This window comes from Rhinolophus ferrumequinum (genome assembly GCF_004115265.2).
Source record: "Rhinolophus ferrumequinum isolate MPI-CBG mRhiFer1 chromosome 5 unlocalized genomic scaffold, mRhiFer1_v1.p scaffold_110_arrow_ctg1, whole genome shotgun sequence".
Classification (NCBI taxonomy): Eukaryota; Metazoa; Chordata; class Mammalia; order Chiroptera; family Rhinolophidae; genus Rhinolophus; species Rhinolophus ferrumequinum.
In genome coordinates this window covers 13,305,545-13,593,902 of record NW_022680355.1, presented here as the reverse complement: position 1 = coordinate 13,593,902, position 288,358 = coordinate 13,305,545, and the positions used below count along the sequence as shown (strand labels likewise).

The following is a 288,358-nucleotide window of genomic DNA, read 5'->3' as shown; positions in this document are numbered from 1 at the left end:
CTACATGTATTGCAACAGCCTCCCAGCTCATTTTCTCAGTCTGAGTCCTCTCGTCATCCAGTCTAAATGAGCTCCGAGGGTCCGGCTGCACAGATGACCAGTCCCCCTTTCCTTCCAGGAGGCCCCAGGTTTCCAGGCAGCTGTCAGAAGTCCTGGAGTCTGCAGAAGAGTGAACCCGATCTGTTGATCGCTGGGAATTCTCTGAGGGAGGCCCAAGTTGCTTCAAGGCACCTCAGGAGCGTCTGTCCCAACAAGGGAGCCCCACGGGTGTCCAAAGGGAAGCAGGCGATGGCTTTGTGCACTCCAGTCTCAAGTTTACAAAGGACAGGTCCGCTTGTGAGCTTACCACAGGAATGCTTGCCTGCACAGAAGTAGAACTCAGGGGAAGATTTCTGACTCAGTGTTATGGGATGTCAGTGGAGGGAAACTCAGCAGCTTCAGCGGGGAGTTAGCAGGGACTGTGGGTGGGGCCACGGCTGAAGCAGGTGGTGTGTTCGGAGCTGGCTGGTGTCAGTGCTCCAGAAGTACCCACTGTCCTTGCAATGGCTGTGAGAGGCAGTCCCAACACACGGAGTGGAACCTCCTGGACCATGAGAAGGGAGGGGGTGGCCACCTTGAACAAGGTTCATCTTCCTAATGACCCCCTCCAGTACACAAAATGGAGTTTTAATGACCCTCAGAAAGCAAATGTTCTAGCCAAGCCTCCCTCCCCAAGCCCTTCCTCCAGGGCCATCGGATTCATCAAGGCATTCCCTATCAAGTATTCAAAAGACCAGGAGGCACATGGCCCCAAAATCCTTGGTTTCTTCTGCTTCTTTAAAAAAACATTATGTGTGGTGAGGGGGAAGGGGTACTTTCCAAGTCTGGTCAGTAAGTATTAACTAATTTTATCATCAGAAAAAGAAAACAACTTTCATTATCTAGAAGTTTCTAATGCCCACAGGCCAGGGGAAAGAAAAAAGAAAGAAAGAAAACCGATTGGTTGATTTCTTAGTCAATACCTGGTAATTTAGGAGTTGTGCAACCATCCTCCAAATCTTTCAGCAGTGGGGTCCAGTTCAGAACAAGTCGCCAAATTAGGACCCAGCGTGTTCAGACTACACCCCCCAAGTTGCACTACGCCAGGCCCAAAGCAGCTTCCTTAGGAAGACACACTGCCCCCCAGGTGTTTGCACATCTGTGGGCTGCCGCTGGACAGTGCAGAGGAGCGCTTATAATGCATGCTTTTCCTTTAGCCTGAGAGCTGTCGGGTGGGGTGGGGAGGGCAGGGGCGGTGAGCCTGCTCTCCAAATCCCTCTCCAATGCCTGCCTCCACACTGTGCACACAGACATGACAGGGGATTGTAAAAATGCACCCCAAACAATGTGGCTAATGTACCGAGATCCCCTATAAAGAAGCTCAAGGGCTTGGAGATATCAGAGTCCACGTGGGGCACCCTGAAAAGAACAGCTTTAGGGAACATTGGTCTACTTCTTCTGTTGATCCCCCTTCTCCAGAGAGAAAGAGAAGGGGTACAAGGACAAAAAGACTGGACTCTGGTATCCCCCTAGAATAGCCCATAAGCAATTCAGGCAGAATTTCTTTACACAATGGATGAGTGAAATGTGAACCACGCTGCCAACGTCAGCAAGACAAGCAAGTCCTGTGTATTCCGCTCAAGGGGGGGGCCTGGACACATTTCAGGAGGAGCAGGGAACCTGCAGGCTGGGACATTAACTCCTGTCTTGGCTTGACAGTCACAAAATACAAGTTAATTTGTTTCACAAGCTGGTATAAGGACAGAGGGGACTAGATCTACCCCTGCCCCTTCTGGGATCTTTTGAACTATTATTGGTCAAAATTCTGACAGGGGTATGAGGATGCCTTTCTTTTTTTTTCTTTTTTTTAAAAAACTTTTATTTAAGTGTGTTTTTCCAGGACCCATCAGCTCCAAGTCAAGTGGTTGTTTCAATCTAGTTGTGGAGGGCGCAGCTCACAGTGGCCCATGTGGGGATCAAACCAGCAACCTTGTCGTTAAGAGCACTGTGTTCTAAACAACTGAGCTAATTGGCCGCCCCAGGATGCCTTTCTTAATAAAGGATGTTTGCCAAAAACAAAACAAAACAGAAAAAGCCGGTGGAATCGTGGTATTTTCTTCCTAAATGAGTCTTGCGATCATCTCACTCAATTATGCAGATAAAGAGTTGACTCCCAGAAAAATCAAACCAAGGGCCTTGTTGCACGCTGTACATTAGTGGCTGCCAGGAACAAAACCCAAGTTCCCAGACTCCTAGGACCTTCGTCATGACGTGTTCAAACGATCAATGAGTTTCTATGAATTCCGGATTTTTTCCCTGTACTGGGCTTTAGTAAAAGGTGTCCAATCTGAGGGTGAATTCATGCCATTTAAGCAAGATAGAACAAACAAAAATGAAAATGTTTTTCCTAAGTTTGAAGGCACAGGAAAGGGGTTGGTGTGTTACTCAGGTGTTTTGAATAATGGTTAAAATTTGTATTTTGTAGGTAAAACTATAATATGCTACCCCTCAAACATCTCCTGTTGTCCTTTTCTTTTTTTCATTTTTAATCTAAAAAACATTTTTTAAATTTCTCCTTAGCTTGGAAATGGAAGGGAATTTATCAACAAGAGGAGTCAATAATGACAGCTGTCCAGGTCTAGATTTGGGGGTGGGTTTGGGTTTGAGGACAGGGGAATGGAACGAGAGAGTACATGGAGCAATAATGCTTCTACATCTTTCAAATGTACATGCGACAATTCACCGTTGTGAGGAAAGTCTGGACGTTTGAATTTTGTGAACAGGTGTTTTACTAAACTCAGGTCAGGCACATACCTGGGAAAAATTCACTCTCTTCCCAGAGTTCTAGACTTAGGAAATACTAAAATGAAGTCCTGTGATGAGGAGCAAACTTTACAAGTAAGTTTAAAACCTAAGAAAGGTTTAGAAAATAGAAACTGATCTCAGAAGGCAGACTCTGGCTGTCCCCACTTCCGGTTACCTGCCATCTGCCTGGCGACCAACCCAGAGGCCCTGTTAGGAACCTCACCACAGGGCATGTAGTTCATTTTAAAGGGGAATAACATGTAAATGTCACAAAGTAAGAATGAGACACTGGAGTCTTCGTTTCTCTATTTCCTGATCTGCTTAAAAAACAAAAAGTGGTTTTAAATGGACTTCAAGCTAGACACTCACTCGGTATATGTTGACTGCAAAAAAAAAAAAAAAACAGCATTTAAATTCAAAATGCTTACCTTCTGAACTTCCACTGTTAGATATAAAACAGTTGGTAACTTTTTCTATCATGTTGGTTTTCTAAATGTTTTAGAGAAATAATCCAAATTTGCACGTGTATTTCTCATGTAATGTATGGATGAGCTAATTCAACTATTTCAAAAGGGAGACAAAACAGATTGAAAATTAAGTAGGGGTACAATTTACTCAAAAATATGTCAACACTATTTTAGATCTATAATCCTGTTCTGTTTTTCCAGATGAAACCCTCTCTAGTACTGCTCTTCTTTGAAACTTATTTGAAATGAAGGAGAAAAAGAACAAAATCACTGAACCATGAACACATACAACTGTCTAATGAAGAAACTAAATCATCACTATCATATATATATTTTTAAATCAATTATATCCTCTCCTAGAAACGTCTTAGAACGTCGAATCAATGGACGGAGTGATAAAATGACATTTCTCTGAAGAAGGAATAGGACCTAATGTGCCATTATCACTATAGCACCTAAAACAAAATGTAGCTAGAGTACTGAGTTTGGGATTTTTCTGTGTGCCCCCGCCCCACCTTTCTCCCACCCCAAGAATGTTAGGAATTTGAACTCCCTGTTCTTAAGGTGAAAGGGCATTAATTAACTCAGATCTGTTCACGAAGAAAAGAGGTGGCAAATCCTGACACTGGAACCATCCAATAAACTCTCCCACATTTAAGATGGCAATAGATGGTGACTTCCTTTGGTGCCTCAAAGGTCATTGAAAAAACCCATGCGAATTACAGATCATTAATTGGGAGCCAGTAAGATCTCCATTTGCATCTCAGTGATTCTCTACTCCTTTATTTCAACATTGAGCTTTAGGTTTAAAATATTTGCTAAGAAAGCAGAAGGGGTGATTAACAGAGATTTTAAAATGTGCCATCGTTACACATTCTGTCAACAGAGGAAAAGGAAACTATACAGCGTAAGTTACAAAATGGTTATTTCATGTTTCGCGAACGTTCAGTAAACCCTCCACGGTGGTGTTATTCGACAGTAGAAAAGCAAAACAGAAATGAACTCAAGAGCCAGCCCAGCTCCTTTGGGTCTTTGAAAAGAACCTCGAGGAATCCCCCCAGCTTCAGTCCGCCTGGGGGGCTCAGCGTGGACATCTTCCCACTGCTCCTGCGAGAAGATGGTCTACTCGAGGTGCACCAGAACAGGAAACCGCAGCTCCCTAGGGGACCACAGAAGTTACTCCTGCCCCAGGACATGCCTCTGAGCTGCACAGAGACGCTCCGGAGATGCAGTTTCCCAAAGGAATAAATGCGGATGACCTAGGGTTTGTATTATCTCCTAGTGAAACACTCAACATGTTTGGGTGTTGTTTCTTTTTAAATTCCTTTTTCTTAAATTAGCTAGAGCTACCAGGTTCTAGAAGAGCTTGGCCACCACTTCGATCACGATGTTATTGGGTTGTCTTAAAATAGTTTCAACTTTTATTATTATTTTTATATTATTACTCCAACAGACTGGATGAAAGGCAGTGACCACTAACACAGACCACAACAGAGCTAACAGCCAGCCAGGCTGCTCCCAGGACCGGGGCTGACCGGCCTACGGCGCTGACATGCACATCGGTAGCTCATACGCGGCTACCCTCATAGCACAGACTGCGGGAGGCGTGAGTCAAACGGCAGATGCTGCTGTACCCTTAGAAGCTATTTAATAAATATCATCAAAAAAAAAAAAAAAAACAAGGAAAAGAAGCCCTCCGGAGCACAATTACCTTAGATCAACTGAATGTCATCTAGTTTATTAAACCATAAATTGAGAGAGAAGGAAAATATTAAAACAAAAAAAAAGCAGATCTTAACACTAGCAGTAAATAAATTTGTACAACGATTCAGTCTGTATAATATGATGAAATAAATCTACATCTTTTCTTATTTTGGTGCTTGGAATTATACATACAAACGACAATTACGGGGACGTGTTCACACAGCATGTAGGCCTGGAAAACGGCTATGTCAAACCCTTAGTGGCAATAAGTGAGTGTTAACACGATTGCCCAGAACTGATAGAATTTTCTATGCTGAGGCCCACAGCTTTGAACAAATGATTCGCCTACGACATTTTTTTTTCTTTTTTCTTTTCTTTTTTTTTCTTTCTTTTTTTTTTGGTTTTTTTGTTTTTGTTTTTTTTTGTTTTTGTTTTTTTTTTAATGCATCAAACACCTGTGGCCAGTGAAAGGAAACAAAACTGGCAGTTTGTCCATTTGGATATCAGACCTAGTTTCTTCTTAATTTCCATATTTTATTTTCCCCATATTCCTTAAAATTCTTGGCGTCCTTCATGCCTTCCTTACAGCTACCCAAATGCAATAAAGTCTTCTTCAAATGTACAGTATTTCTTACAATATAAGTTATATGCAATGTTCAGCATTTTTTTTTTCACAGCACTAGAGAGACCCTGTTAAATAGGGAAGATGAGTCTGAATGGCTTATTCACAAATGGGATCCAGATTCAGTGATTGGGGACGCAGACACCACAGTGAGCTCCTTGGCAAAAGTAGCAAACATCATTTTGCTTTCTGCCTTCAAAAAACAGATATCCATCGGTTCTCGGCTTCATGATACTGCTCCTGCAAAAATGCACACAGAAGGGGCTGGAGGGACTCTCGCATGGAGACATTTACGCATCGAGTAGAGACTCTAACCCATGGCGGTGACCATACTAGAAGGATGGTGAGGTCCAAAGGAGAGGCTGGACGGCGGATGCATCGGCGTTGGAGTGGTCAGCATGTGGCTGGAATGGCTGAAGGGTGAAATGTGGCTGAGAGAAGACATGTGTCTGGAGAGGGCGGCTGGGTTGAAGGAGCTGCTCTTGGGGAAGTCTTCCAGCGTGTCATGCACCTTTTTGCACTTTTTGGATTTGCTAGACATTTTTCGGTTTCTGGTCTGGATTCCTTCCTTCTTCATAGTCAGGGGTCTGTTAATCTAAACAAAGATCAATTTTTTTTTTTTTTTTTACTTTTTTGCTGGCTCTGAAATGGTGCAGGCTTTCACACCCCATCATGGGTTCCTCTGACTGCCCCAGCTCAGGGATCTGCTTTCAGGGGGCCCCTTCCTCCCACCTCTTCCTGCCTTCTTCCCAGGGACCCAGAGTCCGGCAGGCTCGGTCGGCAGCAGAGTTCTGACTGTCGGTCTCTATCAGTTTCAGAAACCAAGAGACGACAGGTAAGGTGTTCCCAGCAGAGGTTATTAATTATGTCCATCTGCGTCAGTTATTTGCGGGAAATTTTGCCTCAGGGAACTTGGCGTTCCCACGGACCATATTCTAGAGACCCACCCAATATGACCGTATTTCTCTGATAACTGAAATATGATAACTTATCTTACTTCATTAGAATTTCCTTAGAATATTTCATGAAAATGGATGGAACTGAGGAATCTTCCAAAGGGAAAAAACATTTTGTCTACTCATCTGAAATCCATACCGGGACTTTGCAAGCACTGTCACAGCCACCAGTCTGAAGTGTTCAGGTTGAATTGCCTTAAGAAACTAGGATGGCACCCCTCTTTGAATTCGTGTTTGGTTGTCTCTCTTCTACCTGGCCTTTCTGCAATGGGAGGTGCTGGCAAATCTTCCCCAGGAATTTGTGTGTTCTGGGGTCATATTTTCATACAGCATGCCTTCCCAAAAGGTCATCTGTCTTGCCCATGTCACAACAACTACAATGATTGAAAGTTGCAATTTCCACCTAGTTCTGACTATCCACTTCTAACTAGACACACAGCAGAACAACCAATCAGCAAGTATTCAATAACCACTGAGAGGTGCGAAGTACTATGCTAGCATGAAAATACTCATTCTAAAATTCAAAGACGAGGAATGAACTAAAGAGACAAAAAGATCACTAGTCTTCAGTCTCCGAGACAGCATACCATCACTTTCAATAAGGCTCTTTGGTTTTATTTTAAAAATACATTTGCTTTGGGGTGGGGGACAGAAGGGGGGAAATCAAGAGAGGGGACCTTACAAAGCACAGAGACCACGCAACACAAGGAGTCAGAATCAGAATAACCGCAACAGCAGCCATCGGCCCCATGTAGCAAACCACACATCTGGCCGTGTTTCCAGGGAAACGTGGCAAAGCAATTCAAGGAGGGAATGTCAGGGTCTCAGTCATCCCTGGCTCCTTGGGGAAAAAACATCCTCTCCCTCCAGGGTCCTCAAGGGTGCAGGCAGGGAAGAGGCTGTCATGGCTACAGGATATACCTGTCTCCTCCAAAAGTGAGCAAAGGACAGCTAAGGAAGAGAGAATTCCAAAGATCAAGAGGGACAGGCTGCTGACAACACTTCTGGGCACAGCAAACACACAACTTCCTGGAGCTGAGGTGGGAGAGGTCATCACGCAGCGAGCATGGAACCTCACAGAGGACCTGATTCCCCCTTGTGCCAGGAAGGCAGCGTGAGTGATGGCAGAAGAGCTAAAAGGTCGTTGCCAAAAGAACATCTCAGGGTTCCTTCTTCAGAGTTATAATCAAGATAAAGGTACAGCTGACAGAGGTGATAGGAATCTACTGTCACATCAAATCTTCCCCCAGATAATGTCTAGACACACAGCTCTTTACCCGGATATCTAGATACACATAGCCAGGTATCTAAATATAATATCTAGTTACACAGATAGCCACACAAACCCAGATAACTAGTCCCAACACCACCTAGACACACTGATACTGAGATAGGTAGTTATCTAAACACCTAGATAAGCAGAAAGGAACTAACTTATGGCATACATATACAAGGGCGGAACAAAATACAACACGATGAGAATGTTAATGGATTATTATCTGTTATTGATAAATACACACAGATCGCTTCCTTTTGTGAATTCTTACTAAATCAAAGACAGAAAAACCACTCTTGATAAGCAAGTTTCTCTCCCACAGCAGCCCAGCCTTGAAGTCAGGAGCAAATAACGAATATAGAGCAGTGAGGAGGGTTCCTTGAGGTTTATTTGATTTGATGAGAAATTCATATTCTTCAGAAATATATTTTTTTAGATTGGACACGATTGAAATCATATCACATCATGGCTAAGAAGTCAAAGATACGTATAGCTGCTGAATGTCCCATAATTCCTATACTTCCATGAAAATAGGAAAGAACTCATTGCTTTAAATTGAACTTGGGTCTGTTCTAAAACGTTCTAAAGCGTTTACCTTCCACTGGTCCCTATTAGTCCTGATGCTTCCCAGGAAAACCTTCTGCTACTCTGAAATCGGTCCTGCCTCTTTCACTTCACCAGCCCCATTCCCTTGCACAAGTTACTTCTCTGAGTCATAATTTCTTCAAGTAAACCAGAAATAAAAACAATTTCTGCCCTGTCTACATCATGGGACTGTTTGAGGCTCCCGTGTAATCAAGTAACATGAAAGTTCTTCGAAAACCATAAATTACAACCCCAAAATAATGTTATAGGCTGTGCCAATGACTGGGTAGCTCATAAACTCTAATGCCCCAAATCTTCCAGATTTTAATCACAAATCTGTTTATCTCCACACAGTAAGCAGGTAAATTCCCCAAAGTGAAAATGGGACTTGGGTTTCATTGCTGATAAATGTATATAAACCACAGTCCAAGGATCTAAGGGAGAAGGACCAACTGTAGGAAGACTCTAGTTCTATCAGGGCTGGCACTGCTCAGGTGTCCCATCGGGAAGGGATGGCACCGAAGGCAGGGTCCCTGGGAATCGCAGCAACTTATTCCCCAAAGGGAAAAACAGAACAGCATGCTGGGGTGACCCTCAGAAGTCCTCCTGTGACTTGAGAAATTTAACCAGAAAAGCTTCCTCCCTGATTCCCAGGTATTCCTGGGTAAGATGAGGTGACTGCCAGAATGGCTGTGAGCAAAAAGCTCTGCCTTTTCCCCGTTCAGCCCTAGACTTTGCCAAAGTTGGACTGGCCAAGAGACTTCAGGAGAATCAGACAGAGATGAAGAGGAGAGACAGTGAGAGAGAGGTGAGAATTTTTTCTTTGGGACTAAGACATGCTTCAGACCTCATTCGGTCACGGCCTGTAAGCCAGAGTTGTTTGGGTGGGGGGATGTTTTAAGGTAAAGACATTGCTACACGGGTGGACCCCAAATTAAAAGACTAGAAATGACGGAGCTAAACCTAGGTGACTGGCTGGCCATTATCACTCTGCTGATAGGACATAGAGGAAGGAAACGCAGTGTTTCTTTTCCCTGGTAGGGGTAAGCGCTCCAGGCTGCTCTTCTCAGCTTTCCTCAGTTCTCTGCCGATTAGCAAAAGCCAGCAGATGAAATCTCTTGGACACTTCATCTCATGTCGTCTATATAGAGAACCCATTTAAAATTCACAGCACAGGGTAAGACTCTCCCCCTCAGTAAGCTGAGTCCTCTTAGCTTCAGGAATGTGTGTGCCGTGCATTACAATCTGGTTAGCTGTCTCTTTCGCTCTCTCCGCGCTCTTTCTCACTTTTGCCATAAGTATAAACCACAAGGAAACATCGAAATATAGCTGGTGACTTTTTTTGTTTTCCAAGGGGAAGATTCTTTTCCCTTAAGAACCCAGACCAGGCCCACCAGGCATGCACTGTTTTCTGGTGTTTTCCATGCCTACTAAAGGGGCTGGGTCATCCAGTCGGAACCCTTTGCTCTCAGCAAGGCTGCATAGTACATAGCAGTTTCCTACACTGAGTCCTTCCTACAGCATTGATTACGGGAGGCTGGTTATGTGGCCCAAAGGAGGGCAATGCAAACCGAGAAGGGGGCTCTGGAAAGGGTGACAAGGCATATCACCAGCAAGGGACACGGTGAGGCTGGTCCCCGTGACACTTACATTGTGCAGCTTGTAGTAGAGCCCGCAGGCGTTGCAGACAGGGTCCCCGTTGGCATTCCTTCTCCAGAGAGTGGTAGTGGTGGTTTGACAGTTAGCACAGGACGTTCCTGCTCTTCTTGCTGCCGACTGGGAAGTGCGGAGAGGGGAAGAGTGGGGGAATCAAAACAAATGTTAAATGTGTTTTCAGAATTACAGAGACAGATATTAAAAAACAAAAAGAAAGAAATTATCACTGAAATCAAAACTAGCAAGTGGCCCACATGAAAGTAAGCAAGATCCCCAAAAGCAGCCTCAAGAAGAAAATTATAGCCGATCCACTGGCAAAGGAGCCTGTCAGCCTGCAGCCAAGTGATCAGGGTCCAGCCCACTGGGCTCCCTGGTGGAATTCGGGGGAATTCAAAAGCCCACACCACCTCTTGAGGTAAATTCTGCCCCTGCCCCGACCCACAAAGTTCTCCAGATGTTGAATTTTTATAGGCGGCAATTTTGAATGAATTAGACTAGTTTAGGCTTTCAGTAGCCTCCTTCGCCAGGTCCACGAGGTCTTTTTCAAGGGCATCTGCTCAGATATCACTTCTCAATGAGGCTCCCGGCCATCAGTTAGTAACAGCAAAGGAAAAGCAAGCCCAAGCACCAAACGCACTTATAGATCCCAAATAAAGAAACGCTGGCTTATACAGAGAACAGAGAGCTCACGGAATAAGAATGTCTGCTTTCAGACTTGGTCACTCATGGGGACCACCATCCTCATTCTGTTTAGGTGGCTTTTAGTTAATGAGACAAACTGTGAAGAAGGCATGTTGGACTTCAGCAGGGACATAGCCCGTCCTCCTGTTCTCATTTCATTCCACCTTCTGAAAATTAGGTATTTCCTATTTGTTGTTCACAGAGCAGAGGAGCTGCAGGTCAAATGTTGGCCTCCACCTGAAGTTTAATTATTTGCCTGTGTCACTGCCTTCATTTCTTTTAAAAGGCAAAATTATTTGCCTTTCACTTTTTGACACACATTTATAAGGGGACCTATTCTCTATGGCCCTGCTTATAAATAAAACTAAACTGCAAAACTTTTGAAAGAAAATAGGAGTTGAGTCACCTCTCACATCCACCTCTCTCAACTCCTTAGCGTACCCCCTGCAACATAAAAAGAAATTTATGACGACAAACTTATTCCTGCTCCTGAGCTCAGAAATACTACCAAAGGCATTTCAGCCAGCCTTTATCTTGATCAAAAAAATTCTGGTGTGATTATAAAAGTGTGGAACAGAAACGGCAGTGATCGTGGTACACATTTCCATCAATATTTTATCAATCAAAAAGTTGGGCCAAAGACCGAAAGCTGCCGGGTATGGAAAACCCAGTGGCAACTCTGAATTAAGCAGACTGATTCCTTTCCTTTGCAAGCCACTAAATTGTTCCGCAGATATGCTTCTCCTTCCTACAGCCTTAAATAGTAGAGACTACTTTTTTTTTGGGGGGGGGGGGGGTTAGTAATTCTTTATTCTCTGCATCTAAGAAACTGGAAATTAAAAACAGCCCTTATCTATCATAATTGAGAAGGTTTTACTTTTTGGCTGCCCATTTTGAAAATAGTTCACCACAGCCCAAAAACGCTGTCTCTAACCTCCACCTGCCTTTATGTAAGGTGATCATTTAAGACTTAAATAACTGTTTCTTCTGTACTCTTGGGAAGAAAATAATACATTAAATCAGAGCTTAATGGTTTGGGCAATTATGTTATTATGTGATTATTATTATCTTCCTGTACTTTTTTTTTCTTTAAAAGAAACACTTGGATATAGTAGACTAATATCTACTCAGGCACCAGATTTCCCAGCCCAACAACTTGGAACACCTAGTACAAGCACATCAGGCCAACCGGTAAAATCAGAGCTCCAAATGACGAGGTTCTCGACGCATCCTTCACAGTATACTGACAGTAACATAAATACAATCGGGCTCAGAATACGTCTCCGGTCTACAGACTTTATGCGAATTTATACAGAACCTCTCAAAGCTACACTGTTTGGTTCACTAGCAGGAGACAAAGTCCATTAATAAACCAAGCTAACTCAGCTGGTTGTTAGACATATGAAAATCCTGGCGACACTGGGGTAAAAAATTCTATGGCGCTTCCCGTCAGTCATTTCTATTTCCTGCACGAGTTTATTTAGTGTTAGATATTCATCTGATGGAGGAGCTAGCTAGCTACACGATGGGCTGGGTGGTCTTCAGTGTATCTGCAAATGTGCAAAACAAAAATAGCAAAATGGAGAGATGAAGCTGGAAAGAAGGGACAGGAAATAATAGGAAAGAAGAAAAAGAAAGTTCTAGGTCAAATGCATCTAAGGGCTAAAAAAAATTTAATTTAATTTAATTTAAAAATCCTGAATGTGCTCCGGGTCTCTCTCTGGAGCATATGAATTCTATGGAACTAAATATATAAAAACCACCCAGAACAGATGAGTAAGATAGAAAAGACAGTTTAAAATGTGGCAGCCAATGAACTCTAGAATTAAGAGTGATTATTACTCAGAGTCTAGAGAATTCTTATGAAAGGTGAATGAAGACAAAATTATATAAAATGCAAGTGGAGTTTCCTATGCAATCTGCCCAGACAAAAGAAACCCCAAGAAAATGTCAAATACACCCTTGCTCATTAATCAGCCCATAGTCTGAGACTTTACTTCCTCTTTTTCCTTCTTTACTTCTACCTTAAAAAAAAAAAAAAAAAAAAAAGTCCAATTGTAATAGTACCATGACTTATTCTTAACAAGAAGGTTTTTGTTGTTAGTTTTTTTTTCTTTTTTCTTTTTTTCTTTTTCTTGGTTTTTTTTTTTTTTTTTTTTTTTTTTTAAAGAAGGCCAGGTTTTCAGTGATTCAGAACATTCTTTTGTGGTGTGATCATATTCATTCTGTGCTAACACCTCCAGCCATTTTTTTTTTTCAAACACGTCTTGTTCTGATATGTTCAAACATCTTGATGTTTAGGTTGGGGAAGCTGAGTTGTTGTTTATGAGTTATCTCCAGTGCTCAGATATCCGGCAGCTTTTTCCTAGGAAGTTAGCTTTGCACATGAGAGAAAGGAAAAAAAATACCAAAGTGCATGGGGATGGGGAGGTTGAGAAAGTTGGAAAAGGGGGCAAAGATCAGAAAGAAAACAGCGAGAGACTGAGGATTGCCAAAAATTAGTCACATGGGCATTTCCATCCCTAGAAAGTTTTTCCTTCTTCTGAAGAGGATGTAAAAGGTGTTGAGTTGCACTAAAATCTGATGGGGAAGACAAATAATTCTTTAAAAAGAATAGAAAGGATTTGGATTCCACCCCCACCCCCCCACACCCGCCTTAGAATCTGAGGGATGCTTCTTCATCCATTAAACTGCATGGGGAAAATCCCCTCCTCCCCTCTCCACGAGGTGAATGTCGTCACCACAGAAAGCATTTTGATCCTTGACTGTGGTTAGAGTTATCATTTGCAGAGCTTGCTTTTATTTGTCTGTTACATCCACTTGCTATTCAAGCTGGCCTGAGGTTCCGAAGACACGCTGACAAATGAACTCCTCCTGCTAGTTTTCCTCATAAATGCTTGACAGTGCCAGGTTTTCCCGAGTATTTTTAAGGGTCAAGAAGTTTAACAAAGAAAAAAGAAGGGGGAGAAAAACCCTCACCCCAGCGATAGTAGTTCAAAGGGGATCTAGGACCAAATGCTAGGTGACACCAGGAGGCAAGCCAGGACTCACACAATATTTCCCACAGGAATTACCTGTGGGAAGTCCTCAGTTCCTAAGACCAAAAACTCCACTAGGTTCAATGGCTGTGGCTTGTGAAATCCCATTAACGGGCCCCATCCATCTTAAATCCTTGGCACACGCCATTCATCCAGCCTAGGATCCCACTTCTACCACTTTAGGAGCGAGTTATGGGGGATGCCTGGGACCGTCCATCCTCAGACTATAACTTTCTCTGCCTGTCATGCAGTGATTATCAATGCATCTTAAGTCAGTGGTCCTGGCCCTGTTTCAGCACTCCAGTTAGGGAATACTTTTCATATTTGATAACCCAGAAATCAGCACCCTTAAAAATTTGATAAATAAGTTAAGAAATGTGGAAGGAAGAAAGAGAGAGAGAGAGAGAGAGAGAGAGAGAGAGAGAGAGAGAGAGAGACAGAGAAAGCTTTTCAGTATACCTGATTTGAAAAAGGGGGGGAAAAAACCTCTCCCAAGCAAGCCGACATGACTGAGCTGTCCTGCCAATTTCCTGCAGAAAGCTCTCCTTCCCAAAGAGAGGAAATGAAAAACACCAAATGGTTAGTGTTGGGTCAGTGCTTCCCCAAGACGACTCACCAGCCTTCGCTTGGGCTTAATGAGGGGTCGGTTCTGTCCGTTCATCTTGTGGTACAGCCCACACGCATTGCACAGGTAGTGCCCGGTGCCATCTCGTCGCCACAGTGGGGTAGAGGTTGCCCCGCAGTTCACACACTCCCTGCCTTCTAGAAACAAGACCACACATAAGTCACTTATGGAAGAAAAGCTCGCAGAGAAGCTTCCAGCGCTCCCCTCGGAATTAGGGAATGACAGTCAAATGGAGAACTAGTTTTTCCCTCTCTTCTCCCTCTTTTGGGGGACTTTCCCACCTTCACCTCCCTTGAAGGTGGCTCCCAAGCTACAAAAACTGGCTCCTGGCCGAACTCGTACGTAGGAAAGTGGCCCAGGGATACACTGCAGAACCTCATCCTGGGCCTGCTCAAAGGGAGGAGGACAAAGGCAAACTGCAACTTCTCACAGTTCCCCGAGGAAACTCGGAGACCAGGCAGAACAGAACATTTCACTCACTTCGCTCAAAGGAAAACAAAGGTGATCCATTCTTATCCCTACAGATTGATTTAAATAATGAAGATTAGGATGGGGAGAAAGGAAAGATGAATCAATGGTGAGATAGATAAACAGATAGTACGCAGATGCATAGATTGACCAATTGGCCGATTGATTTGGGGGAACGGGGACGGGACTTTAGATTTTACTTCCAATAGAACTAGAAATGCCCCTGGCTGGCAAGTAACAGGTGAAGACCCAGCAGGGTCCTCTCCTTCCCCACCATCCTTTTTCTCTCTAGAAAAGGTTTTTCCAGTTTCCCGGCCCAGCTGCTGTGACAGGGACTAAAGTGCCACCTTTAGGCAAGGAACCTAGAGATGGGGGGCAGGGAAAGGAAAGAAGAGAGGGTGGGAGGGGCGGAGTGGGGGGCAAAGGCTCAGCAGAATAGACCAGGTAGGGAAGAGGGTGGAGGGAGGTCTTGGTCGGTTGATTAACCAAAGCCTGCCTACAGTTGCTCTTTTTCCAAAAATACAAACAAACAAAATAAACAAAAAACCGGCCAGGCCAGGTTCAGTCAGCGTTCACTCCAAGGGCGGGAGAAGGAGCCAGACCCTCAAAATACCATTTTAGGACACTGGGGAGTTGGCTTACTGATTGCTTTTCAACTTCCACAGGAGGAGGACGGTTTCTTGGTGAACCTGTCCTGCTGCTGGGGGGCACCTGTTCTCCCCGCCTGGCTACCTCGAGACAGGACCCCCCAAAGAGCTCCTGCTCCATCCATCTGTGGTTCCCCAACCATGCAGGAGCCAGTGGCTCCACTAGCTGGACCCCCCAGAGGAGGCCTGAGTGGGGACAGGGTTTCCCTCTCTTTAGGGTACAGAGAAGGAGGACTGCAGGATGGCAGGGGAGAAAGAGGAGCCCCTAAAGGTTGTTTTGTTTTAAGAGATTAACCAGCTAACCGGAAACTACCAGAAGATGGTCTGGGGGAGGAGAACCACACCAGAGCTCGGAAATCGTGACTCCCCACAGGAGGGGCAAGGCTGGCCTGGGGGCTAGCGCCTGTCCCTCCTTTGGAGACACCCCCAGATTAAGTGTGTGGGAATTGGAAATTGGGGAGCTTTACACCTGTGAGCCTGTGTTTTCTCCCGGGCAGGGTCAGGGGAAAGAAAAGGACTTTTGGAAATGGGAGAGGGTTTTGCCTCCTTTCACACTGGAGTCCATGCCAATGTCGAATACTTTTGGGTCCACTTTCCTTTTTTCAAAAGAAAAAATTGGTAAGGAGTTAAGACATTTTTTTTTACCTAAAATCAGGAAAGATTCTTAACTCAGGGTGCACAGAGGCCTCCTGAGAACCCGGCGATTATCTACAAACACATGGCCCTTATGTGCCGTGAGCACTTTCCAGGGACCGAACAGCATCCATCAGTCCTCAAAAACAGGCTTTGGACTGAACTGCATCTAGACACCTTTCACTGGGGTCCAAGCCTGTGGGCCATGGCTGGTGGATGTGGGCTTGGCATGGGGGAAGGAAGAAGGGGCATGTGGGCGAGGTGGTGCCAGCGGCTGCTGGAGCCAGGAGGTGGGCAGGGTCTGTGCCCCAAGTGGGCGCTAGATCAGCTCCTTCTGGAGATGGGGGTGCTGGCCTGTCCTAGCTGGGGCTGCCCACTCCCCATCCTGCCAAGACAGGGGCCTCTCAGGTCCCCAGCCACTTTGTCCCTTTCTTCCTTGGGGTGTGAGGTCTCTTGGTTCCATGCTCCTCCAGCACCAGGGCTGACTGCCCTGCTTGTAGGCACCCTGGGCTGGGGGATCTCCCAGCCTGACGCGATTTGTCTGATTTCCTTTTCTTTGTCAGGCGGTGGGGAGGATGACAGCTTCCTTTTCAGAGGGACCTTAAAAGCTAGCAATGGTTGCCTCTTCAGTAAGGCTCTGCTCAGTAGAGCAATTTTCTGTCTTGATTCACTCCGCAAGTTTGCGATTGCCTTGTGTGGGTTTTTCTTACTTTTTTTTTCTTTTCTCCTTGTTGCCTCTAGCCTGTGACTTCAGCAAACAACCAATTTTCCTAATGGAGGCCCTGACTGTCTCCTGCTTTCTTTTCCTCTCCTCGCTCACTGCCTGGTATGAGCGGCTCAGACAGACACCTCTCTCTTAGGTGACAAGAACCACAAAGCTGAGAGGCCTCTTGACATGCAACAGCCATTTTCAAACACCCCTTCGCCTCCGACTGAAATCCTGGGCTAGACAGAATGGGCAGGGAGTGGGGTGGGAGGTCGTGAAAAGGAAGATGGGGCGAGATGCCCACAGGACGTGGGGAGCTAAGAAATGGCCCTTTGCAAAAGTCTTTGTCTTTTGTTTGCAAAGATATATCCCAGCTCTGACAGCGGGCTGGCGTTACAAAAGCAATAGGTGCCCTAACCACAGCTTCAACCGTTTCTCCAAAATGCGACAACCCTCTCTTCTGTTGTCTCCTCCTTCAGCAAGTGCGTTTGCAAAGAGGTTAAAAAAAAAAAAAAAAAAACAACCACTAAAACCAAGAGAATCCCCTCCTCAAGAATTCCCACCACTTCCACCCTCTTTACACAGAAGGCATCTAGAAACTTCTCCACCCCGCTCCACACTCCCAAAAGTCCCTGCTCCCTCACTGCCCAGGTGTGCTGCCCGTGGGTTTTTTGACTGTGAGAAAGGAATAAGAGGAGGAAGTAAAAAGCCAAATTTAAATCGTCTCCTTTCCTCTGCTCCCCACCAAAAAAATAAATAAATAAATAAAATAGGTATATAGATGCCCCTGGTTCTGGTTTGGGGAAACCGCGGATACCCACCCCCACCACCACCCGCCAAATGTGCAGTCTTAAGGAAAGAGATGCGAGAAAGGAAAAGACTAAACCAGAGGCCGAAGGTATGCACAACAGAGGGGGAGAAATCAAACACGGAAATGAGGGCAAAGAAACCAGAGGCTTTTGGAAAAGTCAACTCTGTCCCTTCCCCCAACACAAAACCACCACAGCAGCCTCAGATACCACGATCTTCCCCCAAAACTTTTAGTCCTACCAGAAAAAGAGAACTTAAAAAAACAAAATGCCATCACTACCTCAAAAGGCACAGGTCTGCTCTCTTTGCAATCAGCCCTCACGCCTTGATCTAATCCTGGGGTTTTCTGCGAAAGGCTGTTCCCCATTTCTCTGGAACCCCCACTCCACGCCCCAGCCTGGCCCCTGACCAGGCTGCCAGGACACTTTCCTAGCCCGCTCTCCCTCTCGCTTGTTCTGACTCCACCAGCCAGCCTACCTCCCTCTCCCTCTGCCGACTTTCATGTACAGAACATACAGGTCTGAGTTTTTCTGTCAGCCTAACCGCATCCGGACTCTATTAAAGTTCCTGGCGCGGGATAAACAATGCAACTGTCGCGTGCAGCAGTCTGAAAATAATTGGATTAGCTAAAACATCAACTAAATAGAGACAGTCCTGCCCAGGCAGTCGGAGTGAATGTCACCCTGGAAAAAAAAAAAGAAAGAAAAGAAAAGAAAGAAAAAAAAAACCTGAAAACTGATCTCATGGTCACTGGGCTCTCAGAGCCCTCCCTCGGATGTTTTCTAAACCGGGGTTTTGCCAACTCTGTTGTTTCAAGACGGCTCATCTCGCCCATAAAAGACAAGTGATTTGTGCCACTTCTTGGTATACAGACTCTCCATAGGTCGAGGGCAGAGGCAGGACAGTTGGAATGGACCAGACAGAGTCACCACCCTGAAATGGACACATACCCCCAAGAAGACACAAGGATATTCACAAAATTAATCTCTAAAAACATAACTAAATCTCATTTCAGAGAATCTGAGATTCTTTGATTCAACTGCTTCAGTTAGAAACAAAATTGGTGGTGGATCATTTCATTTTTAAAGCAAATGTATTTTGTGTAGGTTTTTTTTTAAATGCAAGTGTCTATACCAAGAGAATTAACAAGCAGACCGCTGTTAAACAGGGTGTGCTTTTTTGAAAGAGGATGAGGAAAGGAAGCAGAGACACACACCTGGGGATCTTTTTCAGTCCTTCCTACCTCCTCTGGCTTCAGATCAATCGAGAAATATGTCGTAAGACGCCTTCCTGCCCTTGCCTGGGCTGTGAGCACTAGAAGATGCTGCAGGTAACTGGCCCAGGTGACTTTTGATTTCCATGCAGCTGTTTCCCAGTGCACAGCCCACCTTGCTTTCCCAGAATTTACTACGAGAGCCCCCTTTTCCATGCAAAAAATATGTTGGCTGCTTTTGCCAGGGTCTCTCCCTTCCCCCAACTCCCCCCCAGCAAAAAAAAAATACATATATATAATAACATATATATATATATATATATATATATATATATATATATATATATGTTATTTACACATGTCTGTAAAAAGGGCTGTCCTCTGTTGACTGCATGACCCGTCTGAGCTGGGCCCAAAGGAACAGTCAAAGGGACTCAGAGGCCAGGAAGGGTCAGAGGAGGGACCTGTGCTTGTTTAGGTTTCAGGAGGTTTCGGTTTAGCATTAAACACTAAAGAGTCATTCCCTCGCCTTCCATTTGGCCTTCGAAACTCACTAAAGGTTACTTAGTGAGTAACCTTCTGGCAGAACCCAGAAGGCCCCCCTGGCAGGCAGGAGAGGATCGGTTTGTGTTCGTGTTTGTCTCTTTCCTTAAATGAGATCCCACTGTCCTCTGCTCTGAAGACTGGAATGAGAGGGGACACACCTCATTCTTTCCCGCTGGAAGAATGGGAAGAAATCAAATCTCAGAGGGGTCTGGACCACCACCCAGGTCCCCCCTGAGGGACCAGACTGCGCTCTGTTTCCCTGGCTCCGGATTTAGGAGAAAAGAAAGGCGGAGGGGGCGGGGAAGGGACGCCAGGGGAGAGCAGGCGCCTACCTGTGCTGGATCTCGCCTTGGGCCTGGACTTGCACCCGAAGCCAGTGGGGGAGCCCCCCAGCAGGCTGCTGGGGGGGAAGAGTCCGGAGCTGTATTCCGGGACGTAGGGCGGGTAGGTAGTGATGGGGTGGTGGGCCGACGACGCCGCCCCTCCCAGGGTGGTCATGCTGCCCCGCGAGTGCGACGACTCGAGCTTCATGCTGTCTGGCAGCGGCACCTGGTACTTGATGCATTCCTTCTCGTCCTGCCGGCCCGAGCCGGCCGAGCCCGGCGTGGACAGGGACGGGTCTGGGGAGACGTCCTTCGGTGGGGTGGGCGGGAAGGTGAAGAGATGCGGGCTGGAGTGGCCCGCCGACAGGGAGGAGGACGAGGCCGGGGGATAGACCGAGAGGGGCCCCGGGGAGCCGTGATGGATGGACGTCTTGGAGAAGGGGCTGAGGTTCCAGGGCGAGGCGGTGTGGTGGCTGCCCAGGGCTTTGCCTCCGTCCAGCCAGGGCAGGGATCCGTGCAGCAGCGGCGGGCGGCACACCTGGCTCCCTGCGGGCGAGGGGCAAGAGATAGAAAGGCGAGTGAGAGCAGCCCCGAGGCCCTCAGATCCACCTGGGGAGTCTCCCTTCCACCCCAGCCTCCCTTTCGGGAAAATCCCAAACACAGGGCACCTGGGCTCCACGGGCCCACTCTAATCCAGGCCTTCCCATGAGTACCTTGGCCGGCACACAATTCACCCCTCTCTCCCACACAAATGTCCCATCCATTCCTGCAGAATGAGGGACCTGTGTCTGACATCCAAGAGGTGCTGCCATGGAGTGGAGAGGGGCCCCTTGGCTTATTGGCCTACCAAGACACACTTTCTAAATCACATCCCCCAGGTCCCTCTCTAGAATCTGATTTGATTTATTGGTTCCCTTCAATGGCCGGGTGTCCCCATCCCAGACTTAACCCCAGCAAGGCTGATAAGAGAGTCAGCTGTGAATGACGAGGCCTGAAGGGGTGAGCCTGGCCTCCCAAGCTCTCAACACCAGGAAACTCCACAGCCCCAGATAGGCCAGCAGCTCCCGGTGCCCAGAGCAGGAAGGAGAGGGCTGGGAAGAGAGGACAGGGGGGTTCTCAGGGTTCCCTCCAAGTAACCCTACTTCAGTGCTTGCTCATAATTGGCAAGGCCTGAAATGGGATTTGCAGGGAAATTTTAATCTCTCAGACTACTGGAGCAAGTTTCCAAGGCTGGACTTGGGATGCCTGTCTCACCCTCCCAAATCCTATAAAAGAAGATAAAATACGCCCCAGATGCCCTCAAAGGTGTGATTCTACCAGTGTGATATGTGACTTTTCACCTGAGCCCCTGAGACATAAAATTCCAGTTTATGTAGCCACAACCCAAACAAGTCCATACACTCTGTGAGGGGCACTTTTAAACTGCAAGTTCAAATGCATACACTTATTGATCTTTTAATCCAGTACCTGCCCCAACGTTTGACGTTCTATTTAACCATTAAGAACAATACTGAAACTAAAATCTTAAGAGAGAGGAAGGGGAGGGGAGTGGAGGGGAAGGAGAGTTCTCTGAACACCAAGGGTCAAGATTCATATTATGCAGGAAGTAGTATAGTAAATAATATTAAGCCTGCATCCACCGCATTTCCACTTAACTGCTGATCTGCAGAGAACAAGGACAAAGAGCGCCCCATCCGCAGAAACAATTGTTTAAACCTGGTGACAGCAGTGCGGAGGACGCCTGCTGCCGGAGGGGCTCTGTCATCCGCGCCAATGCCGGCTCCAAGTCGGGGGCATGGGTAGACCCCAGTCGGGGGTTACTGAGGGAGCCACACATTTTCTCCGCCTGAAACTTAGCAGCTATTTCTTGCTTAGGAACACACGTACAGCTGGGAAGCCTTAGAGCTTTCCCCCTAACTACACAGGGCTGGGTTTCTTTTTAACATTTCAGAACTCTCCCAAACTTCTCAAGGTGAAAGAGAAAGAAAAAAGGAAAGGCCCCTGGAATCTCTCGCTCCTCCATAGAAAAGAAGCCTGGTGGATCCCCAACCTTCTTTGGGAGCCTAATGGACTGTTGTAGGCCGGAGCAGAGAGTAAAGCCCGAGTTGCGAGGAGCAGCAATGAGGCAACCTAAAAGCAAAGCCGCAGGAAAATTCTATGCAACCGGGAATCTAGGAAACCCGCTTATGTCTCAACCCTAGGACAGTAGTCTTTCCACCAAAACCCCTTCAAGCACTAGAATTCCATTCCTCAGAGCCAAGGGGTAGCAGACCTGCCTGGAAACCAAATACATTGGCTTTGGGGAAAGCTCAGAATCAGGGGTATGAATAAAAATGTCCTAAGGGCCTATCTAAAAATGTGCGGGAGAAACAAACTGAGGCTCGCTAGCAGAAGCCCCCGAGAAAGAATTACAGGAAAATTGGGGGAGTAAAGCCCTTTGGAGGAACCGAGTCGCAGTCGGGTCGGGCCGGCGCTGGCTGCCCGGCCGCGAAGCGGTGGCGGCGCAGGCAGAGCCTCGGCTCGCGGCGCCTGGGCCCTCGGAGGGCCCCGACCTGCGGCCGCGCTGGGATAGAAGGCTGCAGCCAGGCGCCCGCCAGGTGAGAGCCAGGCCCCAGGGACACCAGTCGCGGAGAGGCGCCTCTGCGACTGTTGTTAAAAACACACTCTCTTGATGATCGAGAAGGCTTCCTCGCCCATTTCCGGGCCCTAATTTTTTTTTTTTTTTAATGAAGCACTAACGGCAGTTGGGGGCTTTGGCTGGGTCTCCCCACCCCTGGTACTTCCCTGTCCCCCCCCCCGACCCCGGGCAGCGGGTGCGGTCGCGCCGAGGTCCCCGCACTTGGGGCGGACTCACCGTGGTGGGTCGGAGGGTACCTCTGCACCGTGGCCCTCACCGAGTTTCCGTAGTAGGACGGGACGTGGTTGCCTTGACCGTCGATGTTAAAAAGTACATCCACCTCCTCGGGCAGTGGGTACTGTGCCGGGTCCATGTAGGAGTGGCCGAGGCCTGGGTGGTGCGTGTCCGGGTGCTGTCCGTTGAGGACTGCGGGGTGGTGGTGGCTCACCCAGCGCGGCTGGTCCGCCGTCACCTCCATAGCCCCGGCTGCGCTCGCGCCCTCTCGCCGGGCCCGGAACCCGCGCGTGGAGAGGGAGGCGGTCGGGCTGGGAGGTCGGGGGGTGGGGGCTCCGAGGCTCTGCAGGTGCGCCTGCCGTCGGAGGAGCGGGGGTCGTTTACTGATTTGTTTTCAGTGGGGGAATGGGAAAGGTGGGAAGGAAAGGTGAGCAAATGAGATTTTTAAAAATATCTTTGAGGGGTAGTTTAGCCAAGAGAAGAAGAGCAAGAAAAAAAATAAATCCCAAAAAACAGGTACGATAAAGGGGGACCAAATTGTAAAGCCGGGGGCTGGGGGTGGCGAGGACGGCTGGAATTCTGCAGGCGAGGCTCCTCTGCAGCGGCTCCGAGGCTGAGTCCCTCCTCGGGTCACCTGCAAAGGAGAGAAGGGGAAACCTGGATGAGCTCCTAAGTACTTTGGCACCTGAGTTTATGAAGAGGCACCACCTTCCCTTGAGCCGCCGGCCCGCGCCCGGTCACAGGGACACGCACACACACGCAAACGCGCGCGCCTCCTCCAAAGCTCGGAAAACGGGGACGCAGCCGGGGAGGGACCGACTCCCAAGGACATCCCCACAGCCCGGCTCTCCCTGGAGCCCGGGGCTGACTGAGCCCTTCCAACACGGACGACAGCTCCCTCCCTCCGGGACACCAGTCCCGGGACCTTTCTTCCAGCCTCTAGCAACTCTCCAAAAGAGGAGGGCTGCGTTTTAAAGGTTTTTAAAGTTTTCCCAAATGCAAAGGGAAACCAAATCAAACTTAAAAAAAAAAAAAAAAAAGTCGCCCGTACCAACCTGGGTAGTCAGGAGCAGAGAGGAGAAGAGGAGGCGTGTGACCTGAAGAGCAGAAACTGCTCGGTCAGATTGCGTGGCTCGCTCTGTCTCCCGCTCTCTCAGTCTCCCTCTCTTTTCCTCTCTCTCCCTCTCTCAGTATTTTTTTTTTTTTTTTTTTTTTACAGGGAATGCATTCTTTCTGAAAGTATCAAGACGGCGCCAGGCAGCTCAGTGCTCGCAGACAGCTGTGGCGCGACGCAACTTAAGGAGGTTCTAGTGTCATCCGCGCCGAGAGGGAGGAGCCTGGCGCTGGCGAGGAGGGGACAGGCTCCCTAGCGCTAGGAAACTGCAACCCAAAGCCGCTCCAGGACTTCACCCCCGCCCCTCCTCCCGCCCCTCCACAGACCGGAAGGGGCGCCGGAGGGCTGCCCGGGCTGGGGGCCGCGGGGCGGGTGGGCGAGGCGGCCGGGGTGGGGGCAGAGGGGACCAACAGGAGGGAATTCGCGCTCTGGCCCTTTAAATGAGGCTCCCGCTGCTGCCAATTCTTTCCGGCTGGGTGGATTATTCCGTGCGGGAGAAACCGGCCTGCCCCATTCATAAAGTTAATTTCTGCAGGCAGCCTTGCTTTTGCAGACTTTCTAAAATGAGCAAACATTTTGTTTTTATTCAATCCAGAGGGGTATTAAGGAGTTTATTGATTTGGGGCTATGTGCATGTAAAACTGATCAGAAAAAAATGAATGTCAAAGTACTTTGAGATTGGCCTCTCGAGAGAATTGCCTAAGAGGCTGAGGAATCCGGCAAGAGGGATGTGCCTTTGATTGAAATGTACAAGTTATTTTGGGGGTCGTTGTCAACATGCTCCCCAGCCTTTTTGCGTTAACAAGCCCCCCAGATGAAACGTTTCTGCTGTTGCAGCTGTCCTTGCCAGACCTAATATTTGTAATCGACGTGTGCTTTTGACTTAAGTGACAACACTGATGGATGAAAAAGGAGAGAAAGGAAAAGACTCTAGTTCCAAGTGCAGTGAGAGGGGTTGGAAAGAGGAACTCAGGTCTTCACTCCAAGTACCCAACTTTTCCCTACTTACTCCGGCTCCCGGCGTGTTTCCCCAGCCCCCTTTACCGACCCCCAGTTCGGCGGTGACGACTTTCGCCGGACCCCTCAGCTACTCAGGACTCGCAACGCTGGGCCCTACAGCCCGGGGCGGAGGGAGCGCTGCTCGGAGACGCCCCTCGAGGGGCGGGGCTAGGCGGGGCCCGGGAAGGGGCCAATCAGCGGGTGAGACTGCGGCGGTGCTGCGATTGGTCGACCCCGCGGGCTCCAACCTCCACGGCCTGTCTCGGTCCTTTGAGCCACTGCATCCCCTAGCGGCGCTGAGGCTCCAGAAGCTGCCCGGCCTGAAAAGGCGGCTGGGGCGCATAAGGGTCAGGCGGGAAAAGAGGACTCAGATTCCACCCTCTGTTCACCCAGGGCAATGTGTGCGAGGAGAGAGTGTAGGTTCTCCCGTAGGCTTTACCACGGATGGCACTGAGCTTGATGTGCGGTTCTGTTTGAATTGAAGACATTATTCCCTCTTTATACTCCACAAAATTCCCTACAGATACAAAAATTCGAGCTAGAAGAGACCGTCCCTAAAAGTAGGTCTGTAGGATTCCTTTCATGCGGTGAAGGAAAAACATCAATATTCAGCCTTAATTTGCCGGGGGGCGGGGGGGAATATCTTGTTTTAATACACAATCCTTGTAGAAAGATTAGTAAAATTTATTTGGAGAAAGTAGTGGAAACATGAATCTTCTCGATTTTGGATTTAGAGCTTCTCTCGAGTCTCCATCTTCTTAAATCTGATGTGTGTTAGAAATCAGGGTTGAATTCCTAGATGCGGAACAGGAAGAAATTCCCTAAATTACACACACACACACACACACACACACACACACACACGTGTTTCCCTGAGCCCGTTTAGTCCCCGTTTATTTGGGCGGCCCGGCAAAGGAGCATCGATTTCCCTTTTCTCTGACCACTTCTCTCTAGGGCCAGTCAAGCTGCCAGCTTCTCCTACTCCTGCTCACGGCGCTCTCCAAACCTTTTAATTATTTAGTTTTGTCTAACATTCACTGGAAACTACTCCACAAACAAGGGCAGACAAACGCACACACATTTTTGCTAAAAGTCCCGAGATTAAGATTAAGGGTGGAAGCAGAGAGAAAAAATGAAAAGCGCGTCAGTCCAGGATGGGGAGATGCTCCCCAGACCCCTATCCCAAGCCACGCGTGGCTGTGCGGTCCTCCATGCCCAGACCGGGAAGCCCGGGAAGGATAAAGGGAGCCTTTCTCCGGGGAGAAGTGCTGCGGACGCCAAGACTTGAAAATGTTAACTTCTGAGGCTGAGAACGATTTTAAAAGACAAAGAGAAAAGATTTGTGAGAAGGCCTTCCGGTGTAGCGGCGCCTCTCTGATAACGCGCAAAACTGGGGGCTGGGGGCTTTAGGGCTTTATTCATTTTAATTAAATCACGAGCACCAAGTCGGGCTGCGCTGGGATGGGGAGCCCCCGCCCATCCCCAACCACCTTGGAAAAATAAAAGATCTCGAAGGCCCCTTTTGGTCTGGGTGGTTTGGAGCTGGCAGAGAGGCGCGGGGGGCTGCGGCTGGATGCCCGGTATAATGGAGCCAGCCTGTAGGGGGTATTTAACATTTAATTCCCAGCCGGTCCGCCCCTGTTCCCGTACTGACAGTGGGTAATTGGGAAAGAGGACGTTGCTCTTTTGATGGCCCGCGCCGGCCAGTCTCGCCGACGCCACACTGGGTTTGACGTCACGGGCCCAGCCCCAGAGCCGGGAGCACAGAGCAGGGGGGGAGGGAATAGGAGGGGAGGGGGATACCGGGGAGGGAGGGCCGCGGTCGGCCCCGGGACCCACGGGGAAGGAAGGGGGAAGGGAGCGCGGCCGGAGAGAGGCTGCGGCGCGTGGCCTGAGGCGCAGAGCCGGGCTGCGGGGGTCTGGGCTAGGCCAGGCGCCGGCCTGACCCGCCTCGCCGGCAAATGCAGGCCGGGCTTCCTCCTCCGGGGGCGCGGGGGAGGGGAGGGGGCTCGAGGCCGGGGGAAGGGGGGGCGGAAAGGTGGTCCTGATTCCCTCTCTGCAGTAGTCTGCAGAGCTGATCCTGGCCTCCCGCAGAGACGCTCAGCGCCCTCCTGCAGACCTGACTGTCCCCCAGGCACCCCGGCCCGGGCCTGGTCTACAAGAACCCCTTCTCCCTGGGAGCGGCCCGCGGAGCTCCGGTGGAGAAAGCCAGGAGGAGACCGAGGAGGATGCTGCTGCCCCGGGCTCCTGTAGGGCGCGAGGCCTCCCTCACCAGGGTAAGGGGCTGGCGAATGACCTGGATGCCTGGGACCCTAGGGGCAAGTATGCGGGAGCCGAGCAAGCGACGACCCAGCCACTGCCCTCCCACCCCACCCCCAACCCCCCAGGAGCCGAGTCCCTGTGTGGCGGCAGGAGCCAGTTTGGCCTATCTGCAACGCCAGGCCTCCAGGCGGCTGCTTTAGGCGTCAAGTTGAGCGGGGTGTGTGTGCCCTCTTGGGGAAAGGGTAAGAAATGGAGCCTTACTTTCTCTTCTTGGTTGGGGTAAGCCGTGACTCAGCCCCCCCCACAAAAAAAAAAAGAAAGAAAAAACATGCCTATGTACAGGTCCCACCCACCCGCCCTCCCGGGAGCGCAGAGACTCTGTCCGGATGGAAGTGGGGGAACTCAGTCCCGCGAAGGAACCCGAGCCCACGGCGCAGAGGGGAGGAGCGTGCCCCCCAGGCTCACCCCTGGGGTCTCAGGGCCCAGAGATCGGAGATCCACGCGGCCAGCGCCACCCACTCGAGCCTGGCGACCGGCGCGTCCAGGCGAGCTCCGCGGTGCCGGGAGCCGCGGCCCCGGGCGCCCGCGCGCTGCCCGCGGAGGGAAACCAGAAAAGCAGAGCCTCGGGGTCGAAGTCATAAAGTTACTAATCCGGTGCAGGGGGAGTGAGCGTGCCTCCGGCCGCCTGGGGCGGTCATTTGAGCGTGTTTACTTAAGGACTTTGCAAGAGGAGCGCGCGCGAAATAGTCGGATTTCCAGCGAGGCAGCAAATATTTGCAAGCGAGAGAAAGAAGCGGAGCCGGGCCGCGCCGCCGCGTCCCTCCCCCCGGAGCCGCGGCGCCGGCCTGGGCGGACCCGGCCTCACAGTTAAAGACAGAAATGAAGCCGGGAACCTGCAGGGCTGGGGGCAGGGAGGGCGCAGAGCGACAGCAAAGTCCAGAAATTGGAGCGCAGCCCCGAGGCCCTGGCGAGCCGGGGCTGGGGGAGGAGAAATCCCTTCCCATTCCAGCTCGATCAATCTTCCTTGGCTGCGATCGGTCAATAAAAATGGTGTGAACTGGCCGCGGTCGCTGTGCGTCTGGGGAGGAAGTGGAGGCCAGAGGTGCCGAGGCCGGCGCCGGCGTCCGGTACCAGCCCGGTTCACACTCCGGCGGTCTGTAAATCCCCAGGCCGCCGGCCAGTTCGTCGCGGGGAGCCGAGCGCGGCCCCAAGGGTCCTTTAATTGGGTGTCTCCACTTTAATAGTGGCCATTGTTGGAGCAATTAGCGAGAGACAATAACCTCCAAGAGGCGTTTAATTCGATTCCCTGCGCCGGCTGCTGCCCGGACAAGGAAACTCTGGAAGAGCCTGGCATGGGAGGAAAGATTTGCTTTAGTGCCGGCTCCCTTCCTTGCGGGTTTTGTCTCAGGTGTGAGAGTTTTAATGGGGCAAGTTGAAAGCGAGGCGAGAGCGACCAGGTCCTGGTCATAGACGGGGAAATCCTGGCCTGGGCCTCGCCAGCCCTGCGGGGCGCCCGCGGGACCGCAGCGCCTGCTGGCAGCACGCGTCTGAGCTGCGGCCACGCGCGTGTCCCCGATGCCAGTTAGAGTTAGGAGAAAAGCAGAGACGACAGGGACGTATAAACCAGTCTCCTTCCTCCTTAGCCCTGGGTCTCCCACCTCGATCACTCGAACCGAGTCCCAATTTCCTTCCCCATCGGGGAGGAGGGGCAAAGCAGAGACCCCCCCTTCTGGCGCGTACACACCTCCCTCTCCACTGAGCCAGCCTCACTACTCCCTCCTCTGCCTTCGCCCTCGGATTAGGTTACCGCGGCGGGGCGACGATTTTTACTGGATACGAGAATGCACAGGTAAAGCTGTATAAACAGCTCGCCGGCTGCCCGACGGGAGGGTTACGCCGGGGACACGGCCCAAGGCGCCACTGCCGGGCCGGGGCTGCGCGGGTGTAACAGCAGGAAAGCCCGCTCCCGCGCGGCACCCCGGGACCACGCAGGTTAAACACTTACTGCATTATGTCTGTGCAGTTCCCACCCAAACGCCTTTCTCTTTCCCGCATGAACTGAAATGCAGAGTGGGAAGCGAAATCAAAAGGCGATTAGAAAGAAGCAGGCAGTGTGGGCAGTGCTAGTTGTTCTCTTGAAAAGAAACAGCGAACCAGGGACCTAGGGGAACGCAGAAAAAAGGGGACCCCAAAACTCACTGGCAAAGGGAAGATGCTGGAGGTGGAAACGTCAAAGGGGAAACCCGCGGGAACTCAGGCGAAAAGAGCTACGCGAGCGCAACCCTCCTCCGGGCTCCCACGCCCAGGGTCCCATCAGCCCTGGGAAATGAGCCGTCGCTTTGGGGATGGTGTGTGGTTTGATTTACTTTTTTTTTTTTTTTTTTTTTTTTTGCTTATTCATCTATAACCGATTAAAACTCGGAAGGAGACCCGCCCAGGCCAGGAGGAGAGATGTGGAGCGTCAAAAAGAGAGGAGATGCGCTCGGAGATTACCCCTCCCGCTCGCCCCACCTCTAGACCCGGCCCTCCGGCTTCCAGGGATTCTGGCCCTCCCTCTGCCACTACCCTCTTCCCCCCGGTTGAGAAAAACCCTGATTGTAGCGAGATAAAAATGGGGCAGGTAGAGGTGTAGCGGAAAGGGGGAGGAAAAGGGCAGGGGATTTCTCTTTTGGAGTTGAACAGTGCACAGGTGCGGGGGGCTAGCAATGTGGGAGCCCTGGGGGCAGGAGAGAAGGATTTCCCCTAGAGGGTGATTCGAAAGGAATGCGAGTCACCCTGGAGGAAGGGCGCCCCTCCTAACCCTCCCTCCCTCATGATCTTGGCGGTTTAGGGGACAGGTGGAAGCCACATAGAAAAGGAAGTGGTGGAGGTCCTCCGGCTGGTCGGTGTGGTGGCTCGTGGCCACCGGCCCCTGATCCTGCCCCCAGTAACTCTTAGAAAGGGACTCGCGCGTCTGGACCCTGGCTCTCCTCCTAGTGTGTCGCGGGCCGCGACGCTGTAGCAGCTGGGACTCCCAGGGAAGGGAGCCGCCACCGCAGCCAGGGGAGAGGTCAGCATGCGGGATTCACCCATGTGAACTCTAGGCCGCAGCATTTTTTCGGGTGAGGACGGGTGCACGTGGGCACCTGCTCCACTTCCCATGGCCTTCGGCCTCCCGGCTTGGCACCGGCCGTTTCACCGCCACCATCTCCAGAGCCCCCTGCCTGGCCCCAGCCCGGAGCCCCGAGCGCTTGCCTCGGCCGACTCTCCTCTGGCTACCTCAATTTGGCATTTCAGGAATAAGAGGGCTTTAACACGGGGCTGTTGTTTTTACTTCTCTAGATTAACCAGAAAACTGGGGTGTGGTTGTAGCTGGACAATCGACAGTGGGCTTTAAGGGAAAGGGGAGTTCACAACAGGGAGACGGAAGATGGGGGAGGGTGATTTCGTTCAGATCCGGAGACAGTAGAGGCGAGCTCCAGAAAGCACGAATTGTTCTTGTCTTCCTTTGGACACGCTGGAGACCCGGTCGTAACATATGTGAATCTGCCCGGCTCAGGTGTAAAGCGGCCTTCCTGCGCGCACCCTCCGCGTTCCCCTCCCTGAGGGATGGCGTCCTGCCCGCCGCCTCTGCCCGCCGCCTGTCACCTCGTGGACCCCAAGCAATTTATTATATAAAGCAAAACAGCAATCACACACGTGTGTCTGCGGACCCGCAGCGACTGACATGCAGGGAGACTCGGCTCAAGCTCCTGGACGTTTTTCTTTCTCGTCCTTCCAACGGCCGCACCTACCGCCACCACCTCTAGTGCCTTCTGTCCAGCCGCCACAAGCAAAGGGGGGTTCGGACTCCAGTTCCGGGGCTGCCTTGGCAGAATCGCGGAAACCTCTCTCCGGTTACTCCAACCATCAAGAAAAAGAGGCGATCAGGAATATTTGGTTTGCACACAAAGACTCCACGAAAGAAATGCGCATTTATGTGTGAAAGGGCTCAGACACAATGCGTGAAAGGGTTCAGACACCGAGAATGAGGCAACACCTCAGTGCAGCCCAGAAATGGTTAGAGAACATTGGCTTTCAGACTCTTATCAGGATCACTAACGCCCTGCCACATCCAACAGTTTCTGCCACAAATTGCCTTAACCTCTAGAAAACGGGTTCTCAGCCACCCGGATCCCACGTACCCGCCCCTCCCCCAGGCTCTCTGTATAGCCCTGGGCTGGCGGCATCCAAATGGAGAGGTTCCGCCAGTGAGTGCCCAAGGGTACCCACTCCCATCCCTTTACTGCAACCCCCCCTTACCTCACATAATCTTCTGCAAAAAGGCCAGTGGAAATATCAAATAAAGGAAAATGCAGCTTCCCCTGTGTCTGGGCTTTCGGTAGGACAGACCAACCCAACCCTGAGTCCCCAAGACTGGCGGAGTTACCTTGTGTGGTTATCAAGGCTTGGCCTGCCGGGTGCTTGGGCTGGTATACTCGGTGCCACTCACCCGTATCCCCAGAATCCAGCTGGCTTCTCAAGCCAGGAACCTCAGGCCTTGCAAGGCAACTGTCTGGAAGCTGGAAGCGGGGCCTCCTGCTTGATCCCACGTAGCACTCGGTAATGGATCCCCAAGCCCACCTGGATCTTGGTCTGTCTGACCTGGACACCATACCCTGCCCCAGATTCAAATGGGCAGAAAACAATTTCTTTCCTCAGAATCACACAAACGTTGAAAAGTTTTCATGGTAAGCCCCCTCCCACAACCAGCCACTGCAAGCATCTCACTTCCAGACACCTGGGTCTACTCGACCCACCGCACTAGGACTCCCTGACCCAAGCCTGTCACAGAACCAACAGCCAACACACAGCACCTTTTCTGCCACAGCCGCTAAGGGATGAAAGGGCTGCAAATGCTACTTTATTATTTGTCCCTTTAAATTTCATAATCTCCCATCCACAACTCAGGCATCCCCGTAAATGTGGCTGACTGAGGAGGAGAAAAGGACCAGGAAACATGGGAACCAAACCAAGGGGAGATCCTGCCAGCTTGAGTCATTTCCTGTGCCCTGGACGGAATCACCCCATGCCAGTTTCCTCAGCACCCTGCGGCATCTGAGAAGAGGCAAAGATGTATAAAAGCAACTCTCTTGCCCAGATTCCTTCAACCTCCCTTGCATTTTAACCATTCTCAGTCTTGGTTGGGAACTGTCTCCGACTGAGTGACTTATTGGAGGCCTGTTGGTCCAATGTCCCAGGAGAAAGTAGAATTCTTGTCCCCTGTGCCCCTACTGCTCCCCACAACCCTGGGCACCCGCTCACAGAGGCTGTGGGTTTTCTTACCCATCTCAGGGTGCTCCAGGAAGCACAGGCACCCCCGCTACCAGCTCCCCCAGGGGGATGTCAGATGCCCACACATCTGGGCTCTAACTTTTATCTCACAGCGGCACAGCTGATTCTTTAATTATATGCAGAGACAATGAGCCTAAACACACACTTGTAAGCAGAGGGAAATAAACATGAAATTGACACCCGGACCTTGCGGCCACCTTTGGGAGAAGGCTGCCCTGCTCCTCCGCAAATGGGGAAGCTGCCCTGCTCCTCCGCAAATGGGGTTTTTCCCAATCCTCTGCCCTCCTACAGTGGAAAACATGCCGGGCCTATCCTAAATATTCCCGTCATCTCTTATTTTTCTGTTTAGTTTTTCTTTTCTTCACATGCCTTGTTCTACTAGCTCTTTTCTCCAAACAAGGACACACACATGCACATACCATGCTCACCCAAGGTCACTGCAGAAAGCCCAAGATTCCCAGTGACCAGAAAGAACAATAGGACTGGGGTCTAGTTCACTTTCTCCCTGGGGCAGCTACCCCTTTGGAGTCGAGACCTCCTTTTAATTCTCTCCACGTGGAGCGGGGAGAGCGAGTGCAGAGTCAGAGAGAGAAGATAGCGATATTTACTGACCTGGGTAGCTCACTTTCGCCGGCCAGCTGTTTTTTATTTTTTCCTGACTTGCCGGAGATCTGAAGGCAGAAATGACAGGCAGACTTGGCCACTGTTGTTGCCGCTGCAGCCCTCAACGCCCCAGCTGCATCTCACGCAGGCTTCCAGCAAGAAGTAAAACCTGGGTGATGTGCATCCTTCCTAGGAACCCCCTCCCTCCGCCTTCTCCTGCTCACTGTAGAGAGCAGAGCTCTTCCGGGTTGCGAAGGGGGAAAGGGAGGGAGAGGAGAAGAAGACTGAGCGAGGAATGGATTTCACCCCCTTTTGCAAACGCAAACCGCACTTAAGGGGTGGGTGATGCTGGCAGAGTTTGGGGGACGGGAAAAGATTGCTTGTAATGTGACCAGCTCCTGCTGCCTACAAAGCCCACTATCTCTGGCAAGGTTGGAATGAACACTAAATGTCATCAGTAGTGTTGACTGGGTCATTACTATCATAGACATAAAGACTTTTGCAGTTTTCCTCTCATTTTTTTTGGAGAAAGAGGAGACCCAGTGGGAGCATCTAGGGATACAACTGGTGGTCACCATTAACAGGGGGCTGTGCCCCACAGGGCTGTCTTTCTCCCTTCTGACTGTTCCTTCTGTTTCTGTTTATGCTGACACTTCAAAAATGCCTGCACTCTTCAACCATCTCTATCTTCTGCCACTGCTGGCCAGTAAAAGTTAGGAAGAGCAGGATGGTGGGTGACTGGCCTCCTGCCACTCTTTGGCCCTCCCCCTGGTGGGCATGAAAACATTTGGAGGCTGGGGTACCCGTGGACACACTAGAGGTTTGGGGAGGAGACTCTCTAGGGGTCCCAACTTTTCTCATAAAGATTTCTAGGGGAAAATTTACCTTTTAGGAGAGTGAGATAAGAGAGAGAAGCAGAGGTCACTCTGAAGATAAAATACCGAAGGAAAAGGATCCCACTAGTCTACCTACCGGCCTCAGTAAACTCCAGCCCTCCCCTTCAAAGCGCCCCTTTCCCATACAACCCCTACTTCTGCTGGTAGGGGATCAAAATAACCCACCGAGGAGTCTGTCCAGAATAAATTTCTGCAAGAGTAAGATGAAACTCCATAAACAGTGGGGTAGAAAGGTCAGGGTCCATTTGTTTTGACAGGTAGAGTTTTCCCTTCACAATATTTATACAATAAGAATATGGAGACTGACTTTAAAAATAAATAAATCTTTGGGGAGAAATAAAATAAAAGGTGTCCATGGCCAGGCCAGGAAGTCAAGAAGTTTCTTGTGCTAGAACCAGGTAGGAAGGAGTTGCCCGACTCAGCGGTGCAAAGTGCTCAGGGGTGGCTGTTCGATTGGGGGTGGGGGGCGAAGACATTGGTCAGCAAGGTCAGAATGAAGGACGCAGAAGTGGGGCGGGCGGCCCGAGGAGGGACAGCTGGGGAGCGTCAAGGAGTGAGGCGCGGAGTTTGGTGTCTGAAAAGCAGGTACAGAGCGTCACGGGGGCGTCACCTTCGGAGTGGGCTGAAACTCCCGGGACGCGGTGGCGGCCTCCAGCCGCCTAAAGCCGAGAGTTGGGGGGAGACGGCCTCAGCATTTCCCAGCCTGGCCATGAGAGGAGACCGGGGCTCTCTGCCTCTGAGGGAGCCCCGAAGCCCACCTCCGTCACACGCTCAGCCCCTCCTCCGCCCTCCTGCCCTCTCCCGCCCGCCTTCCGCCACCAAGTGGCAGAGCCAAGTTCTCTGGCGCCAGGGAGCGGAGTCGGCAGGGCTGCGCGTTTCCAGGACGCAGGGGAGGTCGCTTTCTTGACAGCTTTCACCCAACCTGTTGCCCTGGCGCTTCGCAGGGGGCTGCGTGGGTGTGCCAGGGAGACTGCGAAAGGTCGGGCCGCTGCGGGTGGCGAGAGGACAGCGGCGGGGACTCCGGTGCCCTTTTGAGTCCCGGGACCCCCTCGCTTCTCCTGGTGCACTGCCTAGTGGGGAACAGGACCGCGGGCCCCCGGAGGGGTCATCTGTCACCCAGACTTACACAGTCGTCTCCTCAACCTGAGTGTTAGCTGTACCCCAACTCGCCGCCCACCGGGCCCGTGGGGCCCTTTGCGGCTTTCTCCAAGCTCTCCTCCCGGCTTCTGGCCCCTCTCAAGGGTCCCAAACTTCCACACCAGTCACTTTTCTCCCTCTCCGCTCACCCCCTTTCTCCTGCAACTGGAAAGCCCTGGTCCGGTCCCTTAGATCCCGCGCGCGCACCCCCTGGAACCCAAGTCTGGTGCCCACTCCCCGCTTCTCCGGTCCCTCTCCGCCACCCCGCCCACCCACCCCCTAGCTACCGCGTCCCCGCGCGCGCCTGCGACCTCCGCGGGTCGCAGCGGGTCTGGCGGCCCCTCTCTGCGTTCCGTTTCTGCTGACGCGGGCACTTGCTTGTCTCCAGGTCTAAAGTGAGTTTATGGTGAGGGACTGAGAAATGTGATCGCAGACACGCCGGGCCCCCGTCACCCCAATGCTACCTCAGGAAATTCGGCTACCGAAGACACTCGAGCTTAAAAAACAACAAAAAACCCAAACGACCCAATTAAAATATAAGTGATTTTCAATGTAATGGTCAGGCAGGCAACATTCAGAGAAGAAATACCAGCCAGCTGGGCATTTCTTGTCTTGACAGACTTGCGAGGTGGACACTGTTGCTGGTTAGGGATACAAAAGCGACCTATTCCGGGAGAGGTGGGGGGAGATTTGATGGTGGGGAGGAAGTGATGGTGTGAAGAAAGGAGAGAATTTATCCTGAGAAGTAAACAAAGTGAGGCGCTGGTCTCTTGTCGCAAGGGCTGAAGATTTATTCACGACTGGTGGACATCGGCCTCTGTACACTGTAAAGATGTTTGTTGCTTTAATGAAGCTACGAGTCGCTTTCTGAATTTTAAAAGCTCCCACTCCGGCTCGCTGATTCGTGGTTCGGGTCTCTGTGCGTGTGTGTATATACTCGTGCGTGAGAGAGCAAAACGGCCCTCCGTTATTCCTCAGCGACTGTCTGTGCTAACGGCTGAGGGCAGCGGATGCCGGGTGCTAAGAGCCTGCCTTATTCCAACAAGTAAGAGGGGACATGGTGGCTTCACTCCCGAGATTTCAGAACTCTCAGGTGAACCTTTTCATTGAGGAGTCCTCGTCTGGTGCAGGCGAGAAGACAGGGAGCCAGCTGTGCGTACGCACAGAGGGCACACTCCGGTGCTCCTCACCTATAGCAAGCCCCCTGCCCACGTTCCCTGTTGCTCCCTCCCTGACTCCTTTCCCCTCCCCTGAGCACCTACCACGGACTTTCAATCCCTTAACCCGGGCCAGGCGGTCATCCTTCCTGAGCTTGGAGTCAGAGGCAGAACCAGGTAGAGAAATGTTCTGAGGCTACTGGGCCTGGGGACAGAGCTTGGTTTGGGGTTCTTCCTGAAGGCAATCGTGCCATCCTAATTCTATGGCACCACCATCCACTGCTTTAAATCCCGAGTTGTGTTGGGCCACATTCCTGCAAGCAAGGCATTTGATTGGATTTTAAATATAAAGGGAAGTCACCTGGCGTGTGTGCGGGTAGAAGATGGATCAGTAAATGACTAATAGATAATAGAAACCCTGTGTCCCAGACCTCTGTGATGGCCACGCAGATATGAAGTTCACCTGTTGGATAAAGAAAAAGGAGAGAGACCCTGTAGGAAGGAATAATCACTGCCAGAATCTCCAATCTTCCTAAGAACGTGTGGCCACTTAAAGTTATTCCATGTAGGGCTGGGGAACCATATATTTATTCTTCCAAGTTTCCAACATGTTTTCCTTAAAAGCACAGGTACCATATTTTTCTTTCTGCTTACTGGTCTTCAGCGTCATCGCCCTTGTAAATTTTTCTGCCTTCCTGTATGTACCCTCAGATTGGTTTAGTTCTTTCAAGTGCCCTCTCTGCCAGATGAAAACTCACTCAATATTAGCCTTGCTTTAAAAGTTCTAATCTTTCAACCCCACTCATTGAGATTTAATTTATTATAAATGTGTAAAGGGTGGGGGTGGTTTTTGGGAGGCAGTAAGTGATGTCTGGGGCGGGTACAACCAGTTCTCTCATTTTTCTTCTTTTCTTCCTAATAGAACATTTTTCATTAAACTCAACTTTCAGGTCTGTGCCTTTGCCTATGTTTTGCTGACCAAGACCTGGCAGCCTAGTTGGGGGTGGCTGGGTGGTGCAGGATGGGAGGTGGGGGCCTGGGTGGTGTGGAACCATGGACGTCTCAAATGAAAGTTTCACAAAGCAGTGACTGGAAATTAAAAAAAAAAAATCAGACTTATTCCACCCAGGCGCCCTAAATAAATAGCCCCGTTTGCAAATTCCTATCAATTATTACGTGATGGGAAAAAATCCTATCTGAAAATAAAGCACGTGGACGTGGAGAATTTTAATTAAATCTTACTGTGGATATAATAACATGGAAGTGATTTTTCATTCGGCGCTTGCCTGCTCACCAGTGTTTTATGGCGTTTTCTTGCCTCTGACTTTATTTTAAAATATTAGACGAGGTGGAGAATTATAAACGACTCTTTCCTTATCTGTACTGCTCACATATCCAGGATCAGAGGAGCTGATTAAGAAAGAAGTCAGAGGCAACGTTGGATTCATAATGATTTGGAATAATGAATCCTTATCTCTGCTTTCCAGATTATCTGCCTTTCAGCTCCCAATGTTTTGTTACATGGGATAATTTATTGCATCTAATACATCACAATGAATCTGATGGTAGAAAGTGATGGCCAACGTTGTGAAAAGGGGGCCCTTATTTTTTATCCCGGGGCAATGAAACTGCTTTTTGCAGTTTTTAATTGGGAAAATATAAGGTAGATCTGATAAAAAAAAAAAAAAAGAGCTGGGTATAATCTTGCCTGCTCTTGCTTTTCCATGCTGCTCTTTAATTAGTGTGTCAATTTCAGGCTGAAATTAACAAGATCGACCTGAAACCAGTGCTGAGTTTCTCCCCAACACCTAGATCCTAATTTTTAACATGATTTATTTTTATGAAAAAGGAGATAATTAATCATAAACACTGACTGAAGCACAGAACCAAGTTAAGATAAAATGCCATTTGCATCTTTATATAGAAAGATACCAATAATGTTAATTTTTCTGAGATTTCCTCTCTCCTCACCATCTCCTGCCCCCACACCTCTCTCACCCTGACCGCTGGCCACCCCACCCCATTCCAAGTAAACAAGAAAAAAAAATTAATTCCAGGTTCCTCTTGGTATTCACTGCTCTCTTTTTTTTTAAAGTATATATATTTAGTTCCTCTGGCTTTGTCTGTTAACACTTGTATAATGTGCATAGGTTTCCTTTCCCAAGAGCAGAGTGGTGGGTGGATCATCCTGTTCTTCTAAACGCCCTCCTTTCCCTACCCTCATCATTTTCCCTCCATTTTGGAGTTAGAGAGAAGAGGGCACACATCTCATTTAATGGTTAATTAGTTACAATAATTGGCATTTTTGTTTCTTTTGTCTTTTGCCCTAACGCCAAAGGAACAAAAGCCATCTAAAAGCAACAGGCTACACTCTCTGCCTCTTTTAGGACAGATTTCAGAACCCAGAGTACCTCCCCACCACCACCACCAGCAGCACACACACACACACACACACACACACACACACACACATACACACACGACTGACAACACTAGCAACCTCCAGGCTTCAGGAAGTAGAAGGGGCAGGAGTCACTGGTAATTTGCTCTTTAAGCTTTTTGTGCCTGTTGATTACTTTCTGGTTGCTTGGATTAAACAATCGTTGCAAATATGCAAACCAGTGAGAGGAGACTCATACATATTCGCTCTCCAATTGTGCCTGCTTACGTCAGATCATAATTTCTTGGTAATTGGATGGCTTGCACCTGAATAATGCTCATCTGAAATTCTCCACGTTTCTCTGGGTTGCGGTAGATTTTGTACTGGGAGGTGAGAGGAAGACTTGATTTTTTTTTTTTTAAGTATTCTTTTCTGTTCCCTGTAGTTCCTATTGTCCTTCTTCCTCCCCTAAATTTAAGTACATTTACTTTTGAAATGTGAGGGTATAGAGTTTGTTTCCTGAGAATATAACTTCCCCATAGTTCCTGAGTAGGTTGAAGACGGGCCCATAAAGACGAAGGAAATGGGGGTGCCATTGGAGCAGAAGCAGAGGTGAGGTTCTGTGGAGCCAAGACTATTCCCCCCCTCAGCTTAGAGCTACAAAAAGAGTCCTGGCGATCACCGCTGCCTACCCTCCAGATTTCCTCTCCTGAGCTTATCCTGGGTTCCCAGCTAGCTGGGGTTCAAGACTCCATTTCTGATTCTGTCCCACACTCTCAAAGTAGGCAGCCACATAATCATGGATTTTAAAAACTTGAATCTTGATTACAAATATATTTCAGATTTTAGGTGGAGAGGGCGGAAGAAAGATAGAGAGAGAGAGAGAGAGAGAGAGAGAGGGAGAGAGAGAGATGATTTTCTGGTGTGTTTTCCCTTTATCTTTCAGTTCTCTTTGGCCTTAGTGGATTTCAGAGGTCTAGTTCCAATATTGTATTCAATATCGTGTGACTTCCTCACCTTCCTCTCTCTTTCTCTCTCTGCCCTTCTCTTCTTCACCCTTTCCCCATCTCCCCTTCCCTCTCTTCTCCTCTTTCCTCTCTTTGGGACACATCACTCTAAGAATTTCAAGTATCAATTATAAGTAATATTAATTTCTCAGCCCCAACCAGTGAAGTGCAGATGATCTGATAGGAGTTTAAAACCGGTGCTTCCCTAGATGAAACAGACCAGTGGAGCCTACTGGGCCGGTTCCCATGCCCAGATGAACATTCAATTTTCCAGCATTATCTCCGCACTTAAACTCGCTTTCTCCATTTCTGTGCCAAGATAAATTTGCATAATATTTGCAGCTGTAATTAGCTGATGAGCATCTCCCAGCCTCCCCTTTTGTTTCTCTCTGCATTTGGTCTTCCATTGATGCCACGTTTGATCTTTAATATTACAGGATTCCCGATAGAGGATTGCATATCTTATCTTCTCGGCTCCAAAATCTTTTAAGAAGTAGGGAGGAAGGGAGAGACGGAGTTTGGGGAAAAGAGTGAGTGAGGAGAATGAAGCTTCACTAATCAGAGTTTGAAAAGGTTCTGTTGGCATAAGGTATATAGGTAGTGACAGAACAAATCAAATAAATGGGGAATCATGGTGGGGTGGGGTGGGGTGGGGTGGGGTAGGGAGAGGTGGGACTAGCCTCTCAGAATGGGAGAGTCTGGGATAAATGGGTTATTATTTAGAGAATTCAGGAGTGGGTTTGGGAGCTTGGGCTGGGATCTGAAACATGGATGGGGTGGGGGAACTGTGGTTAGCAGCCAGCTGCAGCTCTGTGGCCCTTCCTCCATTTCTGGGGAAATGTAATTGCAGGGGCTCTGAGTAAGACACCCTGTCAGGTGCTCCTTTCAAGCAAAAACTGGAACTTTTGAAACCAGGTGACACGCCTATCTGCTCATCTATTTGTCTCTCTCTAGTAGAGGGCACAGCAGTCCTGAATTGCTCCTATGGTATTGGCACTTTTCATTCTCACCAGCACTGTTTAAAAGAAATAACTTCCCCTCCCCCCCCCCAAAAAAAAGGAAAGAAAAGGAAAATCAGAAAAAGCAAAAGAGAGAAGAAAAGGAGAAAAGAGAAGGGGCTAGGAAAAAGAGGAGACGGGGAGTCCGTGGCAGCAAACAGAGGTGCCTCCAGAAGTGAAACAGAACCAGAAAAGTGTCCCCCTTGCCTCGTCCTGGTTGTCATTGTTCTGTTAGTGTTGTGACTTGGGTGGCAGCAGGGTGGGAGGGAAGGTGGATTAGAGGAGCCACTGGTTGAATCAGTATTTGTGGGAATCCGGAGGGGCAGAGAGAGAAAGGAAAGGGAAGAGGGAGAAGGAGGAAAAAAAGAAGACAAGAAAGAGTCGACTTTCATGCCAATCATTGGAACAAATAGCTAACATTTAACGTTTACACCCGCACTGGCGGCGCCCTGGCGCTCCGCGGACCTGGAGCCGGGCTAAAATGTCCCGAAAGCCTTTGGAGAAACGAGTTTCCAGCTATCAGGTTCTCCCCATCTCCCCCTTTCATAAGGCTTCGGTTTCAGGCTGGACTTGTCCAATGTCTGCGTTACTGCTGGGAGCTCCTAAATGAGTGTCCAGGAGGCAAATATCAAATAGCGCCGGGGTCAAGGCGATTTAGTTAACCGTGCGGGGCGCTCAGGACTTGAAACTTGTGTGGGACTCGCGGGGGAGTGAGGCAGGCGGAGGGAGGGTGAATGAATGAATGAATGAGTGAATGAGTGGGTAGAGGAGACCCAGACACAGGTGGGCTGAGAGGCCTCCACGCACCTGCACGCCCTCGCAGGGCAAAGTAAGGCTCTCAGTTTGAGATAAGTCCCATAAAACTTTTTGTTTGTTTGTTTGTTTGTTTGTTGAATGAGGCCAATTTTCTAAAGTGAAGTTAAGAAACCGGGCTCTAGTCAATGTGTAACTTGAGTAATTGTGTTATCTCAAAGCCTCAGTTTCCCTATATGCTAATTGGGGGGTTGGACTTGATGATGGTCAAGGTTCCTTGCTGCTGGGGGAAACGGGCAGACTGTGGGCGCAGGTAGGGAGTGGAGTGGAGTGTCCGGAGGTGACCTGGGGACCCTGAGACAGCTCCCCCCAAGCCTGGCCCGCAGGCGCTGGCCGCTCAGACTTCCAGAAGACAGAGCCATAAACCTCCTCAGCTCGAGCGCTGAGGGCCCCCCCAAACCCCAGAGCTCTGCAGCCAGGAGCAATAGCCACTTTTCTGGGGTTACCGTCTGGGGAAGTCCAGCTTCCCCTACCCCAGCCTACAAATTCCTCAGGCACTCTCTACTCGGGGTCTTGTGTCTCCTAATTGTTTCCAAAAGAGAGCATCTCCTCCCCACCCCGGGGGGGGGGGCGTGCGGATTGAGGTCTCTATCAAAATTCCTAACTCAAGTGTCTGGGCGGAAGTCCCGGCAGCCAGAGCCTTGGGACAGAGAGCGGTAGTTCCGCCGCTCCGCGCCAGATGGGTTAGGAATCGATTAACCGAAGTCGGCTCCTTAGGATTTCGTAGTGTTTTCTTCTTTCTCTTCTTCTTCTTATTTTTGAGATCCGGGTTGCGGTACTGAGCGTAGGGGGAGGTGGGCCGTCCGTGCGTGCGTGGGCGTTTCAGCCGCGTTCCTGGGGGGTGGGTCTCGCAGGCCCGGAGGGGGCTACCCCAGACTCAATGATCTATTTCCGCGCACCCTGAGTAGGAAATCGAGTCCAGGCTGTAGCCGCCTGCAGGAGGTTGCTGCTCAAGCACCAGGGCTGAGACCCAGGTCCCCCGCCCCCACCCACCCACCTTCGATCAACCCCTTCCTCCCGCGCAGCTGAGGGTCCAGCTAAGGCCAAGCACCAGGCCCGGCCTCAGTTCAGTGCCGGTGAGCCTGAGGTGTGGGGGTCGGTGCTGGAGGCAGGTGGGGCGGCGAGGGTGGGGGGACAGAAGTGGGACACAAGGGCGAGATGCCCTGCCGTGCAGGGGTGGGCCGGGGACCCTGTGTTCTTCACTCACCCTCTTTTTGGCGAGTCTTGCCCTCCCCTCTGTGTACCTCTCAATGATAGTCACGAAGACGAATCACGATGCTACTTTCCCCCCTTCTTTCTCAAATTAAAAAAAAGAGAGAGAAAATACGCACCCAACTCCACTACGTTCGGGTTCCGGAGAAATTCTCAAATAGAGCAGTGTAATTTCTCAGTTGATTTTGATTGACATACTGTCCCTGGGATCATGTGTTAATCCCTTCTTCACTCAAGCCTTTTCATAACTCATTTCTCTCTTGCTAGATGGGGACTCTGATGGTTACCGAGGCAACGATGATAGCACTAAGCTATTTCCCTCTCTGCAAGGAGACCATTATTCCGCATGCATAGGCCATTTGCAGCAGAGGTCGTCACAAAGTCATTCACAACACAGCACACGTTTATTAAACTTTTATTCTCTTTTTTCCCCCAACACAGAAACTAGTTTGCTCCTGTACCAGGGGGTACCATTGTCCTGTTCCGTGCTGGCAGGAACTGCACCCGAGTGCGTGGGCCCCACATGCACGCACTCCCCGCGCCAGGCCCAGAGGTGTCTCCACTTCCCCATCTGCCCTTGGGGTCCTCTCAGACGCCACCTCTGGGACCCTGAGGATAAGAAGTGGCGGTGGCAGCATCCACGTGTACACCGGAACCGGCTTCCCAGGCCATGCCATCCCTTCCGGGGGACTCAGTTACCAGAGGCCCCTTGTCTGTCTACCTTCTTACACATGGCCACCTTTTGTCCCTTTTCTCAGAGTTCTCCGTCGGCAACGACCCTTTTTCCTCCCCTCCTCCCCTTCTTGGGCTCCGCGCCCGGGCCGAGGCCCCTCCCGGTGTCGTGCGGGCGCCGCCTGGCCGCGCTGGCGGCCCTGGCTCCGGAGAAGCCACCTGCCTGGAGCGCACGGGTCTTAGGTTTCTTTTCCCAGTTTGGCCAGGAAAAGGGCCTGCTGGGGGTACGGGTTCCTGGCCCGGCCTCCCGCACGTCTGGGCACTCGTAATCCGTGACTTTGGTCCCCAGTCTTCTCTCTGCGGCCACCTGGGACGGGGGCTGCTGGGTGGGGTAAGGAGAAGACCCGGGACGTCTGCGGCAGTCCGTCAAGGACAGATTTACCGTCTATATTAAAGCCATCATGGCAAACATGTCTATTCCCGATCTGCGGAGCCATCAGAACCAAAGGGCACTTAGGAAGGCCTTGATGGCCACGGCCTCCATTGCCCCCACCTTCTCCCGGGCCCTCCTGCCCTCCCTCCTTCCTCCACTTCTTTTCCTTCCCTTTCACCCCTCCCAGTCTTTGTTATGGGATCAGTGGACCCACTCCGGCTCCAGCGCAGCCTCTGTGAACTTGACCCGGCCCAGCTGACTGCCGTCGCCATCCCTGCAGCCCCCGAGCGCCCCGCTGGGGCACAGTCCCGTGGCGACGCGGCCGCCGCACCCATAGCCAGAGGCGCGTCCCGAAGGAGCGCTCACCCGGCCACCCCAGCGCGGCCAAGTCCAGCCAGGACCAGGCCGCGGAGCTGGCTCGTGCTCCGCAGACTCAGGCGGGGATCGGAGCTGGGCAGGGACAGATTGGGGCGAGGCTCCTAGATCGGCAAGTGGAAGGTGCTCCAAAGGGCTCCGAGGGACAGCCTCCCTCCGCAAGCCCGCGAGTGCCCCACCGCGTGTTGCGCCCAGCAGGCGGCATTATCGTCCAGAGGAGATGCCTTTTGCACGGTGACCCTGTCACTAGAACGCAGGGACGCTCTGCTTAACCGCGGAGGTGATATCTCCTGCCTGGTCAAGAACGCGCGGGGCTCCGGAGCGGATGGGCTCCAGAAGAGCCGGTGGTGGGTCCCCATGCCCCCGCCTCAGTGCAAGGGAGGTCCTGGGGAGAAAGGGAGGGAACCCCTGCTCCAGGAAGTCAGCGGGCTTTTCCTGGGTCTGTCTTTCCTACATCTACAAATTTCCCCCAGGAAAACAATCTAGAGAAAGGCCAGTTGGCCCTTCTGCAAGGCCGCCCCTTGCAGAGGGGTGTCTGCATGCTGACATCTAGAACACTCCACTGGCAGAGCTGAGAGGGGACATGGCCATGAGGTGGGCGGCAGTGGCCTGAGAAAGAGGCCACAAGAAGTGAAATGTGGGTATGCTGCTGGCCTGGCTTTTTAAAAGGAGACTCCAAGCTCTGGGAGTGCAGGGTGAGGGCTGGAAGAAGGGCCAGGAGGAAGCAAAGCAAGTTCCTGTGCAGGCCTCTGCCCTGCCACGGTTCAGAGGGTCACAGCAAGGTCGCGTCTGACTGTCCCTGGGTGTTGGTCCTGGGCGTGGTGGAAAGCTGGGTCTCTGAGTGTTGGCGCCTCACATTTGAGGAGGGTGAAGGAAAGGCCACAGGTCTACACTAAGGGGTGTTAGGTGCCCTCATGTCCTGTCAGGCTGGAGGCCAGCTTACAGGTAAGTGGAGGTGAATATGGTAAGAGTAGAGTTCTGGTGGCCACTGGAGTCTTTGCTGAGGGTCAGCTTTAGGGTTGACAAGTCTGTGATCTGTGTGTTTGAAGGCACCGCATGTCACATGACTCATCACCCAACTGAATTATTTTTGGGGAAACCAAATTGATGGAAACTGTGTCCTAGGAAAAAGGGTGTCTACATGACTGGAAGCTTAGGTACTTGTAGCAAAGGCCACAACAGTATTATTATATAATGACACTAACAACATCCATCATCAATACATAGGTCACAAGACATAGGTTACAAGATACTCATTAAATACTCAGAACTTCCTATGGGATGGGTTTATCCCTTTTTGACAGGGGATGGGGTCCTGAGCTGTCATCACTACTCCAAGGACCTCCTCCATTCCTTCCAGATCTTCGGATTCACTGAGGACTATCAATAGATTTACGAGCATTTATATAGATTCATTCATCATTTCTTCCTTTTTTTGACACTGTGTCCCCCTAATGGGCACCCTGCTAAGCTCTGAGACTGCAAAGTAGGAAACTTTCTCTGTCTACAGGTGGAGAGAGGAGAAAGACAGCAAAATAAATCATCGTATAGGCAATAAATACTTATTAAAAGCCTGACACGATGCTGTGTGAGTCCAGAGGACAGAATGCCTGGGAAAGCCTCCAGTGTGTACCACCGTGGCTCTCAGGGGACACGCAGGACCTGACCAAGCAGAGCAAGGGCAAAGGGGAACAGGCACATTCAGTGGCGTGGATAGGGTTGGGGAAAGGGAGAGTCCAACAAACCGTGAGAAATGTGGTGTGCTCTGAGTGGGGAGAAGGCACAGAGGTTGGGGCACACAACCAACTGTGTGACACCCTGGAAATCAAGCTAAATGGCTATATCCTGTGGGCACTGGCGAACCAGGACAGCCTTTAAGGAGAGGAACAGCTGGGTCAGAAGGAGTTAAATTACAGGTTCAAGATGCCATTCTGGTGACTAGCTTCCCCCTCTCCTCAGCCATACACCCAGAACTAAGGTGTTTGCTGTCATATTTCCAGTTGTATAAAGTAAGTGGGTAATAACATTGGTTTGTTTGCTTTTGCTTTTGCTTTTTGTAAAATGCTTAGGCAAAGGCAATATTTACACCAAGGCTCACGTTTCTCCTGGTGCTTTTGCGATATTGCGGTGTGGGATCTTGGCCTATGCAGCTGTGTATGTGTATTGAGAACAGCAGCCCTGGTCATTGGGTGTGTTTCGGAGTCACAGTTTTGCCTGGACCAAAGGCACTCTGACAGTTTAACTACTGCAACAGAGATGAACCACAGCCCATGAGGTGAGCAGTGACACCACCCAGAAAACCACATTGCGACGTGTCTGTGATGGAGAGAGACAGAGAGCAGCACTCTCATGAATATATGGCAGGTATCTACAAACCTTCACACTAATTGATGGGCTCTCTATATATCATCCCAGATAAAGGGCCCCTGTGCAGTAAATGCTGATGGTTAGAACATCCTGATAGGGCTTTGTTAACAAGAAGATAACAGAAGAGCAAGATATGTTTGTTAGCTGCCTATAGATAAACCCAATAGGTCTTTGTTAACTTTTCATGACTGATGGCAACCACTAACCATGATAAATAATCCTGCAAAGGGAACTTTATTTAAAGTGCCAGAAATGGGGCCTACATTTTTAGCTCTTTTGAATGAGGAGGAAGTATTCTGTGTGTGTGAGTACACACGTGTCTTAGTACGTCAGCACCTGATTTTTCTCTAAATAATTTAAACCATCAGCCAAACCCCAGAATCACGTTGAGTCTTGATTTTTTTTCCAGGGTGTGCTATATTCCAATCATGTAAAACCTGAGCAAGTCTGAGGAACTGGGTTTCACAGACAAGTCGTCAAAAGAGTGGCAGGACTTTGAGAAACCAACGCAGACATTTTTCTAGTAACTACAAGCAGGTAAAAATATGCTTTTCAACAATGTAAGGAAGATGGCGGCCAAAGCTGCTCGTCCCTACACCACATTGGAAGTTGCAAAGTCTTACCCAAAACTGATGGCTGAATAAGGATTTATTTTTTAAAGCTGAGAAATTAGGTTTTGTCTACTGTTTTTAAGTGATGTCTTGCTTACTTAATACATCATTCCTTTAACTAGTTGGAGCCACAAGTAATGCTATGCCCAGGACTCCCCCAAACTGAAAGCCTCAAAGTATGTTGAAGGCAGCTATTTCATAAATCCTGTTACAAAGAGACTAAACTTTTGTGCTGTTATCATTACGCTGTTATCTTTAATGTGATCTTTTCAAAGAAGGCAATCATTTTTACTAAAAACATCATTTGAATTTTATCTTTGCTAAAACGCTAGGGAGTAGGGGAACAGTTGACCTGACCATATAATCTTCCCTAACCTGCAGACTAATCAATTTTGATGGAAGAGGTGATATTGGATCTCTGTGAAGTTAACCAGATTTGCCACCAGTCAATGGAGGTCCTCGGTAAGAAGATGTTTCAGTTAATAACAAGAATATGAAAAGAAATTCATTCTTAAAAAAAAAAAAAAATCACTATTTGCAAAAGCCACAGGTTAAATTAGAGAAAGTTTCTTTTTCTTTCTTTACGTTTTTTTTTTCTCAATGTGACACAAATTAGAAAAAGCTATTGTAATTCAGTTCCCTTTTGGGTTCTGAGGGAAAACTGTTGGATTCACTCTATGGGGCAGGCAGCTCAGTGCTGAAAGCATCAGGTTTGATTCCCTAGACTTCTTGGGAGCAAGTTTACATCCCAAAGGGGTTGGGCTCAGCCCTTCCTCTTTCCTAGGCAATAAATAGCATGGAAAGCAGGTTATCTACGTGGCCAACTTTCAGGAAAGACCTTGAAAACAGAGCTGGGGTGGACCTGGGCGGTCACGTGGTGCTTTCCATTACAGTGTGTGTGTGGGGGGGCCATGGTGCAGGGTGGCTGGACCTACTGGGGCCAGCCGGCAACTGAACGCCATGCCGATCCCAGGAGATACTTCAACTGGGTTTTTAATAGAAGTCCATTTAAAAGCCTGCGATAGCCGGCGGAGGGAGCCAGCTCCGCTTACCGCTGTGTGAAGCCTTGGGCTCTATCAGATTAGGTGTGAGCGGACTAAGGAGTGGGGAATGTTTACTTTCATGTTCAGTATTCGGGCGGCATTTCTATAGCTCCTTAATATCCTAGCACCATATTTTGTATTCCTGATTAGTGGGTTGGCTTAAGTACAACACGATTATTGTTTCTTTCTTTTCTTTTCTTTTTCTTTTTTTTTCCTTTTTTTGGCTCAAAGAGCCAGTGCCCTCACCTGAGTCTAAACAATCAAGTTACTGAAATTCTAGCACACTTTTTAAACCTCGTGCCGCTTTTTTTTTTTTTTACATAAGATGCACTGTTTCCACTTGCCTTTGCAATACAGTTTGTCCAGTTTCTGACACTATTCCACTTAATATGAAGAAAACTAGCTTTTTTTTATGGAAAAAAAAAGTATCAGACAATGCCAGCGAAGACCAACGAATGGCTATGTTAAGCAACATCTGTTTGTTCTAGTGACTTGGGCTGTCATCACACCTGATCAGTGACTGATGCAGACAGCCCACCTGGACCTTTCCTTACTGTTGTTCCGAAACTTTTGATTCTCTTCTGATCTGTGAGCACTAATGAAACATAATTTTTTTTTAACAACTCAGTGAAAAATAGGAGCTCGCAAACTCTTATCACTTGTTTGCAAGTGCATTATACATATTAGAAACGATAGCCATTTAATGTGACTTTTGTGTCTGTCAACTGCATAATTGCAAAAATTATACATGGCTGTATGTAAATATGGAGACTTGTGAGCTGTGTAATAATCATGCTGTGTGTTTTTATAGAAATGTCCTTCAGATGCATTTACATACACAAAGTTTGATATGCTTCTCAGAGACAAAGCGGGCAACTATCTGACACCAAACATTAACCCAAGTTGCTTGGGAAAGGAGGTGGATAAGCTCTTGTGGCACAAATACCATCTTTCGAATGTGAATAGTCAGGATTTGCGATGCATTAAATTGCTGTATTGTCTGTGGCTACAAACTGAAACACGGCTAGCTTGGTTTTGGTGGTCTGGTAACTTGAAGCCCGTAAATAGGGCTTGGTATTTTGTAGTAAAAAAGTGGACCTTCTCTATTGTTTTTAGTGATTTGAAACAAAGTCCAGCGACAGTGATTTGGGCATAAAAACATTTGAAAACATAACTAGCCATCCAAGAAATGAAGTATTAATAGATGTTGAAAGGGCTTATATTACCTCCTAGATGCTAGCAACCTCAGGGAAGCAGTTCAAATGCCCACCGATTCTGTGTCTGTATAAGCACGTCCTATGTTCGTATTAGTGGTGAAATCACGGCAGGAGAAACTTTTCACTAAAATCATAGACAAACCACTGATATTTTGTACATAGGGGAATACGCCTGGATACATAAAATATGTACTTAATGAAAACTTGTAAGTTGAAAACATCAAACTCTGTCCACTTGGCTTCTTCCATTTTATTGACAATAAAGCAATATAAGTGCCTCTGTGCTGTTTTATTAAACCTTTGTAATTAAGGATACATGCCTGTGCAGGAAACGTGAGTAAATATTTGGACTCCATCAGCAGCTCAGCCGTCCCATCCTACTGAAGACACTACTCCTGCTACACAAACGTCCTTTTGTGGGCCTTTGGGAAATTTGCTCTTGAGAAAGGTAACCAATCTGAAAAGACGGGCTCCTGTGCATAGTTTTTGTGTCTTAATTTTTTCTTTCTTTCTTTTTTTTAAATGACACTTTAGAAATGTGCAAGGGGTAGTCGTTTCTGATTGAGTTCCAACCACACAACACACATACCCCTTCACCTATGGATTTGACGTCGTAACAGGCATTGGATGGATGTCACCTGTCACTTCCTCTTAAATGGAATTTATTCATAACTTTTCAAATCTCAAACACAGAGTGTGAGAGCCACAAGACCACAGAGGTGTCATGCGACCTCTTTGTTTCCAAAGAAAAGGGCCGAGGCCCTTGGAAGAGTCAGGGCATATAGTTAAGTGTGCTTCTGCCACAACCTCCTTACAAGTCCTTCCTGGCCACATGGCAGGAAGGACTGCAATGAAGTAGCAAGGAATGTCTACATTTGTGGATGTTCTAGAACCGCACTGTGCAATGTGGTAGCTACTAGCCACTTTGGTTATTTAAATTTCAATGAACTAAAATGTAAAGTTCAATTTCTCAGTTGCAGTAGCCACATTTCAAATGCTCAATAGCCCACGAGGCGGTGGATACCTTATTGGGCGGTGCAGAATTTATGGAACAATTCCATCAGCACCGAAAATCCTATTGAACAGGCTGAGACCTAAGGTTGAGTGCAAAGACTAAAGAACACAAATATTAGTGTCATGAGCAGATTCCTAAGCGCACAGAGAAGGGGTTCAGGGGCACCTCCTCCACTAGGCGGCGCTCTAACAATGAGTGCCGCCCTGCAGATGGACCGCACGTAGAGAGGGCTTGGAGAGGAAATCTCTCCTCATTCTGAGTTAGCTTCCTCACTTTGATACATTTACTGCACTAGGGCCTGAGTTCGTTCAAGAATGGAGCTGCAACCACGGACCTGCTGAATGCAGGTGAAGCCAAACTATGGCTTGTCCTCTGTGATTTACTATTCTGCTCGGTACTCTGAGATTGTTAGCTGTAATAAATTAGAAAATGCCAATTCCGACCAAACCAATTGCATTTTGACTGGTAGCATATTAACACTGGTTATGCAGTTCTGCTAATTTATGCACTTAAGTCAGGGACGGTGGCAAACTTGTACCTCTATTCTCCCACCTGTTTACCATGTAGACATTATAAAACAATCTGAGCTGGACTGCCCACTCTGGAGATGACGGGCTCTGGGAGGAAGCCTCTCTCTCCTAGCGACCTTCCACGTCCAATCATCTAATCATTTGATAATGAAATTGCCTAGTTGATGTCTTGTCCAGCTTCTCGAGACTTGATTGTAATACCATGATCACTCTTTCGATGGGGTGTTGAAACCCAGAATCTGAGGCTCATAAGAAATTCAGAATTCATACAGCACTGAAAAATTATTGGAAGAGCAAGATAAAACATTTTAATGGATTAAACTAAAAAAAAAAGCCACAATAGGTACTGTAGTTACCATTTATTGGGCTCTTACCATGTGTTAAATGCTTTACCTATGATTTCATTCAATTTCACAACTATCTAAAGCAGATCTTTTTTTTTTTTTTTTTTTTTTTTTTTTTACTAGAGAGAAGGAAACTGAGATTTAGAGAAGTTAAATGATCTATTCAAGTCCACTCAGAAGTTCAGCAACAGATTCAGGATTCAAATCTAGGTTCTGACTTAAAAAAAAAAAAGTGTGGTCTTGGCTATGATCATGCTATCTAGATTCTTAAAATTCAGGTAAAAATCTACCTGAATTTAAATATTCAGGTAAAGATCTACACAATTTAAAAAGAAGATACATAAAGCAGGAAGTATCAATTTAATACATGAAGCTCATCAAAAACCTGTAAGCACCTTAAGGGGAAAGCATAGGTCTGGCCAATTCAGGAATACATTTACTTCAGTAGATGTATTTTTCTCTCTCTAGAGAGGCCCAATCTTTTGTTTTTATTGTTTCAGATCCAATCATTCTTCCTGGAAAGGTTGTAACTTTGTCAACTTCCTTTTCTTGTTTTCCAGTTATGCTCTCTTGAAATTGTGGAGAATAACAAGCACAAAAATAGCTAAAACTTACATATGTTGTTTTTAACAAATAGTTATAAAGTGGTATCTGTATGACCACCCCCCCAGGTGGAGAAATAAGACATTACCTGTACCCTGGAAGCAGCCGAGCTTGCTCATGTCTTCCCACCGAAACCCCGTGCTCCCCACAGAGGCGGCCACCATCGTTACTTTTACTAGGACCTCTCCTTGCTTTCCCACCCTTGTATGCCTCCCTAAACATACGGCATAGTTCCCTCTTTTGGAACTGTATATACAAGGACTCATACTATACATGTTCTTATGTCTGTGTTGGTTTACCTGTGGCAGAATGTCCCTTAGTCTCATTGACCAAAAATTGAAAATTGGTCAATCAATAGTCAGAAGACAACATGTTTCTGCGAACGTGTGGCTTGGATCTGTTTTTGCAGCGTGTACCACATTTCCAACGTAACTACCTGTTACTGCCCTCTACAACACTGGGGACCTGTCGCATTTCACCTTTGCATCCCCATGGTGCATGAGGGGCCTTGCCTAGAGATGACTAATGAGGCGTTTTTTGAGAGGTGTATGGATGTGGCTCAGTACACGACATCCTGGGCCTATGACTTGGTTTTGTTTATGTTGTTAATAGCCAGGTCCAAATTAAGAGACTGAGGGAAAGATGAGGGATTGGTTATTTAGAAACCCACCTATATTCCCTTTCTAAAAGCTGGCAGAAGAAAGCTTAACAAACATGCTAAACAGTATGCAAGACGAAATCATCAGAATATAACGTGATAACATTTTTGGACGATTGGAACTCCCTCTGATAGTACTATTATAGATCCAAGTGAGTTAACCGGAAGCAGGACAAATATTTTCTAAACCATTTAACTTGGCAACAGTCAACTCATGAAGGACAGTAACAATGACATTCTTGAGGTTTGTGCTGTTTTGCTTAAGATAGTCCCACTCTAAGCGTGTCATTAATCAAAAACAAGAACCAACCAAAACCAAAACCAAACAAACCAAACCCCTCCACAAAACTTCAAAAGGTTAACAAAATACTGACTAGGTTCCAAGGATATAGTAGGAAATTATTGCTTTGGGCAAAGTACCTAAAATATGCTTGTTTTGAAAACCTAACACAGTTACATCTTGTGGGGGTATATATGTTGTATATGTGTGTATTTTTTTCCCCTATAGTGTCAACTCTGCTAATTCCTACTATAGTTAATGTAACCACTTGCTAAGCTGTTAAATATTCTGTTGTAAATATAAACATTTCAAAGTGCAAAGCTATATCAACATTAAAATCCAGTCTAAAGTGGACAGAAGGATTATAGAAAAATGGGAAAGGACAAATATGGAAGCTGCTTAGTGTTGGATGAAGTACATATTGTGGAAACAACTGGAAAACCATGGAGAAAGAGAAGCGACTGGAGCACCTCAGAAGGCAGGCTGCTGGACACACCACACATGGGTCAAGTACACTTTGCCATTTCCATGAAGTGTGCCCAGAAAACGCTGGATGGACGAACCAGGGTTTAAAACTGTTCTTCCGCAAACTAAAAACTGAGTTGTTCAGGATAAAAAAGGTAGCTAGCATTTGTTTTAATAACCAACGTGTAAACTAAATGTTATGATTAGATATACTGAGAATCAATTACTCGGTGGTCCCTCTAAAATATCTAGTGTCCAGTGTCATCTACTGGACCGCATCCGTGGAGTAATAGTTACTTTTTACTTTCTGGCTACACCTAACGCAATTCTCAAAGAAATCGTCTCGTACCAAAACGGCTGATACCATTGTGGAAAGAGACGTTTTTCAGAACATTATCTATTTCATTCCTCAGCCAGGGCGACTCATCTATTTTTAGACTTAAAACTTCTGAAGAAAACTGCGAGGATCGAAAGAGATTGGCCATAAAACTATCTGTATTGAAAAGTTAGCCAGCATGCCTTTAATTGAACTTCATTCATTAGCATTCGTACTGGCAAGGTTTCCGTATCTCGGCGTTCATTTTATACTTTAATTTGGTTAGTAGGTCTTTGTTTAATCGTCCTATTGAAAGGAGAACAAAGGCGGTTTAGGTGATACAGGAGAGTAATGCACTATATTTTATCTCTGAAAAAAGCCGGACAAAGCTAGAAGGCTCTGATACCCTCTGATTTTCTTCAGGACACTTGGAACCACGAATCAGCTGGAGGATAAAGACCCTTACTGTACTTAACTGCAGACACCTTCATAAGAGAAACACCGCGTCAGTCATAGAAATGACGCTTTGCCAGCTACACAGGGCTCTGAAGGCAGCTTATCTCACCAGAAGGGTTTCTGTTTCCTGGGGGGGGAAGGCGTCTGTTTCTTAAATGCCACCTCCTCCAAGAAAATCACTAGCCAGGGCAGGTTTTCCCCCCCCGATGGCGTCTCTTTATAAAGTATTGATGCGAAGGTCAGATGATAGTGCTGGTGTAAGTGAAAACAGTCCCTGAGTGTACTGACAACTGGACGACTTCTAACGCTCCAAAGGGAAATACCTTCCATTCCTTTGCATCGAATTTTCCCAGTCGCAGTAGTTCCTCAAATTCCTGCTGCTCTGGGATTTCCTTCTTCCTCAAAAGTCAAAACCCATTTTCTTCTTATTGCTTGGGTCTCCTTCCGTGTTTCTCCCAATGAAATCATCTTTCCCAGTTGTATTCTTCTCCCCTCATCCAATACTTTTCTCTTTTCCTATTTTGTTCCACTGCATTAAGGAAAGCGAATAACCCCCCTTCTCTTTGTCACGTCTGTGGCATTTGTAAGCTACTCTTTTCTTCAGGACTGCTTTGTGGAGAATACTATGCCCAACTTTCTAACTTTGCTTTGTAACACAGGTATTTTATTTTCGAATCCATATTTCTTTTTGCAGTCTCTTGAACTTGTTTGCTTGGTGTATGGACAGCCATCCAGTAGAGACCGAGACCACCAGTCCATTTCACACAGGCCACTGAACAGTCAGAAGATGGGAACAACTCCGGGTCTCTAGTGACCTGGACTGGATTCAACTCACTGACCGAGAGGTGAAAGGCTCTGTATTCCATTACTAATCCCTTGAGCTATCCAGCCCCCTGAAAATGATTCTTTGGTTTTATTATTGCAAAGTCCATTTATAAAATCATGAACTGGATTTAGGAAAGCAACCATGAAATAGCAAGGGACAACAAACTGATTGAAATTCCTTCAGTGTCGTATGGGCTGAAGCCTCTTAGTGGGATGGGGGGAAAGCTAAATATAGGCACCTCCATTCTTATTTCAGCAGCATGACTGGCTCACTTAACGTGGCAACTTTCGACCCACCGACCATGCCTCAAGGAACTAAATCCTGAATAAAGAAAATGGAGAAGCCAACTATGAAACAGCCAATAGTCTTTATTTTGCACTTCCCCACCCCACTCATCCCTCTCCAAAAAGCACTATCGGGTATATTTGTTGTGCATGTGAAAATATTGTATAAAGTATTTAGAATGATCTCAAATTAATAAAACAGAAACATATATCTTAACATAGATGCTTTGTTTCTTTGTAGGGACAGAAAAATTTGGCTTCTAGAACAAGGAGGGCAATGAAATACTACACCCTTAAAAGGGCTACTCCATTTCCACTGATTTGCAATTTAACATTCATGGCAGAAAACCTCATTTCTCTAACAAACCTCATTTCTCTAACCACATAATATGTCTTAAAATATGACTAATTCGTACACTAATATCAATTTACTTGGCATTTAAAAAAATCACAATTTCTATTAATATATTTGTATTAGGTTCAAAGCCCATAGTCTAGCATTTAAGATATCCATTACACTGGCCCAAATTGGAATTATTTCAAAATCAAGTAAAAGTCCATATTTATTCCAAAGTTGCTAAAATATGCTAATAAAATTAAATTTGATGTTTTACATTAAAAATAAAATATTTGGTTTATCTCTCAGACATCTATATAACATACAATAAATAGTGGGCAGTATAGTAATATAATAAAATTTTGTGATACCCTGAAATTTGATGAATTTTCTTAAAAAAAAATTCATAATATTCTTCATTTCAGCCTTAAACCACAATATCAATGAAATAGATTTTTCAGAAATAAAACAATATAAACACAAAATGCTACAGTATATATATATATATATATATTTTTACTTTTGGGGAATCTACATGTCCTTTTAATAAAAGTAAGTCAAAGAAATGTACAGGAACAAAATAGATAACAATTTCCAATCATAAACTATCGATTTAAATTGTCGTGTTTTCCTCCTGCCTGCTGGGGCCCTTTCCCCACCTTCTGGGCCCTGTGTAGATTTGGCTCAAGGCAGATGGCATTTTCTAGCCTCCTTTGCTTATGTACAGCAGGAATCACAGACATGGCTGAAATCATGGATTTCAGAGAAAGCCTGAATTAAACACGATAAAAATTTAAAAAATAACTACTTCATAAATATTTATTATTTACATGACGGGAGCTCCTCTAGTCTGAAGAGTTTTTACACAAGTTGATGAAATGTATATAAGCAGTGAGAAGAACGCCAGCAGTTTGAAGAAGGAAAGGGTCAGAATGCAACAAAGACAGAAAAGACGTGAGTGTCAAGAAAAATAATTTGCATGAAAGCAAACAGGACACGATAGAAACTTTTTTCTTAAAAAATATAAGGAATTTCACAAAAGCCTGAACATTTTACATGTTAGTACTAAAAACGGGGAGGAGGGGACGCTTCATATATTTTCATCACAAAAATATTTCCCAGTACTCCGACTGGAGTTCTCTCTTACGTTGTTACGATTATCTTACTGGAAGGGAAAAAGGCTGAAAACTGACATCATCCTTGTATCACAGTCAAGGCAGTTTACACATCATCTGCTCACCTAATACCTTCGGGAAAAGGCCCTTGAGACAATACAGAAAATCAAAAGGGAAGACTATGGTCTTTTCGTTAATAATACTTGTCACTGGTAATAGGAAAATGGGAGGCATGGCAGGCCTCGTGCCACAGCCCTACATGAGTGTCTGTCTCTTTGATCACACCACCGTGTGGCCACAGGCCAGTCTGTTCCCGAAGGGACGTGTCCAGGGTGGACCTGTCCTCTGTCCTGTCTTCCGAGATCCCCCCTCCGCGGGAACTTGGTGTAGCCGGGATGGCAGAATTGCACCGAGTCCCCTCCGCGAAGCAGGAAGGGCGCCTGGAGGCCACGCGGCGGGGCCCCCCACGGGAGACGGAGGTCAGTGCGCCCGATGCTTTCTCTTTTTGTGCTTTTTGTCCTTTTTCTTGTTGGCACACTTGGGGCAGAACCACTGCATCTCTTCTGGTGGTGCGGCCATTAATCCCACGCAGGGCCTACACAGTCAAAGAAAGATTTTGGATACACACATTACACGTAGCTCTTTAGGCTCTTTTTCTTTCTATGGTTTTAAATAACTTTAAATAATCAAATGAAATTTTGAGCCTATGGCGTTATTTACCAGAAATCCAAGCCAAACAGCTCTAATTTATGTAGCACTATTGCTGGGTAAGTGGATGTTACATTACATAATGCCCCTTTTACAGGCTCTAGTGGAGAAATTAATTAGTTCATTTATCCTCTCAGCCAGGTCTAGTATAATTCTTCTGAGTAACGGCTTTGTTTTTATCTTATAGCTATCATACATCATGTGACTGAATGGATTTCTATCTTTTTATATCTCATATTTTAAGGATAAAATGAGATTATTTGCATAAATTTTGGTAGCATTTCTTCAGTTGTGGGGAGCTAGTGAAGCGGTGTAAAAAAACAGATAAGCTGTCTCTTTATTTCTGTAATTTATGGCACGTGTACAAAGAGGTTACCTTCATGTTACTGTCAAGCTCGGCAACTCTTACAGAAAATATCTCTTTTTTTTTGTTTCATAAGGATATATAAGTTAAGCAAAATATTCAGAATTTGGGCCGAGTAACAATATCCCAAAGACTCATGATTTTTTCCACCGCTGTTAATTACATGTCATTGGCTCAGTGCTTTGGCCCCGTCCACTGTTAGTGGGACAGCAGCGGAACTAGGAGAAGCGCCAGCATGGACCAGGTCGCTCATGTGCTCTGTGGAGCGCCCCCTTGCAGGGCCAGCTTCAGCGCACTCACCAGTGGTACCAGTCGTCACAGTCGTCACACCCGATCATGGGACTCCCGTCGTCAGGCTTGTCACATCCTGGACAGATCCAGATCTGATTTCCCCACTCATCTCGGATCTGAGGGTTTTGTTTTTGTTTTTTTTGGGGGGAAGGGACAGAGATGGAATGGGGAAAAAGAACCAAAGAGAGAGCAGGATGAGAATGATTACTTAACACACCGACAAGTTTAACTAATGAAAATACAGTAGTTAATTTATTATGGTCATCACTCTCCTGGGATCACGTGACACAAAGAACAGCTACTAAGTGCTCAGTGAAAAGACATATCTAGTGAATATTTTAAACTCTCCTTGTGAGTCACAAAACCGAAGCATTTTACGATAATTTCTGTGAACAATGTGACCTATACCCATCCTTATCTAAAGAAATACTGCAGACACTGAAGGTCTTAATGATCAGGGTCTTTATGGCAGTAACAACGGATACTTCTGAACGCTTGAGAGCTGCACTGTGTCTGATCCGCAGTCGCCATCACAGCACGGAGCGGCTGCAAGCACCAAACGGGCATGCATCGCCTTATTACTTATTAGCCAAACCCTTCTCCTGAACTAGTTGATAAGATCAAGGATATAAAGAGCTGTTACTGAGTAACTTTCCATTCCCCTGATGACATTTTCAGCAAAGTACAATCACTAAAGGGCAAATGAAATGAGGGCCCGAGGAGGACAAAGAGCTACGCCTTTGAACATTACTTCGCTACAAATATGGTGTGCTCTGGAGTTTACTGAACTTAGCAGTTCTAAAAGAAGGGGCATCCCTAAGTGTTCCACTTCCTCAAATCCCACATAAACCAGACCAACTGGGAAGAAACAGTGCTATTGTGTTTCCCTGAAAATAAGACCTAGCCAGACAATCAGCTCTAATGCATCTTTTGGAACAAAAATTAATATAAGACCTCGTCTTATAGTAAGATAAAACTATATAAGTATATAGTAAAATAAGACTAAAATAATACCGGGTCTTATATGATATGATATAATATAATACTGGGTCTTACATTAATTTTTGCTCCAAAAGACGCATTACAGCTGATTGTCCGGCTAGGTCTTATTTTTGGGGAAACAGGGTACGATGGGCATTTGCAAACAGTGACCACTAAAAGCTAATTTTCACATGTTTTCACAATGACACAGCAGATAATTTCATTTGGCTTATTTTGCAAGGTATGGTCTCTTCCTTCACTTTCAAACACTGACTAGATACGCAGAAAAGAAAGGGCTTTCTTTGTGTGTGATTGGTGTAGTGGGGGAATAGATGTTTTGCTCTACCCATGTGCCATTGTAAGGATGCCACTTTTGAAAACGTCTCTACAAAGGCAAACAAGTTCACATGAAAGCTTCCTAAAGCAACCTGTGGGCAGCTCCATCTCTGACTCGGCCCTCTCTCATTTCCAGGGAAGAGAGCCACCAGTTACCACGTGCCAGCTGTCTAGGGTTAGGGCTGGTTCAGCATCCCACGCTGAGGCGGCCACGCATGGCCAGGCCCGCTGCTGCAAGGCCCTGAGTCTGTGGCTACATGAGAAATTTGCCACAGCATCCATAATAACTAACACCCAACACTTGACAATTTATTAAATTCTTTTGAACATCTACTTCATTTAACCATCTTAAAACAACCCTTGGGTAGGTTAAGAATAATGGGGAAAATGGAGCTAAGGGAATGTAAGTGATAGTTCAAAGTCACACTATTTGGCAGCACAAAATTAGCTTTTTTGTTCGACAGCCTATGTGCTTTCTCCAAAGCACACTTCTTGTCCTCGGACAGAAGGCTTTTCATCCACATCTATGCAAATTTGATCCATCTCCAGGGTGTTAGCTCAAAAATCCAGTGGAGAATCAGAAATTTTATGGCTAGAACATACTATAGCGATCATCTAGTCTAACACAAACCCCTTAGTTACAGATGAAGAAGCGGAGGTTGAGAAGGTTGAATATAAAATCCTTCCCGATCAGCCCAACTGGGGGTGTTGTGGCCTCAATTAACACTGATGGCAACTGGTCTTGAATAGACCAATTTGATGATCACCGATTTTTCTCTCACGTCTTCTGTTTTTGTCTTCAATTGCCAATTTAATATCTTTCTGTTAATTTTCTCAATATTTTTAAGATTTTCTTCTATCCTTTGAATCATTATAGTGCCTCAAACACTGAATGATTTGTTGAAATGTCCTTTCAAAATGCTTTAAAGAGACGTAATGTTTGCATGATTTGTAACGACCATCATGAATCCTACCCCACCACTTTCCAACCACAGCTATTCAGAAAGATCAGAAATATCACTGGGCTGACAGGTCACAGTCCACACATCTGGTGGCACAGCAGTGTCAGTGGCCGAACTCACTCAACAAGGTGAGTTCTGCTGTTCGAAAACAGGCTTGGATACTCAGGGAGCTCTGTGGTCTGGAAGTTCATTTCCATTCTGGAGGCTAGCCAACGAAATACCGTAATTAGTGCTGTTACTCAGAAACAGCAGCTGGTACTCAGAGCTGCGTATGTTGCGTAAATTATACTCTTTAAGTGAACAATGCAATTGCTTGGTTAAGAAAGTTAATGTGGGATTTAAATATCATTCTTCCTCTCTGTATTTATACATTAATATTGTACGTATGTATATAGTCATATTCTAAGGCAATGTAAAGAAAAACAATGCTTTGACATTACTTATGGAGACTAAATATGTGAACACTGTAATACAACACATTTCAGCCAAAAGCTCAAAAATGCAATGAGACTACTTTTCCAATCATAAAGAATCGCCTCTGAAATTCAATGATACATATGATACTGCTTTTTAAGGAAATACTTTCACGACGAGAGAGGAGGCTCTTCAGTGACTTTTTCTAAAATGTTACAAAAATAAACGTCACGTACCACGTAAGTGCTGACTGTCTCCGTGACCACGCTTCGGACAGGGGCTTTGGAACTTCCGGCTCCAGAGGTGGCGGGGGCCGGAGAGGGCATCAGAGCAGGGGACACGGTGGCCTGGGCCAGGAGCGGCAAAGGCACTGGGGCAGGGGTGACGTGCACAGGTACAGCGGCGGGGGCGGGGGCGGGCGGCGGGGTCTTGGGTCTGTTCAGAGAAGGAGCGGGCTTAGCCTCGGGGGCTGGAACCACTTTGCTGATGACACTGTCAACAAGAGAGAGACAAGGAAAAGTCAAAACAGCACAGGTGACGCAAACTGAATGTTTTAAAACATTATCACAAAATATGTTCTGCTCGCAACAAAATACTTTTTGGAAGAGTCCAGAGAGCGACAGGCCTCCGAGTTCAAGGCTCAGAGTCACAGCCGGGAGAATATAAAGCAGCAGGAGTGATGTGTGGCTCCTTGGGAGGGCAGGAGGGACGCTAGCCCTTTTCCTGGTAATGTCACCAGCTAATAATTGGAGCTGTGTCTTCACTAATGATATCTTATTCATACACGTCATGCCGTGGAAGCAACACTGGACTCAGTCTGCTACAGGCTAGCTATATGACCTTGGGCAAGTCATTTAAAAGTATGACTTAGTGAGTGCCTATAAGAAGTTACATGTAATATCGAGCACTTTCCATATATCATCTCATCTAGTCCTCACAACAGCCTCAAAGAAGTCACAGTGATCCCGTTTTATACAGGTGGAAACAGCATTAGAGAGAAAGGAATTAGGAAAATGGGTGGCAGGCTTTCAACCAAGCTCTTCTTGATTCCACAACTCGTTTTTTTTAAGCTTCTTCATTTGAAAAAACAAATTATATATAATTTCAAGCATGGGGAAAACAACCTAACAGACAGCTTTGGTAACAGCAGTAACAGACATTAGCCCTTTTACCATATTTGCTTCCCACCTCCCTCCGTCCGCCACAAGTTACCACTGACCTCAAGGGGGCAGGTATGTTTTTGTAATTTTGTTCTTTGTACTTCTGCCTTTGTAGATACCCATAAATATTACTGTCTGATGTGTTTCGACTATATAAGCAATATCACACTAAATTTATCCTTCGTAAGTAGCTTTCCTCAGTTTTTTTATTGAGGCATAATTGACATATAACATTGTGTAAATTAGCGATGTGCTGGTTTGATACATTTGTAAGTTGCAATATGATTAGACAGTGGCCTCAGCTAACACCTTTATCACGCCACATAATTATCATTTCTTTTTTGTGTTGAGAAAAATTAAGATCTAGTCTCAGCAACTTTGAAGTTTATAAATATTGTTGTCTACAATCTCTACCCTGTGCATTAGCTCTCAAGGTCTTATCTATCTGCTTGTTGCCCGCTGGGTTTTAGGTCTCTTGCTTTATCCATGTTGATACATACGATCTATATTATTTATTGTAATTGTTAAATCGTATTCCACGGTGTGAATAAGTTAAAGGGTTTTTGCCTACTGCCCTACTGAGTGTAGGACATATTACCTTATAAATGTTACATGCTAACTGTAAATATGTTCAAGAATTTCCGCAGGCTATATTCCTAGAAATAGAATCACTGGGTCACAGGGTATGCACATTCTCCCCTTTACTAGGAATCCCAAGCGGCTTTCTGAAATGACTGCACCAGACTATGTCTTTCTACGCTTCCACACTTAACTTTCTAGGCCTTGCTTTTCTGATCACCTAAGTGGAAATAAATATAGCTGCCTCTGAGGGTCCTACTGAGAGCCTGAACATAGAGAAACACATCAAAACTATGTACAGATAAAAAGTGTTAGCACCAGAACCCTAGAGGCATGGCTGTTGCTTTTTTCTTTTTAAAATTAGTTTGAGGTGTACAAAGCAGCGTACTAGTTAGACATTTACATCCCTCACAAAGTGATACCCCGTCCCCATGGCTGTTGCTCTGCACAACCCCTGGTACCATCATTACCAGCCCGCATGGTTCTACTTTCTCAAACCACCTCTGCTAAAAGCACTGATTCTCTGCTATCCTGATCAGGAGTTTATAAAACATGAAGTTATTGCAAAAATGCCACCGTTACGTAAGCAAATAATGAATGCTGTCTAATTGCTCTCCTCTTGTTTCATGCCGCCCCCTAATTTGAACACAGCCAAAGACCAGAGAATTTAACGTAGACTGTTTGTGCAGGAGACACTCGATAAATGTTTAACATAAGTAATAGTGAATACTTATCGAACACATACTATGTACCCCACTCTTCTAAGCACTGGAAAGCCAGCTGCATAGCAGGCACTGTGCTAAATGTTTGCTTGCCTTATCTCCTGTGATCCTCACAACAACCAAGTGAGGTGAGCACTGTCATTATTTTCCTTTTGTAGATGAAGAAACTCAGGCATGGAGAGATTAAGCACCTCGCACATATTCAGGTTACTGTGTGGCAGAGCCAGGATTTAAACCCAGGCAGTCTGATTTCAGAACCCGCGATCTGAACCACTACACTGCATAGACTCTGGAAGCTTACTGAAGGAGCTCTGCCTTACACATAAGGGGGGAGCTCAAACATATCCATAATATCCATAATACCTATGGATATTATGGCAGTTATATCCATAGGACAAGCTCCCTATTTTTATGGTTAGACAACAATTTTAAATCACATTATTTTTTGGAGGCAGTTTCCCATAATGGTTTAAAACATGGGTGCCGGAACCAAAACTAAAATAAAAGCAGGAACTGGGAGAGGTAAGTAGAACACAGATGTTTCACCTGAGGGCATATGTACATGAGGCAAATCTGATCCTTGGTTCTGATAAAGAGGACACGTTTCAATGCCCAGGGCCTCCAAAGGGTAAAGTCTAATAGCTCTCCTCCCATAGTGAGGCCTCACACAGGGTATACCAGCTGGGTGCGGGTGAATCAGAACCCACAAATTCTCAGCTCTGGAGGCCCAGGACACTGTATTTAAGGCCATTTAGACCAGTAATGTGCCCAGTATGCAGCACTAATCATCTTGAGAGGAAGTAACTTAAACTCTAGGCCTCATATTATTAATATAGATAATTATTTCAGAAAAAGAGCAGCAGATAATCAAAAATAACCAAACATACAAGGAGGCAAGGTAGCATCAGGAAGAAGCAGAAGAAATAACAGATGGTATAAAGAAACCCATAAAGACTATAGATACTAGAATTATCAACTACGAAACAACTCAGCTTACAATGTTTAAAAAAATAAAAGGCAAAGCTTGAAATTACCTGCAGGTAGCAAGGTTATAAAGACTAACCTAGTAGATCTGAAAAGAACATAACTTCTAGAAACAAAAAATGCAGTAAATGAAATTTAAAACTCAATGGATGGGAGAACTATAAACAGAATAGCAGGACAGAAGAAATTACGTAGAATGGAGCTTGGAGAGGCAAAAAGAATACAATAAAAAGGTCTAATTAGTACATGTTTAGTCATACTTCTAGAGAATGAGGCAGAGGCAAAACGTTACAAAGCATATCAGAGACTTCTATGGGACTGATGAGAGATACCAATCCACAGACTTAAGGTGCCTAACGAATCTCAGGCAAGATAAATAAAAAGAAATCTATACCTAGACACATCAGAGTGAAACTATAAAACATCACAAAGAGAAAAGTCTAAAAAGCAGCCAGAGGGAAAAAGGAACAATTACTTTCAAAGAAGAAACAGATGACAGCTGACTTCTCAATAGCAATGATGAATCTAGAAGACAGTGGAATAACATCTTTAATATACTCAACAAAAACAAGTTTTGTCTTTGAAAGCATCTTTCAAGAATAAAGATGAAATAAAGGCATTTTCAGGCAAGCAAAACCTGAGGATTTGCCACCAATGGACCCTTCATAAAAGAAATTCTGAAGTAGTAATTCTCATTTTTTTTTTTTTACATTTTTACATTTTATTTTACAATAAAAAATTACTGAGAAACCCAAGGAACTTTTATGTGCATTTTATCTGTGACTATTTACCATATTAAAAATTGAAACAGAAATTAAAGCATTATTCAGTAATTCTTTTAAAAGTAGCAATAACACATTACATGTTAACAGATAACATATATATATATATATGTACACACACATATATTTTTAAATGAAAAGTATGTTTTTCAAGACAAAACTACTTTGTGAGAAGACTAGCACTGTTTTATATTTTTCCAAATCTCCTTAATGTATGCATATGTAACTGGAGAAGGGAGAAATATTTTAATGGCCTTTTCAGATAATTGTATAAATTCTCCCTTGATATTGCACCAAAATGCAACAAATGGCAGTTTCTTAAAAGGCAGTTGCAATATACAATCTGCAACCGTACCAAAAGCTTTTCATATTCTGTCACATGAAAATCCATTGATCTGCCTAGCATGTTGAATGGATAATTTACACATGCATGATTTTATAAGTCATGTATTTATCATTTGGAATGTTGGTTGACTGAATTATGCAGATCTTCCAAATATTTACACATTTTAGTACACAATATTAAAGCCACATTTGTTGGTGTTACCATCCATCTCATCCAAAATTTCTTGAGGTATCAAGGCGTTGTCAACTTGTAATGGTTTGTTTTCTAAGATTCTAATTTTTACCTACAAGCTTGAATTTTATAATTTACACTAATACTCACAGGTCTTTTCTTTGAAATGTGTTCATTTTTTGAGAAAATGTTGCCCAAATATCAAAGTCTGGATAACCATTGTTTGTCAGTTGCTCTTTCAAGTAACAATGGTATTTTGTGAGAAAAGCAGCTATGTAGTTCAGCTTGCAATTTAAATAATCACACATGCTTATCCTCCGGACAACTGCCATATTTTAGTGTCTTACGAGCACTTCCTATTCATTACTTTCCACTTACTCGTACAAACTGTGAGAAGGGTGTACGTCCCAAGAGCCTCATCACCACACTTTGATCACCTCTGTTCTAAAGGAAGTGCTTCAGGACAGGGAAGGGGATCCCATCAGAGGGTCTGAGATGCAAGGAAGAGCGATCAATATGTTGGTAAGGTTCAACAGACACTGACTAAAGAAAACAATAATATGTTGCAAAATTATAAAAAAAGATAAAATATATGGAAATGACAATATATAAACCAGGAGGAGGTAAACAGAGCTAATGTATTCTAAGGTCCTTCTGTTATCTGGAAGGAGATATAAAGGTATTAACTTTAGGATGCGGTAATGCCTAGGGTAACCATGTAAAGATTAGGAATAAGGAATATGTGTAACTTCTAAACCAGCCTGGAGAAAAACAGAATGATAAAAAATAACCAATCTGATAGAAAGGAGAGAGAAAGAAACAGAACAGTAACACAAGGAGAAAGCCCCAAATAAGGTGGATTTTAATTCAAAATATCAGTAACTCTATCATGTGAATGGTTGAAATGATTCAGTTGTCAGATTGGGTAGAACAATGAAACCCAGCTCTGCTATTTGTGAGGCTCATCTAGCAAATAGAAGAGGCTAGGAAAAGAGGCACACGAGTACAAAGAAGTCATACGGCTCAGATAGATTTTAACGTAAGGATTACCAGAGATAATGAAGGTTATCACTTCATAAGGATAAAAGGTTAAAATGTGCAGGAAGATACAACAATTGAAAATCTGAATGCATCTAAGAATATATAAAGCCAAACTGACAAAGTTGTAAGAAACAGACAAATCCACAAGTACAACTGTAGATTTTAGCATATCTATCTCTCTCTCTGAGAGTAAGCAGTCAGAAAACCAATAAAGATATGTAAAAACAAAAATAACAAAACTGACCCAATGGACACTTTAAAAGCTCTGTGTTCAACGAATACAGAATACTCACTCATCAAGAATACATTGAAAAAACACAGACCAAACAAATTTTACACGACTGAAGAATAACTGAACAGTCTGGGCACATATTTGTTACTCCTGCTATATTGGTAGTTCTTCAAAGGAACGGGAAAGCCTTTTCATTTCTGTTTTCTCAGCATCTCACGTGGCAACTGGCATTTAGTAGGCACCTTAGAAATCTGAACATATTTAATTTGACTAATGAAACAAACAAAACAAGTTGGCTCTGAAAATAGTGATTTCCTAAAAGAAATGATACATCATTTATCTAGCCAACAAAAATTACAGGAAGGGGGGCTTATCACTTTGCGAGGGGTGTAAATGTCTAACTATTACATTAATTTGTACACCTGAAACTAATAAAAAAAAATACAGGAAAATTTGCATAGTAATAAGCAGTATGATGTGGAAAGGAAGAGGGGGTAAAGGACAGGTGAGGGAAATATGGGGTATTAGGGAAAAGAAAAGAAGAGAGAAGAATGAGAAAAAGTAAAGGAATTACAGATTTAGGTTAGGAACCTGGGAAAAACACAGGCATTTTCAGTATTGGGGCTCACTGGGGGGAGGAGGAAAGAGCAGGGAGAGAACAAAAGGACAGGAAGCAGGAAACAGGTTTGTGATCTACTGTGACTAGAGGCGGAAATAGCCTGAAAATCTAAGATATCAACAAGAAGTTACTGGAGAGAAACATTTTCTATCTTATACCTACTCAGAGTTGATGGATGGGACTTAGGCAACTACTTGCAAAGAATATGTTCCTTTTATCACTTTATTTCAACTTTATATATTTGTCAGCTATTCTAGTGGAAAATGTTGGAGGTAATAGCTGAACCTATTATCTACAATGATTTTTTGATATTCATGTGCTCTAATATACAATGATCATATGAAAATGAGAATTACATATGCAATTGCAAGACAATGTAGCTAATTTGGAAAAAAGAACTCAAATTACAGCTGTATCACAAATCATAAAGTTCAAAGGGATTACAGATTTGGTAAAAGAAAACATAAAACCATAAAACTACCCAAAAAACGTAAGTAAACATACTCGTATGTTTTTAATCTTGGGATGGGGAAGATGTTTTAAACATCTCACCAAGGATAGAAACCATAAAGGAAAACACTGATTTGATTGTGCAAAATCTTTAAAATGTCAAAAGCAAAGTTAAAAGGGAAATTCAAAATGAAGAAAATTATGTGCAACATACATGATAATGGGTTCAGTCATTATTATATAAAGGTTTCTTTCAAATCCAAATCCAAAAGACTTAACATTGTTACTGAAACATGAGTAGAGGATACAAGCAGGTGATACAGAATAAAAGAAGCACAAACAGCGAATAGACAGGAAAAAAATGTCCAATGTTCATGGTAATCAAAGACATGAAAATGAAAACAACATGAAAATACTTTGTGTGGGTGTGTGTGTGTTTTTTGTAAAGATTAAAAATATTGACAACACCTAGTGATACCAAGATGGGGGAATGGGGGGGGTGGTTGGCACAGTAGTTCTGAATGGTTACCAAAACCTTAAAAATGCGTAAGTCTTGACCAGCAATTTCAAGTGTCGAGGAAATGATTAGACAGCTATGCAAAGATACAGGGTAAAGAATACTATTTGTAGTATTGTTTATACTTGCAAAAATCTAAAGAACTAAAATGACTATAATTTAAAATACCCAAATATAGGGGAATTGGTTAAGTTAATGATAATGAACAAAATACCATGCTGTCATTTGAAGAGATCTCTCTCTCTCTCTTTCACAAATACACAAATACACACACACACACACACACACACACGCACGCACCCAAAAGAAGGTTATGGATAGTATATAAAATAGGATCCAATTTTTGTAGGAAAAAAAAAAAAATCAAGCAAGAATGTATGAGTGTGTACTTAAAAAAAAATACACCCAAATGTCCAGAAGTTAGCTGTAGACATGATGGGACTACAGGTGTTTTTTTTTTTTTTTTCATTTGGTTTATCTATGTTTAACACGAAAATAATGAATAAAAGAACTTGTCACAATATGCACATCTAAAAGGCTGCTGGGAATTTTTAAACAATGGTTTAATTGAGTTGTACATTTATAATTTGTTCCCTTTTGGGTACATATGTTATACCCTAAGGAATCACTGGGAAAATATGATGGCTTGGCTAAAGCCTTCCAAGCGAATGTTGACCGTGGTCTAGTTGTAAACTCATGGAATAAAAGTCCCGAACTCAATCAAAAAGCTGCTCAATTAGTGTACCTAAACTGAGTGTCTCATCATTAACAGAGGTCAGTAAGAAAAGGAGTCAGGGAGGAGAATACCATAAAACTATGCTATTTTTGTACACAATTAAAATCATACATTGGAAGAGCCTTTAGATATTAAGATTGGCTCATTGTCTTGGGTCTTCTCAAAGAAAAATAATATCCGCGGTTGCAACATATCCCAATTATGTGCATATCTGTCATTACCACCCACATTTGGCAGTCCATTTCTTAGAAGGTGTGCATCTTATTTGTCTTTGAATTATTTGAATTATTTGCAATAAAGTTGATGAACTTTAATAAGCTTAATGCCTACTACTGTGCTGAGAATGCTACGAAAATATTTCACTTTTAAATATTTCTGTCTGTTTAAAATGTTTTAAAATAGGCCAATGTCCCCTGTTCTTTCCTTCCTGCCTGCCTTCCACGCTGCTTCCAGAGTGAGATCCAAGACCACTGGGATTTCTGTTTACCAGCATGGATTCTAATTCCTCATCATCAGGCCACGAATGATGACCACAGGACAAGCACATTGTGAAGGTTTCCTTCTGTCGTCTGGAAATGCTTTTAAGTTGCTTTAAGCTATACCAGACACACAATGAATATTATCTGCCTTACCTGGCTGTTTTCCAATCCCCTTTCACTTTCTCTTTTTCTTAGATTTCTCGCTTATGTATAAGGCCTGCGAATGGGGCCCATGAGAATGGCAATACAGCCCGTGGATAGAAATGGATTGTTGACTCATTTTATGGGGCAGTACCTGGAATCTCAGAAATATCTACTTGTATACATGTCTTCTTATTTCTCAATTCTGAGAAATGGCATTTGGATGAAAACAACTCCTAATAAAAATAATCCTTCCAACATGCCTTGTATTTCCCTCCAACTCAATACAATTATTCCTGTAAAACTGTATATTTCTCATTCGCATTTTCTGAGTGGCAAGAGGACAAACATTAAAGTGGATATTCAGTATTGACGAGATGAAACGTGTCCTAATTTTCTGTTCCCCAGAGACTGGACTGGTATTATGTAGGCTCTAAAGTGACTTATTTTTCCCGGCTCTTTTGAATTTCCTGAGACTCTTCACTAGAGTTTGAAAGTTCTTTTTCGATTTTAGCTCTTAAGTTACTTTTGTGGTAAATGGATACACAGTTTTACGAACAATCCTTCTATTATCTTTTCAATTTTGAACACGACACCAAAATATATATAAACAGTAAGACATGCTATAATTTCTCATCACCTGTGCGATAAACTGCCGTCACGTACCTAATAGGATCACCGTAAAAATAACTTTAGATTTCTGTCGGCCATCCTTGCCAATCTTTACTGTTGCAGACCGCTAAACAGTGTTTTGCCTCTCCATATTTTTCTCCCTGAAGGATCACTTTTTCCCTCCTATTTAACTGCACAGCAAGTTCTCCTCCAGCACTCTCTGTTGAATAAGCAAAGTCTCGCAGAGTAACCAACACCGCCCACAGCTGTGGCCCACAATGGCTCCATGCTGCTAACATTACATCTTTTGGAGGATTTGATCAGAGTGCCCTAACTGCTATAAACACTGGCGTTATTCATAAAACGTGCAGAAGGAGGGATTTTCAACAGGATTTCTTTACCTGTTTCCCCACCACCAAACAGTGAAATAAATAGAATGGGTCATGAGCTGTGTGGCCTGTAATACAAACTCACAGTGTGACAAGTCAATAAAGAGCCAATCCTCACCTCTCCAGCCACAGAGCCTCCGAGGTTAGCGGCAAACACCATTCGGATATGTCTGTACAGGGAGTTTAATGATCCTCATTATTCAGCTATTGTGTGCAAACACTATGAAGCCAGTTATCTAAATTATCAAAGTCTGACTAACTGGCTACTAAACTGCACACGAAGTTCAAAAGTCCCCCCACAATGGCTTACTTATTTACCCGTAAAAGTGAACAGCCCTTTTTAAATGGTAACAAAACGATGCCATAGGTAAAAATTATTGTGATCACCTCCATGAATTTTACATAAACTTCGGAACAAGGAAGTTCTCTAATGTTTGGGAGAAAAAAACGAAAAACAAAACACTGATGAAAAATATGTTCCTTAAGCCACAACTCACTTTCAAAATTTTAATCAATCTCAGAAATTGCGTGCACCTTTGGAAATAATACATAAAACAGATGCCCATGTTGTATTTTAAAGGAACCCCTCCTTACCACAAACAAAAAAAGACCACTGAGATTTCACTATACAATATTACTATCAAACCGTATAGTTGGGTCACTGGCTAACACAACATCACAGCTTTGCTCTCTTACTTTTATTTCATAAGTCCTGGAAATACTAAGCCCACGTGTGGCGGCCAGCCTCCTACGGTCCCACCCACTAGTCCTCCCACAAGGTGGGGTCCCCTCAGAATGGGGAAGCCAGCCGCTCTGTCCTGAGGACACCGAAGCTGCCGTAGGAAAAGGCGCGTGTGACCAGCAATTGAGACCTGATGCCAACAGCCACGCGTGTGAGCCCACAGCACATTCCTGGTGAGACCTTCCAACAATGGCTGCCCTGGGCAATCACTTGACTACAGAGCTGAGTCATAACCACCCAGATTCCTCACCTACAGGAAACAAAAAGTAATAAAAGTATATCACTGTAAAAGGCTGCTTAAGGGGTGGCCGGATGGCTCAGTTGGTTAGAGCACGAGCTCTGAACAACAGGGTTACTGGTTCGATTCCCACATGGGCCAGGGAGCTGCGCCCTCCACAACTAGATTGAAGATAACAAGCTGCCACTGCTGGAGGGGCGGTCGGATGGCTCAGTTGGTTGGAGCACGAGCTCTCAACAACAAGGCTGCCGGTTCCCGCATGGGATGGTGGGCTGCGCCCCGGGCACTAAAGATTGAAAACAGCGACTGGACTTGGAGCTGAGCTGTGCCCTCCACAACTAGACTGGAGGACAATGACTTGGAGCTGATGGGTCCTGGAGAAACACACCATTCCCCCGTATCCCCCAATAAAATTTATTAAAAAAAAAAAAAAAAAAAAGGCTGCTAAGTTTTAGGGTCATTTGTTATGCAGAAACAGAAGATATACCAAGTATTTAATTTATCTCATTGAGGTATACAAATAAATATTCAGACTTTAGGAGAAATTATATTTTAGACTATCAGTACTTAAAATGCCAATTGCAACACAGTCATTTCTATATTTCACATTTGAATAAAAGGAACAAATACCCAAAGACAATTATGAGAATCAGTTTTATGTTGATTCTTCAAATCAATCATTACTTCTTATTCTTGATCCTCCCAGCTCAACTTTTAGCATTCATATAATTATAACACAGCTGTAAATGGATTTAATTCCTCAAGCTCACATGGCTTGCCTCTTGAATATTTACATCATCTCACAAAATGGATATTTTATCTTGTCACAGCCCAAATACATATCAAGTAGCAAACACTTTATCTTTTAATTCAGGCACAACCTATTTGAAACATGAAACAAATTGCATGAAGTAATTAGAGGAAAATACAGCCACTGTAGAATCTTCATTTCCAAAGGAGATACCCAAATGATTATATTTTTACCGTCAACTATTCAAATCTGTACAATATCCTAAAAGGGTATTAATACTCAAATAATAAATGATGCATATGTCCTCATATTTACAAAAAGATATATTAGAAGGATAAGAAAAAAATGAAACAAAAATGGTAACCGATAGGGAAAGGAGTGTAAAGTGTAGAGGGGAAGGGATGAAAGCAAGACTTCTTTGAATACATCTCTTATTATACAGTTTCAACTTTGGAGTCAAGTAAATGCTTTACATATTCAGAAAATTAAATTAATAAAATTGCCGGCAAGTTGAAAATAAGCGGGAATGAATGAAACTCAATGTATGTCATGTTGGTGACACACAACCAGACAGGAAACAAAAGTCATTTCAGGTGACTTTAGGAGGACAATATTTTGGTCATATATCTACAGTGGATTTATTTTAAGAACAAACAGATTGAGAAAAATTATAATCTTTAACTTCATTCAATAGTCTTATCAATTGGAAATGACACTGTCAACTCATAATTTGTTTCTTTTCAAAAACACCTACTTCCTAGTTCTGTCCCTTGTCAAGGTCTGGGAGCAAGGACTTCCCAGGAGCAATGGACACTTCCGTACCAGACTGTGATTCCTAAGAACCAATCCTCACACGAAGGCACCAGTGTTCCTGGAAGGAATGATGCATTCCAGGTCTGCGGCAGGAAATACAGAAGATAATCCTGGAACATTGGTACCAGAAAGTAAGAAAGCTCTCAGAGATGAACGGGGGTTATGTAAAAATCCAGAAGACAACAGGAAGGAGTTCCCATTGGCCAAAACGAGACAATTTGAATATTAAAAAGAATAAGGGGAGGAGAAAGGAAGAGGGGGAGTCTTTCCAAAACCCAAACTCAACAATCACCACGGGAGGTAACAATGGCGTCAACTCCACCAACTTCTTACACTGAAATATGGAAAGTAGAAAGGAAGAATTAAGCTTTTATCCTGCTTTTCCTATAAGAATTGTATTTCAAAGTAACTAAAATGTCCTAGTTGATGAAGAAAAATTTGTCTTTACTGAAGAATTTCAACTAATAAACGTGAAAGGAATGATTGAATTTTAAAAAATCTACCATTTCACAATTCCTAATGAAATTACATTATGCGCCAACTAACATGCAGTAAGAAATAAATAGCAGCAACATATCCTTGTCAAAAAATGAAGTGAGTTTGATCTCATCGAATCTTTAGAAAGCTAAGTCTTTAGAGCTTAATGCCTGTTGTAGAGAGAGAACAGTTTGAGAGAGAACAACAATTTGAATAACAGCACAGGGAGGTAAACAGAGAAATCCCGAAAGTAAGGACAAATGATCTGCTTTCTTCACGAAGCAAGCCGAATGGCAAAAAGGGGAGACAGTGTGTGAGTGTGGAGCTTTAGATTAAAGGCACTTATGAAACATGTCTGCTTTGGATCATGATTCAAACAAACCAACCGTCAAAAGATATTTCTGAGACAAATGGAAAAATCTGAATGGGGAGCAGGTTTAGATAATAGCAACAAAAATGTTCACCTATTTGATGTAGGCAATAGTATTGATTATAACAAGAAAATGACAGTAGGCTTGGATTTGCTTGGAAATGCTCTAGGCGGGGAAAAAAAGTGAAGGATCAGGTCAAGCAACTGTGGCAAAACGAAATTTTTACATGTTCAATCTATGAGGTAGTGGGTATACAGAAGTTCATTATTTTTTTCTTTTGTTTGAAAATGTTCATCATCAAAAAAATTTTTAATGTTGGTAAGATGCATTTGATCCTGAATGACTGAGGATCCTAAGACACGACAAAGCCAAGGGCACACACGTGCTGCTATAGCAACAGAATATCACTGAACCTTCTCAGGGCAAAATGTGCTTTGGTGATTGGCCTTCACAGATCTTTGCTTTTATTTTTCCTCTTCACATTTCTCCATTTCCCAATCTTACAGATCAGTCAGGACTCGACTCAAATTCTCCTCCCCACAAGACTTTTCTAACCCTTCCTGGCTGCAAGTAATAACACTGAACTAGGTGTATCTCTGATAGGCGTTAACACTTTCTACCTTCTATTATGATTATTTATATCTATGTTCCTGTGAAGAGAACCAACAGCTGATTCAAGTTCATCATTTGTACCATCTCCTTCCACATAGGTGTACTATGTATACAATCAAAATTAGTATTTTTTAAATGTAGATCAGTTTTTAAAAAATGTAAACTGAGGGGTTTGTCCAGGGCCCTGTCTGGGCTCTTTTCAAAAACCAAATGCTCTGGAACGAGAACTTCTAAAAGATTTTGTGATTTCAGAAAGGCTTCTGCTTCTCTCAAGCAAATAAGAGGGTGCTTGTAGTAGAAAAAGCTAAGTCAAAGGAAACTGAACATTCAACACAGACGAGACTTCACTTTCACTCCTACTCTCTGAGCCCAGTCTACAGAGGAGGATGTTACCTAGTAAAAGATGCTTTTAAATGAAAATATGCTAAAGTTGCAAGTTAACCATAAAAGATAAACATTCATTCATTCTAGAATTAAATAATATCCAAGTATTTTGAAAACATTAAAAGCAATAAGATGACATTCACTGAACTTGAAAAATGAACAAGATTGTGATTGAGATTTGTATCTCACTGGAGTGTTATACACTCAGTTATTACTGAAGTCATGCTTGGAAAATCCAGCACCACTACTTTAAAATATATTAAAATCTGATAATAGCTGCTGTGTCTTCACCAAAAATCACCATGCTTCAACATAAATTCTTATCTTCCTCTGTAAATAGCAGGGAAAAAAATATATTTATAGCATGTGATATATGTACATATACACACACACACACACATATGTATTTTTATGTGTGCTAAAATAAGTAAATATATCACATACATATTCTATACTCCTGACAGTTTATAAATATATACATATATATATACACACACATTTAATATATACAGTATGATATATATCAGCTTCTGACAGTTATAGTATCAGTCTCCTCTTAGATTTATGTTTGATCTTATATCTTTGATAATAAAAATGATCTTCCAAAACGAGAGGGAAGAGAATTTTAACAATTTGTTTGGAAAAGCACATGTCCAATTGTTAAACTGCAAAATATGAGATGAGATGAAAGGATATGTTTACCCACACACCCCAAAAATAATTTAGTTGAAATAAACTCAATAAAGTACTTAATGAGCAATCATTTTGGTTGCTTTCGCATAGAAAGGACTTTCATGAATAGTAAGTTTTGAGAAGTCAGAATGAGAAGAGGAAGTTATACAGCCTTTCTCTCATCTAGTGGGAAGGCGTGGTGAAGGTGAGAGGTTGTCGGATGAGAAAATACAAGGCCCAAGGACAGATATGAGAAAAAGGAAGGAGAGGAAGATACAGAGGAGAGGCGATAATGATAGGAAATAACAGGCGGGTGGAGGGGGGAAGCAGGAGGGCTGGGGATGAAGAGCGGCACAGGGGAGAAGCTGACCCTAAAAGCAGGGAGGGTGCCGTGCTCCTTCTTGGAGCCCGGAGGACAGCTCTGAGGACAGATAGTTTTGGAACCCAAAAGAGGAAATCCAAACAGGCAGGGGTCACGCAGCTAGTCCGTAATTCACAGTGACATACATATCCCTTAACCTATGTGTTGAGACTTTGGCACCCACATTTTTAAAAGGCTGTGATATTGTGAACCATAGACTTTATGCAGTGACACGAATATCCATCTGTGAGCTACCAAGTACAAAGGCGGGAGTGGGACTAAGGAAGAGACATCACACTATGCCCTTCTAAAGTATTTTCATATTACTATAGCCCCATAAAATGACAAGAGATAATACAAGGCAAAGAATCTAAATTGTCCACGGGGTTGTCAGTAATCACAAGAGTGCCTAAGCGTCCTCAGTAGGTATGCATTCTTCTTAAACCCTAGAAAGTGTGAGTAGTAGTTTGATCTTCAGGAGAAATTATGGTCAGATAATATCCAAAAGGTTACCATGGTATAGCTAAATTATCTCTGCCTGTCACAGGTTAAAGAACATTTAAATTCTGGAGGTTCACATCAGCTTTTTCTAGATAACAAATCTTAAGTACCTCCCTATATTCACTCAATTAGTGATCTTGCGCCTCGATAACACTGCAGAGAGGAACTTTCCAACTATCATTCAAATCATATCTAAAAAGGTGGTCATAAATATTTTAAAACCTAAGTGAACTAATAAGACCTAGGCCCATTAAGGATAAGATCTTTTACAACAAATTAAATAAAACAATTTATTGAAGTCTGGACTCCAGATAAGCTAGATTTACTAGCTGACCTTTTATTCATTTAAAGAACAAAATTAGCTCTAATTGCATTAGAATGGAACCCAGTAAATTTCCCCAAGTCTTCTAATGTGGCATCTGTGTAAGGACTGCTGTAATTGTTTACAAGTAAGATGGAAATGCTTTGATGATAATCTTTCCACTTGTTTTACTGTGTAGTAAAAGCATTTCCCAAAACCTAAAGCCAGTTTTTCTGACAGTGTACTATTTTTTCTCTTAAACATACTGCATCTTTGGTGTTAATGAACAAGCTACAATGTGTCAGGGGAAGAAGTTAAACTCGGAGACGTCATCACAATTTTCGGTCAGTAAAAATGAGAGAGTAACATAAGGAGGTCAAGAACTCCTTGTCTGGAAAAATCAGAAAAGGGCTGAAGACCTGCATAAGAAAAATTTTCACTATCTGCTTCCTCTCAGAGTTACAACTGAGACAATGGGTTTGAGTGTGTTGCATTTATAAGTACAATAAGGTAGCCAGAATAGTGGATGCAATCCACAACTTTGTTTTAGTTGTTCAGCTGCTAGGAAATTTCATGTGTAATGTTACCATCTTTCATTGGCATTAACATTAAGTCATTTGCTATAAATTTTAAACATAGTCATTCTTAAGATTTTTTGGTCATTGTTCTTTTTATTTAGCTTCTAATATAGGCAAAATACCTATGAAATGTTTCAGTATCAGTGGCAAGTTAACCAGGGCAAAACAAAGCTATCAACACTTTTCAATCTTTTTTTTTTTTTTTTAAAATCCAAAGCAGGCATTTTTATTGGAAGGGAAACAAACTAAAAATAGAAAAGCAAAGGGCCTTCCAAGTTTGATGGATGATGCTCTGAAATGTTCTGGACTTTACTGCTAAAGGATCCAAAGGATCATTTTGTAAAAACCAACAAGCTCCTTTGCTCTGCTTCCTCAGTACGCTTTTATAAAAATACTAAATCTGACTACCTTTTCCCTCTATAAAATAAAATGAAATGAATTAAACCCGTTGTTTTTGCCTGCCTTTCATCCCTTAACCTGGTAAGCGAGTCCTCCTTTCCTTCTGGAACCTACCATTTGCCCTCCAGACAAAGCTGTCTCCCCTGCCACTGGGCGGGTGAAGCAGGCTGGCCAGCGGAGTCTCCCATGGGGACTGAGAATGGATGCAGTGCTGGGACGAGGGGTTTCACCAGCGATATCGAGCACTAAGAACCGTATCAGCCGCCAGCAAGTTTTACCATTTTTGCCACCACACAGAGGCAGGATGGAGAAAAAGAAAGCGAGCGGAGTCTTAATGACACTTTTTAAACCCTAGATACTGCCTCACCTGAAGTCAAATACACCCCCTTTACTTTGTTCCTTTAAGCTAGTCTGATTTGGGTTTCTGTCACTTGCATCCAAGAATCCTGACTCACACAAAAAGAAAATGAGAGTGTTCCAATTAGAAATGAGAAGACTCTGTTTTATATCCTCTTCACTGAATGTGCTTCTGTGCTGCCGTGTTTCCCCAAAAATAAGACCTAGCAGGACAATCAGCTCTAATGCGTCTTTTGGAGCAAACATTAATATAAGACCCAGTATTATATTATATTATATTATATGTTATATTACATTACATTATATTATATATTATATAACACCTGGTCATACAGTATAGTAAAATAAGACTGGGTTTCATATTAATTTTTGCTCCAAAAGATGCATTAGAGCTGATTGTCCGGCTAGGTCTAATTTTTGGGGAAACATGATAAATACCCCTGGGTAGGGAGTTGGTGAAAGAAATCGTCAAATAAAAAAATAAAAAATGCCTTTGCATCTGCTGTAAAAGTTGCTATGGAAGACACTGTTCCTGCTAATCTGGTTCCACACAAAAATGAAATTTTAAATTTAGTGCCTTGGGAAACTTTGTCTCTCCTGAGAAACTAAGAGATACTTCACTTGTTGCCTTATTGCCAGAAGCCATAATCCTATTTGATATGCAATCATTTGCTTCTTTTTTCCTCTCCTTGGTCTTACTTTGCTATTTTGATTTTTTAGTAACTTAATTGTATGTTCTCTCTCTGAGTTACCCTCCACTTGCTTAGGCTGGATATAAGTTATATATGAATAAACAACATTTGAAGTATAGAGGGAAAATTCAGACAGTGAAATAAGAACCATTTGCTATTATTTCTCTCAAGAACTTAGCACTAAAACACCACTACACACGTTTCACCCTGTTAAATGTCTTTTGGTGAAGTCCGGCTACATCTAAAAATATAAAATGGGTTTTCGTAAAAATATTTTAAATGATTATTTTGTAATTGCCTATGATTATTCTCTGCTTCTAGTTGTAATGTCAAAAAGTATTAATCCGAAAAGTTTGAATCACAAAAGGAAAACATCTATAAATATTTTGTTTTTGAAGAGTAAACAAATCCTTAGGCTTCTCAAGATTAGTGTGCAAAGTTTCTGCTCCCATTTTCATAGTATAGATAAATAATTTAGATACCCCAAATATTAAAAAGCCCCGTCCCAGGCAGAAGCTAAACTCTGTAAAGAGTAGCAAAAACCCAAATCACTGACACGAAAAGGAAAGCATCACATTTTCAGTACCTCTTCTAAGAGAGGTACCTGATCAATGAAAGAATTTCCTGAATTGTAAGCAATCTGATAATATTCATGGCTGTATTAACACTAGAAATAAAAATTTTAGCAGAAAGAAAACTATAATTGCCAGCAGTAAAGTGGTCACTGAAAATATTTCAGCATAATTTGCATATTTTGGAAAAGGGGTTATATTTGTAAAAGAGATTATCTATTGTGATCCTCTGAGTCAAAAGAAAATTTAGAGTCATTGATATTAATACTGTTCTCTGAAAGGCAACAGTAATGATTCTGTGTCACTTGATCAAATATGCTATTAGATATTAATTGGAAAAATGACCGAGCATTATTGTATGCTTGAAGCGTACCAATTAATTCCCTTTTCTTACGAGGTCATTGAATAAGGGCAGCAATGTCCTGACAGCAGAAACACCAGCTCACAATTTCTCCAACACAGTGAGCCCATCGCCCAGTCTAATGTAACTGACAGAAGAGCTGCCCCACCCAAGGGGAGATGGAAGGAGTACGCGGAGAGGAAGACAGAAGCTTCCTTTCCAGTCCCACTGAGAGAACAGCATTAAAGGGGAATCTGAGAAATGTGAGGGAGGAGGAATGCTTACTCCCCTAACTGCCACTCTTCACCCCAAAATCTTTAGATATATTTACATTTTTTCTTAATACTTTACCAGTATTTAAAATCACCTTTATGAGAAGCTCCTTTAACAGAATTTTGAACTTTATAAATTATAGCCACACATTTAAACTTAGAAAAGTTGTAGGTCCTATTCTTCCATGTCTTGCTTCACAATTCTATCTAAACAGTCCCTGCCCCTAAATACTCCATCACCTTACTTTGCTCTATTTTCTTCATAGGAATGAATGAATGCATGCATGAATGAATGCCATAAGTTAGCCCGTTCTTCCTACACTTGCTCAAAACCAACTAGCTCAGTAAATGAGAAGATTGGGATGACAAATAACATGACAACTGTGTGGCCACTCGCCCCCCCCACACACTAGTTGTGCTCTTTGTCACCAAGTCCAGTGGCACCTCAGACTCCTGATCAATATAGGCAGTTGTTTCGGGGAAAACTTGATTGTCAGGCCAGACTCAGACATGTTGGCAATTTCCTTGAATGTGCTGTTTCTTCCCATTGGTATTACTCCAATAAACTTTACAGGTGCTGATATTGTAATTTCAGGTTAGTATTTTAGCGTCCTCTTCAATACAGACTGAGGGAACTCTGGATACCCATTATTGAGGTACACGCTAAAGGAATTTGAGGTGTTTGCAAAGTCACCTTGAATTTTAACACTATCAGGAGGAGGTACTGACCCACCACAAGACCCTTTAGAATATAATTTCCAGGCATGTTCAATCAAGACAAACACAAGGTACCTCTGTCTTGCTTCAAGGAACAATAACAGAGACTAGAGGAAATAATCTAACCTCAAAGTACTTTCCTGGATCAAGGGCAGAAGACATAACTTCTTTATTTAAGAAGATTTAGAAACTAAATATTGTCTTAAAGATCTTTCAATGAGAGGGTATAATTTGAACCCTGTAAAGCTTTTTTCCTTTTCCTATAATTTCAAAAGACTCTATTCTATGCCTGTTTTTCACCAATAAACAACCCCCTCCCCAGACTATTCAACCCCCCCTTTTGAATCCTAGACTGCTCATTAATTTCACTTCAAAAGAGTATCATTACACCCCCAAGTGCGTCCAAACTAAGTAAAAGCACATTTGTATGAATCTACCGTCTCTTTCCCATTGTCACTGCCATGAAATAAGCCATGTATCCTTATGCTACAATAAGAGATTATTTTTAATTTCAGGTGGCATAAAATATTATTCTTTTAAATTTTTCTCAACTATTCTTAGCTTGCAAGCCATACAAAAACAGGCATGGGATGGATTAGGCTCATGAGCCATAGTTTGCTGACCTCTGATTTAGATTAAAAAAACAAACCAAACAAAAAACTTTACTAAGTTACATAATACGCTATTACTGTGTTGGGCCTCATTTTCTCTCATTTTAATTTAAAATGTAATATATTTTACTTAATTTATTCTGTTATAAGTACTTATACATTATAAGTATTTCCATGAGTCTGACTTTTGTCAAATGATTATTATTCATATAACATGGGGATTATTTACCTAAGTATCTGCAAGTTCACATGTCATATAATGTTACACAATTTATCTAGAATGTCGGAGCATTATCATTTTCCCAATACTGGACCTTTTCTTCCAGAACAATAAGATCTATTCCTCACATCTTCCAATGTCTTAGGTGTATCAGTGATTTATTGAGAGGAGAAAAGTAGTCAACAGAATGACTGAAAAATGTGTAAGGATGGATGAGATGATTATTGTCGTCAATGCCTTTTTACGAACCTTACTTCTCTAAAGGGAACGCAGAAGCCAAACTTGTGTGTGGAGGTAGAGACTCAGTAATGGTGAGTAATTGAGCAAACAGAATAAATATGAACTGGTAGGAGAAAAGTATTTGTTGAATGATAAACAGAACATCTTCCCCTTAGAGACAGGAGTTCAAGTACAGAATTTCCAAGAAGACAGTATTAATAGTTACTCTGCTTGGGTTTCCTTGCTCATCAGCCTCTGTCCTCTACTGGTTGAGGGATAAGGATAAATTTCTTCAAATTTTTGTTGGTAAGATAGAGGGCACCAGGCATACCAGTATCTGGTCAAACAAGAACTGAATCTACAGTCTTTTTGTTACATTGTCTAAGCTTGTCAGCCATACTACCACCCACTGACTAGGTTTCTACTGACACAAACAAAAAGAGGACTGTGGAAATTATACAGATAATTTAGGTAAGAAAAGAACGAACAACCTGGATTTTCTTCTTTCACTTGATCTTAGCCAAAAGGCCGAGAAGTGATTGGATTTTCTTCTTTCAGTCTTCAAAAGAGTATACACTCTCCTAGAAGACCAGATGTGCTTCTATTCTACCATTCATCATAATGATAACAGCCTTTTATTAACATTGCATTACATGTGGAATTAACAGAGCAGTAGCATAAATAAATAAAACATTAAGATGGAATGAACCACTGAGAACACAAAGCATGTTTTCTGTTGTCTACCCTACCTATTGTATAAATCCGTGGAGAGGTCCTACTTTCATTTTTATGGTTAAAAACCAAATGAAAATTAAATACCCTGTAAGCCTATTTTCTACATAATATTTGACTGCAATGTAAACTAATCCATTTTCAGGTTTACTGGTAAAAAATAAGGTTGTAAATTTGTACATTTAACTTATGAAATTCATTTAAATGATATATAGTATGATTTTAGAATAAAGAGAATGATCTCAACATGATTTACAAAAAAAAAAAAATCAATGTTTTATCACCTTATTAGGGTCATGTAAGAGCACTGCAAGCCTTAATTCATACTTAATAAACGAATAAAAGAAACATAGCCAACTAATTTACTTAAAGAAGGGTGGGCTGATATGATGATTCCATGAAAATTAACACAAACAGCACACAGGGTTTACATTTTCAGTTCTGTTAACAAAAAACAAAAACAAAAATAAAAAAATAACAACAAGAAAGCAGACAATTAAGACTTCAGTTGTTATTATTATATATCTTTGTTTTGGCAGTATCTTTGGTACAGAATAAAACCATGTACCATCTGAGAAAGAAAAGAATCTCTTCTTTGTTATGGTGACAGACAATACATATCGGGAAGATATAACATTATATCTGCCTGAGTGTAATACGGCATTTAGTCTATTCAATACAGTTTCTTAGTGTTCAGGTAACGAGAACCGTAAAAACCAGGCAGAAACATCATGTGCTAGTCTTTAAAAACAGAGAAAAAGAACAAGTAGGAAAAAAAAAAAAAGGATCCCATATTTTAAATAAAGCAATATGCATTTACTCTGAAAGAGAAAGCAATAAAAATTTGAAAATGAAGAATTCTCAAAATAAACCTTGACCTTACGTGTTCATATCTGGAAAAGGTGTGTTGAGTTCTAAATCCATTGGGAAAGTGTAGAGAAAATTCAGTTCAATTCATTGCATTCTAATTGAAAACGTTTATACTTACATCTTGTCTTGGCCAGCACCAACTCGGAGAGTCAACCTGGGGATAACTGGACTTGGGGCTGGAACAACTGGCTCCACTTTTATCTGTGGAAGTTAGAACATTCTAGTTAAATATGTACTTTTTTTTTCAACAGAAGTACCTCCTACTTCCCCATCTCCACAAACCAGATAAGCAGGTTTAAGCCTCAAATGTGTTAACATGCTAGATGCAAAGATAATCTGGGCTCTCTAATGTTTTGATTTCTCAACGGCTGACGGCTACCTGGCATCCTGAGATATTCTACACACTTTAATGAAATGTGGCAGTTATCTTTGTATTTTCTTAGTTTTGGATAATTTCTTGCATTTCACTGATAGCATTTTTTTAAACAAAAATTGTTATCTAGACCATTTGGTGGAGCATTTAAGTAGTTGCCAGACCTACCATGAGTAGAAAAAAAATACAATGATATCTCCACCATAAGGTAAAAGACATCTATCTACTTATGGGACTTGAAAAACATTAAACTCATCTTAAATTTGCACTATCATATAAGAAACCTGAAACACCAAGTGTAATTACAGCATTAAACTGTTCAATTTTTTGGTTAATAGTACAAAGATCTGAAATATTGGAAAAGAAAAAACATACATAGTTTTAGAAAGGATTTGTGGTGAAACAATGGCTCCTAAGTTAAGTGTCTCACAAATATTTGAGCTAAGAGCCAGAAAGGGAATATACAAATTAAGTAGGATGTTAACGGGGTTTTTCATAATTCTGGGTCTGAAGATCCTACGGTGTAATAAATATTTTAACTATACAATCCAAATTATTATCTATCAGCGTTTTCAACAGGGGTTTTATTGCCACTTTTGGTGGGGCGGTTTTTTGTTGAACGGGACTGTCCCAGGCACTGCCAGGGACTTAATATCCCTGGTCTCGGGGTACTACTGTATACACACTGCTAGTCACTATGACAACTAGTAGCAAGCCACTGATTATCTAGTTCAAACTCGAGAACTAATTCATCATGAAACAGCTTGGTGGTTTTAAAGGAGGGTGAATATGTAACATAATACTCAACGTATTGTGTCATAGGTCTGACAACTACGTGAACTTAATTGTCAGACCTCCTATAATATATTGCACGTTGTTTTCATATGCTTTTACCTGTCCCCTTCCAAAGTTCATTTTTAATCCATTGTTACATCCAGATGTAAGACTTCGACCACTGGGCAGGAGGCCTCTCAACTCCCCATGAACTTCTCTGCATCCCCAATTACACTAGAATCCATCTCCTCCTGTCTTCTAAAGAACCCTCCTCCATCCATTAGCTTTTTTATTTACAGCATTTTCAACTTCTCAGTTCCATTCACTATTTTCATCTAGTTTTTGAATGTGCTTGACTCTATCTTTTGAAAAAAACTACCTTCTCTTTAATCTCCAGCCAACAACCTCTCACATTTTTCAGTCTCCAATTCACTGATTCCTCAACCCACTCCAATCTACTTTCAGCCCCAACGTTGCCACTAAAACCACTTTTTCTGGACACCATTTCCTCATGTCTCAGCATGGTTTTGCATTATAGATCTTGCTATGCTCGCTCCTTCTCCTTTACAAAATCCTCTGTTGGGCCTGACCTTACTTGGTCTTCTCCTCTTGTCATTCTACAGTTTCTTCAGTGATCTCATCCATGTCCATAGTTTTAATTGTAGGTGTTAAATATGTCATGTGTTCAAACTCTACCCCCCCAGACTGGCACTGATTGAACCTCAAGCCAAAACAGAATGTTGCCCACTGAACATTTTCAGCCATGTATCTTATGTCTATTTCATCTCATCATATCTAAACTTTAACTTATCAACTTCCCCACAAAACCCTCCTGACGGTCTCACTTCTGGCAGATGGCGCCTTCATTTGCCAAGTTCTTTGGACAGTCCAGTCCAGTCCAGTGGTTTTCCTCAGGGCCCTATGATCTATGGGATCAAGAATCACTGGAGTGGTGGCAGAACAAGACCCATGTACAACTAGTTCACTTTCTCCTTTTTTTTTTTGGTTCTTTTTGTTTTTGCACAAAGAGTTCCATCCACATCTAACCAAACTGGAATGCTCCAGTCTATTTTGTAAACTATTAAGGCTTCTGTATTCTTCTCACCTTCCAGTATTATCTTTGGGATGACAAACAAGTATATCCAAAACAAACAAACATTTATAAACCACTAACTATGTGCCAGGCATTGTGCTTGGTTATTTTTCAGGTGTTCTCATTTAGGTTTTGTAACAAACATGTGTGGTATATATTATGGTTTCCACTTTACAGGGAAACTGATCAAAAGGCAATCATTTGTCCTTTCTTTTCCATTTCCTTTCTCTTTTCCATTCTAAGGTTACACAAATAGTAAAACTAGAATTGAATAGTTTTTTTTTTTATTCAATGAATGGAAAATTATATAACATTCCTAGATTTATTCAATTCTAAAAAATTTTCGGGTCAGATACTCATAAGTGATGAGGTATTGAGAGTAATATTTCTTTCTCCTTCAACCCACAATACTATTATTTAAGCATTTAAATAACCCTTTCTTAAGCTTTATTTAAAAATCAGGCTGTTTGCTGTTATACCCTTAAAAAATATACTTTACTATTATTATGCTTCACACTGTACGTTTGGTCCATTTCTACGACCATACTACACCACAATTATAACTCACACTTGTACAGTACTTTACAAAGTGCATCCCATGCACACGATCCAATGTAATCTTCACAACCCTACATAAGGTAGGTGTGGAAGGTATCAGCATCCCCACGTATGGAGGGCTCAGGCAGAGTAAGTGGTTTGCCCAGAGGTACACAGTGAGTAACCAAACGATCTCAGTCCAGGGCTCCTGACACCAAATTCATCCCCTGCTACCATACAGCTCCTCGACTCTTTGCCACACACTGAGTCTTTTTTTTTCTGGCAATGCTGATGTCTTGCATGGAGCTGTTCACTTTCTCTGTCAATGTATTTTACGATGACTGACATGTACTTTGTGAGATGGCGAGGTTTGGTTGTGAAACATGTTTTTCTCTATGGAAGGCTAACTAGATATGGAAATTGAGATGAACTTTGACCTCACCACCACACACCTCAACTTGGTCGGGTTTTTGACGCTGTCTTAAGTGGCTTGGCAGGGCAAAAGAATCAAGACATGGTCTATTTATGACAAAGAATAAAAGTTAAATGATACCCTGTATAAAGAAAATAAGCAAACAAAAATGGAGATACATTTTATAAATCAGATTAAAAATGGTATAAATGTGCCCTGAAGACAACAGATATTTAGTAAATCTGTTGAGTTAATAAATGATTTAGAATCTGTTATCTCAGCTCAAAGTTTTACCTGTAACGAGGATGACCATATCATCCAAACAGTGACACCTTTGAGAGTGAAAGCGGGCACTATTATTTACAGCACATAACAGGTGCAAACTGGACTGTCCCAGACAAACCAGGACATCAAATACTTTAATTTCACTGTTAAAGACGCTAAATCAGATTTTAACTTAAAGATAAAATTCAAGCAAGTATTGAGAAAGGTTAACGAGGACGCTAATAATATAGATATGGGAAGTACTTCTAAATAAAAATTTCTTACCAGACTTTTGTTTACATTAACTTTATCCAGATGCCTACCAAAATAAAGTTTTCTACAGTCATAAAACAACTTCTCGTGTGTCCTTCCCAGAAAGCCACAAACTAAATGACAATTACTTCAATTATTTAAACAACATGACTAAAGCCACCTTTTAAGGGCATGAAGCCCAGACCTGGGGACAACATGAGATTCTAAGGGTTAAAATAAGAGAACAGCACTTGAGAGACGCTGAGAATTGGGGCTCACAGAAGAGCATTTACAGTGGATTATAAGCTTCCCAATTCACCAAAGAGGCAAAGTCCAGTCATATAAGACTCCTTTGTAGCTAACTAAAAATACATTGTCAGTGGATTTGTCCAGTTTTATGTATAAGCAATACTTCTTTCACCTGAACTAATACTAGTAGTCATATAAGCCCCTTATTGCCATGTGTTGCATTTTTTTTGCTAATCTTCAAGGATTTAGCTTCTTTGCCACATACCTCAGGGCACCAACTGATAAAGCTCTAACTCTCCATTTTTCCAGGACACCAGCAGTGCGGCCTTGCAAAAAATGAAAATCGCTCAAGAGATTTAAAGGGGAAATTTATTTTTAAAATCCTGACTTGAAGCAAAGAGGTGGATTTTTAAAAAGCTTATCTATAAAGAATCAGTTTAAATTTAAATTCTATCTTGGAACTCTTTCATGCATTCCAGCTTTAAAGTTTATCTTCTGACAGGGACTTTCTGCAAAGGTAATGGGCAGCTTTGTCAATATAATCTGGCCAAGTTTTTATTTTCCATTTTTTTTTTAATGTTCAACTTCTTTCATTAAAGAAAACCCCGTATGTGTGTGCTAAGTAGGGTAGCAGCAAGCTTTGCCAGCACTAGTTGAGATTCCCATCTATACTGGCCTGTCAGAAAAATACCCAGAAATAGTCCTGATGAAAAGCCAAATTTAATAACCTACCATTATGGATGCTCTGCTATGATAACTGGTAAGCATCTTTTTGTCTTTCTTAGCAATTGAGGTATTTACATTATTTCCATTTAGAAATATAGTCTAACTAAATAAACACTCATACACTGTTTAAAATATTAAAAAGACAGGCAGGAAGGAGCGCTGCTTTTGTGGTCAAATATAACAAGTGGGATCCAGCAAGGATGAATGAAATAGAACCCAGGCTTTCATTAGCGCTCAGCGTTCACTCATATGAAGACTTGGAGATGGCCTTTGGTAAACTATAAATTCAAACATACTCATTTAAATATTATTACTGAATATTTGTTACTGGTTTCCTCTTGTAACACAGTCAAAAGAAACAGGAAGGGAATATTTCCCCTTTTTACTGGATTATTTTACTGACCGAAAACCCTTTATTTCACTTGTTAATTAAGAAAGCTGATGAGAAAAGACTGGAAATGAGACATTACGTTAAATAGAAGGGAAAACGATGAGAACCTTTTGTTAAAGACACAAACCAGTAGGACTATTTATCATTCTCTAAAGAACAAACTGTTTTTAAGTTCAATAAAAGATCATTTGGGGACAAATACGAAGGGATTTGGGGATAGATTAAAGAAACATTCAACATTTTTAACTGTTTGATCACAGAGGTCATTCAAGTTTTGAGGGCCTCCAATGCCTGCTCCTTAAAATATGGCAGTTGAACAGCTCTTCGACGTCTCTTCAGGGACTCAAGTTTTCTAAAATCATGTCACCTTGCCCGGAGTGTGAAGCCATCAGCTTCTGTCAGGTGGCTGGCCTGAGAAGGCCATGTTGGGCAATGGGACACAGGCTTGGCTCTGAGGGATGGGGGCTAAGTCTCAGCTCTTCCATGCACGAGCTATGGCGAGCTCCTCAACCTTTCTGTTTTTCTCAAGCTGTACACAGGGGCAACAGCACCAAACCCGCAGAGCTGCCGGGAGGATGAATTACCGAATCCTGGCCAGGTCTGGCAAGTACCCAGCGCATACACTCAGACAGCGGCAGTTGCTAATATCATTTATTCCTACCTGGGTTAGTTCATTCAGTAGCTGATGCTAGCTCAAACAGAAACAATTCATCAGTCAGTAGGATAAAAATTTGCGGAATCCTTTATAGAATCAATGAGCTTTCCATTACAAGCAAATCTGTCGTCTCTGGGTTGATTATTAACATTATTGGTTAGCTGTAAGAAAATTCTGAATTGTTATCATTACCTACTCATCTTAAATGACACAAATTTGTCTTGTTTCCTATGACAAGGCAGAAGAGAAGGCCTACTAAGCCAAAATACTCTTAGAGAAGGTATGAAACCAGTGCTTTTAGGCAGAGAGGTAAACCCTGCTTTCTAATAACGCTCTTTCCCAGTGTTCAGTGGGAGGAAAGAGACAGTGAAGGAAGCAGAGGGTCAGAGCGGCTAGGGGAGGCTGGTGGGTACCCAATGAGTGGTGGAGCTGAACTTAGAGCCCAGTCTGACGGCCAAAGCCCTTGCTCTGTGGGCCAGCACTGGGCTTATTGATTTACAGCTTGTGACTTCATCATTTTGGGGGTGAAACCCTACCGTGACTTCTTAGATTATACTCAACTAAGAGCATAAAGACGTATTTCCAAGTTTGATGAATGGATTTTGGTTTATCTTCTATATAAGATTATATGTACAACTGTTTGATTCCACTAACATAAATGAGATGTTTCCTTATTTATTTACTTAAACATTTTTTTTCACTTATAGTTGACATTTCTTATTTATTTTTTAACAGTGATCCTCCTTCCAAAAAAACAAAAACACTTAAAAAACTAAGAGTAAATTTTAATTAAAGTCATCCTGTAACATTCATTTAGACCTCAAAGATCCATGGTTCATAAATTAAGTCACGCGATCCACACACTGACACAAACACAAATGAAAATTTTAAACTGCTCTGAAACGTACTGTTAGGTTCCTCACTGCTGAAAGCCATTATGGTGACGGTTTGAGACTGCTCAACATAATTGCTCTTAATATGTTGTCCACAAAAAGTTTGGTTCTATTTTAAAAGGTGAAAGACCAGACTCTAACCTTGACCAATACATGTTATTGCCCATAAAGGGGGACGGAGAGATTGTGCATAAATCACCATAGTTTGGACTATTACCACTACTAGAAAAACTTTTCCTTCTGATGGCCCATCCCGGAACCAGGTGCCTTGCATACATTGTTCCGCTTAATCCATTTTTTATGCAGTGTAGGCGAGTGCAGCGGTTAACATCAGTTATGGCATCTGACGGCCTGGGCTGAAAGGGTGCCTCCTGTTCAATCTCTTCCTGGGAGTGTGATCGTGGCATGCTTCTTAATCTCTCTAAGTCCAATTTCTCATTAAAGTGATAATAATTATAGTGACCGCCTTACAGAGTTGTGGTAAGGAATTAAAGTTATACACAGTATTTAGCATGGTGTTTAGCGTATAGTAATTACTAAATAAATGTTAACTGTTACTGTTCTGCTGCTTTTAAAAACTGATTATCATACCCCTGCTTCACAGATGAAGTACCTGAGGATTACCATGCAGACCCCCATTTAATGGTACTGTTACTGGTTCTTCTACTGACAAACGTGGGTGTGGCTGGTGAAAACCTTACAGGTAGGAAAGTAACTAGAGGGGATCATCATTTTCTTGTATTAAAACAATGCCCTTGCTGGCTGCTCTGGGTCAACGTCCGTGAGAGTTGTTCCTATGAGCTGGTCGGGATGAGAAGAAGAAAGAATGAGACCGTGGCCCGCGTTCTTTTGGCGGAAGACATTTTCTTGGGGGCAGCTTAGATACGACTCATTCTGACTTACTCTTGTCGTCTTTCTTCTGTGGATATGTAACAGATTTCTTAGATCACATGGAACCCAAATCGGGGGTCTACTTTCATTAACTCATACGGCTTGACACTTGGGGGACTGGAGGTGGTTAAGTGGGGTTGAAAAAGAAGTCAATGTTTAAGTCAATATCTCAATTTCTACTCCTTGTTGACGGCATGTCCAAGGGTTGCACTAGCTTTTATCCTTCCCTATCTACATAAAAAGCTCAAATTTAAAAGAATGCCAAGGAAGCAGAAATAATTTGTAAACTCCGTAACCATAGCGGACTCACCCTGTCATACGTAAGTTAGCTTGTACAGTCCAATGAAGCAGCTAACTCTAGGTTTGTACCTTTTAGGGGTTGGTTCAAAATGGAGTAACACTTGCCAGCACCATCACCATCGTCTCCACTTACTGAGCATTTACCTACGTGCCAGACACACAGCACTAAGCACATCTCAGGGGGTTACCTCATTTACCCCACACAAAAGTAACCTGCCCAATTTCACCCAGCTAAAAAAGCCAGGATTTGAACTCAGGTTTAACTCTAATAATTGTTTATTATTTTTAAAGACCTTATAAGATACCTGACTTTGTAATTTTGTACCTTTTGTCATTTACGCAAACTATAACCCATCAAAACCGACACAAGCACTTGTAGGCTTCTAGTAGGGGGACTCTGTCCAACTCGGAACTGAGCCTTTGCCTCCAGCCAAGGGGTTTTTCTTTCCCAAAGTCAGGTAGATGCTGAGGAAAGGCACGGACTGCTGTTACCAAGCTAATCTGATGGGCTTTACTCAAATTCATAATGGCCGTTGAAACAGCTCCACTGACTTTCCAAAGTTAAGATGGTGATGAAAGCAACAGTACCCTGTTTGATTTGCTGAGGGCTCAGCTGCCAAGTTACCAGGTACACGATGGATAAGTGACTAACTGCTGCCAGGCAAGATGTCTAGCAGTAAACACTCTGAAACGTGAAGTATATCTGTGTGTACATGACCTGGCTTTTGCTGGTTGTGTGACCTTGACTTGGACAAGTCACTCTCTTGGCTCAATTTCTCATCGGCACATGCTGATAACAATACCTGCTGGACTTAGGTCACGGGTGTGTGAGGAGGAGAAAATAAGAGACGTGGAAGTGTCAGGTACTACCTAAAAATAACGTCACGATAAAATGATTTTTAAAATGGAAATAAGAGTTGGGTTTCTGTGTCTTGCTAGCTTGCCGATGTTTAGTTATTAATATCAGAATCTCCATTCTACTCTTTCATATTTTAGAATAGCCATGTGCTATTTATTAGAGAAAGAATTAAAGTTTGGCAGAAAAATGTGAGAGTTGCCATCACTTCTTGTCAGCTCAACTATTTCTAGGTAGGTTTGAAATTGAAAATATTGCAAAAGTATTGGTAATGAATGTGCTGTAGGCCAAACATGTATTTTATTATGTGGAAAAAATTACTGTGTATTATTTTGCAGCCAACCTCAAAAAGGATTGTGTCTAGAGGTCAGAGGAAAGGTCTCTGGGAATTCATCTGTAGGTATGGTACCATGGACACTTGGATACTTTTTAAGAAGGTTTAAAAGAAAATTTCAAATCAACCTGTCAACCACAGTAATCCAAAGAGCCATGGGCGGAAGAGCAAAGCCATAGAAGCAGAGGTCACCTCCTGTGACCAAAGGACCGAGGTCCTAGCTTCTACAAAGCTGCAGGATGGGTATCAGCTGCTTTGACTGTACTCTCTGGAAGTAGTAAAATATTTGGTATATTTTCTGTACATTGTAAAATATTTGGAATTATTTTCTGCCCACCAGCCAGGCTGCCAGATCAGCCCAGATACTCAGAAACATGTCCTAATCTTATTAAAGCAGAAAACAGAAGGGTAAGAGATGCTACAGAAAGTAGCAGACAGCCACAACCTTACATACTTGCAAAAATGGCTCGCCAAAAAGAAAACGCATGCGTAAGGAAGGACTCCACGGCCCTCGCTAACCTCTTAGAATAGTGCCACTTAGAAAAATGGAAGCTGTCTTTTCCGGGTAGCCAACATTTGGGTACAAAATAGTATGCCGTAGACTTGAGAATTACACAAATACGATTCACAGTTTAAGATTACAGGTTTTTTAAAACTGCCAGAGACTAGTGCAATTAACAGACAGCTTACAGTCTATGATTAGACTCCGCTTAGACTATGAATTGTTAACACTTTCCAGTTTAGAGGGGACTAGATTACATTCTTATGGGTTTTAGAATGAAAATGAAAAACTGTAAGCCCATTACACACATATTTCAGTGACGTTATGGGTGATTTGCATCCAAAGGACAGATATAATTGCTGGCTGTGTGTCCCTGTGTTTGTCAATAGGACTTTGTTCAGAAAGGCTAAAAATGAGAAACTGCTTACTTTTTCATGCTTGTGTTTCTCCTTTTCTTTCTCTCTCTTCTCTCTCTCTCTCTTCTCTTTCTCCCGTTCCTTCTCTTTCTTCTCCTTTTCCTTCTCTTTCTCTTTCTTTTTCTTCTTCTCCTTCTTGTCCTTTTTCCTTTCTTTCTCCTTCGGTTTCTCCTTTTCTTCAAACAACTTGGGCGACAAGGAGGGCAGCAAGGCGGGGATTCTCACGGCCGCGGAGGGGCTGAACAGGGGCAGAGCCATGTCCTTGGGGGGCAGGACCAGGGGTGCTGGGGCCACTTTCACCTTATCCTCTCGCCCCTTATCTTTAACTCTGTCTTTGTCTCGCTTGTCTTTATCTTTCCTGCCCTTTTCTCTGTCTTTCTTCTTATCTTTATGCTTCTCTTTCTCCTTCCTCACCAGGCCGTCTTTCAATCGCACTTTGGAATCGGTATCTGCAAATTCTTTTATTTTAAACTTGTAGGGGTCCGACTCGTCATCTCTCAGGAATTCCTTCCACGGATACTTGGTTTCCTTGCTGGCTTCCTTTTCTTTCTCTTTCACTTTTTCCTTCTCTTTACTTTTGTCCTTGCTTTTGTCTCTTTCCCTCTCCCGATCTCGCTGCTTCTCTTTCTTCTTCATTTTCGTCTTCAGTTCCTTTTTCAACTTCTTCTTGACGTCCGCTGAGGAAGGCAGTTTGGTCTTCTCCTCATACAACTTGTGCAGAGGTTCGGGCGTGGGAGGAGAGACTGAGGGAGAGGAGAGGTAAGGGAAGCCGAGGGGCGCGGTGGACGCTGTTCCCAGTTTTGCTTTCCGGACAACCTCATCGATGGAGGCGTCCATTGTCCAGGAATTGTCAGAACTTGATGTACCGCCTGAAAGAGGCAGAGGAGTGGATCCTGACTTGGGAAAGTTGTTGGAGGAAGTGGAAGCTTTTGGAGTCGTACATTCCGAGCCTGAAATTCGCTTCGGGCTGGTGAAAATGTCCCCTTCTGACTCGGAGCCAGAGGAGAACTCGAAAGGGTCTGGCTCTCTTTCGGCACAAGCTCGCGCAATGACGGCATCGATGGACGCGTCGATGGTTTTGTCAGTCACGACGGCCTTTCTCGGCTGGTTCTCACTGTTCAGCTTCACAGCGTCAGGCGGTGTGTGCACGTGTGCAACCTGAAGAACCTCTTTGCTCATCTTCTCACTTGCTGTCGCTGAAAGGATCCTGTTTGGCGTCTCGGGTCTGACAGGTGCTTGGGGGACATGGGTCACAGCCTTAGGGCTCTTGGGACTTCTGGGGCTCTTAGACCGTCCCGGGGATTTCTTTTCTTTGGACATAGGTTTTGGTGACCGAATAGGACTTCCGACCATTGCTGGTGACTGAGTGGTTTTCGGTGATTTAGTCTTCTGTCCTGGAGAACTAGTTTTAGTCTTTGTTTTAGGTGCAAACGACTTTGTTTCTAAGGGCTTTGCGGTTGGTATTTGTGACTTTGCAACCGGAGCTAACATGGGTGGCTCTGGCGAAAGAGGGGCGAGGTCCGTACTGTCCTGGACGTGGACTGGGGAAAGCATCGGTGGGATCTTTTGGGGATTTATGGAGCTGAGTGGCTCTCGAGCTTCCAATAATACTGCATCCAGGGCGTCCCCTTTCGTGCTCAGTGGTCGTGGTCGCTTCATGGCAGGCATTTCTTCAGCTTCAGGACTGTCCAATGGTCTCTTACCCAAGAAATTCTCATCATTAATGATTTCCTCCTCCTCCAGTTCATCGTCTTCCTCCAAGGGAACTTGCATGGCTTCTGCGGATGTCCCCCCATCGGTGGGTACCTGCTCTTCTTCTTCTTCTGGTAAAGGAAGAAAAAAGAAGTATTAGTGAAATACATATATTTAAAAACCCCCAGAAACTAACAAATAAAAATAATGATTTCTAGGAAGGAAAAAAATGACTTCTAGGAAAGAAAGAAAAATTTTGACAGTGTTTAGAGAGTGAAGCGGTAAGTTTTCAAGGATCTTCCAAAGTCGCATGCTGTCATTCTTTGAAGTGCGGCTATCAGTGATAGCAGATAGACAAACGATTGGTTTCCTTTCACGTGGTTTGGCCCGACTTTCAGGATCTGGAGTTCGCCGAGTATTTCCTGTTTGTCATATGCTCCCTTTTATTGATTCTTTTCCTAACCTGACTAAATACTGTCTTTCTCTTTTCCTCCTCCTCTTGTGTACATGTACGTACACAAACACAAACACACAGACACACATGCACACACACTTCTAAAAAAATCAATATACTGGTTATTATAAGACTACTATCCTCAGAAAGGACAACAAGGCATACATTGTTCAGGACTTCTATAATAAATTTTAATTCTTGGAGTTCGGAGATGGCAAGCCTTGACACAATTCATATACTACATCTTCTGCTTTGCTTGGCAAGGCCATGTGGTGCAGTATGGCTCTGGAAAGGTGGTGCTTCCGCTCGCTTTCTGGCACTACAGAGCCACAGGCCTCAGGCAATCTCTGAACCTCTTCGAGCCTGCTTCCTGACCTTTCCAAAGGGGCTAATGTTACTTGCCCTGCCTACCTGACTGAGTTGCTATAAGATCGGATTATTTCTTTCTACACATATTAGCTCAGCATATGCCGTGCGTAATGCGCAGTGATAAAGGCTGAAAGAACTGTTGGGCTAAATGAGAAATAAATCATGACCTAAGACAGCTGGTAGCTTGGCAGGGGACACAGTGTATGTGTGTTACACACAGAAAGCGAGTAGTGCCACCAGACAGCTACAGTGGTTCAGACAGCAGGCAGTTCAGAGGAGAAACATGGCGGCAACGTCAGAGATCCGGGCAAGACGTTAGTCATCACGCAGCGTTTGGATTTTTGGCGACTGGGAGCGATGATGCACAGGAAGAGAGGACAGAGATGGAGGCGGGACACACCGTGTGTGTGTGTCAAGAACCAGGGAATAATCTGTCTGGAAAGTAGGGTACAAGATGGGGAGTAATAGAAAGTAAGTTTAGGAAGTATAAGGTTGCATTTAGACGCTAGTAGCTTTGAGTTTCATAAAAACTAACATGATCTTTAATCTACTGGTAGTTTGGACTCAGTGAAGATATTTAGACAAGGGAGAAAAATGACTGGGGTACATGTTAGCAGAGTTACCCTGGCAGGGACATATATGATGGATGGGAGGTGACAGACACCAAGGGAGAGTGACAAGTTAGGGGTTACTGAAATGATGTAGGTAAGTGACAATAAGGTCGGAACTAGAACAGTGACAACAAATAGGAAGCAATAGATGCTGATGATATTTTGAAGATGGAATGAACAGAATCTGACAGGTATAAGAGTGGAGGAAGGATTAAAACACCATTTCAAGGTTTGAGCCCTGGTGCGTGAGACACGCAGTCATTAACAGAAAAGGAAATAAAGAAATAGAGAAGGAAGATGATTATTAATTAGCTCAATCCCTAGACACAGCGTTTGATGAACGGTTAGTCACTGACATCTATCAGGGAGCTGAAAAATATACTAAAGTGCAGAAAACAGGACTGGGTGTGTGTGTGAGAGAGATCTTTGTTGACGTAAATGAAATCACAATAATGGATAACATTAGCAAGGGAGAAATAAGGGGTAGTCAGGTCCAGATACTCTGAGGAATACCTATGTATAAAGACGAGGAAGAAGAAGAACTAACGAAATACATGAAAATCAGGAGACGTCAAAGAGTTCGAGGGCAAGAGTCTTCAAGAGGAGGACGAGTGAGCAAAGCCAAGTGCTTACCGAGGCCCAAGCGAATGAAGGTTCACAGCAGCCGTTACACCACAGCACACTGAGGGGTGACTAGGGAACACGTGACGTAAAGTATGTGAAAGCACATTGTGAACTACAAAGAACAAGACAAATTATTGCTGTCACTTGCAACTGTACTACCATCCGTCCAGGTACTCAACACCATTACAGATGACTTCTTTCCCCACATCCAACTGTGAACACAGTTTTCTACTGTATTTCCTTCAATGCACTTTTCTCACTGCTACTATTAGTTCAAATCATCAGCACCTCTTCTCTGAGCGACAGCAACAGCCTCCAGTCCCATCCGCCTCAGAACGGTCTTTCTCACACACTGCCTTCCAGTGACCTTCTGAAAACACATCTGAGAGTGGGATTCCGCCTCTTACAGACACCTCACTGGTCCCTACACTACTAGTTGGCAAAAGGTGTTCCTTAGAGCCTGAGGGTTTGTGGAACCCCTTTGAGGCTGCTGCCTCAGTAGAGACTAGATCCCCTATTCTCTATTAAATGGAAGTGTTACCCCGAAAGGTATCTATTTTACATGCTGAGCTCCCCAAACAGCTTTTGTTGTGAGGTTAAAACATGTTCAAAACCACTATTCTACAACATAAACACCCCGTTTCCTCAGCATGGCCTCCAGGAACCCGTCATCCAGCTCAGTGAGGAGCCCCCCCTTCCACAGGGCGGCCCTGAGCGCCATACCCCCAGTCAGGCCCCCGAACTTACGAGGCGTCTACACGGGCCACTAAGAAACTGCCTTTGCTTAGAATCCTCTGCCCTCCTGCTTTGGTGACTATCTTTTCTTAGCCTCCAATCAAATGTTCTCTCTTCTGTGACGCTTTCTGTTAGCAGCGAGAAATGCCGCTTTCCCCCTTTTTGGCTCAAATCCTGGTTATACAGGCAACAAAGAAAGCCTAGAATATTTACTATCTGGCCTTTTACAGAAAAGGTTTGCTTTTTCAGATAATCTGAACATTTCCTTCTGTCCCTGTCCTTAAAGGGATCAAATATATGGTGACTGAAGGAGAACTGACTCTGGGTGGTGAGCACACAATGTGATACATAGATGATGTATTACAGAATTGTACACTTGAAATCTATGTAACTTTACTAACATTGTCACCCCAATAAACTTTAATTAAAAAAAAAAGACAAGATAAACTTCAAATCTACTCGATTGCTAAAGAGTAAACATACAAAAAAACGAGGATATTCTCCAAGTGAATGAAACATATCCGAATACGTATTACTGTTACATTTCTAAACCCTACAGAACCTGCTGTACGCCCGTCACCCCGAGGCTCATCAAGCCCAGGGGTGCCGGAGCGGGAGAGAGGTTTCCCAGGCAGCCGGGCAGACCTCCAGAATGTGAAGGTGGGCTTCGTGCTCACTCTGGAGGTTCCTCTGAATGAGCTCAGCTCTGAGCCTCAGTGGACGCTCTGGGAGAGCAAAGGGAAACTGCTCGAATGGAAGTGGTCCCTAGAAAGGGACCTCCAGGACCACGAGTGAGACAGGGCTAAGTCGTCCAGATGGAAGGCCTGTTTTATAGCTAGGACAACTTGAACATCAGCGTTTTCTGCAAAGGGTATTGTTTTACCAGTGTGTGACGGTATCAAATTGGAACAGGCGAGACAACCACCTGATAGGCATTTGAGCCGAAGGAAGTATGTGGACTGGGCGGGAAGAAACTGCAAATACTTTAGAGAACAAACTGGTTCGCTTGGAATTTGGAGCTAAAGTACCTCAGAAAACTAGCAAAAGAAAATTAATGGTGGTAGTTCTCGTTTAAGTGGAAAAAAAATTAACATAAAGCTTGATTCAAAGTGGGTCTCCACAAGCTAGGAGGGGTTATTCTGTTTTTATTTTTACTGTTTCTTTTCTTTCTTTCTTTCTTTTTTATTTTTTGGTTTTATTTCAAGTCCTTGCTGCTAACTTGTATGCATCTAGAAGCTTTATGTGGTTTAGAAGAATATGAATGAATTATATAACTAAGCTATTACAAATGCTGCTTTTAGAAATACTTAAAAATACAAATGTTTCTTATTTTTATTAGTTTAATTTACAATTACTTTTTATGTTTTAAAGATTTTATAAGAAAGCTTCAATTGCAGCATCAAAATTAATCAAAATGAGAAAAAAATTTTCCTGGAAGAGCCTTAAACTTTAACAAGAACAGGAAAAGTATGAAGGTATTTACAACAATTTTCTATATTAGAATATCTGATACATACCAGAAAGCACAAGCAATATACACAAAAGGCAGAAAGATTAATAATAAGGAATAAATACCTGTGACACTGCCACCTAACTTCAGAAACAAAATATTAGCAATGTCACTGGAACTCCCTTGGTTCCTCCTCGCCCCCAGGTAATGACTGTCTTGATTTTTGTATCTCTCATTCCCTTGTTCCTTTATACTTTTACCACATTTGTATCTAGCTTGCTTCTTTTCTGAACTTTAAGTAAGTGGTATCATACTATGACTTTGTTTGGATTTTTTTAACCCCAACGTCTTTCTAAGAGTCACCCGTGTTGATGTAGTTTGTTCACTGGTTCGTCCGTCCATCCATCGATCCATTCATTTTCACTGGTGTAAAACTGTCCCATGTATATGAATCCATTTTCCTGGTATGAAAGTTTTTCACTTGAGTGAATATATTTTAATTTTTAAAATATTACAAAATTCCAAAAAATGACACAATTTGATCTAGCTTATGCTTGGTCAAACAAAGACTTAATTGATGATTATATACAACAAATTTCTGGTTTTTTATTACATAAATAATTTTAACTCTATGCTCTAAGAGTTTGGGATAAGATACATATGAGATGGCTACTGAATGCTTTACCCTTTATGGTCACCCAAACCCCAACGTGAAGGTTAGTTTCAGTTTGATAACAGTTGAATGACAATAAAGTATTCTTTGCGTGTATGTGTATTATAGTAAGCACCATTTACCAATAATCTATAAAACATTTTAAAAGTGTTTTAACATTCTTCTATACTCCTCCATGGAAACAGTTTTACTATAAAATAGCATATGATTTGGTTAACATAAGTTTAATATTACAAGATATTTGATCTTGATATGTTATTACATAAAGGTACAAAAATAGTAAGAAAATATTTGAGTCACAAGCTTTTTCTAATTTAACACAAATCCAGACATAAGAATAAAAGCTGCGTTCCAAAGTCAAAAGGGTGACATTATGATATGAGAAGTATTTTAAAGATGTTTATTTCCAGAGAACTAACTCATTTTCTACTGTTTTAATATTTGGAAACTGGAGGAAAGGACTCTTCTGTCTCGTATATGTGTTAAATATCGGGAAAAATATGAGTTCGAGGAAAACTGGTAGTTTTGAGTTTTTTGTTTTGTTTTTTAATTGGGGAATATTGGGGACCTGTGTGTTTCTCCAGGGCACATCAGCTCTAAGTCATTGTCCTTTACTTTAATCTAGTTGTGGAGGGCACAGCTCAGCTCCAAGTCCAGTTGCTGTTTTCAATCTTTAGTTGCAGGGGGTGCAGCCCACCATCCCATGTGGGAATTGAACCAGCAACCTTGTTGTTGAGAGCTCGTGCTCTAACCAACTGAGCCATCCGGCCGCCCCAGCTCTGAGGTTTTAAACAAGTTTCTCAACTTCTGAATTGCTTTTAGTTCCTTGATTCAGAACATGAGGACACTAGCTAGCATCGTTTACAGTGAAAATTAATTGCTAATTAGAGTTCAATAAGTATTCAAACTATTAAATAATACTGGTCAATAATAGAGATATACATTGCAAAGTTAATCTTGCAATCCTTTTTTGAGAAAATTAAAAAAACCAACCACCTCTTGCCACTTCAATCTCTATGTAACAAGAGTGCACAACCAGAGTTAGCGTCTGCAGGTCAAGAGGGCGTCACCTCAGCCATCTGCCCTGAGAACTCTCCCCTGCGAGGAAAGCAGGCTGGATCTGCAGGGCAGACCTTGTAGGGTAACAGGTATTGTAGTAAGGGTAGCTCCTTCTGCAAAAGTGTTGATGCTCATGCCGCAGGCGTTAAAATTTGGCTAAAGTTAACAGTGATAAGACTTTTGATTATCCTTTGTGTGAGAATTTATTCAAAGTTGTTTGCTATAAGTGATCCTTAGCACTGTCATTCATCAAAGAATACCACAAACTATGATACAACTTCTTTACTTTTAGGAGAAAAAAGAAGACAGATGCTAACAATAAGAAAACAGACGCGAAGAACCACACTTAAAGCAGTGTAGGAAGTCCTATTCTTAAAAAAAAATTAAGTTCCTGGTAAAGGTCCATGTCCACTATCAACAACCTTATTTTTCATATAAATTCACCACAAGATGAATGCTACAACTCAAGCAAAGAAAAAACCTGCTACAGTAAGAAGTAACTTCATTTTACCAAATGTTTTACATATATGTATGCTTTCTCATTTGTCAAAAAAGGGAAATGATGTGAATTAACAAATGACTCAGCACAAATATATCACCACAGTTAGAAATAAACAATTTAAAACAGATACTCAATTGGTAGCAGACTATCTTATAATGTATGGAAAAGGGGGGAGATACACATACTCTCTAAAGTATTTCTCACTTAATCAATGATTTCAAGTCAACGTTTGATTGTAAAACTACTTAACTTTTTAATTTGAAATAATTTCAAACATATAGAAAAAGGTGTAAAAATACTACCAAGAACTCATGAATACTTTGTACCCAGGTTCACCAATTAACGTTTTCCTTCAGTGTGTGATTACAGAACAAGCACCAAAATTCTTTTTTAATTACATGTAAGAAACAAAATGGATCCATATTAATGTACGTCTTTTTAAAAAGTCCATAGAGGTTGATAGGAGACAGGAGACACTACAAAGTCCATTCATTTTCATCCAATTTTCCTTCATTAATGACACAAATAAATAATCCACACAGCTACATTCCCCAGAGGAGTAATGAGAAAAACATGCTTCTTAACCAAACTTCTCGTACAAAAACAAAACGAGGCACACCAAAAGGATTTTTTAGGGGTTAATTCTAAGCTACCATAAATATTGACTTAGAACAAAATATCTTTTTAACTAGAATAGTAAATGCCTTTAAAGAAAACACTATAATCTAAAAAGCGCATGGACATTAGGAAAAAAAGCAAATTGTTTGCATATGGCATGAAAGCTTTTTTTATCTCATTAACTACACAGATGCATGCAACTTTAAAATTCAGAGGCATGATCTTAAACTAAGCAGAAAATACAAGTGTGTTTCTAAACTTTAAATATAGGGACAATAAAATGCTATGTGTGTATATTTCATCAAAAATTAAATGTATCTGAAATTAGATTCCTTCTGATTTTTTGGGACATACACACGAAGAAATTAATTTCTAGCAATGATGATATAAACTTTCCTATTTTTCTATTAGTTTATGTATCCCACTGTTTTTACAATAGTCTTTTATTACAAGTATGAAAGGATTCATTTAAAATCACATTTTTTTCCAAAAAACATTCAATTTGTCTGGATATTAGGTATAGTTATTGTAAACAGTTCCTTGAAATGACTCATTACTACTAAGGCTTATTCATTCTCTCCTTATCAATCCACCCATCCATCCATCCATCCATCCATCCATCCATCTATCCATCCATGCATCCATGCATCCATCCATCCATCCATCCATCCATCCATCCATCCATCCATCCATCCAATCATCCATCCGTTCATACATTCACCCATCCAATCATCTATCTATCTACCCACCCACCCGTCTATTGAGTAACTTCTGAACACCTCTGCGGCAAGCACTATGTTGGATCCTAGGAAAACAAAGTCGAGTAAGACATGACTCCTCCCCTTAAGAATCAATCACGTTTTGTCATCATCAGTTCAGGTGCTGGGGCAGGGACAGGTACAAGGTACACATGTGGCCACGAGTGGCGATATGAAGACAGAAGTCAGTGTTGACTAGACAGGCAGCTACACTGAAACTACATGTACCAGTGCCACAGTTCAACCTAGTACAACCCGTTTACTCTCCCAGACCAAAGTTTCCTCATCTGCAAAATGTAAGTATTGACACCTGACTTCCTGATTCTGAGAAGTAAAGATCTTCATTATTAGGGCCATCTCTACATGTAGTTGACTAGGCATGTGGGATGGTCTACGGAGCAGGACAGAGCTATTCCTGCCCCTAAATATTTCACTGACCACATGCAATGATACTTGGCATCCTGACCACCGGATCCATGTCTTAGATAAAGACAGTATTTTTAAAATTCTGCCACCGACATACGTATGTTTAAGGCTATAAAGCTAACAAATAAACCATGCACGCTACCCTACTTTGTGAGGTAAGGAGACTCAGAGAAAATGGAATATAAATGCAGTGATTTGATGGAATGCTGAGGAACACGGTACTGCCAGGAGGGTAAGGCTGAGGTGGGGAGGGGAGGAGAAGAGGGGAGGTCTGGGGCCGCTGGAAGACAGGCAGACACTGGAAGCCTGGGAAAGACAGGAACAACAGCGATATAAAACCAGTCTTAATCCATTTCAACATTTTATCTTTGAGTTCCAAATGAGGCTAAAATATTTTTTTATCCCATTTACGTCTCCTCATAGAATATACTTTAAATTGTCCTGTCTATAATGTTACAGAAATTAGACCCTTAAAACTCAACATGTATAAGTGGGTACGTATTTTTTAAATAAACCTATTTACTTAAAAAAAATGAAATTACTAGCAAAGATGAGACAATTAGGCAATGACAATTCATATAGTACAACCAATCTATTACACAATAAATTAATAGCAGAGTGAAGATGAGGTGTTGTAATACCTATATACACACTGACCTGTAAAAAAGCACTATTTTACTAACATTGTGCACAATAAAAAACTAAAATGCTCTATAAGAAGCCAACCTGAAATGACACCTAGTATTATAAATGGCCTAATCTATATGTTAATACTGTTGTACCACATCACGGCAGCAAGAGGAAGATAACAGTATGACTCTGGGGTTTCTATGGCTACATCGTGGGCTAACGTGCCTGAGAGGGCCGGCTGCTGACACCACACAAGCATCCTGAGTGCTTCTTTTTGGTTATTTATGATATGATTTATGATAACGACAACATCTCCTATTTTCTCTCCTCCTCAGATACAATAAATTGCTATCGTTAATCACCCTTCCCGGTTCAACTATGATTACAATAGCATAATAGGGCCTAGCTATGGTAATGCTGTGGATTTTTAAAAAAGAAATAAATACAAGGAGATCTCTTTAGACAATGTCAATATCTCTAATATTTTAATCATCTTCCTTTACGTCTTTCAGAATAATTCTATTACAACTAAGATTCCACATCCAGGGTATAAGCCCTTCATGCAAATCAAATTCATACTCACACACATATGCACAAACCACGGCTACTGTGATTTTCCTAAACTTACTTCAATAGGAATGTTTGGCAGAGGATATAGTTTCTTCTCCAAGACAGGCAATGGCAGTTGTTTCTTTCCTCTATTTGTGAAACTAACCTTACTGTTGGTTTCTTCTCCCCAGAACTAGAAAAATTAAGCAAATTAGCCATTCATCTATCAGAAGGCAAAATAGTGAAGAATAAAAACTTTGCAATCACATACACGTGTGCTTTTGCCAATTACTTCAATTTCTCTCGATGCTGATTTGGGTTAACAGAAGGACCACCTCTTTGGTTTTTGAGTAACAGTACGACAGAGAACCCTTCAAGTGCTTACTACCTGACTTAGAGTGTACGGAAAGCAGAGAAATTCTTCCCCTCCCTGCATCTCTGCCCCTTCATAAGTGGGCTCACAGACGTGGAGCTTACTTGAATCCAAGTGGCCACGGAACTTGTTTTACTCAACGGGTCAGAGCTGGCGGACGTGCTGCGTTGGGGAAATCTGCAACCACCCCCACGTGAGTGAGCCCAGGTGAGCCTGCTGGATGGGGAGTAGCACACGCCTCAGAGCCCCAGCCACACCGTCAGACACGTGAGTGACACGATTGATCAGCAGCTGATCGCAGATGGGTCACAGCCCAGCCGCAGGCGGCAAAAGGACCGCCCAGCTGAGCCAACCCACAGGACTGTGAGCTAAAAACCAGTTGCTGTTTTAAGCCACTAACTTTTGGGGTGGCTTGCCCCAGGGCAGCACGTTAACGATCTAGTCACACAGACATGCAGTGGACTCGCGCTATTTGTGGTGGTTATATTCTGAGAAAGGTGCCACCAACAATAAATGAGCGAAAACGGAACCATTGCTTCTAAGGGAAATACAAGGTTAGGTTCCTACGAAGCTCTGATCAAACACTGTCGTCAGCAGATCAACACATGTTTTATGTGTGTTTCTGTTTAAAGACACCTCATTTATGATACATTGTTGATTCACTCACATTGAACTCATGGCCAACAGCACTGCAACTCATGCCTGAATGAGGCTGATGTAACACAAGCACGTCCTCTGTGAGACGCATCTCATCCTTCTTGCACTCAGGGACACCAGTCAGCACTCGGCATGGTGCGTAGGGGCCGTTTTAAACAGCAAAATCACCACCAAAAAGCACAAAATGTGAAAAATGCAGCACGAAACAAACCTTGAAAATGACACTTGTTTACAGTACGACAGCTGACATAACAAGGCCCAGGGTCGCCTTGTTCAAATTCGGCTGCAAACGTGTGTGTTGAGCAACTCAAAGTTTTTGCTCCTCGGTGCATGTCTGTGAATGACCGTGAACGTGATGTTAAGGTTACAAACACATTTTAGCGAGTAGGCAAAATCGCAAATGTATAATCTGTGCACAACGAGGACCAACTATCTATAATTGTGTGGTAGAACTTCATCAACATCAAATACTTTTATGGAGTACTGACTTAAAACAAAGGATTTGACTTGAAAGTAAGTCCAGTCTTTAGAAGGCATTTAACAAAAAGATTAAATATGCCTCATGAACTTTAACACTGTGACCGTATCTGGCAAGACAAATCCAAACCGGGACATATTTTAGTTTAAATTCAAAGAACTAGCTAGCTGCAGAACACTCTGCTCAAGCCACAGGATCATTCTCGGAATTTCTGGAATATGCCAAGTTCTTTGCTTCCTCAGGGTATTTATACCCACACATTCTGCTTGTCTCTGCTGGGAACACTCTTCCCGTCTTTGTTTCTATGCTTGCCTCTCTCTCTTGCCTTTTAAGTCTTAAGCTTAAGTATTGTCTTCTCAAGGAAGTACTGTCTGGTCATTCCCTAACTCCAAAATAAAGAGTTACACTTTGGAAGTGATTATTGGTGCAGTTCTTACCTGCTTCTCCAACAAAGCTTCACTAAGACCGGAAGCAGGTCTGCCTGCAGCTGCTAAGCAATCATTGCAGGCTGATAAGTATTTGCTTCGGCAGTATTACTATTAGGAAAATAAGAAAAATTATTTTGTCCTATTTCACTGATTCTACGTTGTTCAAATGTGCAATTCTGAACTTGTGGTGTGTTTTATAATCAGGAGCATCTTCTTGTCTCTGTCACTTGGATAGTGATGTAGTGTCATGGCCTATAGTGTCACGGGTGAACCCGACTGTCATTCTTGGTAGAATGACTGGGGCATGGCAACTTCTTGGTGTTTCAGTCAGCAAGCCATTTAAAAACTTGAAGAAGAACTATCTGTTCTAGGCAGTTAAAAAGAAACATTGTATATGATAAGAAAGAATTGTGTCATAGTCTAATTGGCATCGTGTATCTTTGTTTTCCTTAGTGGCACATAAAAGAATGGTGCTTGTTACGATTGATGGTGTCTTAGGATCAATGAAATATGACAGCTGTTCTAAGTTTTTATTAAATGCTTACCATGTCCCTTGTATCCAATACAAGATAAAGAGAAATTGTTTTAGTTATTAAAGCAACATCAAACCGGAGATACCTAAAATCCCTAGGTCCAAGAAGGGGACACTTACAAAGTGTGACTCAGAGGGAATAGCTCAGATAACTGTAACGGGGTTGATGCCCTATGCTGTCCATTTTCTTCCCTTCTTGTGCCCACTTATGTAAGCGATCCCATTCACCAGTTAGACCTTGTATACAATCCTTCCCACTAGACTCATTTGTCACAGGACCTCTGGGTTTTGGGATAGTGTTTAGAAGCACATTCTTTACTTCAAGCCATACCTGGTTATTAAGGCAGCACTTCTTTACAATAGAAACAGTGATGGACTAGAAGACGGCCCTGGTTTATAGCAGCAGCCCCTTCCAGTTTCTTTGTATCGACGAGTATAAGATGATCTGTACACACACCAAGTAATGCTGACCCTACTGATTTCACAGGATTATCATGTGCACAGTGAAAACTCAATATGAAATCATTTAAAAACTGTTCAGGCAGAAGTCAATGCCAGCAGTGGCGGCAACAGCACAGACCTTTTAATCGCCACCAGCGTGTACCAACAGCCGGCCCACGGAGGGGCTGCTCCCACACATGCCGTTTTCCTCCTTCCCCCAACTACACATGTCCCGGCCTAGAAGTGTTAGTAAAACCACTGAAAAAAGAAAGCGCAGTATAATCACACAATGGCTTTTAAGAAGCAAGATGAGAAAGAAGACCAGATTTGGGAAGACCCTAGTTTGAGACTGTAAGCGAAACGTTAGTTTGGTACCAAATGATAAAAGTGATAGGCAGAAAGAAAGTCAGTACTTAAGCTTTTGATTTTTATGTATCTACCTGCATCTCATTCCATGAGCTCCAAAGATCCTGTAAAATCTGCTGCTGGTCTCACAAAACCAACAATCAAATAACACCCCGAGATACCATCCACATACAAGCCACAAAACAAGCAATTCACCAGAGTATAAAAATTGCCAGAAAAACTATGAAACTACAATCAACTGTTTCCTGGTGTAGCAGACAAGTTGGGGAGAGGAGCACAGAGCTTCATCAACCTATGTAACAGGAACTATCACATACATCAGATATAGATGTAACAAAATTCTTAAAAGTCAGATGAAAAAAGGACTGTGTTTAACTCTAAAACTACTTGGAACTTCATTTAAATTTTCTTTGATATGAGGTATGTCAGGAAGGCACAACGTGTCAGGGATGAAAGTACACTTGTGTGACTTTGTAAATAAATAGTTTTGACAAAGAAGATGCTAAATATGACTGCTGTCTAGTCACTCTTAAGGCCGAGTGATGCATGAGGCCGAGCTGACACTCTCCAATTCCAAATGCCAAACCAGGTCATTACCCACTCAAAGGGCTCAATGGCTGCCCGTCACAATGAGAATAAAATCCCAGCTCCTTCCTATAACCTGTGAGGTCCTCCATGACCTTGTCCTGACCTCACTGTTCCTCGGCCTTTTCGGTGTTCCTGGAATTGCCAAGCTGATTCCCATTTCTCCGAATAGCCTGGAATGTTCTTCCTGCAGGGCTCCTGGCTTTTCTCAGTTTATTCAGCTCTCCACGTCACCTCAGCGGTCCTCTGCGGTCACCAGCACCCTGCAATCTTACTTGCCTCTCGGTCACCATCACGCCTGCCTCTTCTCCACTGCACTCATTGCTACCTAATGTTACATGAGTCTCCCCCACTAACAATGTAAGCTTGCTGAGGGCAGGGGCTGTATCTCCTCGGCTGTATTTCCAGTGTCTGAAACAGCAGCCAACCCAGAGCGAAAGCTCTTACTTAACAAGCATGCCACACACCTACTGTCACACCTGAAGCCACGAGTGCAAGAATGACGCCTGGGGAAATGTGCGCCTGGGGAAGTGACAAGAGCAGAGAACCAAGGGCACAGGTTTTGGGACACATCAAAATTTAAAGTAATGGCAGAAAAGGAGCCTGAGAAGAAGAATGAGATGGAATAGCCAATAAGTTGGAAGAAAACCAGAAAAGAAAGTATAAGAAATAAGACTTTCAACAAGTGGGGAGTATTTAATTATGCTGAAGATTAGGAAAGCATCAAGTATACCAAAACAAGTGTTATGATCCACGATAAGTGTTAGGAAATAGATAAATAGGATAAAGTAATAGAAAGTAACAACACGGGAGGTAGTAGTGAGGCAGAGCGCCACCTTCCCAGAATGAAGAAACTATCTGAATACTGATTAATGGAAGTGAGACCTGAATCATCAGAAGAGCTGTTCAGAGGAGCCAGAGGGGCAGTATTCTCGGCACACGGGACAAACAGCAGGAGGAACAGCCCTGTGGCGGGGGAACGTGTGTGTCTGAGGCACTGAAAGGACGCCCGTGTGGCAAGAACAGACAGAGCGCAGATGGAAGAAGATGGGCCGGAGAGGCAGAAGCAGCCTCCCCGGCCATGGGGAAGAAAGAGTTTGGGTTTTATTTAGGGGTTAATGGGCAATCACTGAAAGTTTTAAAATAGTTCGATCTGCTTTTGAAAAAGATTACTCCAGCGGCTGTGTGAAGAATACTAGTGTGGTTACTGGAGACCTGAGGGAACTGCTTCAGCCTACTGGTGGAGGCAGAAGCTGGGGGCAGTACGGGTAAGGGGCACACAAAATAAAGACAGTCTCTCTCTCTCTCTCTCTCTCATTCATTCATTCACTCACCCAACAAGCGCTCAGTACCATACAACAGGTGGCACAGATGTAAGTAAGCAAAAGACAAGGTTTCTCTTCTCCTGGACTTTACATGCTGGGAGGGCGGATAGGCAAGAAATAATACAGAAGATAATTTACAGCGAGTAAGTGCTAGAAGAACATAAACAGGGCGATGCGTGTGGGGAGAGAAAGGGCTACTTTAGATAGAACAGTCACTGAGGAAGTGACGTTTCAGCTGAGACCAGATTCCGGAGGAAACTATGGCCAGGGGATGATCTCCTCAACAGCACTTCAGGGAGAAGAGAGCAGGAGCCAGGCCCTGCTGAGGGAACAGACGCGCATGGCTGGGCCGTGGAGGGACAGCGGGGCCAGGGGGGTGGGGGTGGGGCGCAAAAGGTGGGGGGTGCGGAGGTGGGGGGCACAGGTGTGGGGGGCACAGGTGTGGGGGGCACAGGGGGTAGGGGGCGGAGGCATGGGCACGCGGGCGTGGGCGCAGGAGCGTCCTCACGGTGTGCAAGACCTCGAGTGTGTCTGAGCACAGTGGGAAGCCACTGCTGAGTTTTAGGCAGGGAAGCTTGATTAGAAGAAAGGCAAAGATTGAGGAAGGTAGAGGTAAAGAAAGCTAAGGACAGGTCTCAAAAACGTGCGCTGTGCAGATGAAAAGGTAAACCACTGGAAAAGACAAAAGAACCAGAAAATAACAGTTCTTTATTCCACTAATGGGGAATAAATGCAACAGTCGTAGGAAGTTAAAATGACTGGTCAGATTTGAGACAATCATACCCGACAGAAAATCAATTATATGAAATGATAGACTAATAAAAAAATGACAACGCATGTGTAATCAGCATTATTATCCAACTTCTAGGTGGTGAAACAGACAAGCCAGAGGCCACTGCACTTAGGAAAGTGGATCGAGAACGGTTGTTTGTCTTTGGGATAATATACTCGATTTTGCACAGTTACTACCATAAAAATGAAAATAAAGTAAAATTACAACTACATTTAAGTTGTTTGATGCTATAGTTTCGTACTGCACATACTCCTAGGTACAGAGTAAGATGTACTTTTAACCAAACCTTTGTTCTTAATGCAAGAGTGTCCCTGTGCTTTAAACGACCTTGACAAAATTCTAGAATATCTCAAGACCTGGGGCTCTAAAGCTATTTTAGAATTAGCTCTGAATAATTGTCCCACAATATGAGTTTCTTGATTAATTGCTTAAGATAAGGTCTCCTTTTCGTTGCTGGCCTCCAGTGGCTCCCCCTAGTTCCCATAATCACTTTTGTCTCATTCTTCTAAACCCTGGAAGGCTAAGAGAAAAATCAGAGATACACCAATTCCATTACTTGAGGATTAGCTAAGAGATAACCCTTTGTATTCCATTACTGACCGTTATTTGAGTAATTATTCAATAACTAGCCTACGTTTGAAAGATGCACTAATTGTTTTCTGAGGCTCACGCCTGCTTTGTGTCAGACAAGTTATGAATGTTAGGTTCTTTAACACTGCAAATCTACATTTGGGTCACACAAGAAAAATGACTAGCAACTTTTACCGCATTTCATTTTTCTTTGATTTCTTTTCCTACCTAAAAAGTAAAAGCTGAAACATGAATAATTAGTCTGTTGAAGGTCTTACTGAGTAACTAGAAAATTAGGACTCTATTTTTGACCAGATTTATGTCTGACAAGAGTCAAATTTCTGCATAATTTAGACAGAAAATTGGCAGGGGATGCTGTTCCATCTAATTTCAACAAAATTAGTATTCAGCCACCTGAATTTCTGGCAGTATTCCAGTATGTTTACCCAAAGCAATAAGTAGACAGAAAATAAAAGAAAATTGACAATAATGCCTAAATAAGTTAGTTTCTTACCTCTCTCCCTTCCCCCTTCTCTCCTTCCCCCCCCTCTCTCTCTCTCACACACACACACACACACACACACACAGATACACACGAACATCAAAAAAAAAGAGTGAATAACTTTTAAAGTATATGAGTATTTCATGAATGGATTCATGGTTTTGTATTTTTCCCGTAATATCAACTGCAGAGAGAATAAGAAAATTCATCCTATTTTCAAACTACAAAGAACCCTATAATAGTAAGGTGACTCAAACTTGGTTTATAAAGGGGTAATGGCTTTTATTTTTAATTAAACTCCAAATAAAGCAAATCCGTTATATCAATTCTTGACTATCTCTGTTAATAGATTGAAATGATAGAGACAATGATTCCAAATTCATTACTAACTGAGGAATGCACCCGAATAGAAAGCTGAAAATCCACATAACTCATTTTTGCTTCCCTGCAGTTCCTCTTAGAGCTCTCGTTGACACAGAAGAAAAAAAGCCAAGAGGTATACAAATCATGCATTTAACATTTACTGAGCACCTATCATCTGTAAGCCCTGAGCTCAGAGAAAACTGAAATGTGTTTCTTCTTCAAGTTCACATACACTTTGTGTCTGGTAGTGCCCAAGTTTGGTGGCTCTCAGACACGCCTGGCAGCCAGAATGGAATCAGTAGTGACAATGAAGAATGATATAAGGTTTGGAAGCCTGTGGAAAAGGTCGGCAAAAGAGGGGTTTCCATTCAGTAAGCGCCTGTTGTATACCTGCGATGTGCTGGGTACCAGGTGCTAAGGACTCAAGTAAGTAAAAGACCCACCAAATGCTTACCCACAGGAAACTTACAAACTGAGAAACAAACATATCACTCAAAATAAGAGTTTGCGACGATAAATTTTAGTTGTTGTTATTACTATTCCCTCTGTTTTGTGCACGGGATTCCCTTTCTTGCCTATTTCATCATCCTTCAAGATGCAGCTTAATTAAGAGAATATGAAGACAAGCCATAGACTGAGAGAAAATACTTACAAAAGAAATATCTCATAAGGGACTGTTATCGAAAATATACAAAGAACTCTCAGAACTCAATAATAAAACAACCTGATTAAAAATGGGCCAAAGATCTGAACAAACCCCTCACCAAAGAAGATATACAGACGGAAAATAAGCATATGAAAAGATGCTTCACATCACACATCATCACGAAAATGCAAATTAAAACCCTGAGACCTCACTGCACACCTATCAGAATGGCCCAAATCCAAAGCTGACACCACCACATGCTGACCAGGGTGTGGAGCAACGGGAACTCCCCCGCTCATTGCTGGTGGGGATGCCGCGTGGAACAGACACTGTGGAAGACAGTTAGGCAGCTTCGTAGAAAACTGAACACACTCTTACCGTAGGATCCAGCAATCCTGCTCCTTGGTATTTACCCAAAGGAGTTGAAAACATGTCCACACAAATTCATGGATGTTTACAGTAGCTTTATTCATAATTGCCAAAACTTGGAAGCAACCGAGATGACCCTCAGTAGGTGATTGGGTAAATAAACTGTGCTCCATCCAGACAATGGAATATTATTCAGAGCTAAAAAGAAATGAGCCATCAAGCCATTAAAAGACATGGAGGAACCTTAAATGCTAAGACTAAGTGAAAGAAGTCAATCTGAAAAGGCTTCATACTGTATGATTCCAGATCTATGACATTCTGGAAAAGGCACAACGATGGAGACAGCAGAAAGACCAGGGGTTGGGTGGGGAGGGATGAACAGAGGAAGCACTGAGGCTTTTTAGGGCAGTGGAACTACTCTCTGTGACACTGTAATGGTGGACACACGTCATTAGACATTTGGTAAAACCTACAGAATGTACAGCACCAAGAGTGACCCTAATGTCAGCTGTGGACTCTGGGTGATAGTGACGTGTCAATTCACAGGTTCATCAGAGACGGTAACAAACGTACCACACTGGGGGCGCGTGCTGTTAAGGGGGAAGGCTGTGCTGGGGGAAGGGAGTGTATGGCAGTCTTAGTACTTTCTGCTCAATTTTGCTGTGAATCTAAAACTGCTCTAAAAAATAGTCTTTTGAAAAAATGCAGTTCAAGTCATGCCTCTTCTGTGAAGCTTGCCAAAGAATTTCTTCACTTCTCCTGGACCCTGAAAAGAACGAGCTGACATTTGGTCCTCAATCATATACTGCTTTAAACTGTTACCGAAATTCTAGTACACAATGCCTAGTCAATTATTTTTAAAAGTTAACCAAGGCTTGTTTTACTTCAAGAAAATATTGTTAGCTATGGTGTTTCCTTTCCAATGTGTTCAAAGGAATGAGCGCATAACTAATACTGTGATTACACAACCCATCTTACTTTGCTGCCTACCGTTTGGCTGTATTTATCACTACACCACCATGGTTAGAATCACATCATCTCTCTATTTAACATACAACCACCTCCCTGGTCCAGGACGTCTGTTTCTCCTGGCGGTTCCCACAGCCTCGGAGCAGGTCTTGCTGCCTCCATCACTGCGCCCTTGATGGGAGGGGGAGGGCAGCAGAGGGAGAGTCAGGATCATTTTACTGCCCGCATCCAGAGCGTGCTAAGCCTGCTACCTCCTGATAACTCTCTCGTTCCCCCACCCCCATGGGAACGCAGGGCCTCTTCCCTTTTTCTTTCCAGTCCTAATTATCACTTCTCAGAGCCACCCTCCCTCAATACTCGCCCTAAAGTTGTAAGCCCCGCCACTCAGCTTTCTTGTTCTCCTTAGTACAAGTATTTACCACTTGACATTAATATTTATTGTTTATTGTATATTGTCCTCCCTAGAACATATGCTTCCTGACAGCAGACTTTAGTTCTGTTCACACCCTGCTGTATTTCCAGCTTCTGGAACAAGGCCTCAATGACTAGTTTTAAAATGAATGAATGGACCACTTTACAAACTGCTAGCATTTGGTGTTTCATAGCAACTTCTTTGGTATTATAACACTTCTTATAAAATATCACACTGCTTTTTAATATTAAAAAAGTAGGAGATTAAGTCTTTATATAAGGAAAGAATAACCACTGTATTTCTTTGAATCTAAGAAGCCATCAATTATAAAACACATTTTATGTACCATTAAGAAAAAAACACCTGGCAATTAAATGATGAGAAAGCATTTTTATCTTAGAAATGTTATTTTAGACAAAACAAACAAGCTGTTCTACACTTATTTAGATTTTAATATATCACTCATCCATACATTAAAAAGGAAAATGAAAAAAGTTTGTTAAAGTATTAGGTTGGTGCAAAAATTGCGGTTTAAAAGGTTAAAACCAATTGTAAAAACCGCAATTACCAACCTAATAGTGCTAAAAAAAAAAAACAAAAAAAAAAACTCTTTACTTTCTGTGTCTAATTCTTCTGAATTACTTTTCAACCTTGAGTTGCCAAAATCCATGCTTCACCACATAGTATCAATCTTTCTGCCGTTAGGAGTGGGAGAAATACAGCATTCGGTGGTCAGTGAATACCTCCAGGTTTTCCTCCAAGCCACTGACACTCGTTCTGCAAGTTTCGGAGCACGTGAGCAGGTGGTGACAACTATGTCCGGACAGCTGCCGGGCAGTGACCGTAAGACGCATCTGGATTTCAGAAATGCTAAATATGAAAAAATGAGCATCTCAGAATCCAGGAAACATGTTTTTTCCTTCTACGTAATAGCAAAGAAAAAGGCTTAAGATTCTTTCCATAATTTTCTAGTTTCTACTGCATGCTCATTTTATGATCTTTTTCTTTCGTTCTTTCCCCGTTGAGGATTAAAGCAGAAAGAATTATCTCTAGAGACCTATAAAAGATAGCGCAGACATATGTGTGTGCGTGCGCATGCGTGCGTGTGCTCATGCCTGTGTGTGGAAGTTTTTGATATCATTTTATCACTGTGACTAGTGTCCCACTTTTCTACTCTGTTTGGATTTGGGGTGGGCGGGGAGGGAAGAGGACAAGATGGAGAAGGAGAGAAAGGGAACCCAGCACAGAAATTCCCCTTGTAGATGTTATCATTACTGGCAAAGTTATTTTCAGTAATAGATCTGCTCTGCAGTGGCACACAGAGGTTTCATCAAAGGTTGCGTGCGGCTGACAACGCAGCACTTGGCTCTAGGCTGGGTGTTTCCACTCCCTTAGGTGGGTTCCATAAAGCTGTGGCATTGAGAAAATTTATGAGGTGAGCATAAATGATGAGATTAAACTCTTGCAATTGTGTATCTCTGATCGGGAATTTATTTCATGTAATCACTTGTATTTTCAGTGAACTAACATTTTAAAAAGCAAAATGCCACTGTGTTTGTGTTCTTAGAGTAAATGTCTCTGTTTAAGTTTTAAGTAATGGTATTTCAGTAACATGAAATACGCCACAGAGATGCAGGGAATCTTGAAGAGAATATAATTCCCACTCATTTCAGAGTAACCAGCTATTTTGGGGGTTTACTAGATGACCCCCAATCCCTCACCCTTTTTTAGCAGAAAGAATGTCAAACTCAAACTATAAGGATTCGAGCAGAATTGGGTTTCCTTCTAGTCTTGCTCACTTAATGTTAAGTATAACATAAATCAATGTCAGTTAAACATTTGTAATTCGGGCTAAGAAAGGTTAACACAACTGGTCTCCACATTTCGGATTACTTTAAAGGAGAAAATAGAAATGTTTTTGTTTTATTGGTGATTCTATTGGTGGCGCATTTATATTCTGGTTCCGTACATTATCAGTCAGTGTCTGCCTGCCTTTCTCTTGACTTCTGGATATTTGCTGCAGAAAACAGTGAACCAGTACTTCCGGGGTTTGTGTATCTGATGGAATACTGACTAGCTGAGATGCCATTCTCTCTACTGGACTGAATGCAAGCTGGGCCTGTATACTTGGTCTGTACATGAGCTTTTGTGTTTTCTAAGCAGAGGGGGGAAAGACAGAGAATTGTCAGCCCAGGTGAAAACTGATATCACTCTTTGGTGCACAGATTTAGCCCGTATGTCATTTTAAACAGGACCAACTGTCACAATAACTGATACAGGTGATTTCCCTTTCCAAGGACTGTAAAGAAATGGTGGGAAGGGGAAGGTGGGAAATGTGGGATCAAGAGAAAATGAGATATGTAAAAGAAACAAGTAAAAAATGGGTTAACATTGCAGTTAATTGCATGTTCATCTTGCTTTAGCTTTTTAAAAATTTACTGTACTCCCAGTATCGAATATGGCTCTAACTGAATTTCTAAGACTGATTTTTTCCCCCAAAAGTAACTAAAACACAAATCCATACAGGATCTTTTTATTTTTGTATGCCCACATTGGGTAATATAAGAATTTTCTTGAATAACGATTAGAACATATGAGCACAATGTCTGCAGCAACGTGTATTCCTCAGACACCCAGTGCACTTCTGTTATTTCACCGACCACATCGTCCGATAAACAATCCATTTATCTATGTGTCTCCTAAGGCCAAAGATGAGACGACAATCCTTTGAGAAGGATGGGACCACCATAACCTTTCTGTGTATTCAGTACCTGGCATCGAGCAACTGCCTACAAATGTTTGCTAACCAAACGGCTCAGTGTTAGTACTTGTTGCCCGAGTGTCTAGAATCAATTCACACAATTAAACTGTAGTACACACCATGTTATCATAATCTAAGATCTGAAAACACGGGCTTTTTAGCTTCCATTATGAAATCTTCAAGTTATAATTACCATCTTCTTACATTTTAGAACCTTCACGAAAACCTGTGTTTTGTTATTTATAAAGTCTTATTACATCAGAAATGTTGAATAACCAAGGGCCTATCCCTGTGGTTTACCAGAATTTAACCTGTGGCCTTAAATTCCCTGGGACCCAAGCCCATAGTTAAGCACAGTTTCAGGATCCATGGAAGGTCTATCCAGGGTGAAAAACGTAAGTTCATACCGAAATGAACTTCAGGACCAATAGAAATATAAACATGGCAGAGTGAGTAAGAACAGAGTTTTGTGGGGTTCAAGGTCCAGGTCTGCCACTGATCAGCAGCAGCACACAAAGAGGCTGCCAGACTTCTCCACACCCTTGTTCATCATCAGGAAAATGGGGGTAATAATAAAACCAACTCTTCGTTACTGTGAGAAGTGAGTTAAATGAGACACATGATACACATTAAACACTCAGTACATTTGAACTACTATATGGGTTATTAATCAAGCATAATATCCATGTGAGGCAAAAAAAAAATGAAAATCCAAAACATCCCAGAAAACGAGGCAATGGTACTGCTAATAATATCGGCTGCTCTTACGCGTCAGATGGCGACGAGCAGCTTAGCTGGAAATGGATGTCCAGATTCAGTTCTTCTTGGTACATGCAATTTGGGAAAGGGAAAGTTGTGGGATTTCTCAAGATAAAGACCCTTTCCTCCTGCAGAGATATTAACATATTACATGTGCTACAAAAATACAACCCCTATATTTTCCAGTAGTAAGAGAAAAAAAATGAACACAAACATTAAGTCCATCTTTAGTACTGCTGACTACAAAAATTATTCAAAATTACTTTATCAGATGGACTCCATTTCTGAGGGAATACTTGACCTCAGTAACCTATTCATGGACGATCAAAAATCATATATATATATATATATATATATACACATATATATACATACACACATATATATGTATATATTTTTTTATCATATATATATTTCAAGTAAGTATACATTTGTCTGTCTTTTTCTCCTTTTCTACCTACCCACTTCCTACCTTAAAATATACCTTCCCTATGTAACCGTTAGCCTTCCAGGATCTCTCTTAAGCTGCATCCTTTGTATTTACACAGATATTTAATTTCTTCTTTGGGTTTATTCACTCTGACTTATTTTCCCTTTGCTTGTCACCTCTGGAGTTGTTTTTGTTTTGTTTTGTTTGCATCTCACTCCTTTAGAACCATCTTAATTCATCTTAATGAACACAATCCTTCTTAGCTGGAAAGGACTGAGTTGATAACAGTAACAGAGATTTTGAAAGACCAGAATCAAAAACAGAGAAAAAATTTACTTCTCTCAACTACTACAAATGTACGGATTCTTATAATTCTAGTTATAGCTAGTAACACCTGTCTCTGCATAAAACATTTTCTAATGTTTAGAAATTAAATCTTTTGAGTAGAATAAAAAGCAGAAAGAGAACAATCTGGAAGGCAAAAATAAAACAAAACTCCTTAAAACATAAGTATGCATTGCGGAACAAATACAGTTATTACATTAAACTCAAGTGTATGAGGATTTTGCTTATGATAACTACTAAAGAGTAAATATTCTCTTTCTCTTCCACCTGCCATTTCTAAGATTACAAACAAATGCAGAACACTAAAAAATAATTCTGCTTTGGAAATAAAAATTTTATCATACGCACATGCCTTCACCTAGCTACACAGTGTAGCCTATCTTACAATCTGCCTGCTTCTCTAAAGGTCAGGATTTTCCTCAACGTTTTAAAAATTGATCTCCCTCCTCTGTCAAAAAAGTAAAACCACAAATAACAGCAAAAAACACACAAAACCCAAAACAGATAGTGTTACATTGGGGTGGTGAGGTTATGGGTGTTTTTCTTTTCTACTTTCCAATTTTTCTGTAATGTCGTACATATTTAAGAAGGAAAAAAAAGAACAGAATTTTAAAGAACACTTGCTGTCTTTATATAGGGTCAACCACCAAGAAAGTGAACTCTTAACTTGAACCAAAAGAAATTAGTGTTAAAAATGGTTAAAGGAGAAAGTAGTGGACATATTCCCATAAAGATGTGTAAAGGACCCACGTTTGACTTCTCTGTTTGTTATTGTTTGATAGGCAGGCCACTGGACTTAACAAGCAAGGCTCACGGGGAATTTCAAACTCCTAAATGATAAATGAAGCACAGATACTAAGTCAAACCAGCTACACTGCAGGACCAAAAGCTCAGACTTCTCAGATGTACTTGAAAATCAAAACATGCTAGCGGAGAACTGTTGCTTTTTTCAGTGTTTTTGTACCGATATATTTTCTCATCAGGTTAGCACAAAATGAAACAAACTTGGTGTACTCTACCAAAAAACAGCTTTGGCTTTCTGTTTCTCCCTAGCTTTTCAAACACCATAGCACCAAGTACAAAACAGTAAATAATACACACTGTCTACGAATGATATATTCAAGACTTACACATGTTGACAGTAAAGAGGTTGAATGCTTTTTTGTAATGGCATGAGGGTGCTCAAGAAGAAAATTTTAAATAAAATTATAGCCTAAACATTGTCGAATGCATAGTTCAACTGTCCTAGTTTTTCTGTTTCTATCAAATTTTATAAAATTCAACTTTGAAATATAATTGATACCTTGGAGCATCCCTTTATTTTCAAAATGAAAATAAACAGTTTCATTATTACTTCACATCAAATGTTAGCTCTATACAAACTTCTTATTTAAGATATTTAACCTTGGTTTTTAGGTAAAAGTCAATCATGTGTGCAAAAATTTAATTCTTTCCCCATTTATTCATTTACAATGGACTATCAAATACAGCAATAATTGTATAGGGAATCAAAAAAATTGGGGCCAGGAGTCCGTGTTTTGTGTGTATGTCAATCAAGAGAGTACTGTTTACAAATTACCATCATGCATCAACTTCTGTATTTAATTCAGGATAAACATCAAAGTACTAGATACTAATGTGACAACTAGAGTTGAAAGGGGAAAAAAGGCTATTTTGCTATATAGCAAACACAGTAACTAACTTCAAAAATAAAGTCAGAAAAAAATAATTAAGCTCCTTTTGAGCATTTTAAATATAAAGATGTAACAAACACTAGAAGAACAAAAATTAGCATTAGTTTTCATGCAAGTAATATTACAGATTACAGAAAATAAACAAAGCCCCCCTCCAAAGTACACAGGAGTCAATTTTTATCACACACACACACAAATTATATATTATTATTTAAGATGTGACAACAAGCAATTTTCAATTACATCTGCCGTGTTTCCCCCAAAATAAGCCCTAGCCGGACCATCAGCTCTAATGTGTCTTTCGGAGCAAAAATTAACATAAGACCCAGTATAATATAATATAATATATAATATAATATAATATAATATAATATAATATCTGGTCTTATTTTAATGTAAGACCGGGTCTTATATTAATTTTTACTCCGAAAGACGCACTAGAGCTGATGGTCCGGCTAGGTCTTATTTTCAGGGAAACAAGGTGATACCCTGCTCTTGGACTCTTTTATTTTTGTCTACATGCCATGAATCAAGACTAGAATGTCAGCTTTCAACTTGAACTATTTTGCTATGGATGACTTCTGTCATAATCATAACAGGACTTAAACATAGTTGTTCAATTTAATGACTTTCATTTACATATAGAAAGAAAAAAACTTCTAATAACGATAGTAAGAGGAACTGATAGAGGAACTGATAGTAAGAGGAACTGTTCGGTAGGCAGAGCAGCACTCTTATATTGTAGAAGATTTATACACATTAAGAGAAACTAATGTTACTAAGTGGTCTAAATCTATGCGCTGGGTGACACAAGTTTTCTAATAAACAGATTATTTATGACAGACCAATGCACCGCTTCAGTTATGCACTGTAATCTGCTTTTGTATTCTCTAATAGTCATCCATAGTGACTACATAAAGTGATACGTAGCTGAGATAGAATGAACTCCAAGTGATTTCTAAATGTTTCAAGGAATAGCAGTATTATTCTGTAACACTGCTTGAAAACAGAATACCTTTTATATGTTCCAGTATGTAAAACTGGCATTAGGTCATCAATATATACACTGGAACACTAACAACTAAGTAATACACTATGATTAAGATTGCTAGCCATTTGCTTTACACACTGATTATTTAAGTGAGGCGAGAGTCTAACTGTTTTGAGTCAATAATTAATTAAGTCTCAATTGCTAAGCAGTTATCTCAGTTATACTTCTATCTAAATAGCAGTGAACCTAAAAACACCACACACCATATTATCAATCAGCACCTTGGGATCTGTAATGTCTTGGAGATTTCAGTATTAGATTATTTTAACTTAGATACTGAAGCATCTGTTAGATATTTGGAGTTTGACTTGATTGTCATCTACATTCTACAGGAGAGGAAAGAGAGGTTTGGAGAAATTAAGGGATGGGATTAAGACAGTGCAAATATCACAATGAAAAAATCCCACAAGTTTAAAACTCACAAATTGGTCCTCCCGTGGTTCCAGAAAAAGTAACAAAAACATCCACCCTATTAGGACTGAAATATGAAACTCGTCCAAAGTCTTTTAACAATTAATATTAGCTCAATGATAGTTTGTTTATTTAATGCGCAGAAAAAATTCAGGTAGGAAGTAAGCACTCACTTATAGCCTTGGGAAATCTGACAATTCCAGGGGCAAATATGTCTTTTTAAAATTCCTTTGAGTTTGAATACTGAGAATTGAATTTATTAAGTAAATAGGCCACCATTAAAAAAAAAAAAGCATTCCAACATAGCTAAAAATAATTTGATTGTAATTTCTTGGAGATGGAAAACTGTACGTTATATAGTTCAGTATATCTATTAATTAGGGATTCTTAGTAAATACTTTTAGAGTTAAGAGAAGCATAATTTTTGCTTAGCGCTGGCATTACAGCTTTTGATATATGACAATTCAGATTCAGAAAAAAAATCTCTTTAAAAATAATATATTGCTTAAAAAAAACTTCACTGTATTTTGGACTTTCTTCTAAAATATTCAACTAACAACAGTAATGGCTATATAGTGGAAGCTCAAGATTTTAAATGTAAACTTGCAACAAAGACTATAAAACCTTTACCTGAAATATTCTTTGTACTAACAGTTTTCAAACTTTGATGGTGAACCACAGTAAAAAATATTTTATTTTTACACTTACATATGATGCACATATATAGAAGGTGCCAGAAAAACATATACACATTTTAAGAAAGGAAAAACTGCTATTAAAATTATAATACTCAATATATACCAACAACAAAAGATGCATACAAGTCACGTTTGACTTGTGCAATTACAAGAGGTGCTCAAAGTGGTTACCATCAGCGTAATTTTAATAGTCTTTTCCTTTCTTAAAATGTGTATACCTTTTTTGGCACTCTCTGCTGATGTACAACAAAAGTGTCATGAAATAATACCTATCCTTACTATGAGCAGTGTAGTCTATTTAATTTTACAACCATTAGTGGGTCACGACCTGAAGTTTGAAAAACACTACACAGTACATCTCAGAATTTTTTTTTTTAAAGAGGCGGAGGTGCCAAAGGGATTTAATACAGTCTTTAGTTTAGTTTCAATCAAAATATTTTAAATAATAGAATACTAAGAAGAATTTTTAAAGGTAGAAGTGCAATAACCTGAAACTCGGTAGCCTCAATACTATATTATATTTTTTAACAACTAAGTAAAGTGAAAAGGATAGAGAAACCACCTAACAAAACTACCCTCACTTTCTACTTCAGAGTCCAGAGTGCTAACCATTACACTATGGAACCCCTTTCACTTTCTACTTCAAAGTAAAGTTAATTATGTTTTTACTAATTCAATTTCCAAGAGAAATAGTATGTACCATTAAGACCAAGGAAGAATTAAGAAATACATAATATCTAAGACAGCTTCTGACCTAAAAAAAAAAAGCCCTTGAGAATTACCTAGGGATTCCCAACTTCCCTCCGACAGAATACCACTAATATCCTCCAGATTGGCTGGTCCAACCCCTCGCCATCTCAAGAAAATGTTTACATTACAGCTGGGTTCAAATGCAAGGTCAGTTAGCTTTAAAATTTGGGAAACTAGCAACAGCTTTTTAGCTATGGTATAAATCACTGTTACCAAAATGATTAACTTTCTAAATTAACAAACAGTTTCACTTTACTTCAGTGCTGCCAAATTTTCTGAAAATATTTGGTAAAAAGAAAGCTTTATTTTAAAAACATTTACCTGCAAATCAAAAAGCTTTCCAGGTTAGCCATATTATGTTAAAGAACAACAACAATTAAATGTGATTTTTATCTCTATTCTGACTTCAAAAGTGCTAGTTTATATCAAATAAATAAGATAAGGCATTTATATTGTACAAAAACAAACTTGTCCTTTCAAAATTGTTTCTGTGAATAATACAAAATAGATACCAGGAGATTATTTTCTGTTTCATTATAGGCTACACAAAAATCAATATAACTTTATTTGGGATAAGATGGCTAGAAATGCATTTTATCATTTATAGCTCAGAACAAAATGGACAGCATGAAAAGCTCAATATTATAAACAAAGATTGGGATCACACAATTCACCCACAGCATTCATCTAGTTGGGGAGAAAATCCAACAAGTGAACCAAACATATATATGTGTGTGTATGTATGTATGTATGTATGTATGTGTGTGTGTATTTCTGAGGATAACATCAACAAATGAACAAACCATTACAGAATATGAGCAAGGACTGAAACAGTATGAAACATTTTTCTATGTGCATACATGGGAAAAAACATCATTATGCATCTACCACAACCCCAGTCTCTCTGGGGATCTAGACACACATTAACTCTAAATCTTAAATACCTGCAAGACGGGATTTATCTGTATTTTACAGGTGAGAACACTGAGGCTTGGGAAGGCCATACGAGTTGCTCAATGTATCGTAGTTAATCTAAGTAACACCAAGACAGCACATTCTGCAAGATGGAAGCAAGGACTACTGAGTTCTTGGCGGGGGTGGGGGCACCCCCCCACCCCCCGGGGCTCAACACAGTCCACCTCACTGCCACAAACTGCAAAACAGACCAAAGCCCAAAAGGGGCCTATCATAAAGCAGATCATCACCTCCTCCGAGGAGAAACCAAGACTGATACGTATTTGACATTTGACATATGTACGTCAGCCATCCGTCATCCCAGAAGCCAAACCTCCCAGGCTACCTATCCATCCGTCATCGCCGACATTCTGATTCCTGGATGGTTTTCCAGCCTGGCTCAGTCTCCATCTCGCTCGGACTCTGGGCCCTCCGAAACTTACAACCTGTCATTAGCAGAATCTCCCGTGTCCAGCGTGTCCTCTAAATGCTTCTTTCGCCCTTCGGTTAGGGTTAGGTCTCTGAGGCTATGACTTCCATTACAGCCTCCCCCAGACTGGCCTTTTCCCTCCCACACACAGACCACACTCTACGTGGTCTATGGTGAGGCCAGTCCTCGCTCGTTCTGCGGCTAGGCCGCCCCTCCCCCTTCCACTGTTCCTCTGGGGCACATGCCACGGGGTGGACCTGCTGCTCTTCCTTGTAGCGGTCATCTTTAGGCCGCAGGAGTCAGTTCTCTTCATTTGGGGACGATCTTAGTACCTAGTTTACTATTCCCTCCACCTTTACTCAAGGGACCGCAGACAACACAACGCAGGGTCTCGCAGGCTGACGGCACGCTCTGCGCCCCAGCTCGCCCCTTCCCAGGGGGCGTGGCCTCACCTCCGGCCCCCGGAGGGTAACCGGCCCCCGGAGGGTAACCGGCCCCCGGAGGGTAACCGGCCCCGGGAGGGTAACCGGCCCCCGGAGGGTAACCGGCCCCCGGAGGGTAACCGGCCCCGGGAGGTTAACCGGCCCCGGGAGGGTAACCGGCCCCGGGAGGTTAACCGGCCCCCGGAGGGTAACCGGCCCCGGGAGGGTAACCGGCCCCGGGAGGGTAACCGGCCCCCGGAGGGTAACCGGCCCCGGGAGGTTAACCGGCCCCCGGAGGGTAACCGGCCCCCGGAGGGTAACCGGCCCGCGGAGGGTAACCGGCCCCCGGAGGGTAACCGGCCCCAGGAGGGTAACCGGCCCGCGGAGGGTAACCGGCCCCCGGAGGGTAACCGGCCCCAGGAGGGTAACCGGCCCCAGGAGGGTAACCGGTCCCCGGAGGGTAACCGCCCGCGGAGGGTAACCGGCCCGCGGAGGGTAACCGGCCCCCGGAGGGTAACCGGCCCCCGGAGGGTAACCGGCCCGCGGAGGGTAACCGGCCCGCGGAGGGTAACCGGCCCCCGGAGGGTAACCGGCCCGCGGAGGGTAACCGGCCCCCGGAGGGTAACCGGCCCCAGGAGGGTAACCGGCCCGCGGAGGGTAACCGGCCCCCGGAGGGTAACCGGCCCCAGGAGGGTAACCGGCCCCAGGAGGGTAACCGGCCCCAGGAGGGTAACCGGCCCCCGGAGGGTAACCGCCCGCGGAGGGTAACCGGCCCGCGGAGGGTAACCGGCCCCCGGAGGGTTACTGGCCCCAGGAGGGTAACCGGCCCCAGGAGGATAACGCAGCGTCTGGCCCCGCCCACCTCCCACACCAACATTCCTCCCCGTGCTCAGCGCTCAGCTGCCTCCTGCCCCCGGCCAGGCACCAGGACCCCACGAGAAGCTCTGCCGCAGCCCCTCGGCGCTCTCGCTCCTCGCCCCCTCGTCCCCCTCGCCGGGCCGAACCCCGTCCCCGTTGAATGCCGCTCTTCACTCACCCCAGGCCTCCACCGGCCAGCTAGTCCTGGCCGCATGCTCTCCGAACTTGGCAACGAACCGCTCCGCCGTCTTTCTTGAAGACTATCTCATACCTTCTCCTCTACTCAAACTCTCTCCCCGCCCCCCATTTCCTTTCCTCACTCTCAGCCCTTACCTGCCTTTTAGTTCGCTTATTTCACCAGTAGAAGCAACCAGAACTACCTCTTCTTCCCAAATTCGCCAACTTACTGGAGGACTTCGCGCCTCCATTTAAGCTCTGACTTAACCATCAATTGCCTTCTCTCAACCAGATCTTTCCCATTAGCATGTAAGGTTGTCTCCAATCTTACAAAACAAAACGAACAAAAAGCCTCTTCCTCGACCCCCTACTTCCCTATGTGTCTACTCCGTCCTGTCGACACACTTGGCCATCGACCCTGCTTGTGGCCGGGTCTTCCTCACCTCGCGCTCTGTCCTCCGCCTCCGCCAATCTGACCTTCACCCTCTACGCTCCACAAAGTTGTTCCCGTCAAGGTCAACAACGGCCTCTGGCCTGCCAAATCCAGCAACGCATTTTCAGTCTTCGGCGCACGTAACTTCTCAAAAGTATTCCCTCGTGAATTGCCTTTTTCCTCCTCAGCTTCTGCCTTGTGCTCCCCTTCCACCCCGCATCCCCCCAGCCCACGGGCCCACCCACTGTTAGCCCGCCACCCTCGACGCCCTGCAGCTCACCCACCTTCCCAGCCGCCGGACCGCTCCCTACCTGCTGCTCTCCAAATAGCAGCCAGCCTGCGGTTGTTAAAGCGTAAATTAGATCGTGCCACTCCCTTGATCCAACACCTTTTAGACGAGAACCCAGAGTCTGTTCCTTACTACCGCCCACGAGGCCCTCTAGCAGCTGGCCCCTGCCTGCCTCTAAAGTTCATCCACCTTTGCATTGTTTTACTACCATTCCCTCCAGGCTCTGTTCTGCCACACTAGCCTCTTATCCTAGAGAATGTAAAGCTTGTTTCTGCGTGAAGCATGTGTACTTGCTGCAACCTCTACTTGGAAATAGCTTTCACCTAAGATATCCACAAGGCTGAGAAGAAAAAAGATGCCTGGTGTGCTTGTATGTGCTGAGCACACAGAAGGGAGTCATGTAAGTAAGTATCTGCTGAATGAAGGAACTTAGGAAGGGGTGGGCAGGCTTCAAACCCAGGTCCCCTCCCCCCAAAGCCTCAGTTCTTCCTAGGACACACATACTGCCTGTATTGTCAAGAAAACTAGATAAATGAGTGTAAACCCAATTAAGTTACTTTTTGTCTGTCAATTAGCAACTTCAAAACTATTATTATGTTTTAAGATAAAGAATATGTCTTAAACAGTTAACAAAACGGAAAAATATCAGTGTTGAAAGAAGGAAACTATATACGCTCCTGGATTGGTTTAAGGCAACAAGACACGTGTACATACTAGCTCAAATGTATAAACACACACACACACAAAACTGAGTTTTACAAAGATTCCTTTAAATAAGAAGTTGCTTTAGAGACGTTAAACTGTGATTTAATCTACAAATTAAACCCACATACTTTAATTTTTAAAATCTTACCTGTTATGCAAGACATGCCTTTTACAAGTGTAGCTATCTTGAAACTTACATTAAGTAGAAAATTGTGTAACAGATGTGGTATTAGTTATTAAAACAAACTCTACTAAAATTGAGCTACCTGTAGGTATATCAACAGATATACTGACATACTTTTAAGAATTCAGTCCTTATAGTCTGAAAATTCATTGACTTCTTATATTTGTGACATTTCATAGCTAAGATCTACATATGAAGCTGATGGCTTGAAGCTAATTATACTATTTTACTTTTGTACACGATTGAAATGTTCCAAAACAACAAAAAAACTTTTTTTAAAAAATCGAATATTCCATACTTGAGCTTCTATGTGTATATGTAACTTAGAAGCATGGTCAGTATAAGAATACATATATTAATTACCTGAAGAAGATTAAGACAAAGACACAATCTAATAATCCATTAACAAAGAAAGAAACTATCTGACTGAAAGCAAGGTTTCTATTCTGTCAAGTACCTTAACCAGTAACTACTGGGTAGCATCCAAACTAAACACTTTCGGATTAAGTGAAAGAACTACACTGAAACAATTTACAAACCATTCACTCATTTTGACACAACAGATACAATAGCCCGTTTAGACTCTTAAGGAGACTGGGGCTTTAAAAGCTACGTGGCATTAATAAACTCGGGATGACACAGTTCTCCAGGGGCCTAAAAAGTCCTCATCCTAAACGCTAACAAGAATTCACGCTCCTGCAGGAAAGTAAAAGCAAAGGTAGGAGTAACAGGTTTTTCACGAAAGCACTGAGAAGCTGGGTAAGTGTGTGATATTATACGTGTTGTAAGTGTATGTTTATTTTATATATGGAAAGGCCTAATGGGTCAATGATTTAACAATAAAGTTTTACTCTACCTTCAACACTAACAACAAAGTACCCACTGTTAAAGAAACAAACTACTATTTAAAATGTCCATATTTGCCTCAGATTTGAGTTCTCAGATACAAAAGCTTAGGCAGCACTTACTGCCCGCCTCCTGTCCCAAAAGAAAAAGGTAAGCGGAGAGGCTTTAGACATTTACAGTAGATGATAATAATTTACAGTGAAGTCCAAATTTGGAAACACTGAAATGCAAACATGATAAAATCAGATTTTCTTTCGTTTATTATTTTGAAATAATAACAAATAGCATGTACTAGGTTCTGAGTATAAAGTGGTGAAGCAGAGATGGTCCCTGTCTTTCTGGATCTACGGTCTGGGGGTAAGAAAGGCAATAGATAAATAGAAATAAACTCTTAATTACAGTGTATGACAAATTAACAGGATGGGGCAAACAGCTGTCTGGCCAAGGATCCCCGAGGAGGTAATGCAAGCCAAGCCCAGAAAGATGAGGAAACAACCATTCCCGCCTCTTACCTTGGCTCATTTTAACACCAATCTCAGACAACATATGATTTCAACAGAAAGTACTTCCACAGGTATTTCTAATAGAAAAGACATTTAAAAAAACATGCATAGCCACACTGCCATGATCACATCTAGAAAAATTAGTAAGAATTTTAATGCCTAGTGCATATTCAAATTTCCTCAAAAACTGCAAAAATGTCTTTTTATGGTTGCTTTCCTTGACTCAGCATCTAGAGCAGGATCACACACTGCAAGGAGCTGATGTGTCTCAGAGGTCTCTCTGGCGCAGTAACAGTGCCCCCTCGTCTCCCTGTTCGTGCCACTGATAGGCTGGGTCATTTGTTGTGAAGAGCCCCCCATTCTGGATTTAGCTGCTTCCCTCCCTCACGGCACCGACTGTCCCACTTGCCGCCTCCCCCTACTTCGCCCCCCACGTATTTCCCGTTAGCGTGCAACTGGTTCTAAAGTCCTGATTACACTCAAGTTCCATTTGGCAAGAACACGTCACAGATGTGCAGTGTACTTATCGCGTCACAGTACAGGACATACGTCTAGTCCCACGTTTAATGTTGTCACAATTCCTAGAGAGCGTGGAAGTGTCCCTGGCACAGGGGATAACAGCGTGTGTCCTGAGGTAAGAAGGCATACGTGGGAGATAAGGGACACCAGTGAAGCTGGAGAAGGTGCATTTATACAGATGAGCTCCTCACCGAGAAGGACTACAGGCAATAGTCTTACAACAACCTTTTAGAAGAGGGGAGCACGCTTCCGGTTTCTCTATTTCTGTTACTTATGAGATAAAGAGGTAGAAACAGGATACCAGGTATTGCCTGGAGCAAGCAGGGACAGGCAGTTGAAGTAGCTGCCGTGTGAGGGTCTCAGGTTTATCCTGCACTAAAAAGAATCCCGTTGTCTAGTCTTATTTCATTTCCATCTAAAAACCTAATGGGTGAAAGTAACTGGCAGAGGACATTCTGAGGTCCAGGTCGGAAAGAAAAAGAAGTGCGTCATGAACACAGTTCAGTCCCCAGAGTGTTTATACGGCCACAGAGGACCTGAGCTGACAGACTAAGCCACTGGCAAGTAAGTGACCGCTGGACTGGATTTGGACTTGGGGGAAAACAGTCACTGATCGATCTGTATTAGCTCTTCTGTCTGCTCAAGTTTCTCACTGGTACACCTGCCGATTCCCAAAGATTTCTGAAGGGTTCGACCTTGGGAACGACCACATATTTCAGAAATTAAGAAAAGTGTAGCTTTCATACCTGTAAGGGTTAGGTCATTCAGGCTTAATTTTACAGATGAAACCAAGATCTACTGAAGTTACTGAAATTATAAAATGAATTAGTTGTATAGCTGGTCCCAGGATAAAAGTATCCTAAATTGTTCCTTCCACTACACCATGTTGTTTCTTACTCATAAAAGTGACCATTTCAGCATTTTTCTCTTAATTGTACTTGGCTTAGTTATTATAGATAACGTGAAGCTCAAATGTTGCATCTATTGGCTCTTTATTTCTCCATTTCAATTCCTCAAAGACACATGTTTCCTGAATAAGATAATGACTATAGTATCCTTCCTATTACATAGGAAGAATCTCTCCCGAAACAAACGTACATGAAAATAATAAATAAGTCACTAATAATCATGATTTTGGAATTCTGGGAGGTAAAATTATTAAAGTGAATGCGACTCCTTGTGATAGCCTAGGCATTGTTTAAAGTAGGGGGTCTCAACCCAAAAGCCTTTAACATGCAGTCAAGACCAAAAAAATGTAGTCAAGAAGGAAAGCAAGCTGGATCTACTGGAGAAGGGAGTCCCGGGCCCCGTGCAAACTAGAGAGGGCAAGTCTCAATTCCAGATAATTGCGGTCATTAGTGGAATGGAAGCTCAGTGTTCCCAAATCTTCCAGTTTTTAAGGAAAAATCTAAAAACTGCTTATTTGGTGTGTAACATCTATCCTATTTAAAATGTTGGCAATGAAAGAAAAATTTGAAAGTGCACTGTGTGACTCAAACTAAACCGATCTGCAGGATGAATGAAAATCATGGCTCCCATCCTTCCTCATTTGCAACCACTGGTAAATGCCCTGCTGTAGCCAGCCACTGAAATCTACAAAGTAAAGCTCAACTATGTGTTCTAAATAATTGTACAAGATAACAGCATACGAGTGCACTGGGTCTGTGCTGTCACACTACGTACAACAAAGTCATTTGTTAAAATACATCATTGTATTGATTTTGCATCTACTTCTCTGCCAGGTGGCAGAGTACCTGCAATCAGTGTCTTCTGTGAAACTCATGGGCAAATGTTCATTTTTGTGTATAAATAATTTCAGTTAATTTAAGTATTTTCTCTTAGAAATCTAAATTTATTTTCTGAAATGCCAGTAATCACCAATCCAGATAGGCCAGATTTCATTTACGAACTCAATATAATCAAAATAACTCATTGTTTCAACATCCCAGCCTTTCCCCATATTTGCTTGTTTACTAGTTCTACTTTCTTAAAAAATGTGTTTTGATCATGTCTATAATTAACACACAGTTTTTCATCTCAAAGCACCTTCTCAGAAAGATCTACACAGGAAGACTAAACTTTTGAATTTGAGTCTTTTCACTCAAATTCACAGACTCAAAGTCAAAACACCATATGAACCTCCAAATACTTTACATATTTTTTGACACCTCATAGCTAAATAGAGGAGGAAAAACTCGGTGTTTATGAATTGTAAGTGTTCGACATAGGACGAGACTGAAGGACGGTGAGACCTGTGGGCCGTAACTGTGACCGTAGAGGGGAAAGAGCACAGGTTGTAACATCATACAGAGCTGGGTTCAAGTCCTGGCTGTGCCCATTTCCTATGGATCCCTATGCTGCAAATGAAGATATCTGTATCTCTTTTGCAGTGGCAGTTCTCTTCATTGTTATGAGAATTCAATGGGTCTAGTAAAGTTTCTGGCATATATTAACTATTAAACAATGTTAGTTTCCTTTTGCCCTGGATTTCTGGCTATCAACCACAAGTAATATTTTTAAAACTTAATGCATCACCTTTCTACACAATTGGTTTGTCTTCCCATCTTCTCATATTCCATAACTTGAATCATTTTTGGAAATTAAGTTATCTGATGTGGCGATTTATCCAATGATACCAGTAGAGTGAAGGCCAGGGAAGCTTCTGGTAGAATCAGGGCCTTTCATTTAGCAGAAGTGCTGTTTTGAGAGGTAGAGAGGTGGTGGAGGTCAACTAGAACGTGGGAAACACAGTTCTACTCATGGGGCATTTCTGAAGCCATCCCCAACTTCTGAAGAGGGCCCGTGGTTCTCAAACTTCAGCATGTGAAACAATCAGATCCTGGGCCCCCAGGAGACTGGCTCAGGAGGTTGGAATGGAGCCATGAACTTGAACTTCCATCAGCTCCAGGTGACGCTGACACTGCTGCTTAGCAGATCACACTTTGTACAGCCCACCAAACACATTTCCGACAGCAGGTCTCCAACAGGCCTCCATGACGGAATGGAATGGCCACCGCTCTGGCCGAGAAGGAACACGCCTCCCCAGATTCATTTCCTTTCCAAGCCAGTCTCCTGACACATACAAATGTCACCTCTAAGCGTAGTTGTCAGTTGTGGTCGCCCCACCCGAGCACCCCACTCCCCAGCGGCAGTAGCAGCAGCATTACTTGGGACCTTGTTAGAAATGAAAACTCTTGGGCCCCTTCCAGACCCACTGAGTCAGAAACTCCGGGGTTGGGGTCCAGAAATGTGGGCTGTGATAAACGGTCTAAGTGATTCTGATGCGAGCTAGAGTTTGAGAACCACTGCTCTATTCAATTCTCCAAAACACTTCAAACAGAGCAGATCCAAATGAATCTTTCTTATCAGGTTTCCATGTAAGCATCTGTTGAAGAAAGAGTTCTGTGGCTTGAAAAATGTTTGATATTAGCTTCTGTCTCATTATGTGCTTTGTGACTCTGGCGGTGTGGAGTAACCTGGATGCTTTATGGAGAGAGCTTTGTGTGTGTATTTCTTTCTTCAGCAGCTCTCAGTAACTCAGATTTAGAAAAAGAAAAGGCAAATATAAGAGGTGGATGAAAACAATGACGATTTTGGGTAGTGACGGATGAGATTCAGAAGGTGTTAGGTACGATTCTAAGACTTTTTCACATATTAACTCAATTTAATCTTCATAGGTACCCCATGAAATAGCTATTGTTAGAATTTAACGGACTTAAAATCACCATCATTTAAAAATCAGATTTCAATTAATAACATGAATTTCCAGTTTCTATTTTTAAAACTGAAAGACCTGGCAACAGAGGGCTTGCATTCCTGCCTGGGGATAATCAGCTGAGCTGAGCTACGCAGTAGCCACCCACTGTAGACACAAAAAGCACTCTCCAGTCAAAGATGTTCCCCCCGCCCCCTCAGCTCGGACCCTTAGTCATTTTCATTAATTCCTGGTTCTGGAACGTATTTAAGTTAGTTGTCCCTCCTTTAAAAAAAGTATATGTCTATTTATATATAGAGAGAATGGTGACAGGGAAGAAAGGCAACAGTGGAATTAAAGCAGGTTGGAAATGCAGAATGAAGGCTCTGATGGGGGAATTATCTGCAAATTCCATAGATTACTCTGTAAATGACTAGTATTTCTAACTCCTACACGTCTCCTGAACCGATCACCTTTTATCTATTCCTGCCGCCACTGTCTTAGTTTAAGACTTCATCAACTTTTGCTGATTATTACAGAATTCACTTTACTAGTTCCTTTCTCACAGTCTTTTCCAGCTTCAATCCAACCTCTACTTTGCCTTTAGAATGCTTTCTAAAATGAAAATCTAATCATTTGCCTTCTTGCCAAAACCCTTCCATGGTTTCACATTATTATAACAGCAGCTTTCAAACTAAGACACAGAACCTTCTCTTTAACGAAAAAGCTTACCTGGGCGATTAATATATTATAAAGATGAATAGGGAACGGCTCTGGTTGTCCCTTACAATTTAGTTCTCGCCTGCATCCTGGGCACCTGTGGCTGTCCAGCTAGCGATTCCCGCTGCAGCCTTCCTCGACCTAGGTATGGCCATGTGACTGAGGGGGTGACTGAGGGGGGCTCCCGTGGGGCTCGGGAGGCAGGATGTTACTTGTGCATCAGCTCCATGTTACAGCAACCTCTTCGGATTTGGGGACACACAGCTGGCAGTGAGTCGGTTCCACCGTACAGCCAGGGACAATTCTCCCGGGGGACAGCTAAGCAACACGATGCAAGAACCCGTCTCCAAAGGACTTGCTGGAAGAGAGCTGTCCTGCAAGCCTGGACCGGCCACACTGTCCGCTGGGGAATTCAACTCTTGTCTTGTGTAAGCCACTGTTTATTTGGCCTTTTTATCACTGCAGCTTAACCTTACCGTTAGTTAATACGATTTGATTTGTGTTTTTTTCTAATGCAGATGTTTAACCCTTTTAGAAAGCAAGCCGATAAGAAAATTCTATGCTCCCCAGAATAACAAAAAAACTAATATAACCACCATATACCCAAACTAACAAAATAATGAACATACTGAGTATTCTGGAAAAAAACAAAGAAGTTGGTAGAAAGAAGATATTCACAGGAATTTTTCTTCCCAAATGCTAGGGGAAAGGCTGGTAGCAATCTATTTTCTAATCAAAAAGTAGAGCAAAGCAGAATACAACAGCGCTTGGAAAGTATGGGGAACAGCAAACTGGTTTTCCTTTTATGAAGAGAAACAGGGAAACCTGATAGGCAGTCTGAAACAGCAGCACTGTGAAAAAACCAGGAGGTACCCAACGTACCTTACTGGATTGTTTTCCCTGAGCTATCATCAGGGAATAAAAGGCAACGTGCTAAAAGGACAGGACAGTGGGTACTGCAGGAGAAGGCGACTGCAAATCAACTACTTCACAGTTGGGAGAGCTATTTCACTTTTCATTTGTCTTCCTGCAGTTCAACTAGGTCAGTAGTTCCCAAACGTCTGACATTTGTGTATTACCTGTATGATGTTTTGCATCATTGGCATAACATCTGAATTACTATCCCTTTATTTCTCTTACCATTTAACTAATTTCTAACTTATATACCCATTTTATCCTTGTTCTAAGCAATAACACCTGTGAAATCACCAGATCCTTGTGTTATATTTTTATAATATATATTAAAATACAAAACAATAAACCGAAATGCTCATTTGTTTGTCACCTAATATCACCTCGATTGCCAGGGGGATATGCAACTCACGCTCTGGGAAACGGGATTGAAATAATCTCACCAGCATTACAATTCTAGGCTCCACAATTAGTCTCAAGGAGAAACCTGAAGAGTGGCTGGCTCTGTGGGTGCCGGAAGCTCCCAGGTGACAACACGACATACGGAGACGACTCCACCTAGGCATCGAGCTCTGGAGATTCCGTGTGCATGGTGGTGCTCTCTGTATGTGCCAGAACCTGCTGTGCTCCCATAGAAATTGCTCAAAGTTGTTCAAGCTATTCAAGTCTACAGACTAAACCAGTGGACCCAAGGAACTGTTCGCCCAGTGACAGCCCCCTAAATTTCAGCCCAAAAGGCAAGGAAAAAGAGTCGGGGAAAGGCTAGACCTCCCATGTACAGTGTTGGATAAGAAGCACCTTATTAGATTGGGGTGTCAAGAGCTACGAGAGATCAACCAAAGAATAAGATGTCTTTGTTGCTGTCGCACTGGTTCCATAGAGCAAATGAAGAGCAACTCAGCCGAAATCTGTCAGTTTTCCTACAACAGCCTCCTTTCTAAATCTTTTTAGATTTGCCTGGTGTTTCAGAGTTTACCTCTGAAAGAAGAAGAGAGCTTCAGAGTAATAATCTTAATCAGCCAATTGTCCCCTTCTCCCATCAGACATCAGGTTTTTCCTCTGAATAAGAACCATGCAGCTGTAGTTACCACCTGTTTCTGATCGCTTTGTCAGAACGGCTATTGAATAATCCAATCCAACTCGCTTTAAATGTGGGCATTATCAGATATCTTATTTGTTCTACCTCTTGCCTAGGATGAGGAGCCAACAGCTGAGAGGAGCGTTACCACCCAATATTCAAATGAAAGATAAGATACTACGAAATGATAACTTCAGTAGGAAAAATTAAAGGAAAGTTAGGGGGGGAAGAGGAATTAGACAGGAAGCATCCCAGATATATTCTGAAGTACTCAAGCAACAAAAGGAAAGTGTTTTCATTGGATCAACTCCTATCCTAGGAGCATCTTTAATTACCCCGATGCAATACACTAAATCACATTGTATGAAATTGCCTTTTGCCTGATTGGCAATTGCCAAAAAACTTTCGGAATATAATTTTCTGCCTAAAATTGTTACATTTACCATGTATTTTTAAAAGTACAAACTATACAAGGCAGAACCTTTGCCTAAATTTAAGCTTTTACAGGAATCTTAATGCTTTGCAATATTTTTACCCCGACTTCATAAAAATACTCAAAAATAGACCATAACACAGGAATCTCTAGCTACCTGCACTCTTTCTAACCAAGCTCAGAATGTAAATGATTTTGGATTATGAGGGATACTTTTATTTTCATTATGTACGAAAATAAACAAACTCTGTCTAAAAACGAGAAAAGAATCAATAATTTATTTGAATGAAAATCAGGAAAAACTGTCCAAATCATTGGCTCCCTCAAAAACACATGCCTCTCTCTGGACTCTCCAATTTCTCTTAAAGGCAGCACCTGTCAGATGTGCTCGAACCCTCAGACCCAAATTTCCTCTTCTTGCCTACTACTTCATCTAACATCTGTCAGCTTCCCGACTGTCTACCTCAGGGGTCTCAAACTCTAATTAGTTTACAGGGGCAGACAGGTCTGCTTTCATACACAGCCCTTTGGTTTGTATGCTTTCGATACAGACACGTTTTAGTGCACATTAAAGACTGAGAATACTCTTCAGATCCACAAAAAAATATGCTCTCATCTTTCTTGGAATCTTTCATTCATTTTTGCTTTTCCCACCCTTAAGAGAGACATGGACACAAGCAATATTTCATCTTTCCTCTTAACTCTACCAAAAGAAAAAGGAAAGCACAAGAAAAGGAGAGTGTGAGAAAATGATACATGGCACCGACAGCCTGGGGGAGGAGTGACAGGAAGTGGAGGAAACTGCGTTGGACCGGAGTTTGCAGGCCCAGCCCACAGTGGGGAAAGCCAGGTGCTACTGAGCTGCAGCCAATTCTGGCACGCCTGGCATTGCCAGATTTTCCAGTTACTCAAGAGAAGCCAGAGAAATCCCAAGTTTTAAATGCTGGCAACTACCTTACATTTCTTAGGAGCTCCACGAAAGAAGAAGGCCCCCCCAGTGCACGTGAGATAGTCAGCCTATCGTCTGCCCGGTGCAGCCTCTGCTTGGGCCTTTTCTCTCTAATATTTTTATTAAAAATAAAAGTTGATTCCAACTTCTCCCACCAGTAGTCCATCTGTGTATGTCTTTATTTGTTCTTTTATTCACTTTCTGATTCATTAGAATATGCAGTAAATACGAGATGCATACTTACTGCGTGTCTGGCACTGCTGGAGAGAGAACACTCAGTGATGAGGAAGGCAGACGTTAAAGTATATCAAAGACGATTTAATTTTATGTGTATTAGGGCTACAAAGCCCTAATCAGTAAGACACGGCCCACTGTTCCCTGGTGAGGAAAGACTCCGCCCTCCTGCGTGGACCCCTCTCATTTCACTCAAACGAGGTTCCCCTGACATCTACCCAGGAGCTCCCAAGAGCACATCTAACCATCACTCCTCGGAAATAAACCATCCCTCACTGCCTAATGGAGTTGGAACAAACTGAGCCTGAAATTTCAGGCCTTCCAAAACTGGTTTCAATCGCATTTGTAGCCATTTCTACGACATCCCTCTTGTGGTCCAAGGAACTTCTCGGGTACCCTGAATCAGATCTGAGCTCCATTTTCTGCATCCCGCGACACCTTAACATGCTTTGTGACACTTTTCAGCTATCTCACATTCCGGATAGCTGGATACTTGTCTTATGTCCCCTAATCAGTTGTGGGCTCCTCAAGGATAAGATCTGTGTCCTACTTACCTCAATAGCCATCCCCACCTAGTATAATAATAAATATTTCTGGAATAAACACATGCTAAATAAAATAATAATTTTGGCTGGCTGAAAACAGACGATGAAATTCCAAACAGATCAACATTCTCATTTTTACTATATTAGTAGTCCTCCTAAAATTGTACTCTTACACTTAATTCTAATGACATATATACTACACAGTTCTAAACTCTGCATCGTCTAAGCAATTTCAAAGATTAACTAATCGTAACACCTCCCTGCTTTATAGGTGAGAAATTATTCCCTAAGATAAAAGCAAATTAAACCACAGATTTATAATGGTTTGAATACTTCTGATCTTAGTGAAAATCATAAATTTTGTCAAATACCATTTCCCCACTAAACGGAACAAGGCTACATGGAGAAATGGCTGTTTCTAAGGCTAAAACAAGGAAAGGAAAGCACATCGTGAGCCTGGAACATCCAGAAAGTAAGAAAATGTTCAATGATTAAATTTGGGACAATTTGAGCAGCAAGATATATAATGATATAATGACAGGAATATATCACTACATATTGAATAAAAAAATCCTGAGTCCACTCTAATAACTTAAAAGGGGGATAGGAGAGAAAGAGGGACAATCATCTTTTTTATTAAACAGAAGAATTCCGATGTAGAATGAAAGCAACTGCAAAAGCAACTTTTACAACCACCATTATAAAAATGGATTTAAGCAAGAATCATCAATGAATGCTAAATGAACGCCCAGGAACAGGATATTCACATAGTTTCAAAATATCCCCCTGCCTATTACTCATTTACAAAGGGGACAAGTTACCTCCACAATGAAAAAAATCTGGCAGACACTATATTAACTTAATCATCACCACCCCTCCCCCCCAAAACAAAACAAAACTGGAGAAAGCGACATTATATGCCTCCTGATGCAAGCGCTGAAAACAGCATCACCTACAAAGTACCACTGCCAAAATTTATTCGCTTCAATCTAACCATGAGGAAACAAACATCCATACAGGCCTGGACTCTTCCATATTATCCTGTAATAAAAGATTCAGGGGGGAAACAAGCTAACAGATTGTTAGACTAAAAAGATACAACTTAAATGCAATGTATCATTGTAAACCGTGTCCTGAATTGAGGGGTACAAAACATGGCTACAAAGAAAATTACTGGGAAAACTGTAGAAAACTGAGTATCAGACAACAATATGACATCAATGTTAAACCAAATGTGTTGATATGTGGTTATGTAGGAGAAATGTCCTTGTTCTTAGGAAAACACATGCTGAAGTAACAACCACTCTCAAATGGAAAATAAAATTTGGAGTGTGTGTGTGTGAGTGTGCGTGCAGGTCCATGTATTCAAAGAGAAAGAAAGCCCAAGTGGAAAAATGTTAAAATCAAGTTTGCAATACACTTAGTAAAATACAAAAGATATTTATCAGCCAAAATATCAAAAAGAAAAGCAATGCAAGCATTTATTTTCTGAAATAAATAAATAAATAAATAAATAAATAAATAAATGTAATTGTCACAGGACTTAGTTGATCAAGATGAAAAATTTTTGATAGTATGACATTTTTGAAATCTCTTAATATGAAACACTAATTTAAGAATTTTCCTGATTATCCCCAATAGATGTTAGAGGTTAACTCTGTTAAACACTAAACACACAAAATAACTGTGCTCAATGCACACCTCACAGTGAATCTAAAATAAAACGAGCCATTGAATTCAAAGATCATGGGAAAGAAGCTGATGATCAAATGTAACTGGCCATCTAAACAGCTACACACAACATTGTTTTCCACTGAAGCCCAATTTCAAAGGAAAGTAGTTTTCAATGGTTGGTTGGTCAAAAACAACATTAAATAGCAAGCACTAAAAAGTTAATTGAATGTTTGCCAGAAAGAGTATGACTCGTTTTTATATGGGATAATTAATTTCTTTGTTTTTATAAGAATTTTAAAGAGTGACCAACATGCACCCCGCGGGTAATTAACTTTATTCAAGAAAGACTTCTTACTTTTGTGGCACGGACTATTCTTAGGTCTGGAAACATTCCAAGAATGTTTTTATTTGTTTTAAAATTTTACTTCTTCCAGTATTTTTTCCCTCATCTGAAAGATATACATTATAGTGTTATGGCATTAAACTCCGTTCCAAAAAGCTTTGACACACACCATTGACGCTACATGCCTAGATAAATCCCCATAAAGAAAACAGGTTTATAATGTGAGGCATTCTTAATTAAATTATAATAAAATGCAATGGATCTTAGTAACTTTAAATATGTAACCTAAAAATTAGTTTTGGGATTATCAGTTTAGGTTAAAAAAAAAAAATCTGAGCGTTTGGAAAGTTGCCATAAGCACGCTGAAAGAAATTACATTTATATATATAGGTTATATATTTATATACATGAAGCATGACTTTAAAAAATTAATATGGCATCCTAAATGCAAGTTATTTTGTGATGAATTTACTATGAGTAAAAAAAATTATGGGAGTGGCCAGTTAGCTCAGTCAGAGCGCGGTGCTCTTAACAACAAGGTTGACAGTTCGATCCCCACAGAGGCCACTGTGAGCTGCGCCCTCCACAACTAGATTGAAACAACTACTTGACTTGGAGCTGATGGGTCCTGGAAAAACAGACTTAAAATAAATAAAAAGTTTTTAAAAAATTATGATCTCTTATAACTTAGGATAAAATTCACATGCTTTCAATCAAAATTTTTATTTTCTCCTAAAGAGAAAAGAGTTCTGTAAAACAGAGTAAATTAAGAATAAATCGTATCCTATGATATACAGGTACACTTTCCCTATGTAATTAATCTCCCTGAAAGTTGGGGAAACCGCTACTTAATGTATCTTATGAGTGACAATTTTTATAAAAATAGTTTTTCTGTTGGAGTAATTCAAAGAATCTGAATCATTTCGTAACTTCCTCCTTTCGGATTTCTGAGACTGGATTTCACAGTCCACACGATGGGGAAATAGGGTTTTCAATGAGGCCAGCATTACAATGTTTGTGCCTGTTTTCTTGGTTCCTTTCGGAGTCACTAAATAGGATCCGGCTCTCTGTTCATCTGTTCAGCCATCCACCCGGCAACAGTAATTACATATAAAACAGTTATCCATTTTACTTGCAACATTTTAGCAACCCAAATTGATCAAATCCCCACGAAATGATAGCTTTCTGTTTATTTCTTCATTAACATGATTTTGAGACAAACGCTGCTATCAAAGGTACAATTACTCAATAATTGCTACAAAATATCATTTGTACTCTCCATCATTCGTCCACCTTTTTAAAGAACAGAAGACTTATTTTGGCGATACGAAATAACACAGTGAAAAAGATGGAAGCAGTGGCTAGATTTATGGTACTGGGAGCAGTAGATAAAGACAAAGGATTGCTATAACCAAGCATACCAAGTTACGCCAGTCGGTGCCTTTGCTTTGGTGTAGGCTTTACACCACGATATAAATACCTACTCCTTCCCCAAATATTGATAGACAGCAATGGGGAGGCAGATAAAAAAGAACTGATATCCTAGCAGACACAAGAAGATACTAGTTAATATGGCAATTGAAGAAATAAGGGAAAAGCCAAGCCTAATTATAGTCCGCAAGATACTTTTCTTTCAAAAGTCATCATAATGCTATAATCTAGATTTAAAAAAAAAAAAATCAGTTAACATTGGAGTTTATATTTTCTTTTAATATTTTCCTACACATATTTCTATTTTTCTCCTATATAACTGAAATCATACTAAACAGTTTATGTCCTATTTTTACTTAATATCCCGAAGTAATTCATCTTCAGAAACATGGTTTATTTAAAGAGCACTCAACAATCTACCATATAAACAAATCATTTATTTAGTAATATTCCTACTGTGGGTTTTTTCCCTCTAATTTTGTTCTTTGTGTGCTTCATCAGCAGGACTATAAGCTTCCTGAGGGCACAAAATGTATCTTTCTTGTCTGGTTCCCTAGTATTTAGCACAACACTATACATAAAACATACATTCAAAGTTTATTGACTGAAAAAGAAACCATACTATTTCAGGTGTACAAAACAATGTTAATAAAAAAATAAAAAAAATAAAAGAAACCATACTATAATCTGGTCGTCTATGTCAGAAAACTGCACTTTAGAGTAAAACCAAGATTAAATAATCATTATTCAATAATCGAAGAAGGGAGACCTTCTGCATCAACATGGAAGAATAAAAGAGGGATGTATCTCGGCTTCTACCTAAGCCTGCTGCCAAAAAAAAAAAGTTATAAAAGGAACTTAAAATTGCGTTAACCTTACAGTGATAAAGAAATAGGAGAGGAAAAAATAATGGATAAAAAAGTCAATGTTTGCAACAATATGAATGGACCTAGAGAATATCATGCTAAGTGAAATGTCAGCCTGAGAAAGACAAATACCGTGTGATCTCACTTACATGTGGAATCTAAAGGACAGAATAAACAAACGAAACGAAAATAGACTCAGAGATATAGAGAAAAAACTGATGGTTGCTAGACGGGAATGAGGTGGGGAGGGGGAGAAGGTGAGAGGATTAGAAAGTACAAACTGGTAGTCACAACATAGTCGCAGGGACGTACAACTCATGATGGGAAACATAACCAATAAGATTGTGAAGATTAGGTGAGGTGCCAGATGGGCACTAGCCTTATGAGAGGGGTCACGGCATGGACGGTGTAGATGCCTGACCAGTGCGCTGCACACCGGAAGCTGAAGTTGAGAAATATTGGATGTCAACTATAATTAAATAGCATATAGATACACGTGTATGTATTATATATATGTATATGTATATACATATATATAATACATACACGTGTATCTATATGTATATGGTCAGGAGATATAAAGTACAGCATGGGGAATATGGTCAATGGTATTGTAACAGCTATGTATGGTATCAGAGGGGTAGTAGATTGGGGGGTATCACTTTATCACTCTGTGAGGGGTGTAAATGTCTAACTATTATGTTGCTTTGTACACCTGAAACTAAAAAAAAAAAAAGAAATACAATGAAATACAAATTGGTAGTTACAAAATAAGTCATGGGGATGTAGGGTATAGAATACGGAATATAGTCAGTAATATTGTAATAACTGTGTATGGTGTCAAATGGGTACTAGAGTTATGGGGTGATCACTTCGTAAGGTATATAAATGTCTAATCACTGTTGTACACCTGAAACTAATATAATATTGTATATCAACTGTAATTGAAAAATAAAAAGCTATTAAAAAAAGGAAATCCATGTTTTTAGAAGATGGAGATGGAATGAGTGAGTGTATCTAACTTTGAAAGCAAAGGAAAAGGTGATATTTAAAACACCCTACAAAGAGAAATGCAAATGAGTAAATAAACTGCCCCCCCCCCAGGACAGATCAGGGAAAAGTTTTCGAATCAGGGACACCAGGTGCCTGGAAGGTGGAGCGTGGGGCTAACCAAAGGAGGACTCGTTGAAAGCATTAGAAGTCAGCTACTCAGGTGGCCCTCCCAATCCTACACTGCCAGGCAGAAGACACGAGGTTTTTTAAGAGAAGGAAATTAAGGGCCCACCAAGTGCAAGTAGTACAATGAAAGCAAAACAGAAACCCACAGAAAGGCACATGACAGTGAAATTTCAAAACACAGTTATAAAGAGAAAAATCTAAATTTGCTAGAGAAGAAATACTGGTAGTACATTAGTACATGAATGACTGGGCTTCATCACAATACAGGATTTCTCAGCTATATTATTAAATGCTAAGATAATGGAGTAATTTGTTGAACATTCTACAGGAAAAGAAATATCAACCTAGAATTTTTTTATTCAGCCAAACAACCTGTGGTAGGCAGAATTCTAAAAATGACTCTCACTTGTATACAATCCACTCCTCTTTGAGTGCGGGTGAAACCAGTAAATATGATGCAATTATTTCCATGATTCAGTAAAAATGAGATAAGCCAAGTGGGCCCAATTAAATTACATGAATCCTTTAAAAAGAGTTTCCCCTGGCTGGTAGCAGGAAAAAAAGTCAGGATTCAGAGCCTGAGAAAGATGTGCCGGGCCCTTCCTGGCCTGAGGATGGTGGGGAACTCGTGGGAAGGCACGCGGGCAGCCTCGGTGACAGCGAGCTAGGGACAAGGACCTCAGTCCTACAGCTGCAGGGAACCGATGTCTGCCCATCGAGAAAAGGCTCGAAAGAGGGTTCCAAGCTCGGCCTGGATGACTCTGGCCTAGAGAGGCCTTAAGGAAAGAGCCCAGCTGAGCCACGCTGGACTTCTGACCTATGGAAACTGGGACAAAAAGTCGATGTCGTTTTTACCTGCTAAATTTGTAGTCCTTGTTACACAGCAAAAGAAAACCAACACACTAACAATCAACTATTTTGCTTCTCTCTCTCTTTCTCCATATATATATATATATCTATATATATATATATCCTTCTTTTCTCAAAAGCTCAATATTGAAAGAAAAAAGAACATTTACTTTATAAAGAATGCTTCGCTTAATTGAAATTTAGATAACTGTGTCCCAAAAGGAGATTTTAGCATGTGAGGTTTACTATGTGTATTTCTTTCTCACTCACCAAGGTAACTACCCCTCATTTAGGAGGGTAAGAGGTTTGAAAGCAAATTAAAAAAAAAGAAAACGGAAATGTTTCAAGAGCAAAAGACCCTAATTTGAATAGAGTTAGCCCTTCGAGAATAAACCCTTTAAGAGAAAAATATACTAAAACAGTTCCATATTAAATATTTGATTTTATACATTCAACAAATGTACACAAAAATTTCACACTTGATTTTGATATTTTTATAGTAAATGCTCAACAAATATTGACTGGATAAAAAATAGAAAATAGCTTTCCAGGAAATGAACTCCAATTTAAAACACTGACCAATAAAAAATTATTACTCTACTTTCAACAGTTCAGTGTTCAGCCCTCATCCGGGAATCCATGAGCTCACTTAGGTAGCACCCCACACTTGCTGGGATGAATAGATATCTCCTTTCCACTTAGAGACCTACATTCGAAACCAGACACCACTGAGGTATAATACAGGCAACAGTCATTGGTTGTTTTGATTTTTCTCTATTATTGTTTTTAACCTTATGTGGTCATTTTCTTCTTACTTGCTCTTATGACCAAATATGTTTCTTAAGGGCTGACACTCGCAGCTGAAAAGCAGTAGGCACAGAATTATGTCATTGAAGAATGTGTATTGGTTAGAGAAAGGGAAAGATCATAAATGTGTGACATTCCAAAGTGAAATGCAGAGAGGAATTGGAACTGTAATTTTGGATTACATTCCATTGTTTCTATCAGAATAGCTAACTGTTCTTTCTGTCAATTCAGAATTTACTCCAAGACAACTTAAAAATGGAAAAGGGAAAGGATCATTTTAGTCCTAATAAAGTACACTGTGCAATTCCTTTAGGGGGTAGCTACAGAAGGACAGATCACAGTTGCAAAGAAAGGTATTTTAAGTTGTACCTACTCTGCTGGTGAAAGCATTAGGTTAAAGCGAGGGGAAGAGAGAGTGAGAGAGACCCCATCTCTTCTGGTTTTTCTTAAAGAGCACTTTTGTGAAGGATGATTAAATAGATACGGGTTATACAGAAATATAAAAAGAGATGGTATTTTAATTATGAGGATGAATTTATATAAGAAAGCTCCTAATAAGGATTAAGAATATCTGATAAAAGGTTGACATGGGCCAAACAGAGGTAAGAAGCTGAAGCTGGAAAAGCAGGAGAAAGAGATAACCTTGGCAAATGCACATCAGACAGGCTAGGACAATGCTGGAAGCGAGGGGATCAATGAGAAGGAAGTGGCAACAGTTAAAGCAGAAGATGACCAGGAGAGATCTGGCTGCAGGAGTGAAAAAGAAGTGACAATACAATCAATGATACGAAGGAAAGCAAGTAGCCAAGGCACAGAAGCCAGGTGAGAAATACAAAGCACAGAGGAAAATACTGGAGAACAAAGCTTGGTGCACTCCAAGGAACTGTTGAGGACGGCCAGTGGGGACCATCACCACACAGAGTGGACTTGTAGCAACTTACACATTGCACAGCTCCTCCTACTTTTTGCATGTTTATCTCCTCTTTAGAAAGCAACGTATCATTCAAGGGCTACACCTACCAAATTCAAAACCATGGATAAAACATGTTTTCTTGTTAGGCCTATGCTGATTCATTAACAAAGTTTTCAGTAATACAGGCCTTCACATTATTCTCTTAAAAGACACAAAGTTCAAGAAATTACAAGCAATTTTCCCAATATGCATCTCAAAGACTTTTGTAAAGTCAATTTATAAAGTAAATTTTAATAAACTATATTGAAGTAATGAAAAATTATTTCCATTTCAGATTGAGATTTCAAAGTAAAGATGGACAGAAAGACAACTGACCAATTGACTGACAAACCAACAGATACTGGTGGGGCTTCGTAAGAAACAATGTTTCAAAAACCTAGGTTTGTTTGAAAATTAATCTGGGGAACAGTAATTTAGCGGTTACCAGAGGGTAAAGAGGTTGGGGGTGGGAGATGAGGGTAAGGGGGATCAAATATACGGTGATGGAAGGAGAACTGACTCTGGGTGGTGAACACACAATGTAATTTACAGATGATGTGATATAGAATTGCACACCTGAAATCTATGTAATTTTAATAACAATTGTCACCCCAATAAATTTAAAAAAAAGAGCTAAAATGTGCAAGATAGTGTACTCTGTTGGTGGTTCCAGTATTAGAAATATTCATTACCATAAGAATGTAATGTGCATCTCATTTTTGAACCTTTGTACCATAAAATCAACTTAATTTTTCTTACCTTATTTGGTAGTACAAATAAGGTACTGAAATTTGGTAGTACAAAATTTTATAGATGGGCTGATTTGATCCAAAAAAAGAATGTGTATTTTTTATATGAGAGGTTTATTATTAAAACATTTCTTTTGTTCTGGTTTTAAAAACATACTGCATTGTAAAAAACAAAAAAAAATATGGAAAACATGCAAAAGTATAAAATAAAATAAAAAAAAAGAAAAAAAACCTAGGTTTTACGACAGAACTAATAATTTGAGATAACAAATATTTTCATTTTAATAATTTGCCAATACGTGACCAGGTTCAGATTTGCTATTTTAATATAGTCAATTATGAAATACTATGTGATACTTTTTAAAAACCTATCATTTTTTATTGTAACAAGAAAACTAGAGCCACTGAATTTTCATTTGTCTTTGTATGTTTTTGTGTTTTTTTTGCAGAAGTTTTGTAATCAAATAAACAAGGACAAGAAAATTAGGGTGCTTTCTCATGAAACTGTACTTGCGAGAAGGAGCGAAGAGTGCCCCGAGGTGAAAGCACAGCTCGCACACACTGAGTCTGTGCCACAGACACCGACAGACAGTATCCACTGATTTTGCTTACTGGTATTTTTACTTCATTTCAATTCATTTTTTCTTAACCGAGCCCTTACGAAACATAAAAGTACATGGAAAACCCAAACTCTTCTGGACAAACAGGGCAAAATAAGCATTGTATCTGAATTTTGTAATATATAAAGCTAGAGATGTGGTAATTGCTTGATAAATGTTTAATGACTGAATGATTAAACATCTGGGTTTTGAAATTAAATTTTTAAAAGAGGAGAATCTCTTGTTAGTATGAAAATTGGTTATAAGTTAACTATCACCAAAGTCATTCACTGTTACAATTTATACCCATATTGTAATACCACGTAACACTGTTGTGCTTGAGTTAACAAGCAAAGTAGATATTCCATTTATATTGGCAATGTTCCACAAACAACAAAGCTAAGTCCAGTAGATACAACATTTTCAAAACGCATGTAAACTATTTAGATGAATTCTTTCTGCTGACAATCCCAGGGGAGAGAAGAGAAAATGATGTGTTTTACCCTAAGAACTCAAAGCTCTCTAGGGAGGTAATTCAAATGAAATTTTACATTCAGTCTAGCCAGGCAGTGATAAACAGATGCTTAAATTAGCTTATACCATAATCAAATATCTTAAGAAAAAAAAGTTTCTAACAAAAATATAGAGAAGAGTGTGAAGAGAAAATAGAGGGGGAAATACAACATTTTTAAAAAGCTTACTGATATTTTTAGGAAAAAAATGTTTTTATACCACAGGCATCAATCATACCTTTTAATACATTTACTTGTTAGTCTGTACCATGGGGCCAGTTAGCACACAAATAATCAATTAAAAATAACACTTGTATACTGAGTTTTTAAAAATTGATATAATTTGCAGTTTTAACAATAGCTGCATGTACAAAATTTAACTTGTATCCGTGTCTTTTTCTTTAAGCTTCTTCAAGTAACTAGTGGTACAAATAACAAATCACAAAATGATTCCCCCATATGAAAATGGGTAAAATGATAAAAGCAGCTAAAAAAAATTTACAACCAACAACCAAAGGGAGATAACAATCTTTATCAAAACCCCACAACTTACATTTAATTGACTCACTAGATTAACTAATTTTCTCCATTTTTTTCTCTAAAACGTATCTACTGACACATTTCTCTAAAACATCCAGAGAAATGGAGCTACTCTCCAACTGGAGCTATTCTCCAACAATTCCACAAACACTGGCATCCACTAGTTGAGCTATTAATATATGCTCACCAAAAATCAGTTGTGCTGTTCTTAAACTAGTTTTTGCCAATTGCACTTGTTACTGTAGTTATGTTACTTAATCAAATATTAACCAAGGAAATACGAGTGCAAAAAGAGCCATGTTTCTAATGAAAATCAAATTGAATGCTTCAGAAAGACTCAATATAGACTAATTGGGGAAAATGCCTGTTGGTGTAAGTGGGGGCAAGTATTTAAAAAAATAGAAGGATTAGAAGTTAAAATCTAGGATTCTGCACTGATTATTTTGCAAGTTTTTAAAGTTTTAACTTTACTTTAAAGAAACTGAAACCTGAGAGCACAGATGATATACTACAGCATGTTTTCTGCAAGAAAAGTAATGTTAAGTCCCAAACAAAGAACCAACACTCAAAGAACCTTGATCCCAGTTAAGACAGGTGAATGTACATTTACATTTCTTACTGAAAATAGAATGTTAAGGATTTCACAGATGAATCTTTTTTTTTCTTTTAAATAGGTCCCTGCTTTACTTCGTTTCTGTAATTACCTGGCCAACTGTGACAGGGTAAGAGGCTGCTTCTACTCTATGTTGGAACATAGACCACAAAAGCAGGAGATCACGAACTACAAGGTAAGACAATTCAGAATGACAGAACGCCACAACAGAAACAGGCATAGCATGCTAAAAGCATCCAGTTAGGCTTGGACACCAAGGTGAAGTTAAAGAGAAGGTGAAACAAGTTAAACCTTAAAAGGGAGTTCAGCAGGGAGATAAGGAGAAAAAGGCACAGAAAGCCAGGAAGGCAGGTGAGACCAGGTACGTGTCGGGTGGCTGCAAGTTAGGCTTGAGAGTAAAGGGCAAAGGGACAGTGACAGAAAGTGAGGCTGTTCTTATTCACCATGGCCAAGAGTTCGCTTTTTTATCAGGAAGGCAAGTCATCTGAAGAACTTTAAGTAGAGCAGTAACCAGACTTCTACTTGAGAATGCGGGTCTGGTGCAGAATGAGAGCTGGAAGAGGGAGGGCAGTAACCTGGAACAGTAACTGCAGAATCAGAAATCCAAGGCAGGCCCATGCGACCGGAAAAGAATATGAATTCAATACTGAGGAGGTGGGACTGATAAGAATTAGGGAGAGAGCTAAGGAGAAGAGTGCAACAGAGAAGGATTTTAAGAAGACCCCATGGGAAACAAGATGGATGACAGAGGCCATTTAACAAGATATAGATAATGGAGAAGACCCAGAGCAATGGAAGAAATAATCAATCCTGTCTTAGAAATAATGAATATAAGGTAGAGTTTGTCCAGGAAGCCACCGAACAGATGGGTCTGGACCCCACACACAAGGTCAGGGCTTGAGGAAGAGGTTGGAGGTGTATGCTCGTAGCGTACAACAGGAGGAAAGCGTGGTCCCAGGAGCCAGACTGAGCGTGGATCTGGGCACTGCCACCGACTACACTGTGACCGTGGGCAATTCCTTACCCTTCCTGTGCCTCTGCTTCCTTAGCTGTACTTACTTCACAGGGCTGCTGTGCAGACAGCGTGAGTGTCTGGGAAGTGTTTGCAAGAGTGGCTGGCATGTACTTAAGGTCTGTGTACTAGCTGCTCCTGCTGTTGTTACTGTAACCAAAGCTGGATGGCTGACACCCCCCAAAAGTGAGGAGCAAGAAGAGACCAACAAGATCCCAGAAATGCTAAGATTTAAAAGGCAGGAAAAGCAGAGGGGGAGGAGCAGAAGGGGGAAGAGCATTGCCACAGAAGCCACGCGCGACTACAGTTCCATACAGTTCCAGAGACGGGAGGTGTCGGGAATGGTGAGGCCATGGGCAGATGAAGTAAATAAAGTCCTTAAAATGTCAGCTGGATTCAGGAAGTAAGAAGGCACTGGAGATTTTACTAAAAATGGTTTCAAGAGGATGGTCCCCACACTTTTTATGATTAAATACTCCATATGAAAAAAAGATTTGTACCTCAATCATCCCATATAAATACCCTGTATCTTTATAGATTGCATACACTGCTACCACTGGCTAGTTTCTCAAGGGACAATATACGCTGTAGGGAGTTTTCATACCCCAACAAAGAAGACATAAAACCCCGATTCAAATAGTTTCATTGAGAACTTCCAACTAGGGGGTAATTTCTCACTGGGTCGGATTAGATGGTTGTTTTTCAAGCACAGAGTGCGAATAAGCAGCCGGCATGTAAGTGCGGCCACTTTCTCGCTGCTCAGTTGTGCTTGTGTTGAACTAGCACAGAAGATGCGATCGAAGGCTTCGGGGCCAGTGTCTTTTCCTAATTATAGGTGAAGAGCAGCCCAGTATTGGCAATTGCACCTGTGCAAACCTACACATCCGTAAGTGCCCTCACCTGGGCCCACAGAAACCGTTCACACACTGAAAGCACACAGACGAGTGAATGAGCGCGGTCCACCCATCAGCACTGCATACGGTATCAACCGACGTTTAAACACAGGAAATGTAAATACATTCAATGTAATTCAATGTACCAAATATTTATGAAGTGTATGTTTGACAAATTTTGGTAAAAGTAAGTAGAGCCGGAATGTGTTCTCCCTGTGTCACGGTGGATCTCCTGGTGTGCTCCACTCCGGAGGCCGCTGCTAAAAAGGCTCATTAAAAAGTCAGGAAGTCAGAACTGCATTTGAACAGTTTCGGGAAGCTTGCTTGTACAAGAAAGACGGGGTGTAAATCTTGGCCTTGAGCAAGACAGAGTTAAAGCAGGGCTTTAAATGCTTTTCTAAAGACGGGAGTGATGTGAGCATGTCTGCAGGCGGCGGGAAGAAGCTGGTGGAGACAATGAGTTGGAAATGAGAGGGGACGAGAGGCAGAGTGAGAGACCCTCGCCTGACCGGGTGGGTCAGGTCACTATGATGGCAGGGGCATTCTGAAATGTGGATTCACAGGCCCAGAAATCTCCATCAAAGAAAAGCCCCCAAGTTACTCTAATATTGCAGCTTCAGTGGATGGAGCTGGAGCCACTGACCTACAGCTCAGAGAAAGGGTTTTGTATGTCACAGATTTAAAATGCTTCACTTTTTAAACTCTATAATATACTTTGGTGTTCTGTTTTAGAGAGCCAATTAAAATGAAAAGGAATTCTAATAACCTAAAGGTACAATCAAGTATCTTCCTCCCTAATCCTTAACTTTTCCTTTATCATCCCCAATTTTCGCTTGAATTGAAAAGCCTTTCTTGAGGTTTGTTCTCAGACTTCAGATGATTCAGCATTAACACACTCCTGAGGCTCTTATCTGTTTCAGTCAGTCACAGGCAGTCAATTCATCTTGCCTAAACAGTCCACACTTATCACTAGGAAAGTCTTAGGTTGCATTTTCACCTACGCTGCTCTCCGATCTCTGCTTCCTTTCCCTATAAGCAGCAGAAGTGGGGAAAGAAAAAGAGTAAAAGAGAGAGAAAGAGAGAAGAGCTCCATATAGAGTCTTCTCATCGGGAGAATAAAGCCTCTTTCTTGACTCTTTGGGATGACAGAAAGTTCTCTCCACACTTGCAACAATTCTGTAAGCAACATTTCAAGCCAGCTCATGGTTACACTGTTTTACGTAAGATGGCAAGTCTATGTGTAATTGAATTTTCCCCAGCAACACCAATAACTGCTTTAGATTTAGTTTCCCTGATCATTTCCTTAACTAGCTGTATCCCTTCTATAAAAGAGAACATTTCAAACAAAATTTAAAGATACTCTTAAAGAAGGTATTTAAAATAGTTTCAATATAATATTACTCCAGCCTACATTATTTTTCTATTAGTTTCATGAGTATAAGTTTCACTTCCTACATAAGACTGGCAGAAGTTACTTGAAAGCAGAGATCGGGTTATAAGTGTTAAAAGTAAAATGAATATTAGTATTAAAATGGGGAAATAAGAAGGGGACTAGAATTTATTGGACATATGCCATGTGCTCTGCTGTATGTATGTTATCTCATTTAATTTTCACAGCAACCCATGAGATATTATTATCTTCATTTTGCTGATAAGGAAATTTCAGTTCACAGGGGTTAAGAGAATCATACAGCTATTCAATGGCGAAGCCAGAATTTTAAGCCAGGTCTATGAATGCAAAGCCCAAACTTTTCTTTGGTTATTACATAGTGTGAGTAAAGAAAGAAATAGTAGTTACATATTCAGGGGGAAGAAAATGAAGGGGAATGCGGAAAGCTGGCAACAGAAAGGAAAGCTGTAGGAGAAAGAAAGCGAAGAATGTACCTGAGAAACGGAGGGGCCAGGAGGGCATCCAGGTGATCGCAGAGGAAATGAGACGGGTGGCACAGGTGAGGGGCGGCCGGTCACATCCAATATGGCTGACTCGTCTAAAAACATCCACACAGGGAACACAGGGCCTACACAGGGTTCTTCAAACTTAAAACCCTGACAAAAGGTTATCAAAAAGAATAATCTGGAGGCAAGGATCCCTCAGAGTGTTCCGCTCAAAGAGCCTCCGTTGAAGGAAAGATGATAATGAAGGGACGGAGTTTGCTAGGAGACAACATCTGCACGTTTGCTGCTGTGAGGAAGAAAGGTTGATTACTTGGGGCAGAGTGGGTACCACGTGGGAAGTAACAAGATCAAATGCACAGAAAGAAGTGTTTGAATTAGAAACGTGTATAACCAAATATAGACCCAAAGGAGAAAACGAATATGCGAGACATGAAGGATAAAGTAGAACCTAATGAGTCTTGACCTCCAGGGGTGGGTGGGAACAGTGGGAAGGATGAGCGGTGCGGCGATGGGATACGTAAAATGAGGGAGTACACACCTCTCTGAGTACACTTCCGATTTTTTTGAACCATGTTAAAATTTTACGTAAGGAAAAAACCCCACAACAATGGTGGGCGATAGGGGTGTCCTAAAAAGGAATAGAAATACGATAAACAAATGAGTCTAACTGTATTTCCAAAGAAAAACATAACTATATTTGGGGTGGAGGAAAGGAAACTAATCCATGTAACTTTTTTGTGTGTGGTAAAAGAAACGTAACATGAAACTAGCCATTCGAACCATTTTTAAGGGTACAGTTTAGTGGCATTAATTACATTCACCATGTTCTGCTACCACCACCACTCTCCACTTCCAAAATGTCTCCATCACCCCAAACAGAAAGTCTAGCCAGTAAGCAGTAACTGCCCAACTCCTCCAGCCTTTCCAAGTAACTTCTGAACACAAAATTTTGACTACGTATCTTCCAACTAAAGATGGAAAAAAATAAGTGAACAAAAATTGAAGTCTAGTTAGTAGGTTGGTTTTTCACATTGCCGTAGGTTAACAATTCTGAAGCTGCTTTCTGCATATTCTAGAATTAAGCAAATTAGAGAATTTGCCTGCTTTGGATTACATTTGCAGTTATCAGTATAACCCATGCTTTTACTACATCTAAATTCAAGCATCTAAAATCAAGGACACTATAGTAGCAATACCAGTTCTAGTGCCCAGATCCTGGACTTTAAATTCCATTCTTCAAAAAAAAGGGAGCCAGGACGCTTTGGAGAAATGGCTGATGCCAGAACTGGAGCTGGGAAGTGTAACCCGGACCATCTTTTTGGGCTAGAATGTAAGGAAGTGCTCCAAGAATGATGGAAGTATGTCAAAGGTCATTGGAGGCATCTTGGGGGCTCCCATGGGTCATTATCAGGGACAATTTGAGCACGAAAATAAAGGATGACAGTAATGGAGTATAATACACGGGCTGAAATTTAAATCCACAAGTGTACATTGATATGAATACATGACTAAATAAGTGAGGAAGAAAGGATACTCTCCCCTAGGGTGGAATGCCAACCAATAAATGTAGAAGGAAGGACAGAATTAGGAATTTACCATCCAGCAACCATGACAGTAATCACTCATCCAAGGAAAGGTCGTCAATGGATGCTAACAGTGGTGGGTAAAAGTGGATGAGAAACGGGATATTTCCATCGCTTCCAAGTATCTCCCCACAAGAGAAGTATAATATCAATGATAGAGAAGAAGATAACAACTAGACAGTGGAGAAACCTGGCAGGCACCACTTTGACCAGGTAAAATGTACACAAAATCAACATCATGAAGCTCCTCACGTGACAGGCTAAGATACCACTTCTATGGGATTCCGGACAAAAATATACAGCCTGCATCTCATGAGGAAACATCAGATAAATCCATGTCAAGGGACATTCTACAAAATAACTAGCTCGTTCTTTTAAAAAATGGCAAGGTCATGCTAGGCAAACACAGACTGAAGAACTGTTCCAGGTGAAAGAGAGTAAAGAGACATGACAACTGCATGCCACCCATGGTTCCTGATTGGATACTGGACCAAACACATTTTCAGGTTCCTTTTGCTACAGAGGGTATTACTGGGACAACTGATGTGATCCGAATATGGTCTGTAGATTACATAATAATATTATATCAAAGTTAATTTCCTGATTTTTATAACTATACTGTGATTATCTATGAGAAACTCCTTGTTTTTAAAAAATAAACGCAAACACTTACGTGTAAAGGTTCATCTTGTCTACAACTTACCTTTAAACGGTTCAGGAAAAAACCAGAACAAAGCATGTAAATATACAGAAACAGAATGATAAGCAAATAAGGGAAGATGTTAACGTTGGGGGAATCTAGATGAAGAATATACGACAATCCCTTGTGTTATTCTTCCAGCTTTTCTCTAACTCTGAAATTATTTCAAAGTAAAAATGTAAAACAAAATCACCTAGTGTGTTAAACCATCTATTGCTTAATATTTTTTGCGAGAACCTTGTCTAGTGATCACTCAGGCAATGCTCGAACAGCACCAGTGACTATCTCACTACTTCTACCACCTTCTGATAGGAACAATCACATCTTTACACAATTGTGATTGTTAGAGAATCCTTCCTTACATCAGGTCAAAATCCATCCCCGTGTAGGTTTCATCCATCAAATCTCCGTCCTTTTCTGCGGTGATTCACAATGTTACCTCCCTAGATATTCTCAAAGGCCTTCCACCGTCCTTTAGGTTTGTCACACGTTCTTTTTATAAAGACCAAACTTCTCGCTCTCATTTCTTGTTTCTCATCCTCTTAATATGACTTCATTACAAAATGAAGGAGATGGACTAGATAGCTTCTAAGATCCTATCACAAGACTGAGTTTCTTAGAGGCAAAGACTGCGGAGTATTTTCATGTTTAGCATTGACACATTGGAAAGGAGGAATATGTGTGTTGGATCGACCGAACTTCCAAATCTAACATTCTAAAATCAATGTTTCTTTGGTATTTCCCAATGAGCAGATCTCTGCCTAATGCCACACATTACATATAACTTTCCAAAATTTGAATAAGAAAATACCTTTAAATTTCTAATTGTATCTCTGTAGTCCAATAAAATATATAAGGTATCACTTTAGGAAATAGCTGGGTTTGTGAAAACTTGTGGGTGAATCAAACTGGCTTGATTCACAGTTTTGAACCCACTGTAGGTGCCCAATCCGTATTTATTCAACTGAACTTACCCTGTTTCCCTGAAAATAAGACCTAGCCGGACAATCAGCTCTAATGTGTCTTTTGGAGCAAAAATTAACATAAGACCCGGTCTTATATTATATTATGTTATATAAGACCAGGTTTTATAGTAAAATAAGACCAGGTCTTATGTTAATTTTTGCTCCAAAAGACATGTTAGAGCTGATTGTCCGGCTCGGTCTTAGTTTCGGGGAAACACGGTATTACTTGTTTACATTATTCATCCCATGACACAACTGTGAACTCACAGGAACAGCCTGTATGGCAGCCAATCAACATCTTGCATTAAGTTTCTAGTGATAATATCTCTTACGAATTACACAGTGCATTAATTTTTTTAATGGGTCAACTAGGGCAGAGGAAGTAACTAACTTATCCAAAGTTACACAGTAATTTAGATTTCAAGTTGAAACTAGAACTCAAGCCTTAAGGCTCCCTTGTCAGCTCTTTCTACCATATCATTCCGCCAACTTGGGTTAAAATGCTTCCTCTAGGATAATCTTGTTACGTTTCAACGCACAATTGTTACTCCATCACATTTTGAAGGGCTTTCTAGAAATTGAGGGTGTCTTGTTCTATTTGTAAAACACACACGTTTCCCCGAAAATAAGACTTAGCCGGACAATCAGCTCTAATGCATCTTTTGGAACAAAAATTAATATAAAACCCGGTATGTATTATATTATATTAATTTTATATTATATTATATTTATTATATATATTATATTATATATTATAAAGACCCGGTCTTATAGTAAAACAAGACCAGGTCTTATATTAATTTTTTGCTCCAAAACACGCATTAGAGCTGGTTGTCCGGCAAGGTCTTATTTTCAGGGAAACAAGGTATAAACATATATTTGATATAAAAATAAATTACCTATAAAGTTCATGCTGTATTGCTAACTTTTGTACTAAATCTGCTGTCCATTTTGTGGGTTTGAGACACAAAGTCTTCTATTTGTCTCCTTCCTAATTTAATTACACCACCTTATTTTATAACATTCTTTTTTTAAAAAAAGGGAATTCTAGAATTCTGACATACTGCTGCTGTGGAGGTATTAATTAAAGGCAGTTCTTGAAGGTTAGGGGCCCATGATATTAAAATATAACTGAAAACGTCAGCTACATCACAGTATTGCAACACATGGTGGGAAAACAGTACATTGAAAGAAGTAACTTTTTAAGGGAATCCTTTGGTGGGGTGAATAATTTCTCCCTACTTTAGTTCTATTTCCCTCTGACCACTGATATTCTGGGTTCGCAGAAATTTAGGTACGTTAATATGAATAGGTTATGTAGTTTAAATGTTAGAATTCTATAGTACTCATAATCAAAAAATGACTTTTGCCAAATTACAATGTAAATAGCTTAGCGATGAGTAGTAAGGAGCTGACTCTGACCTTGGTGGACAGACTAGAAACCATTCAGAAAGTAAACATGGATGAGGGACTTAAGGCATGGCAAGATACAGCTTGTTCTCTGTAGAGTCACTTATTCTGGAATATGAATGCATTTACAGGAAACTGCTCTCAAAGGAAACAATGGCAGCAAGATGGTATCTACCATACAATCTAAGAGCGGGGGCAATATAAGAAAATTCGAATACAGCTTCTGTTACTGTATTGTTTACTCAACTGTTTATTTATCTTCAATATTCTTAAGCGCTCTTTTATAGTGCTGGGGTACTGGTCAAGATAACTGAAATTTTGTTATTTCATACATCTACTAATTCTCTCCAGACCATCACCTAACCTAATATATTACATTTCAGGACAGATGATCACATTAACTACAAAATATTTTTTGTTTTCAGATGTGCAGAAATGTTTCAAATGAAGGTACTGTGTTTCCTCGAAAATAAGTATTATATTATATTATATTATACTATATTATATTATATATTATATAAGACCCAGTCTTATATTATAGTAAAATAAGACACCTGGTTATATTATATTGTTACATTACATGATATGATATGATATATTATATTATATTAAAGACCCAGTCTTATAGTAAAATAAGACCGGATCTTATATTAATTTTTGCTCCAAAAGATGCATTAGAGCTGAATGTCTGGCGAGGTCTTATTTTCGGGGAAACACGGTACTCCTTTAAATTAAGGTTTTATTTTCCCCAAATGTCTAAGGAATGGATTGCAAAAATCCAAGTATGTATTGTTTCTTTACATACCTTATTATCTTTAATAATATGGGTTGATAATACTAAGAAATAAAACCAAAATCAAAGCAACATTTAAAAAGCTACACATAAAGCCAGAAAGATAAATAACTATGGTCTACTATAGGCAGACAAAGTGAGTTAACCCATTGAAACTAAATATCCTACAGACGTCTCCCATTATTTCCAATGTTGTCTGAATTATCTTATTGAAAGCCTGTGGTTACACTTTGTATTTCTTTTAGGAGTCCACTCTGGGGCTTATTAATATAATAAATTTCTAAATATAATCTAAAAAAGTAACTGTGCCATTTTCCAAATAAAACAGTTCCTTGTTGTTCATTTAAATCGTATGAAAAGATGAAGATGAGCATTATTATTTCATTTAATATATACTTAAAGTAGTTCTGACTCCAAACTACACAAGATAAAATATTTCATCAAACATGTATTAGCATGTTACCAACTGAAATGCAAAGTTGCGTGTCATTAGTAGTATATAATTCCAAAAATCTTTCATAGATAAGTCTGTGATTATGGCAATCACCTACCATACGGCTTAATATTCAAAATTGGTAAAGGTATTTTATACCAAAGGTATAACTTCTTATAATAAAAAGGACGGAAAGAGAAAATAGAAAATAAAAGTGCCTTGTTATTCTACTATTTGAAAACAGTAGTTAAAAGAAAAATCCAAATATGTATATATTAAACATTTCATAAAATTACACACTGAAAAATTTTTAGCTTCACAAGGATATCTATATTGGAACTAGCCTAAATGTCTAAAAACAGCAAATCGGTTGAATTTATTACAGTGTTTACCATGGGGGCATGAGGTTACCATGAAGCTTATAAAATATAGCCTTTGGGTTCCTCACACAAGCCCCCTTTAAGGCTATATACCTGATTTTTAAAAGTTTTATTAAAATATAATAAACATACACAAAGTACATATACGTGTACGGCTTGATGAATTTTCACAAGTGACACACTCAGATCCAGAGAAGACTACTACGAGCCCCCCGCCCCCCGGGCTTTCATGCCCCTCCCAATCACCCTCACCCTCCTGAGGTCACCACTGCACAGTCTTCTAAGAGCAAAACAGTGCTGTGTGGGTCTGGCCTCTTGCATTCAACTTTATGTCTGAGAGATTTTTCTACATTATGTGCAGTAGATCGTTTTTCATTGCTGCCTAATATTCCACACTATATTTACCCATTCTACTGTTGACATGACTTTGAATCTGCTTTTGTTGTTCATGGGGACATCCGTACGATGAAACGTCTTGCATTCTTTTTAAAGTCATGTTTCAGAATAATTAATAGCATGGAAGGTCAGGTGCACTCTATCTATAACTTGCCATTTTGCATGCCGGCGGCACATAGTACGTATTCACAAATGTCTACTGAATAAATACCAAACTGGAAAGTAACTAAAAGTCATTCAAAGGAAACTGGCAGGTAAGATGACAGAAACAATAGCTCAACTGTATTTTAGATTTGAATTATCACTATACTACAGGAGCTACCTCTCTAGCTGGTCCCTTCTCGAAACAACATATATGGTGTATAATGGACACTGAAGGGAAGATAAGGACCTGAATTTATCATACAGTTTTACAAAGTGGAGTAAGAACCAAAAAACCCTATTCTATCTCTATCTGTCACTCACTAGCTTTGAAGACCTTGCTCAAGTCATCTCATCACTATGAGCCTGAATTGCCTTATTTTGTAAATAGAAGGGTTGTAATCTCAGAGGTCACTTGAGCTCTAAAACTCTTAGGTTCTCTTCATGTAAGAAAACGATAAAGCAAAAACATTTCTATTTTTTGTTTTATTAAGAGTTTGAAAATTCTAGTAATACATTATACAATATTTTCATTCATATTCCAAATATTTAGGAATTAAACACACAGGTAGTTTTTATAATAACTTTTCTATGTGTCTTAAAAAACCGAGCAAGAAATCCTAACTTAAAAAAACACTTCTGTTGACAATTTGGGCTAAGAAATGTGTCCACCTATTTTACTCAAAGTTTTTAAAATACTAAGAACTTAATTGTGTGAAATACATTCAAATGTGAAAGAAAAGAAACGGCATAGATATCTACAACCTCAGTCTCTACTTGATGACTCCCAAAGTTACAAACTCAGGTGTCTTTAAAAAAGTTTATGAAGTCAGTATTAATTATTCCTAAAGGCTCTCGGAGGCCGAGTTTTCTCACTTATCCTGAAAGATTCTCAACTTATCTAAGTTCGTGGTTACAAAAAGGGAGTAACAAGTTATGAAGTGAAAAGTATTCTTAAAATTCCAAGAAAGGACAGTAATAGAGGAAAAAATAAACATCAGATGTGGAATCTCCATTTTTAAAAAACAGTAGTGAGCAAATAGGAAAGTGAGCAATTTGGGTAAAGGAAGTTCAAAGAGAGATCTGAAAATCAGGATGACAGTTTTATTTAGATTTGCTAAAGATAAAGGAAAATCAAAGTAAAAGTGATAGGTTTAGCATTGCCCTAGTTCCAGGATGAGGAAAATGTCTGGAAGAAGAATCGTGCACTTTCCAAAGTTTAAGCAATCCATTTAGGGAGGTGAAAAACTGTCTTAATCGGTGGCAGAAATTTTAAAGCACAGATGAAAACTTCAGTAAAATAATAGATTTGGACTATACTCCAAAGACAAAGAAAATAACCAAAGAACTTTCACAACTTATAGGATAATACATTTACATTCTCAATTAAAAATAAATACACAAAATGTGACCTAACAATTACTACCCATGGTTGTGTACACAGCTGTCACACACATGAATCTGTAAGGCTGTCATTTGCTTTTTTTCCCTATGTGTACAATAAATTCATTTGTAATAACAGCATGTCAATAGCTACTGTGACAATAAATAAGTTTTTCTTTCAAATGTGATTCTTACAAAACAAACAGGAAAACTTTTAGAAAACGACTGGTTTAAAATACTTTTAAAATACCTGCACACGGCCCATTTCATTCAAAATAAAATACTTCTAACAGTTCATAATTAAATTTAGAGATGACAAAGACCATAGTCAGGAATATGGAGACTCCTAAACATGAAGCTAACCTATGGTTTTCAGGTAACAATTTTTTAAACAATTAATTTTAAAAACCTCACTTTACATTATTTTAGGAAATTAACTCTAAACAATAGTCTCATCTTTCTCTTATTAGAATTTTCTATTTCATGACTGTTCAGGAACAAAGAAAAGAAAACTATAAATCACTACACAAACTAACTTATCCACATGGAACATTTTTCTTTTGGTCATTAGGTGTCTGCCTTTATCATACAGAAGAGACAAACCACATAGCAAGAAGGGAAAACAAACTTTCTTTTTGTAAATAAAAGTTTTTAAAGTTTAATAGTAATAGCAGATTACTATCAGTTGCTTGGAGGTTGATTATTTTCTGTCAGTAAAAGCAGCCCTATGGGGGAAAAAATGAGTATTTTCAAACGTGTTTGCTTTTGAAACCAAGTTTGCTTTCATTGCCCTCCTGATTAAAGCAGAATTAAATTTTCTCCATGAAAAGACGTAAAAACTTGCCATTCTTTGCGATGTACCTTTCCGTAAGTAGATAAGGATTTCTCTTTTTTCTTTTTTGTTTTGAGTAATTAGACACCAGAGATTTTGGGGGTGGGGGTAAATTCACTAAACTAGATATATTTTAAAAGGACCATTGTTCTATTTTTAAAGCTCTAATTTTCCTAATATTGCATTGGGACCACCACACAAAGATAACTTTTGAAGAGACAGTCAACTTCTATTTCAGACTACTTTTCAACGAGAGGCCAGAAGAACTCTTCACGCCTGCCCTCTCTAGAGTACTGCATTTTTCAATGTTTTCCAGACTTTCCTCCATACCTTTCAATTTTCTCTTTGTTATAGTGCAGTCTGTCTAATCGAGAAATAAAATAAATCGAGCTAATGTTGAGGAAAAATTGTCATTCTTCAACCAGAAAGAGAAATGGTTAAGTAGGTGGAAATGTAGACCCATATTATAAAGATTAATAAATGTAAGGCTCAAAGACCATCATTTACAGGAACTTTCAAAGAAAATGGTTACAATTTCCAGAAACGGTGCCAGATGTTTATATTACCTTCAATTTAAATGGTTAAATAAACAATGTATGAAGTATGGAGAGAGGGAGAAAAAATAAGAAGGGACAACTATGACAGCAATAGAGTATATTATTTTCTACCATACAAATAATCACTGATAAATAATACCTAAAAAATAATACCTAAAATCGACTGGTTTTAATTTCCGTATTTCAATTAACAGCTAAGATAAGCAAACTTCATTTAAAACAAGGAAAACCTACAAACTGGTATCAAATTTCCTAGGTATCAAAACTACGAATTGGTAAAATGAGTATCAAAAGAAAAACAGTGCATTTGGGAGAATTAAGAAGCATAAACATAAGCAGGCATAGCATAATTCCAAACTATGAGCCTGTAAAGCTTAGAAAAGCTTTCTTTTTAATAGCAATACTGAAAAAGGAAAAGAACTTGAGTTCAATACATAATTTCTTTAGTGTATGTGTTTTGAACAGTGATGTGATGTTTGTTAGGTAAGTAATCGGCGGGAAACTTTTCCATGTAATCTGTACCTAGAAATAGTAATTGAATTAATAATTAATTAATATGAATGTCATGGTCATGTCTCCCATAGAAAATTAACTGAAAAAAAATTAAAGCAAAACATACCCTTTTAGAGACTGTATTTTCTTATAAGTATATTCATGAATATAAGCCATAAAAGTATTCCTGAGTAAGAAAGAAAGAAAAACAAGAACAATGGAAAATCCTTTTTGTCTTTAAACATACAGAGCTTATTTAAATAGGTTAGAACAGAAATTCTATAATAATGAAATACTCACCATCATCTCTTGATAAGTGTAGGAGGTCTTTTTTTCCACCACGGTTCCCCAACCAAGGAAGCAGAAATCAGATTTATGCAGGAAGGCCCACGGGTAAGATATATGTAACTTCATAAAAATCATTAACAAGTAAACTCAATTTATACTTATAATTTACAAATGCCTTGTGGTATTTATTCTTTTGCATTTCTTTTCTTTAAAAAATATTAGCCTCTAAAAGTTAGTAGAGGTTTAAATCTAGAGCAATTAAGGATTTCTAAAAACAGTAATCTTTTCCTAAGTTTCTTCTCTTTAGAATGCCTGTGAAATTAATGACATTCCTGAGCTCTATACAAATAAATAAAAACAATGAGGTATATTTTATATGACAAGCTCACAGCTTTAAAAATTCATTAAGACCTTGGCAATAATATTTTCAGTGCATTTTACTATTACCTATCGATCCTAATGCACTTGACTTATCTGGCGAGATAAAACTTATCTTGACCTTGCTGAATACAAACAGCCTAGACTAAAACCTGTGACGGCCTCTCTGGGGGGAAACACAGCAGTAATCATTGCCAAGAGGAGGCAGGGAACTGGAAGTATTTGACAGAAATGCTTCAACAAAATGAAAACTTGTTTAATTCTCACTTTGATAATAAGAAATGAGAAAACAATAGTTTTATATCTACAGATAAATAGCATTAAGTTACTCTCCCTAATCGACCTAACATATTTTAGTTTCCTAACAAGAAGCAAGAGTAGTTTCTGTAGTATTCTTCAATTATTTCGCTGCTCCTTCACAAACCCTGGCCCCACGACGTACCCCAGAGCATAGAGGAGTGTGGCACAATAAGAGGAAAAGGAGAAAACTAGGATGTCTTCCTCTGGGGACACCTATAACGTCAGAGGAACACAGGAAAAAGCATGACAGAGGGTTTTCTTAAGGTGCATTTAAATTTTCAGTTGATGCTTTATTCCAATTCCATTAAAATATTCTAAAATTACACCTACAGTGATTGATGCATAAAAGACATTTCTAAATGTTTGTTTAAATTCACATGGTAGCTTCCCTCAATAATCTTACTCCTCTCTCAAATTTTACCCCTACATTTTTATTGTGAAAGTAAATAGCTACATCAACATTAAATTATCTATTCTGCTTTTCAAAATCTGTGATACACAAAGTAAGCCAATCCCTTCACATTCTGAAATAAAGGCGTTTTGAAATAAACTCAATTCCAACCCTTAACTAGACTATTTATAAAGTTAAAAAAAAACTTTTTAAAGAAAATGCTAGTTAATTTCCTAATTTTGTGTGGCTACCAATTAAAGATTAACAAATAAACCACAAAGATTCCTAATCTCAAGTATTTTTGTTTCACAAATATTAAAGAATGGAATGAAATTAATTTCAAACAATTGTATTATTACTGAAATATTTTTTAGTTCCTGAAAATTACACAGCTAATAATCTATAATTTGATTTGAAATAAGATTTCTGTTTGTTTTTAAACCACTTAGAGAGACTTTGGGATTTATGGATAAATTATAACTTTATGAATCACACCTGTGACAACTTAAAAATCAGGCTTGGATTCTCTCTAAACTCCCTGCCCCCAAACATTTCCCAAGGTAACCAGGCAATGAATGCACATTTACTGTCATTTTACATAACATTTATGTTCCTTTAAGAGAAGGGTAACTCTAATTGTGCTTTAATATTCACTATTTTAGTAGTTAGATATCTGTATCAAGGAAGGACTATCAAGTAGGACTTTAAGGAAGCACAAAAAAGAAATTATATAGAGAATCTGCTAAGTAGATCAGTGGTTTTTTAAAGCAGCGTACTAATGCTGATTCATTTTTAAAAACCCTGCAAGAATTTGCTGTCCTCTATTATTATTCAGGGCACCTAAACACAAGATATTATTACTACGGCACATTAACTCTGCTATTTCTCAAGGTAGAACCAGGAATTTTAAACGTTCCTTATCGAATAATATGCTCAGAGCGCCTAAATGAAACATACTGTAATTTTACGTATTTCCATCTACAATATTGCTTAGTGCTGATAAACCGCAACACAACTTCCTATATTTCAAAAGGCGACAATTTTGGCATTGGCAATAGAAGAGTACAGACTAAAATAAAAATAACGCCATCCACAAACTCTGCCACAAAGAATAAGGCTCCATTGCTAATTATACAGGGAACTGATTTTAATTACACAGAGAACATTGCTTTTAAAAACACTTTTCAAATTCAAAGGCAGATGGGGGAGTTAGTGAATCAATAAAACACTTCTATGATGTTACAACAGTGCCCTCTACTGGTAAGTGCAGAACTTTGCAGAAAAAAAGGACAGCAAAGAAAGCCAGAAAGAACAAACTTTGCTGCCTTTCTTTAACATAAATAATAAAATACAACTTGTAACACTTTAAACTTAAATCAACATTTAACTGTCATCTGAAACGCTTCTTGATGAAATTTGTAATTTCGAAATAACTAAATTCAAGAAATATAACTTCCAACTAAACACCGTCTGGCTAAGAGACAAACTATGTTTTCTTAAGTGATAAAATTAGAAATATTTGGATAATTCACCAATAATATTTCTTAATCTAAAATTTGCATACCAAGTAAAAGAAACTAAAATTTCATTAATTAAATGTATAGATTTTTATGTAATTCTCAGCCTATCATCATGTCATAATGTCAAAATAGCAAGTTAAATTTGTAATCAACTTAGATTCAGAGAAAACTGACTTCTCCTACTTATTCCTTTTAATCAGCAAATATTTCTTTAAAACAATAAGTATTTCTGTAAGAATACCCTTGGTTTCAGCAACAATTAACAATCTATGCTTAGCATATGCTCAATAACAAAAGAACCATAATTATTATTATAGTTCCTTTGTTGGAAGTAAAAACTCTACCACATACAAAAGTCTGATTTACAAGAAATCACAATGTGAGACTCAAACTCACACGTACTTTAATTTAGTCTTTGATTCTTATAAGATAGGAAACTTTTTAAAAAAGTGAACTAAGAAAGTTTAAGAACAGTTTCAACTGACCTCAATGTATTACTATTTTTCATTTGTGGCAAAAATAAATGATTCCTATGCCTAGATCTCAAGAAAACCGCCTGTGTGTCTTTCCTTATACATAAACAGGTAATTTCAATCACAGGTATACACAATCTAAGTTATGGAAACTGTACTTTTAAAAGCAGTACAAGAACTTCATGACTTTACGTAAAGGAAAACAATTTGTTTTACATGAGACTCTGCGCTTCAAGAAAGGTGATGCCTAGAATACATTCTTTCATCAACTTAAATATGGGGGGTGGGGGTGAGTAGAGGAAAGGAGGATCAAGAACAAAGCAGCCACAAGCAGGAAACTGTCAGGCAAGAGTGTCAAGTCTTTGGTGGTGGGTGGGTGGTTGAGAGGTCCCAGGAACAGAGACAAAGAGAAGGAAGCTGAAATGTGTCAAGTTCTGCTTGTAGGTAAAGGCCCAACTTCCAAGTGAGAAGAGTTTTGCTGATGGTTTAACCAATTCCCATCCTGACTCTTCTTCAACAAAAGACCCCCGTTTCTCATTAGCAGGTCATTTCCAATTTTATAACAGAAATAAATAGAAAAATGAAACTTACATTCTGAAAACTTATTTTATAATTAACTACCAGAAAGTATTTTCAACTAGGCAATATCCATGAAAAGAAATTGTATTGAAACTGACCAGTGAAAGAAAAGAGAAAAAACAAAAATAAGTATGAGAGCAGCAGAGAATTACATTAGAAGTAAAAATGGAGAGAATATACCTCGATAGGTCTGAAGATTTTTTTTTAAAGGATATACTCCCTGAAGAAATCAGGGTTTCTGATATATAGTAGTTCCAAAGTACAACAATGACCAATAAGAATTTCAGAATCAAAGAAGGAGTTATGGATTACAAAAACGTAGGGATCCAATCAATCATTCTTGGGATCTGTTTTATTATTTCATAAGAGTTCAAAGTTATGTCTCAATTCAACATGTAGTGAGAAGACAAATCCTTAGAGCAAGTTGTCGATTGTTTTCCTGCTGAGTGTGATTTTTAAATGAGTCAGGAAATATTTGTATTTGAGCTCCAATTGAAACACTAGATTTCCTGAAGCACCAGCATAATAATTCTAGAAGTGAACGGCTAACTACTAACTCCTTACTCTAAAATATTTTAAAATAGTTTTTAAATGCATACTTGAAATCACATCTTTAAAAACTCCTTTCTGCAGTTTGGAATTTAAACTACGTATCGATCTAAAATTGAATTTATCTTTTACATTTGGAGTCACCGTTTCAGGTAGATTACTTTCAGAATGCACCAAAAACCAAGCTAATAAACCCCTTTTGGTCCTCAACCTAAGCATCCGCCTGATGCATTGGACACTGAGGTAGGGTTTCTTGAAACTCACCTCTACCCGGGCTTTCTAGGTTCTCTTTCTATCCATCTGTCAACTTCAGCCTTTTCTATAGCTCTGTTTTCTTTCCAATAACTTAAAACTCTTCAATGGTTTCCCATTGCACTTAAAATAAAATCCTCATTCTTCTCCCTGATTACCAGATAAGAACTGACCCTGCTTCATCTCACACCACTCTCGCTCTCAGGAGGTTCTAGACATATTGGCCTTATTTCTGTTTCTTGAAAACATCCAGTTTAATCTCACATTAGAGCTCTGGCACCAGTGCTCTCCTTGGCCCAGCACACTCTCCTTCCCTGATGGTGACCAGCTCTTTGTCATCACTGACTTCAGGAGGCTTTCCCTGAAATTCCATGGTCAGTCACGATCGCCCCCCATTTTAATTCTCCGCAGATATGATATGTTTTGTTTCCCATTTTCTTACTTGGTGATGGTTGGCCCACACCAGGCTGCAAGTGCCATGCAAGCAGGACACTGGCTATGTGATTTCCTGTGCGTCCCAGTGCTTAGAGCAGTAATGTCACAGAGTAGACATCCGTTCAAAGAAATAAATTGAACTTTTTACATTTACTAATCATGAAAGTAACATGCACACTGATGGAACTTCGAAAGTTGGAAAATCATTTTACATTTCAAACAAACCTGCTACCGTATTAATACTTCAGTAAATCTATCACTAAGATGGTGCTCAAAAGTTCTAACTGCTAATAGATCGGTATCTTAAGATCAGTAGGATGTACTGTTAAGGAAAATTTTTAAAAAAGCATTGTGCAGAACAGTGTACATTGCATGATGCGTTTTGTGTAGGAAGTGGGGGGTGGGGTGAGATACAGTCATGGCTGCTTGTATCTGCATAATAAACACGGCAAAGAGAAACATAAAAGTGAACACCTATAGCAGCAGAAGAGAGAGGCAAAGCCCAGGGAGAAACTCTCTCAATGTACACTTTGTTATGTCATTTTGATTCCAGAACTAAGTGAAAGTACTGCCCATTCAAGACAAATACCTTTACTGACTGACTAACCTTTTATTTCTCTTTCGCTCCTGCCTGTGAAAAACCCTAAATCTGGATGAACCCACTGCCACTTTGCCCGACTGTTAGACACTGTTACCGTGAAGGAACCAGCAGGCCGGGTATGAGTACCAACCTCAAACTCAGCCCTCAGCACGGGCAGCAATCTCAGCCCAGCTGCCCTGCCGGCTGGCTTTCTACTGTCTGAACCCATCTCTCAGGCTTTCCCACCTCCTTACACTTCTGACTCTCACTTCGCAGTAGCATCTCTCCCCACTCACCACTCTGAGTCACACTTCACTCAGTAGCCATCAACTGAGAACTCCCTCCAAACCACCTCACACATCCAGGAATCCGCCGTGTCCCTGCTGGAATTCTCCCATAATAATGGAGAAATGTCTTATCAAAGACAATCTCTCCACACACATACAGCCAATTGATTTTCAACAAAGGAGCCAAGGCAATTCAACAGAGAATGGATTACTTTTCAACAAATGGTGCAGGAACGATTGGATATCCATAAGCTCCAAAAAAAAAAAAAAGAACCTCAACCCATTCTTACACTACAAACAAAAATTAACTCAAAATGGTTCGTAGACCTAAATGTAAAACTTAAAACTGTAAAAATTCTAGAACGAAACATATGAGAAAATCTTTTATGATCTTGGGTTAGGCAAGGATTTCATAGGACACAAAAAATAAAAATCATAAAAACATAAAATAAAGTGAACTTCATCAAAATTAAGAATGTCTGCTTCTTGAAAGATATTATTAAATATATAAAATGTAAACATAAAACACAGGCTGAGAGAAAATACCTGCAAAACACATATATGATAGAGGACTGGTGACCAGAATATAAAAAGAACTTTCCTGAACCCTCACAGTTCAATGATAGAAAGACAAACAAGCCATATGATCCTGACATTCTACTGCTAGACATTTCCCCAAGAGAGATGAAAACGCACGGCTATACATGAATGTTTGTAACCGCTCTATTCATAATTGCCAAAAACTTTTTTGGAAGTTTCCATCAATTGGTGAATGGTTAAATAAACTGAAATACAACTCGGCAATAAAAAGTAATGACTATTGGTACATACAAAATGCACGACTCTTGAAAATTCGGAAAAACCTGTGGTAGCAGTAGCAGCGTCAGTTTTGGATCTCCCTAAATCTCCAACTGAAAACATCACAGCAATGAGATAGCAAAATCAGAAACCAGCTAATAGTATTTACAACAAAACTAAGAGGTAAGGGACCCCCCAAGCAAGTCCAAAATACAAGCAGATGTGGACAAACAACCAAGAGACACAACACCTGTCTATTATCAGCATCTGTTATGGAAAAAATAGAGGAAAGCCACAGAGCCTTTGACTTAACCTGAGAACAGAAAAACTCCCCTAATAACCAACAGACACTCCCTGCAAAGTGCAGGGCCCACGTTGCGAACAGTGGCTAAAACTGGAGGGGGTTCTGGCCACCAAACCTGATGAGTCCCAAAGCCCCACAGTGAGGTCTAAAGGGGCTGGTGAGTCTAGCTCTGTGAACTCTCAGAACCCAAGTGCCAGGGCCCCCTGCTGCAACAGGGTCCTGGACTGAGGAGAAACTCCTGGGACTAGAATCCAACCTGAGCAGAAAAGGGACAGCAGAGAGGAAAGAAAGAGGAAGTCGTGTGAAGTGGACACGGGATACACTGCCAGCTAATCTCAGAAATCACGCTGCTGTATTTTTTAACACTACACGCAAACACCAAAAGAGGGAGCTCTGGGAAGTTTGAGAAGCTATCTGAACCAGGCCTTCTTCTAGACTGTCAGAACGAATTTCAACAAAACTCAGCATCAGAAAAGCATCAAGGTCAAAACCCACACCAAGTTACTATACAAAAAAAGGAGAAGCAGCATATTAACATCCTACCCAAAATAAAAGCAAAACTGAAAACCATTGAGAAAACAGAACAGTTCAACACTGAAATATACTATTTCAAAACAAGCTAAGGAACATTTAAAAAATCATATAAGATATGAAAAAAATAACAAATTCGAATTGGAAAAACTCAGAAATGAGATGACAGAAGTAAAATAATTAGAAATTAAAAAACATTTTAGAAACAAAGACTACACTAGAAAATACAAAAGAGCAAATAAACCTAATGTCTGAAGAGAACTAGAAGGTCAAAGGAAGGAAAATTCTGAAAATCAAAATAAGAGATTAAAAAGGATTAATAAGAGACAAATATTAATGAATGGCGAAGAAGGCCTAACATATAGATATCAGGCGTCCTGAAAAAGAAAACCAAAGTAAAGGATGGAACAAACATTAAGGCAATACTTCAAGAAACTTTTCCTGAAGATTTTTAACTACTTATTGAAAAAGGACACTATGTACCTAAGAATACCAACTAAGAACAACCAGTGTCAAGATAATCTAGTAAAACTGGTAGACTTTTTAGAAAAAAGTAAAAATCTTTTGGGCATTGAAGCAAAAAGAACAAGTGATTTATAAGGAAACAAAAGACCCAGAAACGACAAGCTAAACCGATGACAAGGAGCAGCACAGCACCCAGACTGTGGTTTAGAAAAACCATTTCCCACAAGAAAAATTGGTGAGTGGAGCTCCGTTTCCAGTAATGACAGAAAAGCACATGCCAGCCCAGGTCTTCCCCAGGAAGCAATCAGGAACTGTGGACAAAATACTAAAAACAATTATCTGAAGGCACTGGAGAGCAAGCAAAAGCAAGCAGATTCTGAAAGGGAGTCACCAGTTGGAAAAAGGGAAAGGCACCGCTGAGTTTTCCAATTTTATGGTTTTCTGACTAAGGGAAGACCCTAGTGTGTGCTTTGGTAGATGACTAGACTCAGTTAGAAACCTGCAGTTTCACTGGCTTGAGGAACCAGAGGATAGAGTTTGGAATTTTAATAACTAAAAAGTGAAGGGAGAATCCTACAAAGGAGAAATCCACCAGAAGGAGAGCCCCAGTTTCTGCTTATAAATTCTGCCCAAATCTCTGACTGACCTCTAAATCATGCACGTGCAGGGCAGATTCCAAGCAGCTCCAATAATGATAAAAAAACAAAACAAAGCAAAAAAATCTAAACAGTTACCCAAATGAGTTGAACACTTATGTCTACACAAAAATCTGAACACAGATATTTATAGCAGCTTCATTTATAATTGCCAAAATTTGGAAACAACTAAGATGTCCTTTAGTAGATGCGTGAATAACTCAACTGATACATCCGGACAATGGACTATTATTCAGCACTAAAAAGAAATGCGCAATCAGGCCATGAAAAGACCTGGAGGCATGCTAAATGCATATTACTAAGTATAAGAAGCCAATTTGAAAGGACTACATACGGTATTATTCCAGCTGTATGACATTCTGGAGACACTAAAGAGATCAGTGGTTGCCAAGGGTTAGACAGGAGGGAGGGATAAGCAGGTAGAGCACAGAGGCAGTGAAACTATTCAACTACTCTGTATGACACCATAATGGTGGATACGTGTCATTATACATTTATTAAAACCCCTAGAATGTACAGCAACAAGAGTAAACACTGATGCAAACTGTGGACTTTGGGTAATAATGATGTGTCAATATAGGTTCATTGATTGTAACAAATATGCCACTCTGCTTTGGGATGACACAGTGGGGGGGGGTGTACGGGTATGGGGGCAGGAGGCACATGGGAATTCTCTGTGCTTACTGCTCAAGTTTGATGTGAACCTGAAACTGTTCTAAAAGATAAAGTCTTATTATTTTTTAAATGCCATGTAAACCAGCATCAAAAATGTGAACTATTTATGGATAAGTTTACAAAATATGTACAAGAGCTGTATACTGAAAGCTATAAAACACTCCTGAGAAAAATGAAAGAAGACCTACATAAATGGAGCGATATCCCATGTGCATTGATTGGAAGACTCAATACGGTTAAGATGTCAATTTTCTCCAAATTGGTCTATGGATTCATTGGAATCCCAATACAAATTCCAAGTCTTTCTTGTAGAAACTGATAGGCTAGTTCTAAATTTTATGTGGAAAAACAAAGGACCTAGTGTCAAGAACTACACAGAGCCTGAAATGCTACCCTACTTCCAAGCTAAGAAGTTAATCCACCACAGTTTCATGAATTCTGGTAGAAGACGTCAGATCCCTGGCTCAGAGATGAAGAACAGTTTATCACCCATAGACATTCCACTCTTGAGTATTTAGCCAAGAAAATGAAAGCATAAATGTTCATAGCAACTTTACCTGAAATAGCCCCAAACAGGAAATAACCGAAAAGTCCATGAATGAATGGGTAAACAAATTGTGATGTATCTACATAATTGAATCCACATAATTGAATACTACTCAGCAACAAAAAGGAATAAACTATGCATATTTGCAACAACAAAGAATCTCAAAATTATCCTGAGTGAAAAAAGCCAAATAGAAAAAATAGCATATACTATGATTTTATTTATATAAAATTCTAGAAAACACAAGTTAGTCTATAGTGACAGAAAGCAGGTCAGTGGTTGCCTGGGAAAGGAGTTAGGAAGGAGTGAAGAATGAATGGTTTACAAAGGGCTTGAGGAAACTTTTTGGGGTCACGGACATGTTCATCATTTTGACTGTGACAGTTACTTCACAAATACACACACACACACACACACGTCAAAACTTATCAAATTGTATACTTAGCTGCTGCCCAACATATGAGAGACACAGAGACACAGTTTGGTGTTTGAGTTGAGCCAAGTTAACTTCCTACTGAAACAAAAAAATCATCATTCTTCACAGGAACATAACAGAATCTATGCTCTCTGCAAACTACCATTCACATTGTCAAGAACACAATAAAAAATTATTAGACGTGTAAAGAAACAGGAAAATCTGATCCATACTCAAGAGAAAAGGCAATCAATTGAGACCAACCCAGAGCCTGTAACTACTTGACATATCAGATAGCAAGGAACCTGTCAAAAATCACTGGGAGCAAGTCAAAAGAAAGAAGGAACGGATATGAAGAGGCTTCTGCTAGCAAAAGATTGGGCAACCAGGCTGTAATAATGGTCAGAACTGAAATGGATTAAAATCTGTTACGTATGTTTAAATCAATGAGTTCATAATGATATAAAAATTTAATTGGTGCCTTTTGTAGGTGACAACATATCATTCTGCTAATCAGAAAATTGAATGTATAAAAGAAATCAAACATTTATCTTGCCTTTTATTTTACATGAACTATCTCACTGGGTAACCAAATAGTGCATGAAGGGAAATGTCTCCTTTTAAAATAATTTCAATGTGTAATCAAAAGTCAGGGTAGAGGTTACTTTTGAAGGGAGGAAGTGGCTGTAATTGGGATGTGGCAAAATAATCTAATAGGTCATTTCAGTTTTTCAGTTCCAAACCTTTAAGACTGCTTTTAAAACAGGTAGGTAATTTAAAAACATCAGCTTCCAATTTAAAAACATCAGCTTTAGCAACACCTCATCTGGGATATGGAAATCTGAGCAGGATTTAAAGATAAGATGTGTATGTACAGAAGAGGGATTATGATTTTCAATAAGGTGTTCCAGAAAGTTCTTAACAGAGAAGATGACATATGAATAAGGACCTGAAGAAGGTGATGAAGCAAACAGTAAAACAGGACACACAAACACACACACACACTGATACACATACACACACACACTCATACACACACATACATATACACACACACACAGACACACACACATACACACACTCATACACACATATTCATACACACACATACACATATACACACACACACACACTTACATAAATACATACATGTACTACAAAGGCGCTGCTGTCATCCCTACCAACAAGACTCAGGTCACCTAACTTAAACAGAAGAGAAAGAACATAATTTTTAGAAACCCTATGCACCTCCCATTTTCATTCGTATTTGTTCAACACAAGATTAATTAAGAAGCCATAAAAACAGATACATGAAGAGGCCTACAAACCTGGCTTTAAAACTTGACTCTGCCACATAAGAAATGTATAACCTTAGACAGTTACGTAACCAATCTGGGCCTTAGTTTTTCATCTAAGTTTTTCATCCCAGTGTGGCTGCAGGACTAAATGAAAGACGTATCTGAAGCACGGTGGATGCTCTGAGTAAACCCATTCATTCCTGAACATCAATACGGAAACCCCCCTTCCAGGTCCACTCACAAAGCAGGTACCCAGTGTCGCAGCAACAGTGTCAGCTGCGGACTCTGAAATCCGATGATATCAAGCCTTCAAAATCAAGTACCGTCTGAAGGCACAGTAGGTCAAAGTTTTATTACAACAAACCATAAGAGACTATCTGAAGTTTGTGTTTATACTGGCATTTTGCAAAGTCATATTTCTTGAACCACGCTGGCTGTAAGGGCTTGGTCATTTTCGGTCAGACAGCATTGTCAATAAAAGACACGAGGAGGGGCAGGGTAGCACTGTGTATGAAATCTGTAACTAAACCCGTTTTCATTATTGGGGAGGCAAAATAGACTGCTCAGGTCTCATTCCTCTCCTCTCTGAGGACACCCAGCTTTCTATCTCCCCCCACTCTGAATGAAGAGAAGTGCTTTCACATACGCAGCAGAGCACAGGGCATAACTCTTTGAGCACTTTCTCATTTTTCTGTTCCACAAGTAAAATAATATCTTGCATGATCTACAAAAACCCCAAACAGAGAAACAAACCTGTAATGTAGCAGTGGATTGATGATGATGATGTTGACATGAAAACAGTCAAGCTGCTAACATGTTCTATGCTGCGGGCACTGCTCTACGTGTATTATATACACTAAACTCACAACATCCCTAAGGTAAGTTCTCGTTAACAATAGATGTATCTTTGAGGGGCAAAACAAACAGACAGATAGAACTCAGCTAAACAGACTACGATACTGCTCAATGTGACACAGCTGGGAATTCAGGACATCACCGTTAGAGTTTTCCGAGCCCCGTTCGGGGTTCCCGTCTGCACCCACATTCGAGTAAGAAAGCCTGGAGTCTTCCTAACGAATTGGTCAAGACCAGAGCTCATGAAAAACTAAGTATATATCCAAGAATAAATCAACCCTTTCAATGACCATAATTAGAGCTGAGCTGACATAAATGGTTCATATAGAAGATTCTGAAGTAGGAAATGCCAGGAAGGAAAACTAAATATAAAATTCAGCAACAGAACCAGAATCTAAATCCAAATTATACAAAATTACTGGAAATTGCTTATAATATCAACTAATTTCTTTATGATTTGTAAACCAGTGGCTTTAGAATAAAGATGAGGATTTTACTTGTCTACTATTAAAATTCTTTGGGACAGACCCCTTTTAGACAGCCAGAACAATTACTATTTTGAAAGAGTAGTTTTTTGACTATGGGATAGGATATAAGGGAGAGTAATATGATTTCGTGTCTCCATTTGTCATACAACAGAGCTCAAAAGTTGATATGCTACCGAAGCCTTTCAAACCTATTTGTAATCTGTCAGCCCCATTAATCCTCAAATTCCACTCTTACCTACTCCTACCTCCCCAAAATAATTCATCAGACAAATAGATAAAGTTTCTGAGAAATGCCTAAGGTTGGTAGAAAAACAAGTATTCCAGAAATGCTGAAAAGAACCCCGGAGTGTGCTGTGGCCGAAAATCAGAGTATTCCCCTAATGAATTTAGAAAGCTAATAGTAGTTTCATAACTCCTCTAATTTTCTCCTACCTTTTTCTTTCTTAACCTTAACAAAACATCACTTAAGATACTGAGGTAAATAATCATGTAAAAAAGCTAAGAGAAAGCTAAGAGCTTTGCTCGGATGATATTTATACCCGTGTGAAAGAAAAAAGTCATTATTTCCCTCACGTCAAAATACAATTACCCTTTCATGAAATAACTCACAAATAGGATGAAGAATTCAAGCAACATAAAATCAAAATGCCTTTTAAAACTTTAGAGCAAGTCTGAGTAGAGTCCTGTGACAGTCCACCAAATAATACACTATCCAGTGTCTACTTCAATGTCCCGAAGACTTCCCGGCACCAAGCCTGACTCTCTGGGAGTACCTATTGCTATTCCGCAGGCATCCTGCCAATTTCTCCTCCAGTTCCAAAGAGCTTTCTCCTAGACGGATCGTCTAGGAAAGCAGTGGTGAGAAGCAGTTCTAACTTGCTAATGGGACAAAACGATGTACCTGTGATAGGAAAGGCGCAGTTTCAGAAAGACGTTTACGTGGCCTGCTGAAGATCATGCATTTTCAGTCAGTTTTTGTTTTTAATCTTGTTTTTTCCCCTTCCTTTCATGTTCATTTATTTGAGGCATCAGCAGGACCACCTAAATCATATCACCTTCGAAACAAAGTGCTTAACTTACTTGCACTGATCATTATTCAAACAAAAAGAGGAGCGGATTTGATTCCATTAAGAAGTAAATTCAAAAGAAAGTTTAGAACATTAAACAGAGAATTTATAGTTTTCAAGATACTCTTTTGTGAGGGAACTGTAACATTGCTATCATAATATTCTAAATACAAAGCACCATCTATCGTTCCTCTAGTGAGCTAAGTGTTTTTGACAGCTCTCTTGGTTTTATGGTCTTAATTGTGTCTAGACAGATGTCCTCAAACAGCTGATCTGAAGCTGGGATCACTGCTTGTTTCACAGAATGATTCACTTTACAAAGGATTTGGGGGCAAGCATCCTTTAAGTAGGGAGCATTTTGGTTTTATTTTAAATTCTGTTTTTAAAAATTTGAGTAACATCAACGTTTTCAGAGATATGCCTATTGCAAAAAGGGAGACCCGCCCAGTGGTGTGCTGGAATAGGTATATGATTTAGAATTATATCTCATAAGCTTACAATTAAATTACATAAAAACAAAAATAAAAAATGCTTAGAATTCATCACTCCTAGTTATGTTCTTCTTTCGTTTATTTACATCTACTGTACCTATAGGATGAAAACATTTTATAATAACAAAAGTCAGCAGTTCTCTTCCCAAAACTGCATTCTGTGACATCACACTGGTGCTTGAAATTGGTCATGGTGGGAGTATGTACATCATGGAAATGGACAAATGCTACAAAACACAGCATGATTTACTGTTTTGTTCATTGTCGCTTAAGAAAGTGATGGAGAAAGTGTTGAAATGCAGATTAAATTTAAAAGTGTGCTGTATCTATAGCCATTCCACTGTAGTAAACAGCAGAAAACAACGAGAAAATATTCTTCTAGTATTCAAAAACCAGTATCCAACTCAAAAAAGAACTCACTCATACTATCAATGAATGGGTGAAGTTTCAAAGTACACATCTGTTGTTTCACTTTCATCTTCCTCATTAACATAAGGGAAAATATGAACCACCATTCATGTTGGAACTATACTCCTTTGTCAGCTGCAACTGTAGTTTGGTCATGGATATGAGAGTTCAGCAAAACTCAATAGCATTCTGTGAAAATCAGCTGGCTCTATGGAATTTACAATAGAGAGTATTGTTTATTATTGTTATTATTTGTAAATTGTGCACTATACATTTTATGACAGTAAACTTATAATAAACTTATAAACGCATATACAGGCATCCTTTCTTTCGAGAAGCAGTTATGAGACATTTACCAGAGTGGGACCCTCTTTCAGTTGGTTTCTAAGTCCTTTCGATACCACCCTAGCAGTCTTTGATCACTTCCCTGCTATCTGGTATGACCAAACAATACGTAAACAGATGGGCATAAATAAATATTTTATTTATTAAATCAGGCTGCTGACCACGAATAGTCTGTCGATTTGTGGTTTAAACTTAAGTAAAACAAGGCAGGCTTACGTTAGAACTTCACTTGTTTGTAAACTGTGTGAGCAGCTTCTTAGCTAAACCACATGCAATAGTTTTAGAATACTGGAAGAATATTTCCTCATTTTTGGGGTGCTATTTACAATGGAACGGCTACAGGTATGACACATGTTAATCTATATTTTCAACATTTTTCACTATCACTTTCTTAAGTCTACACAATCAACAAAACAATCCACGAAGCTGTCATCTGTAGCATTTGCTGATTTCTGCGGTGTAAGTGCTCCCACTATGGCTGATTTCAAACTACCCCTGTGAGGCACATGACTGCAATTAAGAGGCGACGTACAGTGGCATGCAGCAGGTTGACAGCATCCCTCCACACAGACACAATAAACTTAGCCTCCAAAATAAAATAACTAGGATGTGATGAGCTTTGAGTACCTCTGCTTTCAGTATAATTTATGTAATGCTAAGTTTATAGGATTTGATTTTTTAATAAAAGCTGTGTTTAGGGGGCCAGCCCGGTGGCTCAGGCGTTTGGAGCTCTGTGCTCCTAACTGCCGGTTCGATTCCCACACGGGCCAGTGGGCTCTCAACCACAAGGTTGCCGGTTCAACTCCTCGAGTCCCACAAGGGATGGTGGGCTCTGCCTCCTGCAACTAAGATTGAACACGGCACCTTGAGCTGAGCTGCCGCTGAGCCCCTGCAACTAGCAACGGCAACTGGACCTGGAGCTGAGCTGCGCCCTCCACAACTAAGACTGAAAGGACAACAACATGACTTGGAAAAAAGGCCCGGAAGTACACACTGTTCCCCAATAAAGTCCTGTTCCCCTTCCTCAATAAAATCTTAAAAAAAAAAAAAAAAAAAAAAAAGCTGTGTTTAACAACCAACCCACAAACTTTCTGAATATTTAACGATATTACTAATGGGCTCTCACCAGGGGGTATGAGCGAGCTCCAGCATACCACTGGTCCCACATGCCAAAGACTGGACAAGCTGAACACCAGTAAGGATAATAATAACAGCGACAGGCTGACACTGGTCAAAGTTATTCCTAATGATACTTAGAAAAAACACATGCACAACTATGTGATGACTGCTGAGAGAAACTAGCAAACGAGTTAGTTGCTTTGAAAACTGATGAAGAAAAGAGATCAAACATTGATCCAGCCTTTCATATATAAACTGTACCACTAGGTAACCAAATAGTAGATGAAGGAAAGTTTTTCTTTATAGAAGTACTCTAGCTAATAAAAGAAGAAAGGACAGAATTGGACTGTTACTATTTTGCAACTTCTGTTGACTTAATAGTTCAATGTTTGCTAAAATCGCACACACACATACATGCACGTGTGTGCACGTGTGCGCACACCATACAATGACATATGTGTCCCCCGATGGAATCACACATCCCCAACTATGAAATAGTGCTGCCAAAACAATGGAAACACACAATGATCAAATTTTATATCCAGCTACCAATTTACAGAGGACCAAGTAAAACAAAACCATTGCGATTCTATAAGCAAAATTCAGACTATGAAAAACTCTACAGGAACACAGTTTCTTCAACAAATATGCAAATACAAAAGGGAAGGAGAGGGAGGGAGGGAGAGAGGGGAAAAGAAAGGGAGAGGCAGGGAGAGATATCGACCAATAACAATGTGTTATTTGGATCCTGACTCAAACAAGGAAATAATAAACCAATAAACATTTATGAGACAATTAAAATTTTGTAAAAAGATTGGCTGATGATATTAAAGAATTATTAATTTTGAGGGTATGACAATACTAATGTAGTTATGATAAAAAACAGTTCTTATCTTTCAGAGATAGATACTGAAAAGATTTATGAACAAAATAATACGATGCCAAAGATTTTCTTCAAAATAATATGAAAGGGAGAGAAGTGAATGGGGATACGGATGACACAAGCATGGTCATGAGTAGATATTGCTGAAGCTGGGTGATGGACACACGCAAGTTAATTATTCTACTCTGTTTACTTTTGTGTTTGAAAATTTTCTACACTAAAAATGTGTTTTAAATATGAAAAAGCTTTAATAGCTCTCCATCTCACTGAAAGTAAGGCAGACTCCTACAAGGGCTCCCGTGATGACCCCTCCTGGTGGTACCTGACCTCCTTTCCTAACACTCTGCCCCTCAATCATCATTTTGCCCCAGTCATACTGACCTCCGTGTCATACACACCAGCCATATGCCCTTTCATGGGTTTTGTACTAGATTTCTCTCTGCTTGCAAGGCTCTTTCCCCAGGTGTCTTCTTACATGGCTATCTCCTTCACCTTCTTTAAATCTTTGCTCAAATGTCTCTTTCTCAATGATATCTACCTGACAACCATAATTTTAATTGCAACTTTCTTCTCCACATCCTAGCATTTCATTTCCCCGTATAATGCTCTATTTTTTCTCAGAGTACTTATATCTTTCCAAAAATCCTATACTTTTACTTCTTTGTTATGTTTATTATTTCCTATCTATTCTACCCACTAAAGTGTAAACTCCACAAGGGCAGGGATTTTTGTCTGTTTTGTTAACATATATATTTTATGTGTTCCTAACAGTGTTTTTGGAACATACAACAACAGATCAATAAATTGTGTTGAATGAATTAAAGAAATAATAAGGGCCACAATGTAAGGACGTACCAAGTATCTTAAGGACACAGGGGTAAAACCAAAAGCACAACTAACTTAGAAGTCTGGGGGACCTGGAAAATAAAGCTAAAACCCCAACGCTAAAATTTTATCTCTTAAATACTAGAATATGTATTACAAGGCCAATATTTTAAATAATATAAATTTTAACTTTAAATTTACATGTAGTATGGATTTTGTCTCCCACATGGCCTCCCCAAATTGACAGCATGATGGTCCCGTCAATTCCAAAATAAAATGAATGCTCTCATTTGTGAGAGCAAATCAATGAAGAGTAGTAACTGTTAAGCATGCTTCTTAATTAAAGCACAGTAAGGATTTTATCTACAGTACATCACTGAGAATAGAAAATAACAGTTTCACTGTTATTGTTGGCTGAGCAATTTACTTTGGCTCAGAGAAGATTTATCAGGAGACAGGGATCCATGTTAAGCAAATCCTGCAATACGTCATTCAATGGTTCCCAACCATTTCTAATAAATAATACCCTCCTTTTAACATCTAAAGATTTCATGAACCCCTATAACAACATTTTTAATTCTAGTATGTTAACTAGGGAAATACATACTAGTAACAAAAAGCTATGAACTAAGCAATACTAAAAGAAATCGTATGTTATGAACAATTGTTATGTACATTTAAAATAGTTTTATATATACACATATATTTAAGTTATTTTTTTATTTAGCCTATATATCACGCTTATGCAATATAAATTCACACATTCCATGCAATAACCCTAAGTCTTCGCAGAAGTCCAAGGTCTACCGGGTGAAACCAGTGGTATTCGGTATCCCAAATCTTTCTTATGGACTTTGGAACCTCTAAGACAATGCCTTAGAAATCAGAGTATCACTTATGGCAATAGTATTTAAGCACAAAATTAGCTTAATTAGTAATTTTAAAAAAATTCTTCGGAGTTGGAATGCCTGGGTTCAAATTCTGGATCCCCTAATTACTAGTGTGTGACCTTAAAAGTTCTTTATCATCCTTACATCTCAGTTTGCTCATGTATAGAATGAGGACAATTACAGTGCTTAACTCACAGGGTTATTATTAGAATTAAACAAGCTATCACGTGGAAAGCTCTGAGATCAGTGTCTGGGACGTAAGTCAGGGTATCTGAGTGTTGTTGTTTACCAAGTTTCATCAAATCCAGAACTTAGCCTCTGTCCCCCAAGGTATGATATAAACTCACCATGTGCTATTTCTTTTTGTTATTAAGATTGAGACAGGCAAAGCTGAAAAAAGAAAGTCCCAAAAAAACCCTGCCATGACACATTTGTTGAAACGTTTAGCATCTGTTCAACTATAGAGATACGTTTACTGATAGGCTCTACTGCCACAGTAGGTTAAATGCTCCTTTGGCAGGCTCGATAATTATATAGTATTTATAAGAAGACTTATGGTATGTACCATATAGATATGTAAAGGTACAGAACTTTATGCTACTCATTTTATGTTTCCAAAGCATTTTTCGCAACACCACAGAGGACAGTTCTAGCTATCCTTTCCTTCCTAACAAAGCCAGCTTTAATAAAAATGAATGCACTAACAACTTCATTTGAAGTTGAACTTTAAGAAATCCTTTAATGCAAAACTAAGTGTACCCCTGTTTCATATTTAACTTGCAATCGGATATCCCGCAGCTACCAAGGGACCTGGAAAGGTTTGTTAGTTGATGACGAGATGCCTGCTGAGATGGGCTCCACACACAGGTAATGCCCAATTGTAGACAAAATCTTCCGACCTACATTTCAGTCTCCTTTAAAGTTAATCTGGACACACTGTACATGAAAGGAAATGAAAAGTGAGTTTTTCTCCTTTACCATGGCACTGGGACTTCCTGAGTTTTTCATTCCATTGCTGATTGGTCCAGAACTACTATTTCCTTCTAACTATTCCCAATTGTGTCTGTCATACATAATTAGGATTGCACACTAAAAAGAAGTGTTAAAATGTAATAATGCCATTAAATCTGACAAATCTTTTTTACTTTAACCCTGAATATATCAGGGAAAATAGCCATTACCATTTGACATCTGGGTCTAATGGAACCTTTATATTTTTAAGCCATTTTATTAGTAATTTACAGAAGTATGAATAAAAGCATAGTGAAAACAACTTTATTACAAATTGTAATAAGAATTTAAACACAGCAATCCCTTTGTATCATGTAAATTTTGGTATATAGGCATAAAATATGAAAAAATATTGTCACACATCCTTTTAGCAAAATGGGATGGTCTTTTTATAAAAATATTATTGCATGATGAAGCCCTTCCTGTTAAACGACTAACTGGATGAGAAAACCGTATTATTTGTTGTTTGTCCTAAGAAGTACTGTTCTCTTGTCAACTCTTAGTTGAGAAGACAGGAGAAAAAAAGAAGAAAAGAAGACAGGAGAAGAAAATTCATCTAGGATATGGTCATTTGAAGACCCACAGTTGCGATTTCATTTATATGATCAATTTCTTCTTCTCCTTCTTCTTCTTCATCATCATCATCATCACCATCAAAAAGCCAGAAATGTTTCGATCTCTTTGTGAAACGTCAATTTTTTTCTTTCCCATTATCAATGAAATGAAAAATTCTACATTTTCACTGTGATCCATTAAATCTAAAAGTAGACTAAAACGATAGTGTTTCCAGTCTTCTTGATATAGAATATAATACTCTGGTTGCACAATTAGAAAAATGAAGGATGACAATTTATTTCTCTATTGGATCACCTTATCCGGGAGATTTCATCATTCTTCTGTTTTATTATTTGAGTTCTTTTTTTTAAAGCATAGTTAGGAATAACTGATGAATAATGATGAATGATAATAAAATAATTCCTATGATGATAAAATAGCAAAATGTTGCAAGATACCGGAAAAATATGATCCATAAGATCCCATAATGCAACTTAGATTTATAAAAAGGTTCAATGAACCCATGTGGCAATGGCAAGACAGAGTGAGTTTTATTCAATTAAAAAAATGTTTTCTTTGTCCCTTTGAAAGCCTCTAAAAATAAAAATTATAAAATGCTAATAGTTTCAAATAGCAAGAACTGCTTAAAAACAAAACTAAAAACAAAAAATTGAGCCCATGGACTCTAAAAACACTGAGAGTTAAGAACATTTTTTCTCAAATTATGTTAAATGTTAGTCCAGAAAAATATAAAATATGCAAATAAAAATCATCATTAAATTAGAAATATTGTTTTAAATGAAAGGATGGAATAAAGTGAGTATTCTACATTACAGTGGTACTGTCAATACTTTTAAAAGGGATTTTATCAAAAAATATTTTTTAAAACTTCATACTCTCTAACATAGTAATCAGACCTTGTAAACTCGATCATAAAAAATAATCTGAAAGACTAAGAAAACTGTATGAATAAAGGTTTTTATTGCAGTGGTATTCGTGTAAGTTAAAAATTAGAAGAGGCCTAAATGTTCAACACTAAGTGATGGCCTATGACGTCCAGTCATTTAAAATGGTGGTTATAAAGACCACATAGCAACATGAATAATATTTTTCCTCTATTTCTAATGAGACCTCTCAACCTCTCAACTCTGTATTGGAATAGCTAACTTCAATGAGGCATACATGCTCATAGTCACTAAGTATTTCAAGTCAAAATATCGAACAAACTGGCATCCTCTCCATATTACCAACCTACTCCAATCATATCCTTGCTTATACACACCCTCTCATGACTAAGAACCACCACCCAAACCAAATCTCGTAAGTCCATTTTATACATTTCCAGTTCACTCTTACACCTATTACCACTGTCTAGCAAACAGAAGTTACCTAAGGATTAGCACATAGTAGATGAATTAATTAAATGAAAAACACAGTCTATAAAATTATATATTATTATTAAACTATGTTCAAATCAGCCTGTTCACACACACACACACACACACACACACACACACACAGACTTGGAGGATGAGATCACAATAATAATAGTGGTTATATTCCAGTGGAAGTTTTTCTTTTAGTTCCCAAATTTTAACTAAAAAATTTAAAACAAAATGTCAGCCTCAAAATGTGTTTAATTTGTTTGTATTAAAAAAATTAATAAGTACATTATATTTTGAAATTCAATTCCAATGAGACTGCTAGGATACTGGTATAATCATACATTCATTATGGCATCGTAAAATGATACAATTCCTTTGGAAAGCAATGTGTAATGCATGTCAAAAGCCATAAATGTGTTTATACCTTTGACTTATAAACTCCTACCCTGGGAATTTATCATAAGGAAATAATTTAAAATAAAAAGATGCACAAAGATATTTAATGCAACATTTTAATATTTAAAAACATTCAAAGTGTCTAAAAATGAGAAAATGGCTAAGTATAGTACATTCTTTAAAAACAGTAAATATAAAATACATAGAATACGGAAAACACAACAAAAATGTTAAGATTGAAAAGTGGAACATAATGTTGAATAAAAAGAGTAAAAGAAAATTGTATTAACTATTTCAACAAACCAAATATTCTCTTCATAAGTAAAAAAGGAATGGGCACTATAAAAAAATGAGGAAAACTGTTATGTTAGAATGGGAAAAATGTATTCATTTTAAAAGTATCTTCTAGTGGGACTTTGAAGATAACATTTAAAAATCAAAACTGGGAAAGTTTTAGATACTAATGGATAATAATTTCAAATTTTTCAGAAAATCAAGAGTTTCAGAAAGGACAATATAAAGCTGCTGCTAAATGACAAAAGGAATTCTGTTCTAGACACAAGTTTCCTCAAGGAAAATAAATATTAAATATATTCATAGTAACTAACAAAGTTCCACAGATGCTAAATTATTAACAAAATTATTATTATTCTCTCTAAAACAAGCCATCAATGGTTTAAGTTGTATGCTTTTCCTTAAGACTTTGAATACATTTTTTGGCATTTAATTGGATATTCATTAACACTAACAGGAAAGGAAAGAGTGCCACCTACTGAACTGTAATCACTTCCACATTACAAAAGAAATCAATTTTCTTATTTCAACTGCAGAATTTGAAGTCTCCAACAAGAATACAATAGATGGATGATAAATAAATATTAACAGAGTATATTTAAACATTACATTTTTACTATATAATACTTGATAAAAATGAATTATAAATTTAAACCAAGTGTGATTATTTGAGGGGGAAATAACCAATTTAGAGTGTTCCTTGTGTGCCTGGCAATGTATTAGAAGAAAACATCAACAATTAATCAACACTGTAACATCACTTCACAGTGCTCACAACAAAGAGAGAAAAAGTATTACTTCTTTCCTGTGGTAAAATTAGAAGCAAATAACTACACGTAAGTATTCTCTAAAATAAAAATTCTTAAACATTTAGGGTCAGAAAAAGTTGATTAAAAGTTACTAAAAGTGACATCAGTTAAACTAAATCCATTACCAAAAACACAATGGAAGAGACAGAGCTCTGAGAGCTAGTTGTAAAGCTCTGGCCAATACAATTTGCATATTCACATATGTCTTCATTTTGCTTCTCTCAAAGTTAATCAGTGTCATAAAATTTTTAGTTATGCTATGGTCTTCAGGGTGTGAGCTGATGAACCAGCACCAGCGGGAAGTGCGGTGGACAGGGGATGGGTGGGACTGAACCTCCCTTACTCAGAATGCAGTAACACTCCTAAGTTTGACTCTGTGCGTCCTGCTCTGTGCCGCAGGATTTCACACACCATGTCAGAATTTCCACGCGAGAAAGAATGAGAGGGGGCATTATTACAAACGTGTACACTTATTGTACTCTAAGTGTTTTATTAGGCTACAGTGGTATGACGACCAGTGTATTTAGTGCTGAGAGTTACAGGAACACATTGTAAAGGCAGGCCTGCTGTCAGAAGACCCTATCAAAAACCTGTAACGATAGATAACATTTATCTCATTCAATTATAATAATCCCATGGAGGCTATTTATCCCCATTTTACAAATGAGGGCACTGGGGCTTGGGAGAAAGTAAAAAGAAAGGCTTTCAATTGTCAGACTTCAATGAAATACTAAGTTACAAAGTTTTGGTAGTCAAACATCCCATTACTAAAGGAAACATCAAATGTTATATGTAACTTTAAGCCCTGAACTAATAAACTAAAGGTTAATGTTTAATCTTCTATGACAAAACTTACATTAGGTGTTTTCAAGCAATTTCTTGTCTAAGTACTCAAGGAATATTAATTTAGCATCCTACAAGGACAACTGGGCCATGTTTAAATATACTCCCTCCACCAGGAGGTCACTGAAAGGAGGGCCTCTGCACCACCCAATGAAGCACGTCTGGCACAGACTGGGCGCTCTATCAGCAAACTGGTCATAACAAGTAAACCTGGCCATTTTTAAAGCAAGGAAGTCTGCCCGTATCCCAGGTTCAGGCCAGATTATGTAACCTTGAACTCCACCTGATTGTTTTTAAAAATTAAATGAAAGGTCATGCTGGAGCAGTGCCTGAGGGAGGTAAGTTGCGTTCTACATTTTATCTCCTGACCAGGCCAGTCTGTTTAAGATCTGGGTATCCAGTCTCCCCAACCCCAACTGCTCACCTAACCTCAGCTCCGCTCTCTAGCATATTCTCTACAAGTTCTCTATCACCCAGTCCTGTCCAGCCACGTCTCCCACACCTGGTCCTTCCTCTGCATCACTCCCCACTCAGCATTTGGGCCCCATCCTCTCTCCCTGGACGACTGCCACAAGCTCTAGCAATGCTTCCAGTGGTGTCTTCTCTGGCGTCCACCCTTCCCACAACCACCAGAAGCTACTAATCTAATCAACGTATCCTGGTTATTTAAAAATTATCCAGACTCCCTCATTCCTTGTAGCAGACGAAGTAAATATTCCAAATTATAATTTGAAATCACATGCAAATATTGGTCTCATCTTTTTCCCGTATAGATTGGAAGCTCTAGGAAGGCACCTCTGTATTTCTAGAAATAAGCTGTGTGCCTGGCATACAGTAGGTTCTCCAGAGCTACTTGATGAATGAATGAAACAGTGGGTTTGTATTTCCCTTTAGCACCAATAGCACAGGATCAGTATATAACCCCCGTGAATGACGCAAATAACAATATTATTTTATTTGAAACAGGAAAGCTCTATGTAGCCATAGCAGGTAATTAGTTATGTAAAATGCAATTACTGCACTGTCCCAGATAAGATTCAAATTCAGGAAAGCAAGACAGGTGAACTCCTAACTTACAACAAAGCACTAACGTTGGGGTCTTATGCCAAGTCAGCCATGTAACATCATCTCTACACACACACACACACACACACACACACGACCTCTTCCAAGAAATATAATTAGATAACAGAAATGCTAAACTTCTGGAAAATTTAAAATTGGGGGAAAAAAAACAAAACACAACAAAATCTTTTTTTCTGATCTGGATGCCTGGCGGGGGAAATTGACAAATTAGGTGGCTGTGGTAAGTAAAATATCAAAATACTTAATTTTTCTAAGGCATTTAATGTGATTACTTGTTGACTTAGATACAGAAAAACTATTTTATTATAGTGAAAATGTGTTCTTATTTTTATAAATCCAGACAGATTAAAGAAAAAACTTTCGGTAAAGAAGAGAATTTCTGGCCAAGTCCACTGTAAATTGCAGTCTACCAAATCTGTGTACGCTGGTACTTTACTCTCTATTTTGAAATATATACACCTCTACTTCAGGACTTATTTTGGTGGTTTGAATGCAAACCACCGTATTTATTATAAAAATTTTACTATAAATTTTTTTAAAATTTAATCTTTATGCTATAGGTAAGGAGCCACTTCTAAGGATAATAAGAAGCAGAAACAGTAACATGAGTAAAAGAATCAGAACACGATTTTTTTAAAAAAAATAACTACTCCAGAAGTTAATTTGAAAGGAAAAGAAAAAAACTTGAGATGTCACAAGATAAACCTTCCTGTTTTTATTCGTGTACGCTGAGAATAATACCAGCGTAACAAGGGACGCAACGGGTACTGGGCTAAGACTAAGACTGGGACTCAGCTGTCATTTCTGTCACTTAAGAGCTGTGTTACTTTGGATAAGCTACTTTTTGAGACTGATTCCCCAACATTCTGAACAAATTCCCCTAAAGATAGCAGTCACTTCCTTCGGGTTTTGAACTGACCTCTCAGGTAGAGTAATAGGAATTTAGGTTTTGTGCAGAAGGTGAAATGGAGAGTGAGTGTACGATGTAAACAGTAAGTAAGATCAGAGACAAGTAAGTAAGTTCTAGAGACAAATAAAACTAATAATGAGAACAAAAATCTGCTAAGTGTGACGGTAGAGATATATGGGTGCCCAAAGGAGCATGGCATGGGAAGGGAACTCCAAGTCAGCCCATAAAGATCCGGAGACATACAGTTCCTTTGGGGAAACAAGCAAGTTAATGATTCTGGGGGTTAAAGCTGGAAGTAATGAGGGGCAGGAAATTAACATGTAAAGGTAGGCAGAAGTCTCACCATGGAGGGCCCCACAGGTTTACACAGAGAAACCTGTACGGACCGTGACAGGCCAGTCACCACAAATGAGCCCTCTAGATCATTTCAGACATAACCTTTATGGCTCGGATGCTGTAGGATTCGGAAAAAGCAAACACCACAAAGCCCCAGGCAACTGCCTCGGATGCACAGAATACATTTTGCCCAGACTCTTGCACTCCAGTCCTGCAAGGCCATGAGGGTAAAGTACCCGAGGGGGTGACGGGGAGTGCTAGGTGTGAGGCGGGGCTTTGGGGCCCAGAGGCATTCTGCAAACCTGTCTACTCAGAAGGCTGGCTTGATGACGGTATTACCCGCTTAGGAATGTCCTGCCCACGCAGAGCTTTCCAGCAACCACAGAAAAAGGCCAAAGGAGGGGAGGGATGGGCATCTTACTCATGCCTCCGCCTTCGATGTGGGTTCCGTGTGTAGGACGTGACACACAGTGGGTATCCTACATGCAGCACTGAATGCAATCAACTAAATCCAGCTCTGCTCCCTACTCAGTGTGACACAGGCAGGTTCATCCACCCTTTTGTAAAACTTCCACCACTCCTTCTGAAAAGCGGGAATGGTAATAGCATCCGCCGTTAGGGGTTGTTTCAAGATTAAATGAGATAATGCTTATGAAAATACCATGTGCTATCAAGGACCAATTATCTGACGGCTGCTTTTATATTGCTATTTGCAAGTAAATACAAATATTAATATTTTAGTGACTAAAAGGCAGTGTAAATTTCCTCCGTAACAGTCTTCGATTCATTTAGTAATCTCAGCTACAAGCATGAACTTCTCTAGAATGATTAAAGCCATTTTTATTTTGAATGAAAAAAAGAAATTGCTCTCCTTAGACATTTTTGGTTTTCCTTGAGAAAAAAGGGTTGCTCACTGTACGTGTAAACAGAGAAAGCTAATAAAGTGTCTTATACCGTGGAATATACTTACTTTTTGTTTAACAGTTTATTTTGGAAGGTAAGGCTAGTTCAGAGAAGAGTGTAAACAAAGGGAATAATGGGATAGCATTTCAGAAATTTATAGGAAACAAAATTAGCAGAACTGATTATAGGGAATGAAGAAGCATTTCTAGCTTGAACGACTGGGTATTAGCCACCAACTAAAATAGGTAACACAGGTGTATTAAGAGTAAGATAACACGAACAGCGTTTGATACACTGATGTGAGGTGCTACGGGCAATGTGGAAACAACCCACCAACGAGGGGTACAGAGTCCGAGGGGTGTGGTGGTAGGGAGAGACAGCTCAGGAAGTCAACAGTATACAGATGAGAGTTGAAACCATGAGCACAGAGAAGATCACACATAGAAATTGCGTACAGTGAGAAAAGCAGACGTCAACGATAAAATTTTGGGAGCCTCAACATTTTAGAGGTAGAAGAATTACAGACGATGAGCCCACAAAAGGCAGAGAGAATGCATCAGTCATATAAGCAGCATTAAGAGCATGATGTCACTAAGGAAAAGCAGTTTCAAGGAGTGATAAATGCAAGAAGATGCAATCAAGGGACTCCTGGAAGAAAGTAGCAATGTAGTTTTTGGATCTTCCCAACTTGCCACATAACAATAGAGCAATTATCACAACGAGGTGACAAAGTGTATGCGTCAATGCCAAGATACAAGAGGGTGAAGACTAATGACCAAGAGCCACGAGGCACGAGTACTACCCATCTGTGCAGGGGGAGGCGGTGAGAGGTAATGGGAAGACTGGCCCAAAGAGGAGAACCTCAAAAAGCCAACAGACACCCACTGAAAGCCTGCAGGCCCTATAAGAAGAGTGGCCGAGGCTGAGCAGGGTCTGGCTACTTCCAAAATGGGTGAGGTCCAGGGGCCAGAGTGAGACCTACAGGACTGGGAAGAGTCAAGTGCAGAGATTTCAAACCTGACCCTTTGCTCCTCTCTCCAGGGCAGAGCCCACTGCAAAGAAACTTGCTGGCACTGGAGTCACAACTGAGCAGAAAAGGAAAACTGGCATTAAGAAAAGAAAAGATCCAGATAAAAGTGGTGGAAGAAAACAGAACATCTCAGAAAGGAAGCTACCCTACTTTTGAACATTACATGAAAACAACAGGAGAGGGGCCACTGTAAAGTCAGAAAAACTCCCCTGAACTTCCTTCTAGATGTTCAGAAAAACTATACTCACATACTCAATTTCTATAAGAAAAGGAGATTAAATACCAAAGACAATGGAAGTTCACAAAAAACACATACTCAAAAAAACCCAAAAACCCAACAGATAAAAACTGTAATGTTCTATTTTAAAATGGTCTAAAAGACATGAAAGAAAATAAATCAAAATTAGAAAAACTTGGAAATGAGGTGACAGAACTCAGAAAGGTAGCTATACGATCTGACAATGTACAATTATAGAAAATTGGGGTGAATAACAGGATAACATAAGCAAAAAAAATTTTTTTTACGTGTTTCAGTAATCATGAACGATACAGTATTAAACTGTATGCCTAATCTAAGATACAGTAAGTAAATGAGTGATTATGGAATGTTCTATCATCTTCTTTACCCCTGAGAGCCAGAATTCCTGTTATGGACAAAAGTATTTACTGATGTAACACAAAAAGTAAAACCAGTAGTCTTGAATCTGAATTGGAAATATCTATATGGACTCATAAAGTACCTCATCTACTGTCGGCCAGTCTACCTGTCTATCTATCCACACACACCTATATGTATATTTTATTACTTATTGCCTAGAAACAATGAAGACACAGTTGTAATAAGTACCCCAAGTGCCTAGATTGTGAACCTGAAATGCCATTTCCCAAGAAGCCAGGGCTTCTTGTTTCCTAGTGTGGGACGAGAATATACAAGATGAGCCTGGAACATTTTGATACACCAGACAGCCAGGACTCTCTCAAAGACGACTAGCATCATTCCAAAAGGATTCAGAAGCCAGATGGAAGAAGCTGCCACTGGCCAAAGATGGGACAATCTGAGTTGCAATAAGGGTAAAACTAATTAGTCACCTACAAATGACAAGGAACCAACTCATTATTTTCAAAACTGGGTTTATAAAATGAAAGAATCAGGCATTTCTTCCTTTCCCTGTATGAACTGTACCACTAAGTAACTCAATAACAGATGAGAGAAAGGATTTCCTTATACAATTATTCTAGTAAAGAATGAAATAAAACCCCAGTGACGCACTATCACGACCTTGCAACCCCCAGTGAGTGAGTGTCAACACTGCTAATACCGAAGAAAGGGAACCCCGACGTCAGCCTCCTGAGGAGGGAGCACAGCCCTGCATCTGTCTGGCCCAAGTCTGACCCAGCCCCAGCTTCTCGCTGCCAGTGTGCAAGAAACACACTGAAGCATACCAGGAGCACACAGTCAGCAAAACCCAGACGGTGGCGACCCTGGAAGTCAAGCCACCCAGATTCTTCAATACACTGGAAGAAAAAGAAAGGGCTTTGGAAAGAGCGGGTTGGTGGGGGTTGGGGGGGTGCGGCTGTGGATCAAGAGAGACCTAAAAGACATGTAAAGTAAAACAAGAGGACGGTGTAAGGAAATCAAAGTGTCAGGGATACACACTCGGCTGATAACACTATAAAGCAAAGAAATATTCCCTATAAAGTTAGGATCGTGGTTAGTTTTGGAGGGAGGGAGGAGGGGACTGTGAACTGGGCTGGGGGGGGCGGTTCTGGGGACGTTGGTAAAGTTTCATGTGTTGAACTGAGAGGTGGTTAAAAAGGTATTTGATTGGCCTTCTAATAATTCACTACGCTACACCCCCACAAAAAGAGGATCTGTAAGGTCACCAATTACTACGTAATTGGGGATCTCAGAGCTCTTTCAAGGAAAGGATGAGAGTAGGAAGTCAGATTGCAGATTGAGAAATAAATGGCAGGTACTGAAGGGGACACAGATCTTGAGTCTAAGGATTCGAGACATTTCACATGAAAGATCTAGAAGGATTCACACCTGTTAAACAAGGTTATTCTGGGGAAATGGGAGTATGATTCAGTGGGCAAGAATTCCTTCTGTATCATCCCCTCCTCCATCACCTTCACACTGCTGACATTCAAACAGCTCCTCAGTCAAGAATCTACCCCGGCCCAGTTGTTAGGTTTGCATTCCCTTAGCCCCTACGCATACGATTAACAGTGTTCTAGGTTTATTCTTATTGTAGAGGTACTTCATAAATGTATGTTGTGTTTCAATTCAAAAGTAAAGTCCTTAAAAAGGAGGAAGGGAAAACGGCAAGAGAACTAACATCCGTGGCTGTGTGTCGTACGAGTTAATATATTTTATATAACTGTATTACAAAGTACCTCAGTTAACCCTCACTGTCACCCATGAGGTAGGTATATATTTTTCGTTGAGGTATAACGGACACACAACGCTGTATTAGGTTCAGGTGTACAACACAATGACTCAGTATTGCCAATATATTGGGAAACGAGCCCCACACCAGAAAGTGACCACCGCACTAGTTAACATCCATCACCACACATCGTTACAAAAGATTTTTTCTTACAGTGAGAACTTTTAAGATCTACTCTCTTAGCAATTTGCAAACATGTACCACAGTATTGTTAACTATAGTCACCATGCCGTACATTATGTCCCAGGACATTTTTTATAACTAGAAGTTTGTATCTTTGGACCCCCTCACTCACCTTGCCTCTGACCTCACCCTACCTCTGACAACCACCAATCTGTTCTCTGTGTCTACGAGCTTGCTTTTTTAAAAATTTCAAATTGTTTTTATTTATTTTTACACCTATTTTACAGATGATGAAAATAAGGTCCAGAAAGGTAAAGCAACTTGGTAGGACTATAAACCCCGACAGTGGTTGAGTCCCGTCCGAATGGCTCCATGAAGCCCCTGCTTTATGCCCCTTCGGCCCTTCGATTCTTACACACTCTCCATTGCGGAGAAGACATTCACACGTTTTTCTGACAAGAACCAAGCGGAAGGATTGATAAGATGGTCGTCCTATGGCAGCACTGGACTAATCACATTTTATGACCAAAGGCAGGCACATCACAGGCGGCTCATAAGGAAAGAAAAGGATAATAAAGAACTTGGCGAACAGATGTTATTACCAAAGATGTTCATGTCTGTACCACACTTTGCTCCACTAACCAGAATACCAGGAACTTTCTAACATGCTGTACCCATGAAAAAAGAGATTTTGGATTGGAATGATTTATTTAGTGGCCTTGGGTGGCTACACTGAAAAATGGTAACCACAGGACTGCATTTTAAATCCTTTCCCTGAACGGGGGTGGGGGAGGGGGGAAGGTTTTGAAAAACATTTTAACGTACTGCCTCTCATTTATTGCATCCTTATAAATCATATGCATTAACTTATGAATCAGCAAATTTCTACTTTTTAAATTTTATTTTATTATTATTTTTATTAGTTTGAGGTGCACAAGACAAAGGAATACTTAGACGTTTATCATTTATATCCCTCACACTGTGTGAACCCCCCTCAAATTTCTACTTCTTAAAGAATCCGTAAATATTAGCTAAAAAAAGAAGAGTAGTGTTCAGACTTGCGTTATTTCCCTTTTTAAATGGTTATAATTTATATTCCATAAAAACTCAATTGAAATATGATTCTCCTTTGCTTCAAATATTGCAGGAGAGAAACTCAAAAATTTACTGTAGTAATTTCAGACAGACATAAGTATCTAAAATCATTAATTTGGTTTTCATACTCCTTCACTGCACAATGTAACGTAACTCAGACTTACGTCTGAGTTACATCTTAGTTACATTTCCTTGGCAGTATTTAAACATGATAACCATATCACTTTGAGAACAGTTTATTGTGTATTATTTGCATGCTATAAAAATAAAACAAGAGGGCCCTGGTTAAGTGGAGATTATTATCAAAGTCCTAGCTTTGGTTTTGAGTAGTGAGCTTGTTAGAGCTTATTTCTAAAAAAATAATTAAATAACTCTCTAAATAGATAAATGCAGATTAATCATGGACCAAAGATCAGCCTATGCACAGATCAAGGATGAAGATTAATCAAATGTCCATCTTAGTCGAAATTATTAAAAGGTCAGAAAAAAAACAAAAATCAAACAGTTTAACTATTAAATAGGAGGTATAATAGGAGAGAGAAAGACATACAAGCCACAAGATACATGCAGAAAGCTCTAAAAGGCAGAGAAGAAATGGCCTGAAATCTATTAAACGGAGAAGACAGTAGTTCAGGCTCAGTCACACGCTTCTTGATAATGCACATACGTCCTCGCCGTTAAACTTGACCACCGTCTAATTTACTGATACAAAATTTATAATACCTATCATTCTGAGAATCACTGGCGTTCCAGTTACTCGCATATTAGCGTCTTTCCTTTAGTCTCCTCCTATACAATGCCTTAAGTTTTCTCCCAGCGTTGGATAACCATTCACGTTTTCTCAGCACAATTCCAAATTCTGTGTGCTTCTAAGTACCTTTCAGCTAAAAACTTCAGAGCCACAAAAAGATTATTCTTAAAGTACAAGAGGACATATCATGGATTAATACTCGGCATGACTTTTATAAAGATGTCTAGGAAGCTTAATAAGTTATATTTAAAGACAACAGCAAAGAAAATTCCAGACCCATTTGACATTCGTGTCCTGTTTGTAAGAGAAAATGGAGTTCTTTTCAATCAGGCCTCTGCCCAAGAAACCCTCCTTTGATAATGTTGATATTAAAATGCATTTGCTATGTTTTTAAAATAAATAATGTTTAGAGAAGTAACAAATATAGGTTTCTTAGATCAAAACCATTGACATTAGAGAATGAGGGGTTTAAATTTAGAGAACGACTTTACATAGGGAGTTACAAACAGTAAGAGTTCCTTAAAGGTAATGAAGGCTACAAATACACATAAATTCAAAGGTGGGGAGGAGACACACTTTTAGGCAGTTACTAAGGGGCTAGGGGAAGAGAAAAGGGGGATGAGGACTTATTGTTTAATGGTTGCAGAGTTGGAGAAGATGGAAACGTTCTCGTGGTGACGGCAACACAACAATGTGAAGAATGTCACCGAACTAACTATACATCTAAAAATAGTTAAAATGGTCAATTTTATGCATATTTTACCACAGTAAAAAAAAAAAATCACAAATAAAAGTTATTTCTGCCATCATTTGCATTGTTCTGAAGTATATCTTTGGTTTTAGAATTGAAAAAAGAAAGGAATTGCAACTTTTCTAATTTATTACAAGGAAAAGCATTATGTATCTGCATTAGAGGCCACAATACTTATCTCTTTAGAATCTGAGTGAACCTAAATAATCAACATGCCAAAATCATGCAGGAAAAAAAGACCTCTGTGATGACTGACTATTGTGCCTGATAAGCTATTATTTTATAATCAAAAATTATATAACCAAACAGTAAACACTGCTACTTATCACAAAAAAACAAAGGTAAATCTGCATAATTATTAGTGACTGTTCACTCACTGTTCCCAGCTTCATCCAACTCACATTAATAATAAGGAGGAAAGAAAAGAGCTACCTCAATTTTTCTATTTCAAAGGTTTTCTAATTTACTTAAATATGCCATTCTCATTTGATATGTCTCCTGAAAGGTCTCTGTGGACACATTCTGTTCTCCCCTTCTTAAAACTTACAAAGGGAATAAATGCCCCATCAGGCAGAATCTGCCTGGGGATGCCAGCTGCAAGTTTGTTGACTTAAAGGTTAGAACGATTTGTAAATAACATTAAAACATGTTGACTGTAGTTCTAGAATTTATATATTGGCATAGCTTTTATATAATTTTCGTAGGAGAACTGAGAAGATTAAAACCCCATTAAAATAGTTACACGAGGATCTGAGTAAGAAACGAACAGAACATTACAAACCTTCTTGAGAAGACACGATGGGTGGCATGTAATCAGGAATGTACTCTTTCCTTTCCTCTGCATCTTTACTTCCAGGTTGAGGAAACTGAAGTACATTGTTCTTACTAACAGGAAACGAAGGAATTTGATGTGGGAAAGTGACAGGTTCAATATTGTGAATATAATCTTCTAGTTCGTGAAGACTAACGCCCATAAGCTGGAAAGCTTCACTAACATCATCCAAAATTGGGTCTGTTCGGCCATCTGAAACAAAGTCAAAAGCAAAGCAAATTATTATTATTTTTTAATTCTATGAATACTCCTTTAAAAAATAATAAGCAAATATGTAGCTCAGAATCAAGTATATTATATATTCAAGACCTAGTGAAATAGAGCATATTATTTAAAGATTAGAAAACTGATTCTTAAAGTCAGTTTTAAATATGATCTGACAACCAACCAGAACACCACAGACAATTCATACTAATAATCAGCTAGTATAGAACAAGTATCAAAAGTAGTTTAGGGATGGTCAACAGCATCTGGAACAGTGGCTAACACAGAGTCAATGCTCAATAAATGTTACTATGATTGTCTGTTATCAAATAATTAGAAGGCTGTGCTAAGTAAATGGCCATTACATTTTCTCTGTTGTTCAATGATGCATCTCTGGCAAATAGTTGTCACTCAATAAATACTCATTGAATGAATTATACCGTTGAATCAATTTTTTAAACCCAAGGAAATTTACAGAAAGAACTTAAATCATAACGGTAATTTACATATGAAAGTTTTAATATAATTAAAAGACACCATAAAAAGAGATATAGATAAAAAGATTAAAAGTTAGATGTAGTAGGATTCTTTAGAAAAGGAAGTCTCTCTCCTATGCCTACCCTTAGCAGAACTTAAGGTTTTTACATCTTTTAAAACGTCTATGAAAATTCCAGTTCCTGATTTCCAATAGCCTAATGGATTTTTTTTACTGAAATCTCCTATGCTCACTTCAAACTCAGCATTTCTGAAATCAAATCACGCTGTAAAATGAAAATAATACAAATTTTGTAAAAATTCAACACATGCTTGCTCACATGCACTAAAAAAAGCTCTAGAAGGATTATACATCCAAGTGTTAACATTAACAGTTTAAGGGGGTGAAAGCTGCAGTACAGGGGAAGGGGAAAGTTTAAAAGGAGACTTTCACTTCTAACTTCAAACGCTTCCGCAGTTAGGGTTTTTCTACAAGTATGGGTAACTTCTATGATGTATAAAAAAGAAATAAAATGAATACTCATTCTTCCTTTTACTGATGTAGATAAGGATTTCAACTCTTCTATTCCTATCCAAAGTATTATTATTCTCTCAGTCTAAAAAATATAATCATCTTGAATTCCTTCATATGCTTTGCAGTTTCAACCGAAGACCTTTGGGTACTACCCCCTCCCTGCCCCCACTCTGCTTTGGGCCCTGGATTTCAGAATTTTTCATTCTATTCCTACTATCACTATCTCGGAGTAGTTCCAAGTTCTCCCCACTTGAGTCTCTTGCCCCTCATTGACAAGACAATTTTCTTAAACTATCCCACTCATCACACTGTTTCCTTCCTTAGGAGTAGGCACTGTTTTCTACTACGTTTTTATTTCTCTGTCTTTTACGTCCCTCCCTAACCTGATTTCACTGTTTAACCTTTTCCTCTAAATCCCTCCAAATGAACTGGCTACATACGTCAAGCCAGCCACCTCACTGGTACTCTCATCATGTTTTAATTCTGCGTGGATATCTTAGTTTATGCTTTCTTTGACCTGACATACTCGCCATCTTTACACAACCATGCTTTATAGCTCAACTCAAATCTCATCTTTTCTGTGAAGTAATCCTGCCCAGAACTCACGGCCCCAAACCATCTGTCCTTTACCTTATTCCTTTTGCATTTACTGCCTAGACCACGCAATAATTAAGTTATAGTACCAGTCTTGAGGTGTCATTCTGAAAGATTTACACCTGCTTCCAGCTCACGTACTCATATTTTATACATATTACAACATATACAGAAACATCTGCCCCCGAATGCTTTGACAAATTGTTACCTTAGGCAAATTTAAAATTGCATTATTTGTTGAATGAATAGTAACTTCTGATGCTTGCTTTAACTTGGGAGCTTTTGAAAAAGGGACAGATACCATCAGTTTGGTTTTGTTGACATTGTGACACCCATATACAAACCTTCTGGGCAGGGATTGTGCCTAAGTAATTTTATGTTTCCAACACCTAGCACAGTGTTTAGTTCCTAAGTGGTACCCAAAAAATATCTACTAAAAAGACAGAAACCAGTAAGCAAATATGTAACTCAGAATCAAATATATTATATATTCAAGACCTAGTTATCAGAAACAGGATTTAAAGGAATAGAATACAAGATTGCATAGTAGCAATTTGAAGTTATAGGATTCGAAGTTAAAACAAGGATAGTAAAGAAAAAAGAATCTAAAAAGTCTGTAACTAATAAGTATACCAGGAATTAGCATATTTTTAAAAAGTCACCAAATCACGATGGAGAATAATGGACCTGAGAATTACATTCTCACTAAGAGGAACAAAATCAACTACAGAAATTGGGTCATTAGGAAAGGGGTTCGCATTAACTCACAACAGTGACCACTTGATGACTTGGGCACACTTGGAGTGTACATCCTGGCTCTGCGTACAACGCAGGAAAGGTAACTATTTATTCAGGGCTATTCTGATCACCTAAACGTACAGAACATCCATCCTTAGGGAACTTGGTAGCAAAAATATAATCCGGATGATGCATAACCGTAACAGTAACCTCAAAAGATCATGAAGGAGGACAGTGGGGACAGCAGAGGGTGGGGGTAGAAGCAAAAGCCAAGCGAGTCCTATCGTGTGCTGTTGGTGTACTTTCAGGATAACCAAGAATGAGAGTTCCTGGGCAGTTCAAATTTAGCTTAGAAGTATCAGTGAAATCAAGCATTCAAAAAATACATACTTTTAAAACTCAAAAAGTGAAGTGAGTAAATAGTTATCATGGTAGTGGGTTATTAGTTCATTCATTTAGTCAACAAATATTTCCTGGGTGCCTAATATATTACGGCACCATACTAGCTTACAGAATATAAATATAATAAATTTGTCTCCTGGGGAAGAAATAGGAGAGCGTGACAGATATACACAGATGACTACAAACCAAGGTGTTAAATAACATACTATGCACAGACTTACAAGAGCAGATAACATGAGTTTCCTGAAACAAGTGATAAAGTGAATCTCAAAATATAAGAAGTACTATTGGTGGACCAGGGGGTGAAGGACAGTAAGAAACACCATGTACATAGGAATGGACAGCTTAAAATGCTTGGGAAAAGATAGGCAGCTCAGCATGGTTGCAGATTAGGATGGCAGGATGGTAGAAGATAAGAAAAATGCTAGCTCACAAAAGGAACTGTGCTGTTTCAGAGTTTAGATTTTCTGCCTGCATTCAACTAAAGTATTTTTAAGAACCACACGATCAGATTTGTGGTATGGACAGATTATTTCGGCAGCACTGTGGAAACTACAATGGAAATTGGGGCCTAAGAAGTAAAGTGTATCCATAGGTCTCAATTTTTAAGTTTAGGAATCACTTGAACAAAACAAAATATCCAATGAAACACTTCACCCATTTCTCCACTTTACCACCTTAAAAATAACGACCTGAAATTTAAATAAAGGGTAGTTTCCCTTCCACACATATGCATCACATCAATGACATGATGTGTGGCTTCTATTAAATATTCCAAATTATTAAATGCCATCACCTATAGACACTACCAGGTGTTCACTTAAAAACCGTAAGTACTATATCCCAGATTACCTGGGGAAACTTGTAAATTGCCTATAATCCCTCTACCACACTTTGATAATCACTGACATAAAAATATAAAGGAGGAAATCAATGGGTGGCTGAGATGTAAGTGAAAGTTAATCTAAGTGAAACTGACAAAGTTGGCCTTAGCAAAGAGTTAAGTAGAGAACTGTCTATGAAATGAACAGATGCAGAATGAAGAGGTAGTGTCCGTAACGGAGCAGAGCTGTCAACGAGTAAGTGTTGTTATGAGCTGAAGAATGGCCAGCTTTGTAAGAAACGGCCGGTAGACGGAGCGCCTGTGACAACTAGTTGTAGTAGTTTGCGGGAAAGGAAGGAAAAGGACCAAAGTAAAAGAGGCTGTAAGGCACTCTGGAGGTGGTTCACAAAATGAGACCATGAGAAAGACCGATGCACATTTCAGATCAGAGAAGGGTGAGAGGGTATGGAGCTGGGAGCGGAGACAGGGCTCCCGGCTGGAGGCGGGAAGTTAGCGGACAAGGAAGAGGCACCAAAGGGATGACTAGAGTTTCCAGGGGCAGTGGAAGCGGATGGGCATCAGGGGCCGAGAAGATACCCGATCTCGGGGTAGGGGTGGAAGACAAACACCTCGCAGACGCTGGGATAGCGAAGGGGAGACCGGAGGTGTCACTCGTGACTGTCCAGAGGCAGCCCTCCCGCACCCAGCCCGGTACTCACAGAGCTCAGAGTACCGATGGCAGCCCCGTCCCAGTTGCTGCAGATAGCGCTGCAGCACGTCCGTCAGGAGATGGCAGGCGCTGAGTTGCACCGAGTCCCAGCCCAGCGCCTGGCAGATCTGCGCCACCGAGACCCTCAACAACGACCTGGAGTAACTCTCGCACATCCCGCTCCGTGGACTCCACCGCAGCACTTGCTGCCACTTCTCTCCACCCCCACCGCCTAACCTTAGCAGAGCCCCCGATTCATCCTCTAGGGCCCCCGTGGCGGGGAAATCGTCTCCCCCCGACCCCTGGCGACCACCTCAAAGGCTCAGCAGCACGGAGCGCGCCAGCCTGAGAGCCGCCATTTTGGACTCGCTCCGCCTCCCGCTGGACGGTCGCCGGGGCGAGGCAGCAGTAGCCGAATACTGAGCGCGCCGATGAGGAAGCTCCGCCCCGTTGAGGCAGAGCGATGGTGTCGGTATCAACTCTCGCGCCTGGAAGGACGCAGGAAAAGGCTGCGCAGAGTGCAGGTGGAGGAGGCAGCCGAAGAGGCAGGTGCTTGGGACCTTCCGGGGTGGGGGTGGGGGTGCGGTTACTTGGAGAGGAAGGGAGAGAGGACCGTCAGTGATATAGGGGCAGAAGAGGGAACCGGGACATGAAATTAAAATGCAGGTGTTAGAAGTTGGGAACCCTAAAGACTGTGAGTGCGGGAGCGGGATTTGGGGCCTGGGAACCTAAGTGCTACCCCAAACGCGGATCTGATCCGGTCTTATCTCTACTCAAAAAAAAAAAAAAAGGAAAAGAAAATTGAGCTGCCTACCATTGTATAGATCAGATCAAGTTCAAGCTGTTCAGCGTGCTATTCAGAGCCCTTCAGACAGGACGGGGACTAGGGTGAGGCGAGTGAGGCCCTGGACTCGGTGCCGAATTTATGGGGCATCAGAAAACTTAATCAAGATCAACAATATTTTAATACACTATATATATTTGAAAAGTACGAACGGCTGCTAAAAAAAAAAAATTCCTGCCTCACTCACCTCATTATAATGCCCTGGTTACAGCAAACCTTTATTTACAAAAACAGGCTGCAGTTTGCCGATTTGGCCTCCGCCAGCCACTGTGTCAAAGGGAAAAAGGACTCAGTTGCTTACAGAGGCCAAACAAATACCTTAAATCAGCGAAGCTGGCTAAGGCTATAAGGGACACTTGCCTTCTCTAGAGCCTTTTTGCAGTTCCAGCCTAGTGTTGCCAGGTCTTTCCAATTTGCTAGAAATCGGGATTTTGTGATAAATACCTCGATTTTTAAATATTGGGAATACATTTTTAGTTTTAATTTGCAAACTAATCCCATGGGTAAGGCAGATTCAGCCAGGTTGCAATGGCTCATTTACTCTGTTTCTTAAATATGCCTCTGTGTGCGTGTGTCTTTCCTACAAGCTTCTGGAGTGTAGCTTTCTAACTTCATCACTCTCCTCTGTATCCGTCTGTCAGTTTCTCTAGTCTTATACTATCACAGTGCATTTAGTATTTGAGTTTCTGTGCCTCTCCAAATAAATTGTGAGCATTATAACCTCCCTATGACTACTCCAGAACCTTGAACATACATGATATTCAATTTTTTAAAAGTCTTAAAAACCCGAGGTGGCCGGTTAGCTCTGTTCGTTAGAGTATGGTGCTGGTTGCACCAAGGTTGCTGGTTCGATCCCTTTATGGGCCACTGTTAGCTATGCCCTTCTTAAAAAAAATAAAGTTTTAAAAACCCAGTAGAAAAATATGGTACTTCAGCTAAATGACCATCTGTAGAGAAAGGAGCAAGGTGCTAGGTGGCAGGGTACCTATAACATTTTCTTCACTAACCCTTCTGACCCTAAGATTATTAGGGACCTTTTGGATGCTAAATCTGTGGGCCACTTCCTTCCTAGCCTTACTTGACCATTTTGTAGCCATTTGATAATATTGAACACTACCTTAATTTTGAAACTCTTCTACCTTGGGTCTCATACACCCCCACTGTCTTGCTGTTTCTTCAGTACTTCTGGAAGTTTCTTTTACATCTCTATATCAGAGCGTCTTGATTTATGATGTGTGTGTTTTAACCCCTTAATATCATATTTTGGAAAATTTCAAACCCACAGAAAAGCTGAAACAGAAAAATATAAACAGGTATACACTTCACCTACATTCACCAATTATTAACATTTTGCCATATTTACTACACACACACACACACACACACACACACACACACACACACACACCCCTACCTTTTTTTTCCAGAATAGTTTGAAAATAATTGCAAACTTCATGACATGTAACCCAGAAATACTTCAGCATGTATCTCCCCCAAACAAGGACATTTCTCTACATAATTATATCTCACAGGTTCAGTTCCCCAGGAAGCCATTTCTGAGCTGGAGATCAACCCACAGGTGGTTTATTAAGGAGGGCTCCTGGGATCATCACCTGTGCAAAGGAAGGGGCTTGCAATGCGCTTTGAAGGAGGCGTCAGCCAATCCCATAGGGAGCTCTGAAGATGGGCTGACCCTTCAGATTTGTCCTGAGATGGCACAAGGGGGCTGGACCTTTATATTCCTGAGTTGGTTAGGTCCTTGTGTGAGGCCTTCCCTGAAAACGGTATGTGACCTTAGGCAAAAGTGCTCTCTGCAGCAGAGGCAACTCCAGGGGAGGCGGGAGTCCTTCAGTCCTGAGGGGATCTGAGCACTGCATTACAATGTTCAGTCCAGTCCTAGTCTGATCAGGCTGCCGGAACAAAAGACCACAGACTGGGTCACTCACCAACCAAACGTTTTTCTCCCAGTTCTGGAGACGCGAGCTCAGGGTGCCAGCATGGGCAGGTGAGGGCTCTCTGCTGCATCCTCCTTAGGGAGCTCTGTGGGATCTCTTTTATAAGAGCATTAGTGCCATTCAAGAGGGTTCCACCGTCATGACCTAATCATTACCCCCAAAGGCACCACCTTCTAACTCCATCACATTGCAGTAAGGGTTCCAACATGTGAATTTGGGGGGGGACAGGACACAGACATTTAAACCACTCAACTAGGGTCCACTCCTTGTACCCTCAGATCCACTTCTTGGTACGAGTTTGAGGAACAGCTCAAGGTCGAGGGACCACCGACATTAGGCGAGAGAGTACCACGAGGCGCCCAACTAGATCACTTGGGTACCAAACATTCCTCCTTGTCCCCATTGTGTGACAGCAGCCTGACTTCCCGAAGATCAGGGTCGATTACTCTGCATGCTAGCTCCTGGCCTAAGTGTTCAGGTGGCAACTGTAGCTGATATTTCAGTGGGACTCCTTGTGTCCCCTGGTGGAAAAATTCCTCCTTTGGGAAATAAAAACTATCAACCTGGGGAAGCCAGCGTTGCAGAGACAAGACGAAGTTTCCCAGGCGGGTCCCTGGGAGTGATGGTAAGTGATGGAACTCCAGCTTTCACCGTGTGTCATCTACCCAGCACCACAGACAGGTCATTGACTTAAAGTGTATGTGGCATCCTGGGGACCACACCCCATCCTCACTAGGCATTGTCCGTGAGCTAGTGCCATTCCATTGCTCAAAGGCCATTCCATTGCTCTGCCAGGCTGCCCGCTTGAGTGGTATGGTAGGTGACATGACCAGATTTCACAACCATGTGCCCACTCCCAACCTTTGTTGTCAAATGGTTCCCTAGGTCTGACACAGCTTGATGTGGAACACCCAGTACGTATACTGAGTAGAAAAGGCAAATCTGTACCTAGAATATGTGCCTATTCTTATCAAAACAAATGGATGCCGTTTCTAGGATGCCCAGGGCCACGGTGGTCAACGTGCCAAGTAGCTGGTCAGTTTTCTTGGAGTGTAGTTGGCTCAGGCTGCCATAGCAACATGACAGACTGGGGGGCTAAAACAACGGGTTTATATTTTCTCAGCTCTGGAGGCTGGAAGGTCGAGGTCAGGGTGTTGGCGGATCCATTTCCGGGGTCCTCTCTTTTTGGCTTGAAGCCATTTTGATTTCTGAACCTTGTGACGTTTTTCTCTGACAGCATTTAGGTCTTTACCTCCATTGCTCTGAAATGTCACGATGATCTTGAATGAGCATTCTTGGACAAGTCTTTGCACACTTGTATGAGTACTTCTTTAGACTATTAGAAGTGGAATTGATGATAAACTATGTACATTTTAAGTTTAATAGCACTGCCAAATCACTCTCGAGGATTGTAAACTTGTACTAACAGCATGAGATCAATTCCCCCTACTCTCTAAAACTGTCTTTAACAATCTGATGGGTGAAAAGACAAGTTGACCACTCATTTATTCCCCATTTTTAAAATTGACTTATTTTTCACTGAAATGAGTTCTGTGCAGTGTCATAAACCCTTTTGTCATGTTTTGCAATTTAAACTTAGGGAACTTTGTGCAACTGCTGTTGGATAAGATTGCGCTACCAATTTTCCTACTTTCTTCAATACCGTCTGATCATATGAAGGAAAGGAGTACTCAGCGTGGGGAAATGGTAGTATTAGAATTTTTGTACTTCTACTAGTTCCTTATAGACGCATCACCAAGTCAAGTCTCGAGACACAAATTGCTTCAACAACCACATATAGAGAAGGTAGTTTTATATGCAGAGACCAGGGGTTGAGTATAGACTGGAGAGAACTGGGTTAGAATCCCAGGTCAGTCTTATCAGCCGTGACCTCGGGCAAGTTCCATAATCTTTGTCTGGTCATCAGTGGAGATTAAAACAGTACTTAGGTTATAGGGTTGCGGTGAATATTGAGTCAGTATTTGCAAAGTATGTCTTATGTGACATGGGTGAATGCTCTGATTAAATGTTGCCTGACCTATGTAAAAGTGATCGTCAGTTCAATACAGAAACTATTTATGCTCTTTTAGGTGTTGGCACTCGTCAACTTGGAAGATACAATAATTAAAACATTTCTGCTAGGATCTTACAGTCTTGTGCAAAGACAAGCAAATAATGACAAAATGTGATAAGGGTTGTAATTGGTGAGCACTCAAGAGGGACACTCAGCCAGCCGTTTGGAAGGAGCTGAGGGGACTGAGAAGGCCGACCTGCCTGGAGAAGTGGTATCTAAACATGTCCTCAAGAACCAATGACCAACAGAAGAAATTAGAGAAGAAGAAACTTCCGGGGCAGGATAAAACTGGAAAGGTTATCTGGGGCAGGATTCTGAGCACATCATGCTATGCACTTTAGACACATAGAAAGGAGCCTTGAAGAGTGAGCTTCAATTTTTTGCTTAAGTTATGCTTCCTCTTTCTTCTGCTAAGTGTTGTAACAGTGCAATTATAATGAAAAATGTTTGCATCAGTAGAGTTTTTTACATTCCGGGCTATCATGTTTTCTCAGGAAAGCAGAGGGAACCCAGGACAGCTATGTACTTGACAGAGGACAACCTGTAGATTGGAACATCCCATACTCGGGACAACCTGAGGCCCTCCCTCCTTCTGAACCTGAAGGAGTATGCCATGGTCAGACTGACAGATTGTTTTTACTTATGTTGAATATGTGCTGAAATTCCTGCTTTTCCTTCTCCTACGGTCTAGAACATTCCATCTGTTCCCATAGAAGTATTCTGCTAGCCTGGAAATTGGAGGGGGACCAAGGTGAGTTTCGAAGCAAAATTAAAACCGCAGCATCCCATCCCCTGTGGACGTTCGGGAAAAGGTATCTTATCTGGCACTTGGTTCCCACTGCAGTCTGCCCAGCGCCTCGCTTGTGGCCAGCTGTTCCTCACAGCCTCCCACTGGCCCATCCAGAAGTGGCTCTTACAGAATTTCAGGAAAGCTAGAAAACGACCAAGCTTCTGTTCAGTTTATCTTGTGGCAGCCTTCTTAAAGTGGCAGCATTGCTCTTTACTTGTGCTTCCTAATCAATTTTTATCTTACTCTGTTCAGTTCATTTTTATGAATAGTTGTTGACAAAATATCTGGAGAATTATTTCTAAATATATTATTTATTTCATGGTTTTTAAGAGTAATATACGTCAAACTTTTAACTAAGAGTGGGTTTTATATTTCCATATATTTTATTTTTTTAATAGTTCTGTGGTCTTTTGGGAAAGTGTGTATTACTTTTGTAATAGAAAAACTAAGTTCCCTATTTTAAACAAATAGGAAAAACCCTGAGATCCTGGCATGGAACTCGTTGCATGGAATCAGCTAGGCATCCGTTATCTAAATGTGAGTATGGAATTCTAAGAAGTGCTTAGAAAAGATGTTTAAAAATTTACTTAGGCTAAGTCTATGCCTGGCGTTCTATATCCCATATATGAGAAACAGCAAATGACTCTAGTCGCATTGTTACTTCATCGTTGGCTGTTCTTTGAAGGTTTCCAGAGGATGGAAGCCTGGGCTGAGGGTGTGGCCTGTCGCCTCTTCCTTCCACCCCGACCCCAAAGAGGCCAGACTTTCTAAGATTGATTCAGAAGAGACTCTTCAATTATCTTCTTACAAAAATAAAAAAATTAATACCATTTCCCCGAAAATAAGACCTAGCTGGACAATTAACTCTAATGCGTCTTTTGGAGAAAAAATTAACAATATAAGGTCTTATATTGTGTAAGACCGGGTCTTTTTTTGTTGTTGTTGTTAAGATATTACTGGGGAAGGGGAACAGGACTTTTATTAGAGAACCGTGTGTGCTTCCAGGATTTTTTATTTTCCAAGTCAGTTGTTGTCCTTTCAGTCTTAGTTGTGGAGGGCGCAGCTCAGCTCAGCTCCAGGTCCAGTTGCCGTTCCTAGTTGCAGGGGGCACAGCCCACCATCCCTGCGGGAGTCGAGGAATCAAACTGGCAACCTTGTGGTTGAGAGCCCACTGGCCCATGTGGGAATCGAACCAGCAGCCTTCGGAGTTAGGAGCACTGAGCTCCAACCACCTGAGCCACCAGGCTGGCCCCAAGACGGGCGTCTTATATTAATTTTTGCTCCAAAGGACGCATTAGAGCTGAATGTCTGGCTAGGTCTTATTTTCTGGGAAACACGATAGTAGCATGTTAATAGCTTTAAATATTTTAACATCTCATTTTGAAAACTATAACTGTTCTTATATACTAAGAAAGACAGGATTTTCTTATTGTAAGTTGTTTATTGTAAGATAATTTACAAATATCTTGCTGTCTTTGGTAATTTCAACAATTAGACCAATAATTTCTTCTGACCAGGACAGCAGTAAACTAAAAACAAAATTAACTGGCTGAATTTTCTTTCTTTATCTGAAAAACAAAGTACAGAACAAATAAAAATCAATCAATACTTTTTCTGAGAAAAAGACGACATCAAGAGATAATACATAGTTAAGTGGGGTTTGGAGAACTGACTTTACGTAACTAAATGGTACTCTACAGTAATGGTTCTCAGATTTTGGTCTGGGGAACCTTCCACAGGATCCGTGAGAGCCAGACTGTTTTCATAATAATGTTATTTGATGGTTTTATTCTCATTCTCAAGAGTATACGGTGGAGTTTTCCAGAGTGTGATATCAGAACGGAATGGACAAAAATAGATGAGAATCCAGCTGTTTTGTTGTTGTTGTTGAGTCAGACAGTCAGGGGTCCTGAAACCATAAAGTTTGAGAACCACCACTCTTCACCAATCTATATTTAATATCTCAAAATAATGCTAATTCTCTATCCTTAAAGTTTACTTAACAAGTCCAAGAACAAAAGCCCCCAGCATTACCCATATGCCCCAACCAGCTGGCTACTGTAAACGAACCTAGCAATCTAAACCTCTCAGAACCTGTGTCACTTGCTCACTTAGCTTCAGTTACAGCTGGCGGGGTATCTTTTCTCAAGGGGGTGTGGGGACAAGGTGAAAGATTACCACTTTACCTCTTGTCTGAGGATGAAACTTGATTTTCATTAATTCCTAATTATTGTGTTAAAAGAAAAAGACAAACACAAAACAAGCCGGTTAAGAAGCAATCCATGCTAGTTAATCATGTCCACTTTCCAACTAAAAAACGTCTATTTCCTCACTTGTTATTTTGAGTACATCACATACTTACCAAAATATTCCCTTAAAACAGATTCAGTGATTATTATAAAAAAGATGTATTTTAAATCAGGTTACAAGCAATAAAACCATGTTCATGCAAGTAGGCAAGACTAAATATATGATTAAAATCACTACTTTTTCTATACATATAGCATACAATGTATTTAAAATTTTTAGGCTGGCAACTAGTACTTGGCACCTCAAATACTATGATTTATTCATGCTTTTTTATTTTATTACTAAAAAGCCAGATGTGTTTCTGTTAAATATTAAAGTCTTCACCCAGAATAACCGATAGGTTAGAGAATATGCAAGTCAAATCCATTCATATAAACAATCCAACTTTGGGACGACACAGCTAACTTTTTATACAGGATGTGAACAACCTTTCTAGAAAGTGAAAATTTATTAGTCAATTTCCAATTATTGGAATTCTTTTTTTAATTCTCAGTTTTTATGCCCTAATCACCCTCTCGTCCTTTCCCTTGATTTTGCTACTTCGTAGTCAGGTTTCCCACATTCCTAATCCAGAAAAACCCTGGTCCTCAATTCTGCGGAACTCGTGCCCCCGCATTCCTTTCTCAAGAGCAAAAAAAGAACCTTGGTTCTCTGGATCTCACAGCCCTGAACCTTCAGAATGCAACTGTTTCCCTCAGGCCTTCCCTCACTTGCCATCCAAGAAAACAGACGACAAAACTGAGCTGCAGAGTATCTTAACCAAGTTTATCAAGATACTAAGTAGCAGGGCCACTCATTGTCGCACTGCACTCTATGATGCTAAGAGAACACACTGCACTCTATGATGCTAAGAGAACATTAGTGACCAGGCTGAGATGGCTTAGTCTTGAAGTGTCATCTCAGAAAGCAGAGTAAGAGAAGGAAGAAGCCTTAGGCTAGCAAAGCCGATGAACCCAACTAATAACTTCACGGATGGTCTCCATCACTTTTGTCTGGCTCTCTGGCATTCGCCCCGTTTATGTCCTTGAGAGACTATACTTAAGGACAACTTTAAATTTCACCTTAGTGATAAAGCTTTCCCTGATTCTTAAACATGGACCTACGTTTTCGCACACTCAATAAAATGTTATTCCTCTCTCTTCTCAACTTCCAGTTCTTAAGATACTTATGGCATGTCATTCAGTCACTTAACATTTATTGAAGAAGTACGTGCCAGGTGACAGGGCTACAAAAGTGACAAGACGTGGTCCCTCCCTAGTGGCAGGACCACAGAGACAAATAAAAAGGCAATTCCTAATAAAATGTAAGTGCTGAGAAAAGGAAGCACACAGTGCCAAAGAAGAGTTACCCCCCAACCCCAAACCATGCAGGAGGCTTTTCTGGAGGAAAGGATTCTCCCTGCTCTGGAAGGACAAACAGGAGTCAGGCAGAAGAACCAAGGGTGCAAAGGGACGGAAAAATGGCATTCCAGGCAAGAGCACGTGCCATTCTGAAGGCAAAAGAATGTGATGTGTTTGTAGAACTGGCAGCTTAGTGTGGCTGAAGTTCAAGGAAAGTAAGAAATGGCAGTGGCAAGTGACTAGACTACAGGTTCACATGTGTCAAGCCAAGCTGACTTTCCAGGATTATGTGAGAGAATGGGTTGTCATCTTCCTCCTACCACTCTGTCACAGGGTCAGCAAATGTTTTCTGTAAAGGGCTAGACAGTAAATAGTTTAAGCTTTGTGGCCATATACTGTCTCTCTTGTTATAAGCCATTAAAGTGTGAAAACCATTCTTAGCTCTGGGCTGCAGTCTGCTGGCCCTGTTCATTCTACTGCAGTTTCTAACATAACGTCCGTCTTCCCTGTGAAGGCTGTGAGCTCTTTGAGGGGAAATACTATCACCATCACATCCTCAGTGCCTAGCACAGGGTCCGGCATGTCAGAGGCTCCCAAGATATATCTTTTTTTTTAATTCAGGAGAGGAATGATGACAACGATCTGCATTAAGTGGGCAGAAAGGGGGAAGAGTCAAGGGCTTTTAGAAAGCAAAACTTAGGGAACTCGGTGACCAGTTGGTAAGAGGGGAGAAAGAATGAGTCAAAGACAACTTACTACACATTTTATCCTTCATCATAATTATCTGCATTTTTTATCTGATTAGAACATAAATGCTTTTAACACTGCGCCTACCTAGCATTGTACTTTGCATATAGGAGTGTGCAGTTTAATAACTTTTTGAATAGAATTCCCATTATCTTAACCCTGGTTGTACACACATTAACATATCTAGACAATGAGAAATTTTCTTGAGGAAAGTGGTACACTATCTTATGGTACTGATATAGAAATTTCAATAATTAAAAAATTCCTGGACCCTATTACCATTCAGCGATTTACAGATTTATGTAAAACCAAACCCAAAACCAGTCCTGTAACTCAGAAAGTTTGGTTTATAATGGTTTAAGTTCCAAAGACAGGTTTTATAAATGATAGTGAATTATTCACATCCTCATTCCAAAAGCTTTAGGAAAAGTGGAAACTACCAATATATAGATTTCTAAAAAGAAGCAACTAAGCCTGAAACAACCAGAATAAACCAGAGATCCCATTTTCACCAAATTTTCATATCCTAAGAACAAGGTTACAGAATTAAGCAATGGATCATTTATTTCATCTTTAACAGACAAAACAAACCCCCAACTCAAGCATCCAAAGGTTAAGCCAGCAGACACGGAGATGAAAACAAACTCTCTAAAGGGAACCTGCAGTTACTTACAGGGCCGCAGCACCCGAGATGATTTCAATCAACTCCTTTGTGATGACAGCTTGGCGAGTGCGGTTGAAAGTCAAAGTCAATTTGTCAATCATCTCAGCTACAAGAGAACAAAAAGACAGATAACAAAATCTAAAACTAGAAAAGAATAACTTCTTTTTTAACGTATCCATAGATATATGTTGCTTAATTTAATAATAGGAAATTCTGTTCTTTTACTTGGGGGATGACGGCAGTGGGGTACCAAAACTGGCCTCTTGAAACATTTCAAGAAGATATTTTTAAATCTTCCATGGATATGTTTTCAAAGTACTGGGAGACTTACTGCCTACGAAATAATACCTACTTCCTTTAAGGCAGAGAGTATTATTTTTCTATCTTTTCAGAAGAGCAAATTCAAAGAAAGAGATGGTATTTGGTCAAAAATTTCACAGAACCAGTAGCAGAGCCCAGGCCCAATTCCTAGCTCTCTTGCTTCCTGGTCTACTTAAAGAATGGTCGTGTTTTTAATGTGAGGGTCTCAGACACGCTTTCCTGTGTCTCAGACAGTTTCCTCTCAGCCACAGTTTTCTCCGCAATCCACTGTGCTTACAAGCATTCTTGCTAGCGTTGTCCATGGCCGTCATCCTGGCGCTCTGCTCACTCGTGGTGGATTCCTTTAGAGAGTAGTAGATGATGTTGGCCAGACTGTATTCTTGGTAATTCTGCAGCACGTCAGCATCAATATCATCATAGATGCTCATGCTCTCTGTTAAAACGAGTGATAAATATCTTTGAAGCTATACAGTACAAGAACGATTTAATCAAAACAGCTTACTATTATAAAAATCCTTCATAATTACAAAGCAGAAGTAAATGTAAGATAGGTCAAAAGACTCATTCCTAAGCTTTCCACCTATTTCCACATCGTACATTATAGCCGATTTTAAATGTACAAAGCATTGGATATTCTACTTTATAGTCTACATTTCACGGTTATGAAGTCTTCTAGATAGCATCTAGCTGACTGCCCGGCACAAAGCCAGCAAACAATCAATAAATGGTTTTTTCAATAAAGAAATTAAGAACTGAAAGTAGTCTAGTGTAATACAAAAATTCTAGTTCAGCCTTTTGATTACTGGAGAAATCCGGTGTCAGTCAGTCAGTCATCAGAGGGAAAACGTTTCCACGAACATGGAAGAATGGGAAAATTTGAGGCTGATGTGAACTTCAGCAATCATGTGGCAGAAATTTCACAGGACACTCCAAAATTCATTCATTTGGATAAAGCTATGCAAACAGTACTATATTTCATCCAACTTAAGATGCTATGGATTATAACCACATTTGATGTACCATTAAGAAAGAAAATAACATAGCCAATTAATAATGATATGCCATTGACTGGGAGAAGCACCCCAATTTGAGGCATGTTAAAAATGTAAGAGTGTACATCTTAGATGAAATATGATACACAGAAGGGGAAAATGTGTTAGGAAAATAAAATCAGGTCCAGAATATTGCTTCTAGGATGCTTCACTGAGCAATGGTGACTTTATTCAAACAACAGAACAGAAGCACCGACTGGGTCAATGTACATGAGCTGTGAATTTATTCAAATCTCTGCTAGAGCTTTGGACTGTATTGCAGTTAGGTACACTTCACATACACAGACTGCAAAGCAAATTTCTAGCTAGGCTCTTCAGTCCCCGAGGACAGAAAACCTGTGTAATGATGGCCCTCAACAGATACTTATTTGTTCAATTAATGAAGGAATGGAGTAAGTCGACAAACAACGCATGGATTAAGACATCACAGAAGCCATTAATAGTTCGTGATAGAAACGGCCCAATGGCATTTTGTTACCGCTGAAACAGGCCATCCTGACAAATACTATTTTCCTAAATGTCCAAATCTCTCCTTTCTACATGGAAAAATACTTGCCATACAAAAACTACTTACCAGCACTTGCAATGGTATTAAGGGAAAAGATGGGCTTTTCGTCTGTCTTGTAGGAGATGACAGACCTAGAAATGACAAAAGCAATTGTAAATTTCAAACTGATAACTTTTCAACTGTTAAGCAGTTATTTTAAAATATGAATATAAACATAAAAAAGCTTTGATTTCTAAAATTTTCTTGCCTGAATCGATTAAAGACAATAGATCCTTCGTCAAATTCATATCCAGAATTTAATAATTCCAGGGCAATGACTGATGCATCTCCAAAAGTAGGGGGTTTTCTTCCCACTTCTTTGAATGTCACCAGGAACTGGTCAGAATGAGTCCTACAAGAAAAGGAAGAGGTCACATAAAATAGTGTAATAGTATACTTCTGCTAAGAAAACACAGGGAACAAGAAATAGTATTGCTATGGGTCAATTTTTTGCGGGAATGTTCACTGAATTAAGTCTTCCACCCATTTATGGTGATTCCTTTCCTTCAGCACCTGCAAAGAACTAAAGACCCATAACCAGGCCTTTCTCATTGTCTATTTCTCTGTGCTGTTCTCTCTCTCCTTCTAATCCTAATAAACTGTTGTTCATTTTGGACATTCCCAGGCTATGACAGCTCCTCCGAGTTCAGTCCTCATTTTTTAAAATGTCAGAGGCTTGTGACATTCCTACTGCATTCCATGTATGGTTTGGATGAAGAAACAAAAGACAAGTAGAGAATAGAGGAAATCTATATATTCTAATGTGCTCTGGAAAAATAAACAAAAATCTCTTGAGTATAAAATAGGTAACCCAAACGGGCACCTTGCTTATTAAATAAACTATCAAAGAAACTTCCATTTAGTCATGCTGTCACCCTTTTAAACAAACTATGTTAAATTACCTATGAAGTATACCCCTGATTTTATCACCAACTCCAACAATCTTCACTTCTTTCCCGGCTGCTGTGAGCGTAGCCACCTCGCTTTTGATCTGTTTAGCAACCGAGGAGTGGATAGCCCCGCAGAGCCCTCGATCTGAGGACACTCCGATAAGGAGGTGTTTCTTCTTGTCTTCAGGCCCCTTAATATCAGCCTTTTCATACAGAGCTGAAAAACAAACAAAAAGAACCAAGAATTTTTTATATGTAATTTATACAAAATACAATAATAAGCCCTAATTTACAAAACAGCTGGCTGTTTTCAAAATGATGCATTGAAATTTAGATGGCACTTGACTAACATAATCAAAAGCGCCCATGTATTTATTCCATTTACAATCAGGATGAAAAGCATCTCTATATGACAAAGGTTCCTAAGAGCCCATTAATGGCCACTTTATCTTAAATATGGACTAAAAGAAACCTCTAGTACAATTAAAGAACTTGTAAAGAGGCCAGAATTATAGAGGTACCAACTTATCTAGATAACAGACTCCAAAAGAATGCAAATCTTTAGTATACAACCAAAAAAGTACAAAGCAAATATTTACCAACTGCTCATATAATCTGCATTATCAAGCTCTTATAAAAACTGTTGATGATAAAATGATGCCACTTTATTTTGAGGATTACTTTAACAACCTCACTTTGTTGGTCTAATTTTCTAAGAAGCAGGGCCAAGAGAGGATTCAGTAGGACGAAATGAAATATACATGGACTTTACTAGGAGAAATGACTGTGAGAGAAAACAGGAAGTCAGGAGAGCCATGATACCACGATGCAGGTCAGAGCAGTGGGAAGAAGAGAGAAGAAAGGGTGGGTGGCAGCTTTGCTGACCACTGTGCAGTTTAAGGGAAGTTCAGCAAGGCTGCTGGGAGCCCCAAGTCTCCCAGGAATATGCCTGCCTGTGTCCAGCCTGTGCCCAGCTGCTGGCAGGAGCAGTCCACCAGAAGCATGGCCAGGTCACAAATGCAGGATGGACTTCTCCAGCTGGACTCACTGCAGTTGCAAGGAGCATCTTCGTGGCCGCCACATCCACCCATTTCAACAAAATTCCGGCCACTACCCTTACAGAGCCATGATTCTCAGATTTCAATACCCGAGGCCCCCCATACAAAGCAGAGAGAAGTAAATACTCAACTCCAAAGTTCAGTGGAGTGGGGAGAATATTTCTTTTAAGTCTCTCTATATTTTATAATGTACAGCATAAAATGCCTGCTTTACATTTTTAAATATTTTAAATGATTAGCCATTTACAATATACCAGTTAGTATTTTTTTTCAGTTTGAAGGACTTTATAGAAGCTGACTGGCAGCCTCAACTTGGATTTTTAGTATTTCACCACAAATACTCCAATCAGATATCTCTGCCAGTTTCTTCTTTATTAGACAACTTTGTGGTACTAGACTTTGGGAGGGAAACAAATGTACTATATTTATTCATGTCAGCAAGAAAGGTAAATAGTAGAGTGACTTTCCTTTCTCACATCAATAGGCTAGAGAGTAATTACCAACCAACATTTACCGAGTCACCAAATAGATGCTTAGAATTGTCTGGGCAGAAAAGGGGACTCATGAGAGCAAATGGCTAGAGCTGATAAGGATTGCTAAAATCTAACTTGCCAACTCTACTTTAGGTGAAACTAAGTATGGCATTTTAAAGCAAGGAGCCATTTCCACTGAGGCCTTGTTCTCTATGATTTTCTCATGCAAAATTTTCTTTAGCAGTGTAAATGCATGTTTAAAAACTATGGAAGAGTTCAAGAAAACCACTATACAAGATAATTTCACCTTCTTTACAGTTGCTGTACAAACACTGTATTTATTTAAAGATAAACAACCCACCACCACAACAACAAAACACCACTGCACTCATGTATTCACGAGCCATATCCATGCCCAGTAGGTCAACCCTCCACTACAGGGTATCGTCCCCCTCTGGCAGTCCTAAAATACCACAATTTCACAGGATGAAATCAAGCATTGGAATTTGACGCACTATGTTTCTAAGTTCTTTTGGTGGTACACTGAACAATCGAGGAACCTTCAGAATATTTAAAAAGTTCGGTATGTGACCTTGGGCAAGTTACTTGTTGTCACTGTGCTTCAGTTTTCTCATCTGCAAAGCAGGACTCTAACAGTTCATCCCCTCAGGGCTGCTGTGAAGAATGAGAACATGTAAAATACTCAGAATTGGCCTACCATCGTGGGAAGCATTAAATACGTCCCTAGTCGTGATCTCTGTTAAATACGTACTTCCCCATAACTGTGCATTACACGCCTCTTACCCAGAGATCCTATTCCATACACTCGAGCTGGCTTCAGCTCCCTCTCTGCTCGGGCATATTTAGCTGCTGCTACCATTTTCATAGACTTGGTAATTTTCTGGATGTTTTTGATTGACTTTAGTCGCCTGGTAACTGAAAAATAGAAGTGCTGTGTTAAGATACAAGAGTTATAATTTCATTTGTAAATTTACCGAAAACTCTTCTAAACTGCAAGGTAGAATAATTAGCATTTAGACCATCACTTAATGGCATGATGCTAAACTAGGCTTAATGTTAGAATGAGTACTAACTAATAAAAGGTCAAACCTAGCTGCTACTTAGATCAGACAAGCAAAATGACAACATTAGAGAACAGTAAATTATACATTTAAAACATTAAATGATATTGAAAATGGCCTTTGACCATATATTCCGTGACATTTTATATATACTCAAATAGTGTAGCTTTTCTTACTTATTATCATTCTAGAGATAATAGAATCAGCATGTGAAACAAGTTCAATGTCCCACATATGATACCGATTTATTTTATTAGTTTCGATCAAATATGTAACGGGCTAAAGCAGCATATTTTTGAAAATATTTTTATTTGTCAAAATGTAGTTTTTCTTATTTCACATATTGAGATCAAGTACTTACTATCTTTCAAAGTTGCCATATTTCGAACTTGGATCCTGAGAATAAAGGTTTTAAAAATATTTTAATTTTTTGAAAAACAGCTGCATTATACAAGAAAAACATTCAAAGTTAATGTTTATTTAAAGAATACCCCATAGAGAACCATTCAAATATAGAACTTTCAATGTGTGTGTGTGTGTGTATATATATATACATACATACATACCCGGGGTGCCAAAAAAAATGTACACATTTTAAGATATGTTATCTATGTATTACTTTTCAAAGTTGAATTACAGTAGCAATCAAATGAATGCTAGTGTCACTCACTGTATTACAATTTTGATACAGTTTTCCCTTCCTTAAAATGTGTATACATTTTTTTGGCACCCTCTGTATTTTTAAATTCCTTAATACTGATACCACATCCGTTGTCAAAGGCCTTATTTTATTTACCCAACTAACACAAACCTTTCACTGAACTCACATGGCATTCACTTGCTCTGTTCCCACCTCCATGGCTTGGCCTGTATTGTGTCCTCAACAGAAAAGTCCTTTCCCTTGGTAGGGTATCCAACTCTCAAGGTCAAAAAGCTTTCCTTGATTTTCTCAGTTCACCAAAACCTTTCCAAATAACTCTTATACATCCTAACATGATGAAATGTATGAAAACACTGTTTATTTAAACTGACTCTAAATTCTTCCAACTCAATTCAATAAACAGTTCAAGCAGCCACTGTCTTCCAGAACATGGTCTCTAATCACAAGAAGCATACTATTATCTCAGAAACGAGATTCATGAAAACTTAGATTGACATACAATTTACATTATTCTTCTATGGTCTTTAAAATTAAAGTGCCAATGTATAAAAGTCAAAATGATGTGACTTAAATGCAATGTTAATAGAAGGTAAACATGAGAGGATCCCCACTCTAATGGGGAAGACAACATGTTATCAAATATAAATGACCTTTCAGCCCTTAAATCGACACAAAGTACCTGTGTTGCCTGGGAGAATCCAAGAATGAGTAAATTTGTGCAGAAAGAAGGAGGGCTTAAGGAGGGCATTCCCAGGAACAGGATAGTTTTGAAGCTGGAGACAAAGGATGGGTTAGTAAGTTCAAATGTTATTTGATAGGTAGCAGGGAAATTATAAATGTTTGTAAGTCCACAAATCAGTTTAGTTTTTCAGTGAAGTATCTTGGACAGCAGTGAAAAACCACAAAATGACACTGGAATCCTGATGACATGGGGACTAAATAAGGGGCCACTGCAGCTTCCAAAGAAGAGAAGAAACTGGACTGAGATGTTGGCAAAGCAACAAGACTAGATTTGAGAGCAACTTATTAAGAGTGAAAAGGAAAACGATAAGAACGACCCAAAGTTTTCTAACTCAATGACCTGAGTGGACAGTATTATCATTAACCAAGATAGAGAAACTGGGTGGGGGTGATATCCCCCGAGATAATGAATTTTCAGTATGATATAGTTAAACAGACCATGCGACAAGGTGGAAATGTCCAACAGTTCTGAGAAACATGTAACAACATGTAAGAACACGTCCAACATGTTCTGAAATTTGAGATGCAGATTTGTAACTATCAGTAAACATGGTAGTTGATGCCCCAAACCGCCCCCTCCCCCCCAAAAAAGGAAAAAAGGAGACAGATTAGAAGCAGAGGGATCATTTCTAATTCTATGAGCCCAGCATTAGCCTAATACCAAAGCCACATAAATACAGTATAAGAAATGTCAATTAGAGAACAATATCTCTCATAAACATAGATGTAAAAACCCTCAACAAAATATTAGCAAACTGAATCCAACAATGTATTAAAGAGAATCATACACCACGACCAAGTGGGATTTATTCTGGGTATGCAAGGCTGGTTCATCATTCAAAAATCAAATACTATCCATCACATCAACAGGTTAAAGAAGAAAAATCATATGATCAATAGATGCAGAAAAAATATTTGACTAAATCTAACACCCTTTCATGATAAACACCTCTTAGCAAATTAAGAATAGAGGAGAAAGTTTTCAACCCAATAAACAACATCTACCAAAAAAAATCCCTATGGTTTACTGGTGAGAAACTAGCAGCTTTCCTCCTAAGACTGGGAACAAGACAGGGATGTCCTCTCTCACCACTCCTATGTAACATCATATTGGATGTCCTAGAAGATGCAATAAGACAAGAAAAAGAAATAAAAGGTATACAGACTGGGAGGGAAGACATAAAGCTGTCTTTGTTCATAGATGATATGATTGTCTATGTAGAAAATACCAAAGAATCAGCCGAAAAAAAAGCCTGGTGCTACTAACCAACTGTGGTAATGTTGCAGGATACAAGGTTAATATGTAACAACAGTCAATTGCTTCCTTTTATACAAGCTATGAACAACTTGAGTTTCAAGTTAAAAAAAACAGTACCACAGACTGTAGACTTAAAAATGGTTATGATAGTTTACATATATACAGGTATTTTATCACAATAAAAAAATACAAAAGACTTACGTATAAATCTAACAAAATATGTATAAGATTTATATGAGGAAGAATACAAAACTGACAAAAGAAATTAAAAATCTAAATCAATGGAGAGCGATCCTATATTCATGGGTAGGAAGATTCAATATTGCTAAGATCGCAATTCTTCCCAACTTGATCTAAATACTCAATACAATACCAATAAAAAAATTCACCAAGTTATTTTGTAGTTATCAATAAACTAATTTTATCAATAAACTAACATTTATGTGGAAAGGCAAAACACCCAGAATAGTCAACACTGAAGAAGAATAAAGCCAGAGAACTGACACTATCTGATTTCAAGACTTTACTATAAAGTTATAGTAATCAAGATAGTGTGGTATTGGCGAAAGAATGGACAAGTAGATCAATGGATCAGAATAGAGCCCAGAAATAGACTCACACATATACAGTCAACAGAAGTTTGATAAAGGAGCAAAGATAATTAAATGGAGAAAGGATACGCTTTTCTTCAAATGGTGCTGGACTACTGTACATCAATATGCAAAATATTAATCCAGAGAATAACCCTACACATTTCACAAAAATTAACTCAAAATGGATCACAGATCTAAATGTAAAACACAAAACTATAAAAATCTAGGTGCTCTGGGTTTGGCTATGAGTTTTTAGATAAAACAAGCATAATCCATGAAAGAAAAAATTGATAAGCTGGACTTTATTAATTTAAAAAACTTCTGCCCTTCAAAAGATACTGAGAATGAAAAGACAAGCCACATGCTGAGAGAAAATATTTGCAGAATACTCAACAATAATAAAGATGACCCAAGTTAAAAAATGGGCAAAAGATTCTAACAGACACGTCACTAAGGAAGATACACAGGTGGCAAATTAGCATAGAAAAACATGCTCAGTATCATGTCATTAGGGAATTGCACAAAAACTTATCATAAAACCCACACAAGAATGTTTATAGAAGCTTTACTCATGATTGCTCAAAACTGGAAGCAACCAAGATGTCCTTCAATGTGAATGAATGGATAAACAAACTGGTCCATCCACACACTGGAGTACTATTTAACAGTAAAAATAAATGAGCTATGAAGTCACAAAAAGACATAAAGCAGCCTTAACTGCATATTGCTCAGTGAAAGAAGCCAATCTGTAAATGTTATATACCCTGTTTCCCCGAAAATAAGACCTAGCCGGACAATCAGCTCTAATGCCTTTTGGAGCAAAAAATTAATATAAGACTTGGTCTTACTTTACTATATTTTAATATAAGACCAGGTCTTATATTAATTTTTGCTTCAAAAGGCGCATTAGAGCTGACTGTCCGGTTAGGTGTTATTTTCGGGGAAACAGTATGTATTGATTCCAATTACACAACAGTCCAGAAAAGACGAAACTATAGCAACAGTAAAAAGCTCAGTTGCTAGGATTTCAGGGAGAGATTTTTGGGGTAGTGACACTATTCTGTACAATACTGTAATGGTAGGCACATATCATTATGCATTTGTCCAAACCCATTGAACTGTACCACAAAATGAGTGGTGTTAATGAAACCATGCAACTTAGTTATTAATGTATCAATAATGGTTCACTGATTGTAGAACATATACTACACTAATGCAAGATGTTAGTAAGTAGGGAAATTGTCCAGAGTGGGGTGGGGGTATATGGAACCCTGTACTATATGCTCATTTTTTTCTACAATTCTAAAACTGTACTAATAAAGTCTCTTAACTTAAGAAATGAGGTTATGAAATGATATGTGATCCCATTTTTGTGGTATGTGTTTATGTGCATAAAAGTAAGTCTGAAAGGTCATAACCAAAAGTTATCTTTAAAAATCTCTTCACTTATACATCTTACTACTGGTATTACTCAACCAAAGAAAAATAAGGAAAATAACAGGAAGGAGACTATATGGACAATATTAGGTTTGGTTACAAGAATGGATCCACTAGAAGAAAAGAAAAAAGCTGTCAAATCCTAACAATCTCTGCTATTTCAAGTATAGGCGTATATGACATAATGACCATTCTATTAACATTTTTCCATAATAGCACTTGAAAAGTGACCCCCCCCAAAAAAAAAAAAGAAAAGTGACCCCATTGTTTGGATGACTTTCTTTTTTTGGTGTAAACTTTTTCACCCCCAAAATTCTAAATATATAGATTATAAAGAGTGACATTTGGACATTATGGTTTTAGGCAAAGACTCTAATTTAACTGATACAAGTTTCTAGTCAGAGAGTATGATAGGGAACAAATTTGAATTGCATGCCATATTTGGATGAACACGAATGACCACGTTTCTGTAAGTATCCCAGACAAGGTAGGATCTTTTGCGATTCTTGATGCTGTGCACATGCCCTAATTTCCTGTTTTGAAGTGCTCTGATGCTCAGCCTTCATTTAGTTCTAAAGAGGTCAATCTATGTTACAACTTTATTTTTTAAGTACAATTTGAGTACAGAAAAACCATAGCTTGTTTTATCTAATGAATATACAATTTTTGCAAATGAAAAGATAAAGTTCTGAATCAGTTTTATGTTCTAGAAAATTACATCATGTCTCAAGGAACATTCAGGAGATTATTTGAGAAACCAGAAACATATGAAATACAGTGGGTGGGAAAAATCACAGATTGTGGATTACCAGTCTCTCCTGTATTCATACAGCATTGTTAGAAAAGCTGAAGAAGGCAGTGGTGGAAGGAGTCAGCGAGGTTGCTAGATGAATGATTTATCAAAGACATTACAGATGCCTGAGAGAATTTCAAGGAGCATATAAATGCAGTATAATATAAAAATTAAGGAAGTAGCAGCAGCCACCAATTGTTAAGGAAAACAAAATTATGATGTGTAATTATAACACAGAATGCCTGCGTGCAAGTCCATCACCTGTCCCTCCACTAGAAAACAACTCCCTTGCACTTCTTCACCAAGACTCAGCCCGTGACTGAGTCTTCTTTGGCAAGTACAATAAACCTTCTTACATTCTATTTTATACAGTAGAAACTGTAGTTATAAACTCGGTCTCATTTTTCAATTGATACGTCTGGGTCCACAGCAGCATATCTTCCACTGCCCTCAGTTCTTTACAAATACTGACTCCTTTAGCCCTCACATTCACCTATTAATTGTGTAGTAGTATTATTACCTCCATTTAATAGGTAAGTAATATTAGAGACAGACACTGAGTAACCTGTCTAAGGTCACACTGCCAGGTGAGTGGCAGTCAGGATTCAAAGCCCAGCAGTTTGGCTCCAGCCCACCTCTTGTACCATACATACCCTGCTGCCTCCCGTTTTGTACATCTGCTTTCTCAGCCTCAGGTGACAATCTGCCTTTTCTCTCCTGAAATGCCATCTCCCTTCCTTTTCAATGTACATATTTCAATTTATGGCCACTGCTCTATTATAAAATAGTTCCATTTTAAAGAATGTAGAACACTAGGGAATAGAAATGTACTGTCCCCTAATTTGAGACAGAAGAACAGAAACTTTTCCCTCCAGATTTCTTATTTCCATTTTCTTCTATGCTATTTTTTAAAAGTACAGGTTTAATATATAAAAATTTGGGGTACTTTCTAAGTATGACTCATGTTTACTTAAAACTAGCATGCTAACCCCCCTAAAACAAAACCTAACAATGACAAATTGTACATTTCAAAGCTTTCAATAACCAAGAGAACCAAGAAAATGCCACTTGGTTCTATTAAAGCAAAGGCATTTTTCTTTCTTTTCTAATTAATTCTGTGGAGTGTGAATCATTAATATGGTTTTCATTTCTGAATTTAAAAGTCAATTATAATGAATGGGAAGCAAAGGGGCACCAGAGGCAGTAAGACGTCAGGCACCCAGAGTGACGGAAAATGTGAAAAGGGGACAGAATATGCTTTCCATTGAGGAACACTGATGGCTGATGAATATTCATAACCTACCAATTTAAAAACACATTCCAAAGGGATGAAGATCAGAAGCATGACCTTTATTTGCTGATTGAGGTTCCATTTAAGGTCCTGGCAGTAGTTGTCACAGATTGAGAGTGAACTCATAGTTAAAACAGCTCTTAATAAAAGATCTTCAAATTGTCTTGTAGGATTTTAAAAGAAGTTATTTCCACAGTATTATGTAAAATACTTGTCCTCGTTTCAGGAACTCTGCATTTAAAGATCAACTTAGATACCACTTTATGGTTCTAAAAATAATGACCATTAACATGAATGCACAGCAAGACGGGAAGGAAAGGAGAGCTGACTGCTGAGCCTCACTGCATCCATGAACCGCTCCACGAAGCAAGACCGCTTATGTCTGTTCACCACATTTCAGCACTCGCCGCACTGCCAACCTGGTGCAGCGCAGGCACCTACCAACTGTCAAGTGTCTGCCGAGTGATTAATAGTGGCACAATCTGCATGACAGAAGTCCACTTACGGTGAGTTCTTAATTCCCACGAATACTTTTTTTCAATAGTAGGCAAAAAAGAAATCTGACTTCCAAGGCAAATCCACCAACATTTTTATGTAGCTATTTCATATCACAATTACTTTATTACCCTGAAAATCTTGTCTGTTATAAATTCTTCGCTTAACGAAAACCACACCTATTTCAATTAATGACTTATAGTCCCTTCACATAAATTTGGATACAAAAATCGTTTTTGTAGCATCTTAGAATTCTTCTCTACTGTAAAAACGGGGAATTGCGACAGACTACAGCTAATAAACCCCTTAACAGTGTCTGAAATTCTCCTGGATTCTTGTCTAGCTTCAAGGTATTTCATCCTATTATACGGTACGACCACAAACCAAGTTTAATCTAGCTATTCCTAGGCCTTCTAACATGCAACTTTTTTCGGGAACCAATGTTTAAAATCCTTAAAACGTGCACGGCAGTCGACAGACGGCACTTAGCTCTATCTCCTCTTCCCCTTCAGGACCTTGGGACAATTTTATGACCTTGCAGGGTTACTGCTTCAGCGTAATGGTTTCAAGATAGTGCTTGGTGTCTTTCCCTTCCTCGCCAACTGACAGATGTGTAAGGTCCCGTTTGCACCTCAACTACCATCAGCCCACGAGGGCACTTATTTGATTCACCAGTGCCTAGCAAAGCGTCTGCGACATGGTCGGTGCTTAATAAACGTTCTGGCCGAATCGAACCGCTCTTGAAGAGTTACTCCGCTCTGCACTGGCCCATGCAAACTCTGCCCAGCACTGCAGGGTTTCAGTGGGTGTCAAGGACACAGAGTACAACTTAACCTTCCCCTAGACCTTGCCTTAGGGCCTCCCCCCCCCCGACTGTGTGGCTCCGGGTAAAGATAGCATGATACTCGCTGCCAGTCACACAGCGGGAGCTCCGCAAGTACTTATTAGCTGAATGAATCCAGGACCGCCCTGAAATTAATTCGGACTAAGGTCTCAATACCGAGGTCCCAGAGGACCACTCCTCGTGGCCTTCACCCCGCCCCACCACGCCTCAGGAGACGTGGCGTGACCGAGAGGTCGCTCCAGTCCCTTCGCGCACCCTTCCCGGATCGGAGGCGCTTCCTGCAGCCCGAGCTTCCCGGGGCCTCCGTGGGACTGGGGGCCGAGCAGGCCCTGCAACCCCTGTTCCGTCCGACTCGCTTCCACCCGCTTCCTTTTCTCCCTCACCGAACTCTTCCATCCCTCGCGACCCTCCCGTTCCTACCGCAAGCTGCCATACCATTGCGGCTGCACGGCCCAGGCCGAGACCCCCACGACGCCCGCCCGAGAAAACATGGTGGTACTGGCCCAAGCTGAAGGTCGGTCAGACAGGCCTCAGCGCGCACGCGCAGGAGACTCCCCACCGCCCCTCCCAACCCGCTTTCTTCTTCAGTCTCGCTGTTAGCCGCCAGGCTGAGGGAAACCTCGCGAGCTTTGGGGGCTCAGCCTTCCGAGGCTCCACCTCCTTCCGGCTCGCAGCGGCTGTTTGTCCCGCCCACCCCTGTCAGCCCCGTTCCGCTTCCGGTTGGCAGGGCACTCGGTTCCAAAAAGTAATCGCTGCAGTGGTCGCGATGGGGAAGTCAGATTTTCTTACCCCGAAAGCCATCGCCAACAGAATCAAATCCAAAGGGCTTCAGAAGCTGCGCTGGTATTGCCAGATGTGCCAGAAGCAGTGCCGGGACGAGGTAAGGCGGCCCGGGATGGCTCATGCCCGTGCCTCGTCCTCTCCCCTGGCGGGGTCCGGCTGGAAATCCTGGCTCGAGTCCCTGACGCTGGAGGTGAAGGCCTGGGTCTCAGGTCCCTAGTCGTGGGGTCTACACTGGGCAAGTCAGCTACTCCACTCAGTAGGGACATTCCTTCCTGCAGCTCCCGTCCTGGTGGGGAACCAGTGCTCTTTGACGCCTCTGTCTTCCCCAATCTGCCCCCAAAAGAAAAGAAATACGAAAAAGAAAAGGTTTTGCGGTTCTTGTAGAAGTGATCCTACTCAAGCTTTCATAAAACGGAGGCCTGAATAGTTAAATGCCGGGACGCCTGGGCAATAGAAATAACAATCACCTCTGACTTGACGTGCCTCTTAGGAGAAACAGGATACTTAGGATTCACAGCTCTTTTCGGGATCAGATGAAAAAGGAGAAATAAGCTCTTGTACACTGCTCATCTAACAATCATATTTTCAGCCCTTAGTATGTGCCAGGATATTATTATTAAGGTGTGGACGCGAGTCAGACTGTCAGAATTATAAAGCCCAGCCGCACCACTTACTGGCTGTGTGGTCTTGGGCACGTTACATTCTCTCTGCCTGTTTACTTATCTGTAAAGTGGGAACAATAACTGTACCTACTTGTAAGATTGTTGTGAGTTTTAAATGAATTATGTGTAATGTGAGTCGGGGTCTTTGGGCAGATCTTGAAAAGCCTTGTATGCCTTGCTGTGGAGTTTACACTTTTCCCCACTAATGAGGTGGGTGATGAAGAGCAGACTAGTGATGTCATCGTATTTTCCTCTGGAGGTCTAGTTGGTAAGGACGGAAGAACACTGGGGAATTGGAATAATCTCATCTACTGTTTCTGCAAGTGAGGGATGAGATGTTTTAGGTGGGACTCATATTGAATAGCATTGATATGGTTATTCTCTTTCATTTCTCTTTAGTTCTTTCCATTTAAGTCAAGGTGAAATTCTCACACAGAAAATGAAGACCAGTACAATGAACATCCATATGTCTATTACCCAGATTTAACATTTTAAGTATTTTGCCATATTTACTTTTTTAAAAAATAGTTTAAATTATAAACAGAAGGATATTTCACCTCTAAATATTTAAATATCCATTTCTAAAATATCAGGATTTTTTTTTACAGTCACAATATATGTCATCAACGCATAACAAAATTAAAATTCTTTCATGTTGTCTGATACATGTTCCATACTCATGTTTCCTCACTTGTTCCCCCAAATGCTTTTCAAATGCTTAAGCTAAGATCCAATCAAAAACTATGAATTGGATTTGGTTATTAAGGCTTTAAAAAAATAGACTTTATTGTTTTGAGCCGTTTTAGATTCAGTGCAAAAATGAGTGGAAGATACAGAGATTTCGTGTGTGTGTGTGTGTGTGTGTGTGTGTGTATGTATATACACACACCCTGCCTTCCTTCATACATGTACAGCTTCCCCCGGTACATTTGTTGCAATCAGTGAAGTTACACTGACACATCATTATCACCAAAGTCCATAGTTTACATTAGGGTCGCTCTTGGTGCTGTACATTCAATGGGTTTGGACAAATATATAATGACATGTATCTACTTTTATAGTATAATACAGAGTAGTTTCACTGCCCTAAAAATCTCTGTGCTCCAGGTCATTAGGACTTTTAATCCTCTCTCAATTCTGAATTTAGAATAGCACTCACTCCCCGCCAATTTGTTTCTTGAATTGACTTAAGAGACTAACTCAGTCAGTCATCCGGGAGCATTCCCACTTTCTGGATATGTTGAATTGTTTCCTTGTGATTGTCTTTTGCCTTCCTTCCCTAACTCTTGTAGTTTCTGTAAACTGGAACTTAGACCTAAAGGCTTGATTAGGTTCAGGTTAAACACTTTGAGAAAGACTGCTTCATAGATGATCCAGTGTATTTCATATCGCATCACGTAGGGGAGCCCATATGTCCAGGAGTGCTAAGGTGACTGAGTAAAGATGACAGCCTGTAATGTTAGGAAGTAGTATTTTCTCTCTTGCAAGAGCGAGTAACTAGTGGAGTGATTCTTTGGAATCATGGCCATATATCTATTTTCCCATCAACCTACCTACATGTGTTTTAGCAACTTTGCCTGAGTCAGTTATTTCATTAGGAGCTGCAAAGTGGTTATTTTTCTAATTCTTTGTGCATTTCTTATTGGCTGTCAATTATTTGTAAAAATGAGCTTCTCATCAGCTAGTTTTGGGTTATTCTCACATGTTATCCTGCAATACAATTCCTATGGGAAAGGGAAAAGAAATGCTTAATCTTTCTCCTTAAGGCATTTGCGGTGGTCCTGGCCTCTTTGCCCCCAGATCTGTTCATTGCCCTTCACTACCAGGGAGTCCAGCCTGGGGGAGGAGAAGTTGACCCCTATAAATTCCCTCCTCTGTCTTCTGTCTCGATATTGGAAGATAGAGGGGGAGAAAGGTCAGATCTAGAGTATTCCCTTCCTTCCTTGGATTTCCAGGATTTAATAACATTATTTTGTTTTCACTTTGACTTATTTTTAATTTGGGGAAAATGGGACTGGTGTTTCATTTATGAGACTGATACTAAGTTTTCTTTTAAGATATATTTAAGTAAGAGAGATGCAAAGATGAGCAAGAATTTTGTAGGAGGTCTGTGGATGACTGAAGATTAGGAAAGTACCCTAAGCAAGATTCAGTGTGAAATCAGGACAATGGCAATGGGACGAAGAAGAGGTTACGGAGAAGGCTGAGTAGACCTAATGACGAATGGAAAGTGGGATGAAGGAGAAGACACTGGGAAACAATCCTCGTCCTGGCGTGGTGACTGGGTGTAGAATAGTGCTGTTCATTGAGATGCGGGGTCAGGAGAGGCACGTTTTTCATTTCTATTACTAGTGAAGAATCAGGTTCAAGTGGTAAGTAGAACAGATACAAAGTCAAAACTTACATGTTTTTAACAATCATCTGAAGACGATACAGATTTAGTATGTTTAACATGAGGTTCTGTAATATGTAATAACGTATTTTGAGGTAGTAGACTTCGGGGGGCTATCACTCTGTGAGGGGTGTAAATGTCTACTCATTATGTTGAAACTATAACAATAAAAAAATTGATGTATTTTGGATAATGAGATAAAGGAAAGGAAGAGTGAGTGAAAAATGGTTTCCTTAGTGGAAATTCACTAATGACCTATTTTATTTCACTATATCCCTCGAAATGCTTCCATAACTCTCTGTATGAAGTAGGTACTCAATAGGAATTGGTTAAATTTAGTCAAAAACAACAACAAAAAAAAACAAATTCACTCTTCTGCTACTTTGCCCAGTAATGTTTCTAAAGTACTGTTTTTCTGTCTCTTTAATCCTGGGGATTAGTCTTTGATTAGCAAGGTTGCTAAATTCAACTTCGTAAAAAAAAAAAAAAAAATTTAATGATAGGGTGCTTACAGCTAATGATTTGATTATTTTTTACAATTTATCATCAAAGAGCAGCTTTTTAGGGTTTAATTACATACTTCTACTCAGGGCCCATTACGATGACCTAAGTCAGAATTTAACTACTGCCTTTATGTTTTTGTAGAATGGCTTTAAGTGTCATTGTATGTCTGAATCTCATCAGAGACAACTATTGCTGGCTTCAGAAAATCCTCAGCAGTTTATGGATTATTTTTCAGAGTAAGTAACTCAAAGACATCTTTATCTCATAAGCTTTATTCAGTTGGACATTTAATAGATGCTTAATACTTTATATGTCGGTGGCTCTGTTTATTCCTTACATATTAACATGATAGCTATATTATCTCTGTGCTCAGTTTTTGTCTTCCTTTGCCAATTTATCATAGTATGAAATTGTTAAGAAAATAAAGTTTCTCGCAATTCAGCCTTTCTTTTTCTTCACTTTAGACAAAGGAAACTGTCTTTTAGCCTGATTTTAAATCCTTCAAATCCGAGCCTCTCCATTGTTTTTCTGTGCTTAACTTTCCTTATCTGTAAAATGGGACTAAAAATAGTACACTCTTTTAAGTATTATAGTCCCTTCATATGGTTTATATGAAGATGAAAGGAATTAATACTGTTAAAGTGTTTAGAAGAATGCGCCATACACAATATTAGCTGTTAATTATTATTATTACTATTAATAATTAATCTTGCTTCTATCCATCTCTTTCCAAAAGTCTAGACCTTTTGGTCTTAGGACCAAATTTTACAGTCTTAAAAATTATTGAAGATTCCCAAGAGCTTTTATTTATGTGGGTTATGTCTATTGATACTTGTAGATTAAAACTGAGAAATTTTTGAAAAATATTAATTCATTAAAAATAATAGCAAACATATTACGTGTTAAAATAAATAACATTTTAATGAAAAATAGCTATGTTTTCTAAATCAAAACAAAAAAACAGTGATAAAAGTAGCATTATTTTATATTTCTGCAAATCTCTGCAATGTCTGACTTAATTGATTTTCACATCTGCTTCTTGCATTCATTCTATTTTAGAATGTTTTGGTTGAAGCACGTAAAGAAAGCCAAGCCTTTACATAGAGTTGTAGTTGGAAGGGGGGGACAGAGTATTTTAGTAGTCTTTTCAGATAATTTTGAATATTCCGCTTTGGTATTACATCACAACACAATACGTGGTAATTTCTTAAAAGTTAGTTGCAATGTGGAATTTGAAACCCTATCAGTGAACTTTTCGTACTCTTTTACATTAAAGTACATTGAGTCAAAGTGAAAACTTTGACTCTGGATTGTGTACTCATGCATGATTTTGTAAAGCCATGCACTGGTTATTTGGAAAATGTTGGTTCACTGAGTTACACAGATCTTCCGAATGGTGATACATTTTATTATGCAATATCATAAAATCATATTCATTAATCTCAACATCAGTGTTATCAGAAACATCTTTTAAGTATTTGGAAGCATGTCAAAATCGTGGTAGATATTAGTTTATCAAAATTCAGATTTTTTTCATTAAAGCTCAAATTTTATCATTGGTAACAATTGCTGTAAGTTGTTTTCCTTGACATGACAGTCTCACTTTGTATACTTTAAAGAAAGTTTCTACTGAATATCCAATTTGAAATAACCATAGTTTATGTCAGTCATTCTTTCAAGTAGAGATGGTATTCGGTGAAAAAGGTTCAACTCACAGCTCAAACAATCACACAAGTGCTTTTCCTAAAGATTAACCATCGTCCAGCAGCAGAAGTGCTTTATTCATAATTTTCATTTCATTGCACAGAATATTAGAAGGATGTGTGTACTCGAAGGTTGAGATTTCATGCAAGTAATAATACGTGGTGCTTCATCAAGGACATTCCTGATGCAACTAGCATTGGTTTTCACTGCGAGTGCCAGGCCGTGAAGAATACATTGACTGCTGGTAGTTTGGCATTACTGCCCACTGCCTTGACTTGGCGAAGAGGCCAGTAGGTGTACCCTCCATGGCTTTTATGACACCAAGGCAGACAACACAGTGAAAAAGGCAAAAATTATTTATCAGTCAACCACCTAAAACCATCTTGAATCCCACCGGGTACAAATGGCACACTTTGGGAAATACCAGGTATTCTGGCAAGAGCCGTCTACACTCAGTGCCTTCCTGGGCACTTTCCATTCACAGCTCCGTCCACGGTAGCTGACTTCTGCCTCTCTCAGTCTCCCGAAGTCTTTCTTCCCTTGGGCTTTCTTCAGTGGGTAAGCTTTACTCTCAATTGAAACAGCTCTCCGATTTACATTCTTTCTGATTCCCCTCCTACCACTCCCTCTGAGCTCACTTCCTGCATGAACCCCTCTTCCTCTCCCAGTTCCTTCTGGTTGCCCGCTTGACTTCCTGCAGCCCACTCTGCACAGTCTCCATGAGTTACGTTATTCTGTTACCTTTCTGTTTGGATAAACATACTCCTAAATGGAGCTGTTCACTCCTAACATCTGTCTTGAGTTATAGATTTCTTTTTTCTGAACTATATTCCTGAAGGCTATATCAGAACAAAACAGGACGCTAAAGCTGTTTCTAAAGCTGAGCTTAGAATTTCTAAAGCTGAACTTAGAATTCTCTCCACCCCACCTGCTGGTTATTCTGTGCTGGCTAATAATCACTGCCTCCCGAGACTGCTAAGCTCAGAGCCCTCCAGGAATTCCCTCACATGGGTTCTCCTCTGCAGTGTCCCGTAAGCTTACACCCTTTTTATCCTCTCATCATCTCCTCCTAAAAGGTTCCAGTGACTTCCTCACTGGTATCCCGACCTGCCGCTTTTGCTCCTCCTATACAAGTTCTGTGCCCCTGGTCACAGACCAGTGCGTGCAGCAGAATCACCTTGAGGCCTCAACCTTGAGGGCTGTGGAGACAGCCGGCAGACCCCAGGCCCACTTTCTGATTCACTTGACCGTGGGTGGGGCTGCGGACTTTGCATCTCTATCAAGTTCCCAGGTGATGGCCATGCTGCTGGTCTGGAGACCACACTCTGGGAATTATCCTTGTATACTGTCCACCAGGATTATCTCTGGAAATCACAGACTTTCCCTAATTAACTTCTAAATAAATTATTTTATGCTTTTCTATCATCTGCATAAAAACTAACCTCTTTAATATGACCTTCAAGGCACTGCAAAGGTTAGCCCTAACATTTTCCAGCTATGTCTTCTCCCAGTTTTTCTATTCTATCCCCACTGTCACACTCATTTTTATCGGCCCTCCACATTAGCCAAAGTAGGTTGTCATTCCTCAAACCTGTGATGCTTTCCTGTCTCTACCAGCTGGGAATGGCCTTCTCTTTCTCTTCACTTGTGAAAGTCCTGTTTATACTTTACCACCCATATTAAAGATCACCTCGGCATCTCCCGCAATTCGTTCTATGATGTTTTGTTACATCTCTTTTCCAATTTGACTCCTGTTATGATTGGTTCTGCTAGATTGTAAACTAGGTCAAGATCTGTTTTATTCACCTGTGTTTATCTAGCACTTGACACAGTGGCCTCAGTTCAGAGGGACACGTTGAATGCCAGTGTCTTGTGGAATAAGGGCAGTTGTGGTATCATCAGTAGAACGCAGTTATTATGCCACAGTCAGTAGCGCTAAGAGACTTCATTAAGGACCCTCTCAAAAGACGTGTTGTCACTTTTGCTGCGGCTGATTTGCCAAAACAAAATTTCGACTCCACACTGACTGTTGACTTTAATTCTTGAAAGCTATAATCTTTTGGGATTCTTTCCTTGTTCCATTTGTAAAGATTCATAACAGATATTCACATAGATGTTGCATGTATCGTTTGAGATTTCAAACTGTACGATGGCTTACATTTCAGGAAGGTAATGCTATATATGTGTAGAAATTACCTTCATGCTTTCCTTTCTTTCTCTCCTAGGGAATTCCGCAATGACTTTCTAGAACTTCTCAGGAGACGCTTTGGTGAGCATCTTAAGCATTATGCACATAATAACTTCCTAACCTTACAATCTGCTCAGGGTCAACAGCGTCCTGTTTTGTTCTTAGGCACTAAGAGAGTTCACAACAATATTGTTTACAATGAGTACATCAGCCACCGAGAACACATCCATATGAATGCCACTCAGTGGGAGACGCTGACTGATTTCACCAAGTGGCTGGGCAGAGAAGGTAAGAGTAAGACACACTTGAATAGTGGTGATGGGTCTCCATTGCAGGCAGAGAACGAGTTGTCATCGTTTCTATGGAAATTTACGGAAAAGAGGATGGGTAGGGCGATTAAAACTGGTGGAGAGGGTTGGTTTTGTGTGCTCTAGTCAAGTATCAATGTCTGGAATAGTTCTTTTGACAGTGCCAAGATTTATCACTGAAGTGCCCTCTCACGTAGGTTAAGGATTATTGTCACTCCTCTTCTACCCCCACCCACCGCCATATTCATTGCACTTTAGGAAACTTGCTACTTCTTCTTAATGAGATTTTTACAACTTATGGCTTCTTTTCCCATTTTTAAACTTCATAGAATGAAAAGTTGGGAAGAAGAAAAGAGAAGGAAATTTTGTGTCCATGTATTACTTATTCAGTGTGTTACTCTATTCCATTTTTGTGGACTATTTCTACTTAGTTAAGTTAGCAGAATATCACGTGCTCATTGGACGTTAAATACTTAAACAGTTGAATAATTACTAAACAAGATAATACTTCTTTCACTTGTTTTCCTTTTTTAATTATGTTGCCTCAACCTAGCTCATTAAAAATCAGAATGATAACTTTTTTCTGTTCAAAGAGATAAAATATTCCACTTAAAGTATCTAATTCTCATTATGAACATGGAAAATTCATGTACTGCATGAATGCATGTATTTGAATGAATGAGTAAATAATGCAGAGATAGAGCACATTTATATTTACCTTTAGCTTTGATTATATGCAAATTTATGGTGTCTGGTTTTTTTTGGTGGTTGTTTTTTCAGGCTTGTGCAAAGTGGATGAGACACCAAAGGGCTGGTATATTCAGTACATAGACAGGGACCCAGAAACCATCCGCCGGCAACTGGAACTAGAGAAAAAGAAGAAGCAGGACCTTGATGACGAAGAAAAAACTGCCAAATTTATTGAAGAGCAAGTGAGAAGAGGTCTGGAAGGCAAAGAACAGGTGGGCAACAGTATCATTGAGAGAGGCAACTGAAAAAGGGCCAAAGAAGTAAAACTGCTTTTTTTTTTTAAGCCCAGAATTGTGTTTTATAGATCTAGTTCCATAACTAGGAAGAGAAAAGAAAATGGCCGAGTCTAAAAGCTCGGGCTTTGGAGTTGAGACAAACCTGGGTCCCTTCCTTACTTACGGACTTCACGCTCTTGTAGAATTATATCACCTTCTAAACCTCAGCTTCCTTCTCCTAAAATGAGGCTGTCCTTAATGGGGAAGAAATGGACAGACCATTTGTCCTGAATGTGATGAATGCAGAGCTGGAGGTTGGCAGTGGGGAGGGTAGGGGGCGGGGAAGGGACACGTAGGGGGGCGGCACTACTGGCTGCAGCCTGGGGAGGATGGGAGTGAGTGGAGGTCGCTGTGTACAGCCCCTGGGTTGAGGAGTCTTGGAGAATTAATGGGCAAAACCCATTAGGGAGGGCATGGTGGTGGTTCAGGGCTTAGAATAACTAGATCAAGGCATTTATTTTAATACATCTTTTTTGGGTGCCTCTTGTGTGCCAGGCATGGGGGATACAGCAGTGAACAAAAGATTTACAAATCCTATGAAATAACTCAATCGGAGAATATTTACAGTACGTATAATTTCTTAATTAGGATCTTCATCCTTTTAGAGTTGTATCTTAGAGCTGCCTTGCAACATAGGGAGCAAGTCCTAATTTCGGAATATTGAATGTTGATAGTAAATTCACTTTGAACCAAACCTTCAACCTTCTTCCCCCCTAAGGAGACTCCTATTTTTACGGAATTAAGCAGAGAAAATGATGAAGAAAAAGGTAATTGTACTTTTTTCTTTCTTTTTTTCTAACGTGGATGGTTTTGTATTAGTTCTGCTACCAGCTAGTCACATGTTTGGGAGTAAGACATGGAATCCATCTGGATTGCATTGTTTTCCTCAGTACTAATGAATTGGATGTGATGCCCTCAGCTACAAGAAACAAAATAACAACACCCACTGAGCTCAACCTAGACAATAAGGAGAGATCTTGCCATACCAAGAGTCCCAGAGGTAGGGTAGTTCAGGATGTCATACTATCAGGAGCTGGACACGAGGTGGCTGCCAGTACCGCCATCATCTGCAGACCGAGCATTGTCCAGACGATGACAGAGAGCATGTCTCCTCTCTCCCGGAGTCCCCTATGAGCGAGGAAACTTTTCCTAGAAGACACAAGACACCCCTCCTGTAGATTTCCTTTTGAATGTCATTGGCCAGACTGTCATGTGTCCACTTCACAAACAGTCACTGTGAAAGGCAATGAGATTATCTTGATTGGTTTAGACCCAAAGGTACTACCTTGTAATCCCATCCCCTTGGGCGTGGGCTTTCAACTCATTCAGTTGTGAATTTTGGGGTGACACAAGCATTCATACCATAGCATCCTCTGAGCCATGTGTGATAGGTGTGGACATCTAAACAAAACTGGATTCCTGCTGGTGAGGGGAGCAGGGGCAGTGGGCTGGAGAGGCAGCCAACGCTGTCTGCCACAGCTCAGTCATAGGAAGGTCTTTCCCTGCCCTGTCAGCGTCCATCCAGCACATTCTACAGGAATTTGTGATCTCTGGAGAGGAGCATTCCGGCTCTCATCTATTCAGAATGTTCATGAATTTGTATGTGGATATATTGTGGTATCTTATTTGCTAAGTTTTATTACAGTTTTCCTGAAATACCTGGAACACCAATTGTTCTCTTCTAGTTACATTTAATTTGAATAAAGGAGCATGTAGTTCAGCGGCAGCATCTTCCAAGTCAAGGTGAGTGAGCCACATGAACAGGTACCTTAGAGCTTGAGAATTGTGGGAAATGTCCATTACTATTATTTCAAAAGCAGCAGTGTTGTGAATTACCTTTTCTGGTTGTAATTTTCATTTTGGGGTTTTGTTTGATGGTTGGTTGGGTTTTTTGTGTGTGTGTGGTTTTTGTAGCAGCTGTTTTTTTCCTTAGTTGCCTGTCGTAAGATGATTCTGTCTTTTGAGGAAAGGCTCATTTTGATTAAAGACTTCACATGGATGAACTGTTGCTTCTCTGTGAATCCTGCAGTCTATGGTTCCCTCTATGCTTCTGCAATACTGTTTCTTTTTCTATCATAGCCTGCTTAGCAAGTTTAAATGTTAGCTGGGTATACGTTTTGTGTTTTACCTGCTGTGTTAAGATTTTCCGAGACTAGAGACTAAGTTATTGACCCGTCTCCTCCATACAAGCATCTAGTATAGTATAAATCCACTAGTAGGCACTCAGTAATAATTGCCTTTCTTTCTAGATGGTGTAGTATAGGCAGGAGTCCAGAAACTCTTTCTGCAAAGGGCCACATAGTAAATATCTTAGACATTGTTGGCCATATAATTCTTTGTCACAACCACTTAACTCTGCTGTCAGAGTGAGAAAGCAACCATAGGCAACACATAAGCGAATGGATGTGGCTGTGTTCCAGTAAAATCATATTTATAAAAACAGGCCGCAGGCTGGATTTGACCCTGAGGCTGTAGTTTGCAAAACCCTGGATTAGCATGTAGTCAGGTACTTCTATCCACTTGTGTTCTTTTTTCTTCTAGTTCTTACATATTCTTTCACCAAATATTTATTCACTATTTGTTATGTGCAGTGCATTCGGTTTAGTTAAAGAGGTTAAAAAGCTAAATATAAAAGAAGATATTCAGGAAGGTACCAGTATGTACAAGAATTGTTTTAAGCTGGATGATATTTTCTATTTTACTTAGCATTTTACATGTTGTTTATTTAGGGCCTAACTCAGGGTGTTTTGTTTGCTTTTTTGTTTTGTTTTTTTGGTTAGTTTATAGACTACACTAAATGATTGCCTAGGAGAATTGAAGGAAATGGGTAGGCCGAGTCAACAGTGTATAACTGCTTCTGAATGACTTGCCAAATGTCTTAGCTTTGATCAAAACATTTTAGAATTAACACCTACCGCCGCATTTCCCCGAAAATAAGACCTAGCCGGACAATCAGCTCTAATGCATCTTTTGGAGCAAAAATTAATATAAGACCGATATTATATTATTATATTATATTATATTTATTATATTATATTGACTTGGTCTTATGTTAATTTTTGCTCCAAAAGACGCATTAGAGCTGATTGTCCAGCTAGGTCTTATTTTCCGGGAAACACGGTATATGAGGTATCATGAAGAAATTGGTCGGATGGTTCTATGTGTGGCACATTTGAAAAATCTTTTCCAAATATTCATCTGATATGACCTGGAAGACAGGCTTGAATATATCATATCACACATGTTATGTGGTTTTAGACCCTGATGTATTTATTTCTCTCCATTCTCCTTTATTATCTGTTATTCGTAAGTGTAGATAAATTTTAAGATTGGTCCCAGTGGCCCCCAAATTGGTCACCCTTGTATTAGTTTTCTACGACTGCTATAATTAATTACTACAAACTAGGTGGCTTGAAATTGTGGCAATCTGTTCTGTCTCTGGAGGCCACAATTCTGAAATTGAGGTGTCTGCAGAGCTGTGCTCTCTCCAGAGGCTCAGACGAGAGTGGGTTCCTCACCTCTTACAGCTTCTGGTGGCTGCTGGCATTCCTTGGCCTGTGGCTACATCCTCCAGTCTTCAAATTTCTCTTTGCTGCATCATCACATCATCTTCTCTGCATGTCACATCTCCCTCGGTTCTTCTCTTAAAAGAACGCTCTAATACTACCTTTAAATGTCTTTTTTAAGAAAACGTACAAATAATGGAAAATAATTCTATTGTATTTTCTATTTATCACACTTTTTTTCTTGGTTATCTCTGTGGTAGCTTTGTGCGAATATTCTTTGTTTCACATTTTGTAAATATGACAGATTAAATAATTAGACTGATAAGATTCATTTAGTCAGCAAATGTTGAGCATCTATTTTATGTGAATCATGAGATAGTTACTGCTACTTAATAGGGAAAAAAAGGTTTATATATATATTTATATGTATTTTTTTTGTGTAATATAAACCAAATATAAGTACATATATATGTATATATATTATATATGTATATATGTCATATATATGTATATATATAATATATGTGTGTGTGTATATATACATACATATATATATATACTTATATAGTACGTTCCCTAGTATGACAGAAAAGTTGTATATACAAATGATTGCAATAGAAGGTGGAGTGTGATATATGCCACAAAATGCTATGGCAGTTCAAAAAACGACAATCCAAGAAGCCTCATGGAGAACAAGATAAATGCAGAGATTATTTTAGGTATAAAATAGGCATGTGCAAATTTGCAAAAGCATGAAGCACAGGACATGGCTCAGTCAATAGCAAATTGTTTGCAATGGCCAGTGAACATAATAAGTCAGGGTAAGTATTCCGAGGCCGGTGGTGACGATCTTATGTCAGCACTACAAAATTTAGAATTTACACTGTCAACTCGAGCTAGTCAGGAGCAATCAACAATATTTAAGCGACACATTGAGATCTTCGCTTTAAAAACATAGAACTGACGGTAATGTGCTAGGCTTCTACCAGTCATTTTACAAACATCTTAGTTAATCCTTGCACTTGAGCTGGGTCACATTATCATCCGCATTTATGGGTGAGGAATGGAGGCTTAGCAAAGCCAATTGCTCCAGTTTCTAGCAGAAGTAGCCTCAAAGCCTGATCTGCCTCACGCCGGCACCAATACTGTCGTCACTGCTGAGCCGATTATTCTGGCACTATTATAACTGAAGGGGTGAGGTGACGGCAGGAGGGGGTTAGAGACCGGAAGGGGTACCCGTCCTCCTGTGCCTGTAGTTCGGTAAGGGACACAGACGGCTCCTTCCTTGTTTTGACTAATCTATTATAAATGAATCACGTAAAAGATGTCTTCTGTGCTGTTCGTTATGCACATTATACAGCCTCCATCTGTGCGTACTTTTTGTTAACAAGCACGGCTCCTCTTTTCTTCAGTTCTTTGGGACCCAGTGCACTGAAGTTGATAGAGACTACAGCATCGGTGAAACGGAAAGAGTCTTCTCAGAGCTCAGCTCAACCAAAAGAAAAGAAGAAAAAGAAATCTGCACTCGATGAAATCATGGAGGTACAGTGCACAAGCTGCCTATCAACACTTTAGTGTTAGAGGAATAATGCAGTTTAAATTAGAGAAACTGAAATAGTTTCACCATTATTAGATTCATGTAAAGTTAGAAATTGTGCATATACTAGGTGAGGGAAAAGGAGCTGAGATGCAGTTCCATCTGCATAGAGTTGGAATCCCCCACCGAGGTTTAGTTTCTTGCCTCAGGTACTGTCTGCAGAACTCTCCATGCAGCTATGGGCAGTAGAGGTCAGTGAGAAGGACTTTGGTGGTAATGGAAGCTGGAAATGAAAGCTGGTCTCCTTCTGTGGTTCTGTGAAATCGGCACCCTCCATGGTCCCACCCCCCCAATCTGTGCTCTCCTCTTGTCTGACTTCCACTTACTGCCTCCTAGCCAGCAGGAGAAGGCTGTGACATAGCTTTAATTGGATTTAACCTCATGGCTAAGTTTATGTGATCGATCATCGAAAACCTGTGATTATCTGGATCTGGGGCCATACTTTCTACCTGGAACTTGGAGCCGTTCTGCAGAAGGTTCTTAGTACACCCCTGAATATTCCTTCCTCCCTCCCAACACATGACCTTACTTTATCAGTAAATTTATGAGATAAGTGCAAGAGAAGAGAAATTCTTAGGCAACGAGAAAGGATAAATGGATCCAAGAAGCAACTTCCTTTTTCTGCAATGTCATTTCCTCTAGTCTCCCCATCCCTTTTCTTCCACCATGAAGGGAGGGAGGTCACTCTTTGGTCTTCCTTGTTTCTGAGTCCACACCAGGCAGGGCAGTCTGGAAGCTTGAAGAGTAATATGACTGCACTGTGAGATGTGCTCATCCCATCGTTCAACAAACAGTGAGTCGCTGTTACGGACTAGACATGGTGCGAGATCCTGGGTCTGCGCGTAGGAGAAAAACAGTGCCTGTGTGTCATGCAGCTTTCATTCTATTGAGAGAGACATTCTGTGAACAAGTGAACCAGTGAATAAGTAATGACAGAATGCTACGTGCCAAAGAGGGCTGAGGGCAGGGATTGCGGAGATGGCTTGCGAAAAGGTTCTAAGGTGGGAAAGGTCTCTAATTCTAGCATCTGAAGGAAAGAGCCATGTCTCCGGATGAGCATGGTGAGCACAAGAATGTCACAGGCCATGACAAGAGTTTTTAAATTTAATTCAAAGGCAAATGGAAAGCCAGATCTACCTGCTTTGAATATAATCTGTGCTAAATTTAGAATAGTCTTTGTTCATATTGTAAAGTTGGAGAAATTAAAATGAGGTTTAGAATCAACTGAAGAATCACACTGTTCCGTCCCCTTGAAAGTTGGTATTTTGGGTTCTAAGTCTTAGCAGTTGAGAAAGAAGATGGCGTGAGGTAGAGCCACAATGGTCAGCCTGTTCTCTTTTCATTTGGTCACGCTTTTAGTGATGATACATCTCTGCTGGTTGTATGTTTCTTCCCTCTGTTCACAAGCTGGATTATCCTTATCCAACAGGGAAGCTCTTTTTCGCCATCAGAGTATCCTTAACCTTGCTGTGCTAAATTGCTCTGTAACTGTTGTGTTTTTACCACATGAAAACAACGCCTGTTTTCCAGCTTGTCACAGTGACATGGGAGGAGGCAGGGAGAGGGCCGTATAGGACTGGCAGATGGCCTTGCCCAAGGCGAGGTGGTTTGTGTTTATTTTCTTGGTCAATTGATTTGTTTTATCACATTTTTTTCCTTCAGTCCAGATTTCGTTTTTTAAATCAAAGACTAATTGCAAAAAAAAAAAAATGTTTATTTGTATTTACCAGAGCATACAAATTATATCACTGATCTTCTGTGAAGTATGTGTTTTACAAGGTGTGACAATTACGTTCATGAACTTGTTGCAACGATGTTGCTAACTAACGTTTTTTGATAACAGAAGGATTATTCATTGTGAATTTGTATCAACTGGACAGTTAACCAAAAGTTTACTATTTGGAAGTGCTGACAACGCTGTGATAAAAAAGTTAGACGACCTGAACTTTTCCCCAACAATTCATGGCTCTTGCATCACGACAATGCACCAGCTCACACGGCACTGTCTGTGAGGGAGTTTTTAGCCAGTAAACAAATAACTGTATTGGAACATCCTCCCTACTCGCCTGATCTGGCCCCCAATGACTTCTTTCTTTACGTGAAAATTAAGCAAATACTGAAAAAGACATTTTGATGAAATTCAGAACATCAAGGGTAATATGACCACAGCTCTGATAGCCATTCCAGAAAAAGAGTTCCAGAATTGCTTTGAAGGGTGGACTAGGCACTGGCATCAGTGTCATAGCTTCCCAAGGGGAGTCATTCGAAGGTGACCATAGTGATTTTCAGCAATGACGTATGGAGCACTTTTTCTAGGATGAGTTCATGAACTTAATTGTCTCACCTCATATGTTGTTCTTCTGCTAAATAGAATGTTGCTTGAAATGAATTAGGATTTTGAAGAGATCATTTTATATTTGTCTTCGTGTCCTATAGATTGAAGAGGGAAAGAAAAGGGCTTCCCGAACAGACTACTGGCTGCAGCCCGTATGTATTCAGCTGGAGCTCCCCCTAAGTTCTAAATGTATTTGCAAGTGAATGATTTCAATAGCATTTGGTATAAATGACTAAATTTCTCAACTATGTATAACTTTGATAGCAAGACCTATGACTTCAATGAGATTTTTTTTCATCTTTGATCTTTAATTATTGGTTGCACCTGTATTGGAGGATGACTTCATGTTTATGGGCTGGTAATATTCCTTGATTTTAATGCCAAACTTGTTTATGGGCACCTTAAATTTAAGCCTGGAATTATTTTCCATTTTCACTATAAAACAAAAGATTTTAGTTTCAGAAATGAGATTAAAAAATAGAATTGCAAATGCAGAAGTCCTTGTTTTCAACTTATCTTAGTGAACTTAGAATGCCCCTTTAGGTACTTTGTCAAAAAAAAACAACAAAACAGGTTTCAATTTACAAACTCAAGGAAAGCTTTGTATTTTGCTCCTTATTATTGCTTATTACTTTAAGATAATAATTTTATAATAATTTGAAAACATTTAAATAATTTTTAAAATTGTTATTTATTGATGCACTGTTTTGAACTTACAGAGATGTGAAGTTCGTATAAAACCTTCAGGGTGCCTTATTCTTAAGGAAGCTGGTTTAATCAGTAGCACGAGAATGAAAAGTAGTATGTTATTTAGGTAATTTCTGATTTGAAAAATAATAATAATAGCCTGCAAGGTCAAGAAGTCCAAAGTTCTGATTCAGATCTTCATCGTCATTCTGCTACTAGGCCTGAAAATAATTTAGCATCCATGCCTTAGTTTATATCCTTATGTAGTAGAAAACATTTCTACCTGGTGATCATGTGACAGATCATAAAATAAGTTATTTGATACCAAAACACTTGCTGTGTTCAATGGGAAATACGCATTTTGTATGAATTGTTTCGGTTAATTCTCATCAGCCCAGGTAATTACTGTTATTATTCTGTTTTATAGGTGAGAATAAGCATAAAGTATTTGAGTAATTTCCTCAAGGCCATTTAGTAAGTGGTGAGCCAGGATTTCCCTGGCCACCTGACTCAGTAGATTGTATTCTCAACTAGTAAACAATACTGCTTCCTGGGAAGCGTAACTCACCCTGACTCTCTCTGAGAAGTTTGGGTTAAGATTCATAAAGGAAGGACCTGTAGGGAAAAAACCAACCATCCATGAATTATTTTCCTTTTTCCAGTTAGAGTAGTTAGCATTTGAATATTAATAGTTTTATATATTTATGAAAATGTAATCAAGAGTTTTGCTTAAAGCAGTAGTTCTTAACCAGGAGTGATTAAGAAAATTTTTCCTATGCTTACCTTAGTCTCCATAATAGCAAACATCATGCATGGTGCAATTTATTGCACACACCCATCCTCTGAGACAGAAGCTTAGGGTCCTATAGGCCATGGGATTTCAAACTACGCAGGCTCCGGTAGTACTGCCATCTAGCCTCCTGGTGTGAAATGCATAGATATGGTCACTAACCTCCCAGGTGAATCTGATATGTGACCCTTGGTGAAGAACCATTGGTTTACAGGAAAAAGAAAACAAACTAAAAGCAAAAAAAGAAAGGCAAAGTATTCCAAGTTTTAGTTAGTCCCAAAATTCTCTTTCCACTGCCAAAACTTTCGGTTAAATTTTATTTTCTGTTGATAATTTTCTCATCTGGTAAATTGTTCAGATTTTCTTCATACTTCCCCTCACAGAGTATTAGGTTACAAGTGACAGTCAAACAACAGTGCTCTGATGACTCAGTGTATCTCCTATTTTGAAAAACGCAATGTTTGTTTTTCAACATAGATAGAGATAGACTGGGAAGCTTCATTTGTTAAACTCAGAAAAGACAGTTTTTGAACAGATCTATTGCAAACGTGTCAAAAAGTCAAATGATATAATGAGTTACCTTTAAGTTTTAAGAATGTGTACCCATGAGGGCCTATGAGAAATTCAGTCCCGAAATACTCTGACTAAATCAGAGAAGCTGTCTAGGCATTATTTGGCTTATTTGGAAAGTAGACAAGACACTTAAGAATAAGGCCCGTCAAGTCTTCTCTTAGACACGTCTTCCTACTATTGAATATCCTCCCCACAAAGTCCTTACTGAATTTTTATTAACATAATTTTTAGCATGGCTTAATGGAGTACTTGTGACCACCTACTGCCTACTATAGTTGCTCAAAGTAGCAAATGTAGAATTATAGTGAGTATTGCAGCAAGTTAGGCGATGTCATTTTTACTATCAGTCATTACACAGCTAACCCACACTAGGAAAACGAGAAAGAAGCACGTCAGAATGCATTATTATGCAATAAGCCCAGCTTTCTCTCCCATTCCAGAATTAGTTGCTTAGAAGAACGATACTTTTAGCTGGAGCTAATCTGGAACAACCCCGCTTGTAGCAAAAACTCAAAGCAGCATACGGAGGAAAAAACACTGTGGACAGTGTCATGTCCTGGGACTTCCCTGGGAGACTGGCTGGCTGCGTTTTTATCAGCAGTGAACACCAACAGTATAAAATCCTTGATACTTTTCACTTCCTGGGATGGACAGAAGCTGTCTATGAAAGACATGAATTAATAGAGTTGAGATTTATTTATAGGTAAAGGTCCTAGATTTCAAGAAACTTGCACTTTGGAAGTCTGCCATTAGATGTATATTTTTCCCCTTGGTAACCGTGTTGAAGCAAAAAAGAAAGAAAGAATGAAAGATTAGTAAGAAAACGCCATCATTGGGAAGGCTTAGAACTCCAAAATTTCCTATTTAGCGGAGCAGTTATATTTTATGATGATTTTTGGTGAACATGGTTTAAAAGGAAGGAGTAAAACGGAAAAGATAATCTATATCTTTCCTTTCATCTTTATTTTTTTATTGTTATTTTGTAGGAAATCATTGTGAAAATTATAACCAAAAAACTTGGAGAGAAATATCATAAGAAAAAGGGCATTGTTAAGGTAAGAACATAGTTATGAATGGAATCTGTGAAAAGGGCTGATGGGTGACTGAGTAAAGCCATTTTGGCATGCCTTAAAAATAAAGTCATAGTAGCGGAAAGCATCTGTCTAAGGTTCTTGATGGTTCGTTCCATAAAAGGAAAGTTGTATTCCTAATGGTTGGAAAGATGTGTCATTTTCAACCACCATTTATACTTAACCTTGGTCTGCTTTCTTACTGGAGCAAATAGTGTGTATGAAATCCCACTGGTACCCCTTAAACTCAGCGGGCACGCCTTCCTAACGAATAAGATGCGTTCTCTTTATTGACGACGGGCAATATAATTATGTCCTCAGGATTCCAAGGAGGACTTCCTTGTGTTTGGCCTGAGAGATGGTCTTTTGGCCGCTGTAGGATTTTAAAGTTTAAAAATCAACACCCCAGTCCTTTTCTCCCTTTTGCTTTTCCTGAATCTGGTTTCATTGAGCGCCCAGCCTGTGCATGCATAAATTGCCCTTCCACTGTACTGGAAGCTGGGCAAAATTATCCCTCTCATTATATTTCTTAAAGTCTTGTTCTAAGATCACCAGCCTTTTATTCTTTCCCAATGAAAACCTTAAACTAAGCTTTGAATTGAATTTTTTATTAAGAAACATAGATTGAGAAATCGTATACAGAATTTATAAAACAGTGTCATTTATGGAAGGAGTTACTCTTTTGACTAGAATTTCACTTGTTTTCATTTTACTGATTTCTGTCCTTTGAAATTTGTATTCACATATCTCGTCTATTTTTTAAATTGTTGATTTTACATGACAGGAAGTAATTGACAGATACACAGCTGTTGTAAAGATGATTGATTCTGGAGACAAGCTGAAACTTGACCAGACTCACTTAGAAACAGTAATTCCTGCACCAGGTAAACCTTTTTTGCAGACCAATTAATGCAAATACCAACAAAATGAGTGATTTCTTTTGTTAAACTGTAGATTTTGAGATTACCTGATAGTTACAGAGACGAGCTTCCGTTTTAGCAACTGCTAGTATAGCTGATCCTATTTCATTTCAGGTGACATGGTAGTTTGCCAGTCCTCTGAGAAGCTATTTGTGGCATGAATAAATTAGCCTTCCTAAAGTTATTTTTTTCCAGAAGCAAAACACAGACATGTCTTGAAAAATTCAGCCATATTAGGGTTATTATTAATATATTTAGGTACCTGAGCTACCGTGTTTCCCTGAAAATAAGACCGGGTCTTATATTAAGTTTTGCTCCAAAAGACGCATTAGGGCTTATGTTCAGGGGATGTCATCCTGAAAAATCATGTTAGGACTTATTTTCCAGTTAGGTCTTATTTTTGGGAAAACACGGTAGTAAAAGTCAGTATTATTTTGCTTTTGCTTTTCCTTAATTATCCCGATCATTTGGGCACTAGCACAATATCTAGTGTTAATGCTACTTTGGTCAGCTCGTTTGTCCGACCCAGTCTCTTGGCGATAGATATCATTGCTGCCACAATGATAATGTTAGTCTCTAAAATTTTGCTTCTCAGATCCTTTATATTTTCCCTCTAAAATAAAACTCATTTAATGGATTAAAAATATTTTTTTCAGCTTTAGTGAGATGTAATTGACATTCAGTAAGCTGGACTTGTATAAAGTATACAATTTGGTAAGCTTTAAAACATGACTGCTGTCATGAAACCATTCCTGAAATCAAGACAATAAATGTGTCATTAGCCCCCCAAAGTTTTCTCATTTCCCTTTATAATCCTTCTCTCCCACCCCTCCAGTGGCCTCCTGACTTCCCACGGGCAACCATTCATCTCCTTTCGTTACTGTGTGTTTATCGAGTCACCTGTTTGTAGACATTTGGGATGTTTATAGTTTTGGGTTGTTAGAAATAAAACTGCTGTGAACGTTCACATGCAAGTGTTTGTGTGGCCATATGATTTCTTTTCTATTGGGAAAATACTTAGAAATGGAATGGCTTAGTCATATGATAAGCATATGTTTACTCTTTTATGAAACCGCCAACCCATCTTAAGATTTTAAAAAGAGACACAGTAAAGCAAGCAAGTTTTTTTCTGATTACTTGTGGACTCTGAGCTTTTCCTCCAACTATTATACCTTACACACCTTGCAATCTAAAATGAAAACATATCCCTTTGACAAATAAGTGGGGAAAAAAAATGAGGAGTCTTACAATATTATAGTAATCAAAGTATCTACAACTATACTTTAGAATATTACAGTTTTTAAGTGATTAAGAACTTCTAAGAGAAGGACTTTGTTTTTCGTTATATTCATTCAGTACATTTTGCTGTAACAAAGTAGAAGAAAAAAGTAGACCTTTTCTTTGCATTCGGTGTTGTATTTTCTATTGTAGGAAAAAGAATTCTCGTTTTAAATGGAGGCTACAGAGGAAATGAAGGTACCTTAGAATCCATCAATGAGAAGACATTTTCAGCTACTATAGTCATCGAAACTGTAAGTGTGTTTACACAAAGACAGAAATTCCAAAATGCTCTGAAAATGTGCCATTTTTCTTTTGTTGGATTGATCTTTGTTTTATTTTAGAGTTTGGGTTTTTTGTTTGCCTTCTCTCCTACTTGGAAATCTGTTAAGTAAGCTTATTTTCTCTAGTGACTACCATTGCTAGAGCATTTTATTTTCTGATTAAAAAGGAAATGTATATGTCTGTTCAGGCTGCTGTAACAGAATACCACAGACTGGGTGGCTTATAAACAACAGAAATGTATTTCTCCTAGTTCTGAGGGCTAGAAGTCCAAGATCAAGCACTGGTAGATTTTCTTCCTGGTTCATGTGTCCTCACATGGTGGAAGGGACAAGGGAACTCTCTGGGGTCCCTTTATAAAGGCAGAAATCCATTTATGGGGGCTCGCTCCCATGACCTTATGACCTCCCAAAGGCTCCACCTCCAAATACCATCACATTGGGCATTAACTTGCAACATATGAATTCTGGGTGGGTCACATTCAGTCTACAGCAATATTCACTGTGCAAATACAATTTAATATAAATAATTTTTTAAATTACCCATAATCTCCCAGCCAAGTGATAACCCCCATGAATATTTTGGTCTGTTCCTTTCTAGTCTTTTATTTTATAAAATTGTATACAATATGTAGTTTCATCTCCGAACGTTTTTGCTCTCGTATCTAATAATATAAAACTCAGTTTGGCATGGTATAATTAGTGGGGAATGTAGAGTCATAATTAATGGGGGGAAAGCCAGAGGTCAATTTTTTCAAACGCCCCTACTCCTTTCATAAAGGATTAAGGGAGAAGAGATCAATAAAATAATTCATTTAAAGAAATCTGACATCAAAGATTGCTTACTGATTTAGAACTGCTAGTTCACTGACCGGTCTGTGTGTAAGGCCATGGGGGACTTAAGACGTCTTTAGCAGGAAAGATCTGAAACGTGCTTCTTCCCCACTGCCTAATTTTTTTTTAGGACTCTGAACTATGCATTATTTATCTTTATCTCTAAATGAAAGACTTCTTCATCTCCAGTACAGTTAAGTGTTCATATTTTGGAGAGCCTGATGAAAGTTCTAATCTCTCTCTGAAAAAATTGCACACAACTGCCAAATTTTATGTTTTATCTTAAGGAGTTCCTAGGCCCCTAAACCCCTGTATGGATTGGTTAGAGAATTGTGTCTCAGGAAGGTTTTCTGGGAAAAGCATTTGGGTCTTTGTTTGAGAGAGATCACATTTTAAGTAAATTAGGCCTTTTATTTTATTTTTTTTTCCCTGACTCTGACAATACTAACCTAGAAACTGTCATATAAACTATAAGAGAAAAAAAGGATATTGAAGATTTTATCAGTCTGGCTGAACAGATTGAGATTTTTTTAAGTCAGTAAGTTTTTCTCTGAGTCAATCAGTGTAAGTCATGGGAAATCTCCCACTTCCATGGCAGGTTGGTCCTCCTCCACTTTTTAATTTTATAATACTATCCAATTTAGATGCTGTCTCAGGTTTTCATCTCAAAGAAACACAAAACAACTAATTACCACTGAGGCTATTCCTAAGTCCCATCCGGATACCTTTGGTTTACAGTTTGTATGATTTTCAAGAACTGGAAACCCCCAGTTTCATCTTTCTTTCTAATGCCTTAGTTGCTTACAGAGCTGTACTGAGATAGAAGCTAGGGGGAAATCCACATAAAAACCCTGCTGGTTGGTTGCAAAGCAGCATGTACTTTTGGAAGAGGAATCCCACCTGCTTATTCTTTGTTGTTGTTTTTTTTCATTTTTGTTTTGCTGCCTGCCTCCATATTAAAAAAAAAAAAAGTCTGTGTTTCTGGTGCTGTGTCTCTCTTATGTCCCAGGTTTTCTCCAAGACACTGCCATGAAACACACGAACTTTTCAAGTGATTTCTCCTGCTTTTTTTTTTTTTTTAATCATTTCTGGCATCTTAATTTTGCGTCAGTATCATAATATTTGAAATTTTTATATTTATTAAGCAGATTTAAAAATAGTTAACAAATTGTTCAAAAATAGCCTCAGTTTTTTAGCTATTTAAAGCCTAGTTAATGCAAACGACTAGCTCCCTTCTTCTCCCCCAGCCTCATAGTCTTATCATAAAAGTGTAATTGACCCTAAGCTTTTAAACTCGATAACGTAAGATTCAGCCTGGGTCACGCTTTATCTGGGAACCTACTTCCCGTACATATAATCATTATGATCATATTAAAAGAATGGCGTCTTAGAAAGCCTCCTGAAGGGAAGGCATGTGTCTCAGTAAAAAATGTTAGAATTTCACTTCAGAATTGGAGTCCTTATCATCACCATCATTTTCTATTTTGCAAGGAAGGGGACCAACTTTTAAATTTTAGCCAAAAGATTTAATACTGAGTTGAAAATTATTGAGCTTATACTCAGAGTATGTTCTGGGTATTGTTCTGAGCCCTTTATATGTATTGACTCGTTTATATTTACCAACAACCCAGTAATATAGGTACTTTATTATTCCCCACTAGGGGATAATGGAGCACAGAGGGTTTAGTCACTTGAGGAGGGCGGGATTTGAACTTGGGCAGTCCAGGTCCAGGGCCCATATTCTTAGACTCTATGTTCTCAGGTTGTGTCAGCTCTTATGATAGGTACTGTCTTTCATATCTAGTTGTTGCCTTTCCCTTTTTGTTGGATATGAGGAGAAGATGAAAATATGTTTAAAGTTGGACTCAGTTTCTGTAATAAAGACCAGCCCAATTGTCACAGCCAAACCGGACAAACATGTTTGAGTATTTATATTGCTTAAAATAATATTTGCTGGAAAGGAAGAAAGGAAGGGAGGGAAGGAGGAACAGAAGGGAGGGAGGGAGGGAGGGAGCGAGGGAGGAAGGGAGGGAAGGAAGGAAGGAAGGAAGGAAGGAAGGAAGGAAGGAAGGAAGGAAGGAAGGAAGGAAGGAAGAAGAAAGGAAAGAAGGAAGGAAGGAAGGAAGGAAGGAAGGAAGGAAGGAAGGAAGGAAGGAAGAAAAAAAGGAGAGAAAGAAATGATCAAATTGATAATGGTATAAACATAACAGAGGTTTACTTCTTAAGCTAAAAATCCAAAATCGTGTTCATGATCAGGGAACAGCTCTGTTCTAAGAGGTAATAAGAGGTAATTGTGAGCCTGGGGTCCTTCCAACTTGTGGGTGGCTCTACCATCCTCAACAAGTGGCTTTTACAGCTGTCATGTTGTGTGCTTCGGGCGGACCAAGGGGGAGCTTTGGATTGAGGGTAGAGGACAGCATGGCCTGGGCTTGGCGGGGGCACACATCCTTCTGTTCACGTCCGTGGGCTGCTCCATGGCCACACCTAACCACACGGGGAGTTAGGAGATCTAACTATTTATCCAGGAGGCAGAGGAGATGGTGAACAGCTGGCAGATCCCGCTGCAGTATCTAGTGATAACAGTTTTCAGATACCATTGAAGAATGTGTGTTAGTTCTTAATGAGAATGCCATAGAATGTTCTTAAAATTTACAGCGATAGAAACGTTAGCATCCTGGATGGTATTTTCAGGGTATGGAAAAGGCAAATTTGTATTCAAAAGTGTAGTGTCATTTTCGTGTCTTTTAAGTACTTGTGTGTTTTTAACCTTTTCCTCAATTATTTTAATTTGTAGGGCCCTTTAAAAGGACGCAGAGTTGAAGGAATTCAGTATGAAGACATTTCCAAACTTGCTTGAGTTTGAAAATTTGTTAACGGCATATTAAAGTCCTAAAGCATCAAATTGGTGTTCACCAAGGCATTATGAGACTCTACTGTGTGAGGGTGTTTCTTTTGTATAAACCAATGGATTTATTTAACTATTACTGTATAGTTGTTTAGCGAAACTTAAGAGAAAAATCTAATTATGTCTCATGAAGTATCAAAACCATGTAAATTTGTCCTTGTTATTTTTATTTTCTTTGTAATATTTCCTTGATTTTTAATCTTCATTAAAAGAATGTTATTGTAAAGTGTTTTATACAATACGATTTAGAATCATATAACGAGGAAATTCTTCATATACGCTAAATTTATATTTTTGTAGTAAAGTAGTAACGTTGAATTGTAAATATAAATATACATTTTCAAAAGTTAAACTAAATAGCAGCTTTATTGAGATATAATTCACACACCATATAATATCACCCATGTAATACGTACGATTTCAGTGGTTTTTGGTATATTTGTAGAGTTGTACAGCCATCACCACTATCTGATTTTAGATCATTTTCATCCTCCCAACAAGAAACCCTGTCCCTGAGTCACTCCTTCTCCCTCTCTCTCCAGCCCCTGGCAGCCGCTAATCGACTTTCTGTCTCTAAGGGTTTGCTTGTTCTTGACATTCATACACATGGAATCATACAATACGTGGTCCGGCTTCTTTCACTCAGCATGTTTTCAAGGTTCATCCATGTATCCATGTGGCGTGTATCAGGCTTCATTCCTTTTTTTTCCCCCACTTCGTTCCTTTTTATTGCTGAACAGCAATAAAATGGAAATTATATGGATGGACTTTTTTTATCCATTCATCAGTTGATGGACATTGTGGTTGTTTTCACCTTGGGGCTATTATGAATACTGTGAACATTCGTGTACAAGATTCAGTGTGAACACATGCTTTCCGTTCCTGGGAGTGGAGTTGCTGAGTCACACTGTAACTCATGGGATTTCCTGTTTAACATTCTGTGGAACTGCCAGACTGTTCCAAAGGGGCTGTACCATTTGCCATCCCACCAGCAATGTTGAACTATACATTTTTTAAATAAGTAGAACCATGTATTATTCAGGGATGCATAAAACAGGAAACCGACCTCACATTTGCTTATGCACAAAAAAATAAAAGGAAAGGAAATTTCTAGTTCATGTAACTGAAAAGGAGCAGACCTTAGCTCCACGTGCAGTGGGACTCAGAGAGTGTGAGCAGCCTTATCAGGGCTGGGCCTTCACTGAGTCTGTGGAGTCACTTCCAGCTGGGATAAGGCTGAAGAAAAGATGCTACTGTTTATGGTATGAAGTGATCCTTTAAAGCATGGAGAACGACTTGCCTAAGACTTCATACCACTAAGTTCGAAAATAACTCCTGGCGAACAGTATTAATAAGATTATTTTACAGGCAATGAATTTTAAAACACTAGCTTTCATCAAAGTATTGATAATTTGAATAACATGGATTTGATTTGAAATCTAGTCCTTTCGTTAGGACTCTAATGTTCAATAGCTGGCATGTAAATATGTACCCCAGCATTTTCATCATCCTAAAAGCAACAGAGCACATAGAAAATACCAGGACTCAAATTAAACTTAGCTAAAGAAGTTTTAAAGTTAAAATTTTTACCAACTAACAATTACAAGAACCCACTTTTGAAGTTTGGGTTGAATATTAGCATTTTAAGATTAGTATTTTTGAAATAGGAAATAGAGAAGATGTACTTTTTTTTTTTTAATGTATCATAGGTGACCAATTTTTATGGAAGAATAAAACTAAAAGGCAATGCCACTTACCTCTTCAGTACTGAGACTGGATTATAGAAATGATTGTATTTATTTAATATTTTACAATTAGGTCAAAAGATAATCACTCACTTTTTCAAATGTGGGTTGGGTATTCCAAGAAAGAGTTTTCGCTACTTTCTAAAATGAAAAAGTATTTTTATCAAATTATGGAGAGAAAATTTCATAAAAATGCATCTTAAAAACTTTTAAGTGTAATTTTATCACTTTGGCCTTTGAAAGTGTGCCCATTTTAGGAACTGATTCTTAAAAGAAAGTTACAAACGAAGGAAAGCACAGAATTACAATGGGTAAGACTTGGATTGTATCACCAAAATCTACACAGGCATCATAAAGTCAGTCACCCAATTTCACTTTAAACTTGTTTATATTGCCTTATAAATGTCATTAACCTTTTGTTTGGACACAATTTACTAGTTAATCTATTTTGAAATAAATCTAATCATAAAATGAAGTGGCTTTACTCTTAGGAATCACTTAACTACAATTAAATCAAAGGTCTACAGGGAGTACTAAGGAAGTGTTGGTGTTCGAGATCTATTAAATTTGTGCTTCACAGAGGACTTCCAGAGCACTGGGAACTGTGATTCTGTCAGAATTCATAGTAACATTAACACTGTGTGCAGTAAGCCATCAGAGATAATATCCTGAGCAATTTTAAATATGTGAAGAATTTGGGAGCAACAAAATCTCCAAGGTGATCTTAGAATAATGTCAGGGAGGACTGTTACAGGATTATAATTTAATCAGAAGACACCTACCCAATTGTATTTTTATTTTATTTGGAGAACGGCTAGCTGGTCAACTAAGACCTTGTTACGGCTTATTTTATGTGTCAACTTAGATGGGCCCTGGGGGGACCCTGAGAGTTGGTCAAACGGGTTTTTTATACTCGGTGTGTCTATGGGGGTGTTTTGAAATCTACATTTAAAAAGGTAGACTGAGCGAAACAGATTGCCCTCCTTAAGGTGGGTGGGCCTCAGCCAATCAGTTGAAGGCCTGAATAGAACAAAAAACTGACCCTCCCCCAAGTGACTGCCTTTGGACTTCACCTGCAACATTGGTTCTTCCTGCCTAATGGCCTTTGAACCAGAACATCTTTCCTTGGGTCCCCTGCACCATTGGCCCACCCTGCATGTGTATACATATCTCCTATTGGCTCTGTTTCTCTGGAGAACCCCTGACTTACACAGGCCTCAGGGACTAAAACATGGCTCCGAGGCCAACACTGGAGGGAATCTCGGCTAAGTGTATTGGGCCTTCACAGGTACTCTGGGCAAGGCTATGCCAACAGATGAACACACTTGAGAACTGAAAATGCAACAAAATCCTAAAGTTTCTTTGCAAAGCATTTATTTTCTTGGTAGGTGTCAACAGCTTTTATAAGCCACCATGATAACTGGTTTGTTTTTAAAATGATTCAAACTGAAGAATGACTGCAAAAGTGGCAGGGGAAAATATATGTTTATACATGTAATTTCCGAAACTCCAAACCTTTAAGGCCATGTGAGGAAGCTATAGAGCTGAGGCACAAAGTAATCCTTGTAGTGTCGATCAATGAAACCTTTTCCGCTGTTGTGTACAAACCAACAGGGAACGTCTGTTCCAAACACTGTATCTGTTCGGTAGTCTTTCTGGATGCCTCTGCAAGGAAAGGGGCATGGACGGTTAGGGCATAGAACAAGGCACGCCAGCCGGCCTCTCCCCAAAGGACACACTCTCCCCATTGCTGTTCATGGCGCCCCTTCTAGCACCCTATCTGCCTGTCCCCACCCGCCCACCCCCGCTCCCCACGTCATAGGAAATATCAGAGTTGGGGACTTGGTGTTGCAAGGCCAGAATAAGCAGTGTGTCTTAGAAACTGACCAATATGGACTTTTCCAGCAAGGTAAAGAGTGCAAATTAACGTAGAAACAGAAAGAAAAAGGGAACAAAACTCTGACGTGTTGTGAGCTGACCTCACACGTTACCTGCAGAATGAACCCGCGATGCCTGTCACTTTCACTTTATGGATGTGTGTTTTCTGTAAGGGCATGCCAGCTGTTGCTGAGAAATTCATGTCTTTCATTTAAAGGACAAAGGAGCCAGTGATTTGAAAAGTTATATGGCATATTGCCATTCATGAGCTTTATGATTTATATAACTGTGTATGGCCCACCGGTCAACTCGGTTTCAGTGGTGCAGCATGGGGAGCTTGCAGTAGACGACCCTGAAGCCCAGCACTTACCTTTGGTCATTACAGTCTAGGAGATGCATGTGCACTAACTTCAGAGAACCTTCTTACTATTACTGTTCACCATTTCTTCCAGAAAACGTGCTTACCGAGCCCACTGCTAACTCCCTGATCTCTAGGAAACCGGGGCCGGTTGGGTGGTGTACTCGCCAGGAGCTCATTGTTTTAGTTCACAAATCTATTTTTGTGGTAGTACGTATTATTGTAATCTTATGGTTTAATTATTATTGTAATTGGATGGCTTAATTAAGTCCATGGAAGCCAATGACACTTGTGGGCAAAGAGAGTCATTTCTGATAAAGCAAAGTTGGCTGCTTTGTAAAAACTCTCAAAGGGCAGAAAATGCTTTAAAATGATACCGAGTTAAGCATTGGTGAGAACTGTAAAAGACTGAGAAAAATTAAAAGTATAAGAATTGTACACAGCATGCTTTACAAGTATCTAAGTTCTCATTCCAAAATAGCATGTGGATATAGTTTGTATAAGAAAAGCCACACAAAAAGACACTCAGTAGATTCATACTTAAAAAGAAGGCTCTAGCTTTAATATAAAAATACACATTCTTTCTCTTGCACTAGGGTACGTGGTAATTTTTATGATTTCCTTCTCTGAGCAGCTTTTTCAATTATCCAGCTTGTGACCATAGGGCTGCCACTGTTTGAAGGTGAGGACAACTGACCAAGTAATCTTGGAGTCTACAGTACGTACTTATGTATGTAGACATTGTTTTCATTTCAGACGGACTGTCTATAGTGTCCTTATGCACATGTTACGTATGTGTCTATTCCTAGTGAATTCTTTGATTTTACATAGGTCATACTTTTAAAAAGGAGCTTTTCTTACTCTGCTGTTTGCTGTGTGAGTCCAATTCTACTAGGAGCCCTTTTCGTTACTGTCATATGCATCCGAGGCTTACCTGGTGACAACCAAGTTTTGTCCTTTCACCTCCATGCTTGCCTCTGGCTTCTTGGGGTCCTTTCCTGGCCGCTCATTGAAGATACGTATCTTTGGCTCATGCATGAACTGGCCTAGTGAGACAAAGTCCAGATAGGGATTCACACGGAACTCCACAGTAAAGAAGAAGACAGGCGGGTCATTTGATCCAACCCACCATTTGGTGCTCCCTCCAGAATTTCTGGGGTAGAAAGACATATTGAGAGGAAAAGGGCACAGCAATGGGTTCTCCGGAGAGCAAATCCGTGCTGCTCACCCCGTGGTCACTATACACGAGACTGATCTACTGAATCAGAAATAACATCGAGCTTCCCAATGACAGGGGGTTAAGGTCAGCAACGGAGAGCATAGCTCAAATCAGAAACAGCTTTGTGATGTCATATGCTTAAATCGGAACCATTCTTTAGGAAGAAAGTTTACCTAGATGTCCTGCTTGTTATTACAGACTTCCTAAGCCAGTCTACTTCTCTTCAGTTAGAAAAAAAATCTGTAGCATAAAACTTAAACTATATCTGTCCCTTCTTTGAACATGCCCAGTTTGTGATGATGAAATCCTGGTTCCGGGAAAACATTGTCTGGAACAGTAAAGTTCCTTGCTATAGCATTACTGAGTCACCCCACACTGCTCTCTTGGGTTGTAGTAATCAGGTTGTTTATTTTCTGTATATTACGATGTTTTGACATCTTCATAAACCTGTCTCTCGGTGGAGAGACTGCGCCGCCTTGGGCAAGCCATTTCTGAAAGATAACAAAGGACTCCGCCAGAAGCTTGTCCTGATACGCAACTAACCAACCCAGAGCCAGATCCCCTACGGCCTGTACAACCCAGAAGAAAGCATTCCAGAGCCAGATGCCAGGCAACTGGAGACCACCCTCTAGCTCAATGTCCAAGGGAATCATTCAACCAACCAACCTTCAACTACCCTCCTCTGTCCTGTCTTCCCATGGAAACCCTGATAAGGGCCTGGCCTGAATCTACTGCTCATTCTTGCTTCCACTTCCTGACCAAAATCTGGCCTTCCTCCTGTGGCCCCTGTGTGGCCAGCCAGACCTCCTATTTCCAGGGGAAACAGTGAGTGACAGTTCATGTTTCTTCCAGTGGCATTGACCTCTTTGGGTCGTCACTCATCGGCTTTATAAATTAAGACCCTGTGCTTTTCAGTTTACCCCTGTCACTTTCCCAAGTTCTAACCAGTGTCACCCAAAGCTGCTCACGACCCAGTGTGGCCCCACACTTGTCAGGTGGTCGGCTGAGACTATACCTATCAGTCCATGCGCTTTAGGTGAAAACTTGTTTGTGGAGGGAATGTAGATCCCCAAAAAGTCTACGTTGGTGGGATGCTTCTTCCAAACGCGATGAAGTAACACAGAGAAGGACATCCCCTTATCGAGAGTGATCGTCACCGTCTTCTCTTTCTTCACCGAGACAAACACACTAGTGGGAAAATTGAAATGGGGTCAATGAGTCCAGAATAGACTCTGTAGAAAGTCGTCCCTCATCCCTAACATGCACTTCCCATTCCTCCCAGGACAATCCCACTAGTTTCTAAGAGATTTACCATGGTTTGGTCACAGAATGCTGTCTGAACTCCCAGCTCCGAAATTCTACCACTGTATATGTTTGTTTCATTAAACAATTAACAGATACTAATGGGATGAGATGACTCATTAGACACAGTCACAGTGTTTCTGAGCGTATCTGACACAGAGCCGGCTGTGGATTTCAGTTGATGGACTCATTCACTTACCCAACACGTATTTACTGACTACCTACGCAAACGCATGCCGGGCAGTAGGCTAGCGCTGGGGCACCCGGTGACCGAACACATGGTCCCTGCTGCTGGGAACCGAAGAGTGGGTAACCAAATTTTTTTGAACCTCAACTTCTTCATATTTAAAATGACTATTTTAAGGTCTATGTTTACGTTCAGAAATCTGGAATGATTTATGTAATGTGTCAAGGACAGGCCCAAGTGCAGACATAGTGACACTTGCCTCTGACTAATGACCTGAGCTGTGTCAGACCAGGACAAGATGGATGTACGAGAGCCCCGGCTCATGGTGATGGTCTCAGTGCTGATTTCTATTTTCATGTCTTCACTTTGGAAATAAAATCCCAGTTTTCCAAAATACGTGCTTAGTTTTCCATTGTTGGGTTTCTTGGCGCCAATGAGCTGTCCATTGACCAAAATTCCTACAGAAAAAAAAAAGTTTTTTTTTTTTTCTTCTCTCTCATGTGCCACTTTCTTTTTTCATGTGTGGGTACCATAATTCAAATTTATAAAAATTGACAGTATGAGAAAAATTATTATTTTGTTTATATAATACTTTTTCCTCTGTAACTCTTATAACTATGCTTTATTATAGTTTCATTATATTACAAGATCTGCTAGTTCATACTGAAGGAGAGTAGTTTATCTGTAATAGTTGAAACACTTAGAAATATATTCATAATTTATTTCTTAGTAATTATTGGAGTTTGGGAAATAGAGGGCTTCTATTAAGGTGAGAAAGAAAGCTGGCCCGGTGGCTCAGGTGGTTGGAGCGCGGGGCTCCTAACGCCGAGGTTGCGGGCTTGATTCCCACATGGACCAGTGAGCTGCGCCCCCTACAGCTAAGATTGTGAACAACAGCTCTCCCTGGAGCTGGGCTGCCCTGGGCAGCCAGAGGTTGGCATGAGCTGCCACGGGCTGCCGCGGGCTGCTGCGGGCTGCTGTGTGCTGCCGTGGGCTACTGTGTGCCACCATGAGCAGCTGGCGGCCAGCGTGAGCTGCTGTGAGCCGCTGACCGACCACCACAGGCCTCAGCTGGGGGGAGCACAAGGCTCATAATCCCAGCATGGGTCAGGGAGCTGTGTCCTCCACAACTAGACTGAGAAACAACGGCTTGACCTGGAGTTGGGGAGGGAAGGCAGAAGAAAGGGGGAAAAGAAAAACAAAAAGAAAGAAACCCCAGGTACTGACAGTGAAGCATGACGATGATCTAATTGTCTAATTCAAATATGATATCTTTTAATTTTACCTGATTCTGGATCTGAAACAAGGTTGAGGATTTTTCCAGGTTCAGAGTCAATATTGAAACAAATATTCTTTTGGCTTTTTGGTAGGTAAATGATGAAGTGTGGGTCATTTTCAACTGGAAAATATACAAAGAAAATGAAAACAAACAAACGAAAAATCATAGAAGGGAAGTTGATTTAGAAAACTATTCTATTCCTGAACAGCTTTACTTTAACAAGAACAAACATTTATTGTGCTTCTACTATCTGCTAGGTACTGTTCTACTAGGCACTGGGGCCTAGTGCAGTGGATACTTATTCCGCAGCCATGACATAGGCACTGGGCTAGAGATAAAAATAAATAAGAAAGACACAAGGAGTAAGACACATACATACACACTATATATACATATATATACACAAATATATATACAAAAATGTATACACATTTTAAGAAAGGAAAAAACTATTAAAATTATAATACTCAACATATACCAATGACAAAGGATGAATACAAGTCGCGTTTGACTTTTGCAATTAAAAGAGGTGCTCAAAGTGTTTACCACTAGTGTAATTTTAATATTTTTTCCTTTATTAAAATGTATATACATTTTTTTGGCACACTCACACACATATACTACATATGGATAAACGCATATACAGTGAAAGTGTGTACAGGTAGGTACAAAGATATGTATTTTATTAAGTAGCCATACACAGTATATAAAAATAAAGGAGAAAAAACATTATTTGTGGGCATACAGATTAATATTAATCAATTCCAAGAGCAATGAAGGATCAAGTTACTCCCAAGAAAGTATTTCTTTGTGGCGGAACACCATTATTCTGGCTGATCTTATTTGCTGGTTGGTTTAACCATTCAACGAATATTTAGTAAGAAAAAAAACTATGTACAAAACACTGAATTAAGCCACATTTGGTGCCGCTCTATGTAAGTCCTGGTCTGTGGCTTCAAGAAAGTAACAATTTAATGAAGGAGTGACAGAGATTCTCTCCTGGACCAAACTCTACTCAGACTCCCCTGAAGTTTTCAAGTACACCTTAACTTTTGGACTTCCGTGTTTCATTGGACTTCCGTGGACTGCACTGTTTCATTTATGCAAGAATCCTGCCAAGTCAGTTTAACCAGAAACCCCACCTTCCACATCGGCTCACTATGGATATCTGATCAGGTCCCTCAGCACCCACCATGCCCCAGGTGGTGTCTGATCAGCTGGTCTGCCTTCAGTACGAATCCTGTTAGGGCGGTTTAGCCCGAATCCCCTTCCATTGATGTTTCCTTGTAGAAATCTTTCACCCACTGACCCCAACCCACTCCTTGTCTATAAACTCCCACTTTCCCATGTTTTTATTTGAAGTTGAGTCCAATCTCTCTCCCCCACTGCAGTGGTCCTTAAGCCCATCGGCCCTTGAATAAAATTCTTCCTTACTATGCTTTCGCAAATGTCACGAATAATTTTTTCCTTTAACAGTTAGAACTTTATTTTTTCTTTCATAGAGGCAGACAGAACCATTCATGTAAGCTAGAATAACGTAAATGATACAACAATGGCCTAAGCACAATGCTCTGAGAATAGAGATGCAAGGATGCTTGACTTCACCTGGGCAAGTTGAGAAAGGCCTTAGGAAGGAGTTGGGTTTTGAACTTTTAAGTCTTAAAAGTAGGAGGAGAAAGGGGAAGACTACGACACAGAATAAAGAGAGGGATTTTATTCTGAGTGGACAGAATGAGGAACAGAGGTAGAAAAGTTGATGATTTGTTTAGAAAGGACCTCAGTGTGACTCGCAGATGGGTTCTTGAACAATGTAGAAAAAGATAACACTAAAACTGTACATAGGTGATGAAGACAATGGAACACCGTGCTAACGAACGGACCTTTAAACTGTTGGGTAACTATTAAAGGTTTTTGAGAATAAAGGTGACATGATTCGACCTTATTTGAGAGGTTACTGTTCTCTAGATATTATCACAAAGCTCCTCACAAACATGAAGTCAGCTCATTCTCACCGTATCCTTAGAGGACAGATGACCTACCCGAGGTCACATCACGGAGTGAGTAAGTGCTTGAGCTGTGACTCACAGCCAAGCTGTCTGACTACAAGTCCATTCTCCCAACCATTCTCGGACATGCTCGTTCATTTTCAAGTGTGTTTTGAACCTTGAAATCGAGGATAAACTAATCCAGAGCAGGAACAAAAACTTGTATTTCTTTGCACCCTTCACACCACCAAGCCCATGCTGTGTGTATTCAATAAATACTTGGTTAGTTGATTTTGTGTTGGAGCTGGGCACTAGAGGGCATCATTAAAACACAGAACAAAGGTTCCCAACTCCTTTTTTTTTAAAAAAAAATTAAAAATCATGTTATTATGCTATCCTCTTCCTTCCTCTACACAAATATGGTAGTTTGAAGCATTCTGTTTGAAGGAGATTGTTTTTATTAGAGATAACAGTTGATTTTGCCATTTTAATTAACCCAGATCCCACCAATCAAACCTTCTGATAAGCAACAATGAATCAGAGCTGCCACATTGAGCTGATATTATTCTAGGCAACAGAAACGAAACATCATGTTTAAGTTGGTCTGTGCAGCCTTAGATTTTAATTAGAGTGAAAATAGATTGAGTGCTCCCGTGACTGACTTCACAGATCCCTACGGGTCTGGGATCCTTGGGCATAAGACCAGCCAGTGTTTATTGAGCTTCTACTGGGAACCTTATAACCACCTTGCAGAGGAGGTATTATCATCCCCATTTTATAGGCGGGCTACCTTTGGGAGGTAAGAAAGGGTTAGATGAGGTCACAAGAGTGGGTTCCCCATGTTGGGATTAGTGTCCTTATAAGAAGAGATACCAGACAGCCCTCTCTCTCTCTCTCTCTCTCTCTCTCTCTTTCTCTCTCTCTCCTTCCCTCCCTTCCTTTCTCTGGCTTTCTCTCCAGAAGTCATGTGAACTCACAGGAAGATGTTGGCCACCTACAAGCCAAAAAGAAAAAAGAAATCTACCATGCCGGCACCTTGATCTTGGACATCTGCTTCCAGAACTGTGAGAAATAAATTTGTGGTATTTATTTATGTGGTATTCTGCGGTATTCTGTTACGATGGCCCAAGCTAACTAATACACAGAGTTACCGTCTTTCAATGGAAGGCAATGATGCCTGTAAAAGTCACCTATTTTACCTGGACACAGCAATTTTATTAACACATGGAAGTTAGGGCAGTTTAGCGCGAAAAATTAAATTAATCTCTTCAACAAATCTCTAAAACAAAATTAAATCTCTTCACAGATTATGACCCAATTGAATCTGGGAGGTGAAAGCCATGTGGAAGTTTTCTTACCTCTCATTACATGGGGAGGAGTGATCTCAACCGCGGGAGCTCCAGCAGCAGGCATTGGGGTCCTTGGTGTTGGTGAAGGGCTGACCCAAGATGGGAGTGAACTTGGAGCAACTTTGCTGCCGTAATACAGGGCACCTGTGTAGAAAACCTTTTCTATTCCTGACTTCTCTCACCTATGGCTCCCTCTGTCAAAAGCTGTAGGTCTGCTTTTGGGTTCTCTGCAGAGTCTCGGACGTGGGCTGGGGTCTGCAGCAGGAGGAACTGCCCCACAGAGTTGGGGAAGGGCCCATGGGACACACTAGGCCTGTGGGAGATAATGTCCCATCCATCCCCTGAATTAGTCATCACCCTCCTGATCTAGTCCTGTTTACCCACCAAACAAAAACCTGAGCAATTTACTTTCCCAAAGAGGTTCCCTATCAGTTACAACACAATTTATTTTGCTTTCTGATCTCTAGTCCGTCTCATTGTCTTTGAGAAACATATGCCAGTTCACCTAGGCAATATAAAATCACCTATAAATGCCAGTTTATCTAGGGTAAGTGTCTCCCTGGATAAATGTAGCTGTGAGGCCCCAGCCTGTTGAAACTGGAAGGTGAGAAGTCAGAGTTCCTTGAATCCTGGGCCACTGCGGTATAGGTGACATCTTGCTTGGACAAAATTAACAATTCAGCAAATGATCCCTCTCGTATATGCAGGTCATTCTTAAGACTGTGTTTGAACGGTCCCTGAGAAAGAGGAAGGAAGGAGGTGGACAAACTAAGGTCTTTTAAACTTGGGTGCCGTCCCTCGGTCATGCCTTGGGACTTTCCGCAGGACACAGAGGTCATGGATAGCTTTTAGGGCAATTTCTAGGTTCACAGCTTCCACATCTGCTCTTTCCTAAGAAAACCCCTTTCTCCTAGTTTACAAGCGGAAAGCATGCTCTCTCCCTGCTTCCTCTCACCAAAAACCTCCTGGGAACCAAAGCATCTTTTAGAAAATTGGTGTAGTGCCAAAAAACAGAATGGTTCCAATGACTGAGAAACATATCTGTTTGTTCCCAATTCTTTGTTCCCTACAGAATTGGAGTAGGGTCCAAGCTGTCATCTGATAGATTAGTAAAAATAATTTTTGAATTATTTAGATCGGTGTGAGTTTTGTCATATAATTTTGAAGAGGTCAGGTGAGCGGCATTCCTATAACCAAGTTCTTTACATTCCTATCTACTTATCTATGTCAACAAGGTTTATCGGGACTTATGTCCATAAAATATTTTTTAAAAGTAGAGTTGATGCTGAATCTTGTCTCTTTCAATCTATTCCGAAATAACATTTACCCATAGATTCATGAAAAATACACTCAGCCACATTTTTCTCATTAAGGAACGATGTCCAAGAAAATATCCCTTCTTATGTGTATAGAAATTTATAACACATTTATGTTATTTTGATCAGCTGTCTATTCATAGTAATTTTAATAAAACTCAATCCAGAAGAAAATTTTGAACACTCATAATCTTAGGGTCACAAGAAACTGAAAAATATTTAAATTTGTAAACATGTTTTTCTTGCAGCGGAGAAGGATGATTAATAACAGACTTTCAAGTATAAAAATACGTTATGTTAGGATATGATTCTGCCAGGAAAGTGGAATGGGAATATAAGTTCCACTAAAAAAAAAGAACAATATAAAATTTCCAGTAATTAACACAGAATTTGTTCATGTACTTTTTTTAATGGACGATGGTGTGTATCAAGTTAGGTATTCAATTTCACTGGACACACTTAAAACAGTGATGTCACAGTTTTATTTAGAAAGCTCAACCTTTACATTGTGCCAGAAATTAAATTCGTTGCAAGTACTTAAACAACATGGCAACTTTCTAATGCCGATTTAAAAACTGTATGAAGGGGTACATAAGTTTGGAAAATTCCTTTGGAAAACATGTGAGCAAAAATGTTTGACGAGCATGGCAATAAACCATCCCCAGAGTAAACTGACAGGAAGAGCTGAGCACAGGGACACAGGCCTGGGAGCCAGGGGCGGACTGGGTGTGTGAGAGGCTCGGTGAGGGGTGGGGGGTGGGTCCCAGGCCTTTGGCACAGGCTACAAGCGTGATGTTTCTCCACTGGACTGAAACACTGACCTGAGCAGCAAGAATGATCTTGGGGGGGTGCGTCGGCCAGCATGCGCTCGTTTCCGGCTTCATTCTCAATCACCATAGCAGTGAGGGGGGTCACAATGTGATGTTCCAGAGACATCTGCAGGATTGTTTTTGTAATTTTCCTTTTGGCAGCAGCTGTAGGAGCCAGGCTCCTGTATTCAGGAATTAGAGACAGTACAGAGCGTCACTATATTTCAGGCTGAGTGGAAGTCCCACAACCCCACCACTTCCGAGGTTCCACCAGGGAAAACAGAACTAACAGGTTGCATGAAGCGGTGGTGTTTTATCTCGCCACGAAGTCCTAGGGAATTTTTTCATGGACTTAATTTTGCTGGAGCAGTTTTAGGTTCACAGCAAAACTGAGTGGAAAGTACAGAGAGTTCCCATGTACTTCCTGCCCCTTATCTCCTGCCCCGTTATCACCAGCCCCCACCACATGGGACATCTGTCACAATCGATGACTCTATATGAACATGGCATTATCACGCCAAGTCCACAGTGGACATTAGGGTCACTCTCGGTGCTGTACATTCTATGGGTTTGGACAAATGCATAATGACATGTATCCACCATTACGGTGTCATAAACAGTCGTTTCACGGCCCTACTCATCTTTCGGGCTCCACCTATTTATCCCTCTCCCAACCCCTGGCAACCACTGATCTGTTTCATAGGGGACTGTTTTCTAAAAATCAGTATTTAACTTCCGCAGCAATTTGCTATCTCCTTTTAAATGCGCCCAGTGTGCTCCTGTAAATGGGCAGAAATACTTCTCGCTCACTTCAAAGCCACAGCTTATAGCCGCTGTGTGCTTTACAATCTTATTGACACCATGGATTTTCTCTGTGAGCAGTTATACACCTGTACTTCATTTCCCCCAACCTAGTTCAGATGACCCTTCTGCATGTTCCTGAGGATCTGACAGACATGTGGAGTGGGCTCAGAAATGGTAATTTTCTTAGTCAACAAGTATACGTAACTCTGATGCAGGTGGCTTAAGAGCCATCCATCCATTACGCTAGAAATACAGTTTTTATACTGGAGAGTTTAAACACAGGTCAGCCGAGAAGCCAGAGATGCAACAGATCTCTGTGAGGGAGCCCTTCCTTATGTGATAACAAAATCGCATCCCTGTACGTTTCTCTTTGGACAGTAACCCGTTTCCAGGAGTAAATCCAAAGTCCTGATCTGCACAGCAACATGGACGAATCTCACAGATGACATATTGAGTGAAAGGAGCCAGGAACAAAAGAATACAGATTGTATTATATCATTATATGCAAGAAGTCTTCTATATTTGGATCTGGGTGGCGATTACATGAGAGATGTATATAAAAATTCATTAAACGGTGCATTTAAAATCAATGCACTTCACACACTTTACTGTATGTATGTTACACCTCAATACAAAATTTAAAAAGTGAACCCAGCTTTAGCGAACGTGCTTGGAACCAGTGGAAATTAATAATCCAAACCATGTAATAATTGGCTGCCTTTCTTGGTTTCAAACTCTTTTTGTGTATTACTTCAAATATTCAAGGCAAACCGCATACTGTTGCAAATCCCTGTGGTGCATGCTCTTCTTACCGCTCAGCTAGAAGTTGGTTGATTGTCAGGTAGGCCCACAATTTCCTGGTGAAATCAGGATCTGCATGTTTGTCTTTTGAGAGAAAATCTTCCAAGTCGTCCATTTGGGCCAGGGTCTCCAAGACCAGCTCCGTGTTGGCCTGGATGATGCAGGGTTCAGTTTAAAGACAGCAGAGTTAATTATAAATTATAGTTAAGAAATTCACATTTTGTTACCGACTGGGAGTGAGTCAGGGTACTATGCAACTTTAAGGGGAATGTGAAAGAAGACAAAAGAAGAAGTAGGCGCATACTTCTGGAGTTTGGGATGAAAAGGTAAGGAATTATACAGTAATTGGGAAGATGGTAAAGATATTCTCATGTCTTCCTTTCGATACTGCTTTTATTTTACATATAGTATTCTTGGAATGCAGTGTTAGTCTGTTAATACACAAGATGGACAGTATCCAGGGGACCAGTTAGTATTTTCAGAATAAGCAGACAAGCCAAAGTACCGAAGTTGCGGTGATGATGCTCTGTAATTGCTCTGATTTTTCAGGGTCAAATTTTCCTGCCACCACAATTTCTGAGCCTCCAAAATAATTATGGAAACTGTTTTGAGTGACATCCGTTACTGATGTATGGGGATAGTTGAACTGAACATTCTGGAGCAATGGAGTAGAGACCTGGTTGTAGAATTTCTACAATCCATAAAAAAACAAAACAAAACAAACAAAACAGAGAAATCATTATTTTCGTATCACTTTATAGGTCTAAAGGATTTTTCTCTGAGACTATTCAAATGCTTAACAGAGATCTCTATCTCTTAATTTATTCTCACAGTATCTTTGGGAGAAGCTATGGCACAAGGCAAATCCTCACAATTATCAGACGAACTGAGACATAGCGACAATAAAGACTTGTTAAGAATATTCCCTTTGACTTAAGAGCCCAGCATTTTTTTTTTCCTGCCTGTTATGGCCAGCATGAACAGCTTTTCATAATAAGAAACATCAGCGAGGTTGATATTCCCCAAATTAGAACCTTATCCCTGACCTGTCTCCATGTTTAAATATGGGCCTGCATTTGATTTATGGTACTTGGTACTGACGGGGGTTGGGGGGGGCGGGAGAGGGGGCCGAGGTAAAGTCTGTTCTTCTCCTACATCTTTTTCTTGTTCATTTAGTCAAAATAAACAAGTAAGTCACATACTTTATATTTAAGGACACTTATAGGCTAGTGTGATTCTCTGTGTCGTGTTATAAAATTGCACTTTAAAGGGAAAGTGGCGGCCATGACAGTAAGGAGGGCCAACTGCTTCATGGAGCTGGAGGGCCTCTGAAGACTTGTCCAGGGGGTGCGGGGTGCCCATGGCCTTTCTGCCTCTCATCTCAGTGTTACTGCAGATGGACAAGTAGGGCGAGCTGCGGGAGAAAGGAACGCACACGTTCTTGATTCTTGTGACCAGATATAGCTGAGGTAATGATAATTTTCACTTAAACTCGTCCATCTTCATTTAAGTGTCAAATATTCCTAGAATGATTTTGAGTAAAGAAAAAGAAAAAGAACAAGAAGAACAGAACAAAAAATGTTACCTTGAGCTGGGTAGAAGTGTCCTGGTTTCCATAAATCCTTTGAGCAATTCCACGGTTGTCATTGGATAGTCTCTTCAAAAAATCATAATCAACATCAAATCCTATCCCCAAACTGAACAAGGAGATGTTGTCTCGTATGTTCTGCTTCACGTTTTTCTGAATTTTGGACAACTTTAGTTCACCTAAAGTTGATGATGACAGAAAGGAAAGGAATAAGGAGGCAGTGTCATACAGTTTTTGGAAGATCCATGGAGGGCCGTTTAGTGAAATTTGTCCAAATTAAAAATGCATTTACTGTTTGACTCAGACTCAATTACTAGGAATTTTTCTCATGGATGCACTCATACATGTTGAATAAAGTATGGGCAATGACATATAGCAACATTAGTGGGAATAGCCACATACTGGAAACAACTTAAATGTACCCCAATAAGAAAGATTGGTTAAATTACGGTACATTCCAACTGTGAAATACTGTATAGTTATTCAAAAGAACAAAGCAATTCTCTGTGTATTTATATTGAATGATCTCAAAGGCATTTTTAAAGGGGAAAAAACAATTAAAATTTGGTGTATGTAGGATGTATGTGCATATACTATGCACACGTGTGTGTGTATTCACATATGTGTGTACATATGTACATACAGTATGCAGATTTGCATAGAATATCTTTGGAAAGATACACACGTTTCCAGCAACTGCCTCCAGGGACATTTTTTGCTCTATTTCCTTTTCTTCCTTGTGATTTTATTCTAAAATTGAATTTTTAAAGTAATCTGATCCAAGGGGGAGAAGAAAGACACTGAATCTGCAACAAGGACATCACAACGGCCATTCTAGTCTCAGCGTTCATAAAACGGTTGCTCTTCGTCTTTCTCAAACTCGTGTTGTCATGACGGCATCCCTGGTTTTCCTCCCACTGAGCTGTGTCAGGCACAGGTCAGACACCATCGTTGTCCACATGAGAGACTGCAGCACAATCAAGCATTTGCTCATACTTATGTTTGTCAGTGTAAAGATAAATGAAGCAAATAAAAATAACAGTACATGGTAGAAGCAGGGAGTTGCTGACCCATCTTGTGGATAAGAAAAACGCTTCACAGGAGGATGTATTAGAGAGATGTGATTTGTCCAGCGGCAGTGAGGAACCAGGGAAGTGGGGACAATGAGGAATACGTTATTGTGACTCCAGAGGTACCACTGCAGACCTGGGGTCAACCCTCATCACACACACACCCCGGTTCACCAGTTCACATACCTTCATTTGAGGAAATGGATGCATTTCACTAGTATGGACCAGCGATCCTCACAACATACGATTACAATTAAAATGAATGTTGCCCCCCATTGTAGAGGTGACACCGAGGCATTCAAGGGCATCACTGAAAAATGTCTGGGCACTGGTTTAAGTGGGTTGAGTGTTTCAGGGTCAAAAGAAGCCTTTTGTCAGGAAGGATGGGTTTAATATGGTTTAGAAACTCCGTCAGAATGCCATTAGATTTCCCACCGTAAGCAAGTCAGGTTCCTACGAAACGATAGTAAAAATATTTGTCACTGGAAAATTGAAGTGATACTTGCCTACTGTTGGATCGCCGTCAGAGACCAAAATGATCAGAGACACCGAGTTGGGGTCTAACAGTCCCAAGTTATTGGCTTCATTCAAAATAAAGATGGCCCGCAGAAGTGCTTCGTTGATATTTGTGCCTGAAAGGGAAATACAATGTGCTGGTCAGTTGTATGCTCTTTCTTTGCACAGAAACAATCGTATCTTGGGCTCAAGTTCATCTGTCTGGTGATCACTTGTGCATAATTTACCAGGTACCCAAGTCATTTGATTGCTTTTCCCAAGTGACACCAGTTTTGCCCAGGCTGGAGTAAAACACTCACTTCGGAGTAAATGATTCCTTTAGCCCTTTCAAAGCACCAGTCCATCATTTGGGGAAACACCAAATTGAAAGTATTTAAACCAGCCTTGCTGATCGACTTGGACACGGTTCTGTAGACACTTAACATTTTATGCTACGCAAGTAATGAGAAGGCGACTGTCACTTACTGACATCCTTTTCTGAGGAAGGTTGGAATAATTACAAACTTGTGTGGGATGGGTTGGTTATGTGTTGTACTCTCGCCACGAACTTAGTATTCATCATTTAATAACAAATGTATTACTTAAGGCAGACCATTGCAGACCGGGCAAAGTGCACTGTGGTCGGGAATAACATTTCTTCAGTGAATCAAGATTCGAACCCTTGCTGGGAGTAGGCGACACCCACTCACCCCCACTGGGCTGGATTTTCTCAATATACTTCTTGGCATCTGTGACCTGTGTCTTACTCGCTGAGACTAAATCATTTCTCCAGGTGCGCACGTTGTGGTTGAAATCAACCACTGAGAATTGGTCATCAGTTCTCAAATCATCCAATATGGTCTTCATTGCTTCCACTGTCTGTCCCAAAAGAGAAAGGAGAAGGGTCTCATCACGTATGCTTTAAGCCCGAGAAGAAAAGGGGAAGACCAATATTTCATCTTTGTCATCTTTCAAGTATTGACTCAAGCTACAGGTCTTGCAGAAAACCTCTTAAATCCACCTCAGTAAACACAGACCTACCTCTCCCTTACTCTGAACACGTACTGTCTGCATTTTGAGACATAAACTTTGGGTGACTTACTTTGTTATGCACAAATACTTTGACTCATCCTACTTTACATCAAGGATCACAGACTTCAGGTGCCCCTTTGTGGAGCTTGAAAAGCAAATGCGTTTCTCAAGTCTATCTACTCACCCACTCTCTTAAACTACTACTTCTCGTCTTTCTCTTCAAACCACCAACACCTTCCTGCAAATGGCACTCCTGATTCTTAATACTCTCCTCTTTTCTTTTTTTTAAAGCTTTTTTCATAACACCACCATTGACAATACTTTTAAGTTTACTTATTATATGTATTGTCTATTCTCTGTCCCCCTTCCTGTAGAACGTAAGCTCCATAAGCTCCATGGGGGCAGGGATGACTTTTTTAAAAATGTTTTTGGTTGATTTTGTTATTGGTGAACTAAGTGCCTGATACATAGTGGGTGCTTAATAATAAATATTCATTAAAGGAAGGAAGGAAAGAAGGAAGGAGTGAAGGAATGAATGAGCTGCTGTATTAGAGCAGTGGTTCTCAACTGAGAGCAGTCCCTCCCCACACATATCCCAGAGGCCATTTGGCAATGTCTGAAGACATTTTTGATTGTCACGACTGAGGGGGTGGTGCTACTGGCAACTAGTGGGTAGAGCCCTGGACACTGTGAAACATCCCACAACGTACAGAGCAGCTCCTACAACAAAAAATGATCCAATCCAAAACGTCCGCAGTGCCACTGCTGAGAAACCTGGTGTTGGCAGGTGAGCACAGTGTGCAGGGGCCATCTCTTTTCCTTCTTTTTGATCCTAGAAGAGTAGTGAACACTTGCGAGGTCAGAAATGGTTGCAGAACAAATGAAGGAAAGAACGAATGCGTGAATGAATGACTAAATGGATAGTTGCTTGTTCAAATTGTTTGGATGGATGGATTGATGGATTAAAATATGAAATTTCCTTGTTTGCTTTTTAGAACTGCATCTGTACCATTTACGGCTGAATAAGCCTACGCTGAGCTCCAAAGTGGAAGCCGTAAGACAGGGTGGACACCCTCACCGAATTACAGTGTAATTAGAAAAGGTTTGCATATAATGATTTCAGAGTTACTGGTGAACAATGGCAAGATATTCAAGTAAAACGTTATGCAGAAGGACCACTGTTCTGCTTCATAAAACAGCATAGTGATCAGAGTGAGAAGAGGCTACACTGAGATAAATTTTTCAGAAAGGTGACTTTTGAGATAAATTTCCGTTGTTCACACATAAGCCTCCCAATCTGTGTTACTTTGTTACAGCAGCCCAAATAGTCTAAGACAAGTGCTGGGGGTGGGGGAAGGAGAAATGAAATGCTGGCATTGTTGAGAGGGATCCAAGGAGGCAGGGGTGCCACGTGTCACTGCCGACAGGGCTACTTACTTGTTTCATTTTTACTCCCCACATGGATCCACTGACATCGATGACAAACAGGATGTTTTTGGGAATTGGGTCCATGTTCTCAGGAGCAAAAAAGTGGACAAAATATCCGTTAAACACCTGAAAGACAGAATACATGTGTGGGCCAAACCATTGTCAATGTTTGGAGTGTAGGAAGATGAGGATCTGGGGACCGAGAGGGCAGGTGCGTCATGGTGAGCAGGAGGCGTGAGGGTCCTCAAAAGGAGAACCGCGGTGGCAGCGTGGTGTCCAGCCTCTGTTCCAGGCACCCTGCTCGCCATCATGGGCCAAAGGCGAACCAGACAAGAGACAGTTTGCAGCTCCAGTGTTCAGCGCTGCTATCAGGAAAATAAAGCTCTCAGAACAGCTCGTCGAGGAGCAGCTCCCTCCGACAGGGGAGTCTTTCCCAAGGAAATGACATCTACATGGGACTTGAGCGTGAGTTTGAAGTTAGCCGGCCAGGGCGGGGGTTGGGCCAGGTTGGGGCGGGGTATGGTTGGGGTGGAGAGTTCCAGACAGTGCAGCGCTGGCCGTGAGAGAGTATGGCACACTTGGGGCTCTGTGAGTGGGACCACAGAATTCAAGAATCCAGGAATCAGGGAAGATCATGACGGGCCTTTATGCGTGTTCTAGGGAGTGTGGATTGTTCCTGAAGAGAAGGGGAGGCCACTCCAGCTGGATTCCACTGGAGGCTGTAATGACTGGCTCCCCTCATTCTCTTCCCGTGTCCTCTGGTTGCTCTGCCAGGACATTACAGGATCCATCCAGCTCTAGGGTGTGTGGCTGTGGACACCTCCCTGTCTCCCTGGCCCTGGGAGGACGGGCTTTTCGGTACCCTCCAAGGACGCTTACATTAGCACCGGGGAAATACACACACCGAAGACATGACAAAGAGGGAAGGAAACTCTTCGGGATATCTCCCAATGAACATTGACCCTGGAATTCACCACTGGCCCAGATCTTTCTCTAGGCTTTGGTTGTTCCATCTTCCCAGCCCCAAAACTTCTCTGCTTTCTGTGATAGTCTAGTTGCAAAGGGCCTGGGAACATCCTCCAAAACTCCCATTTTGTGATTTTTTATTGTTTCTATGAGGCCCAGAAGTACCATTCTGGGACACGGACATGAGATCCAATGACGCTGTATCCAGTTTTCCTGACCTGAAAAGACAATGCTTAGCGACACTTAGGGAAATAAGATTTCAGCCCCTTTTCTGCAGCCTTGACACTTGCCTTGGGAGCTGCAATTACTCAGAGGCCAGGGAGTTTGTCCAACAAGGAACAGTGACCTCAGCGGGGTGGTTCTCCTAGGGCCTGTGTGCACCCACCTCAAGTTCTCCGGCTTTCTCTTCTCTTTGTACGTCGTACACCACCACCAGCTCTCCGTCCACCGCAGTCTCAGAGCAGTTGGAGCATTTTCTTTGCTGTGCTACTGTGGGCTTGAAGGAGACATGTGCCTGGAAAGAACAGTGATGTCAGAGCCCGGTCTCTGCAGGTGAGGGGGTGACTGACAGATGTACCTTCTCATGCCCACAGGTACAGAGGTACGACCTGATGACCCATGGCTGTTCTGCATCAGTTGTCTGGTTACTGATGAAAAGGACAGTGGCAAGGCATGTGAGGGGAACATCTGCCAGTCTGCAAGGCTGTTGGCCAGGTTTCAGGCCCTTTTAAGAGACTCAAAGAATTCCTCCATTTCCCCGTGGAAGAAATGGCTACCAGCTCTAAAAAGTTTGTGAAAACTTCTTGGAGGAGTTTGACTCTTCCATACTTGGGTATTATTGGCCACGAAGGCAGAGAGAATTAAGCTGAATATCTCTTGCTGTGATTAATGAAAATCTACCATATATGAAAGCTGTCCTTTAGTTACTGGTCAAGCAGATGACTTCGGGCGAAATGGGACTCCAAAAGGGACAGTCACTGGTCAAAATGAAACAATTGGGAGTTTTGTTTTGTATGTCTTGTGGAAGACCCAAGACTTTGCTCAGGGGTCACTGCTTCTTCATTTAGTTCCTTCAGCTCAATACCCAACTGCTTTCTAATTCCCCAGAACACAGGAGGTAAGTGGAACCCATGTCTAACGGTCACTTAGACTCTTGGCAACATGTGGTGCCCATGGTACCTTCTGGTGTCCTTTAGAAATGACTGGAACACCATCAAAGTGACCATCCGATGTGTCAGGAACATGAAGAAATTTCAATCCCTGAGGCTCAATGATCCACACGTCTACCTAGAGATGGGAAAGAAAATACTCAAAGCATCAAAACATCTTTCAAGGCTTTTTCAGCAAGAGGTACAATTACTAAGTTCTCTGCTGCTTTTCTCATCTTCAAGTTTTCCCAAAGATGACCCAGCATGGCTCCATGACGACACTTAGGGAAATAAGATTTCTGCACATTCTTTAAATTCTGTGGGATGTAATCCATCTTACCATGGAGGCTGAAGACCCTTTGGGCAACTCAGTGCTCGCCTTAAATTGCTTCCTTTCTCTGAGATTTAATTCCCTGTCTCATTATAAATTTCTATTCTATTCTATTCTATTCTATTCTATTCTATTCTATTCTATTCTTTATTCCACTCCATTCCATTCCATTCCAACTATCCCATCCCATCCCATCCTAAGAGCACGCATGTTGTTAGGAAGGAAGCCATTCTGTGATTCACTCTGTGGATCTGTCAATAATAGACCATTCTCCTCTCACCCTGTCCTTTTTATTACTTTCCTGTCTTCTTGCTTTGAGCAGAGCTAATAGGAGCAAATCCCTTTTCGCAATCCTTCTGGCAATCCTTGGCAAAACCATAGTCGTATCTTCACTTCTCTCTTTATACTTTAAGTGCTGTGCTGAGCACTTCACATGTATGAATTTGTTTAACTCTCACTGACATTATTGTTGTTTGTTATTGTTCTCACTTGTTATTTTTCATTTTACTGATGAATAGACACTGATTCAGAGTGACACAGCTCATAAGTGGCTGAGCCACCCTTCATACCTGGGGCCCAAGCTCTAAATACTTTGCTCCCTACTTCTTGACTTTCATCAGCTTCAGTCAGCTTCATCTTTTCAGTTGATACGGCCACACTACTCTTCAGCCCTACGACAAAATATGTGATAGTACCCTTTTGGCAGATGAAAACATGGACACTCAGGATAACTTGTCCCACGTCAGAAGGCTGGTGTAGCGGGTTGAATGGTGACCCCCTCCCTCACCCAAAAAAAAGGTATGTCTACATTAAGTCCCTGGGACCTGTGAGTGTCACCTATTTGGAAAAGGGTCTTCACAGACGCAGTTAAGAATCTCGAGATGAGATCATTCTGGACCACCCAGTGGGCCTAAATCCAGTGACAAATGTTCTTATAAGACATAAGGCAGAGGGAGATTTGAGACACCCAGAGGAGGTGATGTGACCACAGAGACAGAGATGGGAGTGATGTGGTCACAAGGCCACACGTCAAAGAATGCCAGCAGCTGCTAGACACCACAAGAAGCAAAGAATAGATTCTCCCTTCCAGCCTCCCCTGCCAACAGCTTGATTTCAGGCTTCTGTTCTCCGGAACTGTGAGAGAACACATTTGTGTTGTTTTAAGCCACCCACTTTGTGGTCAGTTGTTACAGCAGCACTAGAGAACTGACACAGCAAATAAGCAGCTGAGCTGTGATTGGAGGCTGCGGTTGGAGGCTGTAAGGCAGTGGCCTGGAGGACTCCAAACCCAGAACCTTTTCAGCACAGCACACTTTTTTGCACAGTCGCGTGGCATCAAACACCACAAAGAGCAGTGACCGACAGAGCCGTACGAGGATGGCATCACCGCACACCCTGCCAATCCATGCTTACCTCCAAGTGTTTGGCCAGGCGTCCCGGCTGCAGGTAAAGCCTATGTTCATAGGATCCCAGCTTCCTCCACTTCACTTCCTGGTAGTGAAGTTCAAACTGCACCTTTGCTCCAGGGAGAACGTTCACTTCAGTTTTGAAGTTCTCCATATCAAGAGTCCGGCTCCTAAAGATGTGAGCCCCCGAGATAAGTCATCACACGTGTGATCGAGCACAAGACCCAGGATCTAGGCAGAGGGCATCCAGACTTTCCTGGGCAATCACACTGCTCAATTGTTCATGAAAGTGAACAGTAGGTACAACAGAGATCCCTGACACTTTCAGATAAACTTAGTTCCACCAACGTTTTCAGTCTCCTCTCCTACCTGAGCTTTTTCTTCCAGAGCTTCTTACAGACTTGAATGTCATTTGCGCAAAGCTACTGGTTATTGCTCCATATTATGTGCCAGGAACTTGACACATGTCATCTTTAATAAAGCAGCTCTTCAAGATAGATATCAGTACCCTCGTTTATCAGATGATAACCAGTGAGGCTAATAGAAAATCAGTAACCTGTTAAGAACACGGGGCTAGTGGATTGCAGGGCTGGGACTGGAACCCAAGTTTAGAGCACTCCAAAGACAGCACACATTTCCTCTGCTGCATTGGAGACCCATTCTAGGAATTCTTTCGATTGCTGAAAATCTTCAGAAATTATTTCATCAAATTGAACATGTATTCCCAGCCTAAGGCCTTAATTAGTCATGTACATATCAAGTCCAATGTCATCATTGATCTTGAGGTGTCTATGATTTTAAAGAGAAATGATCAAATGAGGGTGATTTGAGCATTAGAATAAACAATGAATGACTTTTGAAAATTAAATGAGTAAATAAGCAAGGTGGAACTGTGATACTGAGCCCACTGGGGGTCGGGAAGTACCACGGGGAAGTGCGCCGGAGATATTAGGAAGCTGAAGAAAAAGACAAGCGTGGCCCAGAGCACTCCTTAGAAGCAGAGCACGTGGTGAGGGGCCTTATTATCTGGGGAGTGGGCCAGAAGGAGAGCTCGACGGTCTCTGTTGTAGCTTCAGGACCTACAAGAGTTTCCCTTACAAATAAATATTTGTGGAACAGGTGAATGGACCATGTGGTCAAGGTGATGGGTGAAGAGGGCAAAATGTCATGTAAAGATAAAAGAACCAATTAACCTGGATCCACCCTGCAGGTGTTCCCTCTACTTGGAATTTCTTCTCTCCTTTCTCCACCTCGATGAATTATTTTAATCTATTTGGGCTCAGCTCCGACATCACATCCTCTGCGACGATTTTTTGGATTCACAGACAGAATTGTACACTCGAACTCCCACAGGGTTTTGTACCCTCTCTACATTGGCACTTACCCCGTTATATCTATTATAGTTACCAATATATTACATAAGTGAGGAGGAGGAGATGAAGAAACAAAGGATGGCAGGATGTGGCAGATTAGATACGCAGTGTGAGGAGGGGTACTTGAAAATTTCTTTGAAGTTTCTTGCTTGAGAGGCTGCCTTTTAGAGGCTGGTTTGGCATTCCCGGTGTCTTACTTAAGATTATAAGGAGAAAAACATAAACAGAATCTAAGCTAAGTAACTGGTGCTGAAAAAGCCTTAGCCCATAAAAGTAAGGCAGAATACATCATTAAAACAAATTCCAAACTTTCATCTCTGTATACAGTCGACCCTTGAACCATGCGGGAGTTCAGGGCACCGACCCCATGTGGTCCAAAAATCTGCTATAATCTTTGACTCTACAGTCGGCACTTCCTATCCACGGTTTTGCATCCGCAGATTCAACCAACTGCGCATCAAAAATGGTGCTTTCGATCCCCTGTTGGGAATCTGCGGTTGGTAATGCAAAAATACTGCTTCTTCTGAGGCTGGCTGAATCCGCAGATGGAAGTGTAAGCGGACCTTCGCAGTTCAAACCCGTGTAGTTCAAGCATCAACTGTATAAGGTAAGTGTTGTCACCAGAGCACCAATATTTCTGTAGTTCCTCTACCGCACTCTTTTACCAAATCAATATTTAGCTAGAGAACATCCATCTGGCTGCAAGGCAAGCTATGCAAGGATAACTTACTTGTTGCAGAGAGGCCTAAGGGAAGTAGAAATGGGGACACCTAACCCTTCTACAAGGTTGTGTGACTTTCTGTGTCTTTGAGGGAAGGGACTGAGCAGAGGCAGCGGTTGGAATAAAGGCATGCCTGGGCCTCACCTCACCAATCCAGCGGTTTTGCCTTTTGCTTTGGCCTGTGAGTACAGTGCTCGGCCCACGGTTTTCTCCTTAATGGAACTGGTGAACGTCGTGCCGTCTACAGACCTAGAAAATGACGGAAAGCCACCAGTGGGTCTGAATAGTAGATTTAGCAAAACAAATCAAAACAAGCTAGCATGCCGACCCGGTGGATTTAATGAATGGATTTCTTTCATTTTGCACCTGTTAGAAACAAAAAGAGAGACATCTGGGTATTTTGTAGATAGGAGCCCCTTTCTCTGACAGTGTGATTTACGAGGGTCAGGTAGGCTCCCAGCCTAGAAGCTTTCCCTTACTACTGTTGCTTGCGTTTAAAGTTTTTCTTCATTTTCAAGTTTTACCCTTCACATTAAGCATTGTTGTCTTTGGGTATCCCTTTTGAATCACAGATGTGCCTAGGAGAGGTGATGGTAAGTTATGAGTGATCCAGCTTACATTTGTTTTATAAGGTCAGTCATCAGGAGTTATGGGTCTGGCATAGCCAGGGGCGTTTTGCTCTCCTGCAAAGGTGGCAGAGAGTAAAGAAACATGGAGGAAGGTGCTGGTGAATGAACCCTTTGCGAAGTTTTTGTGTATCTCGCTGACACCTTTCTTGGGGACTTCTCTCTGCATCTCCAGCTCTACCCACGTGACTTTTTGCTGGCTGTCATCTAATCTGGTCAAAGCAGTGCAATCACAGAATTTTGGAAAAGAAAGGGGACCTATGGCACTCAAATAGGCAGTGTCTCTCCCCCAGAAGGAACTTAGGAACGCGTGGAAAGGTTTTGGGTTGTTTTGATGACAGAGGGCACCAAGAATGCTAGACATTCTGCAATGTGAGGGACAGTTTCACTAAAATTTTCCTGCCCCAAATGCCAATAGCATGCTTGCTGAAGCACACTTCTAGGTTCGCCTCTTTAGATGAGAGAAATTGGAGCCAAGGAGGCAAGTGACGTGCTCAAGGTCACACAGTTGGTCAGAGACCGAGCTAGAACTAACTGGACCCTAGGTGTCCAGGTCAGCACTGTTTCCATAAAATCATGCTAAGTTTCAAAGACCAAAAAATCTTTAAGACAAAAGAAAATCATGTCTAATGGTAGAATATTTGGAACCTTGATAAAAAGGCAGAAGAAATATTTTGGATATGGAGGTCTGCACAACTCATATTAAATTCTGATAATATAAGCAGCTATCTTCTCTGGTCTTATAAATTCAGCCCCCACCCAATGTAGAGAGAGGCCAAAATAAATGTATATTCACAATTCTGTCTTTCATCCCCTCAAATCTTCTGTGGAATGAGATGAGGAGGGAAAGGAAAGAATAAAGAAAAACAGAAAAAAGATATTCCTAGAATAAATTCTGGTTATGGGATTTAAAAATAAAAATTTATTAACATAGTTTTAAATATAATTTTTCAGACTTGGTGTTCCATACTATCACTATGTAAAAGCTTTCCCTTCTATAGTTGCTTTTTAGAAAAGGCTACTGAAAAAAATTTTTAAGTAAATTTCTAAGCCGATTCAAAGAATACCAATTCAAAGTCACATGACGTCTTTTTCCCATCTACTTTTCTTGTTTAGAAAAGAGTTAACTGGCTCTGCAGTTTGTAGAAGCCAACGAGCATGGTATTTGAACACTTTATTTTATTTGTTCACTGTTATCATTGGTGTATGAAAGACAATAGCATGTGAGAGGTAACTCAATAAAAGATCTTTAAAAATAACCAGACTGTATGCAGAGCATTTTGCTCTGTTCTAGGCAACTTGAGAAGGTCACTGACTAAGTGGAGCACACTCTGGTGACGGCCACCCGAAGGGTCAGAGGATAAAGTGCCATCTGGTCATTTGGAGGAACAAGGAACGTTTAGTCTTGATAAACAAAACTGCCAGGTGGGACAAGGTAACTAAGGTAACGGCCTTCACTGTTTGACAGGCATTGGAGTGGTTTACAATTTTTCATTTGTTGTGGAAATCTTCAAACGTACACAAAATAGAGAAAATTATATAAGAAACCTCTCTGAAACTGTCACTGAGCGACACCATTATCAATATTCAGCCAATCTCAGTAATCTGTACCCCTACTCTCTCCACCTCGATTATTTTGAAGCCGGCCTCAGACAGCATATAATTTCATCCCTGAACACTTCAGTATGTGTTTTGTAGAGAATGAAAAAGAAATTTGTGAGTAGAAGTAGAGTCACTGGGTACAAAATGAAACAGATTTCAATTAAGTATAAGAAATACTGCTAACAGACCCATCAACCACTGAGTGGATTACCCGGGGAGGTAGTGAGTTTGTCATTAAGGAGATATTCAAGTTAAGACTGGATAACCCACATGTCAGTGGTATACACAGAGGAATTCAATCACTGGATAGATGATCCTGAACTGCTCTACAAACAAGGTTTCTTGGAAGCCAGGGCAACTCCATATATTTCTCTCCCACAAAGAAAACACGTTAAAATGTAAGTACTTGGGAGGTGGTTACCATAGAGATGCTTTAAGTTTGCTTTAAGGAAATTAGACATGAAAAGCCAATCCTTCACAAATTCTGATTTCTTTGATCAGAAACGAATTATTGGGACCCATTTCACGATGACCCTTGACATCCAGTGGGTCCACAGATCTGAGAGTGAGAATAGTTAACCATGAAGATCCATTCTAACTGATTCCGAGGGTGGAGCGTATCCAATTTCTGTTCTGTGTAGGAAGGAGTTACTCACATGGAGAAGTTGGAGATGAAGGCTCCTTTGGGAATCTGAACATCAAACACGACATTCTGAGGCTTCGGGGAGTTGTTCACTACTTTGGTCTGGATCATGGTGGTGGCCATACGAGAAGTAATAGTGGACTGGACTTTGTAGCTGTAAAGAGTTACTTGATCAACATCTTCCTGTAATTGGCAAGAAAGGGTAACTGTAATTTTTCAGAGAAAAATTTTTCAGAGAAAACTTACACAGAACTTCACTGCCTATTTGGTGTTAAGAGCAATACGTTTAATTAGGAACAATTCTAAGCCACCATTGAGCATACTGCTCCGGGATGATTACGCATTCTCCTAACTTGAAATACCCTCTAGCAGAAGCCTGCCTTTGTTTTGAGATGCCTTTTCGCTCTATGATTCTATCAATAATGATCTTTAAAATTAGAATCCAAGTAGAAAATAGTTGTGGGAAGCAAGATTGGATTGAGAAAGTCCAGGAAATAACTTCAAATGCGGGGCCATCGCGAGGGAAGGATACAGGATTGCAGGGTTGGCAGGGGACCCTTCCTGCATCTCCAGAGTGGGGCACAGCAGGGGTATAGTGGTGTGGAAGACAAGTGTGGTCCCCATATTGCCGTCTACTGTCTTCAACCTTATCTGTTACAATTTCGTCTTCTCCATGTCCTCTTCTCCTTCCCCCAATGAAAATACGCAAACACTGATGGGCGTGAACAACGAATAGAATATCATGACAAGAAAATGTTATTCTGATGCAATTATCAGTCCAACGCCCTTTGCCAGGTCCTTCTCTACTGATTTAAGGCAGCTCCGGTGTAAAAATCACTGCAGTATACTCAAAGGCAAGATGCTACTAACACACATCTTTTAGGAGGTGCCTGAGAATTGCCAGCAGCTTCAGGGCTGTGGTAATTAGGGGACCTGTTCGGTTTTGCTTTTTTCTCCAGAAGGATTTGCTTATTTCAGTAGTGGGTATCATCCCGCAAACTTTGTCATCCAAGATGAGACCTTATAGCTCTATAACATCCAGCTCGCCTCCAGCTAAGCTAAGTTATTTGTCCTGCCTACCCCTCAAACCGTGCTTCTCACAGATTCTATCAGTTCAGAGCAGGAGGCCAACGTAAACCACTTCCTTTTGACGTTTTCTTGCCACTGGAAGGCCGACTTAGAACAGATCAAGGAATCTGGCTGTTTCATGTTTAAGAGTTCCTGTCCCACACTCACTCTTTTTTACCCTCCCAAGCTATGAGGTGTCATATTTTAAATGAAAACTGTCAAGTTGGAATAAATACATATACTTGGATGAAATCTATGTTGTTGCCAAAAGCTGAGAAAATGAAGAGAGAGGACATTTTCAGCTCTCGGTGACATCGCTTCTGGCTGCATGTACCCGGTGCTCTTTCATGCTGAGTTTTAGACACACTTCCAAACAGAATTGGTCAAGGGGGTATTTCGAAAATCTGATAAATGCTCTTAGTGAGGGAGACAAAGAAAGCAGCAAGACGGATTTCTAGATAATAGGTAACAGAAAAATCATTCAGTTTTCAATTTTTAACAAAGTCAAAGTAAACTTACCATCGTTTCTCCAGATTCTCCAGAAACACTTCTCTGTGAAAGCAAGTTAGATAATCATTCTTCAAAAGTGTGTTACTTATTACCTTGATGGAAAAAACTGCTTTCTCTCAGTCAAAAGAATTTTTTTCCCTTCACTACTGAGTTGTAATTCAGTCCTTGGAGCTGAGATATAAATATCAAACATTCTGAAATACTGTTTTCCCACTGGTGTGTTTCTCTGGACAAACTTCTCAGCCAGCATTGGGTAACATGCACATCATTTTTGATATAACGCTAAAACAAATGTTTTTAAAGGAAAATATTCAACCAAACGCATGCTGAGAAGGGCATATGGCTTCTATCCTATTTGTCTGACGGATTTTTTTATTCAGTTGAGTGGTTATTGGGGTGCCTCACTCTGCCATGGTGCTCTGGCCATGCGATCCCCTCTGTCTGTGGTGCTCTACTTACCAGATTCCCTTCACCCCCTACCCCCATGTAACTAACTTCTCCTCATCCTTCAGATCCCAGCTCAGGCAGAATTTTCTCAGTGACGTTCTCTCGGACCCCCTCCTACCCCATACTAGGTAATCTTCTTTTATGAAGCGTTTCGTAGCCGCATAGCCCTTCCTTCAAAGCGAGAGGGTCGGAATACATGTTCTGTCGTCCTCCATTAGACTAAGCTACACGAGGGTGTAGGATTAGAGAGTGGGGATTTCGATGTGTTTCCTCCTTGATGTAGCCAAACGCGGTGACTGGCATGTGGAAAATTCTGTACACTAACCACTATGCTAGGGAATTATTCACGGGAAGGATTGTCCTGTGGGCATGGAAAGCTGAATAGCTTTAGAGTGATGGGTGCACATTTAACGTCTAATGGATTTTAACATAATAAGTCAGGTGTTGGATATAAGCTTAACTTGCCTGATGTGGGGTGAACTGAGGTTTTAGGGGGTGTTGTGTGACATAGTGAGGGCAACAGCTACCGCCTTTTAGACCTTTTTGAGTGCAGTTCTCAATGTGGAAGTTTTCTCTTTTGAGACTAGATAAAGACCTTAACACGAGGGTTTACCTGTTGGGTTTTAATATTATTCGTCTACAAAAAAACCCTGGACTTTTAGAGAGTCAGAAGTTCATACCCATACAAAATAAATCATCAGTCAGCTTAGCATTGCTCCCATAAATACCGGCCCCCCGTGTTCTCTGAGCTACTCCCCAAGACAGCAGTGACCAGAAGGAGAATGTGTAGGGCTGCAGTGGGACATGCCTGCTACCGCTGGGATAGGGAATACCCTCCTAAGAGGAAATTCTTCCTTACAAAGCAGTAAAATCATCCCATAATCTTAAAACGTGAAGAAAACACGTAGCTGTATATCCTTTAAGGGACAAGGGTAACTGTTATGGTTCGGGGGTTCACGGACAGCAGTAGGTCTCACTTGATTTCACCTTGACAGTGCTACTGCCCTGGTGTAAAACTACTGGGCTCTTCTCTGCTAAAAAACAAGCTCTTGAGATAATCCAGCACAAGACATCTTAGTCCTTCTCCTACTTCTTTAATCATGATCTCTTTCACTGATTTTCCGTTTGAGAACTTAAGGCTTACTATACCTGATGCCTGCGGTTCTCTGGCACAAATTGCAATTTGCCTGGGGCCAGTTCCACAAGATCTCCATATTCTGCAAACTTAAAAAAGAATTTAGGATATTTATTTCTATTAATAACAAAGATTGAGAGCAAAAGAGGCAGCTGGTGACAGGCATAAGGGTATTCGTTATATTATTTTATCTTATTTCCTATATCTCTGGGCAATCTCATATTTTCACACAATGATTTCGTTACTGTATTTGTGGCTGCTAGTTATTAAGTGGAAGGAATTCATTTCTGAGTTTGCCAGAAGATGATGGGATGTAAGGTCGGGGACACAGTAACCCAGTGGTCGGTTAGATGGGTGCCTGGTGGAGCTATTGAGTAGATCTTAGAGGCATCAACAGTGTCTGTCTGGATAAGTGTGAACCATCATCCAGTGGATTAAAAATGTCGATCTGAAGAGAATATCAGTAAGAAGTGACTGTAAGGCCACAAATACTTTTGGATGTCTTGACTTCAATTCCTGGCTCTGTCATTGAGATTTGCATCACACTCCAGTGGTTTTTAAAGTGTTGGAAAATATGATAGTTTCTTAGCAAGACAGAGTGGTTTTCTCCCCCCCTAAGAATATGCCATCCTGTTCTTTGGCATTTTTGTAGGTAATTCACTCTGCATCTCTTAGGATATTCCCATAATGCACATTGCTTTTAGGGGATCAAAACAGCTCTTGTATGACTTTCAAAATGACTCAGTCCAAGATTTTCCTTATGTGGGGATGGCCAAAAGACCAAAGTGGAGAACTTGAGCTCTGAAATTAATACCTGCCATCTTCCCGTTTAACAGGAATATTCAAAGTGCCTTTATTACCAAAATCACTGCCAACCTGGGTATGAAAAACAATGGTGCTTTGGTAATGACTTTTCTCACATTCTCAGTACAGAGTGATAATGCCATGTCTTCACCATCATCACTATCATAGTTAATAATTATTGGGTGCTTCCTAGTGCTCGCCCTGTGCTAGGTAATTTACACATCACTTACTTCTCAAATACCCTTTGGATTCGGTCAACTATTATCCCCATTTTTTAGATAAGAAGTGGGCAGCTGTGCTCCATAAATGGTATACGATAGGGCCACCCATTGAACTTAACTTAATCTCACGCGAAACCCTTAATGCTCTTAAAAGGTAAATACACATTCCAGTAATTATAACAGTGAGCACTTCTACTCAGATGAGTGTTATCATAAATTTCCTTTCCACACAGAAGACAGAGCTTGAATACCAACAGCCACAGGCTGGTCCCGGAGCATACTTACAGGCCAACAGCAAGGAGGCTTCTAAACCTACTTACTTCTGGAAGTGCATTGGTCGGGATCTTGAAGCCTTGAGCCTCAGAAAGAAAGAACCAGAGGAGAAAGCATGTAAGCCGTTTCATTTTGCTGGGCAGCTTTGCCAAGTTCTCCAGAGCAGTGTCTGGGGAGAATTCCACTCCACACGGACCAAGTTCAAAGGGACAGCAGAGGAATTCAGTTCGTTTTTAAACAGTAGAAAAAAGAGAAAGAAAGCTCTCAAACTTTGTTCAAAAATGGGACAAATATTTGTTCTGGAGTTCAAACCTGAGCTGTGGGGGTGGATGGGACACCCGGAGGTTATTCAAACAGCAAAGCGGTAGGCAGTCGCTGGGCTGTGAGAACAAGTCAGGGTCGGATGGATATGAGGCCTCTGCTGCTTTTTCTCTTGCTTCAGCTTTTGCTGATTTCTGTTCATCTTAAAATCAGAGAGACCCAGAGATAAGTGCTCTTGGTCCTCTTTGAAGGACCAAGAGAGGGAACTATACTGAGAAATAGAGTCAGAGAGAAAAAAAGCTAAGTGAAGTTTCTGGAAGCAAAATCCTTTGATTTACATGAAATCAAGGACGAATTTAACAAAAGCGGGAGAAGAAGCCCTGTGGTTTTCTGAGCAAAGCTTTCCTGGTCGGTGCTTTTCCCTCCCTTTGATAACTCAGTACCTGTTACATGTGAACACTGGACAAGCCGCCGTGTGGGAGACAAAGGCGCGCTTTTCAGGGAGGACGCGTCGCGCAAGTTTTTGATTAAGAGAACCGTGTCTGTTCCTGCTGCCTCTGATGAGCCGTTGCTCAGGTCGGTGGCAAATCAATTGTCCCCAGTCCCAGAATGAGGAGAAGGCCAGCCTGGAAGCCGAGTGCATTATTCGTTCCCGTTCGTAGTCCGGATATAATAATAATGTTAACTAGGATTTATTGAGGAGCCCTTCCTGGTGTCAGGCAGGCCCTTTTACTGTCACGATCTTTAACCTATAAAAGAGCTGTGTGAGGTGTGTTTGGTATTTATCCTCGTTTACAATTGAGGAAAGTAAAGCTAAGTCATCTATTCCACGTCTCACACTTACTAGTAAGGGGAGGCTTGGATCAAGGTCAGCCTGACCCCAAAGCGTTTGCCCTTTATAACTATCCCTAAGGGAGGCAACCTGCCCTTCATCACGGGGTTCAGTGCCCCAGGTGTGAATTTACACTAGAATTTACCTGTTATCCCCAAGCTGGGTGGCAAGTCTACTTTTCCTGAGCCTCTGCTCCAGACATCTGCGTGAACAAGGGCTGTGCTGTGGACCCTGATTTGGTCAGGGGGAGACCTGAGCTCCCATGTCGTTTCTGGCAGTTTCCTTCCCGGAGTGATACCCATGGCTTCCTGCCCCAAGGTCCCGATCTAGCACCTGGTCGTGGACCTGCTGCTGGGAACCACGACTGTCTAAAAGTCCACTCACGCAGGGGAACTTGCACCCGGATGGGAACAGGAAGTCGGCCGTGGCCTCTGAAACATGATGAGGTAGGGCTGTTCCCTCCAGATCCCTGTCTGAGGATACTCAGCACGTCCCTTCGCCCCACAGAGAGTGACCGAGGATCACATAGCACTCAGGACAAATAGGTCAGTTGTCTGAGGTGGCTTTCTGATTTGGTTTGAAGGGAAATGGTTTCAAGTTTGTTTCAACAGCAATGCAAATGAAAAGAGAAAGTTAAAACAATGCCCTAAAAGAGAAACTTGCGGATTGAAATATGCGGTATGGTA

The 288,358-nt window shown here is 41.0% G+C and overlaps 5 protein-coding genes across 9 annotated transcripts; 1 reads left to right on the top strand and 4 right to left on the bottom strand.

Annotated features, from left to right (window-relative positions):
• Nucleotides 1-5,385: 5,385 nt before the first annotated feature.
• GATA3 (GATA binding protein 3) lies at nucleotides 5,386-33,104 on the bottom strand. Of its 3 annotated transcripts, none has more exons than XM_033100791.1 (6): nucleotides 32,931-33,104; nucleotides 22,634-23,264; nucleotides 19,789-20,325; nucleotides 14,425-14,570; nucleotides 10,084-10,209; nucleotides 5,386-6,211 (listed from the first exon to the last, which is right to left on the bottom strand). In XM_033100791.1, exons 2-6 carry the CDS (start codon nucleotides 22,872-22,874, stop codon nucleotides 5,927-5,929), a joined length of 1,335 nt encoding a protein of 444 aa, XP_032956682.1. In that variant the 5' UTR covers nucleotides 22,875-23,264; nucleotides 32,931-33,104; the 3' UTR covers nucleotides 5,386-5,926. The 3 variants fall into 3 exon arrangements, with proteins under 3 accessions (XP_032956682.1, XP_032956681.1, XP_032956683.1); XM_033100790.1 differs by lacking the exon at nucleotides 32,931-33,104 and adding an exon at nucleotides 23,686-23,919; XM_033100792.1 differs by lacking the exon at nucleotides 32,931-33,104 and adding an exon at nucleotides 23,686-23,919 and having other exon boundaries at nucleotides 14,425-14,567.
• Nucleotides 33,105-55,080: 21,976 nt separating this feature from the next.
• Nucleotides 55,081-202,437, bottom strand: TAF3 (TATA-box binding protein associated factor 3). Its single transcript, XM_033100610.1, has 7 exons — nucleotides 202,069-202,437; nucleotides 197,529-197,771; nucleotides 93,217-95,027; nucleotides 83,405-83,487; nucleotides 60,761-61,016; nucleotides 57,841-57,947; nucleotides 55,081-57,063 (listed from the first exon to the last, which is right to left on the bottom strand). The coding sequence occupies exons 1-7, from the start codon at nucleotides 202,232-202,234 to the stop codon at nucleotides 56,949-56,951; spliced, it is 2,781 nt and encodes a 926-aa protein (XP_032956501.1). The 5' UTR covers nucleotides 202,235-202,437; the 3' UTR covers nucleotides 55,081-56,948.
• A 6,705-nt stretch (nucleotides 202,438-209,142) lies between these two features.
• ATP5F1C (ATP synthase F1 subunit gamma) lies at nucleotides 209,143-226,911 on the bottom strand. Of its 2 annotated transcripts, XM_033100613.1 has the most exons (10): nucleotides 226,754-226,895; nucleotides 218,567-218,601; nucleotides 217,928-218,059; nucleotides 215,605-215,809; nucleotides 214,911-215,054; nucleotides 214,730-214,794; nucleotides 213,381-213,536; nucleotides 212,792-212,888; nucleotides 209,908-209,944; nucleotides 209,143-209,289 (listed from the first exon to the last, which is right to left on the bottom strand). In XM_033100613.1, exons 1-9 carry the CDS (start codon nucleotides 226,807-226,809, stop codon nucleotides 209,938-209,940), a joined length of 897 nt encoding a protein of 298 aa, XP_032956504.1. In that variant the 5' UTR covers nucleotides 226,810-226,895; the 3' UTR covers nucleotides 209,143-209,289; nucleotides 209,908-209,937. The 2 variants fall into 2 exon arrangements, with proteins under 2 accessions (XP_032956504.1, XP_032956505.1); XM_033100614.1 differs by lacking the exon at nucleotides 209,908-209,944 and having other exon boundaries at nucleotides 226,754-226,911.
• Nucleotides 226,912-227,011: 100 nt separating this feature from the next.
• KIN (Kin17 DNA and RNA binding protein) lies at nucleotides 227,012-255,661 on the top strand. 2 transcript variants are annotated; one of them, XM_033100611.1, is made up of 13 exons: nucleotides 227,013-227,198; nucleotides 230,801-230,895; nucleotides 234,589-234,632; nucleotides 234,717-234,839; nucleotides 235,640-235,821; nucleotides 236,603-236,651; nucleotides 237,570-237,627; nucleotides 240,803-240,932; nucleotides 243,424-243,474; nucleotides 246,359-246,427; nucleotides 247,227-247,326; nucleotides 248,794-248,894; nucleotides 252,550-252,881. In XM_033100611.1, the coding sequence occupies exons 1-13, from the start codon at nucleotides 227,085-227,087 to the stop codon at nucleotides 252,610-252,612; spliced, it is 1,179 nt and encodes a 392-aa protein (XP_032956502.1). In that variant the 5' UTR covers nucleotides 227,013-227,084; the 3' UTR covers nucleotides 252,613-252,881. The 2 variants fall into 2 exon arrangements, with proteins under 2 accessions (XP_032956503.1, XP_032956502.1); XM_033100612.1 differs by lacking the exon at nucleotides 243,424-243,474 and having other exon boundaries at nucleotides 227,012-227,198; nucleotides 252,550-255,661.
• A 101-nt stretch (nucleotides 255,662-255,762) lies between these two features.
• On the bottom strand, nucleotides 255,763-286,835 carry ITIH2 (inter-alpha-trypsin inhibitor heavy chain 2). Its single transcript, XM_033100609.1, has 21 exons — nucleotides 286,627-286,835; nucleotides 285,296-285,370; nucleotides 283,709-283,741; nucleotides 282,135-282,304; nucleotides 279,395-279,499; nucleotides 277,164-277,326; nucleotides 275,451-275,558; nucleotides 274,657-274,785; nucleotides 273,315-273,431; nucleotides 271,556-271,724; nucleotides 270,857-270,982; nucleotides 269,278-269,459; nucleotides 268,198-268,383; nucleotides 267,704-267,843; nucleotides 266,100-266,269; nucleotides 263,972-264,106; nucleotides 260,635-260,748; nucleotides 259,609-259,807; nucleotides 258,876-259,048; nucleotides 257,576-257,687; nucleotides 255,763-256,070 (listed from the first exon to the last, which is right to left on the bottom strand). Exons 1-21 carry the CDS (start codon nucleotides 286,708-286,710, stop codon nucleotides 255,923-255,925), a joined length of 2,838 nt encoding a protein of 945 aa, XP_032956500.1. The 5' UTR covers nucleotides 286,711-286,835; the 3' UTR covers nucleotides 255,763-255,922.
• Nucleotides 286,836-288,358: the final 1,523 nt, after the last annotated feature.

Excerpts from the sequence above, each read along its gene's own strand:
- KIN (XM_033100611.1), top strand. The coding sequence starts at position 227,085 with ATGGGGAAGTCAGATTTTCTTACCCCGAAAGCCATCGCCAACAGAATC. Across the intron at positions 234,633-234,716 it reads ACTTCTCAGGAGACGCTTTG|GCACTAAGAGAGTTCACAAC; the intron begins GTGAGCATCTTA and ends TTTTGTTCTTAG. Across the intron at positions 237,628-240,802 it reads GCAGCATCTTCCAAGTCAAG|TTCTTTGGGACCCAGTGCAC; the intron begins GTGAGTGAGCCA and ends TCTTTTCTTCAG.
- ATP5F1C (XM_033100613.1), bottom strand. The coding sequence starts at position 226,809 with ATGTTTTCTCGGGCGGGCGTCGTGGGGGTCTCGGCCTGGGCCGTGCAG. Across the intron at positions 215,810-217,927 it reads GTATGGAATAGGATCTCTGG|CTCTGTATGAAAAGGCTGAT; the intron begins GTAAGAGGCGTG and ends TTTGTTTTTCAG. Across the intron at positions 212,889-213,380 it reads CAACGCTAGCAAGAATGCTT|CTGAGATGATTGACAAATTG; the intron begins GTAAGCACAGTG and ends GTTCTCTTGTAG.
- GATA3 (XM_033100791.1), bottom strand. The coding sequence starts at position 22,874 with ATGGAGGTGACGGCGGACCAGCCGCGCTGGGTGAGCCACCACCACCCC. Across the intron at positions 14,571-19,788 it reads CAAGGCGAGATCCAGCACAG|AAGGCAGGGAGTGTGTGAAC; the intron begins GTAGGCGCCTGC and ends TCTTGTTTCTAG. Across the intron at positions 10,210-14,424 it reads TTAAGCCCAAGCGAAGGCTG|TCGGCAGCAAGAAGAGCAGG; the intron begins GTGAGTCGTCTT and ends CGCACTTCCCAG.
- TAF3 (XM_033100610.1), bottom strand. The coding sequence starts at position 202,234 with ATGTGCGAGAGTTACTCCAGGTCGTTGTTGAGGGTCTCGGTGGCGCAG. Across the intron at positions 197,772-202,068 it reads CCATCGGTACTCTGAGCTCT|ATGGCCGAACAGACCCAATT; the intron begins GTGAGTACCGGG and ends ACTTTGTTTCAG. Across the intron at positions 57,948-60,760 it reads AGACAGTCAGCACTTACGTG|ATCCGAGATGAGTGGGGAAA; the intron begins GTACGTGACGTT and ends CAAAACCCTCAG.
- ITIH2 (XM_033100609.1), bottom strand. The coding sequence starts at position 286,710 with ATGAAACGGCTTACATGCTTTCTCCTCTGGTTCTTTCTTTCTGAGGCT. Across the intron at positions 268,384-269,277 it reads ACACTTCTACCCAGCTCAAG|AAATTCTACAACCAGGTCTC; the intron begins GTAACATTTTTT and ends TATGGATTGTAG. Across the intron at positions 257,688-258,875 it reads TAAAGCGCATGGACTGATAG|GCCAGTTCATGCATGAGCCA; the intron begins GTATAGTCTCAG and ends TTGTCTCACTAG.